A 286,390-nucleotide genomic window follows, 5' to 3' on the forward strand; every position below is an offset into this window, starting at 1 on the left:
ACATTGTAACTTCAACATGGGATCCATGATACACATTATCGATAAGACATTTGAATTTTTTGCCTCCAGAATCTGGTGTCTGTTCTACACTTCCAGCACCCCTCAGTTCAGACCAGCCTTCTTCCAAGTACTCAAGAGTTACCTGATGACTAAGGACTGTCACAGTGGACAGCATGACTTTGCATGCTGTCAGCATTTTTTCTTGGTCCTTTGCACACTAAGTTTCAGGTCAATATATGTCGAGATGTGTGTTCTTTGCATTGCTGTGTTCTTTCAACCTAGGCAGACACATTGCAATCCCAATCCCAAGAGATCTTGTCTTTTTTTTTTTTTTATGTATACTTGTTTTATTCATAATTTATAATGTTCTGGGATACCAAAAGTAATTTTAATGATGGATGAATTTAACAAAAAAAAATCTTTACCTTCATCTTAAAATATCTACTGATCCATCTTATTCAATGGCAATATTCAATGATAAAGGGAACATAAAAACAAACATGCACATGATTGCACAGTTTCCATAAAGGTCTATTTCATTATTGGTGGGTAGCTCATTTAACAGTTAAATACATTTAAATAATGTATAGGTGACTGCATGACTACAGCATTGGTAACTAAATAACCAATTCAACTAGAAACCTGCTAATAAGTAACTGTCTAAATATTTAAAATACAGCTCTTGTTCAGATCATCCTTGTTTTGATCACCTTCTTGTGGGGGAAAAAAAGCCTGCTGGTCACAGTGGAAATATATTAAGGCCAAATCATCTGATATCCATTCCCAGAGGGTTCTTTCAGCTGGATTAAGCCTCCAATTCCAGGGCAAGCCCAAGTTTGTGGCCTCCAGCATTAACACTCTTCCCGTCTACCAGAGCTGATGGTGTAAGCTTCACACCAGGCCTTAGAATCTGAGTGTAGCCCGCTCCAATTAAACTAGAGTTGTTGACCTTTGCAGAAATGGGAGCAGTGGGATCCAACTGATAGCTGCAATGCCAAAATGAGTGCTCTTGGTACCTGATGTCCAAGCAAGGTTTACTGGAGTGTCGAGATCATCACATACTTTCTGATAAATGGATCCTCCAAATTCTGTCCCAACATTGACATTAGTGTGTAGCTGAAAGTCCCCAGTCCTGTAGCCCACTGCAAAGTTATTCCTTGTCAGCTTTGATTTGGCACTGTCAAAGGTCATCTGGTACCCAGCCCTCATAACCAAAGATGGCTGAACCATGGATTACAGGTCCAGCAGAATCAAAGTCAACATCACAACCAAGGTTTATACACTCTCTCTTGTAAGGGGACTTGATTCTACCACTTTTCTTTCCTGTGTTTGGTGAAAAGGTAGTATCAAATGTCAGCTTCAAACCTTCACAAATCTGGTCTTCAATTGTGATTTCTGTTCCCAGAGTGTTATGGGTGTTCCATTTTTCTGTGAAAGTCAGACATTTGTATTTGGTCTCCAAGGTCCTTTACCAGTGTCTGTATTAGATGGACCAGATGTTGAGGATTCCACACCACTGTATGACTTTGTTTTCACAGCCAGTTTCACCAACCCAAAGTCAAATCCTTTGTTGAAGATATCTCTAGCAGCTTTGTGAAGGTCAGCATATGATGGAGGAATACACATTGGCCGCACGCAGCTCTCTCCTTAGGTCGCCATGGCGAGGCTGCACGAAGAGGTGATCTGGCGGTCTCCTGAGGGGCAACGCAGCCCCTCGGCTTGCAGCTAAGGCCTCTTGGGCTCTCTAGTATGGGGCTGAGCTGCTGGGGCTGGAGGACGAAGTGAAGGAGACACAGTTCTGCCCGCCACAACCCAGTCCTCCCCGAGATCTTATTGTTATTATGCCATTTCCACCCACCCATTTTCTTTTCTCAGTTCCTCTTTCTGATGTAGGAATTGGTCAGACTTCTGGATAGATTTTCTAAATTAATTATTCTCTCACTACTATCCTTTCTTTCTACTTTATTTTGTTTTATTTTGAGACTGGGTCTTGCTAAGTGGCCCAGGTTGGCTTTGAACTTGAGATCCTCCCCCCTCGCCCTCTTGCATCTGGGATCACAGGCATGCACCGCAGGTGCCAAGTTCTCTTTTATTTTCTTTTTGTTCTGTACCCTGGGAAATTTGTTTAATATTATGTTTCAACCTTTGGTTGATGTTTCTGGTTCAGCCGCTATACTTTTAAATTCCTTGAGTTTTTTCCTTTCTCTCTTACATCATCACACCTGCTCTATCTCGTGAATGCAATGTCTTCTCTTGTTTGTCTGAGGCTTTCGAAAATTTTAAACATTTTACTCTCTTCTTATGGCCACTCCATTTCCCCCTCAGTTCTTTCAGCTTTTCTTCACATAACAGTGATGCTTGTGGCCTCTCCTCATCCCTAAGGGAGTGACTGACAACTTGTCAGGGGTGGGAGGACAGCCAGGGCTTGTCAGCTGGGGACTTTCCGCTGCAGGCTGAGCAAGCGGCTAGCCACGCATTTTCTTTTGACAGACCCCTGAAATCAGAATTTGGAGAAGTTTCCAAAGTATTTTGAGAGTTGCCTTGTGGGCTTTCCCTCTGGGCAGCCAGGGGTGTGCTGTAGCTTGACTCCCAGAAACAATCCAAGAGCAGATAAAGGAAGAGGGTGAGGATATGGAGTTCAGTATGCAGATTTCATTCCACCCTCTCTCTTTTCCTCCTCCTGCTCTCCCTCTTTCCTCCTTTTTTTTTTTTTCCCCCTTTTCCTGTCTTTTTCCATCCACTTCCTTTCCTTAAGCTCAGAGCCTTGCCCCTCCTCTGTGTCTGTCTGTGTGGGGTGCTGTCTACATAAATCTGTGGTCTCTCTCCTGGGCCAGGGGAATGGTAACCTGGTTGCACAGTTTGGGACTAGGGCAGCCAGCACCTGTCTGGATCACCAGCCAGTCCTGGCTTACGACCGACGCCGTGTTGGGGTCCTCACACTGGAATCCCACAGGTCAGTTTCCTCTGCTCTCTGGGGTCCTCCTCCCCCAAAATTGCTAATTTCCATGTCTGTGGATGTTCCCTTTCCTGTTTTCTTTATCATTGTAGATTTAAGGTATTTTTTATTCTGCTTTTGTAATTTTAGTGACATCTCTGGAGGAAGAGATGAACATCCAGATGCTCTGACATCTGGAATTGGAAGTCCTCCATTAGATTTTTGGTTAGGAAAAGTAATAATTATTGCCCGCTATCAAAGCTATGTGTACACGATTCCAATATCATTTGCAAAATGGTCTATGATTATATTAGTACAATATAGAAAAACCAACAAAACAGGAAATGTTTTATTGTGCATAATTATGTAATGAACGTATTTGCTGATAGCACTATCTTTTGACAGATATGAACAATATCAAAAAAACTGATACAACTGATTTTTTCTCCTTCATGATTGCCAACACAATTTAGTTGACAATAAACCTCCCATGAAAAATGTTCCTACCTTTGCAAAGCATCAGTGAAAATTTGGTTGTCAATTTCATCTGGAAAATTAATTTTCTACAGTAAAAAATACAAACTAGGGCTGGGGATATAGCTCAGTTGGTAGAGTGCTTGCCTCGTAAGCAAAAGGCCCTGGGTTCAATCCCCAGAACTGCAAAAAAAGAAGAAAAAAAAAAATACAAACTAAAATTCTTAGCTTTATCTTATACAAAATTAAATATTTTTAATTTTTTCAACTGATTTAGTATTTTGTTATCTTTATTTAACTATAATTGAATAATTTTTATGTACTCATCAGAATTCTTCAGAAAATAGAGGGTATCCTCTGATGATTCAAAGGGAGTCCCATGATAGGCCTGTTGACAGAGGTGTGGGTGGGGCTAAAGGAAGCAGCCAAGAGTGCTAAGGGACCCAAGGTCAGAGTTCTAAGATGGCAAGGGCAGGGAATGGGGCTGGGCTGTTACCTGACAGGCAGGGAGGAGTGCAGTAGGAATAACCTGGCACCACTTGCTTCTTGCTCTCAGGCCTTCACCCGTTAAACACATTTAGCCAAACGCAAGAGGGAAAGTCTGTGGGATGAAGCCTGCGGGGCTCAGTTTCAGGTCCAGAGCTGGAGAAGGCCATAATGAACAGGACCAGGGGAGGAAAACGGGTAGAGAGAGCTGGGCCACAGTGCCGGATTGGTGGTGTGGGTTTCATCCGGAGAGAATCTGGAAGCTATTTGGTGACTGTGGACACTTGAGATAATGGTATCCCCTGTTCCAGCTATGGTCCAGGTTTTTGCTTCAGTGTTCTCTTCAGGGTTAGTAATGCCTGTACTTGGTTCTGCTTGAGAAGAACTCAAATTTGCACATGTAAAAATTCCTAAAGAGACATGGAAATTATAATCTCTTTGCAACTGAAGTAAAAGGGAAATGCTTGTATTTGTCCTTAAATGCTTTCTATAGGATTAACAATGCAGTTTAAAATTTAAGAGAGAATTAATTCAATTTTCAAATCTGGATCGATGCTAACCTTCCCATTTAATTTGGCTGACATGCAGATGTGAAAATCATCTCAGTAAAATGTTAGTGTTTTGTTTTATAAGAAGACAGTAAGTTTAGCAAAGTCTTAAGCGTGCTAATAAAATTCACTTTACTATAGTTTTTCACTTTGAGCTCTCTTGGGTTAATTTCTTGACCCTTCAGTGGGTTTATGTGTGTAGAAGAACTTGAGAATTGGGTCTTTGGTTTATTTCCTAAATACTCACTTGAATTGCCTCTGCTTAGTTTTCAAAAGGTGGTTTCCTGGATCTCTATTCATCTGTACACTGTACCCTCTCTTTCCCTTTGTGAATTTGGACAATTCATACCCCTGCTTTCTCTTTGGTGTCCAGAAGTCCTGGTCTATGAAGCATTGTTGCTTAGCAACAGTTTAACGGTTCTTCCTCTCTGTGGCTATGACAAAAGAACTGATCAGAATCTCCACAACTCTTATTTATCCAGTAAAGACAGTTTCTTATGCTATTTTACTAACACTATAATTTTGTCTCTCTTTAAACTGCAACAAGATCAAAAATGTATATTTTAAATCAAACATTTTTTAAAATAGGCATACTTGTTTGCACTTGATTTTGAAACAATCTTTTTGCTTAAAAAGATTCTTCCTAATGAAGTAAGGTAAATTCTTTCCCCCTAAAGGGAAACCAAAGAATATAGACATAATTTTAAGCTGATTGCAAAAACTCCTCCATAGTCTTTTCTTAGTCAAATTTGCCTCACATAGTATTTGGAATATAGTGAAAAAAAAAAAAAAAACAAAAACCAAAAAAACAAAAAAACTTCAGTCTGTCTTATATGAAATTTGACTATTTAGGAAAAACCAATCTAGGATTTGTAAATCCAGAACTGTGACACTTTGAGAAATCAAAAGCTTTTTAAAAACATCTTTAAGAAATTCCAGAGTTGGTCTATTGATCTCTCTCCATCTTCTGCTGAGCACATAGCTGTGTCATTTCGGAGAATCCCCCTTCCAGATCTCTCCTCTCCAGGATATCCTGAGACTTCCTATCTCCTGGAGGCTCCCTTTCCTGGTGCTCTGGCTAAGTAGGACCTCCCTGCAGTGTACCCTGGTTTTGCCAAAGGAACTTCTCCCAGGAGAAAATGGCAAAAAACAAACACGGATTCCCTCTGCCCGCTTCAGACCCCAGGACCGCTTCCTCCTGCTTCCAGTGGCTGGAAAGTTCTGCTTTCCTTTCAGAGGTGGTAGTTCACTTTGCTAGTGCTTTGGCCTTGGCAGTACCTCGCCATGCCTGGGGTTATTGGGACCAAGAGGGAAAGGACAATTTGAAAAGCACAACAACTTAAAACAAAAACCCCAAACCAAACAAAACCAAGACAAAACCCAGAAGAAATTAGTGCCATGCTCTCTAGCGGCAGGGACCCCATTTTTTAAAAGAAAGTTCCAGACTCTTTTCCCACTAGGAATGTCTTAAGAGTTCTCAGCATTTGATAATGAACAGTCTGTTAATTTTAGCCATTCTAATAGGGATGAAGTAGTCATTTCTTAAATAGTTTTATTGAGACATCCTTTATATGTAGTAGCTCGCCAATTTGAAGAGTACAATTTAATGGTTTTTGTTATATTGCCATTTTAATTTTTAAAAATTATGGTAAAATATATGTAACATAGGTTCCAATTTGACCATCTTCAGGTGTGCCATTCAATGGCTTTAATTCCACTGACAGTGTTATGCAACCATTTCCACTACACAGCTCCCTAATTTCCATTACCTTAAACAAATTCTGTATGATTATGCAGTAACACCCTATTCCCCTATCCCAGACCCTGGTAACCACTGATCTACTCTCTCCTCCATGAATTTGTTTACTCTTGATATTTCCTAGAAGAAAGAGTTATATTATTTGTCCTTTTGTGTCTGGCTTATTTCATTTAGCACACAGTGTTTTCTAGGTTTGTTCATGTTGTAGCTTGCGTCAGAATTCATTTTCTTTTATGGCCAACATTCCCTTGTGTGCTGTATCACGTTTTATTTACCCATTCATCTGTTTAAGGGCACTTGGGTTGTTTCTAATTTTTGCCTATTGTAAATAATGTTGTTATGGACCCTGGTGTATCCATTTGAGTCTTTGCTTTAAATTCCTTTGGGTGTACACACCTAGGAAGGGGAAGCTGGATCAGGGAGAACTAAAGGAACTAAAAAAAACTGTTTTCCATAATGGATACACTATCCTATGATCCTGTCAGCATGTATAAGGGCTCAAATGTCTCTATATCCTCAACAATGTCCCCCCACCCCACCCCTGCTTCCCCATTTTTAGAATTGTACCACTCCTGTGCATGTATCCCCTGGTTTCGAATTCTCTGATGGCTAACACCATCATCTCCTCTCCTTACCAAAGAATTCAGTGTTAAGTATTTCCTTCTCAGCATTGCCCTAGCTGACTTCCACACAACTTGATATATTGTATTTTTGTTTTCATTCAGCAACTCATGTTTTTTCAAATTTCTCTCGAGACTTCTTTGACCCATGAATTGTTTAGAATGTGTTATTTAGGTTTTGAGAATATGGAGAATTTCCTGTTGTCTTTATGTTATTATCTTCCAGTTTGGCCCTACTGTCACCAGAAAGCACATTATGTAAGTTTTTAATTCTATTAAAATTGTTGAGATTTGTTCACAGCCAGCATACAGCTGATCTAGGTTATATGTTCTGTGGGCACTGGGATGTACCTTCTGTTGCTGCAGGGTGGAGTGTTAAATGTTGAGTAGATCTTGTTGGTTGTTGCTGTGAAGTTGTTCTATATCCTTGCTGATTTTCTGTTTAGTCCATTCATTGTTGAGAGTGAGGTGTTGTAGTTTCCAACTACAATTGTAGGTTTGTCTGTTTCTTCTATCAGTTCAGTTTTTTAAATTGGTTTTATAAGTGAATTATAATTATGCATAATAGTGGGGGTAATTTTGATGTAGTCATACATGCATAGAATTTCATTTGCCCCATTTCACTCCACAGCACTTCCTCTTTCCTTCCTTCACTCCCCCTCATTTACTCTATTGGTCTTCCTTCTATTTATTTATTGTTATTGTTTAAAGCTGGTGCTCTGTAGACATACATAAATGTGGAATTCACTGCAGTGTATTCACACACACACATGCACACACACACATGCACACACAGGGTAATTTTGTTCATTCTGCATTTCTTCTCTTTTCCTCCCTCCCCCTCAATGGCCTTCCTCTGCTCCACTGATCTTCCTGTAATTTTTGTGAAACATGCCCTCTGCCTTTATATTACTCTAACTTCTGCCACGACCTGCATAGCTGAACCTGAGAAACCCTCGAGGGGCAATGGGGGATTAAGAAAAATGCACACACAGATATTAAGAAAAGCTGGGATCAGGTGGACCACTGCACTCTGATGGAGAAACAGTGTCTGAGGAGCTGGCCCATCTAGTTTATTTATGTAGGGTCTCGTAATCAAGAAGCAATCACCCTGTGTACATGTATGATTATAGGAATGGTATGAATCTACATCATGCACAAGCACAGAAAGGAAATGATGTACCCCATTTGTGTACAATGAATCAAAATGTAGTCTATAAAAAATAAAAATAAAAAAAAGAAGTAAATACTTCTATAGGCATTGTTCTTTGTGCACTAGAAAGTTAGACAGGGCTAGAGATATTCTTGTAGCTATTTACCTGTTGCAATGCTAAAAAGTTACTGTTAAGCCAGCAGGCTTTGAAGTAGCAGTGCCAGTGAAACATAGTGGTTGTCTTGTCATGCTCAGAAACCTTGTATCCCAGGGAGCTCTGTGTCTGAGATCAAGGTTGAGACCCATAAGACGAGAGGTGCAGAGCTTCTTTGGGTGGGCCGTCACCATAGCAACTGGGCATCCTGTATCTTGCACAGAAACATTCCCAGGCAGCAGGGATGCCACAGCCATGAAGCAATCAGGGACCCCCAATCTCTTGTCACTGCACTGCACAAACTTCTGCATTTGAGAGGAAACATTTGACTATTGACTTTCTTTGTGTCTTATTTTAGTTAGCATGATGTTCTCCAGTCCATCCATTTACAGGCAAATGCCATAATTTCATTCTTCTTTATGGATGAGTAAAACTCCATTATGTACATATACCACATTTTCTTAATCCATTCATCTGTCGACAGGCATCTGGACTGATACCATTACTTGGCTATTGCAAATTGTGCATTGATGTGGCTGTATCACAACAGTATGCTGATTTTAGTTCTTTTGGATAAATGCCAGTGGGTAGGATAGTTGTCTTATGATGATTCTGTTCCTATTGAGGATCCTCCAGAAGAGTTGTACTGATTTGCAGTCCCACCAACAATGTATGAGCATACCTTTCCCCCTACATCCTCGCCAGCATTTAATATTACTTGTATTCTTGCTGATTGCCATTCTAACTGGAGTTGGAATCTCAGAGTACTTTTGATTTGCATTTCCCTCTCGGCGCAGTTTTTGATTCATATATTTTGTAGCTGTTGTTTGTACATCACACTTAGGATTGCAATATCTTCTTGATTTATTTGCCCTTACATTGTTATGTAAAATCTTTGGTAATTTTCTTTCTGAAATCTACTTCATCTGATATCAAGATAGAAACTCCTACTTTATTTATGTTCACATGGTATATGATTTTGGTTCCATTCCTTTTTCATCCTACCTCTATCATTATATTTTAAGTGAATTTCTTGTAGCTATCATATGGTTGGGTCTGTCAATCTCTGTCTTTAATCAGTATATTTAAACCAGAATAGACAGAAATGATAGAAAAATGGAATAATAGATTTAAATCAAACCCTGTCCACTTCCATTTTTCTATTTGCTGCATACATCCTTTATTTATTTTCCCTTCCTTTTTAACCTTTGTAAGAGTTTGATATTTTGTATGTTTTGGTTTTTTTTGTTGTTGCCGGGGGTTGATACCAGGGGTGCCCTATTAGTGAGCTCCATCCCCAGTCCTTTTCATATATATACATATTTTTACTTTGTGAGACAGTGTCACTAAATTGCTTAGGGTCTCTCTAAGTTGCTGAGGCTGGCCTTGGATTTAGGATCCTCCTGCCTCAGCCTCCTGAATGGTTGGGACTATAGTCATGTGCCACCATGCCCAGCTTCCCTTGTTATTTTGTAGCTGTTATTCTTTGATATTTATTTAAGCTGATGATTTAGGGTTACATTATTATCTTTAAGTCATCTTAAGTCTACTTCAAATGATACTGAATTACTTCACATAAAATAGTCTTAGGATGATAGACCTTTATTTCTCCTCTCTTCATGCTATTTTGTCCTATGTATGTTGGTTTACTTCCACACATACTATAAACTCCATAGTCTAAAGTGCTACGGACTGAACTGTACCCTAACTCAAATGTGGCTGTATTTGGAGTTAGAGCCTGTAAGGAGGCTATTAATAAGGTTCAATGAATTCACAAGGGTAAGGCCCTGATTCGACGGGATTAGTGTCCACGTAAGAGACACCAGTGTATTCTCTCTCTTCCCAGCATGAGAGGACACGGTGTGAAGGCGGCCATCTGCACAGGAAAAGAACTCTCACGTGAATTTGACCATGTTGGCACCATGAGCTCAGGCTACCCACCTCCAGAACTGTGTGAAAATATATCTTTATTGTTTAAGCCTCCTGGTCTATAGTTATTTTGTTATGGCAGCCCAAGCTAAAACGCATGGTTATTAGTTTGCTTTAAACTTTTGATAAAACATTGATAAACAATTCCTCTGACCCTGGCAGTACTGGAGATGGAACCCAGGGCCTTGTGCATGCCAGGCAAGCAGTCTACCACTGAACTACATCCCCAGCCCTTTGGGTCTAAGTTGCCCAGTCTTGTCTCAAATTTGCAATCCTCCTTCTTCAGTCTACCAAATAGCTGAGTTTATTGAACAAAGCTCTCAAAGATTTTAAATAATAGGTAATTTTCATCTAGATGGGTAGTTATCATTTCTGGTTCTCTTCATTCGTGTAGGCCAATTTCCATATTTTCCTTCTGCCTTTGAAGAATGTCACTTAAGCCATTTCCTGCCACAAGGGATGGAAAATGAGTATAATGACCATGATCATTTGATACAAATAAGGAAGGAGAGTTAAGGTCCCATATGCTTTTCTGGTTTGTGTGCACAGTAATGGTCCAAGCCAGTGTCATGGTCCCTGGTGCTTGGACAATGGTCCAGGTTCTCTTTACTCATCTTCATAGCCAATTAAAAATGGATTCACATGAGGGCCATGGAATAAAGTATCATTATCTTCTTCCCTAGGGAAAGGGCTTAGACTTCATATGAAGTTGGGGACAGGTGATGAACACGGGTCTCGTGTGCTCTGTGGTGTGATTTCAGAAAAACATTTCACCGTGCTCATTCCTACCCCTGGGAGTGTGAGAAGTAGGTGAGGGCCCTCCACCTGTGAGCTGAGCCCTCCTCTCATAGGGCCAGTCAACATAGCTGCATGGCCTGTAGGCAGGACTGACCTAGTAGCCAGGACACTCAGAATGCAGACACTACCACCACCACCATTTTGACCTGGACCACCTGTCATTTAACATTTTTTACAAGAGTCTTCTACCTTTTCCATTTGAAAGGGTCCTTCTTTTGCCTTCACTCCCCCCACCCCCAAATATATAGTTTTGGGTTGACTGGCAGTTGCTCCACTTTCTCCTGGCCTGTATTATTTCTGCGAGAAGAAGGCTGTCACTCTTACTCTTGATTCTCTGTACATGATGTGCATTCAGGGTGGGGGTTCCTCTTACCATTTTTCTCATCTTCACTGCTTTAAACAATTTTATCATGTTGGGCTTTGGTGTGATTTTCTTCATAGTTCTTTTACAGGGGTTCATGTAGGTTCTCAGATCTATGGGTTTATGCTTATCATCAAATTTGAACATGACTTTTTCAGTCCACTCAATTCAGGGAATCCAATTGCATGTGTATTTGTCAATTGATATTGTTCCACACATTATACTATTGGTTTCCCCCCACTTTTTGCTGTTTCACTTTGGGTAGTTTTATTGCAGTATATCTTAAGTTTTGCAATGCCTAAATCATCAATCTCATCCATTGTTCTCTTCAGGTACTGCAGATTTCATCTGAGAAGTTCAATCTGAATCTTTTTAAAAAACATGTTCCAACTACCCACTTACTATGTTCCTCTAACTTCTTGAATATATGGAATATAGTCACAAAAACTGCTGTCAATATCCTTGTTTAATCTCACAATTTTTCTCCTTCTGGTAAACAGAAAACTATGCACCCCAAGATGCCCACACCTTTGAACCTATAAAGGTTCTTATGAATCCATGTTATATGGCAAAAGGGATTTTACATACGTGATTGAGGGATCTTGAAATGGGGATATTAAGGGAACCTCTGTAATCACAAGGGTTCATATAAGAGGCAGGGAGAGTTACAGAGACCAGAGTGATGTGGGACCATTAGTCAAGGAATGTGGGAAGACTCCAAAAGCTGAAAAAGTCAAGGAAAACATACCCTCCTGGGGAACTGGCAGAAGAAACACAGCCCTGAACACCTGTCGCTGGCTCTTTGCGGTACAAAATCCGTGGATATTTGTCACCACTTGCAGCAACAACTTGCACGGGTCTTATGGGTGGTGGACTGGAAACTGAGGCACTTCTTTCTCTTTAGTGCACTGCTTTCTTGCTTGTTTATAGAGGATAGAGGAAATGAGGTTTACTTGCTTTGAGAAGAGAGAGAGAGACTTTGCTTAAGAGAGACCTTGAGAGAAGGAACAGGCTTTGCTTAGAGTAAGAGAGACTTGCTACGCCTGCTAGCTGCCGCTGCTTTTCCCTATTAGCTACTGCCGCGCGTGTTTTGCTGCTTCCTTACTGGTGCGTCCTGCATCCTGTGAACTAAGGGTGTGTCTACCTAAGGCACTTTACTGATCGTCTCAGTTCTCCGCTCTGTGATCTGCCTTCTGCTGCTTTTCTTTCTTCTTGCCATTTCTTTTGCTAGCTGCTGTGTTCTTTCTTCTGGCTGCTGCCGCTCCTCTTCTTCTCTCTGTCTCGATCCGCCTACGCTTATCCAGGCGGAGGGCAGGGCCACGCCTCTTATGCAAAGATTAGGCCAGACACTCAGAGCAGGCACAATTAGGAGTGCTTTAGAACACATGCGCATACACTGTGTTCGTGGACTATAAATCACTTGAGTGTGCTTATGTCAATTAACCTCCTCGCTGCCAATGTGATCAACATGGCACAGCTCCCAACAAACACCCAGTGAAAACTTCTGACCTCAGGATCTGTAAAAATAATGTACTATTTTAAGTCACTACATTTAAAAAGCAATAGGAAACACTTTTCATTAGGGTTGTCGTCCAGTTTCTTTGCATGCCTGGTAATTTTTGATAAACAGACATTTTTTTACCTTATTGAGTACTGATATTTTTATATTCCTACAAATATTCTTGAGTTTGTTGTCAAGCTTTATTACAAAGGGCTACCACTGAGTCATGGTTTGGATTAATTTTATCTCATTACTGAGGCAAGAACTCTTTTGGTACTGTTAACTTTCTTTTTTTAAATTTATTTTTATTGTAAACAAATGGGATACATGTTGATTCTCTGTTTGACTGTTAACTTCTGAATGATGTGGTTCTCCAATCTGCTGGGAACAGCGGATTGGCCTTTGATGAGTTTCAGGCACTGTACTTTCATCCTTTGCCATGTCTTTTTCCCCTTTGTCTTGTGCAGCTTCCTTGTATGCATGCACTAATCAATCCTTAACTGAATACTTGAGGAGGAACCTCTGCAGATCCCTGGTGTCCCCTTTCTGTACAGCATCCCCTTTCCAGAACCCTGCTCTCTGAATTCGTGACATTGCCCAACCCTCAACACAGGTATACTGTGGGGATCTGCCTCATTTCCCATTTCTCACATCATGGCCTGGAAATGTTTTCCCGGCAGTGAGTTAGGTCAATTTTGAGTTCATCTTTTTTCCTAATCTTTCAAGACTCTCTGGCCTGCATTGCTGAAGATCAAATGTCTCATATATTTTGTTTATTTTGTTCATTTGTTTCAGGTGGAAGGGTGACCCAGTGCCTGTTACTATATCTTGGCTGGAAGTGAAAAGCAGAAGTTTCTATTTAAAATTAATCTTAAAATAAAATTTTCTTAATTTCATATGATCTCCTAAGGTCTATTCTCCAGTCTTTCTGCAGGCATTAATTATTACCCTTCTTGGCATTACAAGTTATATACGCATATATTTTCATCTTTTTAAACAGTTTTTTTTTTTTTTTTTTTTTTTTTGCGGTGCTGGGGATTTGAACTCAGGGCCTTGTGCTTAGTAAGGCAAACACTCTACCAACTGAGCTATATCTCCAACCCTTTTTAAAATAGACTGTGAGCTTCTGGTGGGAAAATAAAAAATTGAGTCCTAATATAGGACCTTACAAATACGAGAAATATGAATGCTTAATAAGCATCTACTTCATGGAATAACTAATACATAGGAACACTATTTGGCCCAGGTCTTCAAGTTTTGAAGGTCATGGAAATGGTAGTGTTTTCAAAGCAGTAAGGAGATCCATGATCTTATGAGAACCTCTGTGATAAGATGTATTGTTTTCTTGGTGTGTTAGTGTTAAATAAATGGAGAAAAAAGGTAAACAAATCAAATCACAATAAGATGGTTCTTTAGACAAGTTGTCTTGGCAGTTAATCAGTTTCTAAAGAGTGGCTTAAGACTTAGAAGGCATAAGCTTTATAATTTCTGTGTCTTCTGAGGACAGGGTATATAAGAGGCTTACCATGTATGTTGTAAACATACTTTTTTTTTTTTAATATTCAACTGAGAACCCAGATTTTCCTCTGAAGTTGTATACAGTCCTGGTGAGACTGTCATTCCAGGTATCTGTTTTCCCACATTAAAGCCAAAGAACTTTGGTTTTTCATTGCCAGGCCAAAGACATATTACATAAGTTTGGTTCATTTTACTTTTTCCATGAATTTTAGCAAATGACTACAGGGTAAGAAAAGACTGGGGTTCCCTTGTGTTGAATCTTAGCAAATGACTACAGGGTAAGAAAAGACGGAGTTCCCTTGTGTTGTCAGCACCTGGGCTATATTACACCTACGAGTTACCACGTGCTTCTAATAATGGTTCTCTCACTTTCACAGATTGACTTTGGAGTTCTTAATCTTTGTAATAAATTACTTTATGCCTATATTAAGCAGAGTAATTTTTGCTGCCTGTGACCTAAAAGCAAAAAAGCTGTCATAGTATAACATGCAATATTGCATCTCAGGATGGGGGGGTGTTCATGTGGTCTTTTCAGTTAATTTGGCTGTTTGACTAAAACCTGCGAGAGATGTCTGCTGGAATGGCAATTCAGCCTTAGTCTGTACTCACAGACCTACCCAGATCTCAAGGAATAATAACTGCACAGTACTGGCCAGGCAACAAATAGACAATGTGTCTGGTGTTAGCAAGGTATTCTTAAGATTACTGACAAGCTGAAGAGAATACAGAATATTCTCCAGTAAAATATATCCCAGGCAGTGAGAACTTTATGAATGATGTGATACAAATAGTGGTTTAGGCTGAAGAATTTATAATATAGGGGGGTAGTCTGAAATTTTCCACATTTATACAAGTCAGCTGCCATCTTATAGAAAGCAGAAGATTGTGGAAGGAAGGTATTCATGAAGCACAAAACACTGCACAAGATTATAATGAGGTGTAACTAATTTACTGAATAAATTAATGAACACTAACATAATTTAATATGAAGTCAGCTGGTGTAACTGCCCTTATGAATTAAGATCTTCTAATATGATAGCCATTAGACTCATGAGGTTATTTAAGTTAAATTTAAACATTTAGTTTTTCAGTTGTTCTAGTCATGCTTTTGGACAGTGTACCTCAAGAAAAATGTCAGGATAAATTTATGAAATATATCTTTTTTAGTGACATAGAAAATTTGATTTTTTAAACATTTCATAGTGCTTCCTAGTTTAACAAACTGGAGGTGCCTTTGTTTATGATGGACTCAAGGTCTCATGAGTAACTGTGCTGAAATTCTCATTCCTGATGACACTGATGTGGTAGACAGATGCCCCAGGCGCTCGGATCCTAGCTCAGGCCAGTTCTCCCTGCACTACAAGCTGTAGCTGCAGAGGTTTAGGTGGAGGCAGTTGTGAAGAGAAGGAAACAAAGGCCATCTTGGCCTCTTTCCTAGGTTCAGGGTATAGCACCACACTGAGGCAGAACTTTCTCCCTGATTAGGGAGTCTTCACTAAGCCCAGGATGACTGGGTTTCTGAGTCTGAGGCCCCTAAGTACACTGTGAATCTATTTGTTTATGTCTGTATCCCCTGCTTGAGTGAGCTGCTTGAAAAATATACCACTTTCTCTATGTCCATATCCCCAGTAGCTGGCCTGCAAACAGCAGGTGCTCAGTGAGTGAGCTGTTTCATTGACAACACTGACTGAACATGGCACTTTCCCCTGTCAACCTCCACATTCAGATCTCTGAAATGAGTAGGTGGGTAAAGGCCTTTCTATCTTTGAGGAGTTAAATGAAACTTACTGCTTGTGGTGGCGGTACTGAGGAATGCCCAAACCATTACTAAAGTCCCCATTTCTTCACATCTTTCTTCTGTCTCTTGATGACATTGTAAGATCCAAGAACTCTGAAACAGAACCAACTGAGGGTTGGTTTTTCCCTGGTATATTCCCTGGTATGACCCACAGGACCTGCAGATGTGGCTACTAATGTTACCTTGTTGCTTCAATGCCTCTGCACACTCAGGAAAGATAATTAGGGTTGTTTTGTTTTTAGATACTTTGTTACTGACATTACAGCTTCTGGAAATCTGAAAAGAAAGAAAAGGTAATTTACACATCAATTATTTGGAATATGAAATGCATGCTGTCATGGTCTAAAGAGTCTGAATGTTGACTAGTCACTATCTCCAGGTAGCTCACCTACCCTAATTCTGGTTAATCACAGCACTGAGGAGGACTCTAAAGACCAACCATACTTCTGAACTACCAATATGCTGGGAAAGACTGTGATTAGTTACTGATCTTCCACTTTTGATGAAGTTCCAAAGTTTGCAAACAATTTAACAATTTAGGGCTATGATATGAATCACCCTCCTTTGATTATACTCCAGTATGGGAACTAGGAGGAAAACGGAACCATGGGTTTTCTTAGGACAGCAACATACTCTTCTGAACATCATTCATCATTTGTGGGAAAAAAGTCAGAGACCTACTGATTCAGAAGATCTTTTGTACCAGGATCCTTGTTCTAGTGCAGAGTCAGGAACTTATTCTCTTTTCCCCTTCCCTTTCTAGCCTGGCCCACAGCAATTCAAGTCAGGGAGGCTCTGGGGTGGCAGTAAAGAGCAGGATGCTGGGATCTCTAGCTGCAGCAGACAGAGATGTGGGGAGGAAGAGGTCTTGGATGCCAAGAGATGTGGGGGAGGCTTCTGGGAATTCCCATAGTGGTAGAGGGAATTTGGAAAGAGACACCAAACAGGACCCTACAGTTGTGGACAGAACAGAAGGAGCAATTGTAGTGATCAAGGGAACACAGTGATCCTTCACTAAGATGGTAAACAACTTATTATATAAATTATATAAATGAGTGTCAGCTAAGCATTTGAAGACTATATTCTTCACTAGTGCCAGAATTGTGATTTTATACAGATGCTTTAAACTTTCTCATTGAGTTAAAACTTAAAACTATAAATGTATTTTTCTTTAAGAAATTATAGTTGAAAGAGAAAATGAATTCACATCTGTAAGGAGAACAGGACTCAATCCACACAACTAAAGACAAAAAATACTTTCTAATTTTAGAGTACAAAAAGCATCAAAACATCAAAATCCTCAGACTATAGAGATAAGCTCGTGCTGTTCCAGGTAATTTAAGAGGACAATCAATTAACAGATTAGGCCTGGGGCTAGGTAAACATTAGAGGTTCAAATCCCAAGTATGGATTACTTTGTCTCTTCCATGGTCACAAAGTCCACGCTTAGCCCCAGTCTGGTGCCCCTAACTTATACTAATGATTATATGGATAGGAGTGAGGTCTCTACCATCTTACTTGAAAAACTGAAAATTCATCTATTATTTTCAGTGAATACAGGACTCAACTAAGCGAAATATAAATTTAAGATGTCATTCTACTATAAAAAACATTGGTTTGGAAAAAGTTGAGCAATTAAGACAACAGTTTCCTGCTCTGGGCTATAGATGAATTGATCAAAAAAACCCAGCTGGTGGAAATGGTGAAAAGGCTCAAAGACTATCCCCTTGGTTTGTCACATATTGATAATTTCTGCACATCCTGGACTGGCTCTATTAATTATCACCTTTTTCTGAGTTTCCAAAATAAATAATTTTTGTGAAGCATGGGGTCATGTACTTTTTAACGTTTTTCTTTATCTTTCTCACTAGTATGGCAATCTCTTCTTGAATTTTAAAGTTTCTCCTATGATTTCCAAAGATTAAGTGGATGGAAATGAAAATCCCCAATCATTAGTTGTTCTATTGTAAACCCAAGCAGATATGACTTTTTATTAAACTTTAAGTATATTTTCTTTCTTTAAGTATATTTCTTTAAGTATATTTTCTTTTGAGATTTAGAAAATTTAAATATCACCCAACCTCTGAAATTTACATAGCCTATCTAAAATGTTTTGTCAGTCATTAATAATGTTACTCAAAAAAGGAGTTTTTTTAAAAATGAAGTTCAACAGTTAAATAGGGAAAGCAAGCATAATTTATGAACATTTTAAACTTTCAAAAAGTAAAATAACTGGTCCATGTTCTCAAGCATAAAGTCTACGATTGTAGTATGTGGAAATTGTACCTATGAACCCCAACATTTATTGAGCATTTGTGTAACAACCTGGGAGGTAACACCTTGAGTATCCTTATTTTACAGATGATAAAAAACTATTAAAGGCTTTTAGAGAGAGCACAGAGTTACGATGAGACAGATTTGGTAGTCTAACTTCAGAATCTTAGCATTCTACACTGTCTGAAGGTGAAAATAAATTTACTTCTAGAATTCCAGATAATGGCACTAAAACAATTTTTTTTATTTTTTAGAAACTAAAAGGAACAATATTTTAAAGAAAATGGATGGGTATGTAGCTCAGTGGTAGAGTGCTTACCTCGCAGGTGTAAGGCCCTGGGGTCGAGCCCCAGCGCCAGGAAACAAAAACAAACCAGTGACGGAAAATATATGAAATACCATGCTACCAACGAAGATACGAGTGACTGAAACCGCTGGGCAATCTTGTCCAACTGCTCTGGGGGCGTTTTTATTTAACGTGGCTTTTTTTTTTTTTTTTTTTTTTCCGGCACTGGGGATCGAACTCAGGGCCTTGTGCTTGCAAGGCTAGCACTCTACCAGCTGAGCTATCTCCCCAGCCCTATTTAACGTGGCTTTAAACAGATTAAAAAAAAAAAAAAACTACATAATTCATCACCAATTTTATGCATGAGTGGCAAGTGAGGTTAAAGACAGCTTGTCAGAAACCAAAAGGATTTTACGTACGTACATATCCACTAGCCCGCGCGAATTTGGCGTAGGAAACTAAAGGACGCGGCTTGCCTTTTCCTGGAAATGACGGCGGCGGCCGCAGACCTGGCGGACGGACCCGCGGGGTGGAGCCGGCTCTGCGCGCCCGGTCACCTGGGCGTCAGGTGCATCCTGCATCTCCCCGGGTTTCTCCAGGAAAAACAGACGCAGAGCCGAAGGGCAGGCAAAACGCCGCTTTGGGGCTCTACGAACCTTCTCAGGCTTTCGTTCCTCTCAGACGTTCTGCGCGGCCCCGGGTGCACGCGCGTCGGCCTCCTCCGAGCAGCCCGCGCGCACCCAGGCCCCGCAGCCGACGTCCCCTCGGCAGCGCAGGTGCAGTGCCTGCGCGGCGCGCGGCGCCCCCTCTGGGAGCGCGGTGACTGCGGCCGCGCACGGCGGGAGCGGGCCTGCGCTCTCGGCGAGGCCCTCCGCGGTGCCCCCGCCGTGCGCCTGTGCCGAGCGCGGCGCGCCCCGCAGTCCCGCACACCTGCTTCCCGGCCGGGCCGGCCGCGCCGCGCCGCCGCCATCTTGCCGCCGCCGCCCTCCGCAGCGCCCCCCGGCCTCTCTCAGCGCCCGAGCCCCGCGGGCGGCGCCGGCGGCGGCCGAGGAGGAGGAGCGGGAGGCGCGGCCTCGCCTCTCGGGCCCTCAGGGCCGGCGCGGGCGGGGCGGGGCGGCCCGCGGCCCCGGGGCGCGGCCTGCTCGGCCCGGGCGCCCCTTCAGCCCGCCCGGCCGCGGCCCCGAGCCCCGGGAAGCGAGGCCGCGCCTCCCGCTCCTCCTCCTCGGCCGCCGCCGCCCCGGGAGCCGACCGCGTCCGGCGCCGCCTCTTCCGCCCCGCCGGCGTCCGCGCGGGCGGGCCCGACGTCAGCGCCGCCCCGCCCGGCCCAGCCTCGCCTCGGCCTCGCAGCGCGGCGGCGGCAGGTCCCTCCCCAGACATGGCCCTGGGAGGCGGCAGCACATGGCGGCCGCGGCGGCCGTGAGCGCGCCCCCGGCCCGCCCCAGCCCGCCCTAGAGGCCGCCCGCGCCGGCCCGCCACGGCCCCGCCGCCCCCCGCCCCGCCGCCGCCGGCCCCGCCGCCCGCGCGCGCCCGCCCCGCCGCCGCCATGGGCGTGCAGGGCTTCCAGGACTACATCGAGAAGCACTGCCCGAGCGCCGTGGTGCCGGTGGAGCTGCAGAAGCTGGCCCGGGGCAGCCTGGTGGGCGGCGGGCGGCAGCGGCCCCCGCAGACCCCGCTGCGCCTGCTGGTGGACGCCGACAACTGCCTGCACCGCCTGTACGGCGGCTTCTACACCGACTGGGTCAGCGGCGGCCAGTGGAACCACATGCTCGGCTACCTGGCGGCGCTGGCCAAGGCCTGCTTCGGCGGCAACATCGAGCTCTTCGTCTTCTTCAACGGCGCGCTCGAGAAGGCCCGGCTGCACGAGTGGGTCAAGCGGCAGGGCAACGAGCGCCAGACGGCGCAGCAGATCGTCAGCCATGTCCAGAACAAGGGCACGCCGCCGCCCAAGGTCTGGTTCCTGCCGCCCGTCTGCATGGCCCACTGCATCCGCCTGGCGCTCATCCGCTTCCACGTCAAGGTGCGGCCGGGCCGCGAGGCCGGGGGCCCTCGGGGCTGGGGGTCTGGGGAGGTCCTCGGTGCTCAGGTTGATGGGCCCCGGGTCCTGGGCGCCCGGGGTCAGGGCCGGAGTCCAGGGGAAGCCGGGCCTGGGCCCGCGGTGGTCCTCCCTCCGCAAGGACTGGGTAGTAGGCCGCACCGCCTTCCCTCCAGATCCCAGGCCTCTCCCGGGGCGCAGCGTGTCGCCAGACTGGCGCGCGGGGGACCTGGGAGAGCGTGCCTGGAGCCGGCCCAGCGGGCGCAAGATGGATGTCCGGCGGTTCGGGCAGCGCACTGTTCAAGTCCGCCCCCCGTCGTCCCTCTTCGCTGGCCTGCTCGGGCCGCACGGACATGTGAGGATACCGAGCGTCGGTGAGAGCCCTGCAGCAGAGCTGGGATTGGTGGTGTCATCATCGCTAATACCTTAGTATTTCCTCCTCTTTTGGAGGTGGGCAGGCTACCCACTCGCCTTCGATTTGAACAGTATATGAGCATATGCATCTTTCGAATTTAGTCCTTTCTTTCCTAGCAACAGGTTTATGTTGGAAGTCTAAAGGATAAGTAGTAATAGTGGGGGCTTCGCCGGGGCCGTGGGGAGAAGCAGCTGGAAATGGGCAGTGCTGCCTCCATAGCTGTGGGAGGTGAAACTTGTGTAAGGCCAATGCCTCCGCCTCTAATTCAGAACGCAGAACCCTGCCCTGTGCCTTTGAAAATGAGATGTTGGGAATGTGTGTGTGTGTGATTTCAAAGAATTGTAAAACTTGACAGGATAAGATTTTTCTCAGTTCCGTGACAGACTGTTTTTAAGCTAGTTCCATTTTGTGTATCTGATGCGGAAGGAGTTTAGAATTAGAGGTAAGAGTTTGGGGATCATGCCATTACAGGCCTGAACTTGCAGGATTTATTTTTCTGGTGCATAGCTAAATGTTCAGTGACCTTCAGCAGCGCCCTGACTGGTGGGTAATCAGAGCTCCACATTGTCAGCTTTCTGCTGTTCCTGTGGCACAGGGTTGTGTGGCCAAAACTGGGCCAGAGGAACCTGAGGACCCACGGTTAACTAGAAAAATAATCACATAAATGATACTGAACTTCAAGTTTTGATTAGTTGCTTTTTCTTTAAAACAGGTTTGTGTGTGTGTGTGTGTGGGGAGGGGGGCTCTATTTTTTTTAGCACTTGCCACTTTGTCTTCCAGCTTGTCTTTTTTATTTCTCTTGAAACTGTGCCTTAGTTCAAAGTTTGTGAAATTCTCCCTCTTCCTGATTGCCCCCACTGCCTGTGATGAGATGGTGGTAGTTAAGCCTAAAATGATAGCGGAAGTCCCACCCAGGATCCTGTTGCAATTGGCGAAATGGATTTTGAGGCCTGGGTAGAGGCGGCTGAGGAGTGGTGATTGGCCCATGAGCCTGGCAGATACTCCATGTGCCATTCCTCAGGAAGTTCGGGTGAGAGGCCGTGTGTGCTGCTCACATTTTCTCAGTGGCAGCCTGGGCTCTCAAGAGGGAAGGTGGTGCCATTTCTCTTCTGTGATCCACTGTGGCAGAGAGAGATCCTAAGCGTTCATAGTTTTGGCTTCAGAGTTGGGAAATACCACTTAAGAGGCAGTGTGAGCTTTACTTACTTGCTTTTGGTGAGAGTACTGGCCGTGGCTTTAATCAGTGACTTTCAAGGGAACACTAAAAATATTACTTGGGCTTAGAATCAGTCTATGTATATGTGGTTGCTGTATCTTTTGAAAGAATTATCACATTTCTTTTTAACTGTAACTTCTCTTTATCTTTGTGCCCCTTGGAAGGCCTCATACACCTCGGACGTGATCAGAATTTTGATGTGTTTGGAAACTGGATTTAAACTGCATTTAAGATGATCTTTCCACTTAGATTTCTGGATGCAGAATAATTTTGTCTAGGTTTTGCTTTAGATGAGCTTTTGATTCACAGTATTTGCACAGATTAATATTGTAATGACTCCACCACCTGGTGGCCCCTTCCTTTGCAACCTTACCTTTTAAAAAAATGCCTGATAAATTTGGCTCCTAGAAATGTCTCAGCAAGCGAGTTGTCAGGAAGTTTAGGTACAATGACAGGAAAAAGTAGCTTTCTCTTTCTTCACTGAAGAACCCTTTCAGCTCCCACTCCCAGTCTGCCCTCTCCTTTTTAGATGTAATTTAACAACCTTGGTTATCTATTTTCTCGACTCAGCTTGAGAAGAGGGTGAAGAGGAAAGTCTGCCAGAGGCAGGATCACCATTAATAGCAAGCAGTGACAAGGGAGAAGATTTAAAAAGCTATAAAAAGCAGACATAATTCTGGGGCTATTTTAGAAAAAGAAAAACAGCCCTATGTACTTCAGTAGGCCCTGAGGGTAGTTCAGTGTTTGTAATGATGATTTTGAGTGAGTTAGAAAAATTTTATTTTCAGTGTTGTCTGTTGAAGTGAGTGAGGCAGTGTATACTATTATTTTTAAGATACCATTAAAATGGTTAGAAATTTTAAACCATAATGAGATACCCCTATATGCTTATTAGAAAGGGGAAAATAAAAGACTGACAAAACCAAGTGCTAGCAAGAATGCTGAGCATATGGAATCTGTCACACTTGCTGGTGGTATTGCAAAATGATGCTATTTCTCTAGAAAATAGATTGGTGGTTTCATATAAAATTAAGAATTCATTATGTTGTCCAGCAATCCCACTCCCAAACTGGAACAATCATATCCTTTAGTAAGTGAGCAATTAAGCAAACTGTAGATCCATTCTCTTGGGTACTACTTCATAATTAAGAGGGAAGGCACTATTGATATGTGTCAACTTAAACACAAATCTTTTACAAAGGTTTTAGACTGAGGATAAGAAGCCAGCTTCATATGTGTGGTTCTCTTTACTGGACATTCTCGTGAAGATAAACCATAACAGTGGGGGCCAGTCAGTTGCATCAGGAGTAGAGAAGAGGAGGTGTGGATGCGTGAACAGCAGAAGTGAGCTTCTTGAGGTAGTGGAACTCTTCTGTATCTTGGAGGTGGTGGTGGTAATGTGTTTTAACATAAGAAATATATATCAAAGATAAACATTTTGGTGTATGTTAATAACTTTTTTTTTTTTTTTAAAAGAAGGTTAAAGGGCTGGGGATATAGCTCAGTTGGTAGAGTGCCTGCCTCATAAGCACAAGGCCCTGGGTTCAATCCCCAGCACCGCAAAAAAAAAAAAAGAAGAAGAAGGTTAAACATTGGCAAAGGAATTGATATGAACACTTAATTGTTGGGTAAAAGATATTTCTCTTATAAAAATTTACCATCTTATTGGTCTTCTGGTGTTTTATAAATTGACAGAAAGGTCTAAATTGCTGTTGCCCTTGCTTAGAGAAATCTTTTTTTTCTAGAGTGGTGTTCTTGTTTGTTTTCCTTATGGGGAAGGGACCCAGTGGTGCTCTGCCACTGAGTTACATCCTTGGCCTTTTCATATTTTGAGACAAGGTCTTGCTAAGTTGCCCAGGCTGACCTCAAACTTGTGGTCTTCCTACCTCAGCCTCCTGAGTTGCTAGGCTTATAGGCATGCACACTATGCAGGGACCGAGAGTGTTTCTTTGATGGAGTAATAACTACTTTTTTAATAGTTATAATGGTGTTTTTTTGACCATTACACGTTCACCTATACCTGAACTAGTTTTGTTTAGAACATTGAACAGCCTAATTTGAACTTGGCTTTAGCTAATAACTGAGAGAGTTTCCTCTTGTGTGCCTTGAGTCATCATAACCTTTGAAACTTCAGTGAATGACTGATGTTTATTTTTAAATCTTGATGGCATTAAATCACCAAAATTTTTATGTTTCTTCTACAAGACTGGTGGTGTAGATGTGAGAGTACATCATGAAGTCCTTCAGATTGTACCTTGAATTTGCTTCCATTGGAATTTTGTTAAATCAGTTCTTTGGTGTGTTGCTTAGATCTTATGTAAAATGGTGCCCATGTTCTAAATCAGTGGAAGAATGTGAGATTAGACCATGGTTTCAGATTTTTTATGGTTAGCATAATAACATGTTTGTTTTTAGAGATGATGACCTCTCCTGTCCTTGTTGGGGGTAGGGTGACCAGGTGCTTGCTAGGACCTTCCACACATTTGCTATGTCATTTAGGCCTCAGGGCCTCCCTACCCCATTTTACATGTGGAGAAACGGGATCTGCTGATTCAGTGACATCTGGGGACAAGCCATTCATCATCCCTTCAAGAGGAAGTGCAGTGCTGAAGTCAGAGTTCATTTGCATTGTGTGAGTGCTTGGGGTGTGCCCACCTGTGCTGCAGTTCCCCTGGGTTCGTCCTGATAGCAGACTGCCCTGTTCTTCTTCCGGTTATTGGGAACAGCAAGGTTTCTGTGCAGAAGAAAAGCACCCATTAGTAGACCCTGAGAACTGACTATATTTTTTATTCTTAGGTCTCTTTGGTTGACCAGGAAATACTTAGCGTTCAAAATTGAGCATGTTATAACTCAAATCAGTCATCTCTTAAAATGGGTATTTTTCTCCAGTGTACCAGTTTTGCAGCTGTACATGTGTAGCTTAATGACAGGGAAACATTCTGACTAATGCGTTTTTAGGTGATTTCCTGGCCTACTTAAAGGATACAGCCTGAAGGCAGTATGGTAAGCCTGTTGCTTCTAGGCTACAAACCTGTAGAGAGTACTGTAGGCAGTTGTAACGCAGTCGTGTTTGTGTACCTAAACATAGAGAAGGTACAGTAAAACTGCTAGATGACAGGAAATTTTCACCCCTGTGATGATCGCAGGACCACTGTTATTTATGCAGTTCGACATTGAAATGTTATTTGGCACATGGCTGTAGTTGAATCTGCTTAGGTAAATGTCTTAAGGGTTCAGTCATGTTGTAGCATGTGTTGAAATTCCGCCCTTTTTTTTATGCTACATAATAATCTATTGTGCATATATTTCACATTTTATTTATTCATTTGTCCATTGATGGATATTTGAATTGCTTCCTCTTTTTGACTTGTGAATAATGAATAATGCTTCTAAGAACAAGGTATAAAAAAATCTATTTGAGTGTCCCTGCTTTTAATTCTTTCGGGTATATACTCAAATGGAATTGCTAGGTTGTATGGTAATTCTGTGTTTATCCCCTGCCCCCCACCCCCCCATACTGGGGATTTAACTGAGAGCCTCACTTCTTTACCTAACTGGGATATGTGCACGGTCCTGGGTTTTAACTTTTTGAAAGAATCACTACATGGTTTTAAGAGGGGCTGCATAAGCCATGGGTGCTGTGGGATACACTGTGTTATCTGTTATTACAATATGGTTCTAACTTTTAACATTAATGTAATCACAGTGTTCACTATTCAGCAGTTTGCCTTTTTTAAGAAATGTTTCCATTTTTATACTTAGAATTTTCATTCTTTTTAATGCCTGTGTAGTGTTCCATAATTTGTTCAGCCCACACAGGTGGTACACATTTTTTGAAAGCCATGCAAAACTTTCACATTGAGTGAACATTCTCAGATACTCAGATTTTTTAAGATAGTCAGAAATTTGGATTTTATTTGAGATTATTTGAAAAATACCAAGCCAAGCAAAATAAGGCTCCAGGCTATATTCAGTTATTGAACCACCTATTTACTATTTGAACACTGATTACCATCCTTGTCTAAATCTTTTTTTTTTTAGTTTAAAGTTAGCCCTCAGAGCCCACCGTTTGCTTCTCCTGCCGTCTTGAACCCTTTTCGTGTTTTTTGTTTCCTAGGGTTACTGAAAGGACTTCGCATGCTGCAGCCCCCACCCTTCCCGTAATGCCCTCTTCCTTCTTTTATTCGCCAACCTCCCTTTTCGCGGGGTGGATACTGTCCACCGGCCTGTGCAGTACGCGCCGGCTCCCAGGTCCACTCACTGTCGCGGAGACTCCAGCACCTGGTTTCACAGATCGTACTTGCCTTGTGCCATGGCACAGGTGTGGCTCCTCTTGTTCCTATGCTGGCCTTCCCCGCAGTCTCCCCTTGCTGTCACTATTCCCTCCCCCAGTCTCTGGTTTTACCTTCAGCCCTGACTGGTCTGAGCCTCATGGCCGTTCATATTGGAGTAAGTTCCCCACTACCCAGAGTCATCTTGCCAATTCAGCCCCCACCCCGTGGGTCCCGCAGTAGGGATGTGTCCTGCCAGTTCCGCTCACCGTCTCCCTCCCCCGTGGTCTTCCTCATTTCCAACATGCCCACACGACCTCAGCGGAGCTCCACTCCAGGCAGCCCTGTGGGCACCCTGGCAGAGCCGGCCCCGCGTTTGCAGGGAGGCCAGCGCCTGTCGAGTCTTGTGGACACCTGTAACGGAACCCATCGCGCCCTGACTCATGTTTCATAATTTCCCTGCTTCTAAAATGCTTCCAGCCTCTGCTTATGTGGTCTCCTTGTTTCTAACTACTGCTCGACTTTGGTTTGTCAGAACTTGAGTCATACTTTAAAGCCCATCTCAAACGTCAGCTTCCCCCTCGAAGTCCCTCGGGATTGGGGCGGGGTGTGCCAGAATCGCTCGCAGCCTTCCGTGTGCAGTGGGTGTCAGTCTTCTGTGACCTGCTTGCTTTCCTCCCCCACTAAACTGTAAGCTGCCTGAGGAAAGGGTTCGTGTTTCACCCCGCATGGGTCCCCAGAGGGTTTAGTATAGGCGTCATCCACTATATAGCCAGACCATTTTTGTTATTTTCTTTCAACATCTGGATCAATGACCAAAACTTAAGATTTATTTTCTTGTCATAAATTTCTTATAGTCTTTCTTTTTTTTTTTTTTTTTAGCTTGTTTGTCAGGTGATTAATTCTCCTTTTGGTAAATGCTTTGAGTGCCTGTCACTGCTGAGGTATGGGAGGTGAACGGAAACCTTCAGGAAGAGGTCTGGTGGTGGGGTTGGGGGTGGCATTTAAATCATTTTTGTCTTGTTAATGTTTAGAACTTTATTTGATGCCATAAAACAATATCTCTGAAGGTCTGTTAGTGGTTCTCAAGTGAGGTTGACAGATGAGACATTTCGCAATGTCTGGTGGCATTTTTGTTTATTATAGCTGGGGAGTTAGGGCTGTTAACTTGTAGGCATTGGGGAGAGTCCAGGGGTGCTGCTAAGCATTTTGCAATGCTTAGAACAGCCCTCCAGCCCCAAATTATCTGGTCCAAAATATCAGCAGTGCCAAGACAAGGAAATCCTGGTGTGGGCAGGTCAAAGAATTCTAAACCTGGAATCTTCAGAAAGCCAATTACACTGGAAAACAAAAAGTACAACTTTTTTTTTTTTTTTTTTAAATACCTGGGATTGAACCCAGGGTGCTTAACCACTGAGTCACATCCCCAGCCCTTTTTATTTTTTATTTTGAGACAGGATCTCTCTGCTTAGGGCCTTGCTAAGTTGCTGAGGCTGTCTTTACTTGAGATCCTTCTGCCTCAGCCTCCAGAGCCTCTGGAAATATAGGCATGTGCCACTGTGCCTGGCCAACTTATTATTATTATTATTATTATTTTTGCGGTGCTGGAAATTGAACCCAGAGCCTGTGCTTACAAGGCAAGCACTGTAATTTTCTGAATTAAAACACACACATTTGTGCGCCCTTATCCCTAAACTATTTTTAGACCCACATTGCTCTTCATTTTAATTTTCTGAAATTTATGTTTTTGGAAAGAAGCTAATTAACACATACTACACATTCCAACCTCAGTAAGCTGTCAACCATAGGAGTACATGTCAAATACCATGTAATGTGAAGAAGAGATATTTTAGAATTTGAACAACTGGACTGTTTAATGGATTTATAGACAAAAATTTTTAAATAGAATTAAGTGAATCAGAGTTCAGATAAAACTATTCTTAAATTCTCTGAATTTCTTTTATAGCTCATCGTTTATTTCAGTTTTGCCTATTTTTATGTTTACCTGAGGAAGTAAGTCCCATGCAGACCTTGCCTGTTGTCCAGTCTTAGAACAATACCTGGTGTGTAACAGGTGTTCAAACAGTGTTTGTCGAACGAGTGTCCTGCGGTCACTGTAGCCCCTCACACAGGGCAGTGTGATGGCAGGAAGTGGAGGATTTCAAGTCCAGAGTCCGGGCTGACTTTAGAGGTGGGGCTTGGCCACCTGGTGCAGAGGTTTTGTCTTTGATAAGCCTTTTATCCTTCTTAACTTAGGGGGCAAATGGCAGGCGGAAAGGCAGGACTGCGAAGGCCAGCTGCTGCCATCTCCTGCCATCTCCTGATATCCTGATTGAGTGTGGAGCTGTCACAGCAAGTGACGGTCCTCTACAGTGCAGCACTGAAGGATCGGCAGCTTAGAAGTGGCACTTTCGTGCCCTAGTCACTTTGGCATTTCTCAGTTGTCTCAGGAATAAGTCAGCTTTGGGAGGCAGAAGGGATTGACCTCGTTATTGGCATTTTACCAGTTAAGTTGGGGCAGTAACTGGAGGGTTGACCCTTCACAGGCCTGAAGTACGTGGGATGGTCTTTGGAACCAGAGCATATTTGCTGAGAGCATGACATGTGGCCTCACCGAACCGGGGTATGACATTTTCCGTCAATACGTTAAATCAGTCTGATGTTCCTGTTTCTGAATTCTGGAAATTAAATTTAGACTAGAATTTAGAATTTTGTATTAAATTTCATTTATATTATTATTAGTCTTTTGAGACAGGGTCTCACTGTGTTGCCTAGTCCAATCTCAGACTCCTGGGCTCAAGCTCTCCTGCCTCAGCCTCTCTGAGGAGCTGGGACTGCTAGCTTGCACTGCCACACACAGCCTGGAGTGAAATCTTAACACAAATAATTCTCACTATGATTTAGCTGAGTCATTAGGAGATTAAATTAGCAAGCTATTTTAAATAGGTTACAAATATAAGAATTCCTTCTTTTATCTTTTTTAATTTTTAAAGTTTATGAAGCTTAATTTGTATTTCTTTTATGACATCTGCTCCCCTATTTTTTTTAGAGGGGAAAGGCAGTAGGTTTATTATTGAATAAGCATTGAACCAGACTGCAGTCACACCACAAGCAAACTGATGAAGAGATTGGAAAGGAAAAGCACCTCACCCTTAGATACAGACTGGGACACACAATCCCAGACATGCATGCTGATTGTCATTATCCAAAGGGAAAATAAAACTTGTATGTTTTGATAAGTAGGAAGTTATGTCTTAGAGCCAGGTTATAGCCGAGAAGAGAAGCTTTCTGAGAAGAGTGGGAGACAGTACCCTTCCTATTTTTTAAAATGGTGGCAAAATAGGCATAATATAGTTTCTCATCTTAGCCATTTTTAAGCATTCATTTCAGAGGGATCAGGTACATTCATGGTGTTGTACAGACCCCACCACGTCACCAGCCAGACTGCCAACACCCTACAACGTTTCCTTCTTCCTGAACTGAAACTTCATCCCCATTAAGCAACAGCCCCTGCAACTACCACTCTCCCCTCTGACTCTGCCAGGACCTCGTATAATGGGATCCCATAGCTTTTGTCCTTTTGTGACTGGCTTATGTTCCTTTTGTAGCATCCTCAGGGTTTTTTCCATGTTGTAGCATGTGTCGCAGTTTCGTGTTTTTTAAGACTGAGTAATATTCCATGGTAAGGATAGCCACAGTCTGCCTGTCCATTCATGTGTAGACGGATCCTTGGGTCGCTTCCACTTTTCTGTGATTGTTGATCAGTGCTGCTGTGCACATGGGTGTGCAGTCATCTTTTTGAGACCATGCTTTCATCCCGGAAGTGGAATGCTAGATCCTAGGGTGAGTGTCTACCTCGTGGGGAACTACCATGTCGTTTGCCACAGTAGTTCCATAGCCTTTTACTTTCCCATCCTCAATGACCAAGAGTTCCATTTTCACCACATGCTTACCAACACTTCTTACTACCTGTTTTTAAATTAAGTTTTGGGGTAGTAACCACCCTAAAGAGTGCAAGGTGGTGTCTTGGGGTTTTGGTTGCCTTTTCTTAATGACTAGTGAAGTTGAGCGTCTTTGCACATGCTGTGCCCTTATTTTAAGAGAAATGCTTTTCCTTGCTTTAAAGATCAGTGCATTCAGCTCTTATGCAGCAAACAAGGTCTATGAGTTAGGATTGTTCAGCTCTGACTTCAGGTTTCTCAAGGGGAGAGGGTTCTCTTTAGAGACACTGTCATGTGTGCCCTAGCATTCGATTGCCCTTTTAAAGTGAGCAGCCACAAACGTCTCCCATCACAACGGAGTGGCTTTTCTGTTCTCATTCACTAGTTGGACTGCAGTAGAGAACAGAAGCCTGAGAGTTGAGTTTTACCACCTATACCTGTTGATTAGAGCACAGTTGAATAAAGGTCAAAGCCTGTTTTTTTTTTTTTGTTTGTTTGTTTGTTTGTTTGTTTTGTGAGCCAAAGAACTGAGGTCAACTTACATCCTCTTATGATCAGGTTAATTTATGTCCCCTAACTTAGGCAGCTATCTGGAGGATAAGTCATTTTGTTTTTGGAGCTAGTGTGAAATTATTCAGAGGAAAAGCCACATGGGTGTTGTTCCTTGTGTCAGAAAATCTATGACAAACCCTGGTGAAAAGTATCAAGAAACCTGTTTCATCTAGCTTCCTTAAAAGATAGTAACTGACATGTATCAAGTGTGAGGTACTCAGAGTGAGGGAGCTGTTTGCATGTACTATGTAGCTACACTGTGAGGGAGAGGACTACTGTTACTTTTACAGATGAAGAAGTGGAAGTACGGAAAGTATTAAGTAGGCAGTGGACACCCACCTGGTACCAGAGTCATAACCTCATTGTAGCAGTGTCTTCCCTGAGGATTAGGAGTCGCGACGGGGCTGTTTTACTTAGACAGGGTTGTTCCCATTATCACTTTTCAGAATTGACAAATAATTGAACTTGTCAAGTAAGGTTGGGAAATTTTTAGCCATTATTCCTTGTAAAATAGGAGTTTTGATGTTTCTGTCTTTTTAAAATAATGACATTTAAAACTTTTGATAAAAAGGTTCACCCAGGATTCTGTGGTAATTTATAGTAGCATAAAATTATTATCTTAAACTAAATATAAAGTATTTCTTGGGGTCCAAAAATTGGACATTCTGCTGCTGCTTAAACTTTTTAGCACTAATTATGCCTGTCCTTTCTTGGGGAGTGGATTGTGGGAGGAAGAAGCTGTGGGCCGTCCCAAGCTGGAGCCTTGTGTGGGATCCTGGCTTCTCCTCACTCCGCCCCAGCTGAAGTGGATGCTCCTCTGGATGTGGACAGGAGTCCTGAGCTTACACCACTAATAATGTGGCAGATGGTCTCAGTGTTCACTGGCCTGGGCTTTCCACGAGTGAGGCAGCGCCAGTCCAAGTCTGTTTTACTAGCTGGGCCTGGTGACACCCCTGTGATCCCAGTGGCTGGGGGAAAGGCTAAGGCAGGAGGCTCACAAATTCCAGGCCAACCCCAGCAACTTGGTGAGATCCTGTCTCAAAAAATTCAGCTTCTTGTGGTCATGTCCCTTTGAGGAGTTTGGGGGTAGAATAGCCTGGGGAGGAGGGCGGTCACTTCTTGGCACTGCAGGATCAGCTGGTTAGGGTGCTCTCCCTGGCCCTTGGGAGCATCCCCTTGCTTATTTGTGGTGTCCTCCTTTGGAGGCAGGCAGAGTCTGGCCCACATTCGACTGGGGCAGTTGGGGGGGCGATAGGATTAAACTGCTTCTGTTCTGGAAGGGATTATGCATTATTTGAATTCTTCTATAGGGAAAATTTGTCCCTTCTTCCCCCTTCCTTTATTTAATCAGCATGTAGGTCATAATTGGTTTGTCTGGGACTGTGATCCAGTCTACATTGCCACCTTGTCGCCTGCGTCTTAAAGATCTTTGCAGCTCTGTCACGTTGGCCCTGGGACACACACTGTCCTTTGGTGTGGGGGCTCTTCTTACCTCTGGCCCTACAAGATGCCTCAGGTCTCATGGTTCCAGCACAATGCTGGGCCCAGGGTGGCCTGCAGGTCCACAGGGCCTACAGCAGCTCCACCCTTGTTTCCGCCTCTCCCGGCTGGCCTGCCAGTTCTCACCAGCATCTCCATGCTGTCCCAGCACTGCCTCTGCCCCTCTGTACCTTCCTCTGCCAGGTCCTGGCGTGAGACACTTGCCAGGCAGAGTGGGGTGTTTGTCTAGCCCTAGGGCTTGTAGTCCCCCGTGGCTTTCCAGTCACCCAGGCTTCCCCTTCCCTCCTCCTTTTTCAGTGACGTTTTTTCATAGACTTTATAATGTAGTTAGATATATTTGTCAATCTGTTCCCTCCTGGCAACCCCACTTCATGGTTGGTTTGTTTTTAAATTTGCATACAAGTTTCATTCTTTGTGATGAACAGTTGTTTGAGTTTTCACAAATGCAGAGAGTCATCTTGGCCCCACCTTGTCCCCACACCTTTGGGCTGTCAACTTTTAACTTTTTTCTTCATGCTTTTTGTGATTTTCTTTTATGGATCTTTTTCCCTCTTTAATTGAATAACTGCTGAAGCAAACTCCATTATTCACCCTTTGAGAAGGTTAACCTTGGACTGGGGAGATAGCTCAGTTGGTAGAGTGCTTGCATTGCAAGCACAAGGCCCTTGGATCAATCCCCAGCACCGAAAAAAAAAAAAAAAAGAAAAGAAAAAAAAAAAAAGAGGGCGGGGAGGTGTGTTAACCTGTTGTTATCCTTGTGGGGGTTTTTGTTTTCTTTGTTTTTGGTGCTGCTGATTGGACCCAGGGCCTTGCACATGCTAAATATGCTTTACTGCTGAGCTACACCCCAGCCCTACCCTGTGGTTTTTAATGTCCCCTTGAATTGCATCTTCTCAGAGAAGGCCTAATGAGTTCTAACAGGGGTGGGAACTTATGAATCCTCGAAAGTTGAAGGAGCCTTGAGGAGCTGTGAGGCTTTACGTTAGTGGTTGGGCATGTTATCTGGAGGTTGGGTATGGAGTCTGAGCTGGAACCCAGACATTTCCACGCTTCTTGGTGGCTGTGACTCACAAGATTGAGATAGAAAGAAGAGGGGAGGCCAGAGTGGGCAGGCTCCCACCTTTGAGGTAGGTTGGATGCCTGCCTTCTTGGGAGTGGCTCCTTTATCTTTTGTTCCAGAACATTAGGTCTCATATTCAGCTGTTTATTTCATGCAGTGTGTGCTTTTGGGAAGGATTAAGGTGTTGTTAATCATTTGCAAATTAAAGTTGTAGTGACTTTTTAATGGTTTGTGCTCTTTGCTTTTGAATGTCAATCTGAAATTGAATGTTCTGAATGAACAAGGCATTCTGTCCGTGGGGAAAGGAGGTGACTCTGAAGAGATCTGTACCATTTTCCTTTAATAAGGTTCTACTGGATTTTCGTCTCTACCAAAAGAGTATATCTTATTAATCTTTAATAAATCTTCAGGGACCCACAAAAATGTGACAGTTTTTACTTCTTTCAGTTTTTCCTCTGTGTCAGGTGGTATAAGGATGCATGCATTGTGGTCCTTGTCTCCCCGGGAGAGCCCAGTCTGTAAGAGATTGCCTGGAGTGCTGTAGACTGTGAGTGTGCTTTCTAATAGGACTTCATCAGCTTTTTATTAGTTTTTTTTTTTTTTTTTTTTTTTTTCTGAAACTTTTTAAGCATAATTCTGTCACCCTGATACAACTCCGTTGATTTTGCTTTTCCCTTTATAGACTGGTGCCATAAATACAGTTTTACATAGTTGTACATACATCATCCAATTTTGGTATAGCTGGAAGTTGATTTTGAGTTTAATTTTTCATTCAGTACAGTCACCATTTTGTATTCTGAAATGATTTAATATTTTATTGTGACATTTCCTCTAAGTTATTCCATAACGCACTATAGTCACAGTATGTGCCTATCTCCATAATGTTAATTTGCCTTTTTCCTATAGAAATTACTGTGACCATTTTTATGCTTCTAAGGTTTTTATTTGGCGGTTTGGTTTTTTTAGGCTCTATTTCCTGGAGTGGGGTTACTGGGTCAAAGAGTATGAGTGTTTTATAGCGCTTGAGATATATTGCCACCGTTTCATAGTGCTCACAGCATTATTTGAAAGTGATGGGTTAGACTTGACCTCTGCCAACTCTTAGATTTCATCTCTGTCATTCACTCTTGATCCCAAGTGGAGTTCATTGTGTGGCTCTGCTGGGAATGTGCATACCCACTTCTGGGTCATTGCACTTGCCCCAGATCTGTGTGGACGTGCTCCTGAAACCCCTCTCAGGGCTTCCTCTTTCTTCAGGTCTTAGTTGGAAAGCCACTCTGTGTTAGAAGGCTTCATCTTATTCTGGTACAGCACCTGTGGACATTCTCTATCCAATGAAGCCCCGAGACTACAGAGAGTGAGCAACGGGGAGATAAGCCATGGGCATCTGGACTCCCTCAGCATGGAGGTGGATCTGCTTTCAGACTCAGTTTCTTGGAGGAAGGGTGCTAATAAACCACCTTATTGATATAAATAAGGAATATGCTTACTCCTGTGTTTTCGTTCTGTACGAAAGGTGCAAGGTGCGTGGATCTGAGAACAAGTGGTCATCTGTCTTCTCTAGAACTCCTGGGAGGAGAAGTGGGAGTGGTGACTCACTGTCTCCTCTCATTTTAGGGCCTCTTTATAGAGTGTACAGACTTACTATTAAAGATATTTGGAAAATAGTGATTTCTAGTGATTTAAAAATACTTTGAAACACCATTCTAAATACAAAGATATGTGTAGTAAAATTAATTGATGTAAATAACTTGGACTCAGAGATTACCATTTGTGGAAGTGAGAGAACAAAAGCTATACTTTTCTGTCATAGCTGGTGTACAATGATTTTAGATTTAGGGGTAAAACAGCATTCACCTATTCCAAGGAAGAGTACTCAGGAGGTTGTTCTTTCTTTAAAAAGGATCTTCCAATAGGCTTTCTTTGCCTCTCAGTGAGATTTCATTACAGCCAACATTTCAGCAAGATTTGGTAACTACTTTTGTTATGAAAGTCACTGAGAACTGAGACTGAGTGCTGTCCCATGGAATTTTCAGAGACGATGGAAATGTTCTATGATGTCCAGTTACTCTGTTAGCTACTGGTTGTGTCACTGTCAAATGCTGTAAGTTGGTTTTGAGTTTAATTTTTTTATTCAGTACAGTCATGCTTTGGACATTTTAGGTTAAGGGCACATGTGTTCCTCCACTAAGGCTCTGTAGAGAGTTAATTTTCCATTGTTAACTGAATCACCTGATTTAGTGTAAGATTTTGTCCTTTAAAGTATCTTATCTATTATAGAAACAAAAAAACCTTCCAGGATTTTAGTTGGAAAAATGAGTGTAAGAAATAGCAGAAAGGAAATCAATGGCCTTGGACTTGAAATATTTTAGGAGAACATTTCTTTTCAGAGTTTTGGGGTTTATTTCTGGGACTATGGAGATTCTAGAACACTTTCTGCTTTTCAAGGCATTGCTTCTATCTTTCCTCCTTGGTGTCCTAGAAATTTGAGCTGGCATATGTATGCTTCATGGTGAGAATTCAGTGAAAATAAAGACAATTTGGCTTGCATTTTTCATCACTAAAATGACAGTGATTGAGAGCTAGGTGAGGGATAATACTTGGCCTTTGTTTCTTTTAAAAACCCTTCTGATTATTGTCCCTATTTGACACATTTGATTTATTTTGAAGAAATTGTTTTGTTTGCATGGAAGGCAGATGGCTTTTTGTCATCTTCTACTCTATTTTCCTCCCTTTTTATCTTCCCTCATTCTGTTTCCCTCTCAATTTCTTCAAAATAGTATCATGGGTCTTTGCATATCTTCAGGGAGGGTGATCTTTGAACTTCACAAGAATGGAAAATTAATTTGTAGTCTAGATTGGGATCATAAGTTACTGACAAGGAGGTTACTTGAATCTGATTTCCCACTGAGATTTTTCTATCGGAACTATATATTGTCCACGTTATTAAGGACTTTTTGACTATTTGACTTTTTTGGACAGTCTGTAATTTTCCAGCTTTTGTACAAACATGTCTGCTCCTGAGCATGCTGCCACAGTTTTACCATACATCTGATGAAATTTTCTTCTCCTCTGCTCAGGTTGCACAGAGCATTGAGGATCACCATCAAGAAGTGATTGGTTTCTGCCGAGAGAACGGTTTCCATGGCTTGGTGGCGTATGACTCTGATTATGCACTGTGCAACATCCCCTACTACTTCAGCGCCCATGCCCTGAAGCTGAGCCGCAATGGGAAGAGTCTCACAACAAGCCAATATCTGATGCATGAAGTTGCCAAGCAACTGGACCTGAACCCAAATCGTTTTCCTATTTTTGCTGCTCTGTTAGGTAGGTGGAACATTGTGAAAAAATGTACTGTGAGCATACTGATTTTTGAACTATTTCAGTACTGAAATGATTTGGTTGTATATCTTAAAAGTTCCAATAAATAGGCTCTTCCTTAGCATTCTTTACATCATATTTTTTGGCACGACTGACAATGGGCTGTTTTTGTTCTTAAGAATTCCTTTACATACTGTTGTATCCAGGATGAAAACTTCCTTTGTGAATAAACTCAAAAGTTTTGGAAAAATAACATTTCTTAATTACAGGTGTTAATGTATGCCTACTATGAATGTTAGGGCATTTAAGCCTTTAGCGTAAATTGTTAATAACAGAAGAAAATATGCCATGGAGGTAGCACTGTTATGTTTCTCCATCATCTTTAGGATACTCACTACTTAAAAACATTTACTCTAAAAGGAAAAACAAAAATTAAGTAAACGTATAAATTAAAATAAAATTTCTTTGTGGAAACTTTTTATGCTATAATTAATAAAGTATGAAATACATTAATTTCTTTTACTTAATAAGTTTCCAAGAGGTAATATTTCTATCTTTGACTTTGTGTCAGCTTTGTGTAGTTATTTTCTTACTTTTCTCTTTTGTTAACTACTTTCTCTTGCTTCCTGTGTGCGTATCTCAAGCTACTTTAATAGCCAGCTCTGATTTGCTGAGTGTGTAATAATTGTTTCCAAATATAAGTATGTTTAGGAGTGAGGCACTCTTGTGATTAGACTTTCTAATTCTGATGGGAGTTGGGGCTTTTGGGGGCACATGGGGGAGACCCTTTTGGAAATTGCATGGTCTTTTAGTTTGTATTCTATAGAGGTTAGCCGCCTAATCCCAGCCCACTGGAGGGGGAAATTACATTGCAGAATTTATAGAAATTCCAAGTTGTCAGAAAGATTTCCAAAGCAGTTTTAAGTTTTATTATGTAACAGCCAATCAACAAAATTCTGATTTCACAAGTTTGTTTATGTGGATCTAATTTCAAATGTAATTTTTTAGAGAACTTGTGACTTTTGGGATTTGAAGGTTTAAAACTTCTGAGTATATTTTCAATTCTTAAAATATGAAAGGATGCTTCCTTTGATGTTAAAAGTGAGTATGTGGGTAGCACATTAAGTTATGCAGAATGACTTCCGTACATTAATTGTCTTTCAAAGGATATGAAAATTGCATGTTCTTAGACTATGGATGCCTGAACTAATTTGAAATGTGAAAGATACTTTTAATATCTTATTTAAGAAATATTGAATATGTTTTTTGGGAGATAATATCAGCTTATACTTTTCTAGCTAATTATATTGTGAAATTTGAAATAAATGAAAAACAGTAATAGTATTTCATCAGATTAATTTAAGTCTTGGAATCTCTTCAGAAAGTTTAGGCAAGTTTTAGGCAAATTTAAATTGAGTGAGCTTTTCTATTTTAGAAAGCTCATTTTTTTCCTTCTGTAATAGAAAGCATAAGCCATATATGTTTTTGTTTTAGGAGAGTTGTATGGAATAGTTATTCACGTATTTAACTCAAGTTTTCAAAGAGCCTGCTGTGGATGTTAGAACTGGCTTAATATTTTTTTTCAATTTGAATCCTCACAAAAGACGTCTGACACTTTGTATTTCACAGTAAAATTCTGTGCAATCCAATAACAGAAGGAAGCAACACAAGACACAGTCAGTCTGAACAGTTTAGCTGGACATCCTGCTAGTTCATTACCTGTTTTATGTGGTTATTGTGTTTGGAATATTATGGTGCAGCAGTGTTGCAAATAATCTCAGCTTGTTTTGCTTTCTGTTAGTAGCTAATTAATGAATCTGCTGTCTTAATGTGGAGGTGATTAAGTCATGTTAGAAAAATCAAAGTTGCTTAGGAAATTACTGTTTTTAAATTGCATTTAGATACTTACAGATGGTAGTGTATTGGGCATTTAAGCACGACTATGAAAGAAGAGTATTTCCTCAGAAATGCAGTTTTTCAGTTGAATGCTGTTCTTATTTGGTGACTGACAGCTCTCTAGTGATAGTTGGCACATGGGAGTATTGTAGGGTGTGCTTTCTCACATGTAATCATGGCTGGTGGTCAGCAGTCATTGTCATTTAATCTTGCTGAGGAGGATTTTAGAATTGTGCTGATTCCACATTTGACTGTTGTACCTAAGTTCACAAAATTTTGAGCCACAGCTGTTTCATGAGAAGGTGAACACTTGGATTTAGGTGGTATTTGGCATCAGGGTGTTACCAGACTGACTTTTTGCAAATTGTTATTTGTTTAACACTATGCTGGAAAGTTCTTTGTATTCCTAAGTTTGACTGTTGTTGCAACTCTACTGGAAATTGACATTGTACTTGAGTTGGCTGTATGTTGCTTTGTGTTAAAAAGTGAAGAAATATTCTCATTTTCTTTTTAGAAGTTTCAGGTGGTATATTGACAAGCAGACATGCAGTGAGTGATTTAGACATTTCCGTGTAATTTATTACTATTTTATGCTATTCATGTTTACATTCCAGGAAATCACATACTACCTGATGAAGATCTGGCTTCCTTTCATTGGAGTTTACTTGGTCCAGAACATCCGCTAGCCTCATTGAAGGTACAGGTTTCATTTGATTTCCAGCATCTTTAACAATCAACTCTATCTTTTGCTTTTACTTTAATAGTATAAGTTACATCCTTTATTGAAGAAGGAAATAGCAGTTAGCAATGTCATGTTTCCTCAGTCTCAGGAACTGCACAGCCTTAAAAAAAAAAACAATTATCCTTTCTTCCCCCTTTCCAACACCTGTATGTTAGTAAATTTATCAATCCCTGAATTCCCTTTGAGAAATTCCATGTGCCTATGTAGGAGGAAATCTTTGAGCTAAAGTTTCTGTGTATTAATTTTTTTACTTACAATATTAATTTTCAGCAGGTAATGTAGTTATTTGCTACTTATCAATGTCTTTTAGCATGGTTTGAGAAATTGCATAGCTTTCTTACCAGTTTTTTGTAGTTATAAAATAGTGTAATGCCCACTGGTTCGTTTGTACTTTTTATAAATTAACAGTATATTTTCTTACCTTTCTTTCAATTTTCTCCCTGTTTGTGACAGTAATTGAACATCAGACAAGAGGTACTTCACTCTGATTTTCTGAAGTGAGGAGGTCGGTGTGTTTGATGTGAGCATAATAGTGATGAGTGAAATTAGTATGAGCCCCAGGACACTTCAGCTTACTCTCGTAGTGATTCCTGCGATTGTAATTGTCACTTGTTGGAGACAAGTGCCTTTTGTGACTTGGGGAGTTAGGAAGACAGGTATGTGGACTTTGCATCTGCTCTAGCTCTGAAACGAGCTTCTTAGTCAGGCAAGGAGGGTAGAATGAATGGTTTCCAGAGGTGTGCTTTCTTGTGAAATTCTCAATTCTGTCAGAATGGCCCTCTCTCTACAAACATTTAATTGGTGTTAACTTCAAATTGGAATTTTTCTTCCTCCATTTTCATTTATACTTAACTGTTGATTCCTGAAGTTTCAAGCAGACTTCTCTGCAGCATCTTTCATCTTGTTCCATTTTCATCTTTTATTGGTGTGCTGCAGAAAGTTCTCCGTTTTACTTTAATAGTTTTTGGTTCAAACTGTTTTCAACTTCTGTTTGAAAGTTGGCCCCTTTCCCCCTCTTGTTAGAAATCACTTGTTTTCTTTTGTCCTTGAAGGAGAAAAACTTTCTATTTGCTATGGGCAGTAGAGTCCCTCCTGTATGTTCTCAGGAGTGAAGTGATAGGGTTGGAAGTGTTGACTCTAAGCTCTCCTTGATACCATGATTGACCTGCAGACTGGGAGAGTGCAGTCTGATCACTGGCACTCCAGAGAGCTGGGCCCATCCGTGCTCACTGCAGCTGTTAAGCATGGTGCTTTCATAGTGGAGACACTCATGGAGGCTCACTTCTCTTTTATGGTACTGGGGATTGAACCCAGGGCACTTTACCACTGTATGCCCACACTTTTTTTTTTTTTTTTTTTTTGGAGTCGGGGTCTCACTAAGTTGTTGAGGGTCTCCTGAAGGTGCCCAGGCTAGCTTGGAACATAGGATCCTCCTGTCTTAGCCTCCTGAGTGGCTGGCATTACAGGTGTGTGCCACTGTGCCGAGCAGATGGAGGCTTACTTCTTAGAATTTTTATTTTGTTTTGAAGGGCAAGAGTGAGAAACTCTCAGGGTCTCAGGCCATAAGCATGTCTCAGGCAAGCTTGTATTGCTTCATGGGTCACAAGGTTAGAGGTGAGGAGCAGTTTGAAAAATTACTAGAAAACAAGCTCAATCTATAATGTCAATATTGTTTTCCCAAACTTTTTGAAGAAAAAATTAAGTATATTAAATGTTGAAAGGATAGAAAAGTGTTTTTCCAAATGTCCACCATCTTGGCTCAATAATTGTTGACATCTTGCAATAAAGTGTGTGTGTGTATATATATATATGACTGTTAGGATTTAGATGTGAGTGTCCCCCAAAGCTCCTGTGTTAATGCAGGAATATTTAAGAGGTGAAATGGTTATTTTATGAGAGCTGTAACCTATCACTTGATCCTAGTTTGAATGGGCTAACTGGGTGGTAACAGTAGGCAAAAAAACGGTAGGTAGGTGGGGTGTGGCTGTTGGGGCTGTGCCCTGGAAGAGTGTCTCTTCCTTGTGTCCCTTTTCCCCTTCTCTGCTTCTTGGCCACCATAAACCTTGTAGTGCTCCTCCACCACCCCTCTGCCATGATGTTCTGCCTCATCTTGGGGACAGAGCAGTGGAGTTGGCATTCCATGGACAAAACCTCTGACTCCATGAGCCAAAATAAACTTTTCCTTCTTTAGTTGTCTTGTCAGGTGTTTTTTTGTTCCAACAACAAAATGCTGACAGTGGGACACTGTGACACTCCCCTATAATCCCAGCAACTCTGGAGGCTGAGGCACATTTGAGGCCAGACTCATTCAGCAACTTAGCAAGATCCTGACTCAAAATAAAACATAAAAAAAGGGCTAGAGATGTAGTTCAGTGGTGAAGTGCCCTGGGTTAAATCCCCAGGAATCCCCCCACCAAAGAAAAAATAATGATAATATTTAAAATAAAAAGCCTTGTTGAAACTCAGACTGTTGGAATCAAGTTGCAGATGTTATAACGCTTCACCTATGAAGACTTCAGCTTGTATCACCACCACCCAAAAATGAGGACATTCTTTGAGTTATTTTGCTCTTTGCTAATATCACATCAATTGAATTAACAGTAATTTCCTAGTACCATGAATTTGAATATTAAATCCATCTTCAAATTTTTTCAGTTGTGCTCCAAAAGTTATTTATGGTTTTTTTTTAAGTGTCAATATCCAGTTAAGTGTTACACATTGTTATTGCAAGTAATTTTGAAATTAGGTGGGTATTTTTATGGCATAATGGAGAAGCAGTCCAAAGGAACTTTTCCAATTACTTGATAAGTTGTAGGATTTTAGTCACATTCTGAAATATAAGCACTCTGACTTTGAGATGATTTTAGAAATTGCATTTGTTGGCCACTTCTGTGGGTTTTTTTAAATAATTTTTTTAAGTTGTTGATGGACCTTTATTTTTATTTACTTATATGCAATTCTGAGAATCGAACCCAGTGCCTCATACATCCTATGTGAGTGCTCTACTACTGAGCCGCAACCCCTGCCCCACTCCTTTGTTTGGACCTATTATGCACACTTTTGGTGTGCAGCACCATTTTGGTCATCTTAATGTAGATAGAAGTGAGTTAGATGTGATTTCCCCCCGCCTCATGTGCATTCCTAGTGTGCAGAATTGCATGTATCTCATCTGCTATTTTTTGTCAGTTATAAAATGAATTATATCTTTTGGAAAGTTATATTGTTGTTGCTTATCTTCATATATTGAGAGTTTTAATTGTTTTTTTAATTGGCTTTTTAAATTAGAGCTTTTCTTCTTCCATATTAACTTACATTTAAAACTTTGTTGATTCCTGAAGGTTTAAGCAGACTTCTGTAGTGCTTCTTTCATTTTGTTCCTTACTATTTATTTATTTATTCTAGGTACTGGAGATTGAACTCAGAGTCACTCAACCACTGAGCCACATCCCTATCCCTATTTTATATTTTATATGGAGACAGGGTCTCACTGAGTTGTTTAGTACCTCGCTTTTACTGAGTTGGCTTGGAATCTTCTTGCCCCAGCCTCCCAATCCTCTGGGATTACAGGCATGTGCCACTGGGCCTGACTTGTTTCTTACTATTTAAAACAGCTTTTCTTTTTCATTACTTAATGTGTGCTGCAGGTTAAGTGCTCTGAATTGATTAGGTAATAAATTCATATAATACCAATCTTCTGTGAATAATAATCTCTTAACAGATTTGAAAAATACTACATAGTGTAATAAAAGGCATGGGTCAGAAAAGCTCAAACTTGAGAATACAAGACCATATAGCCATATCGTCTCACATATTAGGTTAAAAAAGCAGCTAATAAAATTTATGAGAAAGTTTTATTTTTTTGTACTACAGAGGAAAAATCACAAAATTCTGTAGATAGGAAATCATCAGTGGTCTATAATTTATGCAGTTTAGAATCCTCTGAATTGGCGACACTGATTTTTTTCATTGCTTAAAAATTTACCTTGTGTTTAAGTAGGCTTCTTAGACTCATCATTTGTTTATTTTATTTTATTTTTTGGTGTGGGGATCAAACATTTCTTTTCCCACTTTACATGTGCCTTTCCGTTCTCTGAATCTTAACCTCTTGACTTTCATCCAACCATGTGCATCAGCTAGGGACCGTGAGGTTCCTTCACTGTCCACAGCTCTGGTTCTGCTAAGAGAGTGGTGTGTTTACTTTGGGACTCTCTGCCCTGCAATTGACAAAAAGGATCTGAAACAATCAGGAAAGAAAACTGAGAGGTTTAAATCATTGGATATTTGCAAAGAGAGAAGTTGGGGAGGGGACAAAATCTTATTTTGTGACACCCTATTAATTAGTGGATTGTGCTTATTACTAGATTGTGAATGTAATTCTGGGCATGCTTATGACCCCAAATTGTGAGAAGGCAATAGGAAGTTAGGTGGTTATGCAAGTTTTAAGTTTTTCCTAGTTCATTGTTAGTATTAAGAACTGCTAGTGGGGTTGGGGTTGTGACTCAGTGGTAGGGTGCTCGCCTACCACATGTGAGGCACTGGTTTTGGTCCTCAGCACCACATAAAAATAAGTAAAATAAAGGTATTGTATCCATCTAAAACTAAAAAAAAAGAAACTGCTAGTAAGGGGGGTGTATATTAGTCAGCTTTGTGTCGCTGTGGCCAAATAGGAAAAGTTTATTTGGGGTTCACATTTTCAGAGGTTCAGTTCATGGTCAATGGGCTCCATTGCTTGGGGCCCCAATGAGGCAGAGCATGATGGCAGAGGGTATGGTGGGGGAAAGCTGCTTGGTGCCAGGAGCAAGATAATAGTTGTTCCACCCATGCCCCACCTGCCTATGGTTACCATCCAGTAGTCCATTAAGATTATTAATTTAATTCAAATTAATTAATATTTCAGTTTGAATTATTATTCCATTAAATGGATTAATCCACTGATAATTTTACAGCCCTCATAATCTGTAATCATTTCATTTCTGAACATTCCCACATTGCCTAACAAATGAGCTTTGTGGGGGGTGTTTTTAGATGCAGACCATAACAGTGGACATCACCATTTTAGATTTAGAGGTATAGAATATTCCATTTGTGTTCAGGAAAATGGAAAGCCTTTTCATGTAACTCATAATTCTAGGACAGGGTAGGGTTAGGACCTTCTTAAGATTTGATGAGCTGTATAATGAAAGAAAGAAGAATGGTGTTGTGTGTTACTCCTTGTTCTTCTGGAGAAGGAGGTCCCTCACTGTAATCCTGGTGGCCCGGTGACTAGGCTAGTCACGTGAACAGGAAACCTGGCAGCAGCAGAGACACCAGACTGGGCCAGTTGGGTGGTGCCTGAGGGCTGGTCACCCAAACCTGAGGCTGCATTTTCTTTGCTTTAGGTCAATTACTGTTTAATTGGCTCTAGAAACTTAGAATATTTTATTTACCTGGAATAGTCGAAATGTTCTGTTACTCTAAACAATGGGGAAATCCTCACGTTCTTTAACTTTTTCTGATGCAAGTATTTCTAAAAAGGGTGATAGACTTAAAATAAGTGGAACATTCTCTTGGTGTTTTACTCTGTGATCATGGTGAGCCCTTGCTATATTCACAATAATGAAAACCAGGTCGATGTGTTTTGACTTTTTGAAGAGGTGCCCACTGCTATTTCTACTCTGGACTGCTGTGCCCATTTGCTTGGTCTTGGTGGGGCAGAGTGTTCTGTGAGGGTCATGGAAGACCTTGGGCAGCCTAGGTTTCAGAGAGCTGAGCTGTCAGAGCGTGGGCCTGGCCTCTGCATTCGTCTCTTCAAATGGCGCACCTTTCGCCTACTCCTGTGCCCTGTGCTAGTCCAGCCACTCTGTCGGGGTATGAAGAATAGTGACTCGGGGGTTACTGATGACCTGTCACCCAGCGTGCCCGGTGCTCCACGGAGGGCTGTGAGGTGGCTGCTGTCAGCCTTGCTGCAGGGCCTCCTGCCCATAGGCACACACTAATGAGAGCTTTTAAAAAATGTGCTTTTTGAGTTTTTTTTTTTTAAATGATTTTTATGTCCCTAATCAGATACAAGAATTTTTTTATCTTGGGTGAGGGTTTTATTGTTTTAATTTTTAAAAAATATTTATTTATAGTTATCTGCTGGCTTTAATTATTTTTTTAAATTGTAATTTCTTGTTGCCTTTGGTCTTCCTGAGCCTCATTTTCTAGAATGCTTGATAGGATACTTTTCTTATTACTGCATTTTATTTGGATAGGAATAATGCTTAAGTCAGACTGTTACTTACAGAACATTGTTTTCATTTTAATGGTTTTGTGTCCTGACCTTTATGTATTTTAGTTTCTGCCCCTGTGGGTTGTTCTGGAGCCCTGGTATTCCCTGCTTCCTTGTCTGGACATTCCTATCTTGTCCTGGCTGTCCTCTACCCCTGCTTCACTGCCAGCAGTGGTTCGGCTTTCTAGGTGACCGCGTCTCTGTTTTGAAGATATCCCTGTTCCACTCTTGGAGACACTGCTCCTCCGTCTCTGTGGTAGTCACAAATCCCAGACTCCTGGGGGTGCCTGTCCTTCCCTAGCCTGGGTCCTCCAGCACAGGAATCTCCTCTGCCTGACCCTCTTACCATTCTGGGAGCTCCCTCAAGCTCCTGGCCCTGGCACACCTTCCTCATCGTCTTAAGCACTTGTGTTGAGGTTTATAACTCTGCTCTCCCTGTTGCTAGTTCTCAGTCATCTCCTTTGGGAACACTGTATCCTGAGGGCAGTCTATCAAGGCAGAGTAGGAAAACTTTGTTTTAAATGTGCTTTACCAGAAGGCATCTCCAGCTTTACATTTTTATATCTTCATTGTCTTCAAGCAAGACCAGGGTGTGGCAGTGGGTCTGGTTCTGAGTAGCAAGCAGGCTGGGCATTAGGGTCTCCAGGACCAGGGAATAGATAGCAGTCCTCACCTTGCCTTTCAGTGTGGGATCATGGCACTTTTGGCACTTTTAACACTTTTTTGGGGGCGGGCAGGAGGTACCTGGGATTGAACTCAGGGGCACTTGATCACTAAACCACATCCCCAGCCCTAGTTTGTGTTTTATTTAGAGACAGTCAGGGTCTCCCTGGTTGCTTAGAGCCTCACCTTTGCTGAGACTGTCTTTGAACTCTCGACCCTCTTGTCTCAGCCTCCTGAGCTGCTGGGATTACAGGCGTGCACCACCATGCTGGACACTTTTAACACTTTTAAATAGATCAAATATTTTTCCTCTTTTTCAAAAATATAACCTGAATATAGAGAAAAAATAGAGGCAGACAAGATGAGGTGGTTTGACCAAACCTCCTGATCTTATTAGTTGCTCTTGATAGTTTTCATATTTCTTTGCTGTTTTGGCTATGAGTAGAAGTCTGAGAGTAGCTCAGGTCCATCTCTCTCGGCTTTCCCTGTGTGCTGCGACCCCTGCTGCCAGCATGGTGCTTGCAGCCTCGTGCCTACTGTGCCTGGCTCTTGTGCAAGGAGCTGTGGCTGGAGAAGCCCATGGTCGCTGGCATTGCGTGGAGGCGCCTTCCCTCCCCAAGGAGCTGCCGACTTTCAGGCACTTTGAGGCGTTATCGTGTGAGAGCTACACTAGGTAACCTGTTGGGAGCTAGGTTGGTGATCATGTGGCTTTATCTTTCTGAAATCCTTTAGAAAATTAAGTTGAATATAAATTATAAATCAATAGTAAGATGGGCTTCTTTTGTTTCACCTTTTCGTCATAGCAGGGCGCATAGTTTAACTTCATAAACTTTCCAGAGAAGGGACCATTGCTTGCTTATTAGTGTTAATTGAAGTTAATTTAATGCATTCCCTTCCCACTAAGTCATTCTGTTGTTCATTAAGTAGAGAGCTAAGAAAAACTTCCTAAAAAAAATCTCAGAACTTCGTGAGCTCTAGAGAAAATAATGCTAGGGGCCTGAAAGACAAGTAGATGAAATATTTGTCCCTTTTTGTTTTTCTTTTTCATGACCTGAATGTTGTGGGGGTGGGGATGGAGACAGACAAGATGAGGTGGTTCAACTAAACCTTCTGATCTTATTCGTTGATCTTCATAGTTTTGACATTTGTTTTCCATTTTTACTGTCTTTAGAAGCCTGTGTTATCTTTTTTTTCCTGATTAAAAAAAGAATATGAAAAAAATCAAATAACATAAAAATAGATAATGTGGAAATGAAAGCTACTTACAGTCCCACTCCTGGGAAGCAACCACTTCTAATAGATAGCTATTTGATCTTCCAGAATTTAAAAGAAAATGTACGTCCTGCTAGTTAGTATTTGTCATTATAATTATTGTCGTGCACATTACCTACATGTTCTTAATGGTTCTTGTAAACCCTTTGGAATACAAATTGACTGTGCTGGGCTTTAAACTTTGAGTTCTTAGGAACCTGCATTTAGCAAGAAATTTATTCTTTGCTTATTTTTTATTTATATGTGGAATTGTTAAATGGAATAATTTTAAATACAAAACCAACAAACAAGATTGCTTGTTTATACCTTCTCTGTTCCCTGTTTTAAAATAAAGGTGAAAAGCATGCAGTTCTGAGGAATCTGCTAGAATATATTAGGATGTAGGAGTAGCCTCTCTGACTATGTTTTTTAGGTTGGGATGGGATCTCTGTCACAGTGCTGGGAAGAGAGGGGCATAGTATTTCTTTCAGATGCTCCTGCGTGGGGTGGGTTGGACTTCTGTGTGGTCCTCCTCTTGAAGTGGACAGCTGACCAATAGGGGCAAGGCACCCAGGAGGAGCCCTGCTGGCCTGAGTGGGTCTGAGAGGTAGCGGGGGAGTGTAGCACTGGGGTTAGAGATGGAGCGCAGGGCCTCAGGGATGCTACGTGAATGAGTGCAGCTCTTCGGGCCCCGGGAGGAGACAGGAGGAAGCGAGCAGAGGAAGGCTCCATGATAGTGCTTTTACTCTCTCTGCTTATGCTAGAATGTTCTGGTTTCATTTTAAATAAGCAGCATAATATCAGTCTTAAAAATAGCTGTGTAAACATTTTCCAGCTCACTTCCTACCCTTCGAGGCCGTGGCCTCTGCCCTGCACCTCCCAGGCTGCCTCTGGGACTTCCTGCTCAGAATACTCACCTGGCCCTGTATGTCATCACAGCACTGCTTCCTCGTCCCTGTCCTGCACTGCCCCCTTGTATCAGGCAGGTGACAGGTACTGCCCTCATGCTCCAGCCACATGCTGGAGGCTCCAGGGCAACTCTTACCCCGGAGAAGGTCACTCTTCTTAACACCAGACCACACGTTGACCCCACCAGCACCAGCCCTGAGTGTGTGTTCCCTCGACTTCCTGTCTCTTCCCACCCGCCGTGTCCCAGTTGGCTTCCCTTCCTGACCTTTTGGCCATGTCTTGGAGACATTGGCCTCTCTCACCTGTCTCTGGCACAAACTGTCTTCATCTTCACGGGTTCCCACGGTCTACAGGCTGTCTTTGCCTCGACTTTCTATAGCAGAGTCCCTTGTTCTACTTGCCTGGGCACTGGGTACCGTTGCACCAGCTCCCGTGGCTACTGCTAGAGTAATCCTCTCCTTTAGTTAGTAAAAGCTTTATTGAGATAGTTCACATACCATAAAGTCCAGGACTTCATACAATTTAATGGTTTTTAACATTCACAGAGTTATACAACCATTATCCATATCTAATTTTAGAATATTTTTGTTGCTCCCCAAAGAAACCATATGCTTGGTAATGTCCTCTCTTTCCCCACCCCAACCCCATGGCAACACTGACATACTTTCTGGCTCTATGGTTCACCTGCTCTGGATGTTTCATTATAAATAGAATCTCACAGTTGTGGTGTTTGTGTCACGTTTCTTTCACTTGGCATAGTGCTTTCAGTTCCTCCTTGTTGTGGCATATCTCAGCACCGCATCCTTTTTATGGCCGGACTAACTTTCTATTGTATGGCTATGCCACATTTGATTTATCCATTCATCAGTTGGTGGTCATTTGAGTCATTTCTACTATGGAATGATTATAAATAATGCTGCCATGAACAGGCGTACACAAACTTTTGTATGGGCATATGTTTTCAGTTCTCTTGGGTATAGACCTAGAATTGACTCGTCTGGGTCACATGGTAGCTCTGTGTTTAATGTTTCGAAGAACCACCAATCTGTTTTCCACAGCAACTGCACAGTTTACATTCCCTCCAGCAACAGTTGACCGTTCTGATTTCTCAACATCCGCATCAACACTTGCTATTGTCTGGTGTTTTATTTTAGCCACCCTGATGAGTTCATTGAGGTTTCTCAATTTGTTTTTGATGTGCATTTCTCTGATGATAGTGATGTCGAGCTGCTTGTGCTTAGTGGTCATTTCTTTTTTTTTTTTTTTTTTTTTTTTTATTGTAAACAAATGGGATACATGTTGTTTCTCTGTTTGTACATGGCATAAAGGCATACCATTTGTGTAATCATAAATTTACATAGAGCAATGTTGTTTGATTCATTCTGTTATTTTTTCCCTTCCCCCCACCCCTCCCACCCCTCTTTACCCTCTATACAGTAGTTCCTTCCTCCATACTTGCCCCCCTCCCTAACCCTAACTCTAACCCTTCCCTCCCCCCTTAGTGGTCATTTCTTCACCTACTTTTAATAGAGTTATTTGTCTTTTTATTGAGTTGTAAGAATTTTTAATACATTCCAAATGTAAGTGTTCTATCAAATATGTGATTTAGAAATATTTTATCTCCTGTGGTTTTATTTTCTTGGTGGTGTCCTCCAATAGCTCTCTGAGATGAGCTCTCTCAGCATATACTTCTGCTTCCGGGCCTACCACTCACTCAGTCCCATTTTGTCATCTGTCCTCATTCCCAGCTCCCACAGCCCTTAGCCAGTGCTTGAGGTCACTAGTCCTCTGAGTTGCATCATTCTTGGTCCTCTTGTCTTCACCTGGAAGGCTCCACCTCGTATCCTAAACCTGAATAGCCTTCCTTTCTCTTCTGCCTCCATTGCTGGTAGAGGTGACTCTTGGTGCTGGCTTTCCAGAGGCCCTCTTAGCCTCACTGTCCTCCTGGTGGAGCATCTCAAACTGGATATACTGCTTGTCCATCTTATCTGCCCACCCACAACCTCCACCCCCAGAGGTGCCCCAGTCTGTGCCCTCTGCTCTTAGAGAACCACACACTTGAGCAGGCAGATGCTACTGTGAGGATACAGTTTAAATGAAAGAAGGGTCCAAGTGGATGAAGAGATGAACTGTCTTCGGGTGTCAGGCAATCCTGTTGTCAAGATGTTCCTTCTTCCCAGTCATATCCCAGCAAGAGTTTCTGTAGACACTGAAAATGCTGATCCAAAAATTCATGTGCAATATCAAAGGACATGGGATAGCAACACTTTTCAAAAAAAAAAAAAAAAAAGAATAAATTTGAATGACTTAAAACTGTCGAATTTCAAGGTCACTCTAAGGCTACCATAATAATTCAGGCTGTTCATATAGATCAGTGGGCCAGATTAGAGTCCAGAAGTAGACCCACATATAAATGGTCAATTTCAGAAGTCCTAAGGTAACTAAATGGGGAAAGAATCATTTTTACAACAAATGAATATCCATATGCAAAAATAAGAATACAGAAATTAACTCTACAGGAAAACATAACAGAATCTTTATGACCTTGAGTTACACAAAGGTTTCTTAAGAATGAAAAGCAAACAACAAAGATAAAACTATTTGCAGAATGGAATATCTCTGATAAAGGACTTATATCCAAAATATATGAAGAAGGACACAAGAAATCAACCCAATAACAGATGATGGACACAAACTTTGAACAGGCATTTTAGAAAATGTTCAATAACTGCATAAAGAAATACTCCATACAGCTGAGGGAATGCAAAGGAAAGCCACCACGAGATCTCACAACTAACAACCAGTGGACTGAATGAAAACCTAGTGCAGATGTTGGGGAGCTCTCTCCACGGCTGTGAAGTGGAGAGCCTAAGGAGAGGTCAGTTTGAAAAGAGTTTGGTGGTGGTTTATATAGTTAGACATGCCCTCACTGTATAATTAGACAATCTCAATTCTTGGTATTTACCCTGGAGAAATGAAAAGCCATGTTCACAGAGACTTGTGTCTGAATGTTCATACCAGCTTTATTCGTTAAAACCAGATTCTGGAGTTAGCCTATGCATCTGTCATGTCAGCTGGTGAATGGATGGATAAATAGCAATAAAGGGAACACACTACTGATCTTGCATATGCATGAGTTTCAGGAGCATTATCTTAAATGAAAAGTCAAATCCAAAAGGAAATACATATGGCTGCCTTTTATAAAATTCTAGCAAAGACCAAACTGTAGTGATAGAAAGCAGAGCAGAGGTTGCCTGGGGTTGGAGTTGGAAGGGGTCTAAAGCATTTAGACAAATCAAATTGGTGGTACTGCAATTTCTTTTTTTTTTTTTTAATATAGTTTTAGTTGTCAGTGGACCTTTATTTTATTTTATTATTTATACTGAATAATATAAGAAGACTGAAGATTGAACCCAGGTCCTCACACAGGTCAGGCGCTCTACCACTGAGCCACAACCCCAGCCCCTGGTACTGCAATTTCTTGTAAAATGCAAATGCTTCATGTAAAACTTTTGAATATATAGATATTATTACCTAATTCCTAACAGCACATTGTAAAGTTTCCAAAAGCAAAGTGAAGTATCAAATACCAAGAAATTGTCAAAGACCTTAGGAGGACCTAATTTGTTTCAAGAGGGTTGATATGTAACTATAATCCTATTTACACAAAAGCAGCACACATCTGTTTTTACATTTTGCATGATCATTTTTAATTTTACTTCTTAGAGTATTTGGATTTCTAACGTCAAGTTAATATTTTCTAAACATCTTTGTAAGGAGAATATTTTAGGTCTCAAGCTGCTCTGTTCATCATGACTTGATACGCTATGAAGTACTACATAGTGTAGGTGAATGCACTCAGATTCCTGGGCTCCAGGGCCAGTGTTAGACAGCAACTGAGTATGTACTTGATAAACATTTCCACTAGATGGATTTCTAACTCATTTATGCACATGGGGAAAAACTGAAAAATCTTCCACATACTGCCTTGCCCACTGCCAGGGCGTGTGCTCCCCCCCAACACACATGTGGGCAACTAAGCAGTTTTTACTACTTCATAGGCTCACAATTAGTCACTTTAGTGTCCTGAATATCCACAAATTCCAAATTTCTACCAGTACAAAGACCCAAGAGGCTAAAATCCATATATCTCGTCTAAGGAAAAATGCCAAGGATGAAGATTATTTAAAAAATAAGTAAGACTTGATGACTCTTTGAGCCACAGTCAGTGACATCAAACTATTTAATGTACCCTCATTTCCAGCGAGTTTCACTGGCTCTTACATTCTTCCCTGGGTGGGGGAACTAACTTTTTGTGTTAAGAAACTCATGTATACAAATGTGTTCATCTGAGTCTTGTGGCCAACCTGATTCAGTTCTTTTTCTTTAAAAATGCAATGCGGATATAAGTAGTGGTCCCTATTCACCTGGTGAAGGACACTAAATGGTAGACAGGTTCAGTTTTTTGTGAGTACATAGTTATGAGGTGTTCTACATAGAAAAACTGACATTAACAGTTGTTTAAAGGAAAAAGGGACCAGAGTGAAAGAAAATTTTGAATGAGAATATCCATTCTTTAAAAAGGGGAAAGTGTGACCCAATGTAAAAATATAACACTTATTAATTTGGAAAATACTCATTTTCTTTCCTTCCTTCCTTCCTTCCTTCCTTCCTTCCTTCCTTCCTTCCTTCCTTCCTTCCTTCCTTCCTTTCCTTTCCTTTCTTCCTTTCCTTTCTTTTCTTTTTTCTTTTAACTGGGTATTGAACTCAGGGACACTGGACCACTGAGCCACATCCTCAACCCTGTTTTGTATTTTATTTAGAGACTGGACCTCACTGAGTTGTTTAGGGCCTTACCATTTCTGAGGCTGGCTTTGAACTCTTGATCCTACTGCCTCAGCCTCCTAAACTGCTGGGATTCCAGACATGCACCACTGTGCCCAGCTGGAACATGCTCGTTTTCTTTGTCTTTAAAAAAAAAAAAAAAAAAAAAAAGCAAAAGCAATATTCTGGATGAGGTGTCAAGGCTACTTAGAATGGAAGGAAGCATCATCTCTACAAACGTGAAACATGGTGCAGTGATTCAACTTTCTGAAGAAGTAAATGCCTGCCTAAAACAGAATGTCAATCCTGGTGTATCAAAAATTCAGCATCTGGGAACCCCATTCCCAGTCTTTTTGGGGGGCTGCTCCCCTGTAAACCCTGTGAGCAGTGGAAGCAGATTCCTGGGATTAGACCTATGTGGGGAGAACCTGGTACCTCTGGAGAGGGACCTGCCATCTTGCTCTTGTGCAGAAGTGTCATGTTTTCATCATGTGAAAGTCAAGACCCATTCAAATAATTCTTTCTGATAGTAAATTTAGAAAACTTTGAAGAGTTTTTAATTTACAATATTACATGAAAAGGAATCCTGGATTTAAATGGACTCCTGAGTACTGGGCTATGATAGGCTTAATTTAACAGTTGGAATATAATTTGGTAACTTCATTTAAATGAACTCACAGATGTAGGAAAATGCTTTATTTTTCAAAATATAACCAAGAATGAGACTGCAGAATCACAAGGTGTGAACTACTTGGAAACAGTGAATAAGGACTTAAATGCTTCTTTAGTAGGCTCATCTAATAATGTGCCTTCAGGAATCCAAAAGGGGTTGCTTTCTGTGGGTTTCAGTTACAGTGTACTGTGCTCAGCTGCCCTTAATGTGGCCCTTGAAAGGCTGACATAATTGACCGAGTTCAGCTGTAATGAATCAATGATCTCAATGGGAGTAGTCAGCAAATGGCTGCAGAGAGGGCTTCCTGAAGTGCCCTTTGGTGTGGTCGGGTGGCTAGGGACCACCTTGTGCTCCTGTAGTGTAGGGCGCCTTCCTGTGCTCACTACCACCCTAAGGGCATCTCTGCCTCCATCCACTGATGGAAAGCTTGCTGCCTTTCACAGGTGTGCCTGGGGATGTCCGACTGTGTGTAGATGGGCTGAAACCTCACACCACATGGCCTCAGCAGAAGTGCCCCAGCCCAGGCCCAGGAGTGTGGCCAGCTAGTGCCCACACCACTGTCTAACCCTATGACTCTGGTGTCCAAGGTGTTTTTTTTTAAATCTGAAATAAAGGTTGTCAAGAGTAGTCAAAGGACAGCTTATCGTGGGTGACACAAGATCATCAACCATGACCTGAGCCGGGGGCAGATTGCTAGGTCAGGTCCAATGGTGCCTGTGTTTTTATAAGCACTTTCCACATCATTCTTATTTGTCAATGATGTGTAGAAAATCACAGTAAAAAGCTTTAGGTAGGAAATTTGGGAAAAGATTATACCAAAAATGAAGTCTTTCACAGAAGAATATTTTTGCACAGAGGCAGTGATCATTTTCACATTAACAATGCCTATTTATTACTTAATTTTCTTGCCTGGAAGCAGAGGGTTGGATTAAATATTTTGGAGGTCTTTTCTAGCCCTAATTTTTTTTTAAATTTTCTTGCAAAGCAAATAGCAATGACATTGCCATGAAGTGCCCTGAAAAAGGCAATTATCATAAACATTCACTGCTGCTTCCCCTGCCCCAGGCTGCTGGCGATTGAACTTGGGGCTCTTTACCACTGACTGCATCCCCAGGCCTTTTTACTTTTTATTTTGAGACCAGGTCTTGCACAGTCGCTCAGGCTGGTCTGGAACTTGTGCCTTCCTCAGCCTCCCAAGTTGCTGGGATTACAAGTGTGTGCCATCACCACAGGCAGCGCTTGGTTTTTAATGAGACAATTTACCTTCTACTCTAACAGAGAGAAAATACGTTTGTTTCCAACTTTGGATCTGTTGCGATTTATTTGATTTTTTTTTTTTTCCTAATGTTAACTTTTTGAGCTAAAATATTAAAAAAATGAACAAAGGGAAGGAGGAAATAGAACTAATATTTTGTAACCTATCTCTATGCAGCAAACACTTCAGTTACTTGGTTTTTATGAGTAGACAAGGACAGATTAACCCTCCTGTGTGGTTACTGCTGATGTTGAGTCACTTGCTATTTGGGAAGATTTAGCCACATGGCTGGTGACACTTTTTTGAGTAAGCAGTCCTGATTTTTTTTTTTTTTTTTTTCCTGTTGCAAGTATTTTGATAAGTAACCTTCATCTACATGGTATGTATACCTATATGCCTACCTTTATTTCAGTGTGCTAGAGAATCCTGGCACCACAGTCAGTTGTATGGTAAATCCTGAAGCTCATTGCCTGTTTGGCCATGACAAGAGCATCATGTAGCATATACTAGAGGCTGCATGTACACCTAGGTTGTTGGCTCTTGTTTACAGTAAAACCCTTCCAGGTCTCCCTATGACTGTGGTTTTCTGTCTGCTGGCTGCCTGCCTTGAGGCAGGGTGGGGACTGTAGTAGTGTGAACAGGCCCTGAGGACAGTGCCTTAGAGCCCTCTTGTACAGGTTAGATCAGAGCATTCATCCTGAGCTGGATTTAGAAAGCTGGATTAGGAGCCATCCAGAGGAAAAGTGGGTGCTGGCTGCATAGTGGTCATGGAGATGGGACAGAGTACAGCTGTGCGATCAGCACGTCATAAAGGGTGGTGTTTGCAGTGTGAGCCGAACTAATGCCTTTGGTGCCATATAGCCACTCAGAAAAATGTAGGGGACACTTTAAAATTATAGAATCTGGCTGGGCACTGTTGTGTATGCCTGTAATCCTAACGACTTGTGAGGGCTAAGACAGGAGGATCGTCGCAAATTTGAGGTCAGCCTCAGCAACTTAGCAAGACCATGAGCAACTTAGAACCTGTCTCAAAATACAAAATAAAAAGGAACTGGGGATGTAGCTCAGTGGTAAAGCGCCCCTGGGTTAGTTCCCCAGTACCCCCTCCCCCAAATATATATATATATAGAGAGAGAAATAGATAGGTTCATTTCAAGGGTCTTTGAGCAACAGTGTGGTGGGGGTGTGCAGGGCAAGACTATACATGGGAACAAAAGCAGCAGATTCTGTCATTTCCTCTTGGAAGCGGGGTGGTGTCAGAGCTATCCAGGCACTGAGGCACGTGAGTAGGTTTGCACTCCCCCCTAACAGGGGATGAAGGGGTTCATAGTTGGGCCATTTTTATGTCTAATAATTTCTTTTCTTGTGAGAACTGTCATGTATTTGTTTTTTTGTGTGAAATTAGCTAAAATGACCAGCATTTACTGTGTGCTGCAGGGTGAGGGAGTTGTTGCTGGCTTGTAGAATTCAGGATTTGAGTGGTTAGCTGACCACGTATACACAGAGAGAGCAAGGCTGAGGCCTGGCCACCAGGGATCCTCTGCAGATGTGCCGCCCCTCCTGGGGGCATGCTCACTGGGAGTGAAGTGCCCAGTGTCTCCCAACAGGAGCAGGAGAGTAATGCAGTGCAGGGCAGCTCAAGGCCCCCATTCTGACCCTGCTCCTCTAGTGTCAGGGCAGCTTTCTCACTTACCTGTGGGATTGTTGAAACATCCCTCAAGAGGTGGGCATGGACAGTCTGACCTAGGCTGGGCCTAGAGCACTTGCCTCCCTGTGTCTGCAGTGAACATGAGTGTGAAGTGACTTTTCACATTCTGCAGAGAGGCACTGGGTTTCTAGGAACGTGTGGATGGTGGTCTACATCAGCAAACATTCCATTTTTGCTTTGGAGGCCCTTATAATTCCATTTTCTTCCCCCAGATACTAGTAACCAAAACAAAGGGAACATGTTGCCTTAGGTGAAGAGCAGCTACTCAAACATAGAGAAACATGTTCTAGAAGTCTAAACTGGTCCTCGCTGGGCTAAAGTCAAAGTATCAGCAGGCTGTGTTCCTTTTGCCAGCTTCAGGGAGAATGTTCCCTGGTCTTTGCCAGCTTTAGCAGCTGCCCATATTGATGGGCTTAGGGACCCCTCCTCTATTGTCGAAGCCAACAATGGCTGGTCAGGTCTTTCTCAGGCTGCCTCACCCTGACACTAACTGTTCTGCCTCCTTTCCCACTTTGAGAGGACCCCGGTGATTACATTGGGACTCTCCAAATAGTCCTGGACAGTACTCTTATTTTAAGGTCAGTTGACTAGTAACTTTAGTTCCATCTTGCCACCCAGCATAGCATATTCATTGGCTCTGGAGAGTGGGATGTGGTCAGTGTTTGGAGACTCTTGTTCTGCTCACCCCAAAACTTTTATCAAATATTTTTGCCTTTTTAAACAAATCCCATAACTTTTTCTGATACCAGCTCTTCCTGGCTAATGAGATATTCCTACACTGTATTTGATGTTCTGTCACTCTTCCATAAGACATGCCCTTCATCAGGCAGTGGTACCATTGTTCTACAGTTCAGAGCTAAACTTGGCCTTTTATAGTGTCTTCAGGCGCTTGGTGATTACCTTTATTCTTATAGTTTTTCAGAGAGTCCTAAGTTAGAGCTGCTGATGGCTCCAGGCTTCTCATGGGTTGCTTTGTACTTAGCTTGTAGTGGGTCCGGGTCCTATTATCAGACTTCTCAGACTAACGAAAGGTTGTCAATACTCTTTTAATCTAACAGGGTTTTAGCATCTGAATTGTATTTCATCAACTGAAAGAAAAGTCTAGTTCTTGAACTTCAGAGCATGGACAATTTAGGGAAGTTGTAGTGCCAAGATGGATGATAGGCAGCACCATGTTGGAATTTCTGGGCCCTGCATCCTGATTTGCCCTGCTCTGTGTCCCACGCCCATGGCTGACATGTACATTTGCTTTTCCAGGTCCGGGCCCACCAGCTGGTCTTGCCACCCTGCGATGTAGTGATCAAAGCTGTTGCTGACTACGTCCGCAACATTCAAGACACCTCTGACCTGGATGCCATAGCTAAAGATGTTTTCCAGCATTCACAGGTAAAAAAGCAGACTCATCGTAGGCCTTTGCATTGGTGGTATGGCCCATTTGTGAAGGGGATTCAGCAGGTGCAAGCTGACTGGGTATGTCCAGCTGGGCCAGACGGGCCATTCTGAAGGGGCTCCTAAGGGCTAAGGGGCCAGAGGGCTCCCACCAGGTAGTCTCAGTTACTTCACCTTGCTTATCCAAGCCTGAACAAGAGGGTTTAAAGTAGATGATTGCTGAGTTTGCTGCTTCTAGTTCTCTATCATAATAAGACCTGTATTCCAGAGTTGGCAGAAGATAAACTGAATGAAATTGGTCAGATGGTATTGTGAATTTCTGATTTGTCTCTATCCTTAAGGGGATAGTCAAGGATTTTCTTTTTTGGAAAGTAAAACATGTGAACAAAGCAGTTTTAGTCGAATAAGTGCAGTTTGGGAGCACCCCCCTATTTCTAGACACATCCCTGATCAGTGTGCTGCAGTCTGTTCCACCAGCTGCAGGAGGCAGGTCGAATCTCTTGGCAGGACCAGTTACTGCAGAATTGAAGTCAGAGAAGTCACAGAGCCAGAGCCCAGCTCTGCTATCAGCTCAGAGTTCTGCTTTCTAATTGCATTGCTTTAAAATAATTAATTTTGGGTTTGATTCTTCAGTAGTAATCTCTTGATTTTTCCCTGAAGGTTTTAATGTCATTCTAAATTCTTATCTAACTTGAAAGGCTGCAGATTATTATACATGTGCTGAATTATAAAAATATGTTCATACAGATGATTAGTGGCATAACTAAGGTTTTCCTACATCTGTTTCAGTCTAGAACAGATGACAAAGTTATTCGATTTAAGAGAGCAATTGGATATTACTCAGCGACTAGTAAGCCTATGTCATTTCATCCACCACATTACTTAGGTAAGTAAATAAGGCCTCTCTGTGATCAGTATTGACCATGCAATAATGCAGAGGTTTGCTAACTTCATCGAGTCTCGTAGGTTTGTTCTTTAGAAGTGTGATTTTCTGCATTTATGCCCATAAGTGTAGCTAACTTGCTAGTAACCCCTGATAATATTGAGGAGCAAGAGCAAACTTAACAGAAACTTAACTTAGAGAAAAGCAGGGACCATTGAAACACAGGTTGGCAGGTCTTAACTATGTGGAGGTCTTGGTGTCTCTGACCCTTTGAATACAGGAGAACTCTTGGTCTTAAATGACTTCATAAGTGCGGTGGATTTGTAGTTTTTTAAATTTTATTTTATTTTTTTCTTTTGCAAAAGACCAGAATTCATTAGTGTCAAGATTGGAGACCCAAAATAATGATAAGCCTGAAGCCTGCTTACATGTAATGTCTCATAGGAGGCTGCTGAGCACTGAACCATGAGTATGCTCCTCTTTCCTAAATCAAATCTGCCTTATAAAGGTCCAGAGTGGTAAAGTTAATGAAATAGTACCCCAAATCTATTGAAATTGTCATTTGTTTCATGTCTGCTGTTAACAAAAGAAGGCATGTTCAAGAGACTGTTGCAGGAGTTAAACTTTTTACTGATTTCTGAAGTTTAATTCCAAGGCTGAAACTGTCCCTAAGAACTGCCCTTGACCATAGGAGCATTTTTCCACAGATACCTGTTTAGAGCTGCCTATGTGCCAGATGCTTGGGACACAGCGCAGAGACATAAAGGCTGGGGGTGAAGGAGGTGGGGCCAGAGAGCCAGGGCTGCCTGGCCATCTGTTGGCGACACAGGTAGCAACAGCCTTCTGATAAGATGCTCTGCTTCATTCTTCTTCCCCTGCAGTTCATTATCCTCACAGCAGCCAGAGTCATGTTCAAAAATGTGAATCAGATCATGCCTACAACCTCCATTGGCCCACTGCTCTTGGAGGAGACTACCACTCCTCACCCTGCCCAGTCCGTGGCCCAGCGCTCTTCCTGCCTTGAGTGCACTGAGCTGGCTTCTGCCTGGGGCCTTGTCACCAGTTCTTGGACCTGGAAGACTCTTTTCCCTAACTGCATGTGCTTGGGTCAGCCCAGGCTTGCTGGTTTGTCCTGCAATGTCATTGGGTGTTCTCAGTTACTGTAAACTGGCCAGCTACACTGCTTCACCCCTCCCAACCTGAGAATGTAGGGACCATTTTGTATACCCAGTAGATGAATCCTTACTGAATAGCTTGACTGAATTGACTGTTTTTAAATCAGCAGAGTGAAATAAGGGATATTTGGGATTATTCTTGGAAGAGTATGAGGTGCTAGAAAGGGAGAGGCTATGCTTTTATGGCAGTTAGTGTCTACTGCATACCTTATACATAGAAGATGTGATAGTTTAATAAGTGCTTGTTGAGACAATAGAGAGCATGTATTTGACTCTAGAACTTGTACCTGGGCATTGGGCCCCACTGTCTCCTGGCCTCAGGCTCCCTGTACTGTTAGGATGGTGTCATTATCTAGATATTAAAGAGAAAGCGTATGTGAAGAACTTGTTCAATAGCAGATGCCATTATTGTTATTCTTATAACGTAAAAAGGCCCCAAATGATTGAATATTAAAGTGAATAGTTAGGAAGCCTGAGCATTGCTTACAGAGGTAGACTGGCATCCTCAAGTATCTCCATTAATATTCTCCTCCTCTTGTGTATTAGTTTGTTCTTTTGCTACTATAACAAAATATCTGAAACTAGGTATCTATAAACAAAAGAGGTTTATTTAACTCAAGTTCTGGAAATTCATGGTCCTATCTTTGATTGGCAGATGGAACCACAAGGAAAGGAGTGTTTGCTGGAGTGAGAGATCATATCACAAAGCATGCAGCCAGAGACATACTGAGGTTCTACTGTCTATTCTGAGGCAGCAACCATGGTGGCCTAACAACCTCCCACTAAGTTCTGTCTCTTGAAAGTTGCATTGCTTCCTACACCACCAAACCGAGCACCAAGATTCTAGCATACAAACCTTTGGAAGACAAACCACATCCAAACCATAGCATATGGTACAATCTCTGTGGCATTTGTAGTTTAAGCAGTTGTAACAGTTTACTTGGGAGTAGAACTTTTATTCAGGAGGGGAAAACATAGGAAAATAAATATGGAGAAACACTGTATAATCAGTCTGCTTTCCACAGGTTCTGTGAATTCAATCAATGAGGTCAAAAGTATTTAAAAAAAAAGTCTGTACTGAATATGTACAGAAGTTTTTTTTCTTGTTTTTATTTCCAAAGTAGTACAGAACAAAAGCTATTTACATGGTATTCTGTAAGTCATCTAGAGATGATTTAAAGTATATTGGAGAATTTATGTAGGTTATATGCAAATTCTATGCCATTTTATATAAGGGACTTGGACCATGTGTAGTTTTGATGTCTTTGGGGAACCAGTCCTCTGGGGATACTGAGGGACACCTAACATTTAGCAGTGATCTGGGTTAATGATAACCAGCTGGAAGATGGTTTTGATAAGCATATATTATTCAGCTGGTGGCACATGCTGTAATCCCAGCATCTTGGGAGGCCAAGGCAGGAGATTTGCAAAGTTGTGATCAGCCCAGGCAACTTAGCAAGACCTTATCTCAAAATAAAAAATAAAAAGGGTTTGGGGTGCCACTCAGCAGCAGAGAGACCTCCAGGGTTCAATCTCCACTACCACAAATAATGATAAATGTTCTACAAGTGCTTTCATCTTGTTAATTAATCATTAAATGACATGGTAGGTAAGTTGTTTTATAGATAGGGTTAGCTCTGAATTGAATTTCATTTTCTCTTTAATTACACAGTGGTTTATGGAGGACGGGGGTCTAATTGGTAAAGAATTTGAGATTTTAGGGTGATTTTAGACTAGTACAGGTGATGGCTCCCTAGAAGTCCTTCTGTACAGCTTTTCATTATGGTTGCAGAAATCAGAATCATGCCTGTGGACCAACAGGTGCAGGCAGGCACAGAACATCAGGGTAGGGAGTGGGGTGGTGTAGAACTCAGGGTGTCTGCTGTGTGACTGGAGGTGAGACTACAGAGAGATGAGGTGAGATTAGGAAGGCAGGTTTATCCTAATTTGAAACCTGCAAAAATGGAGTCTTTGTTTTTTTTCTTAAAACTCTAGAGATACAAGCAGTATGGAGAGAGTGCTTGCTGGTTTTCACTCTGTCCCAGTGCATCCTCCCAATGAAAGCAACAGGACGAGAAGCTGCATCTATTTCCCTGGGGAGTTACTTCTTGGCATCCCAAGTGAGATGAGAGGGGAACGTTTTTATAAGTGACAGGCAGTTGTAAGTGGTTCTTGGTGAGCGCTCCTACAACAGAGCTGATGGCATCATGCCATTCTATAGGAAGATTTTTCTGAATTTTGAACAACCAATGTGGGGGCATAATTTTCTTGTTTGTTAGAACCTGTCTTCATTGATTATTTCAGAAACTAGAATGCGTGGAGAATTTTAAAGACTTTTTAAGAAAATCATGCTAGTAGTTTGGATATCTCCGGGTGCGGGGGTGTGGAATGGGATGCATTGGCTCTAGCCAGAGGTTTGTAAACCTGACTGGAATTATAGAGTCTCCCTTGAACTACTATGTCAGGAGTTCAGTTGGGACTCAGGTATCTGTACATAATGTTCAGCTTCTTATCACTATAACAAGTAGGGAGTCTACTTATGAAGAAAAGACGCGTATATAGCTCAGAGTTTGGTAGTTGCCAGGGCATTGTGCTGGCATCGACCCATTTCTGGTGACAGTCTTCTCAACTACATCATGTGGCAGATGGCTGTGTGGGAGTGTGTGGGAGCAGGTGATCACATCTAGATACAGGAAGCCAGAGAGTTGGGTGGGGCCAGGCCAGGCTTGTATAACCACCTTCTGGAGATCACCACCAAGAGGTCACATGAGAGCTACCTGCATCCTTTCCAAGGTCAGTGATCTCAGTGGACCTATGCTTTCCCTCCAGACCCCACCCATTAAAGGTCCACACCACCCTCACACCACAACCCTAGGAACCAGGCTTCTAACCTGTCTGCTTTAGCAGGGACATCTAGCATCCAAACCACAGACTTATATTTAAAGAAGCAAAAATCTGCTTGCTCTGGCTTTCCATCCTGGCATTTGGGAATCACCACTTATCCTCCATTTCTCTCCTTTTTAACCTGTGGGTATTTTATAGTGTTGAAAAGAAAACTTGAATTTCCCAACAGTTACTGAAAGTCTAACGAAGGAAATCGGCAAGCACATATGCACATTTTGCTGCCCCAGCAGTGCTGTCAGGAACAATCTGGGTAGATGTGGGTTGTCTGGGTAGATGTGGGTTGTTTTGTATAGTGCTGGGGATGGAATCCAGGGCCTTGTGCGATCTAGGCAAGTGCTTTACCACTGAGCTGCAGATATAGAGTATTTTTTAAATTTAATTATTGTATTTATTTTTTATTATTACTACTGTTTATTTTATCATCCACCTATTATCTATCCTGTCTTTCTTTTCTTCCTTCTTTCCTTCTTCCTTTCTGTGCTGGGGATTGAACTCAGAGCCCCACGCATACTAGGCAAGTACTCTGCCACCGAGCTGCATCTCCTACCCTTTTTACTTTGAGATAGGGTCTCACTGAGTTGCCAAGGCTCGCTTGAATTTGTAATTCTCCTGCCTCAACCTTCTGGGTAACTGGGATTATAGCTGTGTACCACCATGCTTGGCTACAAATATGGGGTGATAGAAGAAGGTGTTTGTGTCTATACTGTCTTCATGGACCCCCAGAAATGATCTAGTCATAGACTTTTAAGAATAAGTACAGGTGTGATGAGTGCTTATTTTTTATGTATTCACTGTCATAAACAGTGTGCTGGGACCTGCTGCTCCAAGGAATGATTGTGATTTGTCCTGTCACAGCACATGATCTGCTGTATGCTCTAGCTCACCAGTAAGCCCCTCTGAATGCAAGCACAAATAAGACATATCACAGTTGAGTTCTCAAAAGGTTTACTTTTCTGGTTAAGCCAGTACCTTCAAAATCACTGACAGAATTTTTAAAGTAACAAATAACAGATGTTAAGGTCTCCCAGATCTGTGGACGTAGAACCTGTGAGCACAGCTGAGTCCTCACAAACACTTTAAAAATGGCACAAACCCACTGAGGTTAAGGAAGTAGCTACTATGTCTTAACTGGCCTTCCTCGTGAAGAGTAAATGAACTTCCAGGATCCACTGGTTAGAATGGCTCAAATACAAAAACTTGACAACACCAAATGCTGGTGAGGATCTAGAACAACAGGAACTCTCTCTATTGCTGGTAAAAAGGTAAAAACGGTGCTGACACTTTACAGGACAGTTGGATGATTTTTCACAAGCGAAACACACACCTACCATATGTTCCAGTGTTAGGCAGCTTTGCATTGCTGTGACCTGACAAGAACATCTTGGAAGAGGGAAAGTTTATTTTGGACTTGGTTTCAGAGGCTCCATCCATGGCCAGCCAAGCACATTGTTCTAGGCCTGAGGTGAGGCAAAACATCATGATGGAAGAGCCTAGCAGAGGAAAAATGCTTAGCTCAGGGCAGCCAGGAAGCAGAGTGGGAAGAGCCAGGGACAAAATAATGTAATCCTCAAGCATGCCCCAGTGACACACCTCCTCCAACCATGCCCCACCTGCCCACAGTTACCACCCAGTAGTCCATCAGGTGGATCAGTCCACTGATTAGGTTGTGGCTCCTGTGACCTAAACCTTTTACCTCCTGCATTTACACAGGAGCTTTTAGGGAACACCTCATATCCAAACAATAACTTCCAACAATCATGTCACAGGGATATTTATCCAAAGAAGTTGAAAACCTATGTCCACAAAAGTCTGCACTTGTATGTTTATAGCAGAGCTTTATTTATAATTGGCCAAACTTGGAAGCAACCAAGTTGTTCTTAAGTAGATAATTGGATAAAGAAACTGCCCCATGTCTGGACAATGGAATATTATTCACTACTAGAAAGAAATGAGCTATCCAACCTTGAAAAGATATGGAGAAACCATAAGTACACATTAGTAAGTGAAGGAAACCAATCTGATAAGTCTACACAACTGTGTGATTCCAACTGTGTGGCATTCTAGAAAAGGCAGAACTATGGAGACAGTAAAAAAGATGAGTAATTGCCAGGTTTATGGAGAGGGAAGGATGATGGGGAGCTCAGAGCTGCACCAATGGACAGTGCAGCCAGTCTGTTTGGTTCCATAGTAGTGGATGGGTGTGCATTTTACACACCATCCAAAGCCACAGCAGCTCAGCACCCAAAATAAGCTACCCAAACTGTAGACTTTAATTAGCAATAAGATACCAGTATTGGCTCATCAGTTGAAACAAATGAAACACCAATGCAAAAATATATACTTCTTACCTAAGTTTTCTGTGAACCTAAAACTACTCAAAAAAATAAAATCTACTCATTTTTTGGTTGTTGTTGAAGTGAAACTCCTTGAATTGTTTGTTCCATGCCAAGCACTGTTGTGGGTGTTGGCTACTGTAGTTAACAAGATGGTCATCATCGATGTTCTCATTGACCAAGTGAAAAGGAATCCTACAGGAGAGAAGACTGGAAACTCAAGGAAGACCAACCTGATATAATATATACTTATATAATATATAATTAAATTAGGGGTTGATTCTGATTAATTTAATGTTGAGAGTAAGGTTTGCATATTTAGTAAGAGGTTAACAAGGTGAAGATATAGAAGGAAGTATATTCCATGCAGAGAAGATGCATGTGCAAAGGGCCTGAGGTGAGAAGACATGGTGTAAGAAAAGGAAGACCATAAATAACTGTAACCATCACACTGCAGTGTATTTGTCAGTAGAACTCTCTGACTGTGTTCCCTACCCTCACACCCTAAATTTCATACTAAATCATTCTTCTTGTCTTTTTAGCATGTCTGTATCCCTGGATACTGAATAGGTTCATTTGTGTCATTAAATGAAATCATATAGCATCCATTCTCTGACTCACTGTTCTAGCTCAATACTCTTATTACTGTGTTTCTTTCCTTTAAAAAATATTTTTAGTTGTAGATATACATAATACCTTTTTTCGTTTATTTTTATGTGGTGCTGAGGATCGAACCCCATGCCCCATGCATGCTAGGCAAGCACTCTACCACTGAGCCACAACCCCAGCCCTATTATTCTGTTTCTTTTTCTTTGGCATAGTTGATTTTTTTTTTTTTTTTTAACTGCTGTATAGCATTCCATTGTATTACTATGTATTACTTTTTGCTGTTGATAGAAAACTGGTTGTTTCCCCTGGATCACCATTGCAAGCAGTGTCATCTGAGCTTTCTTGTATGTGACCTACTGTGCCCATGCACAGCACTCTGGCAGACTTGCCTGTTCATGTCTGCGCTGTTGCCCAGCATGAGTGCAATTTATTCTTCCAGAAGTAGGGTGCTCTCTAGTTACTCCACGGGCTTTACTCATCTGGTGATCGTGGAATTATGGCCCAGGGTGGTTTCAGTTTCATTTCCCTGGTTATTAAGGCTGAGAATCTATAACTGTTTATGGACCTATAGTGTTACCTTATTGAAAATCATGATCATCTTGATTGCCTATGTTTCTGTTGGGTTGTTTTTCTTTTTGTGTCAATTCATAGGAGTTCTTAATATATGTTGGATACTAGTCCTTTGTCACCTTTCTAAGTTACAAAAGTAACCTCACAGTTTATGGCTTGCATATTTCTTTTTTGATGACATACTTTGATACTAGATTCTTAGTTTTAACATCAGAAGCATGTGGTTTTTCCTTTTATTTTTTATTAAAAATCCCTCTCTTAGCCACCTGGTGGCACATGCCTATAATTCCAGCAACCCAGGAGGGTGAGGCAGGAGGATTGCAAGTTCTAGGGGAGCCTCAGCAACTTAGTGAGACTCTTGTTTAAAAAAAAGTGGGGGGGGGGGGCAGCTGGGACATAGCTCCGTGGTAAAGCACCTCTGGGTTCAACCCCAGTGCAAAACAAAACAACCCAATAATTCCTTTCTTGTATTTATAAATAAAGTGTTGCTATGCCTGAGGTTTGCTTCAGTCAAATGGCAGTTGGGGGAGGAAGGGCAGTTGGGCTGGGCATTCTGAAGGTGTGACAGGTGCCTGGGGCTCATTGTGCATCCTTTCACTTGTGTGTGTACTTTAGTGTTCAGAAGAACAAAAAGACAGTGTAAAGGAAGAATGCCTATCTAGTCTGAGATCACAAACATATTTTTTGTTTTCTCCTAAAAGTTTCTATGTATGGTTTTTACCTTGAACCTACCTGCATTGGATTTCACAGAGTTTACGTGGATGACCCGCTGCCCCAGCACTGCTGGAGAGCAGGCTGCCCGTGCTGTCCTCAGCAGAGTCTCTGCAGGTCTGCCTTGGGCCTGTTGAATTTCTGGCTGTCCCTGTGTCCCTAAATACACCATCCTGTCACCTGGCCCTCGGGATAATACTGGATGTCTGATTGGGCAGTTCTGCCCACTTAATACTTCTGTAAGACCTTGAGACCGTTCTTTTCTTTTTGTTGTTGAGGTTGTAGATGGGCGGAATGTGGAATGCCTTCATTTTATTTATTTATTTTTATGTGGTGCTGAGGTTCGATCCTAGTGCCTCACATGCTAGGCAAGCGCTCTGCCACTGAGCCACAGCCCCAGCCCCTTGAGACTGTTTTTGAGCTTTCACTTTTATATATATTTTTCAATCCTTGAGGTTTTCATAGAGTCACACTGGCTCCACAGATCAGTTTGGAGAGAATATTTATATATTATTTAGTATATTGAAGAAAATTTATATTTCTCTTGATTTGAATTGCCTTGAATGTCTTTAGTAAACTTTAATTTTCTTCATAAAGGTAAACTCTTTATCTTTTGTTAGATATATTGCTAAGCATTTTATTGTTGGGTGCTATTAGGTATATCTTAAATTATATTTCAAATTGCTTGTGTATTGATTGCAAACTGCTTTTGCATGTTGATTTTATATTGAACAATTTTGCTCAATACTTAATAATTTTCATAATTGATCTGTAAATTCCTCTAGGTAATTACACTGTCTCTAGTTCAGTGTCTTCCTTCTCCCTCCTTCTGAACCAGGTGTGACTTAGGTCACAATATTTATAGATGGTAGTATAGATGGTGAATAATCTTGTCTATCTCTTGGTCTTAAGGGGAGAGTTCAACCTTTCACCCTGGTAACTTTTAGCATTGTTTCCCCACATTTTCCAGGCTAAGAAAATCTCCTTGCCTGAGAGTTGTGATCTAGGCAGCAGTGTGCTCAGGTGTTCTGGTTGGCAGGGGCAGGGAACTCTTGCCATAGCTGAGCCCAGTCTAGTGAGAGGTAGAGGAACAAGGTGACTTTTCATAAACTATGGGGAGACAGAATGACCATGCATTGAACTTGGGTGTGGAGCTTAGTAGAAAAGATTCGGGGGAGAGAGCTCCCATATTTTTGGTGTGAGCAGTTCAGGTGATTGGTATCCATTGTGAGGTAGAGACTGCTGAAGGAGAAGCAGAGGACAGTTTTGGACGTGAATCTTAATGTACCTTCTAGGATCCTGGTGGAGGTGGCAAATAAGTGTTGAATATATGGGTCTGTGCAGACTGTGGAGTCCTGGGAGGGCACTTCATTGGCCTGTGGTGCTGGTGGAGCCCTGGTGGTGGTATAGAGGATGAGGAGCATCTCAGACTGTGGTCTAGACCAGTATAGGAACACAGGGGCCTGGGGGAGGGCAGACTGAAGAGTGGTGCAGCGGGGTATCCCGAGAAGAGCTTCAGGGTAGGACAGGGTGAGACTGCAGACTGCTAGTTGGGACGTCAGTAGAATAGCCCAGGTCAGACCTTATAGGCACACGCAGCTTCCAGACCTCATGCAGGGACAAGGGGCTCCAGGAGAAATGGTATCTAGCCTTTCTCTTTCTTCAGCACTGAAAGATGTAGAAACGGATGGGAGGGGTGGCAAACACTGGACATCCCAGTCTGCCTCAGTTCATTTCCATAAAAGTGGGGATTTTTAAATGAAAGGGAGACTTGAGCAAGTTTGAATTGCTAAGGGGTCAATTCTTCTTCTGTCCTCCAGAGCCTAGCTTGCCCATCAGCATGGCGGGCAGGCTAGCATGGCAGAACCAGGGCAGAAGTGTGGGGCAGCAAGACTGCTCTTGTATGGAAGAGAAAGATAAGCAAGCAGTACTGATTGAAGTAGTTGCCAGTGGCCACTGAGCACATTCCAGACAGGAGTGGTGCCTGTGCACACGCCAGAGGAGCTCTCTGCCCTCAAGGGCCCGTGTCAGTGCGTAGTCAGTCCTGCTCCAGTTCTGAGGAAGCGCATGCTTCTGCCCACTTGAAATACCCTTCCCTAGTTTAATTTTTAACATTGTTCCCAGTTTTTTCCATGCCACACAGAATGAGCTGCTCACTTACTTATGGCTTGACTTGTCACTTTCTTGGACTGAGCCTTCTCCAAGCTGACCACTCCTCAGGTCCTGCAGCCTTCCGACGGTGGGCCTCTTCTGGATACTGGCCTTGGCCTTCTCCCCTGGTCTGGCCAGCTCTCATGCTTTGGGCAGGCATTGGCTCCCTGGCTCAGCCTCAGCCTCCCTGGGCACTCACCATGTCCTTGTCTTGATTTGGCCTTGGCCTTGGCCTGTCTGGCCAGCCAAGCTCTCCCTGCTCCTTCCGCTGTGCTCCAGGCCCATCCCTGCCTTTCTGGGAAGTATTTATCTGCAGTCTAATGGAACAGATTACAGGAAGGTCTCCTCTCCATAACTTTGTGCCTTCGTTTCCATTGAATATTGGTATTTAATAAATATATCCATTGAAATATGTTTAAAATACTAGAAAGCGTCTGCCTTTTTTTTTTTAATCAAGCATCAAAAACTAGTGTTAGTATATATTGATTTATTTAAACTTTGAATAAAAAATTCTATTGGGGGTAACTCTAGAAAATCATGTCAGCACATGTCCAAGTTATAGAATTTTGTTTTTTAAAAAAACTTACTTTGTTATTGTTTGTTTTGTTTAATGTAACATTTTGTTCAATGTAACATCAAGTTAATAGAAGAGTCTTTGTTATACTGGACCGGAGGGAGTGTAACTGACTACAGTTCTATTTTAACAGAGAGCCAAAGCTGGGCAGCTCTATGTAGGTGTCATGAGTCACCGGAGGAGGTGGGCCTGGAGCCACGCTTAGGAATTGCAGGGAGAGAAGTCTGCCGTGGCTGCTGATTCTCTGTTGCATTCCATGGCAGTCCATAGTATTTAACAAGTGCTTTTAAAGTTATAAAAATACTTTAATATAGTAATTGGACTTTCTTGCTGTGTGTGTGTTATGTGTGTGTTTTTCCCTCCTGTCTTTGCCTGTCTTTGGTCTGCCTACTTTTCTAACAAAAAAGGCCTGTCTCTCTAGCTTGTGTCCGTGAAAGGCAGAGAATAGGGGCCAGCAGCATTGCCTGCACTCGGCCCATTGCATCTTCTGAGAAAGACACTCTTGTCATGGAGAAGGGAGACACTGGTTCTGCTCAGCTGCGCGTGTCGTGGAGAACAAGAACCAATTTAGAAGAAGGCTGCAGGCTTCGGAGGCAGGCCCTGAGAGATGAGGCATTGCTGCAGCTTTCAGGAGAATATAGACAAATCAGTTCACTTATGAGGGACGATGTCATGAGAGAAGTGACTCGCTCTGTGGAGTCAGAGGTTTGTTTGAGGTTACTGATCGCGATGTGATTTTAGAAAATATTTTTTTTCCTCAGAAATCTTTGGTTTTATGCTATAATATTATTTGTTTATTTTAAGGAAAGTTTGTGTTTTTCAGGGTGATTTAGCATGTAGTGACCAAAGTAGAATGACACAAAAATGATCATCTTCTCTTGAAAGTTGTTGCTGTGTTTTTGATGAGTCTAGCCTTGCATTTTTCTCATTGAAAAGTTAGGTGTGGCCCAAGCCTGTAATTCCAGTGACTTAGGAGGCCAAGGCAGAAGAGTCACAAGTTCAAGGCCAGCCTCAGCAACATAGTCAGACCCTAAGCAACTTGGTGAGACCCTGTCTCAAAATAAAATAAAAAGGGCTATGGGTGTGGCTCAGAGGTAAAGCATCTCTGGATTCAGTCCCCAGTACCACAACACATGAACCCACACAACTTTTTTTTTTTTTAAGTTTGGTGTGGAAGATCAGCTATAAGGGATTATATACCAGACCTTTTACAGTGTTGTAAATTACAATATTAGAGCTTGGCTGAATTTTACAGTGTCCTTTGGTTCAAATCTGACTGTGATTTGGAATCACCTGAGAATAAGCCTTTCATAATCAAAGCAAATTTCCACTTGGAGGTGGAAATGAGTGGACTTGCTGCTTGATTAGGAATGCCTCCTTGTGTGCATGTGTGAGTGTGCCCTGTGAGCACACACAGCCTCACTATTCCCAGCTTTTTGTACCAGAGTTTTCTTTGCTGAGTGCAAAGGTGGGAGCTGTGCAGAGATTCTCTCAGTGGACTGAGATCAAAGACCTGTGACATTGCAGACCTTGAGAGCTGCTGGCCCTCAGAGATGGGAACTCCAGCTAGGTGCCGTGTGTGAGGCCAGTGGGTCCTCAGGGTGGAAGGAAGCAGCAACAAAGAGCCCTTGTCTCCTAACCTGTGGACTTGGAGCTCAGGAGACCACGGGTCCGCAGGGTCAGGACAGCGTGTCCAGGACAATGTTCACATCCTGGCTTCGCCATGCTCACATTAGACAGCCTCATAGCTTTGCACTGGAGTTCAGTTTCAGGGAGTGACCTGGGCTCAGGGGACTTCCTGTGTTTATTTACCCGGCAGTAGGCCAGTGGTGCTGTGTGCCATGCTCCTCTTGTCTAGTGCTGTTCACCTCAGCCCTCCTGCTGCTTAAGATGGAAGGTGGCGATCAGGGAGTTTGGATTTATTCTATTTTTAAAGAAAGTAGAGGGGACCGTGACCAACCATGAAGGCCCAGTCGGGGTCTGCTGTGTCTCTTCACAGGCTTTGTTCCTCTGTGTCCCTGGCAGTGTGAGTCTCTGGCCCTCCCCGGCTGGTTGTGTTCCCAGACCCAGGCTCCATTGTAAATCCTGTAGGCACTCAGTACCTGGCTTGTTGAGCACAGAGTCGCAGCTCTGCAGGGCCACATGCTCACCTCAGTGGTATTTTGAGGTGCCTGCGCTGGGGCTGCCTCCCGCATGTCAGTACAGTCCTGGTGCTGTCTTAGGGGAGCCTGAGCTGCGATTTGCCACTTACTAGTTCCTTTCTGTTAGCTGATGTGGCCCTGAACTCCCTCCCTCTTCTCGGACCCCATAGGAAGGAAGTTACCAGGTGTGCCTATCATGGCTTTCTGCTACTATGTTTCAGCCATTCTTCCATGTGGTTTTCTATTCCCAAATAGAATTCTGAAGTACAAGTTAGCATAAGAGAAATGACTAGGAAATGCCACTGTGCATCAGAACATATTTACAAAATTCCCAATCACAGATTCTTTGATTCATGTTACAGTGTGTGACCTTAACATTGGTTTAGCTTAACAATTAATAACAACCCAAAAGTACAGGCATCTACTACCACACATTTTTTATATTTAGAAACTTGTTAGTTAGCTAAGAATTGAATTTATTGTTAAGTGATTGAGACAAAAGTTTCTCTTGCTGTAGAAGTGTAAGGGAAAGTGCTTTGTCCCTGTGATGCCTGTTGGGGCTTCTGGTTCCCATGAGATTATGGCTCAGGAGTTGTGTGTTAAACCTGTTTATAAAGATCTCTGAGAAGTGGGACCACTGGTGTTGGCATCTGAGGCGTGTCAGATGCGAGGGCCGTGGGCTGGCCCCACGGATGTCCTAGGAGATGGCGTTCTGTTCACAGTTGTTTTATTATTTTCCTCCTATATCGATGAAACAGCCAGACCAAATCCGTTTGGAATGCCTGGGATGGTGCCACCTTATGTTCCCCCTCAGATGCTCAACATTCCACAGACTTCTCTGCAAGCAAAGCCCATGGTAAGTCATGCCCTGAGATGGGTGGGGCAGCGGTCCTTCAGCATTTCATTTTAATGAGTGCTAAAATGGTTTCTTAAATTCTTGTAATGATATATGAGATAGGTGCCAGTGTTGTTCAAATTAAAAAATTACCCAGGAGGAGGCAACCCCGACATGCCTGAGCCTAGCCAGCCTCATGCAATGTCCTGTGCCTATGCTTCAGGCCCCACAGGTGCCCAGCCCAGGGGGGGCTCCGGGCCAGGGTCCATACCCATACAGCCTCGCTGAGCCGGCCCTCACTCTGGACACGAGCGGGAAGAACCTGACAGAGCAGAACAACTACAGCAACATTCCTCATGAGGGGAAGCACACGCCGCTGTACGAGCGGTCCTCACCCATCAACCCAGCCCAGAGTGGCAGCCCCAATCACGTGGATTCCGCCTACTTCCCTGGCTCTTCTACATCATCATCATCAGACAACGACGAGGGCAGTGGAGGGGTGACCAAGTGAGTGTGCGTTGCTCACAGAGCACTCCCGGTGCTTGTGACCTGGGGGGCTCCCTCTGCCCGCAGCTGCTCGGGTGTTAACTCAGAGAGGCGGTCCACTGCAGGTAGGTGCTGCACGCTGCGCCCTGGCTGTGGAGGAGAGAGGAAGAGCGGGCCACTGTGAGGTCCAGCCTGCACCACGCCAGCACCAAGGCCCGAGCTGCTGGAAACCTTTTGGGGAGGGGCTGCGCAACATGTAGAACACGGGGTTCATGTGCATCAGCCCCACCATCCCAACAGCTGTAACCTCCGGGTCCCTGGATGGAGGGAGCTCTGAATTCCTCTCCTTCTCCAAACTCAGCAGCTCATAGAACTGTTTTTGAAGTAACACTGTTTGCCCAAGTAAAACCACAGAAAGTTGCCTGGACCAGACTGGGATTCTTCCAGGAGAGGAGTATTGCAAATACATAGTTGGTTAAAATCTGATGGAGGAAATCTTAAATGGCTACTACCCCTTCCCTTAAATTGTCTTATGTTTCAGAAAAAGGTAAGGAAAAAAGAAACAGAAAGTGTCTTTCCTCTGAGTCTTTTTCCTTAGTTTGAACTCTGCTTTGTAGGATGAGTGACCGGGGCTAGTTAATAATAACTTCAGTTTCTAGCAGGGTTGGTGGATGTTGTCTCTAGCTCTGACCTCTGACAGAAGAAATATGAGAACGTTTCCAGTCTTTGAGCAGGTTCTTGCTGATGTGTCCAGTGAAGCAAGTGATGTTTCCTCTCTATCCTGTTCCATGTGTCCACCTGTGAAATGGGAGCAAATGTCTGCTGACCGTGGTGGTGATCAGGACAGGGTTCACTGCTACCTGGGACTGCACATCCTGTCCGTAGCAGAGAAATATAAAATTCATAAGTGGGCATTCCTAAACTCCATATGCATTCCTAAAACTCCAAAATGAAATTAAGGATTGTAATTTAGCATTCCAACTTTTAAATTGGCCTTCCAGTGGGATGATAAATTTAAGACCTTTTGAACCAGAATTTCTTGGTTCGGACCCAGAATCTGCATTTTAAACAAGGACCTCAGTGAGTCTCAGGCTTACCTGGAAGCCCAAGAACAACTGACAAATGGTCTGAGAAGCCTTTCACTGTGTGTTTTCTTTTTTAAAATTTACTTGTGACTGCAAGATCAAAGTATCTGAACAAATTCTGAAACCTTGGCAGAAGGTAAAAAGACAAAAGAAGTGGGCTGGGGATGTAGCTCTGTTGTAGCTTGCTTGCCTAGCATGTGTGAGGCTCTGGGTTCATGTCCCAGGACCCCCCCACCCAAAAAAAGGCACAAGGAGTAAGCTCATACTCAAGAGTCATGTGCTGGTGGCAGAGGTGTGGAAACTAGGTTGAGGTGGTTTGTTGGGCAAGGTGGGTGGTGACCACAGACACAGAGGCTTGTAGGTGAGACCACAGGTGCCAACTGATTTGGCATGTTGCCTTCATAGGGTGAGAGCTGAACTTGGAGCTAAGACATCTGCCTGAGCCTGGCCCCTTTCTATGCATTCAGTTGTTTCCTGTTCATAAAGGTTCTGGTCTCCCTGTGAATTCTTCAAACTCCTGATGCCTTTACCCCAGACATGGCATTTTTACTGCTTTCTGCAGTTGGGGTGTGGACTGCTCAGTCTTGTGGTTGGTGTTTTGCCATCCTCGCAGTGTGAAGTGTCAGGCAGAAGAGAAGGCATGGTGCACACACAGCGTCACATCAGAAGGCTGGACTCGAGACATCCCACTCAGCAGAGATTTGATTTCCTTGAATCCTCTCCATGTTTGCTGTAATACACAAGAGGCTGTGTTAGAAGTGCAAGGAAAGCAGGCAGATGAGAAGGGTGCTCAGATTGAACCTCAGGCCCTTGATTGGGGGCGTGTTTTTCTTATGGCAGGCTCCATGGTAGAACTTAAGTTATGTGTGTGGCAGGGGCTGAGGGGAGTCAGCCTTCGTGGTTTTCAGTGAGGATTCTAGTTTATTGAATGTGTTGTATGTGGTTTATGTGGTGTGTAGTTTGCACAGTTCAGGATTGCATAAGAGAACAGAGAATTGATTTTGTAGTAAAAAAAAAACAAAAACAAAAACCTCAAAAGGCAGTTATAGTGGTGTGTGCCTGTAGTCCCAGCTAGTCAGGAGGCTGAGGCAGGAGAATCACTTGAGCCGAGGAGTTTGAGGCCAGTCTGGGCAATACAATGAAATCCTGTCTAAAGATAAAACAAATAGCCAGGCATGGCGGTGCTTGCCTGTAATCCCAGTAGTTCTGGAAACTGAGGCAGGAGGATCACAAATTCAAAGCCAACCTCGGCAACTTAGTGAGACCCTGTCTCAAAATAAAAAATAAAAAGGGCTTGGGGATGTGGCTCAGTGGTTAAGTACCCCTGGGTTTAATCCCCAGTACCAAAATAATAATAATAAAACATAGATTAACCAAAAAAACTGAGCAGGAATACCAAGTCAGGACTTTAGTTTACTTTTGGTTAGAACTTGAATTAGGACCACAGACCTACTCTGCGCTTTCAGGATGGTGTTGAGGGGAAAGGAAATGATCCTTTACTTGGCCAAGAAATACTTGAACACTTGCTTTTTACAGTGAACAGAACGGTGGGTGTGTTCTGAGGCAGGTCAGTGAAAATGACTCGCGGAGCAGCATGTGGGTCGAGTGTGGGAGGGCAGGGTAGGAGGTTGACAGCTGGTCACCAGGGCTGGGCCTTACACAGCTGGATGCCTTCAGTACCACAGGAAACAGCCACGAGTGTGCTCTACTGGGCCCTGGGCTGGAGAGACCTTTGGGCATGAGTTTATTCTCGACTTTGTGCTGTTTTCCCTTGGGTCAGAAAGTCTCTGGGCAGTTGAACAGTTGAACCTCAGAGCTGTGATCTTAACCCCTTCAGCAGATTGACTGTGGAAATACTTACAAATCTCTAGACCACAAATTAGCCAATGAGAGAGGCCTTCTAGTTGCCTTGCAAGGCCCCTAAGACTGCCTGGGGGCCAAGGGGTGCTCAGTAAATACTGGATGGGACGAGTGTCCAGTAACAGAAAGCAAAGGCCAGTTTCTACAATTCAGAAATATTCCCACAGTACATGTTAAATGATGCCACAAGGAAGCAGTAAGTCAAATTCAGATTGTGGGACAATTTACAAAAGAAATGTCCTAGTTCCCCCAACAGTAAATCCATGGCATTTTTTTTTTAAGGGTGTTGGTGATGGGTGATGGGGACTGTCACAGAATAAAAGAGGCAACCAAGAAAGAAAAGTGCTTCCTACAAATTAAGATAAATGTTTTAAATGGCAAAAGATAGACGCATGCAATTCAGAGGAAATACAGACATCACTAAACACGTAAAAGGATGTTCACCCTCACTAAGAAGATCAAAGGAATGAAACTTAAAACATAAAAAGGTACCTTTTTTAAAACCCATAAAATTGTCAAACATTCGTTCTTAAACTATGGAGGGTGCCGTGGGTGGAGAGGGTGAGATGTGGCTCTCCCAGCAGGGTCCCCTTGCCCCTCAGCCCTTCCCATAGGTGTCTGAGAGCCAGGGGCACCCATCATGGAGATGTGCTCGGTACCTGCAGGAAGGTGGGTGTGGGCCGTGTACACAGGGAGTGTCACCCCATGCTCCAGGAATGTCCTGAGAAAGGGCAGCTGCCCGGGAGGCAGCAGAGTGCAGAGGTCCCAGGTGACCACAGGGCAGACAGCCCTCACTGCCAGGGGCCATCATGACATGCATTGGGCAGTCCCTGTGCTATCCCTTTGCTTCCCTTTATGTTTTAAAGTCTCGTTCAGCATTTCAGGTTCTTCAGTTGGCTGTTTCCAGGTTCTGTCAAGTGGAAGTCATGACAGTTAGGCCAGGGGCTCAGAGCATGGGAGCTATCCTGCCACACAGCTGTTGCTGGAGGTGTTTGTCCAGCAGAGACTAGAGATGAGCCGTGTGGCGTGCCTGTGGAATGCCCAACCTGGGTCTAACTGGAACTTCTACTGTGTGCTGTTTGTCCCAAGAGGAAAATGTGCCTTTGGACATGATCAGACCAGCCAGTTACCTAGGCCCATGGCAGTTAGTTTAGCAGTAGAATAAGAAAGAAATATGTTGCTCTCTCACTGAATAATTTTCCCTGTTCTTTTTGTCAGAGTAGCATCTGTACACACTTCTTCTATTCTGGTTAAAATTTTTAAATTAAGGTGATGGTCTTGTTTTTCTTCCCTATTTGGCCTCTGTCAGACTTAGTAGTCCTGTTATGGTTGAGTCCTTTTGGAGGTGCTTATTTTATATTATTTTTGTAGATTTATTTGGGCTTATGGAATTTGAATAAAAATGAAGTTGCAAAATTTTTAATTCTGTTTTACATCCTTCTTTTAAAATTATCATCGTGATACAAAGTTATATAGAATTGAAACATTGGAAGATACAGTAGAGAATCTTCCATATCCCACATCTGGAGAGGTGACTCTCTTCAAGGTATTAGTGAATTTGTGCATCTTATATTTCTCTACATACACTGAAATGGAGTTTTTATAAGACTGAGGTCTTATCTTAGGGATAGCACTTGCCCTTTTCCCTTTTCTTCCTTCTTCTATATTTCATACACTTATGTGAATTTATAAGTTTACTTACTTTTAAGGGTAAATATGTATGTTACATCTGATATTGCCTCAATGTTTTTGCATGTTATTGCTGACATTTTTAAGTGGATAGATGAAAGTTCTATTCAGAGAGAGGACATTTCAACTTTGTGACTTTATTTGTATAGGGTTGTTTCATTTTCTCATCCCTGGTATGTGTGCCTGAAGTGGAGAGGAGGGAGCCAGTGTAGCAGAGCGTCTTGGCATCACACTGTTGGTTTTGGGTTTGGCTTGCATGGTGGCATCTCCTGTGTACACTTTGCACATACTCACAACACATAGCTCATTGTGCATGACCCCTGTAAGTCCACCTCCAGGCTGTGGAGGATGAGTTGGGAAGGCAGGCTGCTTGGTGTCAGTGTCCAGGGCCCTGGGGAGCCTCTGTACCCGAGTAGTGTCAAGGGCTGGCCCCCTGGTCTGTGGTTATGTGGCTTCGTACTCCAGTGCACTCCCATGTCGATGGGAGTCTACAGAATTGTTTGTGAATTATGCAAACTGATGAGTGTGCATAATAAATGGCAGCTGTCACTATTATTTTAAAGTTAACTATTGAAACAATATAAAACCAAAATATTTGCAACTCTGTGGAACTGCAGATTGTTCTGAATATCATGGTCTTTTCCTGGAAGGGGCTTCTTAATGTATCATTGTATCATTTTACAGATAATAAACCATTTTATTTATTTTTAAAAGCCCAAAATATTGATTGTTTTTTAATGTATTATAGTTGAAGAATTTTCATTTTGTTAGCTTTGACATGACATCCCAGGAAGTATGCTCTTGAGGTCTTTTTTCCTTTAAGGGGGTCCAGATAATTTTCTTCCACTTTGAGTCCTTTAGAAACCTTGTGGTCTACAAAGAGAATTACACGTTTCCCTGCTTTGGGATCTGGGGCCCCCAGAGGCCAGGGCCTGAGGGAGTGGCTTACAATGAGCAGCTATGGGCTTTTCTTTCAAATTGTTGGGCTATTGTGTTGGACAGATTTCTGTTTTGACTTTTTAACACATGGTGACCTTTCTACTATCCTCTCATATAAACTGTTTTGAATTTTGGCAAAAATTAGTTTTGATCTGTGCAGTGAGAGGGCCTGTGTGTGTTCTAGACACCCACTCCCCTCTAAGGCATTTCTATTAATTCGTCACAGCAGCCAACATTGGCTCACAGTTAGGCACCTTTGGACCCTCGCTCACGGTCTATAAGGGGCAGCACTGTGACCACACACTTCCCTGATGCCAGTGAGAAAAGGAGTGTGAGCCATGTCTCACCGTTGCCTGGGGAAGCGCTCTCTCTGTTTTCTGGTTATGTGCTGTTCAACCCTGTTCCATGGAGAAGACTGAGCACAGGGACAATAGCATAATTAGGGACAAGGGGAGTTGTAGGTGTCTGCATGCACAGATCACTTTGCAGGCTTCCTGGTCATCAAGGTTCTGAAGGATGACACCTGACCAGACTAGGCCTCGAAGGAGAACCCTGAATGCCAGTGGAGTGAGGCCAGGCCCTCCTGGCTCGTGCCTTGGGGCCCTCGCCCTCCTGCCGCACAGGTCCCAAAGGCTTCTCTCCCTTCTTCCAGCCCTGTTGAATTAGGGAGCAGATAGCCCTGAAAACACTTATCAAAAGTCAGCCTTGCTAGTTTGACCACATATGACTTTACACACACACACACACTCCCAGGTATTTCTACTGTGGATTGTCTTTTACTTTCCTAAATTTAATATTTCTAATCATTGGTATGATTTGCCTTTGCTCTTCCTGTTGGTGGAGTCAGGTCCTACTCCATGTTCTGCTCCTTCTCGTCTCCCTAACATCATACTCTGGGGCAGCAGAGTAGGCACACCAGCTCATTTGCTCCTGGCACCACTGCCCTGCTGTCTAGGGAAATGTGGGGAGGGGATCTTGCAGGGACTAGAGCAGTTTGCTACCTCTGACATGCTTTCGTGCAGAAGCATCCTCAAATGTCCCTAGTGAAGCAAGACCTCGTGGCAGCTTTCTGACAACCTGCAAGGCCCACCCTGCCCTGCTGGACTCTGCTATGTGTGGTCAGGTTGCCAAAGTCCACGTGGTCTTTTCTGTTGCTCACCTGCGGTGTCTTTTTGAGTGTGCGCAGCTCCATCCACAGCCAACTCTCCTGAGGTTGCGTGTGGCACAGTTTGAAATAATGGATCTCCTTTGAGTCCAGTACCTTTTCGTATGTGCATGCCTCAATTAGTTCCCTTCTTGCTGAGCCTAACTTATCACCAAACGTTTTTACTGTGGGGATGTAGATGCGGGTCCAAGGGAGCCACCCTCTGGATGTAACCCAGCACTGCACTTCCTCTTCCCCTGGGGTGGAACAGGAAGAGGTGAAACATCTGATTTAAGTACAGTTTTAAGATGTTATCAGTTGTGTAAGATGAAATATAAATGTATAAGGAAGAATTCTGAAGTCTGACCCATCTGTTCTTCCAATTATGGCATTTGGCACATTCATATACTGTTGTCTTAAGTTGTGCAGCAGTAGTCATCCTACTGAAGTATATTGGGCTTCTTTGAAGATTAGCTGTTCTCAGCTGGGCGCGGTGGCTCAGGCCTAAAATCCCAGTGGCTCAGGAGGCCAAAGCAGGAGGATTGAGAGTGCAAAGCCAACCTCAGCAACTTAGTGAGGCCCTAAGCAACTCAGCAAGATCCTGTCTTTAAATAAAATATAAAAGGAGCCGGGAGTGTGACTCAGTGGTTAAGTGCCTCTGGGTCCAATCCCAGGTACCAAAAAAAAGATTGGCTGTTGTCAAGACAAGAGGCTTTTTGGGAAAAATTTTAGATTTTACAGTATGTTCATTAGAAGGTTCTGTGAGCATCTAGATGACATTATTTTCAGTTTGATCACCTATGTAGAACACTAAGACTGGCAAGTATAGGTTCTGTGGGGTCTCTGGTGGTATGGCAGTGGGTCTGGGTTCCAGGGTCAGTAGAAGAGTGAGGCACAAAATTGTGGTGGTCAAGGCAATTTTTTCTCACTGGTTCTCACGATGACACCAGAAAGATTTCAGACATGTCACTCAGAGTAGTAAGCATGAGTTTACTGAAGGGGGTAGGAAAAAGGGAAAAGGGAACACCCTCAGTGGGGAGGGTGGGTCATCTCAGAGAGGAGGATGTTCTTTCTCCTGCCTTGCCCTCCAGTTTTTTGTGGGAGTCCCAGGGAAGTTTCCAAAGAGTCTTGTCCAGATCCGTCTCTTGACTTTTGCCTGATAACAAGTCCCCACTGTGCAGGACAACTCTAAGTCACTTTGGCCCATGCCAACTGGTTCTAATTGGAATCTGTTCTCACAGCATTTATGGTTGGGGGAGGTATCCTTGTCTCCCTGAATTCTGGGATGTGATTTGGGTAAACGTCACATAAGTCCCCACTTTTGGCATTTTGGGCCTACGTTTCTCCTGCAGATAACAGGTTTTTTCCTGAGGAATGTAACCTCTCCTGTTGACTTTAGCCAGGCAGGGCTGCAGGTAAATTGCTTTTTTTAAAAGAAAGCTTGTCGGGATCAGCTAATTATTCCTTAACCCCATGTTCCCACTGCTCTGTCACCATCACTCTCCTGACTGGTGCTTCCCTGATGCACAGCCTTCCCTGTCCTCTGTCTGGAGTTCCTGATCCTGGGGGTGCTAGTTTCCTGTGTGTTCAGTGAACATGCATAGCAGTTAGAGAATCTTGGCTGTTCTTACATCATATATGCCGCAGTCATCACATACTTTAGGTGTACAGCTTGATTAAGTGACTTATCCCCCCAGTGTCCCCATCGCACATACCATAGCAGTTATCAAGCTGCCACTTCTGACTCCCACCCAGATAGCACACACTCAGCCAGACGTTGACAGGGATCTGCTTCCAGAGCATTGTCCAGGCCTCATCATGTCGGCCATTAGAGCTGCTTCCTCTCCTCTTTGCTTTTTGATGTCCTGAACCCTCACTCTCCAGGGATGCTTGCCCTGGTTTTGATGCCTCCTGGCCATTGCCAGGGGTCCTCTCATTTCTTAAGTTGTACCTGAGTTCGTAGCAACCTTGCACAGAGCAGTGGTTTCCCTTGAGACTCTGGGAACCTGGACATGAGGAGCAATCTTCTTGTGTCAGGTATGTGGTGTCCTTGACTAGAAGGGCTTGTTGTGTGAGTGGGATTGAGGAGCTGGAATGAGACTCTGGGGTGTCATCTTGTGTCTTATGGGACAGTGCTCTTGGCTTAAGATGGAGGGACAGTCTTCTCATCTGTTCTCTTTTCATACCTTCATTTAAAAACTAGGACTAAAATGAAGTTGGTTAGAAGATGGGAGAATTAATGGATATTAAAATCTGTCCATTTGTCATGCAGGTCAGTTAGAAAGATAAGCCAGGTCTGTGTCCCATGTTGGCACGCCCTGTGGCCAGCACTGTTTTCATGTGGTCCTTTGGGCGCTTAGGCCTGCCACAGAGGACCAAGTGCAGGGTCCTCTAGAGTTGCCCTGGCCATCCCCACCTGGTGTCACCTGTCTGCTGGTTTCTAGTGTGGGCTTGTACCCTGCCCATCCTGCTCAAGGTTCCTCAGGTACCTGTAACCTATAGGATGAAGCTTTTTACTTTGCTGGGGTCCATGGCAAACCACTCCACCAACACCGTGGTCCATAAGCACAAGTCAACAAAGAACTGAGAATGACACTTACCTGATACCTTCTGATCTGTTCCATTTGCATTTTTTAACATGCTCATTCAACCCACTGCGTTGTTTTTCCAGACTATCATGGGGTCACAGCAGGTTTCGCAGATGCTGATGGAGATGGCTTAGCTGGGCCTGCCCCATCTCTTTCCCTACCAGGTTTTTTTTTTGCTACTTTGCCAAATGAAACCGTTCCTCAAATAAGTTTCCATTAACTCTCCGTTCTCTGCTCACCAAGTCCATCATCTTCTCTTTCCTGTCTTCTTCTTTCCCTGTCTTCCTGATGGTCCACTTGGCATCTTCCCCAGCCTTGACCACTGAGTAGACTGGATGGCCCTACGTGTGTATCACCACCTTACACCTATTTATTAGTTTTGCCAGGAACATTGAATCTTATGCTGCCTGATTGTTGTCACTTAAATGATGTGATTTCTTATCTCCCCTTGACAACAGAAAGCTCTAGAGAATATTTCTGGGGTGGAGTAAAGCATGGGAAGAAGTATTGTTATTATTAAAAGTCTGCAGACTTAGTTTGGGTCCTCTTGTCATCATGAACTTGTTTGGATAGTGGTTCACAGTAATCAGTGATGGTGTTCATTTTGCATTCAGCCACATCAGTGGGAACAAGATTGGCTGGGAGAAGACCGGAAGCCACACGGAACCTCAGACACGGGGAGACCCAGGAGACCAAGCAAAGGTACAAAGTCTTTGCCTTCTGTTCTCTAAATTCTGACTCTAGGTATGTTGTCTGAGTGGTCAATTTTAAGAAAAATCCTTCCTTTTAAACATGTCATCTGGCACAGAGAGGGGAGAGGAAGTAGTTGTTGAGAGCTGCCCCCAGCCTGTCTGTCTCAGCAAGGCAGGGGTACCCAGTGCACCTCTCTGCTCTGGGGCAAAGTGCCTGAACCTGTCTGAGTTGCCTCTCTTGGGGGATTTCTGTGAGACCCAACTGTGAAAGCACCAGGAATGTGTTCATTACAAATGGAAATAACCGCCACGTACACACATCTGTAATCCCAGAGATTTGGGAGACTGAGTCAGGGGGATTGCAAGTTCCAGGCCAGCCTTAGCAACTTAGTGATGCCCTAAACAACTTTTTTTTTTTTTTTTTTTCTGGTACCAGATTAAACCCAGAGGTACTTAACTACTGAACCACATCCCCAACCCTTTTTAAAAAACATTTTACTCAGAGACAGGGTCTCACTGAGTTGCTTAGCACCTCACTTTTGCTGAGGCTGACTTTGAACTCCTGATCCTCCTGCTTCAGCCTCCCAAGCGACTAGGATTACAGGTGTGTGCCACTGCACCCAGTGCCCTAAGCAACTTAATGTGACCCTGTCTCAAAATAAAAAATAAGGAAAAATAAAAAGGACTGGGGCTGGGGTTGTGACTCAGTGGTGGAGCGCTCGCCTAGCATGTGTGAGGCCCTGGGTTCCATCCTCAGCACCACATTAAATAAACAAACAGACAAACAAACAAACAAATAGATAAATAAAGTTATATTTTAAAAAGCTTAAACAATAAATGAATCTTTAAAGGTGGGGGGTTGCTGGAGATGTGACTCAATAGTTAAGTGCCCTGGGTTCAATCCCTGGTTGCCCCCTGCCCCACAAAAGGAAATAAACCAAATTCCACTTCTCCCTTCTTATGTATTTCTACTTGTTCATAATGATCTCTAGAAATATATTTTTAATTTGCAAAGTCACCTGTCACCTGTGGGCCCTGAGAAGGAGCAGAACACCTGCTGGAAGAGGGTTGGTTTATATATAGGGTCATCTGACTATCAGACATTCATCTGAAACTCAGCTGTTACATAGTCTCGCTGTTGAATGATTGTCCTACAAATAAGTAACAAAAATTCATGCTAGATACCTGTTATTTTCAAAGCACCTTCCAAAGCACTTTGAGTTGCTTCTGTATTTTTATGGAAGAGGGAGAATGTAGAAACAACTTATGAATTATCCATGAGTTAGTCTTTTTAAGACTACTTTTGGCACTTGTATATTAAAGTGCAAAATTAAGCACTTAATTGCATACCATTGTAAAGACATTTTGTTCCAAAACAGAAGAATGTATGCCTTTAGGGTGGCACTAAATCAAGCAATAAGCAATTCGCATTTCCAACTTTTATTCTGATCAGGAAAAGTTTATTGTACAAATAATAATTGCTCTTGGGCAACTTATTCAGAAGATTCAGATTATGCCAAAGCATCTCCTGCCTCTCTTCTGCACCACCACGTGGCACTAATCCAGCGATGTGTTAATCATTTGGGGTCTCAGTGTTTCCTTTCTGTGCACACATCCCAGGTTTTGGTGGGTGGTTGTTACAAATTAGGCATTTTCCACCTAACAATAGATCTGAGCCATTCATTGTGTTTGATAGGATTAGCTTGGGTTTGTTTTGTTTCTGCTTTAATTTTTGCCTTTATGTAATTGAGTTGGGGGTTTTTTTCTCTCTCTCTCTCTCTCTTTTTCCCTGGGGTCTTGCTGTATTGTCCAGGCTTACCCCAAATTCCTGGGCTCAAGCGATCCTCCTGCCTCAGCCTCTGGAGTAGCTGGAACTACAGGCTTGTGCCACCACACCCAGCAGGATTTTGTTCTTTAAATACCAGCTGTGGCAGTGAAGAGCAAGACTTGAGTCGGGCCTGGATATGAATCCAGTTCTGAGTTGTTGTTTGCATAATGGTGGTCAGATTGGGTAGCCTCTCAGAGTGTTAGTGTCTTGATTTATAGAAATACTAGCAAGATCTCAAGGAAAGCAAGAACATGGAAGACTGGGCTGTGTGGTGATGGTGAGTGAGAGCTGAGCGAGGTAGTGAAGCATCGTCGAGCTGGAGGTCCCAAGGGACAAGAGCAGCATGTCGGGAGCAGTATCTTCCCCAGTCGAGCCTCCAGGCCTCCACCCAACGCAGACGCATGTGGGACACAGAGGAGCCGGGAGCACAGGACTCTCCTCTGTGGACGGCAATGTTAATGGCATTTCTGTGTTCGAGGCAGTCCAAGGAGGGGATTAGATCAGAGCTTTCTCTGGTTGCTCTGTCCCTAGTGGCACTAGACCTGGTCTCTCCAGATAGGACTCTGTGCCCTCCACGGATGTCAGGTGGACAGGCACCTGGAACACTTGAGAGTGGAGATGTGACACGAACTTGTTTTTCTCCCTCCTGTCCTTTGCCCTGTAGGCAGAAGGTTCCTCCACTGCCTCTTCAGGAAGCCAGCTGGTGGAAGGCAAAGGGAGCCAGATGGGCACAGTCCAGCCAATCCCGTGCCTCCTGTCGATGCCCACCAGGAACCACATGGACATCACCACACCTCCCCTGCCCCCCATCGCACCTGAGGTGCTAAGAGTGGCCGAGCACAGGCACAAGAAGGGGCTGATGTACCCCTACATCTTCCACGTCCTGACGAAGGTATTATCCAGGGGCCCTGGAGTGATTCCCTTTATTTGACAGGTGTTTTGTCCTTTTTTCGTTTTGTGAATCATTTTTCTATCGTAGTAAAATATTTGAAATCAGAGTTTACTTTCTCCTTTCTAAGCATTAAAGAAAAGCTGAAATTTTATTCCTGAATGTACAATTTAGAAATACCTTGCAAAAAGTCTTACTTTCTTCGACTTAGTTTAAAATATTTTTGAAATTTCTAATGAAATAATGACACATTACAGTGTTTTATAACTTGTAATTTTATTCTTCTGATTTCAACTTCAGATTTTCTGCCATGTTTGTGCTGTAATGTCAGATTTAATTCTGATGTGTAAGATACAATATCTAAGTTCTTTTTCGTTTGTCCTTAGAAAGTAATGTTTCCCCTTTTGAGTAGCTGGTAATACTTCATGTATTTTGACTTGTTCATCTACTTCATTGAGTGCAAATTTAATCATGCTAATAGCATTGTTGGATATAGGATCTTGTTACCAGATGCATAGTCAGAAAAATGCAGTAATCTTTTTACCCAGCGTCATTATTTCACTTTACTAATATCTTTCCAAATGTATTCTTAAATATGTGCATATGGTGTGGCATTCTTTTTTAATCTTGGTGTCTCCAGTGTATCTATGTGTATTTAAATTTCCTCAGTGATCTGTAGTCTTTATGTTGGCATTTATAATCATGGGCCCACAGTTTAACAAGCTACTTCAGTGACCAGAGTTACCATGCAGAATTGGTTTGTTACTATCATGTATTATTTACGTGCTTTCCTTAATACTTGTGCTACTATATAGTAAGGCTTTTCTGCTTTTTGCAATCCATCTGTGGTTTGTAAAATGGAGTCGATAAGTTTAAAAGACTCCTATTCCACAGCACTCATGAGGTGTAAACTGTTGGTTGACTAATCCGAATATTGCTTACTTGTGTAAATTAAAGAACATGAATATTTAGCTAGTAATATTTACTCAACTCTTTTATTTTTTAGTTGTAACTGCCTCCAAATCTCATCTTACTATTTGATATTAATATGCTATCACTTCAACATTGTGGTTGTAAAGTAAATATTATTTTGGGGTTCAGTGTAAACTAGAAAGGATAAGTGAAAAGTTACTTTGTGAAAAGGATTTTGCTAAATAGGCTTAAGGGACCAAAATTATGGGAAATAGCATGTAAAAAGATGGCACACTTTCCCTGTGGGACTCTTTGAGATGTAGGGTACCCTGGAGTCATCTGCTGCACCCACCCTGCCAATTCTGATTCCTGTCCCCAACAGCTGGTTAGGTCTACATGCAGGATGCAGGCTATAGTTGACACTCTTTGGTGTTACAAATTTCAAGGGGGAAATGTTGACGTAATAACTCTGAGAAAAGTAAACCTGTCTTTTCAGAGTTTAGAATGTTCAACTTTTAAAATATCTTAGGGAATAGTTAGGTTATAATGCATACTATTTCCTATGCACTGAATAGCTCTGGTATTAAATTGTCCAGGCTGACATGTACTTACATGAAGCCTCACAGTAATGCAGAGAATTGTCAAAACTTCATAATACTGAGAGAAAATCCCTAGATGAGAGTGTTACTGGATGAATGAATGTGAGAGTATTGGAGAAGGGATGACCAGTTTTGAGATTAAATTTCTATGACAGAAAAATGTTACAAAATTACTAAGTAAATAAATTTAACAGATATTGAAGATCACAAATGTATTTTAACGTTATGAATATACATAAATACAATTTCTCCACAAAATATTCTGAGGTGCATTTTGATGCCTTAAAATACCCAAGACAGTACCATAGAATTTTGGAACAATCTGGATTGCTGAAGGCCAACACAGTTGGGTCCTTTGCCTCTGGGAGGCATGTTCTTGAGTCACATGATTGGCTGGAACTTGAACGAGGTGGGATGTTTTGATCCTTTTCCGTAGTAGCTGCTCATGGCCTTGCCCACAATGAGATGTTCGTTGAGCACGTACCACACTAAGGCAGAAACCTAGTACATATGTAAAATGGAGCGTTCTCTTAGGTAGATTATTTTTAATATGTGGTCATTTTTAGTGAAAGAACCTGACTAAAAAAAATCTGACCGTTTCATTTTCAGAATACTGAATTCCTTGTATTGCATCAGGTCTTTGAAAATTATAAATTTTATTACATAGGACCATCTTGATCCCTTAAATAAAAAAGTTTCAAGTTCTCAACATTTTCTATTCTATTTGTTGTCTGGCTTGATCTGTTTAGCTTGTTTCAAAGACTTGGAATTTTCTTCTTCTTTTCTTTAGTTCTTGATTTTGGATTAAGAATAAAGTAATGTAGGGTCTATTTTGAGGCTTTGAGCATACATTTAGACACAAGACTGCCAAATGAACTCTATACATCTTGGTGTAAGCCAGTTAAGCCATTGATTTGGAATAGAATTGCAATGTCATTAATGGAGATAATACAGTATGTTTCTGTGAGTTGATTGTAAATTCATCATGAAAAATGTGCAATATTATTCTGCTTTCTTCCATGCAAAGGGTGAAATCAAAATTGCTGTTTCTATTGAAGATGAAGCCAACAAAGACCTGCCTCCGGCCGCCCTGCTCTATAGGCCAGTTCGTCAGTATGTTTACGGAGTCCTGTTTAGTTTGGCAGAAAGCAGAAAGAAAACTGAGAGACTTGCTTTTAGAAAGAACAGACTTCCACCAGAATGTATGTACTGTAACAATCCATTGTTTGTTTTCCTCGGTACCTCGTAATCTCTTGTGCATTTTCTAAAGCCTTAGAAGAATCCTGACTGAGTTGACCCAAGAGTCTGCGTGTACAGGAGGTGGGCCAGGCCGTCCACAGGGCGGTAGGCCAGGGTAGAGCCCTCAGGACAGGAGGAGAAGCCAGACTTTCCTCAGTAATGTTCCAGTAATGGTGCTTATTCAGTAAAATAATAAAACAGCAGGTTTACACTTTAAACTGAATGTTGATCTGAAAGCACTCTTAAATGGCCGTCACTCTCTGTAATTACCCGTCTTAGTAACTGGGACGCTTGTGTGTCTGTGCTGTGGTGTTGACAAGGTGCAGATCTGCTCTCTCCAGCAGTCCAGCGTCTGGAGCCAGGTCCTTCAGGGCTCTGCATCCATGGCAGAGGTTGTGGGACTTGAGTGGGTCATCACAGGATTGTACTGGTTTACCTTGGAGTCTTCTGAAAAGTATCATTTGAAATATTGATCAGAGTTGAGGTCAAAAGCATTTTTTTTCCTCTGCTAGTGGGCCTGTGTCATATTTTGGAAAAACAGGTCCTTTCTACTCTCAGTAATTTGATCTACTGATGTAAACAATATAAAAACCAGTGTACATTTACTAGGAAATAGAAAAGATCCCCAAAACATGCAGTCTAAAATAAGAATATTTTAAGTTTTGGAAACTGAATTACTACATCATTCTTTTTTAAAGGAAAAATATTTGGTTGCAGAGTTCCTGCTGGGTGGTGGAGAAATGCAGGCCTCATTAGGGGTGAAGCTCATGGTCAGCCCTGACTGTGGTTCTGAGTTTCAGAACTTGGTTTAAAGTTCAGTAGATTCTTAAATTTTCCGTTTGCAGTTTCTGTGCCAGAATGGTGATCCGTAAGGCTTTAGACAAAGCACCTCTCAACTGCCCTTCCTTGGAGGTGTTTGCACTGGGAACCACTGCTGAGTTGCTTGCATTACCATAGCTGATCGAAGGTGAGGCCAGACCCACAGGGTCCCTGCCTTCCACCCTCTGTCCTCAATGGCTGGGAACACCAAGTGTTGGAAATGACATCTTCTCAGAGATGTGGGCACTCTTACATGTACATGTTCTCATTCTTTCCTCATATCATGATTCATTCACTCACAAAAAAAATGGCATTTCTCATTTTGTAGCCCGACTTGTGCTGGTGGCTGGTGATGCCTAGCCTTCCATCCTGGGAAGGAGTGCTTTGTGGTAGAAGGTGTTTGGTCCATTTGTTTAAGGGTTCCAAACCTCAACTTAACTTTCCACAGCAGGCTCCTCAAGGAATTTCCAGCAATCACCTGTGCCATCCCACGGAGGCAGCTTGACTGTCCCCTTTCCCTCTGGCCTCAGAGTATTGGGCATCATCGTGTGTTGCAGTGCCAGCCATGCTCAGAGGGTAGTATTGACCACCACCCCCGCCCCACTGTGGGTGTGCAGCCAGCAGGTGTCACGCACAACTGACCTGCCTCTACAGTGCTCACAGGTGTAGGGCCAAACCTTCTGAAGGACTGAAGTGTGTAGAGTGCACAGGGAGTGGGTGTTACTGGGACCCAGGCAGGGCCTCGGCCTTGGGGGTGCTTGCCTGCTCTTATCCCTGCTCCAAGCAGGCCAGCCCCTGCTGGGGTCAGAGGACATGAGAATGAGCCATCAGAGGAAGGAAAGACCAGGATGGGGAAGTCTGGGGGTCTCAGGCAGGCACGTAAGACCTCAGGTGAAGGAAGAAGGGGACATGGGTGAAAGCAAAAGGATGGGGACTACTCCAGGCATCTTCTCTTGAGAGCTGGGTGTGTCTGGTCCCTCCCTCTCCCCACCTCCTCTCTACCTCTGTCTCCTCCCTCTCTTCACCTCCTCCTCCTTGATAAGAAGGGAAATTAATTAGTTTGGTCATTATTGTGGCATTTGATCAGTAGGAAGGATTTAGTAGGGGAGAGATAAAGTGAATGTGCCAGAAAGAACAGGAAACAGTTATGCATAAGGACTCGATGGTGGGAGGGAGAAGGAGAGGGAGGCGTCCTCAACCTGCCCATTCGATTGCAGCTGAATAATCGGTGCGCAGACCATCGGTTTAGTCTTCATTGTTCAAAATATCTATTAATTGATCACACATTTTACTAGTATTAGGGAGAATGCTGCAGCTTCTTGATGCTCCAAGTGAGAGGAGAAGGTTTGATCATGCTCCAGTGAAACCAAACTAAAAAGGTTTCCCAGGGATTCCAGGGATTCTTGGTTGACTGATGGAGTGACATTTGTATTTCCACCTGTTGACACTTACGGTCTAACCTAGGGTCACTCCTGGACCACACGCAGACTTTACCATATCACTGGCTCATGGAAGAAGAGCCGTAAGCTAGAGAGGGTGGGTCCCTGTGGAGGATTGTTCTTTCTATGGACTCCAGAAGGAGACTGCTGCGCAGACAGCTGGCGCAGCTGTGTCTGAGGCAGTGGTCTGTGATTGGTGCTGTGCAGGTGTATGTTCCTGTTCATGGTCACCAAGAAGAAGAGAATTTTTCAAGAGGACTTTATTATCCAAGGGCATATTGAAGTCTTAAAAGGTTGTTTCAAAATATTTAACTCTCATTCAATGTAAGGCATGGGTTCATTTAGCACCTCGTCTTGATTAAGTCATGTGATCAAAGCGTTCAATTTTCATGTGACTTAGCCTAGCTATCAGTTAAGTTATTACATGGTGGAAATAGGATGTTAGGCCCTTTAAAAATTCCAGCCTTTGAAAGTCTAACTGGATTACATACTGGTGTTTTATTTTCCACCCCCTAGGTTTTATCATTTTGCTTTCTTGAAATTCATCGACTCTTTGCTTACTGTGGCAGTGTGCCCCATGCAGCACTAACCCCACCCAGGTCAGGACCAGGAGCGTCTGCTGTTGGGGAACCCGAAGCCCAGGGGCCTGTTTCTATTGCTGCTAGAGACAGGGCCAGGCTCTGAAGCCAGATCCTTGACTCTTGATCCTTGGCTTCACCATGGAAATGCAGAGACTCTGGCAAGTTTCCTGGACCCACTTGGGGGACAGGTGGTTCTGTGCACCTCCTCTTCCTCCTGACCTCCCTCCTCAGAGCTCTGGCTGCCCCAGTGGCTTTTCTCCTCAAGTGCCCTGGACCACCCCAAGTCTGTGGTTCTCCCCAAGGGTCAGGGGAGGGAATGATGAGATGCAGGGCCTAAGTTTTTAAAAGGATATAGTGCATTGTGAAGTCTCAGTTACAAAAAGAGTGAAAAACTCAGGATGTAAAGCTCTGTGATTAACTTTTTTTTTTTTTTTTTTAATTAACATCATCCCATCAGTAATAAATTGGCCATTGTTTACTCACTTTGCATTTCTCATAACAAGTCTTTGTCAGTGCCTCCAAACTAAGTAAGTAAAAGAATCAGGCTTATAAAATAGGTGAAAGTAAGTTATATACTCAGGATAAATTTATGAAACCTAGGGAGCAGTTTTCTAAAACTGAATGCTATTTTATAAAGGAGTTCCCTATATAGGTTGAGTGTATCCTTTATTTAAAATACAGACCAGAAGTGTTTCATATTTCAGGGTTTTTCAGATTTTGGGACTGTTTGCATAAACTTTGCTGGTTGAACATCTTTAATCCAAAAACCCAAAATCTGAAATGCTCCATGATCTGCAACTTTCGGGGGGTTGGGGGCTTCTGGGGGTCCAATCAAGGTCCTACAACATTATAGCATGCTTAAACACATGCTTTGCCACTGAGCTACATCCAAACCCAAATTTTGTGACTGTACATTGAAACTCAAAAAGTTTTGAATTTCAAAGCATTTTGAATTTCAGATTTTCAGATTAGAAATGTTTAGTCTGTATTTATTTGTGAGTATGTGTGTGTATTGCTGCGGATTGAACTGAGGGCCTCCTGTATGCTAGACAAGCATCCACTGAGCCACACCCCAAGTCCTGTATTTATTCTTATACTTTTCACACTATCAAGAAAAAACGTTATTTGTTTTTCCTAGTCCTGTTTGCTTTAGAAATTTTTTGTTTATGCTAACCACTAGGACTGCCAATTAAAGTAAGTCTGCCATTGTAGATTATATCATGAAACAGAGTAACTGAGCAATATTAGGTATGCTGATTTAGTGTGTACAGTATTTTTCTCAAAATCTTTGAATTGATCCAGCACAAGATATGGTTGCTTAGGATCATCACCACCACCAGAGTCTGATGTTACTTTTTTGGATTAGTATTTATTCCATGAGGCCTTGAACTTTTGAGTTGTTTTTTACTTTTTAAAAATCTGATACTGGTGATTAAGCCTTAGGGTGCTTTACCCCTGAGCTATGTCCCCATCTTTTATTTTTTTTTATTTTGAGACAGGGTCTCACTAAATTGCTGAGGCTGCCCTCAAACTTGCAGTCCTCCTCTCCCAGCCTCCCAGGTTGTTGGGATTACAGGAGCGCACCACTGTGCCTGGCTTTCAGCTTCTCATAGAACAGGAATCACATGTGGAGAGAACGAGGATTATGAACAAGTTAGCTATGTATGTGCAATATCAAGTCTACTGTATGCCTGCACCCTACTAATGAGCATGGTATTTCTGTGGACCGTGGGCTGACCCAACCTCAAATAGCAAAGTTTTAAGAAAAGCATTCTCAGCCTTTCACCTTTGAGATTTATGGAGGTGTTCGCAGGTGCGCCAGCCTGAGTGGATAGAGAACTTTGGGGCTCCCCTGTGGCCCACAGGCTGGTGCTGCTTGGAAAGGAGCAGGCAGCTTTCCTGTTAGAAGGAGAGACCAGCTTCATTGTATCTAACTTTCTCTTCTGCCCTGAGGTGAAGGAGCTCATTACTGTCCTAGGAATGCTCAGTAGCACAACAGCAGTGCCCCTTGAAACACAGGCACACATGCCCAGCAGGCTAGCCCTCCAGATCGTGGAAGTCACTCTTCTTACCGTTTCTTTTCCTCCCGTGTGCGCGTGGCATATACACACTGCAGCTACCTCTTCCCGAGCCCTGGGCAAGTATTGATCATCAGTGGTGGTGCCCTGGCGCTAAGCTTAGGGACATACCACATAACTTGCCTTATAGGCAGCCACTATTAGTCTGTGGGAATCAGCATACAAAGAACCACATTTTTTATTCCTAAGCTGGGGTAAATTCCCCAAGTCAGCATTATAATAGATTTCCAAGGCAGTCAGTTGTCATTTCAAGTGTGGTGCTAGGAAAAGAGGATTAAAGTCTGATGGGAAATGTTGTTGTGTTTTGGAGTTTTTTGTTTTTTGTTTTTAACAGCTCAAGTATGATGGTGTTTTATGACTCAAATTGCAGTTTAAAGGGGTCCTTTCTGTAAAGAAAATGCATTCTAAATTTGGTCTCCAGTCACCTAGAAAGCTGATGTCCTAGAGTTGTTTTGCTAGTGTGGAAGTTGGGTTTAGGATAAGGTTAGGAGGATGATCTTGTACTCTATTTTGGGGCTGCAACTGTACCTCAGTGGTTGAGCACTTGCTTTAGCTTGCCTGAGGCCCTGAGTTCCATCCTAGTACCACCAAAAAAAAAAAAAAAAAAAAAGTTTTTTCCTGAAACTGACTTTTCCTATCAGTAGAAAAGACAAAAGAAATATTTGTTGATGGTGACACCCAAGATTTATTTGTAGATCTTCGGCTAGATGAGCAGACCTCTGGGATTCGTAGTCTTCTATTTTGAAAATGTAGTATGTGCATGTTTTCCTGCAATACTTCCCGAACAAAATCATCTATACCACCATGCTTTTCCTGAAGCCCAATCTGTGCCCATCCAAGATGTTCTGGTGGTTCATTTCCCTGGCACCCTTCTAGGAACTCCTGTGTGTCCAGAGGATTTTCCAAAAATGATAAGAATTCAGCCTCCTTACTATTAACTGGCTGCTGTGAGGGAGAGCAGAACGCTGGGGCACCTTGCTTTCTGGGCAGCAGTGATTCTCAGAGAGCAGTGGGCACAGCCAGCACACTTAGCCCAACTGCCACCCTTTAGCTGCCCACTGCAGAAATTTGCCACGCAGAGCCCAGCCTTTTTCTTTGACTCCCAGCACCCTTGAGGCTACTGTAGTCAACCTGAAAATTGGACATCCCTTGGAATTCTTTTATCTGTAAGCATTATTTTTAAGTTAATTTGTTATAAGTAATATATACAGTGTTGGCTGATCTCACAGTTTCCCTTTGTGGTGAGAGTTACTAGGTGCTATTTACGTTTAATCATTCAGATTGTGTTGCACTGCAAAGTTGTAGCCCCTTTTCTTAATCCCTGCAGCCAGGCTAGATCCAAGAAGGCCCTCCCTCAGGCTCACGCACATGCTGTTCACTGCCTCATCTGCTGCCCTAACCCTGGCCCTGCCTGGACACAGAAGTGGCCCACTGAGAACTTGTTAAATAGTTTGCCAAAGGCTCCACAGTTGAGCTGTTGAGTGGCAGTAAACTCAAATGGTCTCCAAATTATTAGTCTGTTTAGAAAGAGCTGAGCATCTTATAAGATAAAGCAAGTCCAGAGCAGCTTTGCATTTGGAGCAAGATTTGTGTTCATCGCCCCTATTTCCTCTGGTATAGACGTGTTTCTAAAGTGGATGTGAACTGTGCTTGTGAATATTGCAGAATGGCAACAGAAATGCTTAGTGCTGTGAGAGAGGGCAAGACTGTCACCTGGCACCCTCTGTGGCCCGCTGGAGTCTGGAGGGATAGCATCTGAGGCACAGTGTCAGGTGAGGCCAACTCGGGCTGCTGCCAGCTCTCCAGCACCTGGGAGGAGAGCTACCAGACCCTGAGCCTGGCGGGTGTTTCTAAGGGCATCAGGCAGGGCAAGTACCTCCCATCCCACCAAAAAGGAAATCAACATAATAAAATAAAATGATTGCTAATTATGATTAAAGAGAGGGGAGAACATGGCTGATAAAAGGGAAAGAAATGTTGAAGAGAATGATAGATTTAATAAGAATGCCTCTTTTGAAAAGGTCCGGGGGCTTCTAACATTTGCATTGTGTTTTTCGATTCATTAGAACCCATGGTAGTGTGCATGTGTCAGGTGTGTGGACTGGTGCGATGTGTGTGTTTGTGGAGAAGTGAGGGGTACGTATGGAGGGGTGTGTGGGTATGTGCGTGTATGCACGCTTCTGTGGAGATCTGATGGAGACAGTGCTTTGGTCACCAGCTCATTCTGAAGCTCCTTGCTCTGCTTTTTCCTCTTGGCCCACACTTCCTGTGGGTTGGGTGCAGGAGGGAGCCAGGGAGGAGTGGGCTCCCAGGATGGCTGCTCATATGACGATGATCCTGTATGTTCTAACACTGCTGCTGGGGATGCTTCTGGAAGCTGAGCTGTGCTGGAGCTCAGTGGGAACTAGGTCGGGGTGGGGGGGGGACACCTTAGATTGTGCGTCTAAGGACAGGTTTCTGCTTGATGGAGATTTTATTGGTTTTCTATCTGACACCTAAAAATATTAAATAAAAGCAAATAAGTGTATGTTTATGTATGCATTATCTGTGTTTTTGAGTTGATGGACTTTCACATATTTTTGAGTGTTTTAAATATCCCTTTAACATAAACACAAAGATAGCAAAATGTCGATGGAAAGAATTTGCCTAATGACAGCAGTAACACTTTTGTTAAAGGGTAACTTTTCAGTGATTGCCCTGACTTGTACCCCTGTTGGTTCCAGTGGGCTTCGTGTTCAGAGGTACAGTCTGGAGCCCTTCCCCAAGGCATGTCCTTCCCCAAGACATGTTCCTGTGTGTGACACTGTTACCTGGCTTGTCGAATATTGAAATGTGTTTATTATTTTCTGTTGCTGATAAACTGTACATCCAAGTATCTAACTCCTGACAGTTTTCATCACATTTTAAGAGATTGCTGTATTGCCTGATTATATTTACACTCCAAGTGGAACTGGAGACCATCCAGTTATTCATGTAACTCTGTCGCGTTTCTGGAGTCTTCAGAACCTTTCACCTGCCTTAGACATTACTTTAGAAAAAATGAACCCAGGGGGATTAATGTTATTTGGATAGAAATAATGTGCTGAAGATCAAATTAGAATTCACGATACCATCCTGGTTTCTGCCCCAGCTGCTGGCCTTGTGGGCTGTGCCGTGGAGTATGGTAGCCAGCAATGGTGCCTTGGACTCTCATGTTGAGCACCTCCCTGGGCACAGGACCATGTAGGTCCCTGCTCTGGTTCTGGTGTTTACTGAACTAAAGTGAGCCACTTGTTACTTCTGAAATGCACACCTAAACTTTACCATCCGATCGTCACCTCAGTGCAGGTGATGAGGAGTTTTAACTTGCCACTGGCGGCATGGACGTCTTCATTGTATCTGCATCCTCATAGTTTTCCTCCTTAATTTACTTGGAAATGATTTGGGAAAATGTGCATGTTTCTGTGTTTGTAAGAATTAACACTGTGGATAAGAGGTTATTGTTTTGTATTATATGAACTTAGAACTTCTTGCCTTTTTTCCAAGTGAAATGTTAGAGATTCTGGCACTGTCTTGAGTCTTGCTGGATATAATCATTGTGCTGACCTCATCCAGGATTCAGAACTTGGAAATTTTTTTCTACTTGTGTCTTCCTGGCCACTCTTTAGAGCCTACTGTTTATTCAAGAAGGAAGTCCTTAAATGAAGTGGTTACCAAATGCAAATTACTTTTCAAATCCAGTTTGTGAAAGTATTTGTGTAGAAAAAATTAGCTATCTTGGTTTCCATGTTAACACAACCAGATAATCTCATACTTCTGTGAATTTTATCTATTGGTATTACTATAACTTACAGTAGATTTAAACTATTGGCACATTTTGTTTAACATCCTTGGCTTACACACTAGGTGTATGGGAAAATCAAGTCGTGATTTACATGTGGCCTAACTACAAATCTGAACGAGCCATTAATCACAGTAGAGGACCCAAAGTACTTGAGCATGAGGGCTCTGTGCTTGGTAGTTTGATAAGGAAAGGATGCCTCAGTTACCTGCAAGGCCATATCTCCAGGTTTGTGGTTAGAGCAGGTTGTTTTTGTGCAGGCTGAAGGTTGGTAAGTCATGTGCCTCAATGAGCTTCTCTGTCTTTTTTTTTTTTTTTTTTTAACCTGTAGTCTCACCAGTGATCATTAAGGAATGGGCAGCTTACAAGGGGAAGTCTCCTCAAACCCCAGAACTAGTGGAAGCCCTGGCCTTCCGGGAGTGGACTTGCCCCAATTTGAAGAGGCTCTGGCTGGGCAAGGCGGTAGAGGACAAGAACCGCAGGATGCGGGCCTTCCTGGCCTGCATGAGGTCCGACACCCCAGCCATGCTCAACCCTGCCAACGTGCCCACTCACCTCATGGTGCTCTGCTGTGTCCTACGGTACGTGCTGGGCCATGGGCAGAGGGTGGACCCAGGGGCCAGGGGAGGAGGCAGGGCAATCAGTGTCCGACCTTCTAGGAAGGATGGAAAGTTCACTCCATAGGAATTGCGTTGTGTGTTGAGACTTGTCCTGGTACCATATTTATATATGTTCTAGGAATATAATACAGTTAAGGCAACATATGTTTTAACTTATACTATAGAGAATATTTATGAAATAGGTATGTTTGGCAAACATGCATGTTTGGCAAACATGCATGGCTTATAAATACATAATGACTTTAGACATTACATCTTTAAATGTTGACGATTTTGAAAACTGGAAGGGGAATGTATTTGGAATTCTGCGGGGAAAGTTTCACTTCTTCCCCTTCATTTATTTAGTCATTTATTTCATTGGTATGGGCACAAATGTGCTGTGTAGGTCATAATCACATTTTGGGATTTCCCGGTAGTCATTGTCACACTGCCCTGGCTCTGGCTTTGGGAGCACTGTTGGCTTGGTCCTGGGTGGGGCACATGCCATCCTTCAGTTTGGGGCTCTTCCTTGCTTTCCTGCCTGGCAGGATGGTTCTGGCGTGCCTTGCATTTCCCTGTTGCAGTACCAGTTGTCTGCAGGGAGCCTGGCTCCCAGTCAGGAGCGGTTGGGGGAGGCGATTATGCTCCTGGGGCACTTCTGCTGGGGCCTGCAGCACACAGGAATGGTTGAATGTGATGTTTTTAAGTTTATCTGAATTGGGATGCATACTGAATGTTTAGTAGGTTCTCAGAATTTAGTTGGATGGATGGATGGATGGATGGATGGATGGATGGATGTATTGATTGATTAATTGGTGGTACTGGGGATTGAACTCAGGGGCAATCAACCACTGAGCCACATCCCCAGCCCGTTTTTATATTTTATTTAGAGACAGAGTCTTGGTGAGTTGCTTGGGGCCTCGCTAAGTTGATGAGGCTGGCTTTGAATTTTCTCCTGCCTCAGCCTCCCAAGCTGCTGGGTTTATAGGTGTACACCACCTCACCCAGCTAGATTTATTTTATTTTGAAACCATTTCAGAGTAGAGAGAAGTTGCAAGTACGATACAAAAAGTTGTTTTGTTTTTTGTTTTAAATTTAATCCACAGTCAGATGTGGTGGTGCACGCCTGTAATCCCAGCAGCTTGGGAGGCCAAGGCAGGAGGATCCTGAGTTCAAAGCCAGCCTCATCAACTTATCAAGGCCCTAAGCAACTCAGTGAAACTCTGTCTTTAAATGAAATACAAAAATGGGCTAGGGATGGGCTCAGTGGTTAACCCCCTGGGTTTAATCCCTAGTACCAAAAAAAAATAAAAATAAAATAAAATAAATCCACATATGTTAGTGTGGTTTTCTAATAAGATTATTTTCCTGTAGGACACCACATGGCCACCAAGTCAATCCATGTGAATCCTTTAGTTCATTCCATCTTAGGCCCATTTCTCTTGTCCCAAGAGTGTCCTCCGTGACAAGGGACCCACTGCAGGCCCTGTGTGCTTTCAGGGGGTGGTATCCCCTTGGGGGTGTGAGTTTCCGTCTGCCTGGTTGGGCAGTACTCAAGTGCAGAGGGCTTGGCAGGGCATCTGCAGCTTCTCTCCGCACGTCCCACGGGGAGGTGCTCTGATCTCAGGAAACGTTCCCTTCTTTTTGGCTGTCCACATGTTTGTGTCGGTTTGGACTGGCCTCCTGGAGCCTTTGGCCCATGGTACGAGTGTTTATTTTGACACATGTCCCCATGTCAGTGGGCCTCCACAGTCTCTAACTGCCCATCATTCTCTCGTCACCTCTTTCTCTCTGCATGTGCTCTCCTTCCTCCCTGCCTCCTTGCTTTAGCTCCAGGAGCCCCCCTTCCTGAAGCTGCCCTGGATCCCTCCAAGTGAATGGGATTGAGAAACCAGACTCCGGCCAGTGACTCCTGATGCCCCAACCCTCCTGGTTCATGCCTGTGTGTTCTTTTTCTCATCGAAAACAGCGCATTCACCTTAGTCCCTCTGACCTGGCACAGAGTAGTGTCCTGTCCTTGTGTGTGTAACCTGTGGCTCTGACAGTGAGACTTGGGACTGGCCCTCCTGGCTCCCTGCTTGTTCATGTTCCCTGTGTGGTGTCGGCCCCTTTCAGAGGCCATCTTGTCCTCTAGTGGACAAGATGCAGGTCCTGCTGGCCCTCTGTGCCCCGCCTACTTGGCCCACACCACCTCTGTGGCTTTAGGAAGGCAGAGACAGATAATAATTTCTGTTCTTTCTTTCTTTCTTTCTTTCTTTCTTTCTTTCTTTCTTTCTTTCTTTCTTTCTTTCTTTCTTTCTTTCTTCTTTTTGTTCTAATTGTTATACATGTTTTCTATTCTTATTTCCTGAAGTTTCTTAAATTTATAACAAACTTCAAGGCCAATATCTTGTTGAAGATGACTTAGTGAAATAGAGGCTATCAGCTTAGAGCATAGTGTGTTGCTGGTTAACTTTCTTTGAATAGGTTGTTTTGTTTTATTTTTTTAAGAGTCTTCTGGTTTCCCGTTCTGGGAAATTCAACTAAAGACATGTTTTTATCACTCAGAACTTTACATTAGTGAAAAATTTAAGATGAAGACTTTGGGTACTCTGAGATCAAGTCAGCAATTGACTGTCCACTGTCCACCTGACCCAAGGAGTACACTAGACCCCAAGTGGGGTGCAGTGTCCAGCCCTGGCCAAGAGTGGGTGGAGCTTGGCATCTGTGCCCTGCCTACGTTTGACGGCGGCAAGTGTGTGCTCCTTGGCATTGTAGCCTAGGCTACCATTGCCCTTGTGTCCTGCCTGTTCATTCCCCCAGCCTCTCATTTGGCTAGTACCACATGGAGGCTCACTTGGTGCCTGCTCTCACCATTGCACTGGGATCTACCAGCTGCAATGTGAGCCCTTCCTTAGTGGAAGCTACCTCCTCCTCTTCTCGACGCTGATTCCCAGGAGGCGACCTGGGCAAGGCTGGTTGTATGGGAGAGGCGGTGCTCCAGTAAAAGCTGATTTACAAATGTGGGTGGCCAGCCTGCAGCTGTAGCTTTTCAACTGCTTTGTAAACTGTTCTTCATTTAGGTTTGACAGGTATTTCTTCATAATTTGATTCAACCTGCACATTTGGGCAGAACACCCCAGAAGGGTGTGGCAGTCTTCTCATTGCTCCCAAAGGCAGTTTTTGTATTTGCCGCTGCTGTCAGTCTTGATCTTGTGGTAAAGATGGTTGACTTCTGTGCTAGATGTTATATTGTGGCAGCAGTTGAGGTTACATAAAGGAAAAGTGTGGGTTCAGTCTCTAGAGTCTTCAGCAGCAGAGGAGACGAAAGGGAGCCAGAACCGAAGTTGCCATGGCATGAGTGTGAAGGCAGAAGGTGTTTTGATTTTGTTTGTTATTTGTGGTGCCAAGGATCAAACTCATACCTCATGCATGGTAGGCAAGCGCTCAGTCACTGAGCCACGTCCCAGCCCAGAAGGTCTTGGCAAAACATGGAGAAAATCAGTCAGGCCCTTCTTCAAAAGTGGAGAGAGCAGACATCCAACAGGTTGATACTAACCGGGCAACTCCTGGAAAGGCTTTGGTCAGCCTCAGATATCAGGGAAGGCAGGCCTGAGGCGCCAGAGTGGCCCTTGAGCCACTGTATGTGCTTGGAGATGCTGCAGATCATTCCAGCTGTGCTCCCTCAAGCGTAGTGCAGGCCATGCTGTCCCCAGGGGTGCATCAGGGGCCACTTCTCCGCTCTTGGAGCTCTGGCTTCCCACAGCTTTCCGCTTTGAAAAGGGCTATAGAATTCTCCTAAACAGTCTAGACTGCCCTTATCTTTCCATGGTAAGAAAGTAGAGACAACAAAGTTAAATAGCTTTCCCAAGGTCCTATTGCTGATAAGCTCTTCATGTAACATATTTACACTCTGCTCAGTTGCATGGAAAAGAACATCCAGAGAATCTTTCCAGAAATTCTGTAGGTAGATTTGGCAGTGTAGAAGCCATCTAAAGGCATTCTAAATGTGTAGCCTAAATAAATGAAGTACAAGTGAACTGCTGTGACTGCTGCCTGTGGTTTTCACCAGGAACCTGCGTTCATGTCTGCGTTCTGGTAACAGGCACCTGAGAGGAGCTGATGGTCCTGTGGTGCAGAGAACCAAATGAGGAAGCAGAACTTCTGCCCTGCAGGTGTGTCCCTGCAGCTGCGCTAGTGCTCGGAGTCTCCCCTGTCAGAAAAACAGGAAGGATCTGGAGAAAACCAGCCTGTGCTGGAGCTGGTTTAGTGCTCTGAGGAATTAGTGCCTGAGAGTCAGTTTCAGGTTGGCTTTGGGAAGGTGGAGGGAGGTGATGGCTGCATGACACTGTGAATGTACCTAATGCCACTGAAATGGACACTTGACACCTGGGAAAAAGTGTATATTTAAGCTGTGTATTCTACCACAGTTTAAAAAACAAAAAAGTTAAAAGAACACAAACGTGATCCTGAAAGCAAAGCACATTGTATATTGAACATACCTCCTCCAGAGTGATTTTTCTTTTTCAGACGACCCTGAGGACTTTCTATATATTCACAGTTTTTGTTGTTTTGTTACTGTTGATTTGTTTTATTTTGCAGTACAGAGTACAGGGGATGGAACACAGGGCTTCATACATGGTAGGCAGTGCCTTATCACTGAGCTGGCTCTTTCTTGCATCAAGCCCTGATTAAAACTCAACTCAGAAGAACCATTGTATTTAAGACCTGAGGTGCTCAAATGGAAGAATGTGTATTTCTTCATTGCAAATGTTGACAGTTTAAATAAAACTTTTATGTCACTGTTTTATTAAAATATGATAGAAACATTTACTATTTGTTCACCTTGAAATTGCATTTTCTGGAGCTGGGTGTGGTAGTGCATGCCTATAATCCTAGCCACTCAGGAGACTGAAACCGGAGGACCATAAGTTCAAGACTAGCCTCAGCAATTTAGCAAGGCCCTAAGCAACTTACTGAGACCCTGTCTCCAAAAGAAAGAAAGAAAAAAAAAAAGCGTGTGTTGGTGTGAGGGGGCAGCTGGGCATGTGGCTCAGCGGTTAAGTGCTCCTGGTTCAATGCATGGTACTAAGAGAGAGAGAGAGAGAAAAAAAATTGCATTTCCCTACTTTTGCCACATGATTTTATCGTGAAGTATGTAAGCTTCCTGTGCCTCCATTTACCCAACTCCACAATGAGACAATGATCACTCTTACCTCAGAGTTGCTAGGACAGTACATGAGTTAATGTGTGTAAAATATTTAAATAAATATGTTTAACATGCTCTTAATGAGCTCATAAGATGTAGAACCTACATCTCTGCTTAGAGTATATTACCATGGATTAATTATTACAAAAATGAGTTAGGGCTCAGCACCAACTCTGACTTGGGTTTTTGTTAACTTGGTTTTAAGCCCTGAAAAAATTTACCTAGCAGGTGGGGATGGAAAGAGCTTTGTTAGGTATGTCACTGTTCTCCAGACTCCTCAGTTCTCAGACCCCTCAGTTGTTCTCAGAGATCATATAGCAATCTGTCATCAGAAGTTATTTTTAGTGATCAGCTGGCAACTTGATCAGGTCTTCCCCCGCAGATTGGTTGAATACAGAGAATTGGACCATTGGGCTTTCAGGTTTGTGACTCAGTTGTATGGTTAGCTTTCCATTTTCTCATGCTAGGTACTACTTGGGATTGTGTCCTGTGTAGTGACCAGCATATTTGTCTCTCCGGCAGTGTTGCTATAGAAACGGGAAGCCTGTGGCTCTTGGCAGAACTGTTCTAGCTGACATTGAAGATTTGGATGTTGGTTCCCTTCAGCTACCCACACCAGGGTGCTCCTCATTTGAAGGGGGTGGGCTTTGGTGAGCATCCTGTGCATTGCTTTCCTTGAGTTCCCCCCTCCTCCTCCATGGACCCGCCTGCGCCATATCCTTTGTTGGACTGCTGCTGAGAAGCCCTTCACTCACTGCTTTTACTCATGAGATAAATCTTTCTTATTGTGACCAAGGTTCTGCCTCCTGGGCATCCTGACCTGGATTAAAATGAATCAATCCTGTGAATTGGTGCCTGTAATGTACTTTAAGGTTTTAAATGCTTCACAAGAGTGAAATTGTATCAAAATCATGGACAGTGGCAGCCATGGTGATGCACGCACACATTTGTAATCCCAGGTCCTCTAGGCACTGAGGCAGGCGGACTGAGAGTCCTAGCCTGGGTGATTCAGCAAGACACTGTCTCAGAAATCCAAACCTGAGAGGATGTAGTTCAGTGTCCAAGGGCCTCTGGGTTCAATCCCCAGTACTGGGGAGTGGGGTTGGGAATCACTGACCAGGTAGTCTTCGGTGTACACAACTTAGGTGCTATTTTTAATTAAAGTAAGACCTTTCCAGTCAGCCTGGATGATGACCACATTTTCATTTGTAATTGGCATCATCTTGTGCAGACAGGCCTGATAGAAGCCTTCAGAGCTTTCTCGGCGATCACATCATCCCAGACATACTTAGAACCTCCCACTAGGCTTGTCCACTCAGTCATGCCCGGCATTTCTGTCCCTCCCCAGGTATATGGTGCAGTGGCCGGGAGCTCGCATCCTGCGGCGTCAGGAGCTGGACGCCTTCCTGGCCCAAGCGCTGTCCCCCAAACTCTACGAGCCGGACCAGCTGCAGGAGCTCAAGGTAGTGTGCCAGCCTGTCTCGGGAGTCTTGCTTTGGATTTTGGTGTAACACAGCTTGACCTTTACCAGGCAGAATTGCTCTGCTCCAAACTAATGCCACTGATTCGATGTGAATCGAGAGCCTTCAGGGCAACAGGGACATTCCTGTCTGGTACAGATTTGCCATCCCCTGTTGGAAATGATCAGTTCCACCTTTGTCAGAGAAGGAGTTTCCTTTTTTACCAATGGGTGTTTATTCTTGTTTTTCACATCAGGAAATAAACTTCTCTTTTTTTATTTTAAGAGGGGATTCCAAACCCTGGGAGGGCTTGATCTTAAGAATTTTCTAACATCTAGCCAGGATTCTTTTTCTTATTTCATTCCATTGTTCCTAGTCACAACTTTGGTTTTCTCTAAAACGTGTTCTTTGCCCGTCTGGTATTGTAAAATCCCTTTTAAAACAACCACTTGACGAACGACGTGGCACCGCCATCCCAGCGCCCTGTGTAGTCAGCGTTTGACACCATATTCCTTTTGATTTTGCCTTCTAGCAATTCCTTTTGTTCTTTGTTTTGACAAGATTTGTTTTCTCTAAGTTGTCACCCAGTTTTTTAGTGTGCACATCTTTTTCAGTACACTTTTATTAGTTGCTGTGTTCACAGTTGTAATTTCTAATTTCTATTAAATGTTAGAATGTTCAAGACTTCAAAGTTAGCTAAATTCATAGGTCTGCCTTTTCTTTTTAATGTACAGGGTTTTGTTTTTTCTTTGCCATCCGTTGTTTGTTTTTTGTTTTTGTTTTTGTTTTGTTTTGTTTTTACCAAGTTTGATTTATAATCAGGTAGTTTCCTTTGACAAAATTGCCTTCGCTTTTAGATCTTTTTGCTGTTCTTTATGAACGCATCTTGCCCTGCAGAGGAATTTTAGACTTGCTTTATAGATTTTCAGTATTCAACAGGTGGTGCTCAATAAATGTCTGGTTTTTCCCTAAATTACTATGTTAAATTGCAAAATTTGGTGTGGAGTGGAGCTCACCTGAGGCTTCTGATGACTTTGAAACCAGCTAAGTACAAAACCAAAACCTAGAAACTCCCTCAAATTGTGTTCTTTACTTTGTGGATCAACTTTTCTGTTTGTTAGACAGAAATTGTTATTGTCTTTAACGCTTTTGTTTTCGGTGTCAGGCAGTGTGGCGGGCCCCGTCAGGTCCTCCCCGGGTGCCGTCCCCACCGCGCTCGCTGCAGGCTGTGCTTCAGGGGGTGGAAACACTTTCCTAGAGTGTGGTGCCACCCCCTACCTCTCCTCCTGTTTCTCTTGTATAGATTATTCCTTCAGTACTGACATCCCAGTTCTGAAAGTCACACCGCCAGGGACCAGGTATGCCCACCAAGCTTTATTCACCATCAAGTTACTTTAACCAAAGTTCATCTTATTTCCCATACCCTTTTCATTTTCGGATCCACACACAGGATATAACTTTTGAAAACCAGTCACTCAAAGCTTTCATTTTGGTTCTTTTGAGGTCTTAGTGCCTTCATGGTTTTCTCCCGATTCTTCATCTGAGGCCAGGCGTTCTAGAGATGTATGGGACACATTCCATGTGCCGTTGCCTTCTGTCTCACTCATTGCTGCCCGGGGTCTTCTTGTGTGGAGGGCGACAGTCCCAGTATACGAGCACAGCCTACACTGGAACAGCGTCATTGTCAGGATCCGTGCAGATTCTGGAAGAGCTGTGAGGAAAAGTGTCTGAGGGGAAGGCAGTCGTTTGGTTTTTAAAGACTAAAGATCCTCTCAGCAATCAGATTGAGTGAGAATCAATAAGAATAATCCTTATTTCAGTGCTACCAAAATTCATATGCAGAGCCAATGGTTCCAAAATTCAGTGATGGAAAATTAAAATTAAAATTGCTTTTTCACATGGCCGTTAAAGTTCTCCAGCGTAGCCAAAGCAATGCCAGTCCTTCCTGTAAGATGCCATTTCACTGTTTAAGACACAGTCGCCTCTTGACTGTCGCTGCTCCTGTGTCGGGGCCGTGACCAGTTTGTGGATTGCCCAGACCCCTCTCTCTTCTCCCCTTAGTGTCCACCACATGCTTTGCCATCAGCAGAAGAAAAGAGGAAGAACGGACCCAGTTCTGACCGCTTGGCTCTTGTTAGCTTTTCTGCTGGGAGGTTCAGTGGGAAAAGACATTGCAACCATTACCTTAAATGAATTTTTAAGAACTTCATTTCATCCATGCTTTCTCCGTCTGCCATGTTCATGAATAATTGAGAGTTCTGTGTGGTTCCTTGAACACCTGTGACAGTGATTGATGACCCTCATTTTTTTCTTTTTGTATTTTTAAGCCCTTCTCCTAGGTTAACAGCATGAGTATAATTAAGGTAAAATTAGCCCTAAGCCGGGTTTCTAGGAGGGCGGGTGAAGGACGAGGAGAAGGAACTTTGTACCGTTGTAGCATTTGTCCAGTTTCTTCTCCCTTGTTCTCGACATCCCTATAATTGCCTTAAATTCTTTTTAACAGTTTCACATGCCAAGTGCAGAATATAAAAGATGGAAAATGAAGAGCTTTAAAGACAGTATTAGGGGCGTGCAGCATGTCTGTGATACCTGTAAGAATTATTTTGCATATAGGTAAATATGACAAATTAAAGTAAGAGTCTGTTGCCAAGTAGTTAGAAGACAGACAAAGTCACTGTGCTGGATTTTGGTTCTTGAGCTAATTAGAGATTAAATTTCATGTGTGTATTTCCTACAAAGTCAAAATTTTTTTGGTCTGTTTTCTAGCTGAGGAACTTTGGATAATGTTGAATATTTTACCTCAGTTGGTATAAGAGTATCAGATTAGAATGTGAATATTATTGGCAGCTGTTTCTACAGTCAAGGGTTCAGATTCAGGTTCTCCAGTCTCTGTGACCTTGAACTCGGTGGAATACTATTAGAAGTCCATGTGTCCTACAGGTGTTGAGGTGGAAATGAGGTAGTACACATAAAAGTGCACCTTTAAAAAAGGGATGGTGTTCGATACATCTTTATTAATTTCCCCCATAAAAATGACATATTATTATTTGCATAATTAACATTTAGGGAAAGAAAAATACTGTGCAATGTAAGTAAGTTTTAAATAATATTCAAAGGGCTGCTGCAGTGGCACATACCTGTAATCCCAGTGACTTGGGAAGCTGAGGCAGGAGGATCTCACAAGTTGGAGGCCAGCCTGGGAAACTTAGCAAGACCCTGTCTTAAAATAAAAAGAAAGAAGTGCTGGGATGTAGCTCAGTGGTAGAGCATCGCTGGGTTCAAGCTCAGTCCTGCCCCGCTCCACACACACATTTTTAATGTAGCTTTTAAGAACTTTTCTCTTAAATTAATGCTAATTATCATTACTGAAACTGAAATTTAAACTGTAAACATCATTATTTAAATCCATGTTAGTTTATTACTAGTATCGAGGCTGATTGACGTGTCCACGTTTCTATATCGTGCTGCCTCTCTACCCTTCTGTGCAGGACACTTGGTGAGGCAGACCTCTTAAGAGCTCCATAGCCCTGTTCTTCTCTCCCTCATCCTTGACCCAGATCCTCTGTTCTCTGATATAGGCCAGGTGGGGGACAGAGGCCCTGGGCTGAAAGCAGTGGGCCCTTGCCTGACTGTGTTTTGTGGTCACTGTTCCAAAATGCGAGGGGCCGGGGGGTGAGTGTCCTGGAGTGGCCCTTTTTACTCATTGGGCTCCCCCTCTGCTTCACCACTCTCCAGCAGAGCCAATTCCCTCTTTCTGCCATGAGGATTTTTCTTTGTACAGCTCAGGGATGGGGTGGCTGGGATCTAAATAAATCAAGTAGATTTTCTCCATTTTGTTCCAGTTAGATCCTCTCTTTTTCCACAGTGCACATAAATAATGAATATATGTCTAAGTCCATCACCCAGGCCCCAGCTGCTTCCCAGTAACTGCATGGAGACATAGGAGCTGGTGTGATGCACAGCTGGATCAGGAAATGTAAATGAACCACTTGTATAAATTTGTGAACAGACTTGTTTTGGAAATATAATTCATTGACTTAAAATTTTTAAAAAGGTTGGAAAACAGTGTTAGCCAATAATGGGAATAGTTGACATAAACAGTACAAAAAAGCAGCTAATCATAAATTCATTAGCATTTGGCACCAGAATGATCTGTTTTTTCCTCTTTCATGCAAAGCCATTTTACCTGCCACATTTAGGCATTACTTAGACTGATGCCCCATAAAGACTACATTCTTGAGAAGCCATCAAGGTGGGAAGACAGAAGCAAGAGCAGAGTTTAAAAACTGTCCTGGATAATCCACAAACGAGGTCCTTCGCTCAGAGGATCAAGAGTTGACTGTACTTGTGTCGGGTCTCTTGCCCAGCCTGTGTTGTGAGAGGAGAGGGCTGTGGGCAGAGCAGGCATCGGTGCTCATCGCAGGAAATACAAGCTGTGCAAATTCCAGTAGTGCGCATGGGTCAATACAGTATTTCTCTTGTTTTGTTCTTTCATTTTTAACCTATCTGTGTCTCCTGAGACATTTTGACAGTTTCTGAAACATTAACATATAAAATTAAAAAGTACAAATTTATTTCTGAATGAAATTATTCCAAGTTATTTTCTATAAAACTACCCGGAAAGTGGAAAAATCTTAGAGTATTCCTTTTTGACACCCTTTGTGTTAATAATTTACCTGACCTGTGTTCAGATCTGAGGTGTCATTTCATGAAGAGATTATGGAGGTCTCAGCTGCTGAGGGGACTATACATCCTTGGTCCCCTTGTCACGTCCTGCCTTAAATGCAGTACTGTCCACCCTGGGCGATGATTTACAGATACCAGACTGAAATACAGTATATTCATAAAACACTTTCTTAATTTTAAATATGCTAAATAACAAGAAGTAATTCTATTTAAATAAGACCAGTGCTAGGTCAAGCTAGGACTACTTAGTGGTACCCTTTTGTGGAATATTCTCTGTTAACTTTGGAGAGCAGTGGGACAGTGGGAGAATACTGAAGTACTCTTATTCCATAGAAATTACTCTTTTCAATTTAAAGATTGAGAACCTAGACCCCCGAGGAATTCAGCTGTCAGCTCTCTTCATGAGTGGAGTAGACATGGCATTGTTTGCCAATGATGCGTGTGGACAGCCCATCCCCTGGGAACACTGTTGTCCTTGGATGTATTTCGATGGGAAACTCTTCCAGTCCAAACTCCTCAAAGCCAGCCGGGAAAAGACCCCACTCATCGACCTCTGTGATGGTCAGGTATGTTGGTCAGGACGATCTCCTCTGACCTTAATAAGACGCAGTGCATGGGCTAACTGTGTTATCATTTACACCATGTTCATCATGAAGCCTGGAGGGCCTGGCCCAGCGTGACTGAATTATCTCTGGGCTCCCCTTGAACCACATTCCCAGGAGGCCATCGGTTCTCATTACTCACAGTAGTTGCTTCCAAAGTTCTCCTCAGACTCTGAGTTAGTGAGTGTGGACCATTTCTCCTCAGAAACCTCGGGCAGGTGCCTGCAAGATTCCGCCTGCATCTGTGCACCAGTCAGCTTATACCTCGTTCCTAGAGGGTGTCTGCTTACAGACACCTTGTTGACCACATGTTGTTCATCCATGGTCCTCACGCTCACAGCCAGCAGCACTGCAAACCCAGCTGCAGGAAACTGCTCTGACAGCTAGCACATCAAGCCCTGTGTGCACTTAGAAACCCTGGGTAGTGCTTCAGCACTGTCCATCCTAAATACCAAAATCACCAGCAAAAGGACAGATCACAAACAGTATGTCATTAAACAGGCCACAGAGAGGACACTCATTTTCAACATGAGCTGAAACTGGCAGGTTGGTGTTGTGTCATCTCAGCTGGGGTTCAGGTGCCACCCCTGCTCCACACAGGTCTGCAAATGGCCAGCAGAGTGCCAAGGATTGATTTGGGTGGTTCCAGATAAATGTCAGCAAGTAGGGGAATGTGCAGATAGAGAACTTTTTAGCAGCGAGTCTACATATTCTAATTTGTTATTGCTCATTCATATCTGGCTAACTGTATGAATGGAATTTTTACCTGACGGGTCCTTGACTTCCAGGCTGAGCAGGCTGCCAAGGTAGAGAAGATGCGGCAGAGTGTTCTGGAGGGGCTCAACTTCTCCCGGCAGAACCACCCGCTCCCCTTCCCACCACCTCCTGCTCTGCCCTTCTACCCCGCGTCTGTGTATCCTCGGCACTTCGGGCCCGTCCCCCCGTCTCAGGGCAGGGGCAGAGGCTTTGCAGGTGAGTCTCGTGTCAGGACGCTGTTGGGTGAGGATGTGACTTGCTGTGCTGAGGCCGAGTAATTGTCAGTCTTGGGAGGTTCACAGTAGTATTTCTTCAAATTAGCAAGGCCCAGCTGGATCCCAGAGGTGATGGCAAGAACCAGCGCTGTTGCAGAGGGTTGGTCTAAAATCTGTCAACACAACTCACAGCTCTGGGCATGTTTTAAGATTTTTTTTTTTTCTCTCGTGTGTCATATGGGAAAGTACATCCATCTGGGTCTGAAAAGCCTCTTCCAGCACCCATTTCCTGGGACCTGGTGTGAGCCCCTGGCCAGCACCCTGTTGGATAGCTTGCTGAAGGGAGGGTGGCCTGCGGTGCTGGCCTCTGGGTACAAAGGGTCCAAGACAGGGAGGTGGCAAGGGGGGCCAGGAAACGCCTCCCCTGCTGCTGAGGGAGACAGGTTGCTCTGCCTGGTCTCACACCCAGCGGGGCCCCTGAACCCCGTCCCTCATGCTTCTCCCTGTTTTTCTCTACCCTGGGTCCTACAGGAGTCTGTGGCTTTGGAGGCCCCTATGGGGAAACAGTAGCAACAGGCCCTTACCGTGCCTTCCGGGTGGCGGCAGCATCGGGACACTGCGGAGCCTTCTCAGGCGGTGACAGCAGCAGGACTAGCAAGTCCCAGGGCGGTAATTATACCCACACCCCTCCCAGAGCTTCTGCCAGCCGGCGCGTCCTGCACTCCAACATCCGGTGCCTTCCTTGACTGTCCTTGTGAGCCACCTGCTCCAACAGAGCTCCCTTTCTCATGGGTCCCTGACCCAACCCTCTCCCTCAGGTCTCTGCCCTGGCCCTGTGGTGGTCATTTCTCCTTTCGGGGTAAACCACTGAGTGTCCACGTAGAGCAGAGCTCTTCTACGCACCTGGGTGACCTGACCAGGTAGCTGCTGGCTTGCTCAGTGGCACCTCTCTCACAGCTGCCTCCTGGTTGAGGTGTTCATGCTGGTATAGAAGACGGTAACAGGCACAAGACTCGTGACAAAAAGGCTGTCTCAGTTTATTTCATGATATAAATTAAGTTAGTTTACTTTAAATTCCTATTGCTTCTCTTTTGGTTTGTGTTAGTCTTTCCAGGGAGAGAAAAGTCTTTTAACATTTACTATCTTGTGATGGTGCTGTCATTTGAAACTTGTGACTTCAGCATTAGGACTACAGGTCTAAATCTGGCCATCAAGTCACATTGCAGGATTCTGACACATTTGGAGTAACGTTTAGGGTAGGCAAGCCTTTTTCTCAGCGGGGGGAGGCAGTGTTTTCCCAACTCAGTTACCTGGGCACTTATGGAGGCCTGCTCGGAAACAGGCAGACGTGCTGTGGCTCAGAGGCCCCTCTTCCCCTGTCTCCCAGTTTCCCATAGGACTCTTCTGTCCCATGGCTATTGGTCTTGCACCTCATAGCCATGCATCCTCTGCTGCTTGATGTGCTTCAGCTCCTTACAATACCTGGGCACTGAAGCTGGCTGTGGTTGGGGCAAGAGTGAGGGTAGGGCAGGCACCATTCTGGACAGTGGGGCAATGATGGCAGAAAGAACTGCTTCCTGACCTCCCCCACTGTGTCTGAAACCCAGACCTGGGACACAGTAGCCACACCCACTGCTGAGCACTCCAGCTGTGACCAGTGAGTGTAGATGTATGCTAGATTTCAAAGGAAAATGAGTGAAAGTAGCCCATTCACTTTTTATCTTGATCACATGTTGAAATAATGTTATTTGGTATGTTGGGTGAAATAAGATATGAATAAAACTTACTTCATCTGTTTCTTTGAACTTTTTCATGTGGCTACCAGAAAACTTAAGCCTTATCTTGGATTTCTGTCAGCCTTTACTTACACAGCTGCTGCAGTGGCCATAGCATGCCCACATCACTACGGTGGAGAGCTTGTGATAATCTGTCCCCCAGCAAAAAATAAGACGTTTGGGGCAGTGGTTTGTTTTATCAGGACTTTTTCTATCAGTTAATAGTTTGAGAATTATTTTAGGTCAGAAAACTTTAGAATATGCAAGCTACTTGTAATGAATAGAAGTTCAATACAGGTAAATATTCTAAACCCTTTGGGCTAGATTTATTGCTAATTTTCTATAATGTTTGGCTAAGGAGGTAAACTTAGAAGTATTGGCAAGTGAGTTGGCAGGGTCCCGTCTTGAGTTTGTTTCTCTAAAGGGCCCTTGCAGTTGGAACTTATTCAGTTATTGTAGGTCCTTAACAACAGCTTAAAATCACAGTGTACATAGAGCCCACATACTAAAAAAAGAAGTCTCCGCAAATAAGATAAAATGGCTTTATCTTAAATAGAAACCAGAACTGCAAAGAATTTGCCTGTTTGTTTCTCTTCATCAGTTTTAATGCTGTGATTATAAAGATTTTGTCTTCTTGTGTATTTTTTGTGCAGGAGTCCAACCTATACCTTCTCAGGGAGGGAAACTAGAAATAGCTGGCACTGTGGTCGGCCACTGGGCGGGAAGCAGGCGGGGCCGCGGGGGCCGAGGGCCCTTTCCACTGCAAGTGGTCTCTGTGGGAGGACCAGCAAGAGGGTAAGCTCTGGACCAGGAAAATGTCTTTCTCTACTGCAAAACAACAGCTCTGACTTGCTTTTTTTAACTTATGAGCTTAGCCAGAATGTTTTTATATCACTACTTTAACATCGTAGGATCTTATAATATAGCATTATGTAATTTTTTAACCATTATTAAATAATCACACGTTCAGTTAATCATTTGCCTTTTAAAGCTGTTTTTAAATTTTTAAAGTACTACTTTTTAAATCAAAAGCCTTGGATATGAGAAAAGTAAGATTGAGTTTTTAGAACAAATTTATTGTGACCATATTCAATAAACTCAATGCCTTATGGAGCACAAGATCAGACACCTTCACATCCATTTGAAGTTATTGCAGATGTTGTCTGTGGCAAATTTAAGAGTGTTTACTCTTGTCCTTTTCGCCTAGGCGTCCAAGAGGAGTTATTTCCACCCCAGTGATACGGACGTTTGGTAGAGGTGGAAGGTACTACGGCCGAGGTTATAAAAGCCAGGGAGCAATTCAGGTAATGCCCCACAGGGTCGCCATCACTCCATACACGTGTCTCCTTTTCCAGCCAGTTCTCAGTGCCTGCGTTCAAGCTGAGGGGTGGGTGTGCACTGTAGCCGCTAGGCACTCTGGCACACAGGGGCTTGCTGGATGTGCTGGCCCCGGAAGCTGAGCTGTTTCCTTCTCATCTGGGAGCCTCTTTGGCATGGCTCTGTCCTTCACCACGCCCCCTGTGGCATTCAGCAGCTTCTTGTCTGGTGAGACAACAAAGTCCCATGCTCCCTGGGATATCACTGCACCCATAGGGACCCAGGACATCTGCTTCTATGGGTTTCTTGATTTCTTAGTAGGAAATGGCATTTCCTACTAATGGCACAGGCTCCAACCCCAGGACTAGTCACAGTTCCTGGTGTTCGATTGCCATTCTGTTTGTTTCAACATAAATATACACACAACACTGGGTTTTATGGGGGCCCACTCCCTTGGGTACTGGGGATTGAATCCAGGTGTATTTCACCACTGAGATAAATTGCCAGTCCTTTTTTTTTATTTTTGAGACAGGGTCTCACTGAGGCCCAAGCTGGCCTTGAATTTGTGATCCTCCTGCCTCAGCTGCCCAAATCTCTGGGATTAGAGGCATGGGCCACTGTGCCCAGTGGTTTTTCTGGGATTTTTCTTTATTTTGTTTTTTTTTTTAAGGATAAGATCCTCATGAATTCCTCCTGTTGTTTCTTGTCCAAACAAAGGGCTCTGGACTCTTATTTTACCTCTTCTATGTCCTGGTGCCCTTCTGAACTGGTCTGTTCTTAGGTTTCTCCGATGAACAGAAGCAGAGAGGAAAGGTACATACACATCTGTGCAAGCATACCCTGTAGATTTGCACTTTATTCCTCCTCCCACTCCCAGAATCTTTGTTGAATCTTCCAGTTCCAGTTTAGAACCTAGGAATGTACTTACCCTCTACTATAACACCTGAATGTTCTTTTTTCCATTCTGAGAATCTTGGTTCTTTAGAAACCAGGGTTAATTAAATTCAAATATCCTATAATGCATCATTGCTTTATCCCATATTGTTCACACAGGCTCAGAATACCTGTTCTCACTACTGTGACCAACATTATTCACTACAGACAACTAAAAAACAATGTTTGTAAGCAGGGTGTGGTGGAGTCCAGCCTCCCCCACTATCTACATCCCCTGTAACAGTGATAACATTAATTGTAACTGTCAAACACTCCTGACAGGTCATAATCACCTGCAGTTTACATTAGGGCTTACTTTCAGTGTCATACATTCTATAGGTCTGATGTGTATCCACCACTGTAGTATCCCAGCCACTCGGCAGGCTGAAGCAGGAGGATCCCTTGAGCCTAGGTGTTTGAGACAAGAGAGTGAGACCATATCTCAGAAAGAAAGAAAACATTGACACTTATTGACCCTTACACACACACACACACACACACACACACACACACACACACACACAGGTTTGTTTGTTTTTGGTACCAGGATTGAACTCAGGAACACTCAGCCACTGAGCCACATCCCCAGCCCTATTTTGTATTTTATTTAGAGACAGGGTCTCACTTTTGCTGAGGCTGGCTTTGAACTTGTGATCCTCCTGCTTTCAGCCTCCCGAGCCACTGGGATTATAGGCGTGTGCCATTGCGCTTGGCTTTACACACTGTCTTTAAAAAATAGCTGTGCTGTTCTTACCTGCTGTATCTCAAGGCAGCCATGACCTACTATACTTTCCCTTTTTGCCTTGTTTTTCTTGATTCTATAAATACCTTCATATTCCATGTCCTCTTCAGGCCTGTGACTGTGCCTCTGTTCTGGTCTTTTAAAGTCTTTCCTCAATGGGTTCTGCAAGAAAGGTCCTCAGGAAGGACTTGGGAAACAGCATTCAATGTGAAACAGTTTTCCTTACCGGGAAGCAGTTTTTCTTCTCTGTGAACTTCACATTATTTTATTTTTTGTATGTGTATAAAGCTTTACCGTCAAAGACACATAATGCTTTTCCCTTTGAAGTCACTTGTGAAGTTGGCCTAAGCACCCAGATTGTTTTTGGTTTCCTTGAAAGTTCAGTACCTTTTCTGTCATGGCCTGGCACTAGCTGTCCTAGATCACCATGCTCAGCGTGAGGGGCACTTTTCCCACATAATTTCAGATCTTATTCTGTTATTCTGTGTCAGAAAGTTATCTTAAATTAGGAATGTTCAGTTTTGTTTTTTATTTTGGGGGTGTGTGCGCACACACACGCTGGGCTTGAACCAGGGCCTAGTGTGTGCTATGCGGTGTCTACCACTGAGCTACCTCTGCCCGTTCTGTCCCTGCCTTTGCCTTGTTTCAGCTTCAGTGCTCCCAATTGTGCTCATGCTGGATCTCCTGTGCCTGCCTTCACTCTTAATTCCTTTTTACCTCTTCCTTCTTGATACAACTTACCTGATTAAAGTGCACAATTCAGTAATTTGGTTTTTCTTTTTTCTTTTAATTTTTTTAAAGATGTTGATAGACCTTTATTTTATTCATTTATTAATATGCAGTGCTGAGAAATCCAGTGCCTCACACATGCTAGGCAAGTGCTCTACCACTGAGCCACAACCCAGCCCAGTAATTGGTTCTTTGAGGCTAGCTTTTGGCACAGTTTTTAGGTTCACAGCAAAACTTAAGAGGAAGGTGCAGGGAGTCCCATGCCTCTCCCTCCTCCAGGGCCGCCACTATCTGCTTCACCCATCAGTGATACATTCTTTACCATTGATAAACTTACGTGGCACATCATAATCAGCCAGAGTCCCTTAGGAATAGCTTGCACTGGGGCTCACTCTTGTGTGATGCATCCTACAGGCGTGACATATGTCCACCTAATTATAGTATTAAGAGAAGTTTCACTGTCCTGAAGTCCTCTGTGCTCCTTAGAGTCATCCCTCCCTCTCTCTTCTAAAACCCATGGCAACCACTGATTTTTTTTTACTATCCCCATAATTCTACATTTCCAGAATGTTACAAGTATGGCAGAAAGACTGGGTGTGCCCCAGAGGTGGAGTGTGTCCCTACCATGTGCGAAGCTCTGGGTTTCCTCCCTGGTACCAGCAAAACAAGGATAGACGTTGCTTCCCGAGGGTTTCTAGACCTTCCTTTTCCTTGTGTTTGTCTCCACTCCATTCCTACTCCACTCCCAGCACTTCTCCTCCACTGGAGAGCTTGATCCAGGTGGTCAGTTTGTAGAGGAGCTGCCAACCGATGGAGGAGGCCATGCTGCTTGCTCTGACGGCACGTTTGGTGATAGTAGAACTAGCTGTCTCCTGGTGGCAAAGAAAGGGTGTGGAGGAGTGCTTCCACGTGTGGGGAAATAGCTGTTCTTAAGTGTTCCATTCAGACTGGCAATGTGGTTCAGTGGCAGAGAGAGCACTCGCCTGTCGTGCACAAGACCCTGGGTTCAATCCCAGCACCATAAACACAAAACACAGTATTTGTTTCAGAGGTCTAAGGAAACAACAGCATTGATTTGTGACAGTAGCATTGACTCGTATGGGTACTTTTGAACACCAGTGTTGGGAGCTAAAGAAAGAGGTATTGTGGAGAATAGGGGAACCCCTGTGTTTTGGCAACGGTTACTAGACATGCTCCCTCTCCTGGAGGGAGCAAGTGGACTTTGTCTGCATCAGTGCAAAGCCCCTGGTTTTGAGACTAGGATGACAGGAAGATGCTGGAGGGTACCACCCTCTCCTGGCCAAGAGGGTGTGGTTAAGAGCCAGGAGGTCCTTGCTGGCCCAGTTCTTCATTTTGGAGGGCATGGGGGACAGCTTAATTTCAGAGGAGGCTCATGAGCAATACTGTTACTTTAAAAGATCGGGTGCTGTACAAAGGGTTAGTTGGAGGTCCTGAGTGGGAATCGTCCTTGTTTTCAGAACCTTAGCTACACAAATGTCCAGGGAAGCGGGCCACGGGAGGGACAGACTTAGGCAGGAGCAATCTTACCACCTGAAGGCCACTCAGGGCGGTCAGAGTCAGAGGGTGTAGCTGTGTGCTTTCAGCTCTGGAATCTGTAGTCATTAGGCCAGAACCGGGGTCCTCTCTCCCACTGCTTATCCAAAGCTGCCTTACCAGTTGTCCTTTCTTTTAAACAGGGCAGACCTCCTTATGCTGCTTCAGCGGAAGAAGTGGCCAAAGAGCTGAAGTCGAAATCCGGGGAATCAAAGTCCTCTGCCATGTCTTCAGACGGGTCCCTGGCTGAAAATGGAGTGATGGCCGAGGAGAAGCCAGTGCCCCAGATGAATGGGAGCGCAGGCGACACCAGGGCCCCCAGCCACTCTGAAAGTGCCTTGAACAATGACTCTAAAACGTGCAATACAAATCCTCATTTAAATGCACTAAGTACAGACAGCGCCTGCCGCAGGGAGGCTGCTCTGGAGGCAGCTGTCTTAAATAAAGAAGAGTAAACTTATTTTTTATAGAGGGTGAAGGATGCTGGAAGGGTAAGGATCTAGGACTATCTGGAGAGAAAGAGAGCCTGCAGTTATGTACATTTTGTCCTTTCCGTAAGAGAAAAATGAGGACTTTGGAAATTCAGATCCCTCTTTGATATCAGAGATTTAAACAACACATTTTTAGTTTTAACCAGTTGTAGTCAAAATGCTACAATAAAACAAAAAAGAGAGAAAGAAAATGAAGAGCATTTGACTCCCGCACTTAAAATGAAGTACACACAAAGTTTAAACTGGTTATGACAAAAGCCTATAGTTGTATTTCTTAAACTATAAAGAAAACAAATTTTGGCAGTCTTTAAGTATATATAGCTTAAAATATAATTTTTAGCATTTGGCACCATATGTATGCCATTATATTTGATTTTGCATTACTGTTTCACAATGAAGCTTTGTTTAAGGCTTTGATTTTTATGATTATGAAAGAAATAAGACACAACCACAGTTTTTCTTTCTTACTTAAATTTCATCACCGTTGATGTGGTTCTTTTGTGTTAAAAAAAAAGTGCAACTATCGAAACTAAAAAATTATAGAGTAATATTGCCGTTCTGCTGATTTTAAATATACAGTACATCATACATACTTTACAAGCAAGTTAAATGGAGATAAAGTTGAAATCATAGAGATGCAAATGACCTTTCAAAATCAACACAATGTGTTCTGAAACTTCGTGACTAATACCATGCATCTGTGATCAATGAACTATGTGGTTTTGAATCGGATGTAGACCATTAGTACTACTACTTGAGCTAAACTTCTGCATGGTTCATAATTTTTAAAGTGTGTAGTTAATATTATGCATGTTATCGTCCTTTCTTCCATTCTTACCAGTATGTGCCCATTTGCAAAACAAAAATGCTAATAATCAGTAATAGTCCTATAAAAGATGTTAACTCTGTTTAGTCATTGACTGATCTTGCTCTAACCTTAAAATTTTGTGATTATTGACCTCTGTTGCATTTATTCTAAAATCCCCCCAAAATTATCTAGCCGTTTTCGAATATCAACATTACCCTGGTGTATTCACTGCTGTATGCATTATTGTTCTTTGTTGCTGTTTTATGCCTTCATATTAGCAAAATATGAAATTCTGTGAAGAAAAAAAAAAACCCTTTGATCTTAAAAAAAAAAAAAACCACCCCCCCCTTCTGTAGCAGGAAAAAAATTGCTTGTTCTTGAGAACTTTCCCATCAAGAATTTAGTAGAAGCAGGTATACTTCTATCATTTTGATGTTTTTGTTAATGTTTCCAAACAATGTACTTTGAAATCAGAATCACTTCCTATCGTTTTCATATACTTCTGATGCTCTTCATCACATTAGTGATCAGAAATGAGGTGTAATTCCCCAACCCCTGCCCGCAAGAGCTAAGTAGGATCTTACTGTAAGTTGAAGGGAGTTCTGCCCTAACTCATGGATTGTGAAGAATGAACTGCTGTTGGGTCTGATTGACTGTCGATGGATTGTGGTGTGGTGTATCCGGAGGCTATTGAATGCAACTTACAATGCTTAATAAAAATCTTTATTCTTTTAGTATAAAGTATGGTGTGGCTTTTAAATTCCCTTGTAAAAACATACGTTGTACAGAGTTTAATTCAAATCCATAGCTTCTGAAGAGGTCAATCAGATAACCCCAAATTTAGAAATATCATGCCCTTTCAAAGTAATTCCACAGTTCTAGCTTTAGGGGAACCTGAATACATCGTAATACATCGTTAATGTGAAAATCACGCTAACCGCGCAGCTTTTGAGTTCTGTAGTTATTTCATGCAACCAAGAGATCTTATCTGATAAAGCAGGCTTAGAAATAGAAAACTTTTTGTTTTTGTTTTTAAGTCCCGTGGTAGAATAAATTAGACCACGTTTTCACAACTCGGAGTTAAGATGTGTGGCCTGCTTTTCATGCCACATTTTGACCTGCAGCTTTTCTTTGCAGGTGTTTGGGGAGGCCCAGGACCCGGCGTGATGCGCGCGCTCCGAGTGGAGGGGCGGGGGCGGGGAGGAGGCCGCGTACCAGTCGGAGGGGAGGGACCTGGAGGGGCGGGTTTTGCGCGGCGGACGCGCGGGGCGGGGCGTCCCTGGCGTCGTCCCCACGCCGCCCCGCAGGCCGGGTGCGCGCGCAGCCCCGGGCGGCGCCCAGTCACTGGGGCCTGCGGCCCGCCGAGGCCTGAGGGCTTCCGCAGAGCCGGGTGACTTCGGTCCCGGATGCGGTGCCTGCGCGGTCCGCTGGGCCCAGTTCCCACAGGGAGTCTTGGCCGAGCGCTTCGGTACCCATCCGGCCGGCGGACCCGCCCCCAAGGAGGGCTCCGAATAGACCCGGGAGTGATCAGGCCTTCAGTGCCCCTGGAGCCCCCGCTGGACTACCGGACCGCCCTAGGGCCCCAGCTGAGCTAACGTCTTCCACAAGTCCCCGGGAGGTGTCCTGGGCCTGCCTGCGTGCGGACCCAAAATGACCCGATTCTCTTTTGCACAGGATTGGGCTTTGAGATTTGGGGGAACTAAAGCCTCACTCTGATCCTCTTCCTCACCCTGACTGTTATCTATCACTTCGACCCCCAGTGGTCTCCCAGTGGCTGAGCTTGAGTTTCGCTGCCTTTCTGTTTGCCGGCTGCCTGAGGGTGTCACTCCACGAAGCCCCTTCTCAGTGCTACAGGAGCAAGGACCACTCCATCTTACCCCCGTTCCAGGGAGGCCTTTGGGGAGCAAGTTTGAAACACTCTGGATCCCAAACGCCTGGTAGAAGGGCAGCTTTCTGGAAGACTTTTAAGTTCGACGGCATCCATCCAACTAGTGCCAGCAGTGCCATCCCCACCTCCAGTGACAACCACAAACTCCGCCATTTCTGGGTTCTCTGTAGGCTTAGGTCCATCCCCCCTGAGAATAGCACACTGACCTGAACAGCCCTCTGGCTTGGAGAGGCGACAGGTTGGGTTTCTGCACAGTTCCCAGGAGCAGGAATGCAGTCATCTCAAAGATGTCCCTTCCTTGACAAGCAGGTGCCCAGTTCCTCCTCGGGGCTTTCATGTCACTTGGACAGGTTGCAAGTGCTAGGCCTTGGGAGTTTACTCCAAGGAAGGTCTCTACCCGTTTCTGAAGCCCGGAAGTTGCAGGTCTGAGCAGGAGAGAATAAGGGAAAGGGTGCTGGAGGCGCCAACCCTGTGGGACTGGAACAGGGAGGTTGAGGACACCAGGCTTGGATTTAGCTAGGCTCACTGGCTGTTCTTCCCACACACTACAATCGCAGGGGAAGACTCATAGGTCAGTGCCGAGATGGGCCGAGGGTCTGTGGCTGCAGGTGGCACTGGCCAGGGCTCAACACTGATCTGAGGTTGGTGTTGTCCCTGGACGCATGGCTTCTTGGGACAGACAGGTCTCACACGCTGCTGCTGGCTTAGTGTTTGTTTTTTTCCTTCTTAAAAATAGCTTTCATTGATTTTTTTCCCAAAACTATATACTTATTTTGGCAAGTTTAAAAATACAGGTAAATAAAGAGAAAAAGCCACTAGTAACTCATATCCTGAGACACTTATTGTGAAAAGTGGTCTCTCTTTTTCTATGCAATATATGAATTTTCTTCTTCAATAGAAAACAAGTCATACTGCCCATACATATGTTGTGACATTTTCCTCACCTAGCATCCACAACTCCTTTTTAAATTTTGAGATGGGGGAATCTCACTAAGTTGCTGAGGCTGACCTAGAACTTTTAATCCTCCTGCCTCAGCCTCCAGAATTGCTGGGATTACAGGTGTGCGCCACCACACCAGCCTCAACAAGTTCTTAAGAAGCATGTGTGTCAGGTCCTGCCCTGGGCCCCAAGGAGCAGAAGGCAGGAGGACCCTGCCTTTATGGCATTTACATTTGAATGGCGGGGGCAACATACATGTGTACAATTAAAAATATTTCACATGGGCTGGGGATGTAGTTCAGTGGTAGAGCACTTACCTAGTATTGAAGGAGGCCCTAGGTTTGATTCCCAGCGCAGCACAGAGTATTTCAGGCATGAAAATGGGGAAAATGAGAGGGGGTGATGGGTGAGTGACATAGCAGTGAGAGGACCCAGGCCAGGAGCAGAGGATGGAGTTCTGACAGTAAGCCATGGACAGGGGAGAAGTCCAAGGTCATCCTAAGGCCAGGGTCTAGGGCATCCTGGAAAGGTTGTGAGACATGATGGGTGTGCTCAGAAGCCTGGGGACGCCAGGTGTCCATGCCACTCTGTGGGTGAATCGTTGACTGTCCGTGTCATCATTCCTGGTGAACATTTCTCCAGAACATTGGTATTTTCACCAATGTGGGCCCAGGACACAGCATGGCATTGCCCTCCCCGCTCCCCACACCCTGCTGAGGTCCAGGAGTCATTTTCTGTAGAGGCTTACCTACTGGCAATGGTTAGGCCACTGGCCTTTGCCAATCTGACAGGTAAAAATGGGTTTTCATTTGTGTGACTTTAATTTTTAGTGCTAGTGAACATGTGCCCTCTTACATCTAATTTGCTCTCTGTTTCTTCATTTTTCTTTTGACAGAGAACTTCAAGCGTCCCCTGGTTCTTTTACGATCCCTCAGTCAGGCCAAAGGCAAGCATTTTAAGAAGTAATTCACTTAATCCATATTGTCACTTTCGAGGACCACAGGAGTGCTGGCTCAGCCTTTGGGAGCTCTCCATCCTGCCTCCAGCTCAGGGGGAGCTTGCGGCTGCCCCACAGGAACAAACATGAGACCAGTCCTTCCCTGATGGAGGGCATCCTTAGGGGGATTAGGAGGTTCTCTCTTCTATCCATTTATTCTAGCCTCACTTCTTCCACAAAGGCATTGATTTGTTCTTGTTCCACTCCCATCCCCACCTGCCATATCTTGGGAGAAAAATCATTTGCTACTTGGGAGGGTGGACAAGCAGAGACCTTTTTGTCAGGAGCCTGCTGCTGGCTGACCTGCCAACCCTGCCTGCATCCTTCACACTGTGGTCCTGGGGACTGTCCACTTATTGTCCTGCACCCTGGGGACCATGGGTGCTCAGGCCGCCTATCCTGGCCCTATGTGTCCTGCTAGCATGGCTCAGGCTAAGGTGACCCAAGGGTCTACAGGTACAGGCAGGAAGAGGCTTTTCATTAAGATGCCTCACCTTGTGCTAGGGGTTGGCTGGTGTCCCCCTCCCAAGTTCATATGGTAAAGTTCTGACCCCCACTCAGAATGTGACCTTACTTGGAAATAGATTTGCAGATATAATTAGTTGAATTAGGATGAGGTTTTGTTGGAGTAGCTTGGGCCCTCATCCAGTACAACTGGTAAACTTATAAAAAGAGAAAACTTGGACCCGGGAGAGAGACACACAGGGAGAATCCTGTGGGAAAATTGGAGTGACTACCATAGGCCAAGCAACTACCAGAAGGTGGACAGAGGCCTGGGACAGATCCTTCCCTAGCACCTTGTGGGAAGCTTGGCCCTGTAGACACCTGGATCTCAGACTTCTGGCCTCCAAAATTGGAGACACTAAGGGTCTGCTGTCTAGGTCTGTGGTTCATTTTTATGCAGCCCAGGACTCTGGAACACTGAATGTGTCACTGTCCTGGAAAGTGGAGGTATCTGAGGCCACGGTAGGGCCACCCTCCTCCCTGACCCTCAGCAGGGTTGGGACTCAGCCAGGGGCTGCACCCATTTTTTTCCCCCCTCTGGAGCCCCAGAACTGGAAGTGGCCCATACTAACCAGAATGCAAAGGGTTCCACAGTGAACCCACGCAGGGAGCAAGCACTGTAGCCAGCCCTGCCTCTCTGACTCATGGAGATAGGGTTTCAGGCTGAAGGTCTTAACCAGGTGACCAAAGTAAGCCCTACACAAGCACCTGCAGACCATGCATCCAGAAAGACGTAGGGACTTCCTGTGAAGACAGATGTCCTTTGGGCCTTTACCACCTGCTGGAGGGTCTGTAGGGGGCGGTGCTGTGCTTACTGTCAAGGGGACAGTGTGAGAACAATGTCCTCCCAGGGCTGTAGAATTTCTCCTGAGTGGGAAAGGACAGTCATGTGAAAACACACAGGAAAAAATGAATTCAAGCCAGGTGTGGTGGTGCACACCTGTAAGCCCAGCTATTCTGTAGGCTGAGGCAGGAGGTTGACAAGCTCAAGGCCAGCCTCAGCAATTTAGTGAGTCCCTGTCTCAAGATAAATACATAAATAAGGCAGGGATACAGCGTAGCAGTAGATCTATTGCCTAGCATACAGGAGGCCCTGGGTTCAATGCCCTGCCCAGGGGAAAAAGAAGAAGAAGAAATTCAAGGAAAAACACAACAGCAATGGTGGTAGTTTTTTTTTTTTTTTTTTTTTTTTTTGATACTGGGGACTGAACCCGGGGGCTGGGGGTTAACCACTGAGCCACATCCCCAGCCCTTTTTATTTTTTATTTTGAGATAGGGTTTTGCTAAGTTGCTTAGGGCCTGGCTAAGTGGCTGAGGTTGGCCTGGAACTTGTGATCCTCCTGCCTCACATTCCCAGGTCTTTGGGATCAGAGGCTGTGCCGCTGCACACAGCAGTGGTAGGAGAAAAGCTGCGGAAGTAAGGAACATACACCAGTGGGGGTGGAAAGAAGGCATCAGAGAGCCTTCATGGGGAATGACCCTGGAGGATAGGTGGTAATCACCCAGGCAGAACCAGAGTGGCTCTGAAGATCTTATACATGTACACACGCACCTTTTAGAACTAATAACTCACATTCAACAAATCAACATATGAAAATCAGTTTCCCCCCATACTCTAGCAATGAATGATCTAGAAAGAAAATTAAGACAATCATTTCAGTTATAAGCATAAAAATAAATAAGAATAAATTTTATCAAAGAAGCAAAAGACTTATCCACTGAAAATGATCAAACTGTGCTGAAAATTATAAAGAAGAGAATAAATGGACAACCTGTGTTTATGGGTTAGAAACCTTAATATTGAGTTCAGTTTCTTAAAAGCAATCTACAGCAATCTATCACAATCCCAATGATTTTTTAAAAATTAAAAATTTAAAAATTAAAAATATTAAAAAATATTTTTAATTATAGAGGGACACAGTACGTTTATTTTATTTATTTTTATGTGGTGCTAAGGATCAAACCCAGTGCCTCACACATGCTACCACTGAGCCACAACCTCAGCCCCAATGATCTGTTTTTTGGAAATTTTTTTTGTTGTTGTTTAGTTGTAAATGGACACAGTAACCTTTATTTTTATTTATTTATCTTTTCATGTGGTGCTGAGGATCGAACCCAGGGCCTTACAGGTGCTAGGCAAGCGCTCTACCACTGAGCCACAACCCCAGTCCGGAAATAATTTTTTTAAGAAAAAAATCCAACCTAAAATTCATATGTAATCTCAAGAGACCCCAGCTAGCCAAAATTATCTTGGAAAAGAAGACAAAGTTGGAGGACTCACACTTCCCGATTTCAAACCTTCTACAAAGCAACAGTAATCAAAACCATGTCATACTGGCATTAAAAACACATACTGACAAATGAAACATAAGTGTGAGCCCAGAAATAAACCCCCACATGCACCAGAATTCTCAAGGGGATCAAATAGTTTTCAACATGGCCACCAGGACCATTCAGTGAGGAAAGGGCAATCTTTTTAACAAATGGTTGCAGATATCTGTATTCAAAACAATCAATTTGGAGCATTGCCTGATGCCATATTAAAAATTAACTCAAAATGGATCAAAGACCTAAACACAAGAGCTAAAACCAGAAAAATCTTAGAAGAAAACATAGTGAGAAAAACTTCATGATATTGGAGATGATGACACTCTCTTGCATATGAAACCAAAAGTTTGAGTAATAAAAAAATATAAAATTTAGACTACATTAAAATTAAAAACTTTTGTGCATCAGAGAACATTATCAACAGAGTAAAAAGCAAATAAGAAAACAGGAAAAAAGTTTGCAAATCATACATCTAGGAGATTAATATCCACAATAAATAAAGGATCCCTACAACTTAACACCCAGAAAACAACCCATTTCAAATATGGGCTAAGGATTTGAATAGATAGAGAATATCTGTAAATGACCAAAAAGCACAGGAAAAGTTGTCCAACACCATTAATCATTAAGGAAATGCAAATCAAAACTACAATAAGATGCCACCTCAGACCTATTAGAATGGCTATTACCAAACAAAAACAAACAACAAAATTTAAGAGAAAAACAAAACAATGAGTGTTGGTATGGATGTGGAGAAATTAGAACTCACAAATGGCTGGTGGGAATGTAAAATGGTGCAGCCACTGTGGAAAATGGTATGGCAGTTCCTCAAAAAATAGAAATACAATCACCGCACAATTCAGCAGTTTCAGTTCTGAAAATATACCCCAAAAAAGTGAATAGACTTTTGCTTACCAATGTTCACTGCAACCCCAAGTGTCTACTATCAGATGGATGGATGTTTAAAATATGGCATGTGTCTATGTTTATATGTACATATGTATATGTGTATATATATATCCACACAATGAACATATACTATATATACAATGTACATATACAGTATACACATTCACACACAAACACACATGTAATGCAATATTACTGAGTTTTAAAAAGGAGAGAAATTGGGCTGGGGTTGTGGCTCAGTGGGAGAGCACTCTCCTACCATGTGGGAGGCACTGGATTAAATTCTTAGCACTGCATTCTTAAGTAAATAAATAAAAATAAAGGTGTATCAACAACTAAAAAAGTATTTTTTAAAAAAGGCAGGAAATTCTGTTATATGCTACAATGTGGATGGAACTTGAGGATATTTTACTATGTGAAATAAGCCGGTCATATAAAAACAAATCCTGTGTGATTCCCCTTGCATGAGGTCCCTAGAGTAGTAAAATTCATAGATATATAGAATGGCAGTTGCCAGGGACAGGAGGAGTGGACAATGGGGACTTATTGTGTAAGACAGAAAAAGTCTCAGGGAAGATGAGAAGGCTCTGGAGAGGGTTGGTGGTGGCTGTAACGGTGTGAATGTCTGATATCAGGCAACTGCTCAGTGAACATATGGCCAGGGAGTAGCTCAGTGGTACAGCATGCAACTCACATGCATGGGAAAAAAGAATTAGAATGGTAAATTTTATATTATGCATCTTTAACCACAATTTCAAAGAAACCGCACCAGCATTCAGTGCATTTTGTGCCAAGGGGCAAGTGGGTGCACGCATGGACGGACAAAACAGGCCCTGGAACAGGTGATGTTTACCTCTGGGCTAAAGGGAAGGAAAACGAGTCTGCCTCAAGCAGTTGTGCTGCCGCTGGGGTGCCAGGGTGCAGGGGCAGTGTGGGGGCCACACAGCTAGTGAGCCCATCCTCCCTACCCTTACAACAGGTGGGGTGGAGGGGGCACCGGGTGGTGACTTTGGGACACTGGTACAGACTCATGGATGCTGAATTGCAGCTGAGCTCAAGGACATGGGGAGGGCTTGGTGGGCAGGCACTGAGGTCCAGACAGCACAAGCAGCAGGATGCCCCCTGAACTTTGGGAACTACTGACCCCACTCCTCTGGGGGTCCTCCCTACTGCCAACCGTCAGTATGGGAAGCTCCCTCTACTTCCTCTATCCTCTCTCCCAGGTCACCTTCTAAGGGGCATCTCTGCACGCCCCTCAACTCATTCTTCTTTCTCCATCCATTCACTCATATATCTGCATTTACAAAATTAAACATACACCCACTGGCTTCCTTTACTCCAGGGAAGAGTCTAACAAAGCTGAGAGTCTGCTGAGCCCTCGATGTCTAGAGTAGGTGCTCAATAAATCTCTAAACATGGGGTGTTGGGGGCAAGTGGAGAGGGGAGGAAAGGAGCGTTTGTGGGAGATGGAGAGAAAGAAGAAAACAGATTATCAGGAGAAGGCCTGTTTGAGGCTGCAGATGGCAGCTGGCAGCTGGCCTAAACAATTTTTGACTACCAGGAAAGTGTCAGGTGGACATGCGTAGGACAGGTGCATTGGTCATGGTCAGCTGCAGAGAGGGGACCATCCTGTGGGCAGAGAGGATGGACAAGAAGCATCTCAGTGGTCAGTGCCTGAAAAACCTGCAAAGGGAGTAGGGGCTTTACCAGGCACATTCTGGAAGGAGGCAGACTGAAGCTCAGAGGCTCAGGGGCCACAGGCTCAGGAAGTCTGGGCTCCTTGCTTTCTTACTTCCTCCTCCCTCTTACTAGGCAGCTCCTCTTTTGGCTAGGCATTTCATTGCTTTGGGCCTCTGTTTTCACTCCTGTAAAATGGTACCAACACTTTTCCCAAAGAGCACCATGACCCATGCACTATGCCTTAGTACTGGTAACCTCTGTGAAGAACCAGAGCCCAGTGCACTGTGTCTAGGAAGCATTTGGTAAGTGTTGGGAAACTACAATCATTATTTGTAAACAAGAAAATGGAAGTGTTCAGAAGGGAGGATGGCCCACTGTTGCTGCTCTGGCACACAAGGGCCTCCAGAAGTCTAGCTTTGGTGACTAGACAACTCAGGGTCTCGGCCACTATGCTCTAGCCTGCTTTAATACTGCTGTGGCAGGAAAGGGAGTGTGTCCATTAGGTAATGGGCAGTGCCCTCCCCACCAGGGCTCACTCTGGTCCTCCTTTCAGATTCCCCATATCTGCAGAAATTCACATCAAGGCACTGATGCTGGACAATGGCTTAATAGTTATTCCTTTACCAGAGCCTAGGTAAGTAAAAGAACCACCCAGGAGGAAGGAAACCAAGGGTGACCAGTAGAATTCAGGCAGGAGGCCTAGTTGTGCTCATCCTGGCAGCTCAGAGGTTGGAGGTGTTGGTGGGGGCACCCCTACCCTTACTCCCAGGTTCTTTTTCCAACCCTTCACTTTCCTCATGCTTGTCCCAGAATAAGGCCCTGCCACTGAGTCAGTGGTTAAGGGCCACCTGTTTGGGGAGGGTGGTGGTCTCTGAGGGCAGATTTGGCTCTGCAGGAGGGAGGACCTTCACTGAGCTGCCTGTAATGGCGCAGTGATGCCTGACGACCTGTGAGATACCTGGAGGCCTGAGAACTTGGACTTCACTTGCAGCCATCAGCATTTCCCCACATGATGTAGACTGTGCCACAGGAGGAAAGGGAAAGCGACAGCGAGGGAGGCAGGTCTGGCAGGCAGATTTCTTACAAGGAATGTGGCCCCCGCCCAGTAGGGGTGCCCCAAGGATGCAGCAGCTAGGGAGGGGGCAAGGGCCTCCCTCCCCCAGAGGGCACCTTTTCCCTCCCACACACACCAAAGGCCCCGAACACGGCAGGTGAGGCCAGAGATCTAGTTCAGGGCAAAGGCTGAAGGGGCGAGAGCGACAGCATAGCCCTTGGTCTCTTCCTCCCCACTTCTGCGGCACAGATGCAGGTCGCTGGGCTGTCCTCCCAACCCCTAAGTCTGGGGGCTCTAACCGAGGTTTCTGGGCAGCACAAACGTCAGGTAAGCTGTCTCTCTACAGAGCTGACCCATGCCAGCACGCTTTCAGGTCCCTTGACTTTTGTCCCCGTCCTATGGGGGCTGAGATGAGGGAAGTCCAGGGATCCCGCGAGGGAGTGGAGCAGCCCCCAGTCGGGGAGGAGGGGAAGGGGAGCTGTAGCTGAGCCAGAAACCAAGTCGGAACTCGGGATGGGAGAGAGGCGACAAGGCCCAAGAAAAGGGAGGAATAGTCCCCTCTCCGCCCCACTTTGGGGTCAGAAAAAAGTTAGGGCGAAGGAGTTGCTTCTTGGCTTTCTGGACGAGGAAGGACATCCTGCGGGCTCTCCTCCCGTACCCAGGGACAGGGAGGGCTCCCAGCCTGCCTTCCCTCGGCGTCCCGGGTCCACCTTCTCCCTCCCCAGCCCTTCTTCTTCTCTCGGAATTTCCCCGGCCCACTTTCTCCCAAGGGGTCCCCCCCAGCGCACCTTCTCCCCCGGGACCCTCCGGCCCACCTTCTCCCCCGGCCCGCCTTCCCGGCGGCGGGAGCGGGGCCCAGGCCGGCGGGCGGAGGCGGCGCCACCCGGGGCGCTGACGTAGAGGCCGCTCGGCGGCCGGGGGTCCCTTCGGTGGGGCCGCGGCTCCCCGCCCGCCGCCCCCGCGCGTCCATTCCCTTTTGTGTCCCGCGCGCGGCCCGGCCCCGCGCACACTCGCGCCCTGCGCCCCGCGGGCCGGCGGGCGGCTCCCGGCGCGGCCCCTCCAGCCAGCGCGCCGGCATTGTGTGGACGCGCCCGGCCGGGAGCGCGCGCGGGGGCTGTCGTGCGCCCCCGTCCCCGTCCCCTCCCGGCCGCGGCGCCGCCTGCGCCCCGCCGCCCCCGCCGCCCCCGCGCGGCCCGGCCCCCGGCCCGGCCCGGCCCGACCCGGGCAGCGCAGCGGCGGGGCGAGCGGCGGCGCGGCGCGGCAACATGGCGACGGTGCCCGTGTACTGCGTCTGCCGGCTCCCCTACGACGTTACCCGCTTCATGATCGAGTGCGACGCCTGCAAGGACTGGTTCCACGGCAGGTGAGCGCGCCGTGGCCCCCGCCTGGCCGGGCCCGGCTCCCGCCCGGCCGAGCCCCGCGCCTCCGGCTGCGCGCCCCAGGCCCGGCTCGGGGACCGGCTGCCGCCGCATTCCGGGCGCCCGGGTCTGGCCCGGCCGGGCCGCGCGCCCTTTTGTGCCCAGGGCGGGGGCGCCGGGCGCTGGGCCCGCGCCGGGCGCCCCCGGCCGCCGCGCACAAAGCAAGGCCCGCGGGCCGGGAGGTGGGCTCGCGGCGCCGGGAAGTTGGGGCTCCGGGCCCGGGCCGGGCCGGCTGACAGCGGGGCCGCGGCGGCCGCGGAGGCCGGGCACCGGAGGGAGGCCCAGGCCCGGAGCCCCCGCCGCCTCCCCCTGCGAAGTTGCAGGAACTTTCCCCGCGCGGGCTCGGGGCGGCCGGGCCGGGAGAGGCAGGCGCGCAGCCGGGCACGGGTCCCGGGAGAGGAGCGAGTGGCGGGCTCCGGAGCTGGCAGGGCTGGGGCGGCCGAGGGGACTCTGGAGAGGTGGCGGCCAGGGCCCCCACCCTCCGCCGTGGCTCGGGAGCTCCCTGGGACCTTGTCCTGGCGGGCAGGACCCCTCCCCGGTCTCCGCGCAGCTACTGGTCCCGGCCGGCCTGCGGGCCTGGGCGGGAGTGCGGTGACAGAACGGTGTCTGTGTGTGGGGGGGTGGGGGTTGTGGCTTTGCCGCCTCCTCCCTGGCCTTCACGGTTCCCCATTTCCCTTCTCTCTGTCCCAGGCAGGGACACCCCAGTTTTGACATGACCTTATGCTCTCTAAGGAAAATGGGGAGCCGGGAAGGAGGTAAGCCCAGAGACTGAAACGCGCTCTCTTGGCCCTTGCCCATTTCCATGACCTGGCCGAGTGCCTAGTTTTCAAGAGATGAGGTCCCTTCCCACCCAGAAGTAAAAAGAGGAGGAGGAAGAGGTGATCCTCCTGCCTAAACTGCTCCAACAGGTTCTCTTGAATCTGACTTTGCCTGTGGGATGTGTTGGGGCCTGGTGGGGGGGTTGTCCAGGGGCCGGGTAAGGCTGTCTGCCCGCTGGGGCTGCAGTCTTAAATGGACAGGAGCAGGCTGGAGGGAGGGGAGAGGGTGTGGTGGTGGGTGGTCCCCCATAGTCCTTCCAGAGAGGAGACCCTCCTGCTTATTCTCAACTGTGGGTCTTTAGACTGGTCAGTGGCTTTTAAAAGTGAGCCAAGGCCTCTGGTCCAGCCTGGCTCCTGAACATGTGGGGAACTGGGTGGCCAGGATGTGACCCAGCCTGGTTACATTTGTCAGCCCTGGGCCTGTGGTTTCACCTCCAGGCCTGTAACAGGGATATCCCTTAGGACAGTGTTGGGCTCTATGGCTCACTGAAATCTTCTGAGCCTCCTGGGTGGCCCTCCTGAGATGTCCTGGGCTATGGAGAACTCTCAGAACAGGGGAGACCAGGTGTGGCTCTGCCCAAAACAGGGCCACTACAGTCACCCACCAACTGCCATCCTCAGGGGTTTGTGGCCACACCACAGTGGGTGAAAGCCTGTAGTGCTCTTCAAATCTGGCCCTGAATGTCCCCAAAAGTGGTGGGGCCCCTTCCTTCCCCTGCACCCCCTCCCAGGGCCAGCTGGGTACCTGTCAGCTCCCTGTAGCTGTCTGTACTCAGTGCCAGACTGGGGCAGGCAAGAGGTCTTGGAAGATCTCTGTCATGTGCCTAGGGCGACCCTCTGGGAAGGCAAGTCTAGTTCTGGACTTCAGGCCAGGGGAAAACCCAGGCGTAGAGGGCCAGCAGGGGAGAGGGACGGGGCTGGTGTTTTTGCTGCACTGGCCCAGGCAGAGGCAGAGGCAGAGGCAGGCATGTGATGTGGAAAGGAAGATTTGGGGGAGACCTTATCTCCTTATTACTTAGCTGAGGTTTCCCTTTTGGTTCATTAAAGGCAGTTGATCGGCTGCCACCTATTTGGGGTAGTCCTGGCTTCTGAAAGGGCATCAGCCTTGGGACATATTTTCTCATTCCTCCAATCAAGGGTCCCTTGCCCTGAGCAGGGAAAGCCCCCTGGTGGATCCCTGGTTGGCTCAGGGCAGGGGCTGCAATGGAGGGAAGGTTGGAAGTGGGGCCTAGTGGGCAGGGTAGGGCTCTGCTGCCCCCACAGCCCCTGGCAGATCCCTGGGCCTCCCTTGGCATCACTGCTCATCCATAAAATGAAGGCATGAGGCAGCCCCGTGGGTTTCTCAGCCTCCAGGTGTTCTTGGGTGACCCAGACCTCCTTCTGGCCCTGCAGACCACCTGCCTATTGTTTACTTCATAGTTCACATTGTAACTCACTTTTTACAAGTTTGCATGCTTTTACACTTTTTATTTTGGGGGAACTTAGACTTACAGAAGGGCTTTAAAAACGGCAGTTTCCTTACTTGTCCCCTCCACTCCACTTCCCCTAAAGTTAACATCTGACATGGTAACCACGGCGCCCGCCGGCATTGAGACCAAGGAGCGAGCCTGGGTGCACTGCTGTCGACTCAACTACAGGCTTTATTCAGATCGACTTGACCAGGTTTCCCTCCTGGATGTCCTTTTCCTGTTCCAGAATCTCACATCACATGTAATTCCCTGTGTCTCCTTACTCTGGTGAATATTTCTTTTAAAAGGAAACTTCGTATCATTGCCTGAAATAGAACATTTGTGTAACTGGCCATACACAGTAACTGTAAAAATAAATACAGTAACCGTTGAAGTAAAAAGTCTGTTTGTCCTACCTGAGGTCACATTACGTTTCCTTCAGTGAACCTTGTTTTGGGGAGAATTGAAGAGAGGGTCTCCCACACTCACAGTGGCAGCGTCTGGGGTCGAGGATATGATGGGGCAGCCCCTTTCTAGGGCCCCATCTTGCTTCCAGTTCACCTCTGCAGGGAAGCCGAGCCCCATAGCACCCCTTGAGGCGTTTGCGCAGAGGAGTGGGGCAGCCCTGCTGGGCTGGGGATGTGTACCATCCCAGGGGTGGCTCATCCTGCATTCCCTGGAAGAGATGGTGTGGGGCGTGGGGGCCGCCGAGGAAGGAGACCCTCCTTTCGGCAGATCTCTTGCCTCTTACCGGGTTTCCCCCCGGGTGCATGTGTCATCCCTGAGTTACCTCTTCCCCAAATTGTTGCAAGATTCCTTCTCCAGCCTCATCTTGACCTTGGCTGGTGGTCCTGGGGCTGGAGACCTCATCAGCCCAGCTGGTCTTCGCTGACATCAATGCAGTATTGCCTGGAAATTCAGGCTTTTACTTAATAGGTATGGATTTGGGGACAGGTCTTGGTAGGAGGCATTGGTGGCCAGGCGCCACCTGAGTGTCTTGTGCTCTCTGTTAGGTGGGGATGGGGATCCTTGCACAGGTGTGGGGGACCTGGCCTCTCCTTTAAGAGATCTTACTTTCCAGCAAACTCCTTGGGTCATGGACTATTTTCCCTCCTGGTGCCTGTGCCTTCTATCTGGAAGATGAGACCAGACCCCATGTCCCCCTCCCCTGCCTCAGCCATACCTAGTTGACCTGGTCTCTCACCTTTTCGCCGATTTGATTGGAGCATTTGATTGGGGCATTTTAATCTCTGGAAAAAATGATTCTACCTAATATCCTTCAACCATAGCTTTCTGCTCCTCTTTCAGGTGCTTGTTCTACTGCATTTGAAGCGTTTTAGGAAACATCATTTATTAAATTGGCTTGGAAGGGCTTGCAGGCTGTGCAGGTGACTTTGGTGACAAAAGTTTCATTTATTTTTCAGTAAATATTTGTTGGCGTGTATTCTACAAGTGGCTTGAGGTTGGCCAGGAGAGCTCTGGGGTTTGCCAGGCAGATCTCTTGCCTCTTACCTGGTTTCTTACAGGGAAAGCACACTTGCAGATGGCGTCATCTCGTCTGGTGGGTCTTGTCACAGAGGGGCAAGTGAGCTCCCTGAGAGCGGAGAATAGGGTCGGGAGACAAGGAGGTCCAGGAACTCGGCTTCCGAGACTAGAAGCCACTGGGCTTCTGAACAAAGGAGGGGTAGGAGCAGGCTGAGGTTTTGACAGGGCCCAACCTGGTAGCCGACAGTTGGGGGCAGCAAGCCAGTCCGGAGGCAATTGCCATCATCCAAGTGAGGGACGACAGAGCCCCCGTAGGGTGTGGGAGGTGGTCGGGTTCTGGAATATCTTGGAAGGTACATTATGCAAGAGTTGCCCGGCATGGCCCCTCTGATCCTGTGCGTCTGTGTGTCCCTCTGGGCTCTGCCCCCCTCCCGAGGTTCTTTCTTTGTGTCCATCTCCCTTAGGACTGAGATGGGCTGTGGGACTGTCCTTAGGTCTACCCAACCTTAAACTCCTTATGGTGGCATTGTGTCTGGGTACCTGGGGACGTGGAGTGGGCTTGTGGCCATGTCCAGCAGGCCAGCTGTGTTGTTGGCCAGTGGAGTGTGTGGGAGGAGAGGAGGCCCTGCCATGGGTCAGAAGTGACACTGAAATCTGGGTGATCGGAGCCCCAGAGGCTGAATACCAGGGCAAGGGCCCTCCCCACAGAGACAGCATTGTGAAGTGTTTAGGAGTAATGATTAATCATTTTAAGACAAGGGCTTCTCGCTGTGTGAGTTTCTGAACTTCTGGGGGAGGTAGGAAGGACGTCTGGCCAATTTCTAGAGGAGAAAGCAGACCTCCCTAATGATGTTGTTCAAAAGAGGTGTCTCGAAGGGAGCAACTTGACATACGCCTCATCTTAATTGCCAGGATGTTTGATGTCAGCCTCGGGACTGCAGTCTGCATTGTTTGGAGCCATTGGGCATCAGGTGTGGCCACACATAGCTTAAGATCTGGGCTGAGAGTTGGTATGTTTGGTGTCAACCCTGCTACTCCTGGGCACCCTCTTTTCTGTGGCTGTCTCCTCATAGTACATTGCTACTTGCTAGGTTCGTCCCCTCCCACCACCCCCCATCACTCCCTGTACTGGGGACTGAACCAGGGATGTTGTACCACTGAGCTATATCCCTAGCCCTTTTTGTATTTTTATTTTGAGACAGAATTTCACAAAGTTGTGAAGGCTGGCCTCGAACTTGTGATCCTCTTGCCTCAGCCTCCCAGATAGCTGGGATTACAGGTGTATACCACCGTACTCTGTTAGGGTTGCCAGGTCCTTATTTCAAAAGAATGGAGGGATTTGTTGTTGGGAATAAGTGTGGGCCATCATATGATGTTCCCTGACAGAGTACATTAGAAGAATCTAACTCCTAAAATTCAGGGTTAGTGTAAAACAAAGTCCATCAGTTGGTGTGTGGAGTTACACATGGTGACTGTCATTGCTGCAGGGTCTGACCTTAGAGCAGTGTTCCCTGCCTTTGGAGCTCTAGTACATCCATCATCTTATTTGGTTCCCATGTTGATTCTGAGTGTAGACAGGGAAGGCCACTCCTTAATTCTCACTCTCAGCACTAACCCAGAGGCAGCCAAAGGAGATGTCACACAGTTCATGACATGCAGGTGTCAGACTCCAGGAGGTGTACTCGGACCTGCAGCAGGTGGATGCACATGCTTCCCAGAGGGTGCAGGTGAGGCGGTGGCACCTGGCTTATGCTCTTCTGGCTCAAGGACCTGAATAAATGCTGACCCCCGCTTGGCCCACGGTTGTGACAATGCACCGAGTGGGACTGTCACAGAGGAGGGCTGCAAGCTGTGCCAGGTAAGGGACAGGGTTCCCTCTCCAAGCTGCTACCACGGTAGCCCCGTCCAGGTCTCAGAGTCCCTCAGGGGCCCCCTCACTGTGGCGCCTCTGTCTCTGTCCCTCCTTCTGTCTGTTCACTGTGTCCACCTTAACTTCTGCTACCTTGAGTCCCAGCTTTGTGGCTGTGCCACCAAAGTGCTGGGGGAAACAGGAAAATGGAATTCTAGCTGGGCTTTCATCTCAGGCCTGGGAATGGAAGGTCGTGGTGCCGCCTGTCCAGGCAAATGGAGAGGTCAGTCTTACAGCTTTATTTATGTATTTATTTTAGGTTGAGGTAGAATTCAGATAACATGAAATCAGCCTTTTGAAAGTACAGGTTTGTGGCAGTTAGTGCACACATACAGTTTTGCAGCCATCACCTCTCATCCCCGAACCTTTTCATGAGGCCAAAGCGGATCCCCATCCTATAAGCAGCCGTTCCCTGGCCCTTTTCTCCCTTCGGCCCTGGATGACCGCCTGCCTGCTTTCTGGCTGTTGGGGTTCTCTTTTCTGGGTGCTTTGCGTGTCGTGTAAATAGACTCAGGCAACACGCAACCTTTCGAACCTGGCCTCTTTCACCGAGCGAGATGTTCTTGAGGCTTCTCCTCATTGCATCCCGTGCCAGTGTTCATCCATGTTTTGGCTGAACATTATTCCATCGTGTGAGGCCAAAGTGTATCCATTTATCAGTTGATGGGCTTTTGGCTGTTGTGAACATGTGTGCACCGGTGTTTGGTTGCACACCTGTTTTCAGTTCTTTTGTGCATACTGACCCTGTGGGCATACGGCTGCTGAGCTACTCCCCAGCCCTACATTTGACTTTTTGAGTAATCAACAGACGCTTTCCTATAGGGGCTGCCTTATTCTCCACCTCCTCACCAACACTTGTTATTTTCCTTTTTTTTCTTTCCCATGTAAGCCATCCTGGTGGATGTGAAGTGGTATTTCATTGTGATTTTTCACTTGCATTTCCATAGTGAGTAATGATGTGAAGCCTCTCTCTCTTTTCTTTTTTTTTTTTTTTTTTTTTTTTTTTTGCGGTACTGGAGATTTGAACCCAGGGCCTTGTGCTTACAAGGCAAGCACTCAACCAACTGAGCTATATCCCCAGCCCCTGCAGAAGGTCGCTTTTTAAATGCTTGGTGATTTTTCTTTGGAGAAATATCTGAAGTTCTTTGCCTTTTTTTTTTTTTTTGTAGTGTTGGGGTGCTAGGGATTGAACCCCAATGCATGCTAGCCAACCCCCTTGGCCCATTTTTAAATTGGATTGCTATTTTATTTATTGCTGAGCTTTAAACCATCCTTTATATATTCTAGACTATACCTTTATCAGAACATGATCTGCAAAAATTCTTTTTTTCCCAATTCTTGGACTGTCTTTTCACTTTCTTAAAAATGTCCATTGATGTACAAAGGTTTTACCTTTGATGATGTTCAGTGTATATACTTATTCTTTTGTTGCTCATGCTTTTGGTATCCTAAGAATCTGTTGCCAAATCCAGGGTTATGAAGATTTATCCTTATGAGGTCTTCTATTAAGGTTTTGTATCCATTTTCAGCGTATTTCTGCAGTGGTGTGAGGTAGGATCTAGGTTCATTCTTTTGCATGTGGATATCTGGTTGTCCTAGGACCATTTGCTGAAGAATATTCTTTCTCCACTGAATGCTCTTGGCACCCTGTTTAAAATTATTTGGCCATATACACAAGGGTTTATTTTTGAACTTTGAATTAGTCTATGTGCTGTCCTTCTAATCAGTACCACACTATTTTGATCATTGCAGTAGATTTTTGTATGTGTGGAGGGGGCATGTTCTGGGCATGGAACCCAGGGCCTCAGGCACACTAGGCCAGCTTTGTACCAACGAGCTGCGCCCTTAGCCCTGTAGTAAGTTTGATATTAGAAAGTATGAGTCCTTCACCTTTGTTCCTTTGGCTGTTTGTGGCCTCTTGCAATTCCATGTGAATTTGAAAAAGGCTGTTGGAATTTTGATAAGGACTGCATTCAATCTGCAGATTGCTTTGAGTGCATTTCAAAACTTAACAGCATTAAGTCTTCTGACAACTCATGAACATGGACATGTCCCTCCATTTATGTGTGTCTTCTCTAATTTCTTTCAGCAACATTCTGTACTTTGTGTGGAGGTGGAGTACTGGTGAGTTAACCCAAGGGCTCTTTACCTCTGAGTTATATCTGCACCCCTTTTTATTTTGAGGCAGGGTCTTGCTAAGTTGTGGAGGCTGGCCTTGAAGTTGGTGATCCTTCAATCTTGGCCTCCCAGGTCACTGGACATTTTGTACTTTTCAGTGTTCATATCTTTCACCTCTTTGATTAAATTTCTTCCTAGGTTTGTTTGTTTGTTTGTTTGAAGTGGTTGGAGATGCTATTGTAAGTGGAAATGGTTAATTTTTAAAATTTATTCATTGCTAGTACTTTTTTTTGAACATGCTAAGGATCAAACCCAGGGCCTTGTGCATACTAGACAGGAATTCTACCACTGAGCCACACCCCCAGTCTCATTGCTGGTGTTTTTCTCCTTCGTTGTAATCACTTTTCACCATGCGGTAACTGGGTTTCCAGAACCACATTGTGCAGGGTCCCTCCTGCCCTCCTGGTGTTCACGCACGTGTTGGGTGTGTCTCCTGCGTGTCTGCGTGCTACCTTTCTTGTGTGTGTGCTGTGGATTGAACTCAGGGGATCTTTACCAATGCACTATGTCCTTAGCCCTTTTATGTTTTATTTTGAGAAAGGATCTCACTAAGATGCCGATACCGATCTTGAACTTGTGATCCTCCCGCCTCAGCCTCCTGAGTTCCTGGGGTTATAGCATGTGCCGCCATGCCTGGTGCTGTCTTCCTTTTTGACCATAAGCATGTGTCAGACCTCTCCGCCAGATGCAGGGCTGGGCATTTTCTGCACGCCGGTGGGACCCCTCTGAATGTGTTTGAGGGTCCTCTTGTACAGGTCTCCATCTCCTTGCCCTGACCACCATCCTCCCTGAGGCCTGCTTCGTGGCTGGAGGTTTGGTGGGGTGAGCCCTTGGCTTCCAAAGCTTGGGGCGAAGACAGCAAGCAGTCTATTCCACGTGGCAACACAGGGCCTCACTGATGTTCATGCAGCACTGAGAGCTTGGGGCGTTGTTGGTGAGGTGGACTTGCCAATCAACCCTCCGAGAACTCAGCTGCCAGGGTCAGCATGACAAAACGGCAGAGGAGGATGTGCAGTAGGCTACCCAAGTGGGACTCCTTCATTGATAAAAGTGACAGGAAGCTCCAGGACTGGCCAGGGGAGCCCACCAGGCTAGGAAGAGGACACTTGGAGTGTCCCAAGGGTCAGGGATACCTTCAGCTAAAGCCGGGTGGGCCAGGAGGAACAGAGCTAGTGTGTGCTTCAGCTGGAAGGTGGCAGAGGAGCCTGACCCGGCATGGGTAAGGGATGCTCCTTTGAGTCCAGACACCCAAGAAACTTGCAGGGAGGCCAGGAGGGAATGCTGAGGCCATGCCAAGCCTCATGTTGAGGGGGGACGGCCAGCATCCTTTCTCACACTGTAATGTCCATCCAAGGTTAAAGACCAGAGTAAGGGTCAGGGAGGAGAGGTACCTGACTAACTTGCTGCCAGTGAGAAGCAGGTCTTCCAACCCAGGCTGCCTGTGGTCAGAGGTCGCACAGCCTGGGGGCTGGAGGGCCAGCAGGTGATGAGACGTGACCAGGGCAGCAGAAAGAGAACCTGCTGCCTGTGAGGGGGGTCCTGAGGGAGCCGCCAGGGGCAGCGGCTCAGGCCTTTGGAAGAACAAAGTGCTGGGTAGGGCTGTGACTTAGGACTCTTTGGGGGCACAGTCTCTGGCTGAGAGTGCTCAAGGCTGACTCCCCGAAGTGGGAGCTGCTAGGTGGGCAGCCACAGCTCTAAGAGTGTGTAAAGCTCTCATTCCTTTATCTTTTTTTGGTGGTGCTGCAGATCAAACCAGGGCCTTCCGCACGCTGGGGAAGTGCCCTACCACTGAGCTCCACCCCAGCCCTCCTCAGTCAGCTGGTGCTCAGACACTTGGGCTGGGACAAGTGCAAGGGTCTGATTGGCCTTGGAGGGTGTAAGGATCCAGGGTTTGGGGTGGGGACTGACACACCCATGTCCGGGACAGCCAGATGCAGGCACAGAACTGGACCCCGGCCCACTGCCACTGCTGACAGTTCCAGGCCCCTGTAGGACTGGCAGCAGACCAGCGGGCCAGACTGAAGATCTGTGTGTGGCTCTGTGACTTTACCTTGACTTGCCTTCCCCTTAGAACAGCCCACCAAGGAAGACTGTGTGTGGATCTGGGAAGAGCCGGGGAGGCAAGGAGAGCCATCGGGAAGTGCTTTCTGGGAACCTGGGAGCTGGTCTTGTGGCAGTGTTGAGAGGGGCACGGGGGCCTTTCCTGCTCTGGACCAATGGCCATCACTGGAGCGAGGACACACCCTGACCTAGGGGTTCAGACCCCATTTTCCTATAGGAGACACTAAGGCCTGGAGTCCCAAGACCCTGGGTATCCTGGAACAATCCAGAAATGACATTCTGAGCCCTCCGCCTCCCAAATGAACTTGGCCTAGAAAGGGTCAGGAGACGGTATGGGGAGCTCCCAGGCCCATGGGCAGAGGGGAGGACCCTGTGGTTACACACGCAGCAGCCCACGTGGACTTGTTGGGCAGCACAGGGACCCCCGTGATGCCCTTTGAGATGGAGTCGCTGTGTAAGAATTAGTCATCATGGGTGCTTGTGGCTTCTCTTTCCTGAAAGTGGACAGAGCAGTGCTGACCTCTGACCAGCCGTTTTGGAGCTGCTGCCTATAATGGAGGTGTTGTAGAACCACACTCGGGAGGAGCCTTTCTTGCCTGCTGTTTGGACATTACCAACAGGCACCTCCAACGCCACCCTGGGCCTGATGGGGCTCCACAGTGGGCCCCATATCTGAGACTGCCCAGGAGAGGCCAGCTGTGGGGAGCCCCGGCAGCCAGCCAGGTACCTGCCAATCACGAGGCCCTTACTCCTTCCATTCCAGCTAACACACGGGCTAGATGGGGACAGTGAGGCTTTTGTCTGCTCCTGGCTGTGCTTGGTGACTGCCCATCACCCATGGGACTTGCCTTGGTCTCAGGGCCCAGGCATCCTGCACGGTCCACGCTGGGAGGCAGGAGGTGTGTGGGTTACTGGACTTGGATCCTCATTTGTCTCTCACCAGCTGGCCACATGTCCTGAACTCCTTGGGGGAGGGCCTCTGTTAGCCCCTGGGATGTAGCCGTGAGGAAGGCGGCAGGGTCAGGGTCCCTGTGCTTCCGGGTGGCACACACCAGTAGCAGACGCCACTGGGGGAGCCGGGCTGGGATGGGAGTGGCCCATCAGGTGGGCACACCCTTGTTCTGTCATCTGGGAGGTGACCCAGAGTGCTGCTTGGAGGGGACGACTGGTGGCTGCCCCAAGAGAGGGTCGAGGCCGTGGGCGGGAGTTTGCACTTTCTTTCCAATGTAGAAAATGTGGGGTCAGGACAGTGCACGACCCTCTCGTTGGTATTTTTGCTCAGAGCTCTCAGAAGGCTGCCAGGCCTGTAGACAAGATGGAGAGAGACCAGAGACCAGTTAGAAACTGACAGCTTCAGGTGAGGAATGGAAGATCCTGGGGTGAGGGATGATGGAGCCCAGGGTGGCCCTCGGATGAGGCCTGGAGGAGCCCTGGGCTCAGGGGTGGAGAGGCTGGGGTGTGGCAGAATGCCTGCCCGCTGGGTGGTCTGAGCCAGCTCCTGCCCTGAGCTGCACTAGGGTCCACTCTGTGAGAGGCAGAGACTGGCTGCCTCTGTCGTTGCTGTTGTTGTGCGGGACGAGCCCAGGCCTCATGCTTGCTAGGCAAGCACTTTACCACTGAGCCCCACCCCCAGTCCCAAGGCGAGCTGCCTGTGGCCTTGAGGTTCTCGGTCCTTATCTGTGTGACTTGCCCTCTGGTCTGCCCCTGGGTGCCCATTGGCCTCTCTGGCCTATTCCCCCAGCCGTGGCCTGGTGCTATCTCAGTTGCTCCTGGGTCCTGGGTATAAGCCACCAGTGCCCCTATCTCCCTGGCGGTCACCTGCATGAGTGGCCTGGGTGCCTGTGGCAGTCTCGAGTTTGTGAGCCTGGGGGCAGCCGCACTTCTCTCCCTGCTTTAGGCTGCAGCTCTGGCAGGCCCATAGCTCTGAGGACCCGGTACCTGAGTTCTCCCCTCACAGTGCTGGGACGGACACTCACTCCCTGACCAGGGCTGTCTCAGGAGGGCTCCTGCGCGCCTGCATCCTGAACATGGGACCTGGCAGATTACTTGCTCTCATGGGTGTAAACTGGGATCGGGTGGCTCTGCCTTTACATACACCCTCTTGTGATGGGGACCAGGGACTGAGGGTGGAGGTGGGTAGCGCCAGGTGAACTTGGTGCCAGCCTGGGTGAGTGCTCAGTTCCAGCCTGGGGCCATGAGACACGCCCAGACCAGACGCAGCCCTCTTACCATGAGACACACAGTTAGACAAGTGATGAGAATAATTTGCTCTGGATGTCACAGATAAGCAGAGCCAAGCCTTGCTGGCCTTCCTCCAGTTCTTCCCACCGGCACCATAAACTCCTTCCGAAGTGTTCGTTTGTGGCAATGTGGGGAGTGATCCCAGGGGGTTACCTTCAGGGAGGTCCCTCTGACTACCTGGGGGGACAGTGTGAGGAGAGGGGCACTTGGCAGACAGCCTAAGGTCTGGGGACCCGGGTCTAGGACTGCCCTGTCGTGCCTAGAAGTATTTCCTTTCTCCAGTTCCTTCTGCAGAGTGGTCACCCCCTTCAGAGGGTGGGAAGGAACCTGGTGAGGAGGAAGCATTATAAGTAGGCACTTTGAGAACCTTACTAGTAATTGAAACTGGCCCCCAAAGGGGCACCGTCTAGAGAAACGAGGTTCACCGTAGACCCGGCTTCAGCCTCAGTACTGTGGACCTTCTGGTCTGAGATTCTTTGTGGCAAGGCCGGTCTCGTGCACTGCAGGATATTTAGTCCTGGTCTCCACCCGTCAGATGCCACAAACAGCCCCCCACGTCCCAGCTGTGACAACCAAGTGTCTCTTGATATTGCTGAACGTCCCACAGGAGATGCAATGCCCAGTTGAGGGCAAGAGGAGACTGAGCTTCTGCCGAATAGAGTGCCTTTGCCTGATGAAAAAATCAAGCTCAGCAGCACCAGACTTGGCTGAAATGTATTGACTTACCTAAGACAGAGACTGCATCCATCCACACTAGCACTGGCCGAGAGAGAGAGAGAGAGAGAGAGAGAGAGAGAGAGAGAGAGAGAGAGAGAGAATTGCAGCGCCTCAGCCACTGGCTCCCTGTCCTCCCTCGAACCGACTCCATGGGAATGTGGCCCGGCACGTGACGCCGGGTCCCCCTCTCTCCTGCCCACCTGCGCTCCAGCAAGATGTATTTGGCTTTTGGCTTTTTTCCCCTCTTGAGCCCCACAGCACTGCCCAGTGCACATCCTGATCTGTACGTTTTTGTGCCTGTATTCCAAGAAGGAAGGTGGCAGGGTCAAAGGGCACAGCGTTTCCGATTTCGAAATTGCCAGCTAGGTTGGGCTGAGTTCTCTACACACAGAGCAGCCTCTTTTAACCTTTGAGAGCCAAACCTAGAAAAACAGAGCCCTTCACTGTAGTTTTACTTGCAGTGACTTAACAATTGGGCGAACTCACATTTAAATCCTCCTTCCTAGAGCCGTGGGCTTCTGTCAACGGTCCCGATGTTTTCTAATGAAGACGGAAAGAACGGATTCAGTCCGCGAGGTCAGATGGCAAGGGAGCCCTCCCCTGATGGGCTGGGAGGCCCCTTCCCACCGCATCCTGCCCCCGCAGTGTGGCCCAGGGCTGGGTGGCTGGCTGCCTCCTACCCGTTTGCTAAATATCCCCCTTCCTTGTTTGAATCCTGCCACGAGGTCAAATCTCACTGGCTTTCCCCGCCACACCCTTTTAAGTTCAGAATTGTTTTACATTTACGGAAAAGTTGCAAATCTGGTTGGAGCATCTCTGCACAGCCCTGGCCCAGGTTCCCCTGATGTTCACGTCCGTCTTGTGTCACCTCAGTAGGAGCCAGCGTCCGTCGCCGTCCAGGAGGCTGCGGGCTCTCTTGGGGCAAACCCTTCCTGCAGGTCCTTCCTGTGCCAAGACCCACCCCCAGGGCCATGCATCTGCCCTCACATCTCCTGGTCGCTTTGGGGGCTGTGGCGACCTCCTAGACACCCTGTCACTGGTCAGACCTGAATATCCCGGGGTGGCTTCTGCCCTTTTGAGGGGCTGCCCAGATACTCCAACACACCTCTGCGTGGCTCTCCAGGTGGAAAACTGCTGTGACCCTGAGAGGGATGTGGAGTCACTGGGCAGATGTGTGTGGTGACCAGATGTGGTGGTCTCATGACATGTGCTCATGATCTGCCGGAGCACGGGTCCCAACGGTGCCCTCCACACCAGTGTCTGCCTGGTCTTGACCATGGCCCTGATGACCATTTATGGCCATGGATGCTTTCTCCTGGTCATGGTTTCTTCTAGATTTCAAATGTATGATTTTATTAAATTTTGAACTACTCTTTGGAAAGAAGAGAATTCATTACGTGGGTCTTCAGAATCTCATCTGTCACAAGTGGACTCTAGAACAGTTTGGATTGGCCCAGGGCCTCTTCAGGGAGTTTTGCTGGGTCACTGCTTCCAGGGCTGTTGCCCTCTCTGTGCTCCTCTGAATGGGATGTGCTGAGTCGGCCCAGGAGCGTTTGGCCTAAGCTCCTCTTTCTGCAAATGGGAAAGGGGCCACCCAGCAAGCCCGGGGTGGGCAGGGACCACAGTCTCTGCCTTCTCTCTCGGCCTGTGTTCTTTCCTCTGAAGGAATCACTGGCACAGAGTCCACTTACATCCTGAGAAGAGGGGGCGAGGGGTGGGCTGCCATCGCACCCCGGGGGATGGGTGGGACTCGGGGACAAGGCCTAATTCTTGTGGTTGCCTGGGGAGACTCTCTGCTGGTTTTGTTCAGAGTCTATTTTCCATGCAAAAGATGCTGCTGTCTGTCTGTCCGTTAGTCAGGCAGTGCCAGTTACCTGAGGCAGGCGGGTATCTGAGCTGGCCTGCCCTGTGCGCGGGTGGCGAGGACTCCAAGGCTGCACCGCTGGAGAGCCTTGGCAGACGCGGCTGGCGCTGGAGAGCCAGCCGAGGCCTCTGCTCTGGGCCGCACAGTCTACCTGGTTTTTCTTGCTGAGCTCTAGAGAGCCCCAGAGGTGCTGCCCCACCTTGCACTCTCCCCTCTCGTGGAAGGGGGTCCCTTGGGAGGCACTGGCCTCACCTTGGAGGCCCACAGCACTGTCCCTGCTCCAGCCAGATCCTCAGGAGGGCAGGGCAGGCGCATGTGGAGGCCCCAGGGAGAGGAACCCCAGCTGCTTGTGCACATCCACCTTCCTAGTTCCTAACATTTGTTTCCTTGTCCTTTATGACTTAATAAACAGTAACAACAGCTAAAACAGACAGGCCAAAGAACGGATGCTAGAATGTTCAGACAGGATGGGCCATAGTCAGGTACCTAGCAGTGGGGGACCGCTAGGTCCCAGAGTTATCAGGAGGGGCCTCCTGATTGTTACCTCTCATTCTAATGTTGCCCAGAGAGCCACAGTGCAGAGATGTCCCTTGACCTCCTCCCCCAACCCTGCCGAAGAACAGAGGACGGGCCTCACCTCCCTTGGTCAGGAGTCCCTATCTCTGTTAATAAGACCCTGGACCTCATTTGTTCTGTAGTCAGACTTGTCTTGTTTGGGAGGTTTATCCAGATTGAAGGCTCTAACTCCTAGAGCTTCCCAGAAGAGATATTTGCTCTACATCTGCATACAACTGGTTTCCTTAGAAACCACTGGAGTAGATGTTCAGAATACCTGCTTCTGATTTTTGAAGAGACCCTGCCCTTTGTTGAGAATATCTGTAACAATTCATAGAACAGTACATACCGAGACAGTCTAGATATTCATTTAATAGGCCAGGAGTCCTCCACTGTTGAATGATAGAGCTGAGGGGCTGGTTAAGTAAACCACAGTGTACGCGTGCAGTAGGAAACGACACCGCTGTCGGCAGTGGTGTTTGCAGGGGTTTCCTTGACGTGGGGGGATGTCTATGACATAGTAAGTGACGTGATAGTGGGTTTTCATTAGTTAACAGAAACTAACTAACATCTTGGCCTGCAAGATGAATCTCTGAATATTTTTAAGGGATTGGGGGTGAAGCCTAGGGCCTTAAGCACACGGAGTGAGCACCCAATCACCTAGCTGTACCCTCGGCCCTGAAGAATGAAGATGTTGAGAGGTCGGAATTATCAAAAGTTAAGACTTTTTCCTACCACTTTTGTACTTCCCTACACTTCCCAGCTGTTTTTCCAGGCCCATTATATTACTTTTATAATCAGAAGTAAAGCAGGCAAGAAAATAAGATTGTCAGAGTTTAGAGGTCAGGTCGCCTGACCTTCCCTTCGGCAGATTTTATGGACTCTGGGTTTTATAGACTCTGGGGTTTGAGAAACTCCCTGGCCCAGAGCTGCTGACATTAGGCCTCTTGATACTGAAGGCTGGGGCTGGGGTGTCTCCACCTTCCTGCACGCATGCCCCCTTTTCTGCTCTGAGCCCCCCATCTACCCCATTAATGCACATTAACCTGCCGCTTCCTTTTGGCCCCAGGGGGCTGCATTCAGTCCAACAGGGCCTTCCCAGCCAGCCCCTCACCTCTCTGGAACTGTCCTGCAGAGGTATCCTAGTCCCAGACTCCTGGGCCTGCAGGGTCCTCCGGCAGCCCTGTCACAGTGGGCAGCAGCAGGGCCACCCTATCAGCAGCTGTGCTGTCTCACCCTGGGTGTCCACTCTAAGTGGGGACTCAATTGAATGGCCAGCTGCAGAGGCCACCATGGGCCTGCATGACCCAAGCTCCACCTGGCATGTTGCCCTCCTGCTTGTGGGCAGCCGAGCGCCCATCTCTGCTCCCTTTATGACATGGGGGTCAGCTGGGACCTTGTGCTGCACACACAGATTGCAGGGTGTATGCGGGGTGAGCCCACTGAGGGCCCTGGGCAGCCCAGCAAAAACACTGGCCTTACCAAACAGGCCAAGGGCCGGGCCCGTGGAGGTTAGTTCAGTTCTGGAGACTCCGTTCCTTCACATGGAGATCCTCCTGCGTGGGGCTTCTAAGTACTGCTTACCGTTACCCGGGTACTTACAGAGGTGAAGGGACAGACATGGGTGTTTACAGATACCAAGCAATCACTTACGGCTCCTTAGGAACTTACACATACTAAACCATTGCAGACACTCAGGTCCTTAGAAAGACTAGATGACCACTTACAGGTTCTGGAACACCTCCAGATGCTAAATGATGACCCACGAGGAGAGGGGCACTTGCAGATACTGAGTGATTCCTTATCGGTACTTGGGTACTCACAGGTGTTATGCAGTTACTTTATAGGTACCAGGGTGCTCACATGTGCTAACCAACTACTGATGTTCGGGTCATACGGATGCTAAGCAATTGCTTACAGATATTTGAATACTTAACAGATGCTAGCTGATTCTACATAGGTATGCTGCCTGGAAGTAGAAAGTAAGGTAACCTATGGTCAAAATACAAGGAGCCACTTTGAATAGGATCTCACTCCTTTAGGAATGATGGTAACGAATTTCCGAACATTCAATGTAAGCCTTGAGAAATTCAGAACTTGGAGTCACAGAAAACATGTCCCATTCATTGTGTGACCATTCACTGACACAAAGCCCAGTTCCCAAACACCTGCAGACGCACCTGTGTGTGGTGCCCAGGACCATTCTGAGTGTGCCCAACACACCGCACAGCCCGAGAGATGCGCTCTTCCTGAGCAGGCTGCCTGGCCGCGGGGCTTGCCAGCTCTGTGTCCTTCAGAGATCTGTGCACAGATGGTTTGCCGCTAACTATGCTTCTGTCCAGGGCTGCCTTGGTCTTGGTGGAAGTTCCCGGAGGAGGCAAGCCTGGATTTCCTCAGCCGGTCTCATGAAACAAGAAGTCGCCCTCTTGATGCTCGGCCACCGTCTCTCCTTCAGCTGAGCAGGTGCCCTTGTCGTCACGTTAGTGTCTGCTTCGCTCTCTTCTCAGCCGCCCAGGGCGTGCTGGGTTCAGATTTGATGACCAGTCTTAGTGTGAATTCTCACGGCCTCAGCAGCCAATGGCTTCTGTGTGTGAGGTCCTTCTGTGCGTGTGAGGCGGCTTCTCCTCCTGTGTGTTGGGTCAGGGGTGTTGGGCAGGCCACATTGAGCCAGTGATGTCCGAAAAGCTGACTTTAGTCCAGGGTGACAACTTTGCTGACACGGGGAGGGGGGAGGCCTGGGAGGCTCCAGGGAACTCCTGAGCCCAGGAGCTGAGGGGATCTGTGCCCTGGCTGCAGCGGGAGGGGCTCCATCTGCCTGCGGGACAGCGGGACTGCAGCCCCGCGCCCACCACCCTGCGCTGGGCCTGCGGGGGAGTCTCCAGAGCTCCTGGAAGGGAGGAAGCCCAGCTGCCCAGAGGCACCTCCTGCCAGAGCACCAACGTCCAGGTCCTAAAAACGCACTCTTCGGGGATTTGGTTGGAGAGCTGACCCCAGACCTTTGGGGCCTGGGCAGGTGGGAGAGGGGCTTGCTTGCCCCTCTGTGCAGGCAGCTGGCCCAGGCTCCTGAGCAGAACCAAGCAAACCCTGCCCCACTTGGAGCCTCAGCATCTCCGCCAGGTCTCAAAAAAGCAGAGTGCTGGCCCTGGCTGTGGGGTCGAGCCAGCAGCAGAGGAGCCGGCGTTGTGGGACCTTGGTCTGCGCTCTTCTGTCCTTCCAGAACATTCCACTCCTAGGCTCGGGGTCTGGGGAGGCTGACCTGCAGAGACCCTGCAGACCCTCTGGCCTCCGGCTTTGAGGGAGCCACTGGGGAGAGTGAGGAGGGCTGGCCTGCAGAGTCGACAGAGCCCGGAGACACAGGCAGGAGGCAGCGGGAGCAGGAAGCGGGCTGCTCAGCCTGGTCCACATTTGGGGTCTGCCAGGGGAGCCTGCTGCCGTCCCCAGGCTGGTGGCCGGTCCTGGGAGCTGAGGCCCTGTCCACGGGGTCGCGGTGGCGTTGCGGACTGCTTGCTGCTGGCCTTTTCCCCACTCCCTCTACAGCGCTGGGTCCTTCGGCCTCCCCATCTAGAAAGGTGAGGTGTGGGAGGTGCCCTGTGGCCAGGACTGGGGTTTCCAAAGCTCTCACCTCTCCCGGCCACTTCTCCCTGGCTTCCGAGTCCCTTCCCCTCCCCAGGAGAGCCGGACCACTCCTGCTCGGGAACCCGGGTGGGCAGTGGTCTCAGGAGTGTCGCGAGGTGCTGGCACTCCTGTGACCCAGCCGTCCCCAGCAGGCTGTTCTGCCAGCAGCTGCATTTTGTCCTCGCTGAGTGGGCAGCAGACCCCTTGGGTGGGAGGCTGCCAGGGGTTGGAGAATCTGGAGGCCTCTGCGGGGAGACAGGGAGAGCCTAGCCCACGCCAGCTCGCTGCACGCGGGCACCGTTCCTCTTCCTCTCCTCCTCCTCCCCTCCTCCTCCTCCTCTGCCTTCTCCTCCCTCCCGCGGCTCCTCCTCCTTTGTTTCCTCCCTCACACCCAGGGCACTCTACCTCCAAGCTACGCCCCAGCCCTTTGTAAAGTTTTTCGAGACAGCACCTTGCTAACTTGCTGCGTCTGGCCTCGAACTCAGGATCCTCCTGCCTCAGCCTCCTGAGCTGCTGAGATTAAAGGCTGTGCCACAGCGCTTGAGGGGCCATTCATTGACAAGTGAAAGTTAGGCTTCACATTTAATGACGGCAATACTCTGGGCCTGCGACCGCGGCTGAATGCCGAAACCATGGCTCCCATCTGACCGGAGACAGTGGTCAGGAGGGACACGGGTGTCTATGGCGGCAGGCTGTGTGCAGGGTGCTTCCAGAATGGCAGTCTCAAGAAAATAAAGCCATCAGCCCCTGCCCGAAGTGGGTCAAGCCCGGGCTGGCCCGTGGCTCTGGGCACCTTGCCACCCGTACCTGCCCTCCCCTCCTGGGGTAGGGAGAGGCCCCCAGAAGGTTGGTTGTGAGTGCTGGGGAGGCCTCAGCAGGCCCTGCTGAGGAGGAAGTGTCCAGAGAGCCCTGAGCCAGGAGGGGCGGAGGCCACGTGGACCCTAGGGCTCAGCTCCCTTGGCACAGGCCCAAGCGAGGGCCTCTCCCCTTTTAAGATGTGATTTCCCATTACCTCCATGTCATGGAGAGACACTCACCTACAAACCTGCGGCCGCATTCCGTGCAGCCCCCGCCCACAGCCCCATACTCTGTCACGGGCTGGCCCGTCCTAGTGTTGCTCTGCATGGCGGTGCCTCTGGTGGACCTGTTTCCTACACTCCACACAATCTCATGGCAGCCCCTCCGTCCACTGGTGTCCCTGGGGATCCGCAGCAGGGAGGTGGGCAGCTCAGGTGGTCTTCCTGTGCCCTGCAAGTCGACTTTCTTGGACTCTCTCTTGCACGTCTTCGTAGCCGGCATGGTGTTTATCTGCCAGGGACAACTAGGGTCAGGGATGAGGTGGCATGGGCCTGGCTGGAGAGCGGTGCCCGACAGAAGTGTCCCTCCGCACTCGGATGCCCCCTAGGCACCCGTTGCTCTGGCATGTCCAACACATGGGAACCCAGTGAGGCCCTGGCAGAGCGGGTGAGGAGACGGGTGTGGAGGGCGGGAGCCCCAACTCAGAAGTCTGAGGGAAAGGGCGTCCACAGCCACTGAGCACCAGTGTTTCAGTGCCTGCCAGCTGGGGTGGGTCAGCGGGCCCCTGAGAGGGCCACCACCTGTCCTGGACTTTACCAAGCCACAGTGACACACTTGTCCAGCTCTGGTGGGCTCCTGTAGCGCTGGGGCCTCTGAGCCCAAAGGGACTTGGACACGGGAGCCACACGTCGCCAGGACACCAGTTCTCCTTGTCTGACGCTCAGATTTATCTGGGGCCTGTATTTTATTTGCCAAGTCTGGTCTTCAGCTTTGCCAGTGAAGACATGGAGGCCAGGAAGGGGGACTTGGGGGGGCCTGAGCCGTTCGTAAAGGTTCAGCCCTGGCTGCCTTACCCCAAGCTGACAGCAGCAGCAGACAGCCTGGCCCAGTCAGAGGAGAGCCTTGGTGTGTGTGTGTGTATGTGTGTGTTGTGTGTGTGTGTGTGTGAGGGGTGTGTATGTGGTGTGTGTGTGTGTGGTATGTATGTGTGGTGTGTGTGTATTTGTGTGTATGTGTGTGGTGTGTGTGTGGTGTGTGTGTGTGTGTGGTGTGTATGTGTGGTGTGTGTAAGGGGTGTGTGTGTGTGTGTGGTGTGTGTAAGGGGTGTGTGTGTTGTGTGTTGTGTGTGTATGTGTGTGGTGTGTGTGGTGTGTGTGTGTTGTGTGTGTGGTGTGTGTTGTGTGTGTGTATGTGTGTGGTGTGTGTGGTGTGTGGTGTGTGTGTGTATGTGTGTGTGTGGTGTGTATGTGTGGTGTGTGTAAAGGGTGTGTGTGTGTTGTGTGTGTGTGTATGTGTGTGTTGTGTGTGTGGGGGTGTGTGTGTGTATGTGTGTGTTTGTGTGTGGTGTGTGTGGTGTGTGTGAGGGGTGTGTATGTGTGTGTGTTTGGTGTGGAGACCTATGGTGTGTGTCCCCTGTGTATGCTCCTATGGCATGCGGCGTGTGTGTTGTGTGTGGCAGAGTGTGTGGTGTGTCTGTGTCTGCGATGGCAAGGCAGGCCTCATGTTGGCTTCGCCTGGCTCTCTGAGAATCTAGGGGAGGCAGTTGTCACCTCAGGCACTGGTGCTGAAAATATTCTCTGGAAGGGAAGGAGCAGCACCCAGTGGGTGGACAGCAGCCTTGCTGTACCGCGCCCTTGTGATCTCCCAGTCTGGAGCGCGCTTACCTGTGGGGACCCTGCGACCACCTTGTATACCCACCGCCACGCTGGTGGGAGCACAGGTGGCCCCTTCACAGCTGCCTTCACCCAGGAGGGCCTGAGTGAGTGCCACCCTCCCCTCCAACCCTCCTCTTCCCCCCTCCAACCCTCCCCCCTCCAACTCTCCCCCCTCCAACCCTCCCCCTCCAACCCTCCCCCTCCAACCCTCCCCTCCCCCGCCTCCCCTCTCTCTTCCCTCCTCAGCCATGAAAATGACAGGGCCACCCTGCAGGTTGTCTTGTGAATTGAAGTTCTGGTGCGTCCACTGTCCACTGGGCTGGGCGGATGGAGACCCTGTGTTCATGCCCTGGCTCCCTGCCAAGCTCTCAGTCCTGCCCGATGGCCCAGAGGGACTCAGCCCAAGGAGCCACAACCAGGCCCCAAGCCAGCCAGACCGAGGGCTACGTGGGGACCGAGCCTTCTGACACAGGCGTTTGTCCAGGGCAGCTGAGGGACAAGGGACGGTCAACCCTAACTTTACACTCTAGGAATGCGGGAATGTGAAGAGTGAGCGGAGCAATGACAGGATCGCTTCTCCTGAAGTAAGTGACAGGCCGGTGACACAGTGTTGGTGGCAGGAGGGAGTTCCTTGGGTGAATTTTATTAGTGAAGTGACTTTGTCCCCTGGGCCCTCACTTGCCTTAGGAGGGAAGAGAGGCGGATCGTCCTCATTTCCCCTGAATAGTTCCATCCACGTGTACGGAACTTGCGTTTCCGTCCTCTGAAGCTGCCTTCGCTGGGCCGCATGTGTGGCTTCCTACCCATGTGTGGCCCAGGGGCCAGAGTCCAGGTGGGGCGCTCCAGCGGCCACTGAGCAGCAACAAAGACCTGGGAAATGGTGACTGTTGGCTTGGGCGTGGGAGCGAAGTCTTGTCATCTTGCTGCCTTTTCTCCCGCCTCCCACCCTGGGTGGTTTCTTCAGCTCTTCTCCTGGTTCACCAATCCTGGAATGTGCTGGAAGTATCGAGCGTCTAGTCTGCTGTTTAAAAAGCGGTCGTGGCGTTTCGCATTTTAAAATCCTTTTTCGTTTCTAGAGGGTCTTGTTGTCCAGTTTGCCTGATCGTGTCCCTGGCGTGTAAGGGTGTGCATGCCACTGTTCCCGGCTTCCTCTTCCCCCATCACTTAAGACGGATCTCACCCCACCTGTCAGATGACCCTGTGGTGTTGGTGTTTAGTTTTGGGGTCTCACCGGACAGTTGCCGACTCTCCCTCGGCCCACCTTCTACTCGGGGTTCAGTGCCACCCGCTAGGGATCGCGGCCCTGTAGCAAGGACGGGTGCCTAGGAAGACTTTTGTAAAAAGATTTCAATTTGTTCTTTCTAGTTATACATGAAGATTTTTAAAATCATTTTCTGAGGTCTGGGTTCCTGGGCCTGTTGATTTGCGCTCTGCCTCCTGGGAGGGTGTCTCAGGGCTGTGGCTGCCCAAGGGAGCCTTCTGTTTCCGCCCTCAGAGCCGGCGCCTGGACAGAGGTGGTCCCTGCCACATGTGGTGGGGTTTTCACTGAGGGCAGGGCCCTCTGACAGTCCTGGCCTTGTGCACGGGTGGGTTTGAGAGGATCACTTGGCACTCACTTGCTGTCTTCCGAATGACATTAATCTCAAAACCTGAGATCGTGGCTCTAAGGCCCCCACCCCCACCCCCATGGACCCAGAGTGCCCGCTTGCTGCCGCCCCCCACCCCCAATTTCCACGCCCTCTTTGCTTCCACCTTGGGAATTTCCCATCTTTTTTGTTTGTTCCTTTTTTTTTTTTTTTTTTTTTTGTGCTAGGGATTAAATCCAGGGGCACTCTGCCACTGAGCTACATTCCATCCCCAGCCCTTTTTGTTTTTCTTTTGGAGATAGGCCCTTGCTAAGTTGCTGAGGCTGGCCTCGAACTTTGCAATCCTCCTCCCTCAGCCTCCCGAGTGCTGGGATTACATGCGTGCCCCACTGCACCCTGCAGGAACTTCCCATCTTTACTGAGAACTTGGCTCGGCATTTTTGGGGGTGTTTGCCATACCCACCTGTGTCCCTCTGTGCTGTGTGGTTTGAGCCCACACCTAGCAGGAGAGGGCCGTCCCTGCAGAGCTGCGCCGGCAGAAGCCCCGTCAGGATTTCTCAGCTGCCTGCTCCAGGCTTCGCAAGGCAAGGCCCTGTGAAGTGAGGCTCCTGGTGTTGGGCCCCCCGTGCCCACCCAGATCCAGGTGAGGCCCCGCCCTCCACTCTTCCTGAGACCTTTCCCCTTGCCTCCTTGGGCCTGCTTTTCTGATGAGGCCCTTTGGGGCCTTGGTGTTAGGGGCCGAGCCGTGGCGGGATTGTGTAAAGAGGTGTTGATCCGTCCAGACTCCCCAGCGCCATCACCACGGTAGGAGAGGAGCCCCAGTCCAGCCACCAAACGGGACTCGGGTTCTCAGACTATCAACGTGAAAGCCTCAGGTTTCCCCCAGGGCAGCGCAGGGTGGTGCTTCCTCTGAATCCTGGCCTCCTGCCCTCCTGCTCTGGGGCCCTGGAGCACCATACGCTGCCAGGAGCATTTGGAAATGCTGGTTGGAATAACTCTTGAGTCAGGCTCCCCGCCCCTGTCACCTGGTCGGAGGAACAGTCTTGTTGGATGGCTCTCGTGATGCTGCCCCTCGGAGGGTCACGGTGAGCCAGGCTGGTGAGCCTGCCCGGGTGTCGTTCTCCCCTAGCCTGAGGCTGGGGCTCTGCCTGGGCATCTTGGAAGCGGGCAGCACGGAGGACTGCTGAGAGGCCTGAGCAGGCTGCAGGGTGGGGGCTGGGAAGTGGATGGCTGTGCCGCTCAGCTCCCCTCTTGGGGCCCCAGGGCTGCTGAGGCAGCTGGGCCGGATGGTCACACTGGTGCTGTGCCACTCCTGGATCCCGTGTGGGTGCCCTGCTTGGCTCTCCTACGTGTCCACGGCCGGAAGGGCTGTGGGATCGAAGCCCGGGCTGGCATTTCTAGCTGCAGAGTACAGGTGGTCTCAAGGGTAGGATTCAAGCTGTGTCCTTGGGGTTGTTTTCAGGCGCTCCTGGGTCTCCAAAGTGCTGCAGGTGTTGGACAGAGAGATTAGGACCAGCCGTCAAGTGACCGTTCCTCCCTGTAGCTGGGGTCTGCCGTTAGCTTCTGGACTTCACCGGCAGTGCAGGCCCCTGTGGGGCTGGGCACGCCCCCATCTGCGGATTCCAGGAGGGACCCCCGAGCCTGGTGTCAGGACATGCTGGGTGCTGGCCTCTACCCTGTCGGCCTGTCTCCAGCAGGGACCCAGGGCCTTCCAGGCACACCCCTACTTTGGCTTGCTGGTGCTCCTCACCTGTGCACTTGCCTGGGGAAGCCTCCCCCAGCCCTCGGGGCCAGTGCCCGCCCACGGCCTCCTTGGAGGAGCCATTGGATGTGACCGGCAACCTTCCACCTGAGGGTCTTGGCCAGTACTCCCCACCGCCCACTGTTAGCCCGAGCACCCAGGAGCTGGCTCCTGTGGGCTTTCTCCTCATCACATCCGAGGACAGCCGTGGCCTCAGCAGCATGTGCCTGGGGTCAGAAGTGGCCTGTGTGCCCTGCTGGCCTCTCCCGGGCAGTTGTAGTGGGTTAGGGCACTGGCCAGCTGAGGGGCATTTCTGCTGAGTCAGACAGCATCCCGGGTTTGACCCTGGGAGGAGGCACAGCGGGGACGCTGAGATGAAGAGGTCCAGTCAACATGGGAAGGACAGGTCAACAAGTCGTAGGGAAGAGGCGTGTAGATGTGGCCCACGCAGGCCACACAAGGCAGGGCTGCGTGTCTGTGCTCCTACCCTGCATGTCCAGGAGCCCTTGGAGGGGGCATGGGCTTTGGCAGGGGCAGGAGGCTTTGCCTTTTGGTTTAGTGAGATGAGAATTCTTTGTTTGCACAGGAGTCTATGATACCTTGCAGTTACTCCATGATCTTCATGATCTCCAGAAAGTCAGTATTTCTTACCTTCTCTGTCCCTTTGCTTGCTCATTCTTCATCATTTTGAGTAAGATCTGAGGTAGTGTTGCATTCCTAGTGTGTATTTAGAGTCACCTTCCTGAGATGCTCCCATCCGGGTAGCTTTGCCCACGTCTCCCACCCATGACACTGAGGACTCTGAATGTTCCTCTGGGGGTTTTCAGTTAGAAAGCATGTGGACTGTTTCTTTGTGATTTATTTTTGACAGACTTAACTTTTAGACCAGTTTTAGATTTGCAGAAAGATTGGGTGAAAAGAAAAGACCCCCCCCCCCTCCAAATTTCCCCATTATTTACATCTTGCATTGGGTGGTACATTTGTCATGGTCCCTGAGCCTGAACTGGGTTATTATCATAACAAAATCCGTAGTTTGCATTAGAATTCACTCATTGTGTTAGGCAACCTGTGGGTTTCAACACCATTACAGGGTTCTACAGAATAGAATCTCCTGAAGTCCCCTGGGCTCCACCAGCTCATCTCTCCCCTCTTGCCCGAATCCCTGGCAACCATAGATCTTTTTACTGTCCCCATAGTTTTGCAGAAAGTCATATAGTTGGGATCATCCAGTGCATAGCCTTTTCAAACTGGGTTCTTTTGGGCAGTAATGTGCATTTAGTTCCCTCTGTGCCTTTTCACGGCTTGATAGCTCATTTCTTTTTAGTGCTGAATAATATTCCCTTGTCTGGATCTTCCACAGTTTATTTATCCATTCATCTACCAGAGAACATCTTGGTTGCTTCCACACTTTGGCATTCATGAACAAAGCTGCTATAAACACACACGTGCAGGTTTTTGCAGTGGCGTATGTTTTCAGTCCCTTTGGGTAAATACCCAGGGGAGCAACTGCTGAATCACACGCCAAGAGTATGTTCAGTTTTATAAGAAACTGCCAAACTTCCCAAGTGGAGGTGCCATTTTGCATTTCTACCAGCAACTGAAAGAGAGTTCCTGTGGCTCCACATCCTCACCAGCATTTGGCGTTGTCAGTGTTCTGGGTTTTGGCCAATCTAATAGACGTGTAGTGGGAGGTCATTGTTGTAATTTGCATTTCCCTGATGACATACAATGTTGACGTCTTCTCATATCTGTAATTGCCATCTGGATATCTTCTTTGGTGCAGTGTCTGTTAAGGTCTCTGGCCCATTTTTAAGTTAGATTGTTTGTTTTCTTATTGTTGAATTTTGAGAGTTCTTTACACATCTTGGATGGATACCAGTCCTTTAACAAATATATTTTCAAATATTTTCTCCCAGTCTGGCTTGTCTTCCCTACCCCCCGCCTCTCTTAACAGTGTCTTTTGCAGAGCAGAAATTTTAAATTTTAATCAAGTCCAATTTGTCAATTATTTCATGAATCATGCCTTTGGTGTTGCATCTAAAAAGTCTTCACCAAACCCAAGGTTGTCTCGATGTTCTGTGTTATCTTCAAGGAGTTGTGTAGTTTCACATTATATATGTAAGTCTGTTATCTAAGTTAATTTTTGTGAAATATGCAAGTTCTGTGTCTAGATGCTTCTCCTCCTCTTCCTCCTCCTCCTCCCCCCACCCACCTCATCCTTGTTCATATGTAGATGTCTGGTTGTTTCAGTGCCATTTGTTGAAAAGACTGCTTTCTCCATTGTATTGTCTTGGCTCTTGTGCCAAAAAATCAGTTAATTGTATTTGTGTGGATTTATTTCTGGGTTCTTTCTGGTCTGTTGACCGGTTCTACTGTGATTTTATCTATGCCCCCACCCCCTTTTTTTTCAGTACTGGGAATTGAACTCAGGGATACTTTACTAAGGGATGAGCTAACCTCCCTATCCCATTTTGATTTTATATTTTGTGACAGGGTCTTGCTAAGTCACTGAGGCTGGCCTTGAAGTTCTGATCCTCCTCAATAACTAGGATTTCAGGCATGCACCACCATACCCTGTTTTTACCCCACTATTTTGATCATTGTTGTTTTTTAGAAAGTCTTGAAACCAGGTGGTGTTACCCCTTGACTTTGTTCCCCTTTAATATTGTTTTGGCTGTTCTGGGCCTTTTGCCTATCCACATAAACTTTAAAATCGGTTTATTAATCTCCACAAAATAACTCACTGGGATTGGTATCATGTCAAGTCTATAGATCAAGTTGGAAAGAACCAACATCTTGACAGTACTGAGTGCTTGTCTGTGAACATGGACATGGACTATTCACTTTTTTTGTTTTTTGTTTTTTTAGTTCTTTGATTGATTTCATCAGACTATTATCCCATGTAGGTCTTCTAGATATTTTCTTATATTTCTGTCTCCTTTCATTTTGGGTGGTGCTAGTGTAAATGACATTGTAATTTTTAATTTCAAATATCAAGTGTTCATTGCTGGTATATAAGAAAGGAATTGGTTTATGTATATTAACCTTGTATCTTGTATCCTTGCTATATAATCACTTATTAGTTCCAGGAGTTCTTTTGTTGATTTTTTGGAACTTCCTACATTGATTATCATTTCATCTGTGAACAAAGACTATCTCATCTCTTCTTTCCCAATATGAATAAATTATTTTCTTATCTTATTGCATTAGCCAGTATTTCCAGTATCATGTAGAAAAGCAATGGTGAGAAAGGACAGTCTTGTCTTTTTCTTTTCTTTTTCTTGGTGCTGGGGATTGAACCAAGGGCCTTGTGCATGTGAGGCAAGCATTCTGCCAACTGAGCTATATTCCCGGCCCAGCCAGCCCTTTTTATATTTTACTTAGAGATAGGGTCTTGCTAAGTTGCCTAGTGTCTCGCTAAGGAGCAGGGCTCAAATGCAGGTTTTTCCAGTCAAGAAGCATGACCTGCTAAGGCTGGCTTTGAACTTGTGATCCTCCTGTCTCAGCCTCCTGAGCTGCTGGAATTACAGGTGGGCACCAACATGCCCAACTTTTGTCTTTTTCTTGATCTTAATGGGCTTCTTATAATTTCTCATGAGCATCACGTATGTTGTTAGCTGTGGGTTTTGTTGTTTTTTGTTTTCTTTTGGTAGATGTTGTTTGTCAAGTTGAGAAGTTTCCCTTCCTAGTTTGCTGAGAGTTTTTTATTTTCATGAATTGGTGTTGGTTATTTATCAAATGCTTTTTATGCATTTCTTGATATGATTTTGTGAATTTTTTTCTTCGGTCTATTGGTGTATTATAGAAACTGATTTTCAAATGTTGAACCTGCCTTGCATACTGGGGTTAATCATAGTTGATAATGGTGTATAATTCTTTACATACATTGCTGAATTCATGTTGTTAATATTTTGTTGAGGATTTTTGCATGTAGTGGTCTGTAGTTTTCTTTTATTAGAATATCTTTGGTTTGTGTGTTAGGGTAGTGCTGGCTTCATAGAATGCGTTAGGAAGGATTGCCTCTGCTTCTATCCTCTGAAGAAGATTGTAAAAATTGGCATACTTTCTTCCTTAAATGTTTGGTAGAATTCACCAGTGAACCCATGTGGGCCTGGGGCTATTTTAGCAGGTTACTGATTGTTGATTCAATTTCTTCAATCAATACAAATTTCTGTGTCTTCTTGTGTGAGTTTTGGCAAAGTATTTCTTTAAGAAATTGGTCTATTTCTTCTCGGTCATTGAATTTTGGGACATAGAGTTTTTCCATCCCTTTATTTTTTTGTTTTGGGTACCAGGGATTGAACTCAGGGACACTTGACCACTGAGCCTCATCCCCAGCCCTATTTTGCATTTTATTTAGAAACCGGGTTTCACTGAGTTGCTTAGACACTTTGCTTTTACTGAGGCTGGTTTTGAACTTGGGATCCTCCTGCCTCAGCATCCTGAGCCACTGGGATTACAGGCGTGTACCACCATGCCTGGCTGCATCCCTTTACTTTTAATCTGAGTCTTCATATTTCTAATTATTCCTTCCCATACCTTATAACATTGGTGTTACCCACTCGGCTTCTCCAGAAACCATTGTCATGAATTGCACTGTTATTATTATTTTGAACAAAATATAATCTGTTAGAGCGATTGAGAATATGAGAACTGAAACTTTTAATTTGATCCTCCCTTGTTACTTCTCTAACAATATACATATGAATTGCTAACTTATATTATTTTCTCTTCTATCTGAATTTTCCTTAACATTTCTTACAAGGCAGGTCTGCTAGTGACCGGTTTTCATAATTTTTGTTTATCTATAAAGATTTTATTTCTCCTCTGGTTGGGGCTCTCTACCACTGAGCTACATCCCAGCCCTTTTCATTTGTATTGAGACAGGGTCTTCCTAAGTTGCTAAGGGTCTCATTAAGTTGCTGAAGCTGATCCCAGACGTGTGAACCTCCTGCCTCAGCCTCCCAAGTCATTAGGATTACAGATATGTGCCACCACACCTGGCTCTCCTGTGCTTCTGAAGGATCATTTTGCTGTGTTCAGAATTCTAGGTTTTTCTCTCAACACTTTCAATATTTCACTCCACACCCTTCTTATGTACATGGTTTTGGAGAAGTCTGATGTAATTCTGTCCTTACTTCTCTTCAGGTAAGGTATTTCTCCCCACCCCATGGATTTTTCTCAAGATAGTCTCTTTGTGTATGTGGGGTTTTTTTTTTTTAAGAGTAGAAAGTAAGCTTTATTAAAGAAAAGTAAAAGCAGATTTCTCCCAGGTGGAAGAAGGGGACCCAAAGGCAGAATCTGTATGTGGTTTTTAAAAAGCATTTTTAACCTTTATTTTAAAAATTTATTTATATATATGTGGTGTTGAGGATCGAACCCAATGCCTCACATATGCTAGGCAAGTGCTCTACCACTGAGCCACAACTCCAGAGCTTTTGAAAAAAATACTTTGGAGACATGGTCTTGCTAAATTGCTCAGGCTGGCCTGGGACTCTTAAAATCCTCTTGCTTCAACCTCCCAAGTAGCTGGGTCAATGTAAACTTTTTTGGCACTTAACCTACTTGGTGTCCTCTGACTTTATGGCCTTGTGGTATGATGCTGGCTATTAATTGGGGAAATTCTTCTTTTCTTTGCATTTCAGTTTTGGAAGTGTCTGTTGACAGATGTTCAAGTTCCTTGGTTCTTCCATGACCGTGTTCAGTTTCCTGATGAGCCTATCAAAGGCATTCTTCATTTTTGTTCTAGTATTTTTTATTTCTAGCATTTCCTTTGGGTTCTCTATTTTTTAAATATATATAACATTATTTCATTTATTTATTTTTTATGTGGTGTTGAGGATCAAGCCCAGTGTCTCCAATGTGCTGGGCAAGTGGTCCACCACGGAACCCCAACCCCAACCCCTTTTGGTTCTTTCTTAGAGCTTCATCTCTCTCCTTCTGTTGGATCTGTTCCTTAGCAAGTGAATCATAGTTGTTTTATATACCTGCTCTAATTCCAACATCCCAGCCATATCTGGGTCTGGTTCTTATACTTGCTTTGTATCTTCAGACTGTTTTTGTTGTTGTTTGTTTTTGTTTTCAGTATGCTTGGCAATTTTTGTTGCAACAATTTTAAAAACAAGAAGTCTAACCACCTGTACGTTGCTGTCCCAAGGAAGGTCCCCTGTAAAATACCTGCATGTATTTGCCTTGTCCTCTTAGTCTTCTCTGTGGGTGTTGAGATCATGTGAAATTGCTGGTGCTTTAGTCTCTCTGTTTCTTTGGAGTGGCATCTGAGAAGGCTTCTCTTTGGGCATGGGATCTCCTCTGACAGTGCTAAGTGATGCTTGGTTGAAGGTGAAAGTGTTATGAGAAGTCTCCATCTTGACTTTGGTGGCCTTGTCTTACAAACCAGAGGGATGCACCGGATGAGTAGATTCTTGATAATTTCTTTCTTATGCTGGAGAGCTTCACGTTTGGCTTGTCTTAAGCTATTTACCCTGAAAGTTCTGAACATACCAGACCTTGCCTTTGACTTGCATTCTCTATAGATTGATCTTTTAGGGTTAGAGAGTATTTTTTAAAAGTAAGTTTGTATTTACTTTTAAGTTCAAATAACTGATTGAAGCCAAATCCATTTGTTATGATTAAAAGTATTCTTTAAGGACTGGGGACATAGCTCAGTGGTGGAACACTTGTCTGGCATTGATAATCCCCAGTCCTAGAGGAAAAGAAAAAAACAAACTTTTAACATTTTCACTTAGTAAATAGCCATTGATTTTTTACACATAGTAAAAAATTCTACAGTTAAAACTTTGCAATGAAGAGTCTGTCCCTCCTTGCTACAGACCACTGCCTCCAGATCTCTCCAGAGATGTGTCTTTCCAGAACATTGTGATCACAGAGAAGCATGTTTTTGGATTTTCTTCAATTTCTCACAAAAAAACTGGCTACGGTTTTATACTCTTCTGCAACTTAAGCTCTTTGCTGAACTGAACCTTCTGGAGATTGTCCAGATTAGCTAGTGTAGAGTTTGTATTTCTTGGTACTCCAGTATATCCACCTGTTTCCCATGGGGGGATGCTTACGCTGGTTCTGACTTCGTCGGCTGCAGTAGATGCCCTGTGCACACGTGTGCTGCATGTCCACAGAGTCTCAGAAGAGGATATAGAATAGGTATCTGTGTTTCAGGTATTGGCTGCTCACACCCAAGAGCTTGTACTAATGTGGGTTCCTGCCAGGAATCAGTGAGGACGTTGGTTGGTCCATAGCAACAGTCCCAGAGTTTGAATCTGGAGTGTATCCCAAAGGCCCATGTGTTGAAGGCTTGATCCTAAGCCTGTGGCACTATTGGGAGGTGATGGATCCTTTTGGAGATGAGACCTAGTGGGAGGTTTTAGGTCACTGAGGATGGGATATTGGGACCCTGGCCCCTCTGCTCCCTCTTTCTTTGCTTTTTGAGGCAAACAGTCCTCCTCTGCTATGTGCTCCCACATGATGTACCATGTTGCCACAGGCCCTAAGCAACAGGGCCAAGTAACCACTGATTCAAAGCTTTGAAACTGAGCCAAAATAAATCTTTCCTTTTTGTAAATTGATTATCTCAAGTGTTTTGTCACAGTGATGGAAAGTTGCTACCGTAAGCAGTACCACCAAGCACCCTCTGAAATCTTTGACCATTACCAGTCAAATGATGGGTGAGGAATCTCATTGCAGTTCCAGTGGGCGTTTCTTCCTATAAGTGGTGTTGCACATCTTCTCAGATGAATGTCCTTTTCTGGAAGCTAAGTCACAACTTAAGTGAACAGTCAGATTTGTCAAAAGAAAAAATACAAATGGCCAAAATATATATGAAAAAATGTTCAACATTTTTAGCAATCAGGGAAGTGCAAAATCAAAACTGTACTGAGATTTCATCTCACCCTAGTTAGGATGGCAACTGTCAAGAGTACAAATGAGGGGCTGGGATTGTGGCTCAGGGGTAGAACACTTGCCTAGCATGTGTGAGGGACTGGGTTCGAGTCTCAGCACCACATGTAAATAAATGAATAAAATAAAGGTCCATCAACATCTTAAAAAAATTTAAAAAAGTACAAATGAAGATAATTGCTGGTGAGGTGGTGGGGAAAAAGGTACACTTATATGTTATTGGTAGGAGTGCAAATTAGTACAACCACTCTGGAAAGCAGTATGGACATTCCTCAGAAGACTAGGAGTTGAACCACCATATGACCCAGCTACCCCACTCCTTGGTATATATATCCAAAAGAACCGAAATCAGCATACTATAATGATACATGCATAGCAATGTTTATAGCAGCACAATTTACAATAACCAAGTTATGGAACCAGCCCGGGTGCCCATCAGCAGCCAAATGGATGAAGAAAATGTGGTGTATATACATAATGGAGTTTTACTGAGCCATAAAGAAGAATGAAATTATGTCATTTGCTGGTAAATAAATGGATGGAACTGGAGAACATCATGCTAAGCAAAATAAGCCAGACTCAGAAAGTCAAGGGTTGAATGTTTTCCTTCATATGTGAAAGCCAGAGGGGAAAAAATAAGTAAAAAAGGGGACCTGTGAAAACAGAAGGGAGAGCAGTAAAGTAGAAGCAGGGGACCCAGGGTGAGGGAGGGAAGACAAAGGGGCAGAACTAGGAATAAAGTTGACCAGATTATGCCTCGTGTGTGTATGAGCCTACCACTCTGCATTCCGGTTTTATATATAACCCTAATGCACAGGTTAAAAATAAATAGAAGGAAGGAAGATCGATAGAGTACAGGAAGGGAAACGGGGAGAGAGGAGGGAAGGGAAGGGGGTAGGTAGTAGTAGGGATTGAAGTGGAGAAAACTGTGTCATATACATTTGTGAATGTCCAAATGGACCCTACTGTTGTGTGCAACCACAGTGCAGTAAAGAGAAATTACTAGTCAGGCAGAGATTTCCTTATGCTATTTTCCTACAGAAAAGCTTCTTCTTATTGTTTGCTACATCCTTAACATGCATTTCAGCACTAGGCTGAGGCCTCCCTTAGGTGCATGTAACTCATTTGCAAGCAGTCGTTCATTTAGGTCCTTGATATTTTTCAGAGTAATGGGCAGCTGCTCCATTGTCCAGAATTATCTTGATTTTTGCATCTACAATGCAGTGGAGCCCCCAGGGTCTCAGCAGAGGAGTCCCCTCCCCTCCCCACCATCACTATGGAGGTACAAGAAGTCCTAGTTCACCTGCAGATGCATTCTGCAGCCATCCCTGATGTGGCTTCAATTAGAGCAAAAGGCCCGTGTGCCCTGCTGACCTCTCTCCAACATATATTTATCTTAAATAAACCTACAGTTGTGTTTTTGTACTTCTAAATGCCCTAGAGACCTGATTTTCAAAAGGCTGTCCTAGAATGCCTTATTTCAGCTGAGTTACCGAGAGGGACTTGGGCCTCTGTGCCTTGACCACTCTGGTCTGCCCGTGCTGGTTCCTGTTTGCTTCCAGCCTGGGGGATGTCTCCTGACGGAACCTCAGCTCTTCCCTGCTTCTGCTGGGAGTGCTCAAGGCTGGGGTGGGCTTTTCAGGTCTCTCGGTCACAGAATATTTGCTGTCAGGGACTTCTGAGATGAGTCCAGCAAAGCCCTTGGCTTCCAAGCCGAGTGACTGGGGTTTGTCACAATAAGTGATGCACCTCTGGAGTTTAGGGGAGGTGAGCCTGATTTCCACCAGTCATGCTTGGGCTTTTCTTTAAGCAAACCATTTCTGAAATGTGGCTAAGAAGGAAATTCCCAGATAAGCCGGTCAAAGCCAGCACCTTGGCACAGCCTGCATGGCTGGATGCAAAGGTGCCAATGGGAAAGCAAGGGTGGAGCATGGGTTGGCATGTGTCTGGGCTGCTCCTCTGTGTGGGATTTTGTTAACCCTGTAACTGAAATCCCAATGGTTATGAGAAATCGACGAGGAGTGACAGGGTCCAAGGGCCTAGGACAGTTCCTGCTGCACAGTTCTAGACCTGGCTAGACTTTAGGGACAGGCTCTGACCCACAGGACCTGGGGGCAGGGTAGAAGTCAGGCTCCAGATTTTCTAAACCTTCCCAGACATCTCTCTGACCTGGCGTGGAATGACTTCTGGGATGCACTGCTAAGTGCAAAGCCCCTGAGATGGTAATGGGTCCACCAGGATCACCCTCAAATCAGAGCCCCTTCTTCCCATCCTGACAGCAGAGGGATTGGGAGACGCACCTCAACCAAGAGACCCCAATCCTGTGCCCAGCCGGGCAGCCTGGCCTGAGCCTGCGACCTGCACATGCAGCACCAAGCAGCGCCTGGTCCAGAAACGCACCGGGTGGCATGGTCACGTGGAAACACCGTATAAGTCCAGATGGTCGTCTCTGTACAAGACCGCCAGCTCAGAGCCCTCAGAAGGCCACACCGTGAAGGACAAAACCCGTCCCGGTTTAAGGAGCTCAGATGCCTGGCGGCTGGGTTCTGCATGTGATCCTGGAACTGATCCAGGAGCGCGTACACAGATACCTGTAATGACCGTTGTGGGGACCCCTGGGAAAATCTGAAGAGGTACATGTCTAGATGGGAGAGCTTGTCTTGGAGGCGTCGCTTTGTCTGACGGTGGTATTGTGGTTGTGGGGGACAGTGACTTTGTTCTTAGGAAGCTGCCAGCTGGTCGATTAGGGGGATGGTCCCCTAATCAGTTAAGGACCCAGCACCTTGGAAGTCTGAGTCACAAGCTTGAGGCCAGCCTCAGTCCTGTCTCAAAATTAAAAAAGGACTGGGGATGCAGCTCAGTGCTAGAAGTGCCCCTGGGTTCAATCCCTAGTTCAGATAAACAAACAAAGAAACGAACAAACAGAAACAAACACCAAAACCAAAATAAAAATCAGAGAAAAAGCAAATGAAGCTCAATGTTAGCATCTGAGGGAAATGAGTATTCCTCATACTAATCTTTCTACATTTCTGTAGATTTTAAAATTTCAAAATTAGAGGAGGATGGAGGAGTCCTCCCACTGACTAAGAGGAGGATGGCGGAGTCCTCTCGGAAGCCACTAAGAGGAGGATGGGGAGTACTCCCAGAGGCTCCTGACATGGAGAACTGTCTCCCGTCTGTCCATGGCCGCCTCCTCCCCCTCACACCTCACCAGTGCCAGATCAGGACGCAGCTCCTGCCTGTCCCCATGTGGCTTCTGCTTACCCACACCCAAGGGAAAGTCTTGGGGGAGTTTGGGGTTCCATCCCTGCTCTGCTGCCAACCTTGTGCTCCCCACCTTCCACACAAGGGGGAACTGTCCGGGGCTGTCAGGAGGACTGGGGAATGGCAGAGGTGTGACTCCTTGACGGCATCTGACCTGAGAGAATGGGGTGCATTGTCCACCGCACATCCAAGGCCAGTCCACGCAGGTCTCACTCTCTTGCAGATGCCATCCAGTGGCTGCCAGGTGGGCCTGATACTGCAGTGTCTAGTGGCTCCAGATCCTTTTCTCGTGATTTAATCCTTACAACCTCTTTGGAGTAGGTGGTGCCAGGACCCTTTTCCAGGTGAAGGAACTGAGTCCCTTGCCCCAGGGCTGCCAGCAGAAGAGGCACAGGGGTCAGGTTGTGCCCTCCAATGCCAGGTCATGTCCACTGAGGAGAGGACATTGACTCACGAGGTCGTCTCCCAGCATGCGTACCCACTACCCCAGAAGAGAAGGACATGCCTACGGGGGTGTGTCTCTGGATGTTTGCTTCTGTTGTGTGTGAACCCAGTGCCGCTCAGTGTGGAAAATGTGCCCTACTTGTGGATTTAGAGAAACTGAAGATGCACAGGCTCTCAGGGCGTGGCTTCTTTGCCCTTCCACAGGGCTGGTCTCCCACCTTCCCTGCCTGTGGCTTCTGTTCCCGTTCTGTGCTGAAGAGAAGCTCAGAAAAGTGCACGCAAAGTCAGCATGGCCAGGAAGAAGCAGCTTTGGGCAAGGTCCCGCTCCTCAGATGTTGCCCCACTCCCCATCTTCTCCTAGAAGTCAGAGAGAGGCTGGGCTGGGGTCCGTTCAGCTCGGGCTCTAGGAGAGGGCCCATGGCACACCTGGTAGCAGGGAAGAGGTCTCAGCCTTCTTCCCACACAGATTCTGTTTCCCCGCTGGAGTTTTGCTCTTTTTCAGCCACTCCTTACCAGAAATGAAAGTTTTTTCCAGGGTCTGTTAGCCTAGCAGGGCAAGATGATGGCAGTGGTGACAGTGGTGATGGTGATTGTTCTAATGGTGATGGGGATGACAGTTGTGGTGGAGGAGATGATCCTGGTGTTCGTGGTGATGATGGCGGTGGTGGTGATGATGATGGCATGCTTATATGGATGCCAATGGTGATGGTACTGATGGAGATGCTGGTGTGGTGATCCTGATGATGGTGGTGATGGTGATGATGGTGGTGGTGGTGGTGATGGTGGTGATGGTGGTGATGGTGATCCCAGTGGTGATGGTGATGATGTTGGTGATGGTGATGGTGGTGATGGTGGTGATGGTGATGGTGATGATGGTGGTGATGGTGGTGATGGTGGTGATGATGGTGATGGTGATGATGGTGGTGATGGTGGTCATGGTGGTGATGGTGATCCCGATGGTGATGGTGATGGTGGTGATGGTGGTGATGGTGATAGTGATGGTGGTGATGGTGATGATGGTGATCCCGATGGTGATGGTGATGGTGATGATGGTGATGGTGGTGATGGTGATGGTGATGGTGGTGATGGTGATTGATGATGGTGATCCCGATGGTTATGGTGATGGTGGTGATGGTGATGATGGTGATGGTGGTGATGGTGATGGTGGTGATGGTGGTGGTGATGATGGTGATGATGGTGATGATGGTGGTGATGGTGGTGATGATGATGGTGATGATGGTGGTGATGGTGGTGATGGTGATGATGGTGATGGTGATGATGGTGATGGTGGTGATGGTGATGGTGATGATGGTGATGATGATGGTGATGATGGTGGTGATGGTGGTGATGGTGATGATGGTGGTGATGGTGATGATGGTGATGATGGTGATGATGGTGGTGATGGTGGTGATGATGATGGTGATGATGGTGGTGATGGTGATGATGGTGGTGATGGTGATGATGGTGATGGTGGTGATGATGATGGTGATGATGGTGATGATGGTGATGATGGTGGTGATGGTGGTGATGATGGTGATGGTGGTGATGGTGGTGGTGATGATGGTGATGATGGTGATGATGGTGGTGATGGTGGTGATGATGTTGGTGATGACTGTGAGGAGCAATAATCTGTCTTTACAGGCACCTTCTGTGTGCTAGGCACTGTGGTTGGTGTGCGTACAACCCCTCCTATAATTCTCTCATCAACTCTGTCAGATCTGATGGTCCACTCTTTGTGAAGGAATCTGAGACTCGCTGAGCCTGAATACCTCTGGTGGTCATCCAGGTGGTGGTGGCAATCACAGCCCAGGGTTTCTACGTGCCCTGGATGTCACTGGACCTGGGAAATGCCCCAGGGGCTGTGCTGGGGGCCAGAGCAGTGGACCTCCTGACATCCTTGGTAGCCCCTTCACGCCTCCCTCTGCCTCATCACCACCAGGCTCCTTTGGACCCAAGGACATCTCGAACAGCAGGAACCTGTCTACCACAATATGTCCTGAGACAGGGGTCCCCAGACTCCCTCCAGGGTGGATGGCTCAGGAGGCCTTCTCTGAGGGCCACCAGGGCACAGGAAGGAGGGAGGGGATGACTAGGAAGACAGCTGGCCTTAAAGCAGGTTTTGTGTTGCTGGATATAAAAGCCTCTTTTTGGCAATTTAGGAAAGTGAAGGGGGTTGTGTGTCATAGAAATTAAACTTCTAGACTCACACACTTATGCGACCCATAGTTTTATTTATTTTTGACAGTGCTGGGTATCAAAGCCAGGGACGTGTGCATGCCAGGCAAGCTCTCTGCCGTTGAGCTACACTTCTAGCCCAAGATCTGTTTTCTGTCTGTCTGTATATATACATGCATGTATGTATGTATATCTGGGAATTGAACCCAGGGCCATTCAACCACTGAACCACATCCCCAGCCCTTTTTAATATTTTATTTAGAAACAGGGTCTTGCTAGGTTGCTTAGGTCCTCATTAAGTTGCTGAGGCTGGCTTTAAACTCGTGATCCTCCTGCCTCAGCCTCCTGAGTCACTGGGATTACAGGCATGTGCCCCCACACCTGGCAAGATCTGTTGTTTTAAATGTCCTATTGTTTTAAATACTCTGTGTACGAGCACAGCATGACCTGGTTACCTGGCTGTTGCTGGCTTGAGATTTACATTGTTCCTAACTTTCATTATTTAAATAACCATGAATCAGTGTGTGTGTGGCTACATTCGGCCTAAGGTTTGTTGATGTGGAATTACTGAACTGAAAGACAACAAAAGAGCTGTCTTTTACAGCTCTTGCCTCGTGTGGCTGGAGTTCAGGAGGCTCCTTCCCAACTTAGTACCTGACGAGGGGGCCCAGTGCACCGCCCTCCATTCCCACCTGCGTCACGAGTTGGTTTGTGGAAAGAACTTTGCCAGAGGACCATTCCTAGGAATGATCGCTGCCTTCATGCACACCTGCCACCAAGCCCCTTCCACGGTGTGCAGTGAGTCCTGCTCCCGACGCCATGGAAGGGCCAAAGGTCAGGGGAGGGCTCTGCCTCTCCTCTCCTGGGATTCCTTCTTTTATCTGAGAGTCAACTTATAATTTAAAAAACTATCAAAACGAGGTTGCATGAACTGTGGTTCAGGGTAAACCAGGGCTCTTAATAGCAGTGAAAAGACTCTGGCTGCCGCTGCTTGTCCCTCTCACAGTTGATCCCATGCCTGATCTTAAGGCGTTAAGGAGTGTGACTGGTGAGGGGCGCCCTGGCTGCAGGCCAGGGTCAGGCTCCACCTTCCCTCCCTGGGCTCCTGGGCGGGACCCTTGAGCTCTGCTTGGAAGCAGCCCAAGACCATGTGAAGCCCTCAGGCATCTGTGCCCTCTGGTTGGCAGCTGGCCATGGCCTGTGGGCAGGCTGGCCCTGCTGGGAGCTGTCCCCCTACACGCCCGAGGCTGAGTCCCTATCCCCCGTGAGAAAGCCACTGCACCGTCTGCAGAGCAGGGATACCTGCACAAAAGTCACCTCCTCTCTGGGGCCTCCCTGCCAGTCCCACGAGAGGGTCTCAGAGCCGCGCCGAGCCGTAGTCAGGTGTTTATACGAGGAACTGAGTGTCTCCTGGGAGCAGACGAGCTTTGTGAGAGATCTGCGTTTGGAGATTCTCTTATCTCTTGTTACTGGGCTTCTGGCCCTAAATGAGCCTTAGCCTTCTTTGGAGTTGACTCAGTTTGTGGTGCTGGGGTCACAGATGGCTCAGGTGAGACAGGCCGGCCTCCCCTAGGGGTGCAACTGAGACAAGGCACCTGTACCTGTGTCGGCAGAGTGTGGCTCCCTTCCCCGTCCTCTCTGCAGGGGCCTCCCAGGGCCGAGGTGAGGTGTGGACTGATCACACCGACATGGACACACATGGACACACATGCACACACAGGCCTGGACACACGTGCATGCACACACAAGCCAGCACATCTGCCCGCGTGCATGGGCACACACACAGAGAGACACAAAGCACACACAAGGCACTCGCAGAGCACACGGATGTACACGGATTCTCACGCACACGCCATATCCTCGTTTCGTTTTGAGTTTTCCATTAACAGGAATCCTGCTGCGTTTTCTCCTGTAACGTGGATTTTTGCACTTACTGTATTGTGGATCTCTTGTCAGTCTGTAAAAATGGACTCCATTCTTTTTATTGTAAGTTAGTTTAGCAGCATCTCGGCCTGTTTGCGTATACTGTGTCTTTATATACTAACGTCTGTGTGTACAGGTGTGTGTCTGTGTGGGGGGCGTGTGTTAAGCCACGTCCTGGATTGCGTGCTCAGGTGCCTATTAGTGTCCCTGGGTCTCAGAGTCCTTCTGTGGCGGCACATTGGGAGCTGCCTCTCCAGTTGTCACCTTGGTACTTTGTTGGGACCTGCCTGTGCCCCCAGGGAACTATCGGGGGCTTCTCCTTGCTCAGGGTCATCTCATTGACTGCACAGTGCTTTTTTTTTTTTTCTTTACAGCTCTGAGGCCTGAATCTGTGTTTGGTCCTTGTCCCATGTCCCTCAGCTGTCATGGGCATGGAGACCCCTGCCTAGCCATATCCCAGCCCCCCCATCTGAGACCCTGGCTCTGGGCCTGTGGGCTGGTGCAAACCTCACCCTTCCACCGGTGCCTCTGTCCTGGGGATGAGCTGCTCAGTGCTCCCTGGGCGGGGAAGGAAGCCTCCATGGTCTGAGCTGGTGCCTGGGGTTGCCGACTCCCTGGGACATCACACAGGATGGAGTTGTGGAGGTGGCAGTGGACGGAGCGGGAGGGTCACGGCAGGTCCAGTTCGTAGGTGGCCCAGTGGCCTGTGCTCGGGCTCTCCCTGACCCAGGCCTGTTCTGCTGCTCTCTCCCAGGGCTGAGAAGGGAGAGCCAGCAGCCATTGTCTGTGGTGGACGTTGCTCTACTTGGGCTCCCACGGTGGCCGGGTGCTTTGGCGTGGAGTGCATGTCCTGGGCGATGTTCGTGTTTTGCCTGCCCCTGAAGCCTCTGGCACCCCTGGGTCCAGATGCCACCTCTCCCAGCTCCTGGACGTCTCCCCTCTTCCCTGGGTTGGAAAAGCAGGTGGCTCCCGGCAAGGCCTGAAGGGGCCCTGAGACTCCCTGTCTCTGCTCTTTCCCGGGGAGGACAGCTTACCTGCCTTGGCTCGTCAGAGGGGAGAGCAGGCGAGGCCCAAGGGCCCTGCTGCAGGGCACAGGTGACTGGTGGCCTGGTGCACTGAGCTGTCACCTCCCGTGAGGTCCTTCTGGGGGCTCATTCTTTACTGAGCCAGCGTTTCCCGCCGGGGGAGTGGCATTAAAATCAGACAAATCTGGCTGTTGAAACATTAGGTGGCCTACAAAGGGTGTCCTTCAGAGGACATGGGAGGCAAGGGCCACTGAGGAGTGGGCACTCGGGAGTTTCATGGAATCGTCACACAGGTTGGTCATCCGTGTGTCCACTCTGCCTTCATGAGGGCGGGAGGGGTTGGACTTGTGTTAGTGAGAACTGAATGCTTCTTTTCTGACGGATCATCCCACTAGGGACCACAGAGCAGTACCACTCAGCCACGTTTCCTGTTACTCAGTAAATAGTGTTGGATACTCACCAGGGATGCAGGGACCAACCATGGAGCCATGAAGCTGCCAAGCCGCATGCAGAATGTTAGTGTCCTTTGCTCCTGGCTTAAGAAAACTGTTTCCCACTCTGCTGGGGCTGTTGTTCTTAATCATTTCTCAGGGGCTCTTGGAAAGCTTTGACTTTGGGACAATACAGTAAAGTGACCAGCATCAGCAAATAGCCTACCTAAGAGGATGGTGGGGACCATGGTGGGATCTGGATCCTTGCATGGCCCTCTGTTCCTCAGCCTAGTTTGGGAAGCTTGGGTTTTACCTGTAGGTGGCTGTTGTCGGGGTTAGTGGCCTGGGCAGTAGGACCTGGAGTAGTGATCCAGGGTTAGGGTTCCCTTAGTGGTCTGCTCCTTCAGTGTGGTGGGAGAGCAGGAGGCCCCTGTGGTCACCCCTGGGCCAGCCCTGCAGGTACCATGCCTACCTCTGGCCCCCGCCCTGGCTGGCTCAGGTTGAGGGGGCATCAAGCCCTCAGTCCTGCAAGCTTATTTGGAGCAGAAGCAGAAACCCTCCTGCTGCCTCCACCTCTCCCTCTCTCTCTCTGTTGGAGCTTTTTGGTTATACGCAGCAGTTGGGTTCATCCAGACAAACTCGTGCCTGCTCACCCCCTCTCTTTCCCCCGTCGTTCATTCCCGGGAGCTCAAGGTGGCCGTTCTGGCTGAGGTGCGGCTGCCCGTGTCACTGTGCCATCAGTTCATTTCCTGGCAGCGTGGGGCGGTGGGTGGTGCTGGATGGAGCGGGCCTGGGTGCCCCATGGTGCAGGTGGATCCTCCCGTGGGTCTTTCTGTGACTGGCGCTCAGCCACAGTGCAGAGCACAGGGATGCTGCTAAGAGGGCCTGGAGTGTGTGGCCCTGTGTGCCAGCACCCACCTGCCCTCTGTGCCTGAGGTGCCTGGAACATGGACGTGCTCTGACCTCCGTGAGGACGGTGCGCCCAGTCCCAGTGCCGGCTGTCACCTGGTTGTGCCCTTGGGCCTTGGGAGGTGGGCTCATGCTGTCTGCCGTCTCAGAGTCGCGGGGATCTGCTGAAAGAGCCAGGACAGGCATGGTGGCAGCCGGGGCCGTGGAGCCCAGTGCTTTGGTGGGGAGGTGCGTCTGAAGAGCATGCTGGTTTCCATCCTTGTGGGGTGGCCTCGTGCCCAGACTCCCGTGTGGCTTTTAGACAGGGCAGTCCCCTGCTCACCTCTGGAGGCCACATGGAAAGCCCCTCCGCTGCTTCCGGGGTGCAGCTGCCCTGGGCTGTTGCAGACATGAACTTGCTGGGGACGTGCCTGGTATCTGGGGCATTTGGGGGCTTTCCACAGACCAAGGTGGTCCCAGCTCTGGGGCCGGCAGGAGGCAGCCAGCTCCTCTCCCAGCTGACTTATTCACTGTGAATAATGGTGATAATGACAGAGGTGCTGCTCTGTGCCTCCTTTGGACGTGGCCGAAGCTCAGGGTCATCGTGAGGGCGAGGTGTGCCCACGCCCTGGGCGGTCATGCTCCTGCCGGCACGTCCCGTCCAGGGCTCCTGGGGAAGCTGCTGACGTCAGTCGCGCTGGCCGTAAAGGTTCTCCACGGCACGAGTCAGCTTCGTCTTGACGGCCTGGAGCCTTGTTTGAATCCGGGCCGTTCTCTCTTTGCTTCCTCCTCAGTCTCTGCTTCCTGCGCGCGAGGACCGTCCCTGGCGCTCTGCTCTGGCTGGTGTCGTCCTTCGTGCCTGACCTTTTAGACGATCTGGACTTCACCTCAGTTTCTGGTTTGAGGTGGAGGCAGCTTTGTATTTTCAAAACCCTTTCCGAGGTCTCTTTCTGGGCCTCGGGCTCTGTGGCCAGACTCGCGACTGTGACAGCTCTGGCAGAGCCACCTGCAGAGGGACGAGGCCCTGGCGCCTGGGAGGGTTGCCTTGGTTCGTTGGGCAGTAGCAATGACCACTCCATCGATGGAGTGCTCTCTCTGGGTCGGGCCCACCTGTCCGGTTGCCTCCTTGATCTGCACCTGCGAATGCCCCAAGGGCAAGGGCGGCGCTGACCCCAGGAACAGAAGACTGGGCAGACGTTTACCCGCTTGTGCCCAGTTTCCCGAATAAACTGGGCTAATGGAGTAAATAATGCCCTCGCTGCAGTGTTGCCCCACGGTGGCAGAGTTCTCGGCCTGCGCCCGTCGAAGTCGGAGGACGGGGTTCGAGATGGTGAAGAAGGTGAGGCAGGTGGTGGTGGTGGAGATGCTGAAGGTGGTGACGATGGCACTGGTGGGGATGGTGACGAAGGTGATGGTGACGGTCATGATGGAGATCATCTCGGTGGTGACGTTATCACTCTCTCAGGGTTGGGTCTTTTTTCTCTCTTTTATTGAGCTAAAATTCACATAACTTAAAATTAACCTTTTAAAAGTGAGCACTTAGTCAGTAGCACTTAGTCCATCCTCAATGCCCGTATCTAGTTGCAGAACAATCCCCAGGGAGACGCCATCGCCCGTAAGCAGCAGCCTCCCACCCCCCTCGACGCGCTCCCGACCTGTGGCACCACTCCTGCGCCTCTCTAGACGGACCTGGTATGGACATATCTCATCAGTGGAATCACATGGTGTCAGCACTTGTGTGTGTGGCATTTTCCACTGATGTAGTTTTGAGATTCGTCCACATCGTAGGATGTACTCGAACGTCATTCCTTTTCAAGGTTGCATGATATTCCACTGTATATGGGAACACACATTGTTTATCCATTCATTTGTCATTGGTTGTTTGGGTTGTTTCCACTTTTGGTTATTGTGAATACCCTATTATTTGTGTATGAAGATTTTTTGAAGCCTATGCTCAGTTCTTTGGGGGATATACCTATGAGTGGAATTGCGGGAACATGTTGTAGTTTTTATGTGTATTTTCTGAGGAAACATCAAAGTTTTTTCCCGTGGTACCTGTGCCATTTTACATTCCTTGCACTGATGAATTGTAAGGGGTTACAGTTTTCCCACATCCTTGTAAATACTTTCCTTAAAAAAAAAACAAAAAAACTATAAAAGCGAATTTATAGCATGCTAGTGGGTATGAAGTGATATGTCATTCTCTAATAACAAGGAACAGTGAACATTGTTTCGTGTGCTTGTTAGCCATTTACAGATCTTTGGGAAAGTGTCTGTTGGAGTCATTTGTCCATTTTTAAGTTGGATCATTTGTCCTTTTATTGTTGAGCTGTAAGTGTTCTTTGTGTGGACGCTTGGGCCACATCTGGTATATGATTGGCAAACATTCCCTTTCATTCTCTCAGGTGCCTTTATTATTTTTTCATTCTGTTCTGTTGTCTCCTCCTCCTTCTCCTTCTTTTTTTTTTTTTTTGGTACTGGGAATTGAACGCAAGCGTCCTCTACCATTGAGCTATGTCCCTAGTCCTTTTTGGTTTTTCTTTTGAGACAGGGTCTTGCTAAGTTGCTGAGGCTGTCCTCCAACTTGTGATCCTCCTTCTTCGGCCTCCCGAATCACTGAAATTACAGGCCTGAGCCACTCTCACAGCGTTCTTTGATGTATACCAAACATTTAATTTCCATGAGGTCCAGTTTATCTGTTTTTTCTTTTGTTGCTCACTTTTTGGCATCATATCTAGGAACCCATTGCTAAATCCAAAGCCACAAAGATTTAGTCCATTTTTCTTCCAAGAGTTTTACAGTTTTGCCTCTTATCCTGAGCCTGTTGATTTGTTTTCAGTTAACTTTTGTATTGTGTGAGGTCAGTGTCCACGTCCATTCTTTGCATGAGGCTCTCGTTTGTTGAAGAGATTATCCTTGCTCCCCTTGAATGGTCTTCAACCCTTGTCAAAAATGACCTTGTATTAAGTTTTGAAATTGGGAAGTATAAGTCCTCTTTATTTTTCTTTTTGAGGATTGTTCTGGCTATTTGGGGTTCTCTACCATTCCATGTAAGTTTAAGGATAAAGCTTTTCCATTTCTGAGAACAAAGGTGTTGGGATTTTGTAGGAATGACATTGACTTTCTAGATTGCTTAGGTATTATTGCTAGCTTAACATTATTAAGTCTTCCAATCTGTGAACATGGGATGCATTTTCATTTATTTCTGCATTTTAATATTTCAGTGTTATACAACCTTGCATAACTCAGGTTAAGTTTATTTCTGAACAATTTATTTTATTTTTTCCAGAAGTGGGATTTGAACCCAGGGCCTCATGCATGTTAGGCAAGTGCTCTACTATTCCACTATAACCCTAGCCCTTTCTATTTTTTGTTTTGAGACAGGGTCTTGTTAAGTTGCTGAGGCTGGCCTTGAACTTTGATCCTCCTACCTCAGCCTCCCAAGTAGCTCAGGATTACAGGCATGCACCACTACCCCCGATTCTAAATATTTTTATCTTTCAGTGCTCTTATAATTGTTCTCTCAGATTTTATTTTCAAATTATTCTTTGCTAGCTTATAGAAATACAGCTAGTTTTTGTGTGTTGATCTTCTACGACTTCTGAATGTATTCGCTCCAGCAGGTTTTTAGGGTATGTGGAATCTTTAGGAATTTCTATAGGATTATGTCATGCAAATAAAGATCATTTTACATCTTCCTTTCCAATCTGGATGCTTTTAATTTCATTTTCTTTCCCTGACCGGGACTTCTCGCACTGCATTCAATAGACGTGGCAATAGCAGCCATCCTGTCTCACTCCTGGTCTTCTGGGGGACAGTTTCGGCCTCTCATCACCGTGCACAGCGTCACCATCGTGTAGAACATTAGCCATGGGTTTTTCACGTATGGCCTTTATCATCTGAGGGAGGTCCCTTCTATTTGGAGTTTGTGGAGTTGTTTTTTGTAATCATGAAGGTGTTGATTTTGTTAAAGGTCTTTCTAGCCACGGAGAGACCCAGCGGCGTGCGGTTTTCTTCGTGTGCTGCATCTTGGGAGAGAGGGGACCAGGGAGAGAGGCAGGCGTGCTGCCCAGGAGAGCGGGCCTGCTGCGCCAGCCTCCAGGGCAGGGCCGCAGGACACTTGCTTCCCCGCAGTCAGCTGCGGTGCCCCAGGGGTTGAAGCACTGGTTTCTTTCCCAAGTCCAAGGGCCCTGGCATCCCTGTGATAAATCTCGCTTGGTCGCAGTGTGCAGACCCCACAGGGTGCCGCCGGATTTTATTCGCTGGTGTTTTGTAGAGGATTTTATGCCAGCATTCCTGAGGGCTGTCGGTCTGTCGTTTCTGTGCAGGGTTTGCCTGACTTTTAGAGTCAGGAGGATGCTGAATTTATAAAATGAATTAGGAAATACTCCCTCCTCTTCTAATTTCTCTAGTTTGAGAGCATCGGTGGTGTTGAGTTTGTCGTTGTGGTGCTGGGGTTGGAACCCAGGGCCTCATGCCCGCCAGACAGGCACTGTACCACTGAGCTACCTCTCCAGCCCGGGATTGGCATTATGCATCTTCAAGTGTTTGATGGAGTTCGCTAGTGGTGGTTTTGGAGGTTTGTTTTTAGGAAGGTTTTCAATGACTGATTCAATCTCTTTATTTGCTATGGAATTGTGTAAGGTTTCTATTTTTTTTTTTCTTTTGAGTTACTTTGGAGAGTTTGTGTGTTCCTAGGAATTTGTTCGTTTCATCTAGGTTGCCTAATTTGTTGGCCTCTGCTTTCCCGTAGTGTTCTTTTACAATCTTTTTTTGTTTCCTTAGGGTCAGTAGTGCTTTCTGTAATTTGTGGTTTTAGTAATTTGAGTCTTCTCCCCTTTTTTTAGTTCAGTCTAGCTAGACTTATCAGAGAACCAACTTTTGGTTTGGTGGAGTCTCTAATGTTGCTGGGCTCATTTACATATATTTTACGTTCCCCTCCCAACACTCATATTGGAGGGCCCCTCATTTAGATGAGAGAACAAGCTCAAGGGATTTAAGATGTCAGGAAAAGTGTCCAATGGTTCAGACACAGAAGAGCACAGGTTCCCCTGGAGGTGAGTCCAGCCGCCCTCCGCGTCCCTCTCCAGGAACCCGTCAACCCTGTGACTCTGGTCCAAGGTGGCCTTGGCAGCCCTTCCTGGCATTGCCAAGGTGACTGAGTGGCCTGGATGGCTGGGCTGGGGAGTGCGGCCTGTGTCCTGAGCAGGCATGGGAGAGGAATGACATGCTCGATGGCCAGGTGTGAGGCCGGGTCCAACATCTGCACTGAAATATGCTGCTTTCAAAATGGCTCAAGTTTAGGCAGTCTGAGAGGGAAACCATCACCCTCTCCCACCCCTTGCCTGTCAGCGCCCAGTGGTCTGGCCACCTCTCCACGCTGTTCCTCTCTGTGTCCAATGATCATAAGCAGCTGGTAATTCACCTGTCCCCCCCCATGGTCTTGTCATTCCATTAGGGGGAGGGACACTATACATGTCCCCAAAGAAAACATGTACGCTGTTTCCAGTCTTTTTCTGACACATAATGCTGGACAGACATTGTGGTACCTGCAATGCTTCTCCTACGGATTTTCTCAGTGTCTGTCTGTTGGGGTGGATGCCCTGCCCAGGGGCTGTGCTGTGGGGACCTGGGGCTCCTGCCCAGCTTCGGCAGTGTGCCCTGCCCACAGGAATCATTCTGTCCCTGTTTCCTAGTCTCATCACCTTTACATTTTAGTGTTTTAAAAAAAAAATCTACTAATTTTTTAATAGCTACGAATCTATATCAGCACCATTGAGCCCCCAAATAAATAAATGAAATAAAAGAAAAAATTTAAAAGGTTATTCTAAATATGACTGAAAGTGGTTTAGGAAACCTGATTTTAATGGTTTGGGAGTGCCTGCCTCAGTCAAAGCCATCTGCTTGGGTACGTTGGTGGCTTCCAGATAGGTCGTTCCTCTGAACGCATGCTACACAGAAACCCGGCTCTGCCTTGGGGGAAAGGCGTTTTATACGATTCCGGCCGGTTTTCTTCACCCCTTGGTTCCCTCGGGCACGCCGAAGCGTCTTCCCAGTCTGCCGAGGGCTTTTCCTTGTGGGGGTAGCCTTCCCACGTCCCGCCCTTTATCAGCTGGAGTCTCATGTATTGCCTGCTGCAGATGCATGACACTTTTCTGTCACTTTGAGCCAAAAAAGTAGAAGACATCAGAATGGAACCATGCGTTTCCATCTTGCTGGGTCTGATACGCTAGAAGCTTTTGATGTTTCGGGTCGTGTCCTTTGATGCTCACTGTCCTCATTCCCTATGGCTTCAACCGGTGACCAGGCCAGTGTCTGCCTCACAGGCAGCTCCCCCTGGGCTGAGTGTCTGAGCAGGTTTGCAGGGCTCTGGAGGAACTCCAGGGAGGGAGGAGAGGTCACGGTTCCGGTGACCCAGGCGTCACCCCGAGCCCTCTGGGGTTCAACTGGGCAGTGGCCATGGAGTGACCTGCATGGGCTGCTGTGTGTATGTTCTGTCCCCCAGGCTGCCCCAGGGGAAGGCCTGGGGGTGACCTGGCTCTGAGATCCCCCTTCATCTTCTCTGAACCCTGGGTGACAGGCTGGTGGTGGCCTCGTTGAGGCAGGCCAGCTGGTTGTGCAGTCCATTCAGTGGGTCCACCTGGTGGTGGTCATGGCCGACACTGTGTCTGGGTCGGGGCTGCAGACCCACATCTAGGAGGGCAGCTCTGCAGCCGCCCCCAGCTCCCTCCCCAAGGACCACTGTCCCTGCACAACCCTGCTCTATCTGGCTTCAGCCCCCAGATGGTGAGCAGGGACCCTACCTCAGACTCGGTGGATGAAAGTCCCGGGCGCAGCCCTTGGATGTGGGCATAATGACCTGTTTCCCCCGTTTCAGCTGCGTTGGGGTGGAAGAGGAGGAGGCGCCAGACATCGACATTTACCACTGCCCGAACTGCGAGAAAACCCACGGGAAGTCCACCCGTAAGTACCTGGGAGGCCCCTCTCGCCATCTGGCATGGTGTCTGCTGTCTTGGCTGCGTGGAGGCCAGGGTTTCAGCCCTGGGACACTGGGGCTGAAACGCCCTGGGTAGCACCAGATGGCAGGACTCGAATGGCAGGAAACCCCTCCAGCCTAGCTTGCTGTCCCTTAGACCTCACCGGCCCCTGCTGATTGGCTCCTGCCCTCAAGGCAGCTGTGAAGACCCCCACTAGATTCAAGGCCCAGACAGGGGCCACACGATTGGCACCTGCAGTGGCCACACCAGCCTGAGTCTGGGGTGCAGACTTGGGAATTCAGGTGAATGATGATGAAGGATGTATCTGGGGCCCCCGGCTCAGCCCAGCCCTGCTCTGCTGTCCACTGCCAACAGTGGGCGCAGGTCCTCTTTGTGAGTGTTTGTGGGTGGGCTTTGCATGCTCTTCCAGCCACAGCACTCCTTCCTTTCCAGGGAATCTCAGAGGACCCTGTCTTTTGCAGAGCCTGCTGTCTGTGTGTCCGAGGCTTTCCCGCCCCTCCCCCTTCCTCTGGTCCCTCTCACATGCAGGGGCTCCTGGGGGGCTCCCAAGCACAGGCTCAGCTCACACTTTGCAGGTTCATCCATGTAGGTTTTGAGCTCCAAGGCCAAGCCTGGGTTGCAGGTGGGGAACAGAGCCATGTTCTGCAAGGACCTCAGGAGAGAAGCGGCCTGGGGACAGGACCAGGGTCACATATGTGCAAGTGTGGCCTCTGGGCTCCTGCCTGTATTGGTACTCACAGAAACTGAGGCTGGATGTGACCTTGGCTAGCTGGCTCATCACACCCCTGTTCCAGGCCCTGGGCTGGCTGAGCTGAGTGGGATGGGGCCCTGGGTAGGGTTGGGGTCTGGGTTGGATCCAGCTGCAACCTCTCAGCATCGCTCTCCTCAAGGTTTGTCCCTCCAGGTGCCTGGTTGCAAGCTGAGCGGCCAGACCCACCAGCTCCTGTGGGACGAGCCCTATAGACACAGCGGGAATGGAGGGAGGAGGCAGGCAGTGGGAGAAAGGCCCCAGCACTCTTGTTCTGGGGGTCCAGCCTGATCTAAGAGGAGCTTTGGCGGCTGGCCTGGCACTTGGTGAAGCTGGTGCTGGGTAGAGGGAGACCTCACTGCTCTCTCTTGGCCTCTCTAGGGCTTGGCCTGTGTGTTAGTCAGCTTTTTGCTTCTGTCACCAAACTACCTGAGATACACAATTTAAAGAGGAAAAGTTTATTATTTTGGCTCATAGTTTCCATCCATGGTTGGCTGGCTGCATTGCTCTGGGCCTGAGGTGAGGCATCGTGGTGGAAGGACGTGACAGAGAGGCACTGCTCAGCTCTTGGCAGCGAGGAAGCAGAGGTAGTGAGGAGAATAAGGGGCCAGGGACAAGATCTAGTCCCCACAAGCAAACCCCAGTGACCTGCTTCCTGCATGCATGCCCACCAGCCTACGTCCCCTCCTCCCAAGAATCCATTCAGCTTTCAATGGACTGATCTCCCTTGAGGTCACAGCCCCATGATCCGATCACTTCCCCCGAATCCCAGCTCTGGACATTGCTCCATTGGGGGATGTTCCAGATCTAAACCATACGGCCTGTGTCCATTGCTCTGAAGGTGGGGGCTGCACTGGTTCCAGATTTTGTGTCTTGCTCCCCAGCACGTCCTCAGCACCTGTTAAATGCCACCAATTCGTGGGTGAGTGAGGATGAGAAGTCCGGGGTGCTTTCTGAACTCTAGGCTAAGGGTGTGTCTGGGGATGCTGCAGGAGTCTTAAGCTGCCTTCCTCCCCCTTTCCTTTCCCTTGGCAGCATTGGGACAAGCTATTACCCTTCATTCTGGCGATTGCTTCAAAGCAGCAGGGTAGGAAGAATTATTCCTGGGTCCTAGACACCCTGCTGAACCCCCCTGGAGAGCTCAGGGCCTCCTTGTCTTTATAACAGGAACCAGGCCTTCTGCCTGAACCCAGGGCTGCACCATGGGGCCTGGGAGGGGCCAGGGCGGAGCCGGGTTGGCATCAGGAGACCCCCGGAGGTACTTCCTTGGGGTGTAGGATCTACCTACTTCTCAGGGGCTCCTGATGAGAGTACTTGGAGGGATGTTGGGCACTGCTCTGTGCACAGGGGTCACCTGAGAAGAGCTTCCAGACTTTTAGGGAAAAAGACTTGGAAGCCGCAGGCCAGGGCTCCTGATTTGACAGTCAGCGCGTGTTCCAAGGTGTCTTTGCTTGGAGACTCTTGTGAGTCTAGCTGGGGGAGGCTGGTGGTGGGGTGCATAGTTGAACAGGTTACCCACATTGATGAGCACACAGTGTTGATGTCTAGCACCCCTGGGTGTCCCATGAAACACCTTTTACTCAGTGGTGACAATCCATCTGCTATGGGATGCATGTATACCCACCCTGCCTGGGTCCCACCCCTGTGCCTAGGGAGAGTTTGGGCCACGGTTTGGTCATCAGCTAAGACCTCACATGCAAGTGCCCCTTCCCATCTCCTGCAACCCAGCCCCTAGGGAGCAATATATGCACGTGTGTGTTTGTGAGTGTGCAGATATATGGGTGTGTGGGTGTGTATGTGTGTGTGTATGCTTGCATTTTTGTTTGTGTGTGTGTGTGTGCACTACAGTGGCTGGTGTATTAGTCCATTAGAGCTGCTGTAACAAAATACCAGAGACTGGGTGGCTTAAATAACAAAATTTATTTCCCATCACTCTGGAGACTGGGAAGTCCAAGATCAAGGCTCTGGCAGATTCGGTGTCTGGTGAGTGTCCTCCTGTTCCTGGTTCAGCCTGTGATTCTGTGCTGGGAGCCGTCTGGAGGCCCCAGGCCTGCCTCCTCCCTTCCTGCCCCTGCTGCTCCGGCCTGGGCTAGGGCTTGCAGTGGACATTGCAAGGACAAGAGGGAGCCATGTCTGTGGCCAGGCCACCAAACTTCACCCTCTCTTTATGGAGGCCACCGTGGTGGGGATTGTGGGGCCCTTCCCCGAGCTGCCCACTGTCCTGATGTGTTCCTTGGACTGATTTTGGCCTGTGAACCAGGGCCCCACAGGTTTATCTGACCAACACAGTTTTGGTGTAGGGGCCTCAGGGTTCCCAGACTGCATCTTGGCAAGATGTCCTATGTGACAAAGGCACAAGAGAAGCAGGGAAGTTCTGCAGTCTCCGCAGCTCTGAATTGCAGCTTTGTGACAATATGGTTACTAAAATGGTCAAACTTTCTTTCCCATCTCTGTCACCATCATGCCCTGCGGGGTTGGGGTGAGAGCCTGTTTGTCCCTGGTCCATCCTCACCTGCTCAGAGGGATACCGAGGGCTCTAGTGCTGGGCTTTGGGGACACCTGCACCCCCATACCCCAGGCCATCTTTAGGGATGTGTTACAGGGGAGGGATGCACGCTGCCTGGGAGGAGAAGAGATGAGGGTCACCTTGGTGGTGGCTGTCAGGGGACAAAGGTCCCAGCAGGGAGGTGACAGGGCCTTGGTATGGGGGGGCAGGCAGAGGTGTCATCCAGCTCTGGGATGGTGGTTCCTTGACTAGGGACCTTGCAGGAGGTGTCCCAGCTTCTGGATCAGAGTGATGGCTGGTGGCTACCTTGGGTGACACTGTAGTTGGTGACCCCCGAGGCTGGTGGGGGGGCAGACTCCGTGTGCCTGTGTGTGTTGGGGGTAAGGGCAAGGAGGGGCTGCGTGTGGGAGGAGGGGGTGTCTGAGGCCTGAGCTTTGCCGTGCTCACGGGCTCCCTAGCTTCTTCCCAGCCCTGGAATGATTTGCGGGGTGTGAGGTCCCGGAGTCGGGTTGCACTTGGTGACATGCCCCCCTGTCCTGTCCCGCCCTCCTCTAACAGTGAAGAAGAAGCGGACTTGGCACAAACACGGTCCGGGGCAGACGCCTGACGTGAAGCCCGTGCAGAACGGCAGCCAGCTCTTCATCAAGGAGTTGCGGAGCCGGACCTTCCCCAGGTGGGGCCCAGGGAGGGTGGGGGGCTCCCCACAGAGTCAGGTCCCTCCCTACCTCCTTGCCTCCTCCCTCCATCTGTCGCCACCTGCAGCCAGTGTCCATGTGCTTAGTCCCTATTGGTCCTTCTGACTCTTGCTGGGGCTCCCTCTTCCAGCAGAGTGGGGAGTGATCATGATTGTTCTGGAGGTCACAGAGCCCCAAGGGTGGTGGTGAGGGGACAAGCATGACCCTTATTCCTCTGGGCAGAAGGCACCCTTCCTGCTAAGCGCTCTATCTTCATGTCACTCCTGTGGGCCGCTTTCCCTCTTTGGTACGAGGGATTGAACCGAGGGGTGCTTTCCCACTGAGCTAGATTCCAAGCCCTTTTTATGTTTTGAGACAGGGTCTCACTAAATTGCTTAGGCCTCAGCCTCCTGAGTCGCCGGGAGTACACGCGTGTGCCACTGCACCTGGCTCCTTGGGTTTCTTTAGCCCTCCTTGCTTCCCATGTGGCCAGGAGGCCAGTGCCTTGAGGCTGTGGCATGGAATGGTCCCTGGTGAGAAAGGGCATTTACAAGAGGCCCCTCGGAGCCACCATGGGTGTGAGTTGGTTTCTGTATGTCAGACAAAATCTTATTTTTTCTTCTTCATCCTGGAAGGATAATTTCACTAGACAAAGCGTTTTATGTTGTGGATTTTTCTTTTGACACTTTAAATATTTTCCCCCAACTTCTTTCTTGTTTGTGTGATTTATGATGAGAAATTCAATGTCACCTTATCCTTGCTCCTCTGTGTGTAAAGTGCTTTCTTCTTTGGGTTTCTTACTTTTATCTTTTCTTCCCTTTGTTTGGCCAGAGAGAGAATTCACAGACCATAATCCATCCATTTAAAGTGCACAGTTCTGTGGTTTGTGGTGTGTTCACGATATGTACATCTTCACCAGTTTTAGAATATTTAAATCACCCCAGAAAGAAATCCCACGGCGTTTATCTCTCACCCTTATCTTCTATCTCCCTGCCACACAACCCTAAGCAACTACTAATCTACTTTCTTTTCTCTATATATTTGCTTCCTGTGGACATTTCATATCAACAGAACTGTTCAGTATACGACTGGCTTCTTGTGTTCTGCGTCCTGTCTTCAAGGTTCACCCAGGTTGTAGCATGGGTCAGTGCTTTCTTTCTTTGAATGGTTGGATAATGTTCCATCAGTGCCATCTCCTTATCCATTCACCAGGTGATGGGCGTTTGGGTTGTTTCTGCGTGTACACGTTTTTGTGTGGTCATGTTCTCATTTTTTAGGAGTGTTATTGCTAGGTTGTGTGGTTAACTCCATGTATAATTGTTTGAGCAATTGCCAGACCATTTCCCAGAACGGCTGTAAAATTTTACATTCCTGCAAGCAGTATATGAAGCTTCTGACTTTTCTACATCCTCACTAGGATTTGTTATTGTTTAACTTTTTGATTCTGACCTTCCTAGTGGATGTGATATGTTATGTCATTGCATTTCTCTAATGATGAAAGATGTGGAGCATCATTTTATGTGATTATGGAACTTTGTATGTTCTGGAGAAATGCCCAGTGAGATTCTTTGCCTGTTTTATTTTTTATTTTGGGGGGGGCATTATAAAGGTTTCTTATAATATATATATGATTTGCAAATATTCTCACTTATTCTGTGGGTTGTCTTTTGTTCTCTCTCAATAGTGTCCTTTGAAGCAGAGAAGTAATTTTGATGTTGTCCAGTTTATCTAAACTTTTTTGTTACCTGTGCATATCCAAATCCATGGTCATGGATTCATAACTAAGAATTTGGTCATGAGGATTTATCCTTGTGTTCTTCTAAAAGTTTTGTCGTTGTAGCGTTTACAGTTTATTCTTTAATATATTTGAATTAATTTTTATATATGGTGTGAGGCAAAGATCTAACTTTATTTTTTTGCAAGTGGTTATCCATTTGCCCCAGTATCTTTTGTTGAAAAGACTATTCTTTTACTGTTAAGTGGTCTTGAACCTGTTTCAAAATCAATTTTCCATAGACATACATGTTTATTTCTAGATGCTAATTCGATTTCACTGGTCTGTTTGTCCTCGTGCCAATACCACACAGTCTTTTTTTTCTTCTTCTGATTATTATTTTATTGGCACATGCTATTGTGGCATTTTTGCACATACATGAAAACCTAATTTGTTCAATTTCATCATACCTTGTACCCCCTTCCCTCTTCCCTCCCTCCACCCCCATATTGATTACTGAAGTCATAGGAAGTTTTAAAATCAAGAAGTGTGAAGCAAAGTATGACTTTGCTTTTCTTGTTCATGGTTATTTTGGTCATTCTGGGTCCTGTCCTTTACATTTTACTAAGATCAACTTGTCAATTTCTACAAAGCAGCCACCTGGGATTCTGAAAGGACTGCTTTTGATCTATAGATTACTTGCAGAACTTTCCTGTCTTAACCATGTTAAATCTGGGGCATGAACATGGGATGCTTTTCCCTTTGTTTGGATCTTTTAAGATTTCTTTCAACAATGATTTGTAATTTTCTAAGTTTTGGACTTCTTTGGTTAAGTTTGTTTTGTTCTTTTTCATGATCTTGTAAATGGAATCATTTTATTTTCAGATTGTTCGTTGCTAGTCTACAGAAATATATTTGATCTTTGTGGATCTTGTATCCTCAACTTTGCAGACTAATCTGTTAGCTCTAATTTTTTTTTTTTTTTTTTTTTTAATGAATCCCTTAGGATTTTCTCTATATAAGATCCTGTGATTTGAAAACAGAGATGATTTTACTTCTTTCTTTTCTTTTTGATCTGGGTGACTTCTATTTCTTTTTGTTGCCTAATTGCTCTCTCTGGCTTTGGAACCTCCCTATGATGCTGAGTGGAAGGGGCAGAGCAGGGGTGATCGGGGCTCACCAGAGCTGTGAGCATGCCGCCTCAGCGGGCTCCAGTTCCCAGCTTGGGCCTGGGGCACCGAGGCAGCCTCCGCTTCCTGCAGTACTTACTTACCCAGAGCTTAGTCTTAGCAACAGGCCGCTGGGGCAGTTGGAAATCCTGCTCCTCCAGGAGGAAAGAAGCCCTGGAGCTGGGAGCAGGCGAGGTGGAGCCTGCATTCCTGGCTGAAGGAGTGCAGAGTGGGATCTCCATCTTGCTGGCAGTGGAAGGTGGAGGGAGGGAAAGGTCTTTATTGAAATGTCACAGCCTTTCTTAATGTCTTTTTACAGATTTTCTTCATTTGCAAATGAAGAGATTTTGAATAATTGCTTTGTAAATCATTTCCCCCAGCTCCCCTATCATGCTAGGAATTGACCTCTCTCCTCTGGTTTCTTTCAAAACATTATGTTTGTCTTTGGTTTTTCTGCAGTTGGAATATGATATGCCTTGGTGCAGATGTTGGCTGAGCCCTCTGGATATGTGTGTCATGTCTGCGATGCAGTAATATTCCCAGCCGTTGCTACTTTAAATACTTTTTCTGCTTCTTTATCTCTTTTCCTTCTGATATTCCCATTGTGCATATGCTATGCTTTTTGTAATTATCCTGCATTTCTTAGATACGCTGTTCTTACCCCCACACCCCCTTCCTTTCCTGTTTTCTCTTTGCTTTCCAGGTGGTGAGTTTTCATTGACCTCACTTCAAGCCCATCCACCTTTCCCCTGCGGTGTCTGATCTACTCAGGAGCCCACCCAGACAGCTCTGTGGCTGTTACCTTGCTTTCCTCTCCACCCTCTCTATTTTGTAGCAGTTGCTTCTGGTTCTTTCTTATTTCCCTCTTTCTGCGTTTATTATCCTTTTACACTTACATGTTGTCCCTTCTATTAGTGCTCCTCACGCGTTAACCCCAGTCAATCTAAATTGACTCTGATAATTCTAACATCTGTGCTGAGTTATGGTCTGGTTCTTGCTTTTGTCTCTGCAGACGCTGTTTGTTTGTTTTTCCTTTTAGTATACTTTGTAATTTTTTGCTGAAAGCTGGGCGTAGTGTGTTGGGTAAGAGGAACTGAGGTGATGTGGCTTTCAGCGTGAAGTTCGAGCGTGAAGTTGGTGTTAATCTGGCCAGGGTTGGGGCCATGTTAAATCTGCTGTAGCGCTAGGTGCAGAGGCTTCACTTATTCTAGTTTCATGTTTGTTTGTTTCCCCCTGTTTTCTTTGTGTTTCCCTAAGATTTCCTGATTCAGTCATCTGTCTTGCAGCTCTGTTATGATCAACTTGCTATGCTAACGTACGCTGTTTTTACTGGACACAGGTGTGTTTGCTCTCTACTCAAAAGCCAGTAGTCGAGAGAAGAAAGTTGGAGGAGGGGAAGTCAGGTTTATTCAAGGCCCAGGCCTGAGAGGATAGAGGGGACTGTCACCCTTGGCACTCCCATTTTGGGGATCTCGAGTGCACAGAAGGGCTTTTATAGAGGAATGGAAGGATGTGCAGAGGGACAGTGGGCAGAAAGGTTACATCCTGAGCAGGGTCTTCACCATCTTGGTCACGTGTCCCCCGGCCTCTCTTCCCCCCTTGATTAAAAAGTTGCAATCGACCTTAACCCCCTGGGTCTAGTTACAAACATATTTTCTGCACCTTAAACACACAGCAGTTGGCTGTGTTTGTTGATGCACAGAATTAAAGAATAAGGAGGGCCCTGTTACACCTGCAGATGTTATCTGAGAGTCCCCAGATGTTCTGGGTTCTTTAAGCTTGGAGTCACAGTTATAGCTAACTGTGACTATAAAGTTACAGTTGTGGAAGTGTGTGTTAACCGTAACGAAAGTTAGGTGCTGCTCTTCTTTAGAATTTAGAATGCTAGGCACAGGGAGGAGAAGGGACTCTGCAGAGGACAACTCCCCAAGGAGCAGCCACTGTTGTGGTTTGTCAACTAAGAAATCATGACCAAGGTTCAAATAAAAGCAAAGGCATTTCTACTGAGGTGCAGAATAGATCTGCAAATCAGAAAATAGAATTTCAGTTTGACCACGCTCATTCCTCTGAGGGAAAGTTGGCTTGGGCTTGTGTAACCAGGAGAGCTGGAGGCAGACACAACTCGGTGCTTGTCCATCGGTGGGCCACTGGAATGCCCAGGTCAGGCGGCCAAAGCGGGTCACTCTGGGTTTCCCAAACCTTGCAAGGTATTGCCAGGTTCTGGAAAAATTTTCTTTCTAGCTGATTCAGTTCCCCACCGCTCTTTGCGGCAATACTCCTCCCGTTAGTAAATCTCTAAGTCTTTCACTTTGTCCGTCTACAGCCTTTTGGACTTTTATTTTATCAGGTGGTAAGGTCGTGGGGAAGGGACAGGTTCTTTAATTTCATGATTACTTCTCAGTGTTTTAGTTGGCCTGAGTTTCTGGGCTGTGACCTTCAGAAGCATTTCTCAGTTCCCTGCGCCATCCTTACCTGAGATGGGAAGGCTACAAGGGGCTGGAATTGGTTAATATCCCTTCTTCCTGTCATATGAGTCTGGAAAATGATTTCCCCTGCATGGCAGATTTTTGTTACCGAGAACACTCTAGGTGTATTTTAAAATTATTTCTTTTCCTTTTCCCCTGCCTGAGTCAAGAGGAATTTTTTTTTTTTTTTTTCCTTTTTGGTTACCAGGGATTGAACCCAGGGGTGTTTAACCACATCCCAGACCCTTTTTAAATTTTTTATTTAGAAACAGGTTCTCACTAAGCTGCTTAGGGTCTCACTAAATTGCTGAGCCTGGCTTTGAACTTTCGATCCTCCTGCCTCAGCCTCCCAAGCCGCTGGGATTATAGGCAGGGACCCCCACACCTGGCTAAGGGGGATCTTGACCTGCAGAACTTGGTAGTTTAACTCCTAAGATGGTCTACACTCAACTTCTAGCTGTCTGTCAAAAGTTACCAGGTGGGAATTCCCATCATTAGCAGCTTCTGCTTCGAGGGAGGCAAGTCTTCCTATGATTTTCTTTCTTTTCCTGTCTCCCATATTTGGTGGTGGTTATTTCCCCATAGCCCCAATTCCCTGATGAATCCGAGGAAAGGTGTTGATTTTTTTATTGTGAGGATGGGAGCAACAGCTTCCAAGCTCTTTATTTGTTGGGGTTGAAACCCGAAGTCGAACTCCTCACTGTTGAATCACCTCATGTTAATTGGGTTATGTATCTTTGTATAATTAAGTGTATGAAGTCTTTATATATTCCAGCTGGGCACGGTGGCACACACCTGTAATCCCAGCAGCTCAAGAGGCTGGGGCAGGGTTGCAAGTTCAAGGCCAGCCTTAGCAACTTAGCCAGGCCCTAAGCACCTTAGCAAGACCCTCTCTCAAAATAAAAAATAAAAAGGGCTGGGGATGTGGCTCAGTGGTTTAAGTGCCCTGGGTTCAATCCCTGGTCCAAAAAAAGAAAAAAAAAAAAAAAAAAGTCCTATACATCTTTATGTATCCCAGATGCTCACCGCTTTTCAGATTTTCTCTCCCCTTCTATGGGTCCTCTCTTTGATTCCTTGGTAGTGTCCTTTGAGCCACTGAAGTTTCGATTTTGATGAAGTTCAGGTTCTCTGTTGTTCATGCTGCAGGTGCCAGGAAACATCACCTCCCACGAGGCCTTGAGCACTGACGCTTGGCCTTCTACGGTTTTGTTGTCGTGGCTTTTACATTTATGTCTTTGGCTCATTTTGCTCTGACTTCTACGTATTGCGAGGTGGGGGTCCTGCCATTCCCCTGCAGGCAGAGCCCCGGTTTTCCCAGCTCCTCTCCCCGAGAAGACCGCCCTTTCCCCGTGATCTGTCTGGCGCTGTGGTTGCAAAGCTCTTACCCGCAGACGTGAGCTTTGATCCCGGGCTCAGTGTCGTCCATGGCTCTGCATAGCTCTTCGTATGCGTGTGCGTGCGGTTGTCATAAGCTTTGCAGTGAATTCAGAAGTTGTGAGGTGTCCTCCACCACGTCCAGGCTGCCTCGCATTCCATTCAGCATTCCAAGTTTGGGTAGGAATTATCGGACTGCAGAGCAGCATTCCATCCTTTGTTTTTCCTTTTTTCTTCTCTTCTTTCATTTTCTTCTTTCTCTCGCTTTCTCTTTCGCTCTCTCTCTCTCTTTTGGAAGCCCTGGGAATTGAACCCAGGGACACTCTACCACTAAACTACATGCCCGCCCCTTTTCATTTTTTCTTTTGAGAAAAGGTCTCACTGAGTTGCCCAAGCTGGCCTCAAACTTGTGATCCTTCTGCCTCAGCCTCCCAGGGAGCTGGGATTACCAGTGTGCACCACCATGGCTGGCTCCATTGTTTCTTGAATCCTACTGCTTCCTTCTATTTTTGATTTCCTTCTAGTTGAATGATAGCCTTTACTCGTTCTTTTAGCAAAAAGCCTATGAAAAATATACAGTTTTTGTCTGATGGTGTTCTCATTTCATCCTTATTCTTGAATGATTCTAATATTCTGAAATTGATCTCTAGTTCTAGAGTTAAAGTTATTTTCCTTTTACTCTTTTTTTTTTTTTTTTTTTTTGGTACTGGGGAGTGAATCCAGGGGTGCTCAATCACTGAGCCACACCCCCAGCCCTATTTTGTATTTTATTTAGAAACAGGACCTCACTGAGTTACTTAGGGCCTCACTAAGTTGCTGAGGCTGTCTTTGAACTTGTGATCCTCGTACCTCAGCCTCCTGAGCTGCTGGGATTCCAGGCTGTACCACCACACCTGGCTCCTATTACTCTTTGAAGATTCTGTTTTATTATCTGTTGACATTTCTTGTTGCTGATGATGTCTGCCATCAGTCTTGTTGCTGGGGTTTTTGTTTTTCCTGGTAAATAATGTGGTAGTTTTCCCCCTTTGAAAACATTGACGATAGCCTTGTCTTTGATGTACCGTCGTGTACTCAATAACTCTTGCACTTCTCTGTTTATCCTACTTAGAACTTTGTATACCCTTTTAATCTGAGAAGTCATCTCAATTCTGTAAGTATTCCCTTTTCTCTTTCAATAGCATTTCTTCCTCATTCCCTGGGCCATTTTTCAAATCTTCGAATTCACGATCTTTTGTTCAGCAAGTTGCCTTTTAACGCATCCTTTGGGTTTAAAAAATTTCAATCATATTTTTATTTCTAGAATTTCTATGCAATTCCTTTTTGATGTTGTCTGTTCTTTTTTCATACTGCCCTGTTCTTTACCTAGTCCTTTTGTTCTCTTTTAGTGTATTCAATATGTTTTAAATTTAAACAAATTTCAATGTTTAAAATTTTCCTTTTCAGCTGTTCTACTTGCCTCAGTTCTTGAGATTTCCCTTTGCCTGGTGTCTCTACTGACTGCCTTCTGGTGTTCCCTTGCTTCTCTGAAGCACAGTTCTTCAGAGGGGTTGTTTTCCATGGTAGCTGGTAGGTCCCAGGCTGCTACTTGGCTTTGTAAGTGTCTTTTACTGTGAATTTCAGGGTTCCAGATCCCATCCGGGGTTCCTACTCTGTGGATTTAGTGTGAATTTGGAGTTCTCACCAGTGAGATGAGAACTTGGGGTTTGGATTATCAAGGGCGGCTTTCCCCTTATGGCCCCTGTAGATGAGAAATTTCTTGGGGCTGGTGAAGCATCCTCGAGTGACCTTGGTGTTCCCCAGCTGCCTCAACACGACCGTCTACGTGCATTTTCTCCTTTCTTACCTTCTGGTCACTCCTGCCAGCTTATCTTCAACACTGTTACTGCATCGTTTGGCCAGTGGACCCTCCTCCGTCCTGATCTTCACTGACTTCTTGGCAAAACTGAACTGGGAGCAGGGGTGCACGCCCGTAATCCCAGTGACTTGGGAGACTGAGGCAGGAGGATCGCAAGTTCAAAACCAGCCTCAACGAGGTCCTAAGCAACTTAGCAAGACCCCATATCTCAAAATAAAAAATAAAATGGGCTGCAGATGTAAGTTGGTGATGAAGCACCCCAGGGATCAGTCCTTAGTACCCCCCAAAAAAAGCCAACCCCCCAAAGCCCTGGAGGCTGCAGCCCTCTTCACATTGAAGTCCTGCCCTTTTGATGGTCTTCCTCCCACCCGCCTGCTTTCTGCCCTGCAGACTCTTCCTCTGACATCGCCTGCCAGGGATTCTGCTCTTGGCCCCCACCCTGAGGCTCCACACCTGTCTCCAGCTTCTAGCTCTTCTGAGCTCTTGTCCTGTCCATCCTGCTGGAACGTCCCCTGCAGGATCTGGCACATACCTCCGACCAAATATGTCCCCAGCTCAGCCCTCCGTCTGCTCCTTGCTCCCCACTCCTGCCCCTCCTCCATGGTCCCTCTTCGCTCCTGCCTTGGCTGCTTCCTGTTCCCTCACCCCCATGTAATGGAGCAGTGGCTGTTGCCCCTCCTGAGCCCCCTGTCCCCTCACTACTCAGTCTCCAGGTGCCATCCAGGTCCTGAGCCTCCTCCTGCTCCTGCCTTGGTTCTGTTGCAGCCCCTGTTCACACAGCAGGGGACAGAACTGCAGGCTGTCACCACCCTGCTGAAGCTTGCCTGTGCTCTGGGCCTGCACTGCGATCCATGACCAGGGTGGACAGGCCCCCAGTCCCCTGGCTGCCTGTCGCTCCTCACACCCGCCCTCTTCTCTACCCCCGGAGGCCTCTGTGACACAGTTTGTCCCCACTCGCTTAGGCCCCTTCAGGCCTCTGCTTCGTGGGCTGCCGTCTCTGATGGAAGCCTGTTCTCAGCGTCTCCAGGCTTCCATCCAGCTCTAGCAGAGCCTGGACACCAAGACAGTGCCCAGCGCACACAGGGATGGGGTTGAGAAGCCATCCACCTGTGTGGCGGCTGGGGAACCCACATTCTCTTTGGGCTCCCGCTTTCCCTGGAAGATTGTCAGGACATGTGCATGCTCCGAGACAGTCACTTGTCCCCTCTGCCTGTGGATCCCCTCATTTGCCTCTAGCCTTGTAGTGGCAGCAGTGCCCAGTAGGGGGCAGGCTAGGACTGGACACTTGTGAAGGTCACAGTGGCCATCCTGGTATGGCCTTGCCACCTTTTCTGGGTCGGGAGTGTGGGGCAGGCGGGGCTGGCGAGTGGGAGGTAGAAGGGGCCCTGACTTTACAGCTGCCTCTCTCTGTAGCTTTGTTCAACCCATCCATCTTCTGGGTCCCCTCTAGGGGGCTGGATCTATCCACAGTTTTGGTGACTCCTTCCCTTGTCAGCCCTGACCCTGGTGGCCACTGCTTTTGCTGGTTTGAGTCAGGCTGCCTGGAACTTGACAAATCCTGTCAAGGTGATGGGGAACCCAGGTCCCAAAAGGGGTGAGTGAGAGGCCAGCTAGGGCCTTCAGTGTGGCTGCCTTGGGCAGTAGCCAGGGCTCTGGCGAGGGATCCCAATGCAGGGCTGGAAAGTGATATTCCCCAAATGTCGTGTCGTCATGCCGTCAGTCCTGGGGCTGTGGTGGGAGGTGGGAATTTTCTTCAGGCCTAGGCTCACTGGGCCGCCCTGTGGGGCTCTCTCTGGACAGTGCCCAGGTGGCTCATCTTGTGGGGGCCTCCTGGCCAAGCCACCTAGATGCAGTGGACCGGAGCTCGGCAGTCAGAGGGGGACCCACCCGAGCTGTGGTATCTCTTCCTCTGTGTGCCATGGTAGGAAGGGCAGTGTGCGTAGGGATGTGGCAGTCTCAGTGTCCCTTGTCACCATGGGCCCTGATCTCGATGATGGGACCAGGTGCCCTGCTCCTGGGTGGTGGCGGTGCTAGAGTTGGCACCAGTGTGGTGCTCTGGGCCGTCCTCCTCCAGTGGCCTAGGAGGCCTATGGCCAGACACTGCTTGGCCTCTCCTGCCAAGGCCTGTCTGGTGCTGGCAGCTGTGACATGGCCTCTGACCTGCACTTCCCCTGCAGTGCTGAAGATGTGGTGTCCCGTGTGCCCGGCAGCCAGCTCACGCTGGGCTACATGGAGGAACATGGCTTCACTGAACCCATCCTTGTTCCTAAGAAAGATGGGCTGGGCCTGGCTGTCCCGGCCCCCACGTTCTATGTCAGTGACGTTGAGAACTACGTGGGTAAGTATTGTCCCCTTCCCATCTCCTGGGGGCCTGGAGATGGGAGGCACTGGGCTCATCCACTGCACAGTGCAGACCATCCCAGCCCCCTGCATGTCCTGGACATGAGCCTAGAAGGCCCCGCGCCTTCTTCATTACTCTGGCTACAAAGAGGGGCTAGTCTGGGGGCCCCTTGATTCTCCAGGCCTCGAATTCCACTGTTGTTGGGTATCAGTCGGCAGTGCCCTGTCTGGAAGCCCAGGAACTGTGGGCGCCCTCCCCTGCCCTGCCTGGAAGCCCAGCAGGGACTAGGCTTGCTTTCCCTGCTCCATGATCTGCTTCCCCACACTGCCAGGGCCACCTCCCTCTTGGATTCTGCCATTTCTTGCTGATGCTGGTGGCAGCTGCCTTGTGTGTCCATGTGTAGCTGCAGCTGTGACACTCTGTCAGGGCACGTGGGCAGAGGAGGGAGGGTATTGTGTGGCAGACAGGAGGCAGCACACCTGGGGTGGCCCTGGTAGAATAGGCTCCTGGGTCGCTGGACTCAGGTATTCATGGGGCTTCCTGGGGAGTGGCTGGTGGGGAAGGAGGACAAACCCTGAAAAGACAGGGAGAGGGGAAGGGCACCCAGGACGGGAGAGGGGAAGGGCATGGGTAGGGGCCCTGCAGACAGGCAGTCTGTCTCTCTGAGCTTGACTTCTGAGAAGCCCACACTCAGGGGATGTTGGAGTTCAAGTGAAATCATCTGTATAAGCCCCCAAGCACGTGGAAGCACCCTCCAGGGAAGCCGTCATGTTCCATTTTGACAGTGGACAGGAGCCCCATGCGCACCCTGGAGCCACCCAGGCTGGGCTCCAGATTCTCGTGGGAAGAAGGACATGAACTAGGGGAGCGGTAGGGGATCTCAGAGAGGGGGTTGGGGGCCTCATCTGGGCCAAGGGTTGGGGTGCTGGGGTCTGTGGAATCCTGGCAAGAGGGAGGGCAGACTGGCAGGCCACGGGGTCAGTGTGCTGGGCCACGCGTAGACACGGCCCTTGGCCATTCATGGCTGCCCTGCTCCACCATGCTGGTGAGTGGCCTCATCTTGGCTGTCTCTGGGCGTACTTGTCCTATCAGGCACATGAGGCCAGTGCTGCACGGCAGGGCTGCCTTACTCGTTCCAAGGCCACGCCTGGCTGCTGACCTCATCCAGGGCTGCTCTTGGTGGGCATGGAGCACCCGTGGGGGCTGCCAATACCCAGTGAGCACCTGCCCAGCGTCGGACACTGTCCGAGCAAATTTTATCCCACCTGCAGCTAAGAAGTGGGGACCCCACTTTCTCACTGGGGCCCTGGCCACAAGGACCCTGGCCCCTCCACAGGTGTCCCTGAAGGAGCAGGGAAAAATGGTCCTTAGAGGTGTTTATTGCTTCTTACAGTCTGTCTTTTTTCTCTTGATTAAAAAAAAAAAAAGGAGCTTAAAAAAAAAAACACATCCAAAATGAGAGAAGTGGACAGCGAACCCCATGCACCTGGCCCTGGCCACAAGTCCCCCAGCTTCCTGTCCATTTTCTGCCAACCCCACTTTCTTCACCCTTGGAGTGTTTTAAAGCGAATCTCTACATACGTCTTTTTGCCCATAGAAACTTCAGTACATCGCTCTAACAGATGATTTTTAAAAATGTGTAATCACAATTTTATCATCACTGTCTACCATGTTAATGATAATTCCTCGTTAGTATCTAAGACCCAGTGTAGATCTGCCCAGTTCCCTCAAAAGGGCCTCCTTACATTTGTTTATCTGAATCTGAATTCAAACAAAATCCACACGTTGCTTTTGCACTTTGCGGTCCTCAAAGTCTCTCTTGCTCTGCGACAGCCCCTAGCTGCTTCCATTCTTTGGGTTCATTGGGGAAAGGGGTGGTGGGTCTGGCAGAATTCCTTGTTTCTAAGCCCTGGTTGTCAGTGTCCCTGTGGCGTGGCCTACTGGGTCTCTGTCCCAGGTGTTTCCTGTAACTCAAGCTCAGAGGCCTGATGAGATCCAAGCTCAGGTTTGGTCAGGTCCCCTTGTGGATGGGTTTGCCTCCATCTGTGAGAACACCTGTAGCATCTGCCATTTACCTCTGGTGATGCTGCCCTAGTGGTCCACAGGGCCTGGCATGCGGCCTCCCCTGTCCACAGAAATCCCAGTGGCCTTCACCTTGCTTCCGAGCAGCTGCTGCGGCCCTGGCAAAGGACCGTTTTGCTTGCTCTGTTTTTCTCCTCCTCCCTCTGATGGTCATGAGTCTTCTATAAAGAACTTTCCCTCTTTGGTTATCTGGTAACCCTGAAGAATACACAGACTTTACCTGCATTTTAGAAATTAGAAAGTCAAGAACCCTGCTTCCCTGGAGCACTGGTATGGTTTCTGTAAATGTCTCTGGTCCCCAGCCTGTGGCACTGTTGGGACATGGTGGAACCTTTAAAAGAGGGAAACTCCACCACAGTTCCAGAAAAGGCAGGGTAAATGTTTCCTCCCTAATCTGTCAGTTGATTGACTTTTAGAATAATGAGTGAGTATTTATATTAGTCAGCCATTTATCACTATAACAAAATGCCTGAGCAATAAATTAAAAAGGGAAAAGGTTTATTTTGACTCGTTGGCCCATAATTTTGGACCTGATGAGGCACAGTGGGGAGAACTGCTATGTCACTAGTCAGCAAAGTGAGGAAGAAAGAGAGACCCAGAGTCCCACAGTTCCCTTGGAGGGCATGACCTAAGGACCTCCCACAAGGTTCCACATTTTAGAGGTTGTTCCATCTTCCATTAGTGCCACAGGCGGGGGACCACGTGGGCTTTGGGGGACACTTGTCCAATCCATGGTACTACCCTAAAAGTGAAGGATTCTTGACTTTGTTCTTAAAGTGCATTAATCCTGTGTATTAATCAGGACGTGCTTACACTAAGTGTTTGTTGATCTGAAATGCAAGTTGACTTGGCATCTGTATGTTTATCTGTGAACCTGGCTACCCTCACTGAGGCCTGAGGTTCTCCACCTCGCAGTGTCTCTGGGTCCTTGTGGCAGTTGGGTACTGTGCATCCCATAGAATCCAGAGCCTCAGGGCTGGGCTCACCCATGGCTGCTGCCACGTGCAAGGGCCCCGAGGGTGTGTGTCCACCCCAGATTCAAGGGAGGCCACACCACCTCCTTGGTCTTCTCATGCACATCCTCCTGCTACTTGCCAGGGCCAGAGCGGAGCGTGGACGTGACAGACGTCACCAAGCAGAAGGACTGCAAGATGAAGCTGAAGGAGTTCGTGGACTATTACTATAGCACCAACCGCAAGCGAGTCCTCAATGTCACCAACCTTGAATTCTCCGACACCAGGTGACCGGGCCACCCTGGGTATGGGGGCTTGAGGGGCCCGGCTTGGGGACCGACCCCTGCTGTGGGGCAGATGTCACAGGAGTGGGATGCACTGGCCACGGCCCACGCTCCTTCTTTCTGTTTCTCTTTCCAAGTATGGAAGAGATCCACCGTTAGCGGTGCAGACAAAGATAGGAAGCAAAGGAGGCCCTGCCCCTGGCCAGGGAGGCCCCGCCTCCGGCCAGGGAGGCCCAGTGGTGAGCTGTGGAGCCGTCTCTTCCAGAACGTGCACGACACATTCATGACACACACACACAACCCCAGACACACGACATCCACCCCTGGGCCACTGAGATGCCGATTGGTCGTCACATTCACCCACCGACACCCACCACGCATCCCCAGCACACTTACACCCTCAAACACACAGACATTGCATGCTGCCTGCCCTGTGCCCACCTGCCCTGCCTCCCTGGGCCTGGCTCCCCTCACTGCTTTCCTTAGGTGGCGAGGTCCCACACAGGCCCTGTGGACCTCGTCCTACAGTTCCAGAGTTCCAGATGGGTTTTTTTTGTGTGTGATGGAACCCAGGGCATCAGTGTGCTGGGCAGGTGCTGCACCACGGAACTGCACCCAGCACTCGGGGGTTGCTGTCTTCAGCCATAGCCACTGTGGGCAGTGGTGTCCCTGTCAGGTTGGTCATGTGCTGGCTCCGTCCTGTCCTCAGGACTCTGCTCTGTTCCAGGACTATGTAGTTGGCCATGGTCAGAGCCTGCCCTGCCCACCCCACACCATCAGTTCCACTGCCCTCCGCTGGCCTCTTGGGAGAGATCTGGAACTCTCCCTCACTAGAGGCAGGAGTGACTAGGAGTGATTCTGTTCTTGCATCATTTCCACTTTGTCTACTTCCAGAAAGCACATGAGGTAACCCATGTGCATAAAGGAAGGAGGGAAAAAATCAAAGATTATTGAAAGAGAATATAGGACTATGCTAAGGGCCACAGAAGGAGCAGGACTGGATGTTGGATTTGGTTTGAGCTTTCAGACAGCAAAGACAAAAAGGGGTGGGCTTGGTAAGGCAAGCGCAGCTCCTACACGTGCATGGGGACTTTCCCAAGCTGCGCCCCGAGCTGTGCAGCACCTTGGGACCAGGAACATACGGAGTCGTATCTCCATGAGCTTCCCTGCTGCCTTGCCCTGCGGTCCTTCCCTTGGTGACAGAACTAGGGGGAGATGGTGCTTTGGCCTGAGGTTTCGCCTTGGGCCTCTTAGGGCCATGTTTTGCTCCTGTGTCCCCAGGTCCAGTCCATGGCTTTTCGTGAGCTCTCATGCCTGGGCATTCTCGTGGATGGGGGCCAGGCTCATGTCACAAGCCTGAGAACCCGTCCTGTACCCCCAAGAGGGCAGGAGGGTGGCCTCTGCCTCACTGGCAAGTCATCCTCCAGATGTTGGCCACAAAGATGAGGCCCAAACCCACGGGCCATCTGGGGCAGCGCTCAGGGCCTGCAGTGACCAGCGTGCCCCATGCCTCCCAGATGCCCCTGTGTGGTGGGCCGAGGGCATTGTGCCTGCTGCCTGGCCTGCAAGCTTTGCTCACATCTAGACTCTATCGTGGCAGCCTCGGGGGCCACAGGACGGTTGGAATCCTCTACAACGTGGAGAAAGGGCTGGCTCCACACCTGAGGAGCAGGCCAAGCTAAAGAGAGGACTTATGGGGCTGTGTCAGGACGTGGAGTCAGCCAGCCCGATCCGGATGGTGGAGAACAAGGCCGCTGAAGCAGGGCCTCTTCCTGCATGCAGGGCCTCTTACTCGGGGCAAGGACCCTCCTACAGGCCGAGACCCTCTCCTGAGTGCAGCAGTATGCTCAGGGCGTGGACTGGGGACATGAGGACCCCTGTGGGAGTGGTCACAAGAAGGTTGCTGTGACTGAAGTTGTTAAAGTCGGGGAGGCAGGATCAGGCTTGTGATTGTGGCAGTGTTTTGATTTAGGGTCTTTAAAATAGAGACCTTGCTGGTGCAGTGGCACATGCCCGTCATCCCAGCAACTCAGGAGGCTGAGGCCGGAGGATCGTGAGTTCAAAGCCAGCCTCAGCAACTTAGCGAGGCCCTAAGCAATAGGATGTGGCTTAGTGGTTAAGCGCCCTGCGTTCAATCCCTGGCACAAAAAAAAAAGATAGAGAACTCCCTTCCACTGATTGGGAAAGACTCAGATGGAAATAAAGGTTTTGTTCTGGGTCCCGGGGGCTATAGCACCTGCCTAGAAGACACACACATGGAGTTCAGAAAGCACTGGCAGGGAGAGAGAGGGGTCCAAGGTGCTGTTCAGACCAGCTTCCTGTGGGGGTTGGAGTTGGTGGCTTCCAGCAGGCAGGCACAGGCTCCACAGTCTTGCTGTTACTGAGAGGGGGTCATGGTAGATCTGTGTAGCCCAGGTGGGAGTAGGGGCCACCAGGGCCAGTTAAGCAGGCTGAATGTCACCGTCCCATGGGGAGGTGGTCACCAGGGCAGACTTCTGGACCAGACACATTGAGGAAGGGAGGAGACTGGGAACTGGAGACTGGAGGGGTGACTGAGGTGGCTCGTGGTGCCAGAAAGCCCAGCTTTTGTTTAAGGTGGCTGTTGAGGCAACATGAGGTTTTAAGGACTCACAGATGGTCTCCTCAGAGCTCCCTGGCCTTCACACTGAGATGGAGAAGGAGACGTGAAGGGCACCGTAGGAGCCGCTGATGGAGCCCTGGGGACATGAGGGACCCTGTGTGGCCTGAGGAGGTGAAAAGCTCCAAGACTTGGTTCTCCAGGGTGGCCAAAATATCACCACTCGGGTGCTGCTGGCCTTGACATTTTGGTGCAGTATTATGCATTTTATTCAGGACGGTGACATTTAATTGAATCAAAGGCTGCCTTCACCTTTGCCCACGCTCTATGGGTACGAGTTAGCGGGATTTTTCTGTGCACTAATGTGGCAGAGTCACAGGCTGCCTCTTCTGGGCTCTGGAGAGCAGTGGCATTTTTCAGGTGAGAAACCTGAACTCTCGGGCCCTCCTCTGCCGCAGCGACGTCAATGTGGGCCCACCCGGAGTGGCCTGCTCTCCTCTGCAAAGAGGTTCTCCCCCTGGGGCGGCTGGTTCCCAGGCCTTCTGCTCCCACTCTTCTGAACATGGAGGCCAGCAGTCTCGGCCTGCATGGCCACGGCCAGCGTGCTCATTTTGCCCTCTGCCGTCTTCGGTTTGCCTGTCTGTGAAGTGGGAGCAATGTCATGTGGCCCACAAGCCGTGAGCAGTGTGTGCCATGCCTCTCAGCTCCTTGCCTGCCCCAGGCATACAAATCTGGGAGCACTCACCCCTGACTGTCCTCTCCTGCCCCCAGAATGTCCAGCCTAGTGGAGCCGCCTGACATTGTGAAGAAACTGTCCTGGGTAGAAAACTACTGGCCCGATGACGCATTGCTGGCCAAGCCCAAAGTGACCAAGTACTGCCTGATCTGTGTGAAGGACAGCTACACGGACTTCCACATCGACTCGGGGGGAGCCTCTGCCTGGTACCATGTGCTCAAGGTGAGCCCAGCCCCCGGGGCACACCTTGCCTGCAGGCACCTGTGACCATCTGCAAGATGGTTTGCAGTTCCCCAGAAGTTACCCCACAGGAGGGACCCTGGAATATCTGGCCCTGGAACAGCAGGCTGTGGAAACATGTCTGGCTGGGGAGAGGAGTGCATCCGGAACCAGTGGCATGCTGTGTCTCTGTTTGCTAATGGGACTGAGGCTCATGAGCAGTTGGGTGAGACCACCGGGTGGCAAGGGAGCAGAGAAGGCAAAGAGGTGTTGAGAAGACTTCCCGGAAGGGAGTCAGCCACAGCCAGGACTCCCACGAAGCCAGCCGAGCAGGAGCCTCCCACTGGAGGAAGCCAGAGGAACAATGAGATGCCAATGGCAACAGGCCCCCTAAGCTCTGGGCTCTACCAGCTACAGACTGAGGTTCTCCAGAGCACCTGGGGCTTGAGTCAGGGGTGATGGCCTTGAGCCTATTGCCACCATGTCCTCTGAGCCCATCTTTGACCCGGTACACGGTCTTGGGTCTCACTGCTCAGCGTGCAAAGCCCTGCCTGGGAAATGGTAGTGGACCTTCAGTCTAGCTGGGAGCCCACCAGCTCTCAGAGAAGAGCTGCCCAGGACTCACTGAATAGTGGGGTGCAGCTTCCTTTTCTTACTGGGTACCCACACATTGATAGAGTGCATGTGAGTTTATAGGGTGCTTCCCCACAGCTGTGCCGGGACTCATCTACCTAGATCCTCCCTAACACACACGCCTGCATTGCAGATAGGAGTGAAGGGCCCGGGCAGGATGCTTTCCAGGCCAGGACCCGTCACGGGCCCTCCAGCAGCCCCAGCACAGAATGGGCCTCGCTCCCTGGCACCCCAGTGTCCCCAGCACTGGACGGACTCTGTCCCTCCATCGCCCATTGTACCCGGCACGGGGGGCTCTGTTTCCCTATTTCTCAGTGTTCCTGGCACCAGGCGGGCTCTGCCGCCCACAGCCCCGGGTGGGAGCTGTCCCGTGCCCCTGGCGTTGTGGCTCTGCCCACGGGCTCTCTCGGCAGGGGGAGAAGATCTTCTATCTCATCAGGCCGGCCTCGGCCAACATCTCCCTGTACGAGCGCTGGCGGTCGGCCTCCAACCACAGCGAGATGTTCTTTGCCGACCAGGTGGACAAGTGCTACAAGTGCACCGTCAAGCAGGGCCAGACCCTCTTCATCCCCTCAGGTGAGCACGTGGCTCTAGGAGCGGAACTTGGGCTTGCCACTCTCCTCATGGTCACGGCTCTGGCCCCGTGCTGTGTCCCAGCCACTGGCCGCTGTTCCAGCCCAGTCCTTACAGAGGACCCAGCAGTGGGCTCCGTGGTAGCGGGGCGCCAGGTGCCAATCCCGTCTTGGTCAGCACTGGGACCACCTCTGGGCTGTGTGGCCTGACTCCCCGAGGCAGAGCCACCAACCTGGGAGACCTGACTCAGAGAGCCTAGGGTGGTAGGAGCAGCCAAAGTCAAGGAGGCCAGCGCTGAGGAAGGAGGGCCGTGTCATTGAGGGGCGTGTTGAACCAGCACGGGAGAAAGCAGGTCCTGAGCAGCTGAGGGTCCCCCAGATTCTTCTGTGAGAGTAAATTCCAGACCTTCTCTTGCTTCGCTCATAAGCCATCCACTATCTGAAAGACTTCCTTCCTTTTAAAGTAACAGTTATAATCCTAGCATCCCATCTTTAAAAGTGAACAATTAAATCACAAGTTCGTGGGGTCATCAAATAGCCAGTGAGTGTTCGGACTTTCTAATGGTGATATTTCTTTTTCTATTTAAATTCAGAATCCAAATGAGTCCTAAGAGTTTGACTGAGTTCCAAGCCTCTGAATCTTTGTAATCTCCAGGGCCCCTCTTTCCCTCCCTGCTTCCTCAGTCAGTTATTTCAGGAAGAGCTACGGATTTCCCGGAGTCTGGCCCTGGCTCCATCCCCAAGGATAACCTAGGGACAAATGCCAGCTCTCAGGGAGAGCAGAAGCCCCAGCTTGGTTTCCTCCTGCCTCTACATATGGAGGTCTGGGGCTTAGGCTCACTCTCTGTGTGATGCAAGGCTTGATCCAAGGGTCTGTGCTACCTCAGCCACCTTCTGTTCCCAGCCCTCAGAGGGTGGGGCGGGACTGGGACCAGAGAGCTCCTTAATGTAAGCAGCCTGGATAGGTGGGGGCACCGAGGCATAGGCTGATAGGACTGGGAGTCCATGCTGAGCAGGGGAGGCCAGCACTGGTCTGGACCTGAACAGGCAGCTCCTGAGTGCATGGAGCAAGGTGGAGCCTAGCCTCATCCCTGTCTGTCTCTCTCAGGCTGGATTTACGCCACGCTCACCCCTGTGGACTGCCTGGCCTTCGCTGGACATTTTCTCCACAGCCTGAGTGTGGAGATGCAGATGAGGTAGTGCCAGCAGTGCCATCTGCCCTCGGGGCTCTGCTTGGCAGGGTTCCCCTCCAGCTGGGTCGGTGTGATGGGCATCTTGCATCTTGGCCTGCGTCCTGGCTGGGCCCAACCTGTGGATGGCTCTGGACACCACTGTCAGCCTTGTTGGGCCTCCTCATGCTATGGAAAGAGGGCAGATTAGCTCCGTGGTCTCACAAGTTCTCTGGGGGGCTGGGCTGGACCGTCCAGTGGTGGTTTGAGGTCATTGAAAGCTGCTGCCACCTTTCTTGGGCTTTGGCTGAGATCCCTAGGTGCTGCAGCCTCTGCGTCCAACCAAGGTGGTCATCTTGGCTATGTAGGGCTGAGGGGAGGCGCCGGCAGGCATGTTTGGGTGGTGTGGCCATGGCCCTCTGGAATGGCCTGCTTGTTACTCCTTGCCCTATGTGATTTTGAGCTGTGGCTTCCAGGGCATATGAAGTGGAAAGGAGGTTGAAACTGGGCAGCCTGACTCAGTTTCCCAACTTTGAAACCGTCTGCTGGTACATGGGGAAGCACCTGCTGGAGGCATTCAAAGGTACTGGCTGTTCCAGGTCAGGCATTTGAGCTGTCCCTGTGACCGGGGGTAGACAGGCCTGGTATCAGGCGCTCTGTCCTTTCACGTAGCTCCATCGTAGCCCTTGGGAGTAAGAAGGAGGGGTTGGGTTGCTTGGTGCAAGACTGCAGGGTCAGCCCCGGGCCTATCTCCAGGCATTCCCACAGTCCTTTGCTAGGGCAGGGCTGGGTGCTGGGTGGACAGGGAAGCGCCAGATGGTCTGTATCAGAAACCTGGTGGGCAAGCTGCAGGTAAGATAGCAGGAGGATGGCAGGACGGCTGACCCTTCCCCTTGCAGGGTAGGCCGCCCGGTGGGTGGGCGCCCTAGGTTCCAAGAGGAACCGTTGGCAGTTGGGCGGGTGACTGTGGGCAGAGGCCTCTGGAAAGCAGGGCCCTGGGCACCCTCCAGCCTGCTGCTGGGCTGGGTGCCCACCACGCTAATAAGCTTCCTCATTCCCAGGTTCTCACAAATCTGGGAAACAGCTGCCCCCTCATTTAGTCCAAGGAGCTAAAATTCTCAATGGTGCTTTCAGGTCATGGACAAAGAAGCAGGTAGGTAGCAGGTCACTTGTGTTCTTAGGGGAGTGGGTGACAGGCAGCAGCAATACACAGGGTATGTCCTACTCAGTGGGTAGCAGGTGGGTGGCTCTGACCTGCCCATTCTGGCCCAGGGAGTACTTTTGTACCACTCACAGAGAGCAGTCGCCCCCTGGGGGTGGGGTAGACACAGGTAGGTTGAGAGTGCTCCTCCATCCCAGGCTTTGGTGGGGACAGCACTAGGAACCTGGGGAGGGCAGGCGGTCCTGGGAGCAGCTGGCCCAATGACCAGGCATCTGGATCTGGACAGGGAGTGCTGAGGGCACTCTTGGGCCCTCCTACGTAGGAGTCATGCTGCCTGGTGCAGGTGCACTCACCCTTCCCAGCCAGCTTGCTGTGACCTGGGCCATGCACCTGCTGTGGCCACCTCGTGACCCCATGGTGCTGGCCCCTGAGCAGTGGAAACTGTTCTCAGACGGGCCCAGAGGAGCCTGCTTCCCACTTCTGTTCTCACTGCCTGGGCTGTGGCTGCAGAGGGGGTGTCTCTGGCTCAGCCCTGGGCACCTTGGCTCTCTGCCTCCTGCTGGGTCCATGCAGAGCTCCCTGGCCAGTGCAGCTGGAGGGAGGGGGCTGCCTCTCAGTACAGGGATCACCTCCAGGCAGGGAGCCCCGGTGTGCAGTCTGACTTGCTCATGGGACAGGCAGGTGGGGAGAGGGCCGCTAGTGCCCTCCCAGGGCCATCCTGTGGCCACCCTCTCTCCTGGGCTGGGGGTCATCCAGGGGGCCCTGCACCTCCCCTCAGCTGCCTGGCCCCATACACCCCACGGGCTGCTCAGGGTAGCCTCTGGGGAGGACCTCGCCCCTGGGACTATGCGGTGGGACGCACGACTCCTTGTCAGGCAGGTTCCAGGACACTGTGCTCCATGGCACCTCTCACCCTGTGACAGGTGGGCTGGCCATGGCCCCGTCTGAGTGGGAAGGAAGGGCATAGCCTGGAGGGGCAGGGTGGGGGCCAAGGAGCCACAGAGGCCAGAGCTGGCGCTGACCTCTGGGTCCCGCAGGCCCTGGCCGAGCACGAGGATGAGCTTCCGGAGCACGTCAGGCCCTCTCAGCTCATCAAGGACCTGGCCAGAGAGATTCGGCTCAGCGAGGTATGGACACACCCAGCACCCTGCGCTGGACCCTGGGACAAGGGCGGGCCTGTCTGTCCTTCTCAGGGTCTGAGCCCGCCTGGCCCAGAGCTGCCCTCCCGGGGGCTCACCTGCTCACGGGTCCACTCCCAGGCCTGGAGCTGGGCCGGGCTCTGGTGTTGGCTCACAGGGAGTGAGCGGTGGATGGGCCCTCCAGCTCCCCGTGGAGGGGCCCCAGCAGGAGAAGCCCCTGTGTCCAGCCCCTCAATGCCCCTGAGTCTGGCAGAGTCTGGCGACCTCCCGTGCTTGGGGAGGATGAAGAGCCTGAGCGTGTCAGAGATCAAGTGGCTGATAGTGTCATACGATGGTGGGTGGGTGTGAGTGTGTCACAGAATGGCATGGAGTGGGTGTGTATCATGTGATGGTGTGTGTGTGTGTGTGTGTGTGTCACATGATGGTGTGGGGTATGTGTGTGTCACGGTGGGGTGGGTGTGAGTGTGTCACACAATGGGGTGGGGTGTGTGTGTGTGTCACAGGATGGTGTGGAGTGGGTGTGTGTCATATGATGGTGTGGGTGGGTGTGTCACAGGATGGTGTGTGGTATGTGTGTGTCACAGGGTGGTGTGGGGTATGTGTGTGTTGCAGGATGGTGTGTGGTATGTGTGTGTCACAGGGTGGTGTGGGGTATGTGTGTGTCGCAGGATGGTGTGGGGTATGTGTGTGTCACAGGGTGGTGTGGGGTGGGCGTGAGTGTCACACAGTGGGGTGGGGTGTGTGCGTCACATGATGGTGTGGGGTGGGCATGAGTGTGTCACACAGTGGGGTGGGGTGTGTGCGTCACATGATGGTGTGGGGTGGGCATGAGTGTGTCACACAGTGGGGTGGGGTGTGTGCATCACATGATGGTGTGGAGTGGGCGTGAGTGTGTCACACAGTGGGGTGGGGTGTGTGCGTCACATGATGGTGTGGGGTGGGCGTGAGTGTGTCACACAGTGGGGTGGGTGCACGTGTGTCACACGATGGTATGAGGCAGGTGTGAGTGTGGGTGTTGCACACAGGTTGCAGGGTGGTGTGGGATGGGTGTGCCTCTCTGCCTCCCTGAGTCCTGGCGTGGGGACCCTCCTGGCTGTGGTCTTGGAGCAGAGTGACCCTCCTTTTCCCACCCAGAATGCCTCCAAAACCGTCCGACCAGAAGTGAATGTCGTCGCCTCCTCGGATGAGGTCTGTGACGGGGACCGGGAGAAGGAGGAGCCCCCATCTCCCATTGAGGCCACCCCACCTCGATCCCTCCTGGAGAAGGTGTCCAAAAAAAAGACTCCCAAGACTGTGAAGATGCCCAAGCCATCCAAAATCCCCAAGCCCCCCAAGCCCCCCAAGCCCCCGAAGCCCCCCAAAACTTTGAAGCTCAAGGATGGAGGCAAAAAGAAGGGAAAGAAGTGCCGGGAGTCCGCCTCGCCCACCATCCCCAACTTGGACCTGCTGGAGGCCCACACCAAGGAGGCACTGACCAAGATGGAACCGCCCAAGAAGGGCAAGGTGGGGCTGCTGTGGCCCAGCCCACACGTCACCTGAGGCTCTGGGCACCTTCTGGGCACCAGGCTGGTGGGGACAGGGACTGGTGCCTGTGTGGGGAGGGGACGCATTGTGAGGGGAGAGTGTGCAGGGGTCTTGCTGTGGCACCGTCTTCCTGTGGACACTCTTCCCTGCCCGCTCCAGCCTGGACTACACGTCTAGGCCCAGGCCCTGGCAGGCAGACTGTGCCCCAGCCAGCAGTGGCAGAGGGAGGCAGCATCACTGGTGCCCTGGCAGGGGCTGCACCCGGGGGGGCCAGCCAGCGCAGGGGGAAGGGTGGTCTTCCGGGAGGGCGGCCCAGCTGGGCATCCGAGAAGCTGTCCTGGGACTGAGGCCTGAACGTGGACGAAGTGCCCCTGCAGAAGCAGCATGCAGAACTGGAGCAGGGGAGAGGGATGGGCCCAGCCCAGGCACCTGCTCTGCCTCCAGGGTCTTAGGTCTTAGGGTCAAATGGACGATGGACGACAGACAGATGGGTGGAGGAGGGGCTGGCTGAGCCCCCACGGGCGCAGGAGGCAGGGAGTCCCACTCTGCCTCCTTGTCTGCCTTTGGGTCATGAATGCTCTGTGTTCTAGGCTCCCAAGAGTGTCCTGAGTGTCCCCAACAAGGACGTGGTCCACACACAGAACGATGTGGAGCGGCTCGAGATCCGGGAGCAGACAAAGAGCAAGTCGGAGGCCAAGTGGAAGTACAAGGTGTGGTGTGTGCGTGTGCGTGTGTGCGGTGAGTGTGAGCAGAGGCTGAACCGTGACGCCCTGCGTGCGCAAGGCGTGTGCGGCCCACACTTGCCCGGGCCCACCAGGTGGTGCCACAGGCGTCTCCACAGGCCTGGAGGGTGTGGCCCCCAGGGCCACCTTCTGTGGGGCAGCACGGACGTGTTGGTGGCGTGTCCCCGTCTTCACCATCAGCGCTCTGGTGTGCGCCCCTGCTCCCTGGGGGCCCGGCAGCTTCCCAGGCAGGTCCTGCCAGCCTGGGGCCGGGCAGTGGTGGGAGCTGCAAGCGACTTTCCGGTCACTGCCTCTGCCTGCCGCCCTGCCCTGTGGGCTCAGCAGCGGCCCTGGTCTTGCTTTCAGAACAGCAAACCCGACTCCCTACTGAAGATGGAGGAAGAGCAGAAGTTGGAGAAGTCGCCCCTGACTGGAAACAAGGACAAGTTTTCCTTTTCTTTCTCCAACAAGAAACTCCTGGGGTATGTGAAGGCTCAGATGGTGGGGCGTGATCGCACAGGCAGCCTGTCCCCCAACCCACCCCACAGACACCGCACACGCACGTCACACAGGCAGATGCTGCACACACGCCCCGTGCCTCACACACGCCACACAGGCTCCCACAGCACAGCCCTGCGGATCACAGCCCGCCCAACCTCACAGAAACCCAGGGGACACTCCCTTCCCAGCACACTGCACCACCCACCCCACGTGTGTGGACCCCACCGTGCTCACGCACATGCACACTGCATCATAACCACACCCCACATGCTCACACACACCACATGTGCATCTCACACGCGCACGTGCACACGTCCTTTGATGGATGCACCCGCAGCTGGGCGCTTCTGCCTCCAAGCTGCTGACCTCATTCACAGCAGCTCTGCCTGGAGGAGGCAGCCTGCAGCAGGCGGGGAGGAGCCCGAGTTAACTGACTGGCCAACAGGAAGGCACTGAGGTCCTGGCCCTCGTAGTCCCGTGGCCAGTTGAGGGGCACCATGAACCCAGCAGTCTCCTAGGTCCACCCAAAATCTTGGTGGTGATGGGTGCCATGGGGAAGGGTTTGTGGGCCCCTGGGTGCAGAGGCATGTCCTGTGCGGAGTCAGGAGGGCTTCCTAGAGAAGGTGGCACCTGCCTTGGAGCCACACAGGCCTCAGCATGGGAGCCAGGCATGCTGTGGGCTTGTGAGCCAGGCTGTAGGAACTTCCAGGCTCCAGCTGCAGGTGCCCAGGTCTGCCCATCCTGGGCATAGACGTGTCCCCCTGAGGTGTCCCCACTGCCTGCAGGTCCTGGTGGGAGTGGCGGCCACTTTTCGGCAGTGGCCACTGACTGACTTAGCTGGGTCTCAGGTTCCTCAGCTGAGAGCTGGGAGGAGAAGGCCCCTCCGGTGGTGGAGAAACGGGCAGGTGCCAGGGCTGAGCCTGGTGAGAGGGTGTGCCCACAGGGTGCCCTGAGGCGATAGCCCTGGGCTTGCCTGCTTCTGTATGCACTGCCTGCAGGTCTCAGGGAAGCTTTTCAGTGGGGGCAGTTCCTTGAAGGTGCCATGGAGTTTAGAAGACGGGGGTGAGAAAGGTGGAGGTGACTCTACCGTGCATGCCCCCGTGCACACGCGTGTGTTCCGTGCCCAGCTGTCAGGCAGCAGTCTGGACCCTGCTCTTCTCCAAGAGCCCTGGAGACCTTGGGGCTTCCCCACACACTGTCCACACACCAGCCTTTCCCTTTGCTTGGAACTGGAGCTGCATCTAACGTTCCCCTGCTGTCCCTGTTGTTGAGCGAGTCCTGAAGTCCTGGGGCCCAGGCTGGAGCTGCTCAGACTGAGCCTGTGGGGTGCTTCTTGACTGGAGCAGTCCTTCCTGGCCCCAGCAGAGATGAGTTACATATTTCTTAGACCAGGGCATGCACACCGTGGCCCTGAAGGTATCGTCCCAAAATAGCTTGCAGAAAAAGACAGCGAAGATGGGTTTCGGCATGTGTCAGGATTCCCCGGCAGGCTGGCAGAGGGCCCGTGCTTGTTAGAGGGCCCTGGAGGGCACAAGCACAGCACTCACACCATCCTCAGAAGGGCTTTCTCTGTACCTCATGAGCTGCATGTCAGAACCACACACCAGGAGGTGGCCGTGGGCTTGGGGAGCGTCCCTCTCTGGACAGGTGACTTCCTACAATGCAGACTTCCCACAACCCCAGCCTTGTCTCCTGCCACCAACTGCTCAGCCTCCCAGGGATACTGGGACCAGGATCCAGCGGTAGATCCCCATGGCCTGCTGACCTGCTCCCTTCTGTCCCGCTAGCTCCAAGGCCCTCAGGCCCCCGACAAGCCCTGGTGTGTTCGGGGCCCTGCAGAACTTCAAGGAGGATAAGGCCAAGCCCGTGCGGGACGAGTACGAGTACGTGTCCGACGACGGGGAGCTTAAGATCGACGAGTTTCCCATCAGGAGGAAGAAGAACGCCCCCAAAAGGGACTTGTCCTGTGAGCGCAGCATGGGCGTGGGTGGGGGACCTGAGGGAGGTCAGTGCGTGGCCAGCTCCGCCCAAGGCCCTGTGGGACTCATGACTGCTCTGCTTTCAGTCTTGTTGGACAAGAAGGAGGTTCTTCCCACGCCTGTCATGAAGCCAAAGCTGGATTCAGCGGTGTACAAGGTGAGCCCCCTTCCAGGGCCAGCTCGGGGGGCCCCAGGGTGGGAGCGCGTCTGGCTCTGTAGCACGACCCCTCAGCGGAATGGTCCTTGAGTCTCCACTCAGGTGACGAGGGGCTTCTGTCCTCACCCTGGCCTTTCCTGAGTATTCTTATGGAAAGGCTGTGGGCTGGGCTCAGTGGTGGGGTTGGCACAGGAGGGACTAGTGCCTGCCTGAGGCTTTGGCCTCCTGGAGAGCTACGCCCCCAAGCCAGAGCCCCCACTCAGGGAGAAAAGTGTGACAAGATGCCCCTGGTAGGAGCCTGGGGAGGGGACTGGCAGAAAGGAGATTTGGACTACGATGACCTCCAAGAACTCCCTGCAGAGATCCTCTCTAAGGACCTGGGGTCTCTGGCCCAGGAGCCACTTGCCAGGGGAGCCGACCTGGAGCTGAGGCTGCTGCCAGGGGCCTGGCGTTCTTGGGGGGCTGTGGGACGCCCCATGCTCTGCCCCTCCAGCTGTGGCAGCTTCACATTGGGTCACGTGAGACCTCTTGTGGAGAAACGGTGGCAGTGTGAAGAAGACTTGGTCTCATGGTCCTGGGGGTCCTGGAGACAGCTTGGCATCCCTGCCAGCCCTGAGTGTCTGGCTAGCTCCTCCTTCAGCTCAGGGGGCCTTGGGCAGACCCCATCAATGTTCATTAGAAAAAGAGGGCTCTTTAAAAACGTCATTAAACTTACTTTTCTCCCTGAAGGGAAAAAGTAACCCCCCATCCTCCTTCCAAGCCCCCCCGACCCTGACCAGCCACTTTGTCCCCCGGGCAGCAGAGTGACGACTCCTCGGATGAGGGCTCTCTGCACATCGACACAGACACCAAGCCTGGACGCAACGCCAAAGTCAAGAAGGAGACTGGGAGCTCAGCGGCGGGCATCCTGGACCTGCTGCAGGCTAGTGAGGAGGTCGGGGCGCTCGAGTACAACCCCAACAGGTGGGCCCCAGCATGCCCCGCAGCAGCCATGGCGGCCAGACCCTAGGCTCGGGCGGGGGGCGTGCCACGGGGCAGAGACTCCGTCAAAATCTGCATTTGAGAGGGGCTGTGCCTGTCTCGCGACAGCTGCAGGTTCCCACACGGTTAAGGAAACAGGCTCAGAGAGCTCAGGCCCCTCACTTGCCCAGACCACAGCTCCCAGGTAGCCGAGACGAGCCTGGGATCGTGGTCTCCCTGATTCGGGAACTGGAGCTTTGCCAGTTCCTGAAGTGTCGGCCGGTGCTGGGCTCTGTTGTCCTGGAATGAGCCCTGGTCCCTCATCATGCCTTGGCCTGAGCAAGGCAGGGCCCTTGCAACCTGTTGTGTGCCTGCTCAGTTTCCCAGATCCACATTTTAGTCTCTCTGGTTTCCGGAGTCGACGTCCTGGGCTGTGCTGCTGACAGACAGCTCAGCGTGGCCCTCGGGGCTGCTCGCGCCAGGTGGAGGCTGAAGCCCGGGCCTGCTCTGAGATGGCAGAGGGGCTCTGGAAAGGCGGATTAAGAGCTTGATTGAGAAGGTTTGCTAATCAGCGGCCGTGTTATGTTTCGTAAATGACTGTCTGTGTGCAGTATTACACTCACATGAACCAGCGCAGGCGCGCTCTTTCAGTGGGAGCGAAGCATGACCGCAGGGTTCCACAGCACCTTGGGGTACAGATTTCCTGCTTGGCACGAGATCATTTCTGTTCTGTCCTCGATGCAGAGATGATTGCAGCCAGGAGGTGAAGCCTGGCCGATGGGACTCCAGTCAGGGGCTGCTTGCCTTTGGAGGAGGTGTGTGCTGGCCGATGCCCCCATGACTCACCTTGGGGCCTGGAGAGGCCCGTGCACCCTGGAGTCCACGTGGCCTCCACAGAGAGGACTGGTGGCCAAGGGTGGGGTGAGACTGAGGCCCCCCAGGATGAAGTCAGCTAGACTGAGAGTCTTGGCCTAGGCTACCAGGCACTTTGCTATGGATGCTGTGGAGAGGGGACTCTTGAGGGGCAGAGAGTGGGGACAGAGATGGGGAGGTTCTGTGCCCACATCTGCAAGGAGGTGCTGTGTCTGAGCCCAGGAGGGGGTGGCCCATCTGCTAATGCGAAACCCAGAGTGGCCCCCACCCCTGTGCCTCTTGGGAACGGGCCCCAAAGAGTCCACGTGTATCCTCCTGCATGTGCACGTGCGAGCACATGTGCCAGGGGCGCCTCTGAGCCAGCGGCCCCCAGCCTGCTGTGGGCAGTCCCTCCTGAAGTCTCCCATTTGGAGTGTGGGTCAGTGTTTGATGGTCCATTTGCTCTGTTTTAAGTACTAGCTGTTTGGAAAAAAAACAGCTGAAGAAAACGGAGGAAAATATGTTAATTTCTGGAGGATGGTTTGCTTATTTACCGCCGGGGAAGAGAGGAGAGGCTTCTGGTATGATAATTGGAGGATTAAAGTATTATTTTCCACACTGACTGGTTAAACTTGGCTCATCGATTCACCAGTGACCATGTGGACGGATGGGCTGGGCGTGAGGTCCCACCCTCTGGGGTCGCCCAGATGGCGTGGGTGAACGGCTCACTTCCGCGGGCTCTGGCGGGGCCTCCACCTACGTTGGGGTCCTCATGGTGGGTGTCCTGGTGTCCCTCATGGCCTAGGCGGGGGCAGGGCAGGGCTAGTGCAGAGGGTGCAAGAGCAAATAGCTCCTGCTCAGAGAGGTCAGTGAGGAGGGGCTGTTGAGCCAGGGGCAGCTGCTGGCCTCAGCCCCCAGCCAGGCAGTGTGCACGGGGCAGCTCTGCAGGGCAACTGTGGGCAGCTCGAGCACCCCCGAGGAGCTTTGTCATCTGTGTGGTTCCCGAGGCTGTGGTGGTGGCCTGGGAGGCAGTTTTCATGGAGGGCTGTGGAAGCTGGTGGCTCAGGGAAGGGACCCAGAGAGGGCTGTGGGCCTGGGCCTCACGCACTGTCCCTTGAAGGCAGGTCTCGTGCAGGTTTGCCTGGCGACTCCACGGCACCTGCGTGTGCTGTGGGCGGCATCTGCCGGGCATCCTCCGGCAGGCCGGTCTTCAGGAACTCACTTGCTTCTGAGCAGTGGTTTCTCGGGTTCCTGGTGTGGCCCTCACTGCCCTGGTCTCTCCTCATCTCGCGTGTGTGCTGCCTCTGAGAGGGGCTCTGGATGCACCAGCCTCCCTCCCCAATGAGGTGCAGGGCTTGACAGGGCCAGTGCACGGCCGTCACTGCTGTGGTCAGCCTTCTGTCTTGGGCTCCATCTGCCTTCCTCGCCCCACTCGCCCTGCCTCTCAGCAGCAGGGTGGCCTTCTCCTCCCAGTGGGCAGGGGAGTGGGGAGGGAGGCTGGCTGGAGAGATGAAGTCTCTGGGGCAGTGGGCCCAGGGAGTGGAGGAGAGGCAGCGAGTACTGCCTCTGGTCTGAGCCCACGGGCACCTGGACGGTGGTGGGTGAGGCTGTCCCCTCTGGTGGCAGGACCTAGTCTGCAGGCTAGAGTGGCCCACCCTGCCCTGGTGGGAGGGCTGCAGGGCAGCGGGCAGAGGCCTGCGTGAAGCCTGGGGCAGGCAGGCCGGCCTTCAGCTGCTTTGGTGTCTGGAGGGACGGGCTCCAGGAAGGAGCTGCTCAGGCGTTTCCGGTGCAGACAGGCGAGGGTCCTCGTTGGGGTGGGGCATGGGCTGGGGCCAGGCGGGACCCCACGGTGGGGGTGGTGGGAGGTTCCCAAGAATCCCAGGACTTGGCCTGGAGGGACCTTGCCATGCTGCGCGGCATCCAGACCCCAGCTCTGTGGAGGCACGGTGGTCTTTCTGTCCCACCTTTCCCGAGCCTTGGAAGCTGCCTCTGGAAGGAGGGACACCAGTGCAGTCAGGAGGAGGTTCAGGCACAGGAATGGGGCAGGGGACGATGAGGACCTGGCCTGAAGGCCAGCTGGGTGCTATGGGCACCGCTGCCTGGAGCTAGAGGGCAGCAGAGGACTGGGGATCAGGGGCCACTAGAAAGCCTGGCAGTCTGCGTGAAAGCTGGAGACGGGAAGGGTTGGGCTGAGGTACAGCTGTGCCTATCCAGGTGAGGTGTAGGTGCTCGTGCAGGTGTGGGTGTGGAAGCAGGTCTAGGCATAAATGCAGGTGTGGGTGCAGGTGGGGATACAGGTGGGGGTGCAGGTGGGGGGGGGCAGGAGCACGTGCAAGTTCGGTGCAGGGGAGAGTCTGTACCTGGGAGGGGAGGCTGTTCTTTCCAGCTAGGGTGGTGAGTGGGGAGGTGCCCTGGGAAGTGAGGGGAAGGAAGGTCCCCAGCTAGGGCTGAGGTTGGGGGTCAGTGGTGGGGAGAGCAACCCAGGTGGCCTGAGGGGTGCACAGAGCTGGCAAGAGTGCAGCCGGGAGGGCTGAGTCTGCGGCCAGCCTTGAGGTGGGGAAGCCTAGGGCATGATCATGCAGGACCTGGCCCTTCCCCATCCGCTGTCCTCTGTGTCTCCCTTCTGTGACCCATTTCTGACCCAAGGCCTCCAGTCCTCCCCAGAGTGTGGTTGGGTAAGCAGAGGGGCTGCCTGGCCTCTGTCGGTGGGTCATCTTCAGCAACACCACCCTCTCTGCTCTACGCCCTTGCGTTTTGCCGGGGCCAGCGATCATGCAGCCCAGCACTTCAAGTCCAAGTGCCCTGGGCTGGTGGCTCCAGGCTGCAGGCTTGTCCTGGGTCGAGGACCACTGTGTGCCCCGGGCTGTGGGCCCAGGGCCTCAGCTGAGTCCCCGTCTCTCTGTGTCCCCAGCCAGCCCCCGGCCTCCCCCAGCACACAGGAAGCCATTCAGGGAATGCTGTCCATGGCCAACCTGCAGGCCTCTGACTCCTGCCTGCAGACCACGTGGGGCGCTGGCCAGGCCAAGGGCAGTTCGCTGGCGGCCCACGGCACCCGGAAGAATGGAGGTGGCAGCAAGAGCTCGGGCAAGCGGCTGTTGAAGAGATCTGCCAAGAACAGCGTGGATCTGGACGACTACGAGGAGGAACAGGACCACCTGGACGCCTGCTTCAAGGACTCCGACTATGGTGCGTGGCGCGGTGGGCGGGGCCGGCGCGGTGGGCGGGACCTGTGGGGCTGAGCCCACCAGAGCTCATCCCGGAGGCTGCCGAGCCGAGCCCTTCTTATTTTGAGATATAACTTCTAGATCATAAAATCCACCTTAAAACCATGCAGTTAGTGGTCTTTGGGGTGTGTGCATCCACAGCCACCGTCAATTTCATCTCCCTAAAGAAAACGCTGTTCCCCCCACCAGTCACACCCCTCCCGCCCCTGGCAGCGTGACATGCCCTGGGTCTCCAAGGGTTTGCCCGCTCTGGACTTTTCAGACCCCTGGATCATACCCATGACCTCCGTGTGTGCTCCGCATGATTCAGCACCATGTCCTGAAGGTCCCTCCCTGCTGTGGCCTGTGCTGGGGTTCCTCCCTCTTGGAGGCCGATTGGTCCCCTGTCGCACAGATGTAGTGCCTCTTTATCTGTCCATCTGGGGACCTTGCATGGCTCTTGCTTTGGCTGCTGTGAACAGCGCTTCTGGAAACATGCCTACACCTGCTTCTTGCAGCCCGGGCCCTCACCCCTCTGGGATGCATTCCCAGGAGGGCAGTTGCTGGGCCCCAGATCACTGTGTGCTTGGTTCTCTGAGGACCTGCCCACCAGGTTTCCATGCAGCACTACCATTTTGTAGTGTCTCTGTGTTAGATGGAGAAACCGAGGCCCAGGGTGGCACTGTGGCCACCTCTGAGGCCTGGCAGTGAGTGAGACACGGGCTCAGTGGCTCTGGTCTCCTGCTGTGACACAGCCTCCATCTGCTACCACACCATGTGGTCAGGCCGGCCTCCACAGAGCTGTCTTCAGTGCCAACCAGAGGGCCCGAGCTCACCTCAGGGAGGGTTCTGGGTGTGCTGGTGCAGGCCCTCTGCTCCCGGGGCTGGACATGCCTTGGCTTAGTCCAGAACCTTCTTCAACACCCGTACTGATGGCCAGAGGCTGGGGTCTTGCCAAGCTGGGCCACTGTGAGCTGCAGAACCCCCACATACCAGGCTGGCCAGCCCCACATCTGGTGGACAGACAGATCTGGGCCTTGCAGCTAGGCCCACACTGGCTGACAGACAGACTGACAGCTCAGGGGACTCCGGTCCTCTGCACTTGGTGGGTGTGGCCTGTGGGCTCTGGCTGCTGCCTCCAGTCAAGGTCCTGGAGGTTTGTCTGCAGGAGGATTGTCTGCAGGAGGATCGTCTCCAGTCGCAGGTCTTGGAGGCTGGGGGACTGTGACCCATAGTGTGAGGGTCCCCAGCAAGTCAGTGCAGGGCAGCTCCCACTGGCCACCATGCCACTGTGCAAGGCCGGGCTCCGAGAACTGCTGGGTGGGCGTGGGGGACACAGAGCCCACCTTGCCTGGTCTTCCATGGTGGCGGGCTGTTGGCCAGTCGGGCCAGAGCCCCTGCACTCTGCCCTCGAGCCAGCTCCACTAGAGCTGGGCCATCCCTCCCTGGTCTGTCTGCCACAGCTGGCCTTGGGGTGGGGCTTCTGGGGCCTCAGGCTCCGGACCCTGTTGGATGGTGGTCCTGAGAGCAACAGGCCGGGTTGGGGGCAGACGTGGCACCTTCTTGTCTGGAGACTCTTGCGGTACCTGTGCCCACACATGGGGTGCTCCTGTGCGGCAGGCCTAGGGACAGCCCGGGGCACCTGTCAGGAAGGCCTGCTGCGCCTGGCGGCTCAGGGGCCCATCCTCCTTTTGCCTCCGTCAGTTTACCCCTCCCTGGAGTCCGATGAAGACAACCCCGTGTTCAAGTCCCGGTCGAAGAAGAGGAAAGGCTCGGACGACGCTCCCTACAGCCCCACAGGTAGTGCCGAGGGAGCCGCTGACGCCGGCCTGCACGGCTGCGTCCTTGCCCATCTCTGGCCACTGAGGGTGTGGGCTTGGCTCTGTGCTGGTCCTGTCCATGGTTGGATGGTCTGTCCTGAGGACTGGTCAGCTGCTCGCACACATATGACTGGGGCTCTTTGGGTCTCAGGACCCCTGGCCAGAGTTCCTGGAAAGCCCCTGGGCTGGGCCTCTCCTCTCTGGTTGCCTCCACACGTGAGGGGACTTGGTGGCCCCCTTGGTGGTGGCCGAGGTGGCAGCCCATCTGCCTCCCACAGGGTCCCCAAGGCCTGCCTGACCCCCAGCGTTGCCCCAAGGAAACCTGACGTGGCAGCCACCTCAGGCAGGCCCTTGAGGTCCCTCGCCCCAGGGCCTGGTGCTAGGTCCTCTGGGCCCAGGGAGGGGCTGGGCTGGGGGCAGGGCCCCAGCCAGGAGGGGCGGACAGACTGCAGCTAAAGGCTGAGGGGCTGGCCCTTCTCTTCCACAGCAAGGGTCGGCCCATCCGTGCCAAGACAGGACAGGCCTGTGCGGGAGGGGACGAGAGTGGCCTCCATTGAGACCGGGTTGGCAGCCGCTGCGGCCAAGCTGTCCCAGCAGGTAGGAGGGGGACTCCCTGAGGCCAGGGCCCCTGTCACCCCAACCTCAGATATCTCTGTCCTCCATCCCCACACAGAGACTACCTGGGCTAGAGACTGTTAGGCTTGGGGACATTTGCTTATAGGGTGGCCCATTCCTTCTGGTCCCAAATTCTGAGTAGGGACGGGGAGCCAGCGTTGAAGGCCTGGGCCCCTCACCCTGGACGGGCACCTCTTGCTGAGCCTGGGCTACTCTCTGGTGCAGGGGGTACCCAGAGAGATCTCCGCGTCCCTCACCTTGGTGCCTCTGGGAGGGCTCTTCCCGGGGTCCTGGCATGTTCCAGCCTTCCGCACGGAGAGAGATGGTGGCCTGTCTGTACAGCCTGGCTGGCCACTTCAGCTCCTCCCAGCCCAGAGAGGGTCCTGGGCCCCAGGTCCCCAACCTCCAGGCCTAACTCCATCTGCGTGCCACCCCCAGAAGTTAGCAGAATCCAAGTGGATGTCCTTTCAGAGCCGAAAGGCCATGGCCGCTCAGTGAGGTGACGGTGCCTGGCCCCTGCGCCCACCACCAGGGGGCCGCACACCGTTAGGAGGCTGGGCCAGCAGTGGCCACGCTCCAGTGCCACATCCCAGCCACCACGTGTCCCCAGCCGGGCCAGGTTCTGGCCTGGAGCCCTTTCCTGCTGAGCACAGTGTGTCTGAGTGCCCACCGTGCAGAGTGGCGAGGGTGGTGGTCCCTCTCCGGCCCAGCCCTCTGCCCTCCCTGCTCTTGGCCACTCCTGCCTGGTGTAGGCCTGAGCCTCCCCACTGGCCTGCATCTGAGTGGACACTGTGCTGGCTGCTCTCGGTTCCGAGGGGATGTGTGTCTGAGGCTGCCCTGTGGCTAACGCACCTGCACATTTTGTTCAAAGGAGGAGCAGAAAAGCAGGAAGAAGAAGAGCACCAAACGGAAGCTGACTCCCAGCACCGCCTCTCCCTCCGCCTCCGCCTCCGCCTCCACCTCCGCCTCCGCCGGCACCACCTCGACCTCCACCACGCCGGCCTCAACCACGCCGGCCTCCACTACGCCGGCCTCCACCACCCCAGCTTCCACCACCCCGGCCTCTACCAGCACGGCCAGCAGCCAGGCCTCTCAAGAGGGCAGCTCACCTGAGCCCCCACCCGAGTCACACAGCAGTAGCTTGGCTGACCACGAGTACACAGCAGCCGGCGCCTTCTCGGGGGCCCAGGCTGGCCGTGCCTCCCAGCCCATGGCCCCTGGAGTCTTTCTCACACAGAGGCGGCCTTCTGCATCATCCCCCAACAACAACACTGCTGCCAAAGGTAGCCCTGTCCTGCCCGCCCCCTGCTGCGCCCTTGGGCTGCCCCAGACTGGCAGCCCCTGCCCCACATTAGAGGACAGTACATGGCAAGGGAGGGTTCTGGCCTTGGGATGGCAGGTGCTGGGGTCTGAGTTAGTTCCTGTCTGAGCATCTGCATGCCCCCGTGCAAGGTGCAAAAGTGTTTGCAGCCAGCCTGCTTAGTGACAGGGCACAGTTGGTGTGTGAAAGAGGTGACCCCTGCAGAGATTAGGAGATAGGGGTGCACATCAGATCCGGGCCAGGAAAGAGCCTCGGGCCCTGTGGATTAGGACCAGGTCCACATCTCTGGGGTCTGATGTGGAGCTGGGGTGCGGTCCGCCATTTGCCAAGGGTAGGGCTGGGGCTGACCTGATGCACCAGCCTGGTTGTGGGGTCCTCAGGCCCTCTGTGTGGGTTGGGGCATCGTGGGCAGCAGGGTCCCAGGCCACCCCCCGTGTCTTCATCTCCTGCCCCCATCGGGCCTCCCTGGCCACCCCTGGCCTGCACCTTGGTCACGGCCCAGCTGGCTCTGGGGACGGGAGTACAGCATGGTTGCTGGCTTGAGATGACCTTGTTGCAAGGCAGTGAGGCCCAGGGGACCTTGAGTCCCTGAGCCTGAGTCACCCGCTGGCCAGGGCCCCTGTGGACGCAGCAGCCTCTGAGCTGGATGCCTTCTCGGGTCTGGCTGCAGCTCAGAGCTGAGGCTGCCTGGGTCTGTTTTCACAGAGGAAGGTGGGGGCTCGGGGTTGCTGACTGCACACACCCCCTCTGCTCTCTCAATCCTGTTTTGTGTCCCCTTCCTTCCCTCCTAGGAAAACGTACAAAAAAGGGCATGGCCACCGCCAAGCAGAGGCTCGGGAAGATTTTGAAAATTCACCGGAATGGAAAACTGCTCCTTTAAAGTTTGGAAAGCCAGGATCCTTCTGCTCTGCTCAGGACCCCCCGGAGCCCCGCTAAAACATCAGCCCCCCAGGAGGGTGGTCACGCTGCCTCACCCAGGAGGGCCTCACTTCCTCCCGGCCACCACTCCCCCCAAACGAGCGTCTGTCCCTTGAGCAGGCGGAGCGAGCCGAGCATGGCCGTCCCTCGTTTTGAATATGGACATCCTTTCTCAAGTTGCTTAGAGTGACCAGTTCCTGAAAAGTGGCCCTGCCAGTTTGAGGATCATTCCAGTTTCAAGACAGCCTCCAGGCACCCGGAGCGTGGGTGTGATTGCGGGGCCTCCGCAGCTCTGCTGGGAGCACGAGTCCTTCGAGGAAGGTAGAGTGAGCCAATGCTCACCAGTCCCAGAGTCTGAGCTGGCCACAGGCTGGTAGCCTCCAGAGGCTTAAAAAAAGGCAAAGAACACAGAAAGAATGAGGAGGAGCAAGCGGGATGTTCATGTGCCCCCCTTCGCTTCTCTTCCCGAGCGATTCTCAGACAAGTCCAGAGAGCACTCGGCCGGCAAGGCGAGGTCTGCCCCAGCTGGCAGGTGGCAGTCTAGATAGTGGGTGTCGCACCCGAAATGCCCAGGGGCATTTCTCTGGGGCGACTAGGATCAGCAGCTGGGTTGGTGTGTTTGCAGGTTGGGGAGCCCATGTAGGATCCCCAGGGGCGGGCGAGGGCCCAGCCACGTCTTGGGGCCCCAGGGGGCCCAGGCTAAGCCGCGTGGAGGTGCCCCACCTGACTCTGCGGGCGGGCGACACTCCGGAGAAGCACTTCTCAGCCGCGGCACCCTGCCCTGGACTGACAGGTGGGACGGCAGCCAGGTGGCTTGAGGACGCCAGGACGGGCACTGCTCTGTCCTCCCGTGTTGCGTGTGGTGTCGCCAGCACGGGCCGTCCCTGGATGGCACGTCTGCCCAGCGACACGGAGGGGCTGGATTTGTTTCTCAGGCAATCCTGTATTTTAATTTTAGATGTATTTCCTGAAGCATATTTTTCATAGAATGTAGCGTGTAAATAGCTTTTTAAATGACTTCTTTTTTATAAGAGCAAAAGTATCTTTAGGAATTTCTTTCTATAGAGTCCTCATCAGCCTTTATACGAGTTTTTTGCCGCCTACAACGGACAGTTGGGTTCCAGTGCTTTTTCCTTTTCCTTCTTTCCTTTTGTTGTTGTTCTTCTTCTTCTTTTTTCTGTTAGGAACTAAGGTATTGCCTGAAAAACAAGTGTTGTCTGTGCAGCCTTATACTCTGTCTTTACAGAAGCAAATAGTACACAAGAGATCTATTTCAGACACATTTTGAAGATGGATCTTCAACTTTCATACCAGCTCTTTGTTTTTCCTTCTTGTATGACGAGGGGGTCGGGGGTACAGTTCTTTTACTAGCACCTTGTGAAGTGTTTTCTGTGTTTTGTGACGCTGTAATTTATTAATGTTTGTAGCTTTTTATATTTGTACATTTCTTATGAGCTTTGTTTATAGACCCATTACCTGGATGTTTCGTCCACGAGGAGAAGCAGCTTGGCGGAGGCCTTATCCACCCCCACTTGTCCTGTTCGGAGGGACGCCGTCCCCAGGGCCCGAGGCTGGGAGAGGGGAAGTCTCACAGGGCCCAGGCTTATTCAGAACTGGTGTTTTTAAAGTTTCCTTTACCCTGTCCTCGTTGAACATTTATATAATCTAACCCGGGCATCAAGCTGTTCTCTCTCTCTCCTCTCTCTCTTTTCTCTCCCTTTCTCTTTTTAATTTTATTATTATTTTGGCAACATGTACATTTCTAACAAAGTTTATCGTGGCTATTAAAGTGTTTTATTTCCCAATTCATATTACTCTTGTATCGAGTCCATGAGGTCTAGGGCAACTTAGACCAAAGTTTTAAAAAAGTAAAAATATTTCAGGTTTTGTACAGAACAACGTCTGTGTCATTTCTGCCTCGTTCGCCGTCCTCCCCGGTCCTCCAGCGAGGGCGGCCGGGAGGGCCAGGTCCCCCGCCCTGCCGCAGGCTGCCCACGTTCCCCGGGGAAGCCTCGACTGCACCCCAGGGCCACGGCGCCCCGAGCTGGCCAGCAGGAATGAGGACCACGCTGACGACGGTGGGCGGGACGGTCCCAAGGGTCCCGGTGACAGCTGAGGAGCAGCCCTCCCCCACAGCAGGCCCCTCGCGGGTCCCGCCCACACGCAGTGATGTCTCCCTGAGATGCGAAGGCACCCGGATTCAGATGAGCAGCTGGCGGCTGGAGAGACTGGCCAAGGAGCCCAAGGCCACCGGGCGTGTCGGGGTTGAGCCAAGACTAGACCTGTTTATCCACCATCGTAGCAGATGCCAGGGAGTCGCGGAGCAGAGCACCTTGCTGCCGCCACCACGCTGCGGGCAGCCACAGCCACCCACAGCCACGGTTGTCCTGAGGACTCGCCTGGCGCCACTGGCTTCTCTCCCTGAGCTTCCACTTTCTCGCGTCCCTGCTGAAGTGCAGGGAAGACGCTTCTCCTGAGCCGCGTCGCTGAGCCCGGGGTGCCTGGGACCTGGGGCTGCAGGGGTGGAGCCCTGGGCCCCTGCTGAGCTGTGGGCTGTGCAGCGCCTCAGGTCCCGCATGGCTCTGATGGCCTGGACCCCAGGAAGATGGGGGTGGCCCCAAGTCCCAGCCAAAGGTGGCCCTGGAGCTCTCCGCGATGCCCGTAGCCTCTGGAGACCATGGCCACCCCTGGCTGCTCCGCGCAGCTCCTCCAGTCTGGGGTTCTGAGCCCTCCCAACCTCAGCCCAGTGTTCTTGCAGCCGGGCTGTCTGGGTGCCAGATGGCTGACCACCCACCCTAGTGAGGACTGTCAGAGAGCCGAGGTCTGGGCCCTGGGAAGAGCTCCTGGAGGCTGCCCAGCACCCCCAGGGCCCCGTGCCATCTTGCACTACCCTGGCCTGTTGCGAGGCCTGGGTCCTGTGCTGGACCTCGCTCTGCCCGACAGCCTGTGCATCCTTGGACCCTGGAGGAGGGTTTTGAGCATGTGCCTGCAGCAAGGGGGACGGGGCCCTGGCCAAGGCCTTCCTGGGTCTGACACCACTCCCTCTGCCTCTCCGTGGGTGCCAACAGGGTAGGGTCCAGGGCACAGGTGGACGGGTACACCCCAGCTGGGCCCCTCTCCACAGGGGAGGATGGGGAGACCCCACCAGGAGCCCCTCAATTGCTCCACGAGCCCCAGATGGGGTCCTCCGGGACCCTCTCTTCTGCCCTCGGTGGGCACCCGAGGTCCTCAAGGTGCCCGGGTCAGGATCGCAGCCACTCCCCAAGGCCCCAGGATCCAAACCCAGCTGTGTCTCTCTGACCAAGAGAACTGAGACCCTCGGATCCTCCCAGGCCTGTCCCGCCTGTCCTTGGGTATCCCAGCGCGAGTCCCATGGAGAGCCAGGGAACCTCTCTGTGGGTGGGACATTGCGGTGCCCTGGAAATGACCCTGCTCATCATTTCTCAGCCCTTTCGTGGTGGGTGGCCATCCTGCTGGGCTGGGGCCCACAGGATGCACAGCTGGTGTCCCCCAGTCCCACGTGGCCGAGAGCCGTCCTGGAGAGCTATGGTGGATGCGGCCAGCGCTCAGTGCAGCAAATATGGAAAAGACAACAACCCACCCCTCCCAGTGGCTTCCCAAGTCCAGCGGGACTCCAGGGCCGCTGTCCAGATGCGGCCGGCCCCTATCTTCACAGAGGCCCACCCTCCGAGGGAGGCATTTCCTTTGTGCCTTTTGCTGAGGAGCCCACTGAGGCCAGAGCAGGGCCTATGCTGTCCCTGTTCCCTGTCCCCCAAAGAGCGTGGCCAGGCAGGGCAGGAAGGGCCTGCCCAGAAGGCTTCCCAGAGCAGACCAGTGGGAGGTGGAGATGCCCTCCAAGGCAGCGCCAGATCCAGGCTGGTCAGACAGCCCTGCGGGAGGAACCGAGGAGGGTCTGGAATTAGCTTAGGGCAGCCCAGGCGCCCATAGGTACGGTGGCCCTAGTGAGAAGTTGGAGTGGCGGATAGGCAGAGTAAGGGCTCCTCTGACCGCTGGCCACAGGCCCATCTTCTCCGTGCCTTGTGAGGAGCTCAGGAAGGTCAGGTGCCCAGGTCCTGTGGGCCTGGCTGGACCCAGAGCCTGTCCCTGTACCTGCAGCGAGAGAAAAGGGTAAAAAGCAGGCGTCAGGGGCAATGCCCAGAATGGACACCAGGGGGCAGGGCAGGGCCGGGAACAGGCGGCCGGGGGCCCTGGGTGACTTAGCGCCTGGGGCTGGGGTGGGGGGTGCCAGGGGACTGTAACCCAGGGAACAGTTCAAAGCCTGCTGAGAGCGCTGGGAAGCAGTAAAATTCACCTGCGTTTAGTCGCTGACTTTTAAGCAGCAGTGCCCATGTGGCCTGGTACAGGCCTCGCCCGCTGAGGGAGGTCCCAGGAGCACCTCTGCTTGACTGGAGGGGAAACTGAGGCACAGGTTCTCACAGCTGGTAGAGCAGGATTTACGCACAGAGGGAGCAGGTTTTGAGAGAGACCCTCCCATAGATGGCAGCCAGGAGGGCAACCTTCAAAGCCGGCAGGAAGAGGAGCCAGGCAGACACGCAGGTCTGGGGACAAGCGAGCCCCCTCTGAGGATGGCGGCAGGGGTGCTGAGCCCAGGGGAGCGTCCTCGAGGGGGCTGAGCCATGGGGGCTTCTCTGGGGTGCGTGTCCAGCACCAGTCTTGCCATCCACCCCTTGCACTCCTTCTGGGTCCCTGCCCCCAGCTGCCCGCCCGGCCTGGCGCTGAGTCCTGAGGGCCGGCGAGTTCTGCAGATGGAGACGCTGAGGCAGAGCTCAGCAGACAGGGTTCACAGCGGCTGAGGGTCTCCGTGGCCGCTCGGAAGAGGGAGAGGACTCACTGCCCGGGGAGGAGACATGCCACTGACCTAAAAACCCAGGCTGTGATCCCCGCCTTGCACACAGAGTCCCCCCAACACTGACTCCCAGGGATCCGAGGGGCGCAGGCGTTCAGAGTGAAGCACTGGACTCCAGTGCTGAGACTGAGTGTCCTGTTCAGGGGGTCCGGGTGGTCACGTTCCTTGAACCCTGGAAGGGCACCGCAGCTTTCGCATGGCTCTCTGACCTCTTACTGTGCTCTCTAAACTCAGGTGCACAGACAGAGGGGCCAGGGGCTGAGCCATGCATGGGCTGGGCCTGTGTCAGCCTGTCTGTGTCAGCCTGGCTGGGAGGATTCTCTGAGGAGGTGGCCTCTGTGTAGAGAGAGACTTCAGACCCTGAGGGAAGAGTGTTTGGTAAGAGGAACAGCCTGTGCAAAGGCCCTGGGGCAGGAGCAAGCTTGCTGAGGAGTAATGGGAGGCAGTATGAGTGGGGACTGTGGGTTGAGAGCTGTCAGGGTCAGAGTGAGAGGCCTAGCCCTTCTCAGCCCTCGACAGGGCCCTGCCCAGCCTGGCTGTGTGGTCTTGATGGCAGCCTCAACTTCTTCTCCTATAAAGTGGAGGGACCGCCTTGACCTCACAAAGAGATGCTCCAGGCCCAGCTCCTTCGTGCCTGCCCCGTGTCCCCGCTCTGTCCCCTGGGAGAGGCACTCCCCACTTCCCTGCATCCCTGCCCGGAGGACCTGGCTTGCTGTGTGGACTTGGGCAGCTTACCTTCCCTCTTTGAGTCTTATTTTCTTCCATTTCTTCCTGACAGTGGGGACATCTCCTGGACAGGGAGGAAAGGGTGCCCTCACCCCTCCCTCCCTTTGACCTCGCAGCCCTATCAGGGTTCTCGTGTCCTCGATGGCCCAGGAACCATCTGCATAGGAGTCCAATGTGCAGGACAGAGGCCTGCCTCAGCTGGCCAGGCTGCCCAGGAGCCTCTGTAGTGGACGCGCCCCTAGCAGGTGTGAGGCAGGTGGCAGCTGCCCCTGGGCCTGCAGGCTGTGGGTGCCAGGCAGGCTTGGACCCAGGCGCAGGACGCCTCCGGGTGTGTGTGGCTGAACTGGTGCTTAATTAAACCTCTGCTCTTTCCAGGTTTCAGTCTCCTGTTTTGGAGTGAATCCTTTTTATTTTTTTTCACGATTCACAGTTTCTTATCCTCGGAGTTGGTGACAGGGAATGGGTTGGGCAGGGATGTGGGGTGGAGCCGCCGGCCAGTGCAGAGGGATGGCCCTGGGAGGGAGCCCTGCTGGCTGTCACGGCCTGACAAATGGCCTCCAGTAAAGCCCCGGCCTCCCTGGTGAGCCGCCCACCGCCCAGCCTGAGTCCAGCCAGTCGCCTCATCCAAACAACCACAGGGATGCCACCTCTGCAGAAAAATGATGCTGTTCCATTAACATCTGACACGGATTTGCAGGCCCCAAACAGATGAGCACGCCTGTAAACACCCGGCCCCAGCTGGGCCCTTCCCCGGCCTCAGAGCAGGAGCCTAGTAATTAATGGTCCTCCTGCTGGCCTGGTCAGGCCCTGGGCCCCAGATCCAGCCAGGGTGATTTCAAAATCAAAATCCCCCCTCGCCCCCAACGTGCGGGATGTGCGGGAGTTGGTAGGAAGGGGCATCGAGGGAGGGTGCACCCCGCTTCTGGGGCTGGTGCCGGGGTGCCTTCCCATGCGTGACGGTGGAACTCAGCTCCCCTGTGAAATGGGGCGACAGCCCCAAGCTCCCCAGCTGTGGAGAGGGAAAACGAGTGCCTGGTGGGTGCGGGGACGTGCCTGCAGGGTCTGAGCACGGCTGCCCCTCGCGTGACCCTGGGGCAGCTTTTGTGGGCTCCCTGGGCTCTGCTTCATCCTTCTCCTCTTTTGGCTCATTTCCAGGTGCGCAAGGCCCCCTCCACCCGGCAGTGCGCGCCTTTGTATGCAGACGAGGGAGCCTGACAGGACCCTGTGGACGGCAGCAGAGCCTGCGTCCGCCCCATGCCTCCCGCCTCTGTGTCACAGGGAGGCCTTACATCAGTGGACGTGCAGGGTTCCCACAGGCCACGGAGCCGCTCGCTGTGCCTGTGCCGCAGGCCCGGGAATGCGTCCGAGTTTCCTTCCTTCCTTGGTCCCTTTCTTTAGCCGTTCAGGAAAACTGCAAGCCTCTGCCTCCAGGGGGCCATCTGGGTCACAGCTCCTCCGACCCCTCCCCTGGGGGAGGACCCCACGGACAAGGGCGTGGGGACCAGCATGTTAACCCGCGGGCGCCACCAGGATTACAGAGATAAACCGCGTTAGCTCCGTCCAGCTCACGGGGCTGACGGGCTCACGAGCGTTGCTCAAAAAGCCATCTGCTCCATCTTTACATCTGGGGCCGACCGGCCACCACCTTCCGTACTTCTTCGCCCAGCCTGACTCTGCCCTCCCCCTCCCCCCGCTGGGTGGTGATCCACCGCCAAGTGTGAGCCTATCCCCTGTGAGCGGGTGTCCGGGCACCCAGATCTCAGGCAAGACTCAGTTTCCCTGCCCGTGGGCGATTTCCGGTGTGACATTTTCAACCGTATTTGGGGTGTCCAGGGACAGCGCCAGGCCGTGGAGCGTGGCTTCCGGGAGGAGGAAGAGGTGCGGAATGTCTGGGGAACTTGGCCCCTTGGTGTTGACTGGATTTGCTCTGCCCGGAGTCCAGCCCCCTGCGGAAGGACTTCCGGACTGTTGGGAAGGTGGGCCTCCCACCCAAGAGGGCTCCAGGTCCTTGAAGTGCCCAAGCCTGTGAAGCTGCCCTGCAGGGTGCTGATGGGCCTCCCAGCCAGCCACACCTCCTCCTCTGACTGCAGGGCCGCTGTGCACCCGCCCTGGACCCTGACACCAGCCCTGGCACCTGCCTGACTCCTTCCCACGCTGCCCCAGATGCAGCTCTGAAACCCACCTTGTCTGGTTCCTTTCCAGCTCAACCGCCTTCCGTGGCTCCCTACTAACTGCCTTTAGGATTCAGACACTCTGGGCCCTTGCTTCCCTCCTGCCTCGTCCTCCACACCCCAGCAGGGCAAGGCCTCCCTTGGGCGGTCAAACAGACCTCCTCGTGGCCCATTTTGCCCTGGACAGTCTCTGTGCTTGACTGTTCACCGGCTGGTGCTGGGGCCAGGGCGATGAGCCCACCGTGGTCCTGTCCTTTCCATCCCTCGCTGGGCACCCCTGAGGGACCAGGCACCTTCTCCTGGGGAGAAGGGAGTGGAGGGAACTTTCAGAAGAGGAGCTACCTGAGCGGCTCTTTCAAGAAGTCACGGTGGCCTGCTCGGGAGGGTGGAGGAGGAAGGGGCTTCCAGCAGAGAGACCCAGGGGTTACCAGGCCAAGGGCAGGAGTGGGATGTGGAGGGACAGGGGTTGGGTTGGTCAGGATGAGCACATGAGGGGAGCAGGTGACACCCAGCTGGACAGGTCCCTGGAGTAGGGAGGGCAGGCTGTAGAGAGGCTGGATTTGCCTGGAGGCTAGGACAGAAGAGGTGGCCCTCAGGGGGCCTGGGGTTATCACTGTTTCCTCCTGTGAAGCCTGTGTGAGTCATGACACAGGCAGGTGGCCAGCGGCCAGGACTGGCTGGCGGGGAGGTGGACCAGGCTGCTTTTACCCTGGTGGGCTGGGCTTTCCTGCCCGACAAGCCAGGACCTTCCGGAAGACACATCAGGGGACACATCTTGGAATTCCCCAGGCCCACCCCATTCCAGGCAATTGGATCCCACACTCCCCTGAGGGGTGGCTCCTGACCTCCTGGACAGTTGGTCTCAACCTGAAGTTGGCTGGACTCAGTGAGCTAGAACCTGCCTTCCTGGGCCACTCTGGAAAGGGACCTGGAGGGAAAGTTCCTCCTGGGCCTTGGGTCAGGTATAAACCAGGCCCAAGGGGGGGTTCTGGGACTGCTGGTTTTTGTCCCTGGCCGTCTTCACAGTAAAGTGATCACGAGTGATGCAGGTGCTTGTGGCCCATCTCAAAGCAGCCGTGCCTCAGGCTTGTGGGGGAGTCGGTGCATCCCTGCATGGTAAGCCCCTCACCAGAGGTACTGAGAGTCACATAGGTACCTGTGGGTTGCTGAGGAGATGCTCCCTTGGGAAGCAGGAATGGGAACCGATGGTATGATTTGAGGGACCAGGAAGAAGGGAAATGGTGATAGGTCCTGAGCTGGGGCCAAAGCCATGGTCATGGAGAAGACAAGATTTGAGAGCTGCCTAGTCCTCCTAGGAACCCCAGAAGATTAGAGAAAATGCTTAGCTAAGAGAAATGGGGCTGATGGAGGAAATACCCCCTCCCCAGAGCAGGGCCAGTTCAGTAGCACTGGAGCAATGAGGGAGGTGCTCCTTCAGTACGATGGAGCACGTGAAATGTGGCTAGTGTGACTAAGTTCTGAATTTTAACTTTTATTTAATTTTATTACTTCATTTAAATTCAAATAGCCATACAAAAATCTAGGGAAACAGAAGACAGAGAAACGATAGAGAAAATCTCTGAAACCAAAAAGCAATTCTTTGAGAAGATCAATAACATTAATAAGACTCTACCAAGATGGGCTAGGAAAAAATTGGAGATGTGAATTTACAAACATCACAAAGAGAAGAGTGTTGGGATCATTACTATAGCTCCAGCAGGCTTCAAAAGAATAACAAGGAAATATTGTGATCAACCTCATGCAAATAATTTTGACAACGAAGGGTCATGAACAAATTCATTAAAAAACACAAGTAACTAAAACTGACACAAGAAGAAAGAAAATCTGATTAGTCCTCATATATAAATTTTTTGAGTTCATAATTAGGAGGCCTTCCAACCAAGAAAATTTCAGACCCAGAAGACTTCACTAGTGAACTCTAGCAAACATTTTATGATGATTTAATACAAAAAATTTTCAGAAGATAGAGGATGAGGTAACACTTATCTCATTTTACAAGGCTAGCATTACCCTGACATTAAAATGAGAGGTATTACAAAGACAACCACAAGCAAAATCTCTCATGTATACAGATACAGATTCTTTACAAAATATTAGCAAATAAAATCCAACAACATATAAAAAGGATAACATATCATGTTTCAGTGAAGTTGATCTCAGAAAGGCAAACTGACCTAACATTCTCAAATCAATCAATGTAATTTAGCACAATAAGAGATTAAAGAAGAGAACTTCTTGATAAAATTGAGCACTAACTCTAGATAAAAATTTTCAGGAACTTAGGAATAAAAAAATAATATGTTTACCAAAAAGTATCTATGCATACTTTTTGGTGAGAAAGCTAAATGCTTTTCCCCGAGAACAGAATGAGATAAGAATATCCATGCTTTGCACTTCTGTTCAATGTTGTACTTAGCCAGTGCACTAAGGCAAGAAAAATAAAGGCATAATGATTAGATGACATTCACAGAGATCCCTCATAGAGATTCCTAAGGAATATTCAAAAGAGTTATAGGCACTGTTTTGAGTAAAAACCTAGAACACAATTCAAGTTGCTGTTGTTGTTGTTGTTGTTATTAATCTCCCAAAGGCAGACAAAGAGGGACAAGTGTGAAAACTGTAGGGATTTGCAAAGGTCAGTTTATCAAGGGTACAGGATACAAGATTAGTACCAAAAATTAATTACATTTCTATATGATAATAGTGAACAACTTGAAAATAAAAATTATAAAGCAGCAGTTTTCACAATAGCTTAAAAAGCAAGAAATACTTAAAGATAAATTTAACAAAAATATTTGCAAGACCTATGTGAAGGATCTGGAACATCCAAAACAAATTTTAAAAAGAAGAACAAAAGTGAAGGACCTTGCTGGTTGATTTCAAGACTTGGTGTGAAGTTATAAAGGCTTGTTAGCAAATTTTAAAAAATAGTAGATATAGAAAGATGGACCCGAATAAAATCTATGGAATTAATCCACTGTGGTCAATTCATTTTATCAAAGGTACCAAGGCAATTTGATACAGAAAAGACAAGTTTTTTCAATAAATGATCCTGGAAGAACTAGATGTCTATCTAGAGGGGAAAAAGTTAACCTTGACCCTTAATTCATACTACATGCAATAATTTAGGCCAATGGGATCCGAGACCTAAACAAAATGTTAAAATAGTACATTTTCTAGAATAGAACATAGAAGAAAATATTCATGAACGTGTATAGGCAAAACATGAAAATAACTAAACACAAAATAAAAAATTGACAAGTTGAAATTCAACAAAATTTTAAAATATCTCTGTAAGCTTTTAATAAGAAAATTTGAAAAGCCACAAAAAGGCATAAACCTGCAGATTGAGATACCTGAATTCTAAATAGGATAAAACAAAAGTTCAGTACTAACCAAGACACACCAGAGTTACACTTTGGAGAACTAAAGACCAAGAGAAGATTTTTCTTAAGAAGTCAGAGATAGATGGCACATTACCTATAAAGAAGGACCAACTGAATGACAGCAGATTCCTCATCTGAAACCATGGAGTTCAGAAGAAAATGGTACAACAATTTTCAAGTGCTGAAAGAAAACTACTGTCAATCCCAAATCTTTTATTTACTGAAACCATAGTTCTCCATTGAAGGAGAAATAAAGATAATCTCCCATGACTGAACACTCAGAATTCATTGATAGCACACCTATCTAACAGCTGCAAGAGACTCTCTGACACAAAGAAAATAATAGCATAAGAAGACAGGTATCTTCATAAAAGAAGTAAGAACAGAATAGATAAAAATAGAAGTAAATGGAATAGGTAAAAATAAAAACAAACTTTCCATCATAAGAGTCAAATCATATTTTGTTGTTGAAATAAAAGTAATAGCACCCTCAGATATGGTGTCCGATGTTATGCAGAGGAAATAATTAAGAAAGCTGGGACTGCAAAAGAAGTCTATGTGGAAGTAAGTTTTCTATAAATCACAGACTAGTAAAACATCCATACCATCAGGCTGTGATAAGTAACAAGTGGACATGGTCATAACCTAGAGCAACCACAAAGAAAACTATACAGAGCTATATACTTAAAATTATAATCAAGAAGTCAAAATGAAACTATCAAAAAATTTTAAGTAACCAACAGCAAGGCAATAAAATAGAAGCAGGAAAAAAGGAACCAATAGAAAATAATAAAATGTCAGATTTAAGCTCTAACATTGCTTTGAATGTACATAATATGAATACATCAATTAGTAGACAAAGATAACAGTGTGGTTAACATTGTTCCCACTGCATGTAATTCTTGAGAATTTATTTTGAACTTAATGACAAAGATAGGTTGAAAGTCAAAGGATAGAGAGAGATATGCATTGCAAGCATTAATTAAAGAAGATTAAGTGGCTATGTTAATTTAACATAAAGTAGAATTAAGAGTGAAGAAAATTACTAGGGACAAAAAGGGTCATAAGAAAATAACAGAAGCATAAATCCATCAGAAAAACATGACAACTCTATGTGTTTGTGTGATAAACACCATAACTTCCAAGTCCAGAAAGCAAAAACTGATAAAGTTGAAAGAAGAAACAAATTCACAGTTATGAATGCTACTTTAACACCTGAACCTCAGCAACTGGTAGGACATAGAACACTCCCCTGAATAAGAAAGGAATACGTATTATTTTCAGGAAGCTGTGGGACATTTAACAAGACTGACTATATTCTGTGTCATAAAACAAACCTCAGCAATTTTCTTAAAAATCAAAATAATGCATAGAATGTCCTCTGACCATATTGATTTAACTTAGAAATTAACAATGTAAAGTCAAAAGGAGCATCCCTAAACAACATGGAAAGTAAACAACATATTTATATGTAATCCATGGAACAAAAAGTAGGTCTCGAAGAAAATTCAATAATAAACGGGACAGTAGAAATTAAAACATGGCAAGTCAAAATATGGGGGCTCAGTGAAAACCATGCCAAGAGGGAAATATGTAGCATTAAATGTTTGCATTAGAAATGGGAAAAAGTTCTCAAGTCAGTAATATTCATGTGCATATATGACTACATGACCAATGTGATCCTACAATATGTACAACCAGAAAAATGAGAAATTACACTCCATTTATGTATGATCTGTCACAATGTATAAATGCATTCTACTGTCATGTATAATTAATTAGAACAAATAAAAATATGCAATATACATTTGTTATGGACTGAATGCTACAGTTCTTCCCAAATTCATATGCTATAATCTAAATTCTAATATGATGGCATTTGGAAGTGGGGTCTTTGGGAGGTATGTTAGTCAGCTTTTGTATTGCTGTGACCAAAAGACCTGAAAAGAATGATTAGAGGAGGAAAAGTTTATTTCATAGTTTGAGAAGTTCAGTCCATGATCAGCTGACTCCATAGATAAGGATCCAAAATGAGGCAGAACATCATGGTGGAAGGGCACGGAGGAGGAAAGCAGCTCACGACATGACAATCAGGAAGCACAGAGAGACTCTGCTCACCAGGGACAAAATATAAACCCCAAAGCCCCACCCTCCCCATGATTTACCCCCTCCAGCCACAACCCAGTTATACCCAGTTAATCCACTGATTAAGTTAAAAAAACTCTCATAATCTGATCATTTCACCTCTGAACATTTCTTGCATTGACCTTTTGCAGGACTCCACATATTCAAATCATAACAGGAGATGATTGAGTCATACGATGGAGACCTCATTAATGAAACTGGGGCCTTATAAAAGAGAGACAGCAGGGAGTTTTCCCACCTCTTTCCATCACGTGAAGATACAATGAGAAGTCAACAGTCTAAGAACCAGGGAATGAACCCTCACTAGACAACAAATCCACCTTGACCTTGGACTTCCAGAACTTTGAGAAATTAATGTTTGTTTCAGCTATTTATTCTATGGTATTTTTTTTGTTTTTTATTTGTCCTAATTAATTATACATGAAAATAGAATGCACTTTGATCCATCATACATAAATGGAGTATAATTTCTCATTCTTCTGGTTGTACATGATATAGAATCCCACCAGTCATGTAGTTATATATGCATAGGGTAATACTGTCTGATTCATTCTACTATCCTTCCTACCCACATACCCAGTCTATGGTATTTTTTTTTATAGCAGCTCCAACACATTAAGACAATGTTCATACCTTTAGAAATCAGCAAAAGAAGAGCAAAATATCTCTAAAATAATTTGGAGGAAGGGAATAATAAAGAGCAAGAATTTATGAAATTGAGAAGAGAAAGTCAATACAGAAAATTAGTGAAAAAAATCACTAACATTGTTGATCTTCTAACAAAATTAAATAGAAGACCCAAAACACCAATATCAAAAATGAAATGTGGTAGAACACAAAAGACTCTGTAGCCATTGAAAATTAAAAAGGAAGTCCTACAAAACAAATTTATGTTAACAAATTTGACAGCTTAAAAAAATGAACCAATTTCTTAAATACCATAAGTGACCAAACTTCAACCAAGATGAATAAGACAGCAGAACAGTCCTGTTACTATCAAATAAACTGAATTGATCATTTATATCTCCTAAAAAAGAAATCTCCAGGCCAAAATGATTTCACTGGAAAAAATGTACAAAACAATTAATGAAGAATTAGCATCATTGCTACTCAATCTCTTTCAGGAAATAGAAGAGAAGGAACACTTCTATACTCATTTCATGAGATGAGTATTATACTGATTCCAAGGCCAGACAAAATTAGTTGTAGTTCAATTTAGACAACTATAGGCTCATAAACTCCTCAACAAAATGTGAACAAAACCAGCAGTGTAAAATAACAAATATTATACACATTGACCAAATGGGATGCAAGACCAATCCAATATTTTAAATATTTTAAAGTCAATCAATACAATTCACCTTATCAACAGGTTAGTGAAGAAGAAATCATATAATCATATAATCCTTTCACAGTGCACTCAATTTCACGCTGGTCCCCACTCAGAGAGGGGTTTCAGAGTGAGACTGCAAAAGCAGTGAGCTGTCATCATTAGCTCCCTAATTTGCTTTTCTGACCAGCATCCCAAGGAGCACCTGTCCAGGTGTACCTGCAGGAAAGAAGGTTTTCATGGACAGCACCGACTTGCACCCCTCGTGCGTAAGAGAAAGACAGCGTCCTCTAAGATAGCATGCATCCGGATTTTCCAGCCACAACGTTGTTGGAAAGAGAAAGCGGGTATTCAGGGACATGGTATTTTACTGTTCCCTTTTGCTTTAAGGATGTTACCACTGAGAACCCAGAAAGAGACACACACAAGTATGGCCAACTGGTTTTTGACAACACTGCACAGGCCATTCAACGAAGGAAGGGTCGTTTTCCAATCATGATGCTGTTCATAGGCAAACCAATGACCTTACACAGACTCTACTCGAAACAGCTCATAGGGTTAAATGTAAAGTATAAAACCAAATCACTTTTAGGAAAAACAAGGGCAGATGGAAATCTTCAGGTATAGATCAAAGAGTTCTTAGACTTGCTGTCCAACAAACAGTCCATAAAATGAAAATCGATCAAAAATAAATACTTTTGCTTCTCTGTGAAAGATGGCATCAAAAGGGTGGAGAAAGAAGCTACTGCCAGGGATACTGTTTGCAAAGAGCTGACAAAGGACGAGGATCTAAAGTATATAACGACCTCCTAAAATCCAGCAATAAAATCCAAGTCCAATAGAAAACAGGTAAAACTCATGAATGGACTATATGGTGTGGGGGGGCATCCAGGCCACCTTGCAAATGTGAGGCAAGGGTCTGCCACCTGGCAACACTCCCATCCCTGAACAGACACTCTGCTGAAGATGATAAGCAGAAGGCAAGTAACCATAGTGCTCAACATCCACAGCCATTAGGGAAATGCAAATGAAACCCAGGATGTGACATTATTACACACCTGTCAGAACTGCTAACATGAGAAATAGCTACCACACTAAACACTGTGAGGCTGCAGAGAAACTGGGCCACTCACAGGGGGGACTATAAATGGTATCACTACTCTGGGGAAAATTTTGGCAGTCCCATTTAGACCTAAGAATGGAGTTATCAGAAGATCCAGAGGTCGCATTCCTGGACATTTATCCCAGAGAAGTGGATTTATTTGTATGTCAAAATTTGTTAGAGGGATAAGGGGTGGGAGGACTGGGGGGAGAAAAAAAAATAACAGAATGAATCAAAAACTATTACCCTGGTAAATGTATGATTACACAAATGGTATGCCTCTATTTCATGTACAAACAGAGAAACAAGATGAATCCCATTTTTTTACAATAAAAACGAATTTAAAAAAAATTTGTGCAGGAAGGGCTGCAGATATAGCTTAGTAGTAAAGTGCTGGTCTGGCATGCCTGAAGTCCTGGATTCAATCCCCTGCACTCCCCCCGTATCATGCAGGAATATTTTATCAACTTTCTTTGTAATAAGCAGAGTCTGTAAACAACCCAGGTGACCTTCAACAAGGAAGTGTCAAATACACTGTGGTATACTCTCAGCATGGATGCTTCTCCAAGATACAAAGGACTGAGTATTGACAGAGATGTGCAGGAATCCAGGGAACTATGCTGAGTGATGAAAACCAGTTCCTACAGAACATGTCCTGCAGGATTCCTGTCATATAACATTCATTAAATAATATAAATACAGAGAATGGCTGATAAAAGGATAGCATGAGGGGGTCTTTGGAGATGGTACAGTTAAGTATTTTGATTCCAGTGATGGTTATGTTAATCTATCCATGATAAAATTGCATAGAGCTGCATATGCGTGTGCACACACACGCACGCAAAAATGAGTGCATGTTTAACTGGAGAAGTTGACCAATGCCAATCTTCTCATTTTAATATGTTACCATCATTATGCAACATGAAGAGTGATGTTAGACCTCCTGAATGTTTTGCTTTTGCGAGTTGCTTTGACTCTATCGTTATTCAAAAAAAATTTTTTTTAAAGGCAAGGCACATTTTGGAGGGAAGAAAACGAAACAGGATATATAAAAGGAACTCTCACAACTCAACAAGAAAACATATACAATAAAATTGGATGCAAGATTTGAAAGACCTTTCAAGAAAATATGTAATTGGCTAATAAGCACGTGAAAAGGTGTTTAGTGTTATTCATTAGGGAAATGCAAATTGAAACCATGATACATTCATTAGCATGGCTAAGATTGAAATGACTGGCCACGTGCTGAAATGCGGGTTATCCTATGTACTGTAGGTGGCAGTGTGAAGTAGGCCCCCGGGGTGAAACATTTTGGTAGTGTCTTGTTAAGTTCGACACATACATACCATGAGACTCGCCCAAGGGTTTTCACTCTTCGGTACTTTTGCTAGAGAAATGAAAACTTACAGCTAAGAGTAGCTCTATTTATAAGTTACTTTTATGGAGACAGCCCAGATATCCAGCAACAGGTGAATGGATAAGAAACCCTGGTACATCTGCACACGGATCACTACTTGGTAATGAAGAATGCACTGCTAATTGCTTTTCTGCAGGGAGAAATCTGAAATCACCTATGGAGTCTAAGAGGTCAAACGTAAAAAGTACACATGGGTTGGGCATGGTGGTGCACGCCTGTAATCCCAGCAGCTCGGGAGGCTGAGGCAAGGAAGATCGCAAGTGCAAGGCTCACAAGCAATTTAGTAAGGCCCTGTAATTAAAACACAAGAAAAGAGCTGAGGATGTAGCTTAGTGGTTAGCATCCCTGGGTTTAATCCCTGGTACCAAAAATAAAACAAAGGAAGCACACATGCATGATTAGATGCATTGGAAGTTTGTGAGTGGGCATAGGGATACCAGAGGTGAAGGGCTGTCTGAGGCAGGGCTGAGTGGGGTGGGATTAATCACCAAGGGAATCCAGGGAACTTTTCAGGGAGATGGAGATGCCTAGTGTCTTCACTGTCACAAGGGTCAAAACCATGGAACTTTGCACTTAAAATGGGTGAATTTCATGGTATGCAAATCATGCCTCAATAATTTTTTTTTTCAGGCCTGTGGATCAAACCCAGGACCTTGTGCATGCTGGGCCACACCCCCACTGAGCCACACCCCCAGCCCAGTGTCATTGATTTTAAAACATCTTCCGTGTGTCCCCTTTTCAAAGGCTGAAGCTCAGCCAGTTAATCAACTCCAATAGCTGTGCATGGGGTCATGGTCTTGCCATTCTCTTCCAGAACAAAATCTTACATGAAAGCATTTTCCCTCTCTTCTCCTCTGGGCAGACCCTTGGCCGCCCGCCTTTGGCTGCTGTCCACCCAGAGGCCCTTCCCTCTGGTTCTGCCTTGTCCTTTTCTTTTCCAGTTTCTGCTTTAGGCGTTTTCCCCTCCAGGAAGTTTTCCTGGATTCCCCAGGCTGAGCAGGGCCTCCTGTGTGTCCTTTCAGTCTCACGGTGTCACAGTACTGACCTGGTGTTTCGTTGTTCTAGAACCAACTCGGCTCTTGCTGGGGTTTCCTCCAGGGCAGGGACCCCCATCTCCAGCACAGAGCCGGGAGGCCCGGCCCGCTGGGGCTCCTGCTCTGCTCTGCTCTGTGCAGGAAAGGAAACCTGCATCCAATCTCCCGAGCGAGGGCCATACCTGTGTTTGGAAATCCAAGCCTGACAGGTGGGGTGGGCCCTGCTGCCGGGGGTTCAGGGCTGATTCGTTAAAAGGTTTTACGAAAGCATGCTAAATAGACCGTGCAATTGCGAGAAGAAGTTCTTCTCTGGTGGAAATTACTCAGCCATTTGGTTTTTATTTTTGTGAATGCGGCTCAGTCCTTTTGAACACTCACTTGATATGCCTTCGCTGCCAAAGCAACAGGAAGATATGCTTTGAATTCCCTGTAAACCCCCGTGTAAACACCAGGCTTACGGGTAATTGCAACAGAACACCAGCCCCGCCTGGGAGCCGCCGCATGGCATGGCCTCCGAACTACTGCGGCTAAAGCTGCGTGGCCTTGGGCACCGCGTGGCCTTGGGCACCCCATGGCACGCACTCCCACGCTCCGAGGTCTGAAATGAGCCAGCTGGGCCCCCACCCAAGGCAGACAGAAGTCAGGATTTCTGGAAGGGGCTTTCTCTGGCGTGGCGGGGGGTGGGGGGCTTGCGGTGGCCTCTGGCCTTTGGGGTTCGGTCTTTTGTGGTGAGTCCCCTGGTCACCCTTCTGTTCTGGGCTCCCAGGTCAGGTCCTCGGGAGCCTCCCTACCCCAACTTCTGGAAGCATGGCTTCCACTCTCTTGATCTCTCCTTCCTGCACAGTTGGCCCTGGCTGTTCCTTTCTGGCCACACCTGCTGGCCCTGGCTCCAGTGACACTGGACCCTCTGCTCCCGGGACACCCACCATCCTCTCTCCTAGGGACAGTGTTTTCTGGGAAACAGTGTTTTCTGGGAAATTGACATGTGCATTCCAATTTGGAACTCAGGGTCCTGCCACGATCCAAATTTTCTGCAGGGATAACTTTCTCTTGCTGTTTGGCTTTCTTGACTCTTCTCTGGTCCCATCTGCACCCAACTGGTCCATCTCCAAGTGCTCAGGGTTGGTCTGGCACAGAGCGTGTGCCTGGGCAGCACTGGCCTGAATAACCAGACGTCGAAATGGAGGCTTCAAAGTCCCCAACACAGGCACTGCTCAAAGAAGTCAGGCTGTGGCAGCCAGAGGAACCCTGGTCGAAGTTCCTATGTGGCTGAGACCTGGGGACCTGTGAGGGGGCCAGGTGGAACTTCTGGGATGGACAATAATGACCCTAAGCAGACCATCACACAAAGGCCTGGCTGTAACAATGGTCAGAATCATGGGGCTGTGTGCAGCCGGGGAGGCATCTAAATCTACCCGCCCCCCTGTGCGCACAGGCCCACAGAACCTAGGGTTTGGAGGGCTTGAGGGCCCCTGGTCCTGAGTTGGCCCAAGCCTAGGCTCTGTCCTGCCCAGGGCTGCCTTCCTTGCCACCCTTCCGGCCACAGCCCTCACCCGGCCCAGCGTCTCCTCCAACCTGATTGAGCTCTTACTAGGGAGACTTCATTCTGTGCACAGAGATGTCAGTAGTCTGAATTAGACACCAGGAGTGGGTCAGGGGGACAGAAATCCTGCGGCCAGGGCTGGGGAGTGTTGAGCTTCTTTGCCAGATGTCACATTCCTCCGGAGTCCCATCACAGTGCTGGGGAAATGGAGCAGGCTGCTCAGAGGAGGAAGCCTCCTCCCTCCTGTTAGGCTGGGGAGTCGGGATGCTGAACTTCTGGTCAGGCATGGAGGCCTGAAACCCGTCTCCACCAGGGGCTGACCCCTGGCCACCACTTGTCCTCTTTGTTCTGTCTTCTCATGGGGTGCAGTTCTTGAACTTGTAGGGCTCCCGTGGGTGGTTATGGGGATACTCGCGAGACTCTGGGGACGCACACCAGTTACTACTGGAGTCAGTAGTTCTAGGTGGCTCAGTGGTAGAGCGTTTACCTAGCTTGTACAATGCCCTGGGTTTTGTCCCTAGCACTGCAAACTGTCCGAAACAGAATAGTAGGTTCCAGAAATACCCCCTGAGCTCATAGCTCCCACCTATCCAGGAGCTTGTCTCTTAGATCAGGCTTGGGATGGGGTCTTCTATCCTCCTTGAAAAGCAAGAGAAAGACAGCCAGCCAGGAAGTTATGGGGTTCAAGTTGCCCTCCAGAGGGGAGGTCCCGGCAGCATCGTCTGAGCTATCCCCGTGCCTCACCTCTGAACTCTGCCCCTGTGACAGGCTGGGCCCTGCTCTGTTGCCTTATGCTATGGTGTGAATATAGCCTCTTCAAAATCCAAGTGTGCACTGTGGTAGTAGCAAGAGGCGGGTCCTTCAAGAGGTGATTAGGTGGGAGGCTCCTCCCTGGAGTGGGATTGAGGCCCTCATAAAAGACGCTTCAGCAAGGTTCAGCTGCCCTGCCCTGCTGCCTTCTGCCACATAAGTAAGCAGCAGCAAAAGGTACCATGCAGAAGGCAGCCCCCACCAGACAGCTGAACCTCCCAGGCCTTGACTCCCTAGTCTCCAGAGCTGTGAGAAACCAATCTGTTCTTTTTAAATTACCCAGTTCCAGGTATATTATAGCAACCAAAATGGACTAAGTGCCAGGGCTTGCTGGAGAGTGTGTCCTGGCCCCAGCAGCACCGAGGGTAAGATGGGGCTCCCCTCCTCTGAATTCAGTCACTCCAACTTGTTCTCAGGACCTGTGAGCCCCAGACTCTGTTCCTCATCACATTTCCAGAGAGGCAGTCCAAATGCTCCAGCTGGGAACTGACATGGAAGATGCAGGCAGCTGGGGACTTCTGGAATCATCCAGAAGCTTCTTGGCTTGCATGTCTGGCTGGGGGCTGGAATGACTCTACGTGTCTTGGGCTTGCTCTCAGCGTGGTATTGGCTGGGTAGTGGGACTTTTATAAGGAGTCTGGCAGCTCTGCAGGAGCATTTCCAGGGAACCTAGAGAAAGCTAATTTCCTTCTGCTGCCCAGGGAGGAAGTCATAGAGCCATGTCCCCCAAGTCTTTTGGTCGAAGCCGTCATAAGCCCAGGCACAGTCCAGGGCAGAAACGCCAAGCCTGCTTGCTCAGAGAACGTGCATCCAAGTTTCACACCTGCAGAAATAGCGGTAACGACGGTCGAACACAGAGCCAGCGCAGGGCTGGAGCCCCGCCCATCCACGGAGCCCCGCCCACTCCTGATGCCTGGGAGTCGGATGTTGCTACCCCAGGGACCGGGTGAGGAGGTTGGCATGGAGTGTGGGCAGGAACTGGCCCTGGGTCTTCTCCTGGGCTCTGGAGCTCCCTCCTTTCACCACCACTGCGCCCCACACTGCGACACAGGTTTGCTGAGTAACTAATGGCTGGTGACAGCCGAACTAGTGAGGTCCCCATTTCCTTGCGCTCACAATGGGATTGGTGAAGCAAGAAACCAACAAAGACATACCCGTCCCAGGTGGGCTGGGGTGAGGGGTACAGTAAGGAGGGATCCTTTAAGGAGGATTTGTTATCTGAAACCAAGTGAGGAGAAGGCCTGAGGCCTGTGCCTGGGGAGGGGCCTTGGAGGCAGTGGGCATGGAATGTGCAAAGGCCCTGGGGTCTACTGAAGGGGGAGTGTCTGAGTGTCAAAGCAAGGACATAGGTCAGAGTGAAGTGAATGGACAGCTCACCTGGAGCTGTTCTCAGGGTCCTGTGGGTCTGGGGGGACATGAGAAGGACTCATGAAGAACTCCTTGAGGCTACCTCAAACCTAGTCCCTCCCCGCCCACAAGCCATGGTCTTCCAGAAGGGCCTGGCTCCCACAGAGACCAGGCTGGACCAGCCAGTGTCCAGGCCAGTCCCATGCCCCACCCCCTTGGTCACTGGTCGCTGTCAGGGAGCAGCAGGCGGCAGATCAAACGACTCCCCAAGGGCCTGGCCTTGCCCATGAGGGAAACATCACGCTGCTCTGGAATGAGGTGATTTCGAGCAGCCGATGCGAGGAAATGGGTATTTATGTAACGGTGGGCATGGTTTTTATTTTCCCTAATTTTCAGATTACTTTCGATTAGGCCTCTTCGGAGTAGAGAAAGCTTGAAGTGAAATCGATCCTGCCTAAATCATTATGGCCTGCCCGGCCTCAGGCCGCCTCTGCAGACAATTACCCCAGACCCTGGGGTTAGGGGGCAGACTGCAGGCAGGGCACACTTCCTCGAGCTCACCCAGCCCTGCGTGGCCCAGGGCTCTGGACGGGGCCTTTGTGCTGTGTGGCACACAGCGGCCATTGATTCCGACATCCCTCTGGCCAGAGGGGTGGGGGGAGGGAAAGAAGGGAATAATTCCCACCAACATCTGGACTCTATCTCTGCTCCCCGCCCCCAAGTCAGGACAGCGAGGGGGTGGGGAGAGGGAAAAAGGGAAAAAATGCCCAGGCCAAATTCAAATGCTTTCATAAATTTTGCACTAGAAATGTTTTGACGTGAATATTTTTGTCAGTCTCTAGTGTTTGCCAAAAGAAACCCAACTCCCCACGGCAGCTCAAGTGTAGGCTGTAGGCGACTCTGGAGCCACTGCAAGGCAGGCAGGCTCAGCCCCAGCACGGCAAGGGCTGGCCTGGGGTGGTGGATGGAGGGTGCTGGGGACACTGGTGACATCCAGGAAAGTCACTAGCATGGCACCCTGCAGCCAGGGGATGCCTTGCCAGTGTGCACAGGGGGAGTCCCGCACGAGGCCCAACAGACACAGGGTGGCCCTGGAGCCTTGGGGTGAAGGAAGTGTGGGGTGTCTTGGGAGGGAACTTGACACATGGTAAGAGTGGCTTCCTTCCTGGAAGTTGAAAAAATAATCACTTTTTTCTTGATCATATTTTCCACTCTTCTGCAATGAATATGAATTACTAAAAAGATTATTTAAAAATATTTCTGTTTCCCAAAAACCTAAGTGTATAATTACCATGTGATCCAGTAATTCCACTTCTGGGTATATAAGCCAAAGACCTGAAGGCACAGACTCCAACAGATACTCTAAGTTACTGTTTTTCTGATCAATGGCAAGGTGGGAAGGAGTGCTGTGTTCTTTTTGGGATGGAGCATTTGACAATGAGGAGAAGGCCCCCACTTTGCAGTGAAGGCCTTTGAGATAGGGGCCACTCTGCGAGCGAGAGTCCAGTTAGGTTAGCCCTCCAAACTTCCCTCCTCCAAAACGAATCACATAGGACACAAATTGTGGTAAATGATTATGGTGGCCAAAAGTTCTAGGAGACTACCCAGAACACACACACACACACACACACACACACACACACACACACACAACTCTGTTGTTTTAAGCCTCAGAGGTAGAGGGGTTGTTTGTTAGTGCAGGAGAATCGAGATGATCCTGACTGATATGGACATTGCACATAAGTATCTGGATCTCTGGATTTTGTAGAAAAAAATCAGATCTGGCTACTGAAAGCCTATGCCCCCCATGACGGTAAGTGTCTGAGCTGAGCAACAGCTTAATTTGGAGGCAGGGTGTCTCTAGTTTGCCTCAGGCCCCATCGGGTCCATTCATTCACTCGGGCCACCCCTCTGGCTAGGGTTGGCACGACATTGCTGTCCTTGTTTGCTTCCCCCAGGGCCAGGCCACCCTGAGTCATCTCACTATGGAGAACTCCTGTGTCACCCTGATATATAAGGTAGGCCTGGCGCCTGCACGCTGTTATGTCCTCAGGGCGCTTGTGTCCAACGCTTGGCAATGGGCTTGGGGTATCGGAAGTGTGCAAAGACACAGTTGAGGATGATAAACCCTCACACCAGAGTGAACGCACTCTACTAGTGGACTTCCCAGCCACAACTGGGGGTGGGAGGTGGCTGGCCACTCTCCCAGCCATGTACTCCACTTCTCTCCATCAGACCAGGAAGATTTTATCCTAACCATGCACAAGAAGGCAGGAGGCATTTGGAGTAGGAGGACAGTGAGACCCAGAGAGAGGAGGTGGCCCGACGGAGGTCACACAGCCAGGGAGGAGAGGATGTGACTGCCCAAAGTGGATGCTCAGGGGCCTCCCTTGGGAGGGCTTCCCTGGGCTCCTCCAAGTGCTCCCACGTCTTCTGCTGCCCTCAAAGGTCATCGGACTTCCTAAGGGTCTCAAAGGATACTTAGCCTTACCCCTCTCCAGAAGAGAAATCCCCTCTGTACACTGCCACCAGGCGGGTGCTGGTCTCACACTTGGCCAGGGTGATCACTTCACTTGGGGCCGGGTCTGGGGAGGCCACTTCGTGACGCTTCCATCACACATTTTTGGAGGGAACACACAGACCAAGAGAAATGAGCTCTGTCAGGGCACTCACTGCAAGAACACTGAAGGAAACGGGCCAGCCACTGTAAAGTCTTTCTCAAATGAGTCGAAAGCCGATGCGTCACGGCTAACCAGGCACTTGCCTGGAGCAGAGGCTCACCCTCTGTGAGCCGAGGAGGATCTTCCTTTCACTGATGAGGAAGCCCAGGCCAAGAGGGATGACTGGACCAAAGGTGAGCAGGGAGCTGGGCCAGAGATTGGAGCAAACTTTCTGCTTCCACATCCAGTGTCTGTGCCTGGAGAAGCTTCCCTTCCATGCCTGAAAATCAGTAGGAAATACTCACAGGCAGATCTGGATTCTGCACTAGACGGGGCCATGTGCTGTAATTATGAGCCGGTCCTGGTCTCCCAGAAACCGGGTTCTTTCTTTGTGGTGTGGGGCATGCATACCCTTTCATGGTGCCTGGGGACTAGTTAATTAAGACTGTGTGAGGCTCATGCAGCGAAGCTTGGTTATGCTACCCACTCACAAACCAGGTGATCCTAGAGCTACTCTACTCAGAAAATGGATTTTTCCCTGTGAAATCCTAGGATTTCCCTCTGGAAGTAGAATGAGTGTTTCCTGTTCACTTGAAGATGAACAAGATGAACATTAAGATGGTGAGAACTGAAGGAAATTTCCTTCTTTGGGAATTAGAACATCTTTCTGTTTACTTTGGAAGTGAATGTATCTAGCCCGAGAGCACGATTTGTGTGAATCCTACGTCTGGAAAGGCAAAAATCCAGTCACCAGGCACTGTTAGGCTGTCAGGCTGGCCAGGCCCCGACCTCCTCTCCTTTCCTCATTTCTTTCTTTAGTTGGTCCTTCTCTCCCTTTATTGATATATATTTTTTATAACCAAATATGCACAATAAAATTTACCATTTTAACCGTTTTTAAGTTCATTGCCATTAAGCAAATTCACAGTGTTGTGTGACCTTTGCCACCATCCATGTCTGGAACTTTTATTTTGTCCCCATTAACATTTTTACTCCCCAGTTCCTGGAACCACCACGCTCCTCTCTGTGGATTCATCTATTTAAGCTGCTTCACATAACTAGAATCATACAGCATAGATATGAGGTGGCCCCCAAAAGCTCGTGTGTGAGACAAGGCAAGAATTTTCAGAGGTGAGATGATTAGGTTGTGAGAGTTGTAACCTAATCAGAGGATTAATCCACTGATACAGATTAACTGGGTGGTAACTGTAGGCAGGTAGGGTGTGGCTGGAGGAGGCAAATCACAGAGAGTGTGCCTTTAGGGTTCTGCCTTGTATGCCTGGCTTATTTCACTCAGTTTAATGTCTTCAAGTTCATCCCTATGGTAGCATATGTCTGAATTTCCTTCCTTTTTAAAAATGGCTGAATAATATTGCTTTCTATATCTATACCATGTTTTAGTTAGCTTTCTAGTCCTAACCAAAAATCTTGACCAGAACAATATAGAGGAGGAGAAGTTTATTTTGTCTCATAGTTTCAGAGTTTCAGTTCATGGTCTGCAGACTCTATAGCTCTGGGCTCCAGGTGAGGCAGAACATCATGGCAGGAGGGCATGGTGGAGGAAAATAGCTCAGAACATTGCAATCAGGAAGGAGAGGGAGAGGAAGACAGAGAAGGAGAGGGAGAGGAGGAGGGGAAGGGGTACGGGAGGGGGAGAGAGAGGGCAATCTCTCCTCAAATTTCTGTCTTCAGATCTTTGGGGGATATGACCAGAAGTGGAATTTCTGGGTTATATGGTAATTCAGCATTTAACTTTTGGAGGAACCACCATACTGTATTCTTTGCCACCTCTACTATTTTACATCCCTATCAGCAATGCACAAGAGTATTCAATTTCTCCCCATCCTGGCCAACACTTGTTTTCCATGTTATAAAATAATATCTGTTCTATTGGGCATGAAGTGGCATCTCATTGTAGTTTCGATTTGCATTTCCTTAATTATTAATGGTTTGAGGCATTTTTTCACGTGTTTGTTGACCATTTACGTATATTCTTTGGACAAAATATCTATTCAATCCTTTACCCAATTTTGAATCGGGTTGTTTGATTTTTGTTCTAGAGTGCTAGTAGATTTTTAATGTATTTTGGATATTAATTCTTTATTAGATAAATGACTTGAAAATATTTTCTTCCACTATGTGGGTTGTCTTTTCATTCTTTTGATGAAGAAATGAAGTTTTAAAAAATTTTTATACTCCAATTCTGTCTATTTTTGTTTTTGTTGCCTGGGCTTTTGATGTATAAAAAAAAATCATCAAATCCAATGTCATGAAGATTATCCCTATGTTTCCTTCTAAGAGTTTTATAGTTTTAGCTCTTAAGTTTAGGCCTTTGATTCATTCTGAGTAAATTTTTGTATGTAGTATAAGATGAGGTTCCAACATCATTCTTTTGCCTAGGATATCTAGTTTCCCCAACACTACCTGTTGAAAAGACTGCTCTTTCCCCATTAAATGGTCTTAGCACCCTGTGGAAAATCACTTGGCCATGTATATGAGGGTTTATTTCTGGGCCTTTCATTGAATTCCATTGGTGTATGTCTGTTCTTTTGCTAGACTGTGCTGTTTTGATTACTGTAGCTTTTTAATAGTTTTGAAATTAGGAAGTCTGGGTCCTCCAACTTTGATCTTTTCCCAAGTGTTTTGTCTGTTTGGGGTTCCTTGAGATTCCATGTGAATTTTAGAGTAGTTCTTTTTTTTTTTTTTTTTTTTCCCCTCATTTCTATAAAAAGTACCATAGAGTTTGCACCAAACCAGTAGATCACTTTTGTTAAAACTGACACCTTGGCAATCTTGTCTTCCAAAAGGCTTAATAAGCATGGAATGTCTTTGCGTTTATGTATTCTGTAGTTTTTTGGCAATGTTTTATAATTTTGAGTGTGCAGGTCTTTTATGCACTTTGTTAATTTTGTCCCTAAGTATTTTATTCTTTTTGATGCTATTGTAAATAAAATTATTTTCTACTTTCCTTTTCATTGTTAGTATATAGAAATGCAATTAATTTTGGCATGTTGATTTTGCACCCTGTAACTTTGTTGAATTCATTTATTATCTTGGATAGTTTTTGTTTTTTATGTTGGGGGTGCAAAGTTTAGCATTTCTACATATAGGATCATATGATTTTTGAATAGAAATTTTACTCTTTTCTTTCCAGTTTATTTCTTTCTCTTGTCTAATTGCTCTGGCCAGGACTTCTAACAATATAATAAACAGAAAGGTTGAAAGCAAGCATCCTTGTCCTGTTACTGATGTAAAAGCTTTCAATTTTCATCACTGTGAGGTATTTAGGGCCTTTACCAGTTTGAAGAAGTTCATTCTATTCCTAATTTGTTGAATGTTTTTACAGTAAAAATGGATTTTTCTGCTACAATTGAGGTGATTGTTTTTTCCCTCTTCATTCTATTAATGTGGTGCATTTTATTGTTTGATTTTCATATGTCTATCAGTCTGTTTTCCATTGCTATAACAAAATACCTGAATCTGGGTACTTATTTTTAAAAATGGGTTTTGGGGGATGAAAATCCAAGATCAAACGACTCTATCAATTAATTATGCCATCATCATGGCAGGAGTATGTGTGAGAGGGAGAAATCGTATGGCACGACAGAAAGCCAGAGAAAAATTCAGGGATCAGGATTGTTCTTTTTGACAACTTCTTCTCATGCTTCATATACTTTGGGCTTTGGTTGTTTGATGCATGTATGTTTATAATTGCTATATATTCTTGATGAATTGACCCTTTTATCAAAATGGAATGCCCCTCTTTGTCTCTTGTAACAATTTCTGACTTAGACTATTTGTGTGATATTAATGTAGCTATCCTGACTCTTTTCCTCACTATTTGCCTAGAGTATTTTTTCATTCTATCACTTTTGATCTATTGGTCTCTTTAGATCTAAAGTGAGACTCCTCTAGACAGTACGTAGTTGAATCATTTTTATTCTTTTTGTCAATCTGCCTTTTTTTTTTTTTTTTTTTTTAGACAAAGTCTCACTATATTGCCTAGGTTGACTGTGAACTTGTGGTCCTTTTGCCTCAGCAGCCGAAGTAGCTGGAATTAGAGGTGTGTGCCCCTGTGCCAGTTTCAATCTGCCTTTTGATTGGAGAATTTAATCCTTTTATCTCTAAGTAATTACTGATGAGGAAGGACTTGCTCTTGCCATTTTGGTTTTTGTTTTCAGTACAGTTTACAGCTTTGTATTTCTCATGCCCTCATTACTACTTTCTTTTGTGTTTAGGTAACTTTTTCTTTTGCAGTGAAATGTTTTAATTCCCTATTTTTTTTTTTAGTAGATTTTATAGATATTTACTTTGTGATTACTCCACATGGGGCTTACCTTTAACATCTTAATGTTGTAACACTATAATTCATATTGATGGAAATTTAATTTCCATAGTATATCACTCTGTGCTTCCATACAGCTTTGTCTACCCTTTTTAGTTATTGATGCCATGAATTACACATTTGTACATTGCTATAGTTTGGATAAGTGTCCTTAAAGGCTCCTATGCTGAAGGCTTATCTCCCAGTCTGTGATGCCATTGGGAGGTGGTAGAACCTTTAGGAGGAGATCTAGTGGGAAGAAGTGAGGTGACTGGATATGTGCCCTTGAAGGGGATATTGGGACCCTGGCTCCTCCTCTGTCTCTTTTTGTTTCCTGGCCTCCATGAGGTAAAAGATCTCCTCCACAATGCACTTCCTCCATTATGTCCCTGTACTCCACAGACCCAAAGCAACAGGGCCAAGACCATAGATGAAACTGTGTCAAAAATAAACCTTTTCTTCTTATAAGTTGATTATTTTGGTTACTTTTTTATAGCACTGGAAAGCTAACACATACATGTGTGCTCAATAACATACATTTACATACTTTTATTCATTTATCTTTAAATCATGTAGAAAATAAAAAGTGGAACTATACCAAAATTAAAATAATATGGAGATTTTATATTTTTCCCATGAATTTACCTTTACTAGAGGTCTTTAGTTTTATACAACTCAAATTATATTTGGGATCTTTTAATTTCAGCTTTAGGACTCCCTTTAGCATTTCTTACATGGAAGGTCTAGTGATTCTCTCAACCTGTTTTGCTTTTTTATTTTTTTCAACCTGACAATGTAAATGGTCTGTCTCATTTGAAAGAACCATTTTTTTGATTATAGAATTCTTGGTTGACAGTGTTTTCCATACAGCACTTAAATATAATCATCCCATTATGTTCTGGTTTCTGAGGTTTAAGGTGAGAAATTGATTTATAATCAGATTATGAATTCCTTCTATCATGTGACATGTGGTTCTCTCTTCCTGCTTTGAAGATCCTTAGTCTTTGGGTTTTGATGCTTTAATTATGTGTCTTAGTGTGGGTCTCCGAGTTTTGGAATCATCACAATAAAAATGTTGATCTGCTTGATAGTATCTCACAGGTCACTCAGGCTGTTTACTTTCTTCATTGTTTTTCCTCCTGTTCTTCATATTCAATAATTTTAGTTGCTCTATCTTCAGACTCGCTAATTCTTTGTTTTACACATTCAAAGTTGTTGTTGAACCCTCTAGTGGATTTTTCAAATTTTGGATATTATTCTTTACAGGATTTCTATTTGGTTCCTTTTTATAATTTCTCTTTCATTTTGTTCCTATATCTTTTCCCTGATCTCCTCTAGTCATTTTCCCTTGTTTTTATTTAGCTGTTGGTCCATATTTAAAACACTTGTTTTAAAGTCTTCACCTAGTAAGGCTAACTTCAGAGCTTACTTGGACAGTTTCTGTTGGTTTATTTTGTTCCTTCAAATGGGTCATTTTTCTTGTTTCTTTGTGCATTTTGTGGTTTTTATGTTGTTTTTGTTTTGAAAAATGGTCATTTGACTACTATAATGTAACTCTGGAAATAAGATTCTCTTTTTTCCTCTGGGGTTTCCTGTTTTGTTTTTTATTGTTGAGGGCTATAGTAGTATGTTTGTTTTGATGCTTTTCCAAATAGTTTTACTAAAGACTATTCCTTGTCATGTGTGGTCACCAAAGCCTTTGTTCCTTTAGCTCATGTTCAGTTAATATTTTGATTTCCTCTATTGCAAGGAGTTTCTCTCTCACTTGCACACTCTCTCTCTCCCTCTCTTTCTTTCTCTCTCTCTCTCTCTCTCTCTTTCTCTCTCTCTCTCTCTCTCTCTCTCTCATACACACACACTAAAATCCAAGTTTTAGGACTAACTTTGATCTTTAAATGTAAGGAAATTGAAACTCAGAGAGATTCACACAACTGGTCCACCAGGGACTTGGGTCTTGGAACCAGAATTTAGTGCTCAATGATTCTATATTCTGATTATATATTGTGGCATAGCAAACAACACCAAAACTTCATAGCTCAAAATAACAGTAATTTTATTATTCTCATAGATTCTTTGTATCAGAAATTGGAAAGGGCCCAGTAGAGACAGCTGTTCGTTCTACAGACACTGGTGCTTCTGCTGGGAAGACCAAAGTGTTGTGTGTGACCCAACAGGGGGAGCTGGAATTGCTGAGCAGGCAGGTCCATTTTAAAGTGTCATTTTGACTCTGTCAGCAAGGCTGGGATGGACAAGGGAAAGACCAGCGGCAACTGTTGACTGTAGTGTCTACCCATGGTTCTCAGTATGGATTGGACTTCCTTACATCATGGTAGCCCCAGACCAGTGGAACTTCTTACGTAGCAGCCAGGGCTCCTAGTGTGGGTTTTCCAGTGAGCAAGGTGGAAGCCGCACTACCTTCTGGGACCTTTGGAACATACAGTGTCATTTCCCCTTCTTATTGGTCAAAGCAGGTACAGCCCAACCAGACACAAAGAGGAATCTCGATTGTGCAATCTTAGGTAGTTTGTGGTCTTATTTAAAAACCACATACTTGTTCCTGAAGTCATATCCTTTGTACTGGTACCAGCTTTCTGACGGACCTACCCAGGTTCCAAAGAGGAAAGTGTGTGGTGGTGGTCCTGAATGTATTTTAAGGGGACCAGGAGACTTGGAGCAGTGACAAGGACCACTCTGCCATATCTGGGCAACATCCTCCTGAAGGACATCACAGAATGAGTGAACCTGAGCTGGTGGATGGGAAGCAGTTCTGAGCCCACCATCACCACAGAGGAAAACAGAGGTGCTCTCTCGATTATTAAGCATCTACCGTGTGCCAAGCAGCTATGTCCAGCATCACAGGGTATTGGAAACGGAGCAGAATCAGCGGTACAGGAGTATTTATTATTAGAATTATTGTCATTATGACTTCATGTCTCCCAAAGGAAGCTCTATGGACCCCTTACCCCAGAAGTGTTCTCAAGAGAGAAAATAGGGCTCCCAATATCCCCTGCATGTCAAGCCACTGCTCCACATCTCAGTGAGCAGCTCCAGCCCCTCTCTGGGCCTTGGTTTCCCTGACTGATGCCCCTGTCAACTCCTGCTGCCTTTGGAGCTAGGAGGCTGCTGGGAGGGGAGAGGGCCCTTCCCTTTTCTTCTGGTGAATCTCGGGCACCCACTTCACTTCTCTGGGCTCCAGTTTCTTCATCTGAGCATAGAGGAGAGTTGGTGGTGGCTGTGTCTTTCCGGTTGGAAACCAGATGTTGTTGCATCCCCCACAATGGCCCTACAGTCTCTGGGAAGAGTGCTGTGTGGTTATTTTGGACCTTCTTTGTCTCTGTGTCTGTCTCTCCTGACAAGGCCTCCTGGGAAATCTAAGAATGGATCCAACCAGGCTTAGCTGCAGCAGGCCCCAAACCTGCTACAGTCACAGATGCAAGCTGCCTGCTTGCACCCAGGAACCCAACGGGACACAGGCCAGGACACAGGCTGTGCCCGGGGTCCTCACGCCTGCTCCAGCTGCCCTTCCTGCTCTGTCTGACAGAAAATCAGGGCATTTGGGGGAGATGGCTAGACAGGACCATGAGTGTCTGCGCTTGCTGTTGCCTCTGGGCCCAAGAATCAGGATGGGGACTGTGAAGAAAGCTGCTCAGAATGAGGGAAACCTGCCCTGCGATGGGGACCAGGCTCAGCCATGAGCTTGCTGTGTGAGCTTCATCAAGTTGCTGCTCCTCTCTGTCTCCAGTGGGTGGCACCACTCTTCCTGGTGCTGATCTACATCCTAGTTCAGGTTCAGTAGCGGGGCGACCCTGGGTCCCCTCCTCACGGTGCCCCATCTGTCATCTAGCTTCCTATTTATCATGTTGGCCTATCTTTCTATATTCCTGTCATTTATCATCCATCTATGTCCACACTTATCATTTATTTATTATCTATCCATCTATCATCCAAATGTGACTGGAGCCCAACTCAATATGCTGCTTCAGGATATCTGGGGTGACGTCTGCCACTTGTTTATTTGTTCCCTAAGGCTTTGGGTGCCTTGCTGTCCGGGAGAGAAGATAAGAGCAATGCTGTTCTCGTGGTTCTACCTCTAGCTCAGCCATGCTTGCCCTCTGTTTAAAAAACAGGGACGCGCAGCCATCTCTGTGGAGAGCCTCTCCTCTCCATGGTCCATGGTTTAGAGACACCCAGTCACCCAGTCACTCTCCTCCATTGCTGTTGTGATTGTCTGTTGTCTTGTTTTCTAACTACACATCTCTGGCAGAGGGTCAGATGCAGGGCAGCTCCGATCCAGCTTCCTGACCTGGGGTCCCATTCCTAAGCAGGATCATGTGCCCTGCTCATTGCTGACTGAATGTCTCCTGGGTCTGTGGCCTTTCACCTCACTGCCCTGAGCCCCTCTCCCTCCTGCCTGGCAGGGTGTTTCCCCAGGGCTACTCTTTCTGTCTGTTGCTGTTTCCCAGGTGAAGCCATTCCTGGTTCCAAGTGTGCAGCAGGGTTGTCTGGGTTGATGAATGCACTGTCAGTGTGGGCAACAGTGTGTGTATACATGCATGTGTGTGCATACACATGTAGTACGTACACACATGCATGTGTTGCATGTACATACATGTGTGACGTGTCTGTGTGTGCATATGGACTGTGTGCATTTCCACAACTGAGAACAAACTTGTGCACACTGTTCTAGATCATGGGCCCGGAGTTCCATCATAGTCTTGCAGGGTCTGGGACCCCTGTGTACTTAGATCCTATTCTGTCAGGACTCTTTTTCCTCAAAGCTTACATCATGATATGCATTGACTTCTGCAACCATCACATTGCCTGTTGTCAGTTTTTACAAGTCTTCTTAGTTTTATGTTTTGCCTTTAATTTAGTGACCCTTAGAGTTAATTTTTGTATACAAAGTGAAGTTCAGATCAAGGTTCATTTTTGCCTATGGATGTGTAATTGCTCCAAAACTATTAATTGAAAAAAAATCCTTCCTCCATCAAATTGTTTTTGCACTTTTGTCAAAACCACTTGGCCATCCTCTTTCTGGGTTCTTTGTTCCATGCCTCCAGCAGCGTTGCAATGTCTTCCTCAATGTAGCTGTGGAGTAAGCCTTAATATTGAGTACAGGATTCCTTCTACTCTATTCTTTTGTTCACAGTGCTTTGGTTTTGCAAGGTCTGTGCTTTTCCATATACATTTTAGAATAAGTTTGTGTAAGTCTACCAAAATCCTTCATGGGATTGTGGAAGGAATTGCATCCAACTTATAGATCAATTTTGGAGGACTGATATCTTTAACAAGTTGAGTCTTCTAATTCATGAACATGGTATACCTCTTTAGTTATTCAGGCCTTTAAAAAATTTCTTTCCTCAACATTTTGTAATTGTCAGCATTTCATATCCTGTCTCTATTACATTTATACCTAAGTAGTCCATTTTCTTTGGGGTGAGTGAGTGTATATGGTGTTGTTTTTAATTTCAATTTTCTTATGTTCATTTTTAGAAATGTAATTGATTTTTCTGTCAACAAACATATGAAAAAATGTTCATCATCTCTTGCAATTAGAGAAATGCAAATCAAAACTGCTCTAAGATTTCATTGCACTCCAGCCAGAACTGCAATTATCAAGAATACAAGCAATAATAAGTGTTGGCAAGGATGTGGGGGAAAAGGTATACACAAACATTTTTGGTGAAATTGCAGATTGGTGCAACCACTTTGGAAAGCAGTATGGAGATTCCTCAGAAAACTTGAAATGGACCCACCATTCCACCCAGCTATCCCACTCCTTGGTTTATACCCAAAGGACTTAAAATCAGCATACTACAGTGATGCAGCCACATCAATGTTTAAAGCCGTTCAATTCACAATAGCTAGATTGTGGAACCAACCTAGGTGTCCTTCAATAGATGAATGGATAAAGAAACTGTGGTATATATACACAAGGGAATATTACTCATCCATAAAGAAGAATAAAATTATGGCATTTGCAGGTAAATGGATGGAGTTGGAGAATATCATGCTAAGTGAAGAAAGCCAATCCCCCAAAATCAAAGGCCGAATGTTCTCTCTAATAAGTGGATGCTAATATATAACGGGAGTTGGGGAGAGGGGGTAAGGGAAGAATGGAGGAACGTTGGATTGTGTAGAGGGAAATGAGGGGAGGGGAGGGGGCAAGGGGAAGGAAAGATGGTAGAATGAGACAGACATCATTACCCTATGTACATATATGATTATACAAATGACAACATCGTACACAATCAGAGAAATGAGAAGTTGTACTCCATTTATGTACAATGATAAAAAAGAAATGTGATTGATTTTTATATGTTGTTTTTGTATTCTATGACCTGGATGAACTCATTTATTAGTTCTAGGATTTTTTGGTAGACCCCTTTGGCTTTTCTATGCAGACAATCATATAATTTGTAAAGAGGAACAGTCTCATGTTTTTCTTCATAAGTGCTTTTCCCAATCCCTGGCCTTATCACAGTGGTAAGAGCTTCCAATAACATGTAGAATAAAACTAATGAGAATGAACATTGTTCCCAAACTCAGAGGAAAGGCATTCAGCCCTTCACCTTGAAGTTCAATGTTAGTTGTAAGTTTTTGTGAAGTTATTTGAGTTCCCCTCTATTTCTAGTTTAAATTTTTGTCATAAATTGGTGTTGAATTTTGTTAAATGCCTTTCCTGCACCAATTGATGTAGTCATATGGTTTTTCTCCCTTATCCTGCTGATATGGTGGATTATATTGATTGATTGTAAAATACTGAACCAAACGTACATTTATGAAACATAAATTGGATCTTATAGTGTTTACTCTTTTGTATGGCTGGATTCTATTTGCTACATTTTGTTGAGTGGTTTTTGGATCTGAGTTCCTTAGAGGTATTTGTAGTTTTTTTGTTTGTTTTTGTTTTTTTGGTGCTGTATTTTCTGGTCTTAGTGTCAGAGTACTTAGCTTCAGTCTTAGCTTTCAGATAATTTCATAACTAATATGTCTTTTTTTCATTCATGTTGTGATTTTCCTAGTTCTTGGAATATTGAAAGAATTTTTTGGTATTGTGGACTTTTGGGATGTCATATTATGTTACTCTGAAGTCTGTTGATCTCTTTCTTTAGTGGTAGGCCTCTTTTGTTCATATGTAATAAAAGGCCAGGTGAGTATGTAGGTTTAGTTTTCTCTTGGGCCTGGCTGGTGAAGTTTTTTGGGTCTTCTAAATATAGAATCATGTTATTGGAAAACAAAGATAATTTTAGCTCTTCTTTTCCTATCTGTTTCCCTTTAATTTCTTCCTTTTTTCTAATTTCTTAGCTAGAGATTCAAGGACCATGTTGAATAGAAGTGGTGAAAAGGGGCTTCCTGTCTTTTTCCTGTTTTTAGAGGAATTTTTCTCCATTTCGAATGGTGTTGGCCTTGGGTTCACTATACATAGCTTTTACAATGTTGAGCTATGTTCCTTCTATCCCTATTTTTTTAGTGTTTTAATCACGAATAGATGCTGTATTTTGTCAGATGCTTTTTCTCTATCTATCGAGATAATCATGTGATTCTTGCCTTTAAGTCTATTTATGTGATGAATTACATGTATTGATTTCCGTATGTTCAACCAACCTTACATCCCTGGGATGAACCCCACTTTATCATGGTACCCTGTCTTTTTAATGTATTTTGTCTGCAATTTGCCAGCATTTCACTGAGAACTTTTGCATTTGTGTTCATTGGGGATATTGGTCTGAAGTTTTCTTTCTTTGGTGTGTCTTTGTCTGGTTTTGGTATCAGGGTAATACTAGCTTCATAAAATGTGTTTGGAAGAGTTCCCTCCTTTTCTATTTCATGGAATAATTTGAGGAAGATTGTCATTAGTTCTTCTTTAAAGGTCTGGTAGAACTTGGCTGAGAATTCATCTGGTCCTGGGTTTTTCTTTGTTGGTAAGCTTTTAATGGCTTCTTCAATTTCATTACTTAAAATTGATCTGTGTAAATTTTTTATATCCTCCATGTTCAAATTCCTCTAGGAATTTGTTGATGTTTTCAAGATTTTATAGCTTACTGGAGTATAAATTTTCAACAGAGCTTCTGATTATCCTCTGTATTTCAGAAACTCCACCAGAAAACTTCTAGGACTCAGCAAAGTAGCAGGATACAAAATTGACACTCATAAATCAGTTGCATTCCTATAGTCCAATGACAAATCAGCTGAAAGAGAAATTAGGAAAAACATCCCACTTATAATAGCCTTAAAAAAATTCTTGGCAATCAATCTAACAAAAGAGGCAAAGGACCTCTACAATAAAGACTATAGGAAACTGGAAATCCATATGTAGTAGAATGAAATTTAACTCCTATCTATTATCCTGCACAAAACTCAACTCTAAGTTGATCAAGGACCTAGGTATTAGAAGAGTCTCTGCCCCTACTAAAAGAAAATTTAGGCCTAGCTGATACCTTCTTGACACCATCTCATCTACATCATTGACCTTTCTTTTTTTTTTTTTTTTTTAAGTACTGAAAATTGAACCCAGGGGTGCCCTACCACACATCTCCAGGTCTTTTTATTTTTTATTTTTAGACAAGGTCTTGCTAAAGTGCGGAGGCCAGCATTGAGTTTGTAATCCTCCTTTCTCAGCCTCCCCAGTCTCTGGGATTACAGGCATGTGCTAGTGTGCTTGGCTCGTTGACTCAGTGGAGATACAAGACCACTTCCCTGCTGCTTCCTGCTTATACCAGGGATGGGGGAGGTAGAGGGCTGACTTAAATTACTCTGTTGCTACAAGCAGGATCGCAAGCTTACCACCCCAGAGACCTCGGTGATACCAGGAGCCCTGACTTGGATCACTGTGTTCAGTCTCATCGATGCTGGAGATGACGTAGGCACAGCACGCTAACGCTGTTGGCAGGAGATTCAGATCACCTGCTTCTTCAGGGCAGGGAATGGAAAATGAGCAGCCTACTTGATACCAAACCCAAACTATTTCCTTTCATCTTTGACTGGAGTAAGATGGGTATTGCCAAAATTTATCTGTTATAAAGCTATCCTATTTTGGTATGTATATATCAAATGTGACATGTATATTTATACATATAAACATATTATATAATTATATTATTCATGTATATAATATATATGTTATAATGTATGTATTTATGTCTTTCTATTTTTATATAATCATAAATATGTAACATATCTGTACATATAAATATATATTTACATAAATCTATATATTTATATATTGTATATTTTAATATTTTATATAATATGCATTTAAAATATATTTTATATTATATAATATATTATATATCTTTAAAATTACATATTATATATTTATATATATGAAGTCTATTTCTCTAGTCAAAAGCATATATATGTATATATATGTATGTGTGTGTGTGCTTATAAAATACATATGACACAATCTACAACTAGTGACATTTAGTTCATGTACAATGTTGTATATCCATCAGTATTATCAAATTCTAGAACATTTCCACTGATCCTAAAATAAAACCCTATCCCCTTCAAGCAATTGTTCTGGATCTCTCCTCTTCCTTCCCTGTCAAGCATTAGTCAGCCTTGGGTCTTAATGGATGTATCTGTTCTGCATGTTTCACTCAAATGGAATCGTGCAGTAATGACTTTGTGTCTGGTAATGTCTTCAGGGATCAGCAGTGTAGCAGTGCTTCTTTCCCACTTAGGGATGAATACTATCCCATCGTCTGCATGTGCTACATTGTGTTTATCCACTCCTCCATTGCTGGACATTCGGGATGTTTCTGTTTCTTGGTTTTGTGAACAATGCTGCTCTGACACTCATCTACAAGGTTTTGTTTGAACAGGCTTTTCAGTTCTTTTCAGGTTAGACATGGGATTGAAATTTCTGGGCCACATGGTAATACTGTGTTTGACTTTTTGAAGACGTAGCACATTGTTTTAAGTAGCAATTGCACTATTTTAAATTCCACTGGCAACTAGAGTTCCAGTTTCTCCATGCCCTTGCTAACACGGATTGATTTCTATGTTTTTTCTTAATTCTAGCCATCCGAAGGCCTGGGACGTGATATCCCTCAGTGGTTTGGACTTGCATTTTCCTTATCACTATTGGTGTGAATCACTTATTCATGTGTTTACTGGCTGTTCGAGTAGCTTTTTCAGAGAGATGCCTATTTAAGTCTTTTACCCATTAAAAACTTTTTTTTTTTTGCATTTTTGTTGTTGAGTTGTAAGAGTTCTGTGTTTATTATGAATATTAGCCCCAATCAGATATAGGAGTGTTCTGGGAGTTGTCTTTTCACTTTCTTGAAAGGGTCTTTTGGTGCACGAAAGTATTTAATTTTGACAAAGTCCAGTTTACTCTTATTGCTTCTTTTGCATGTGCACCTGTTGGTGTCCCTTTGAGGTTGATCCCATGACTCTTCTCACTTACACAAAACACACTGGGGCCCAGGGAGTCCCGGTGATTTGCTTAAGGCCATTTCATGCATAGATGGTGGAGCCAGGGGTGGAAGCCAGACAGCCCCACTGCAGAGTTCATGCTCTTTCAGACACATAACGCTGAAGACTGCCGTGGGGTGATGAGCTGTGGCTCAGTGTGTGTGTGTGTGTGTGTGTGTGTGTGTGTGTGTGTATGAGTATGTGTGTGTGTGGTTTGTGTGTAAAAATCAACTTCCTCAATGTAAGGAAACAAATTAATGCTATCAGAAAGTCCAATTAATTTGCAGTCATGCAATAAATTATCTATTATGTACATAAAATTCTAACCCTGCAATTTCATGGCAGTTACCTGCCCACTAAAATTTAAGACACCTAGTGGTCAATAATGCACAAATGAATGGATGAACAGTTTTGGAAATATACTTAACCATCCATATAATTTGATCTGGGTCAAATTCCAAATAGGTTTAACTCTCCCGGAAAGAAGCAAAATCACCAAGGTGTTCGTCAAAGAACACCTTCAAATAAAACTTGGAAACCTTTACATTTTAAATATAATTTATTTTTTATTTAAAAAATGGTAATTCCTTCTATTATTCAAAATTCAGTAGATAAAAGGGAGCATGGAAACCCCTCCCCTCCCTATGCAGTCCTATTCCTCCACTCTGTTTCTTGCACATCTTTCCAGAATTTCTGGGTAATTTAATCTCTGAATTATTTCATTTTAAAATAACTACTTTTCAGGTTGTACAAATGTACATCGAGTTCTTTGTTTTCACTTCCTATGTACCTTGGAGACCAGTCGTCAGGATATGTAAGCAGCTTCCTTATTCTATGACTTGCCCTCATCCTCTCTTCTCCTTGCCTTTCTATTAAGTCTTTGGAAGGCAGGGCAGAGGGCAGTGGCCCCAGCAGCTCTGTCAACACCTGAGTCTTGTGTCTAAATTCTCCCCAGCTCCAAGAACATGGTTCTTTTGCCAACTGGCTCTGTGGAAACTCTGGGGAAGCCCAGGGCCCCACTAAGATTGGGGGGCCCTCTTGTGCCTTCCAGGATGGAGCTGGAAACAGCAGCGGGAGAGGACAGAGAAAGACTGAGGTGGGGCGTCTAACCAGATCTGGAGGAGGAAAGATAACTTCCTTCCTTCCCTCGACAGGGCCCACCGTGGGCTGAGTTCACCCCAGAGTGCCTGGCCATGATCTCCTGCCACCTTCTGCAGCCCTGTTTGGGTAAAACATTCCCAAATCTTGCAGGTGAGGAGATGGATGCAAGGATCAGGACTGGCCAGGCTCTCAAGCTGACCAGCAACCGGGAGTGTCTTCAACTCTGCCCTGTAAGAATCGCTGAATGTGCTCCTCCATGTTTGTCGCTCCTTGAAAGCACACAGCCAGTTCCCCTGCCAAGTCCAAACTCTGCAGCTAGACAGCCCTCACCGGAGCACCGGCCCCACCCAGGCAGGCATGCACCCCTTTGGCTGCAATGTCTGCATCTGGTAGACCCCAGGTGGAAGGAGGATTCCAGACACATTCGGCAGGTCAGGGGTTTGAAGCAGCCAGCGGTGGTAGGAGGCCCCGCTGACTGGGTGTGGAGTGCTCTGGCTGTTTCTGGAAGGCAGCCCTCCTTCTTCCCGCTTTTTAACAGGTCACAGAGCTCCCTGACTTGCCCCTTCTCAGAATGTTGGCTGCCCGTCCACATGTAGCTGATCCTTGGCACAAGTGCATGATCTCAGGTGCCTTCAGGAGGGTCGCCTCTGCTCCCGCCCGGCTCTGTGAGAGCACAGCTGGGCATTGTCAGGCATGGTCCCCCGCCAGGTCCTGAGGCTTGCTGGAAGCTGGACCTGTGGAAAGGCACAAGGTGGATTCAGAGTCCTCTGGGGATGGCTTTCGTACCCACGTTCATCTTCAAGGGGCAGGTTGTAGAGCAATCCCACAGGATTGCCGCCTGCCCCCACACCCCCAGCTGGTGAGGAGGACGTGCCAGCCACAGCCGTTCCTGCTGTCTGCCTCCATCTTTCCATCTCCTGCCTTTCTTTGGAGTTCACATCTCTCTCTCCTGATCCAGGTGGTTTGGGTGGAGCCAGCCCTGCGACCCAGCACTGGTCAGTAGATCATGGCCTGCCCTGGTGGCATGATGAACTCAGGTGTGGACATAAGGTTGCATCTGTTCGCTGGGCAAAGTGGATAAAAATAGACCACACAGCTGTTTCTGTTTACAAGCACATACTTCAACTTCAGTGACATAGGAGGTTGGAAGTGAAAGATTGGCATCATAAACATTAATTTTGTAAAAGCAGGAGTTTTTATATAAATATCAGATAAAGAAGACTTCAGAGCAAGAAAAAATACTGGAGACAAAGAGAAAGGACACATAACGAGAGAAAGATCGACTCACCAGCCAGGCACAGTGACACATACCTGTAATTCCAGTGACTCGGGAGGCTGAGACAGGAGGACGGCAAGTTCAAGACCAGCATCAACATCTTAGTGAGACCCTTAGCAATTTAGCAAGACCTTGTCTCAAAGTAAAAGGAATAGGGCTGTAGTTCAGTGGTAAGGTGCCCTTGGTTCAAGCCCCAGTACCAAGAAAACAAAAACAAAAACAAAAATACAATTCCTAGGAAGACGTAATAGTCTTCACTAGACAGCAGAGCCTCAAAACACATGAAGAACAATTGGTACTGCTTAAAAGAGAAATAAACTGCATTAGTGAGGGTTCTCTAGAGGAACGGAACCAACAGGATCATATAGTTTATGTGATTATATGCTTGTGTACTTTATGTGATTATAAAAGAGGGATTTATTCCATTGGCTTATAGGATCAGAAGCCAGGAGTTCCTACAATGGCGGTCTGCAGGCTGGAGAGCTGCAGGAATCAGTAGCCGCTCACTCCAACCAGTTGGAACCTCAGAAGAAGGACCCTGATTCAGTCCCAGCCTGAGATGGAAGAGTTGCTGGTTGGAGTCTGCTTTGGAAGAGGGAAGAAGCTGGAGTCTGGTGTCCTCAGGCGATGGCAGCAGCAGAGCTTGCCTCTGTGTTGGCTTCTTCCTTCTTCCACCTTTCTTCCCGTTTACTAGACAGTGCTGCCCACATTCAGCACAGGTATCTCCGCTTCCTCCTCAGTTTGCAGTCTCACATGCCAAACATCTCCGGAAACACCCTCATCCACACACACTGAAGTCTTTTAATCTGAGGCGCCTCTAATCCAGTCCAGTTGACAATCCAGATTAACCATCACATTGCATCTTATTTTAAAATCTTTTTTTAGTTGTAGATGGACACAATATATTTTATTTGTTTATTTTTATGTGGTGCTAAGGATGGAACCCAGTGCCTCGTATGTGCTAGGCAAGTGCTTTACCACTGAGCTACAATCCCAGCCCCACACTGCATCTTAATCTGCAATTAAAGAGATGTCAACTATCTAACTCAGCAACAGATGGAACTACCAAACAGAAAATCAGCAGCGATGTAGAGAAGCTGAACCCCATCAACCAGCAGAATCCAGTCAACATTTATAGAAGACTCCAACCAGCACAGCAGAACACAAGTGCTTTTCAAGTACCCATGGGACGGTCACTAAAAATAGACATATCTCGAGCCATTAGAACTACTTTTAACAAGTTTCTAAAAATAGAATTCAAACAGAGTGTGTTCTCTAGCCAAAACAGAATAAAACTAGAAGTCAATGCATTCCAGTGCCATTTAATGACACATCAACATCAGACTGCATACACCACAGTGGTCCTATGAGATATTAACGGAGCCGGAAATTCCTGTTGCCTAGTGATAATGTAGCTGTCATAACACAGTTAGCACAATGTACGACTCATACGTTGGTTATTATATTTGAATAAACAAGTCTACTATCCTATCAGTTGTATAAAACTGTAACAGAAAATTATGTACAGTGCCTCATACTTGATAATGGTAAACAATTATGTTAACTGGAATGTATTTATTACACCATACTATACTTTTGTCATTAGTTTTGAGGGCAATGATTCTACTTATAAAAAAGTTAACTGTGAAACCCTGTGCCATATTATCCTGCCACCAGCTTCATAATCTCATGTTTACTGTCACTTGATTGTATTAAGAAGCCACGCTGAGTGATTGACCCGTGTCACCTAGTTTTGGCAAGAACACTGTGAAGTTCACACAAATGAACAAAAGAACCTAAAGGTGAATTTCATAGAATGCATCCTTGTTGTTGAACGATGTGTGATTGGAAGAAAACAACAACAGGAAATCTTTAGCTCTTAAGAAATTAAACTACACACTTTTAAATAATTTATGGGTCAAAGAGGAAGTTTCAAAGAAAAAAAAATGTGATTCAAAGGTACTGAAGGGAAATTTGTACATTAGAAAGGAAAAAACGGTCTCAAGTCAATAAAACATGTTTCTACATGAGAATTTAGTAAAATTGAAAATATAAAAAATAGAGAAAAATTAATAAAACAAAATCTTATTCTATGAAAAAAATCAATTAAACTAATAAACCTTAGGAAGATTGACAAAAATAAAGAGATGAGACATAATCGCCAGGGTTAATGGAAAAAGGGGACATCACTAGAGAACCTCCCTCAGTCCCTAAGAGGCTAGTAAAGGAACAATATGAACAACTTTATGCCCATAAGTCCAACAATTTAGTTCCTTGAACACCACAAACTGTGAAAACGCAATCAGGATTAAACAAATAACATCAAAAGTCTAATAAGCACACATAAGTTGAACCTGTGATTAAAAATCTCCTAAACTAGAAATGTCCAGCACCAGATGGTTTCACTAGAAAATTCTACCAAATATTTAAAGAAGAATGAACACGAATACTACTAAATCCCTCTACTCTCTGGCAGAAAACAGAAGTAGAGGGAACATTTTCCACCTTGCCGTAGGAGGCCTTGGACAGCCAATGGCTAAACACACTGGCCCCAGCAGCATACCAGGGAATACTTCTTAGCAGTAAAAGGAAATGAACTATCAGTAACCAACGACCGGACAAATCTCCAGGGTATTATGCTGAGCAAAAAAGTCAACACGAAGGTTACATATTATGTGATTGCATTTATATATTTTTATTAAAATGACAAAATTGTAGAAATGGGAAAACAGATTAGTAATTTCCAGGGGCAAAAGGACAGGTGTGGGATGGGAAGTGAGCACAGCTGTAAATGGGCAAGACAGGACCCTTCTGTCTCACCTGTGTTGGTAGAGTCACGAACCTACACAAGGGGTAAAGCTGTAGTACTACCTGCGTGCCCACACGCATGCACACACAAATAGGTAAAAATAAAACTAAGGAAGTCCTAATAAGACTGGTTGATTTTTTCAGTGTTAATATACTGGTTGTGATGTTCTACAAAATATTGCTACTGGGAAAAAATAGGAAAACAAGGTACATAGAAGCTGTCTGCATTAGTTCTTATGACTCCGCCCAATTCAGTGCTCAGTGATCTCAGTAAAATAGTCAGTTGAAAAATAATAAGATAATAACAGTACTTCTGGAGAATTTTGACAAAGAGACCAAAACCACATATGCAACTTTATTCAAATAGGTTAAAAAGAAGAGTGAACATTCAGATCTCATAGAAAAAGAAACAAAATCCAACTAATAATAGTTGCTTACAAATAATATCATATTGTCTTCGCCTCCACCAGTGGTTCTTCTTGTTGGAGAGTGACTGTCAATGTGGCGGTCTTTGGCCTGCAAAACTTTCTCTCACGTGTATATTTTAAAGCCAAATCTCTACTTACTAGTATGTCATTATTTTATTTCACCCTCTTGGTGTGTTTTTCTCTTCACCATTTGCTTTGACTAGGTAATTTCTAGTATGACTCATTCTGACTTTATTCAAGATTGAGGGATTTATAATCATTTTACTGCAAACATGAATCACACATTTAAATGTGCCATATGTATATTATTGGACCATTATCTCTGGTTGAACTGCAGATGGTTTTAAAAAAACAGAATTTACAGATGAGTTTGCTGAACTAGTGCTGGATTTTCTAAAAATTGACTAGTTTTAGTAGATCTAAAGGTGCTAATGACCCTGTTTTCTGTGACGAGGAAGTCAAAGTTGGTCCATGTCAAGATGTGGCAAAATATTCAGCTTATTACAGTTGGATATTCGTAACCCAATACCTGTACTCTGAGAGTGTGCAGGTAGCCAAGCACTAGGTAGTATTTGCTGCTTTAGCACATTTTAGTCAAAATAAAGAATGACATTATGTGCTCTTTAATATGCTGAAGAAAGTAGAGGAAAGAAAATAATATCAGGCTTCATATTCCCAACTCAAACTCTGCATTAATGATCTTCTGTCATCCATAACTATCCTGAAATCCTTATCTCCTATGGCCGCTGGGCTGAGATTCCTGGAAACCAAATCCAGAATCTCATTCTGTGAGTGGCTGAGTTACAAAGCAAAGTGAATTCTTAACTTTGTGCTGTCTTTAGTATTAAAGTGAGGGTACTGATGAGGAAGGAAGCCTGAACATTAGAATGGGTCATATGGAAAGATCTTGAAGCTGAGGACATCAAACCTCTAAAGTCTGTTGAGTTTTCTTTGTCAGTAGAGACAGCCTTTCTACCTGGGTTAGATTCCCAGCACCACAAAACAATAACTCCCCAATCCCTTTGGTCCATCAGAGAAGGGTCACATGGAATCAGGTGATCAATAGATTTAGCTCACTGTCTTACAGAGGGTCCAGTGGGTCTCCACGTCCACCCTGTCGTTAATTCTTCAGTTCCAGAACGCACAATTGGAATAGACAGACTCAGTGACTGGCAAAATCCCCACGTTTCCTGATTCATTAAGTGAGAGATATTATGGTGAGAAAAACCGAGCAGAAGCCACTAGAATTGCCACTATCTTCAAAATAGTAAACCAAAAGCAATTCTCTAAGAGACTGCCCAGATAGAGTGCCACCATGAAGGACTTGAAAGAGACAGAAGTGGTAATTCCCAACACATCCCCGCTGGTCTCCTGTTTGGTCTGTGCAGAAGACAGACGGATCCTGGAGAAGGACTGTGGATTCTCAGAAGCTTAACCAAGTGGTGACACCAATTGCAGCTGCCATTCCAGAGGTGGATTTATTGTTGGAGCAAATGAATCCTTCCCTGGTACCTGGCATGTGGCTGTTGGTGTGGGAAACGCCTCTTCCAATGTTCCTGTCCATTAGGACCACCAGGAGTAGTTTGCTTTCAGCTGGGAAGGCCAGCAATATACCTTCACGGCGCCACCTCAGGGGCAAGTCCACCCTCCAGCCCTGTGTCACAATTTGGTTCTTGATAGCATTTCCTACCACAGCAATCATACTGGCCTAGTACATGATGTCACGGTGTTGATTGCACCCAGTGGATGTGAAGTAGCACTACTCTAAACATATTCGCAAGATGACAGAGGGTAGAAAAATAAGCGTGCCAAAATTCCAGGGGCCTTCTACCTCAGTCAACTTTCTAGGGGTCACTATTCTTCATTGGGGTATGTTCCTCCAGCCCATTTTATGAGTGACCCAAAAAGCTGCTAATTTTTTTTTTTTTTTTTTTTTTTTGTATTGGGGATGGAACCCAGGGGCAATTTACCACTGAGCTACATCCATAGTTCCTTTCATTTTTTATTTTGAGATGGGCCTCACTTCGTTGCTGAGGCTGGCCTTGAACTTGCATTCCTTGTGCCTCAGCCTCCTGAGTTGCTGGGATTACAGGTGTGGGTCATCATTCCCCACCAGCTGCTAGATTTTGGCTGTGGCTCTGCAATAGGCCAGGCCTCTATGCAAGCTGCTGTCACTTGGGCCACAATGTCCAGCAGATCTAACTGTGCTTCGGGTGTGAACAGCAGATGGAAATGCTGTTTGGAACCTTTGGCAGGCCCCAGCAGATGAATCCCAGTACACATCATTACAATTTCAGAGCAAGGCCCTCATGCCATCTGCAGATAACTATTTCCTTTGGGAGACCACTTTTGGCCTAGTCCTGAGTCTTAGTATAAACTGAATGATTGACCATTGGCCACTAAGTAACCGTGTGACTTAAGCTGCCCACCATGAACTAGGCATTGTCTGTCCCTCCAAACCATAAAATTGGGTGTGCATAGCAGCATTCCATGTAGTGCCAACCATAATCCCAAAAGACACAATTCTAAATGGCATAATTTTGTGTATTCTTTTGTTCCCCCCCGCCCCCCACATAGTGCTGGGGATTGAACCCAGGGCCTTGTGCTTGCAAGGCAAGCCCTCTACCAACTGAGCTATATCCCCAGCCCCCCCAAATGTCATAATTCTGAATATTGAAATCCTGAAAAATCAAAATCCCTGCCTAAAATCCCCTAAATCACAATTCCAAAAGAATAAACCCCAAAGGTTGAAATTGAAAGCCAAAATCCAAACAACTGCAACTCCCAAGGAAGAAAAAAAAAAGTGATGTAACAGTGTAGAAAACTAAGTGCTAGGGGAAGGGGAAGAGTTGGCCACACGATTCAGCAATGATGAAAACTTCAGCTTCAAAATGCGTCATTTGTCTGCACTAGCTTTCCTTCCAGCTGATGAAATGCCGGGAGTGTTTAATGAATTAAAGCTGCACTTGCCTGAAGAAGCCGGTGAAGTTACTGAATGGCTCAAAAATCATTACGTTCATGGTGGGACGAGAGGCCCTTTATGCAATAGTTTTGCTGTTCCATCTCCAGAATTGTTTCTGGGGTCCGCATGTGATGGCACGTGTGTTTCCACATACCCAAAACAATACAGAAGCAAAACTGAAGATGGGGAGACTGAACAGCAAGTCTCCTGTCGGTGTTTGTCAAATCCCAGAAAAAACTCAAAACGAGGAACATCGGGGAAAATGAACGTGTGTGTGTTCTTTGGGATGATCCATGCCCTAAAAGAATAAGAAGCAACTGGTCATGATGAAGCAAGATTTTAAAATACAGTCAGAAGCATGAATGTCAGTCAGCTCTTCTGTGGGCTTCCTGCATTCAGTCCTCTGCCGTCTATCCCACTCATCCACTTTTTGGTAAGCTGAATTTTCTTCTTAGATTTTTCTGGTTTTCCCCTCTCTTTGGCTCTTTCCCTCCCCTGTTTTAAATGGCTGGCATTATTTTTTACAATTTGCTATTTGGGATTATGGCTTTCAGGATTGCGTCTTTTGGGATTCTGATCAGCACTGGGATTTGCCTTCCTTGCGTGGACGGCCTGTGCTGAGACTACCATATGTGGACACGCCGATCCTTATCCACAGCCACGGTGCTCCACCCAGCTCCGCTTCTGACCAGGGGATGCACTTCAGAGCCCAGGACATGCGGCTCACAGGCTTCACTGGTCTTACCACGTTTCCCCCACCCTGGAGCAGCTGATTGACAAAAGGGTGGAATGGCCTTTCGAAGTCCTCATTACAGCACCAGCTAGGTGGCAGTACCTTGTTGGGCTGGGGCAAGGTTCTCCAGAATGCTGCCTGTGCTCTCAACCAGAGCTTCTGACCTTTGAGTGAGTGGAACGGCCAGGGGCACACTCTTCTGCATCGGGTTACTTTATGCTCAACAGTATGTCGCTAGGATTCTTCCATGTTACCTGCAGGCCAAGACTTGACTTTCTCCTGTGGTGTCCTAGACCATCTGCTCAATCAGCTGCCTTGCAGCAGAGATGCTTCTGTGTTTGGGCGATAGTGAGGAAGCTGCTCCAGTCTTCTGGTTCTAAGTGTGTCTGCCGGGGGCACCTCAGGGGTGAGACTGCTGGGCCATGGGGTGTTCAGCCTTCCTGTCTGCTCTTCGGAGGTTCTGGCAGGGAAAGGGGCAGTGGGGCCTGAGGTCCCAGAGGGCTGAGCCCAGGCCAAGAAAAGAGAACTGGGCGTAGAGGGGTACATGTCAGGCTCCAAGAGATACTTCTCAGGCAGTGCGGAGCTGCTTTGTGGTCAGGAGGGGACACTGGGCAGCTGCTGTCACTGAGCCAAACTGCATCCCTTGGGAAAGGTGCTTCTCAACATCTGTAAAGCAGAGCTATTTTCTGTTCTAGGGCACATGCTATAGACACTCACCTGAATCCCCTTGCCTTCCACATCAGTGATTGCTGGAAACGTCCATGCCAGACCCTCTTTTCTCAGCTGAGGGGTCCCTCTGGCTCCAAAGTCTGTTTTTCCCACTTGCACAGGGTGTCAGGGTGCTAAGGATCACCTGCACCCCGTACTCTAGCAATATTGGATCAGCGTCTGTTGGGAATGGGAAGCTAAACATCCACATCCTCGCTGCTGGGGAACGGACCCTGAGGAGCTGGTCTGCCCGGCTGCAGGGCTAGGGAGGACCTCCATGTGGTGGTGTGCTGCCACCATTCTGTGCCTCTTAGGGTCACTTGCCTCGCTGCCTCCTGAACAGGTGTCCTTGCTCTAGGCTCTGCTTCTGGGAAGATGAGGCTAGGACATAGAGAAGACATGTATTTGGGATGACTTTTGACCAAAGACAGATATTAAACAGACAATTGCTCACTCTTCCTCTCACACACTATCCCAGCTTCCTGTGTGGGCAGCAACATGGTATTCAGCAGCTTTCCATTGCCGTGGTAAAATACCTGAGATAAACAACTTAAAAGGAGGACAAGTTTATTTTGGCTCACAGTTTCAGAGAATTCAGTCCATGGCTGCTTGGACTGAGCATGTGGCAGGAGCATGTGGAAGAGGAGACATCTCAACTTGTGGCAGCTGGGAAGCCAAGAGAGAGACAGGAAAAGGCCAGAGCCCAATATACCCTTCAAGGGCACGCCTTACATGACCTCACTTCCTTCCATGAGGCCTGCCTCCTGAAGATTTCAGCACCTCTCTACAGTGGCCCAGGCTGCCAAGCCAACCTTTGGCATATGGACCTTTGGGCAATATTTAAGATACAAACCACAATATACCTGCACTATTCCGTGGCAAGACCACTGCACAGTTCCTCCTTTGGAACTGGACTGGGGTCTTCATATACAAATTACTAAACAGAAATCTGAAGGAGGCTCTTGTACCCTGAGTCTGTACTGACAGCAGTTATAGAAGGACATGCGGCTGAATCACATACTGTAGTCTTCTGTGTGGGTTCACTTTCAGTGACAGGCCGTCCAGAGCAGTCAGAAAATACTCCGTGGAAGGTTCCAGAAATAAACAAATTTTAAATTACATGAAATCTTGAACTGTCCCATTCTATCCCACCCAGGATGTGAATCATCCCTTTGTCCAGCATGTGCTTGCTTATACTCTACCCGCCCATTAGTCACTTAACAGACATCTCAGTTCTCAGATCAACTCTCTTGGTACTGCAGAGCTTGGGGGTGGGGTTTAGTAATGATTTCAGGCACTCACTGGGGATCTTGGAACATATTCTTCATGGATAAAGGGGGACTTCCATAATATACAACAGTAGAACACAGAATGATGTATGATAGAGTAATATGGAGTATCATTATATTATAAAGTATATGATAATTATTATGTGATGATATATTATACATTGTGAAAGTTGTCAGAATCAAAATGAAATCTCCTGTGTCAACTCTAACAAAAAGTGTAGATAAAGCCAGGAGGTTACGAAAGAAGAGTTCTTACATGTGATCACCTTATAATAACTTTCACACAAGACTATTCTGGAACCACAAGCTTGGACAGAGGCCAGCGCAACCTCATACAAGATGTGCTTTTACAAGAAGATCTGCCAACAATGACCTGTTCAACCTCAGGTGGATGCTACCCTTGTTATTAATCATTGATTAATTAACCAAAGATTATTGTTTTAAAACAGCTGCGTAATCCTCATTTTTGCTTTAAAACCTCTTTGCCTCAATCTTTGAAAATTTCCATTGCAATGCTCTGGTACTTCCCCCCAAAATCAGTATTTTGGGGGAATGTCTCTCTAATTTTGTTAAGATCGACAGCATTATAATAATATAATATATAAACATGTATAAATATATTTATTTATCTGTAAAATGGGGCTCCCAGTCGCCTAACAATCTTGAGCCCAGGACGCTCACCCAAAACCTCACTGCTTCTCAGGACCCTGAGTCCTCACCAAGGACTCCTTTGGAGGAAGAGCTTTTGGGGAGGAAGCAAGCTCTGTGGTTTTCACTGAGACAGCACTGGCCTCACCCCTGGCCCCTGCCCGCTTCTTTTGGCCATGGTACCCATTTTCTTCTAGGGCTCACCTTTCCCCACTGAAGCGGAAATGGTCACCCAACCTGGACCCATCATCCACTGCCTGGCCTGAGGGAATGGCTCTGAGTAGGTGGTCTCAGCTGTCCAATCAGAGTGAGCCTGGGGAGAAGGTGGTCACAGCCGTCCAATCAGAGTGAGTCTGGGGAGCAGGAGATCTTAGCTGTCCAATCACAGTAAGCCAGGGGGTGTGGGCCCGTGCAGAGCTTATCTCTGCCTTTCCCCCCAGGCACATCCCCTCTGGCACTGGGCAAAAGTTAGTTAGGTCTCTATCACCTGTGCTACACACTCACCATGGGAACTGGGTGAGGTCGTGAGTGACACCTCTGACCCTCCTCTTGCTCATCTATAGATCGTACAATCATCTTGGGGTGTAATGGTGAGAGCTAAGTAAGATTACAGATATAAAGGACCCTAACGCTGGCCTCTCACATGGTCAGTGCTCAAGTGGGAGCTCCCTGACCTTAGACTCAGAAACGGAGACCAAGTCCCAGAGTGAGGAGGCGGCAGAGGCACCTGATGTGTGTGGGAGTCCCAAGGCGTGCTCCCAGCCTTGGTGTGCTGGATGAGAGGTGTCAGAGCCACGGATCCAGAGCTTCATTTTCAGGGGCCCTTCGCAATGTTCAGAATGGTCTGTGAGAACTCTGATAGCAGAACCTAGACTATAGGGAAACACAGCCTCCTTTGTGAATTGTTATTATGTTTGGCTATAGTGAACACAAAAGTAAAAATTATAGTCGCTTAAGATAAATCAGTTTATTTCTCCCTCATAAAAAAATGCAGTGGTGGGCATAAGAGACCCCAGCATCTCTGTCTTTCTGCTCAGCCTTCTTCAACCCACATCTTCAATCTTCTGGTTAAATGTGGCTGCTTGAGTGCCAGCCATCAGATCTGCCATTCCAGCAAGCTAGAAGTAAAGTAAAGGGCAAAGAAAGCCTCCTATTTATATCACTAATCCTGTATGACACTTGTGCTAAGATCTCATTGGCCAGCACTCATGTGCGTAATCATGTCTAACCACATGGGAGGCTGGGAAATGTAGATATATCCAGGTATGATTCTGTGTGTTTAGGAGGGGAGGGAGCTTGGTCTTGGGGATGCAGCCATCCCTGCCACTCCTCCAGCTTAGGTGGTCACTGAGCCCTGTGCATGTGTCCATTGTCATTTCTGAGCCATTACTGAATCCATTCTCATTGTTTTGGTCTTTGCTGTGCTCGGGAGAGCCAAGGAACATGTCCTGTGTCACTGTATCCACCAGTGACTGAGAGCAGAGGACTTAGAAGAATACACCCAGGGTGAAAGGCCTTATCCCTGGTAAGGAGCTGGTCCAATATGAGCTGGTCCTGTCCATAGCCACCCTGGATGTGAGCACCTTTCCTCAAACCCATGCTCACTTCTGAGGCCCCACCCACAACTGACAGCTGTTTGTTACCCAGGGGCCTGCGTTCCTACAACAGGGAAAACCCAGGACTCCAGCCAGCCAGACTCAGGTTGGAATCCCAACTCTGCAGTCCACCTGCTGGGTGCACAGGGGGTGGGGCAGCGGAGGTTCCACCAGCTTTCCAGCAGCAGCTTAGTCTGCAAAGTGGAAGAAGGATCCTCAACAGTGCAGGGGTATAGGTGGCAGATGGACAGCGCATTCATCTAGCCACTCATGTACTTAGGAAGCACCAAAGTACATCAGATACTTGCTTGTAACCAAGGATAAGAGCAAGGAGGTCGCAAATGAACCCAATAGAAACTGCCCTTGCCTGTGGGCCTTCCAGTCCAGTCGAGTGGAAGGACAGCAAAAACAGCTCCAAGTGGCAGTGTGTCATAGGGCTTCAGTCCCCAGGACCTGAGAACAAAGACAGAGCCACCCCATATCCCACCAACCTCCTGTTATTCTCCTACACTGGTCAGGGTTGTGTCTGACCAAATGCATGAGTTTCCTAGGGCCATCAGAACAAAATACTGCAAACAGGATGGCTTAAAGTGCCTGAAGTTTATTTGTTCACAGTTCTGGGATCCAGAACTCTGGAATCAAGATGTCAGCTAGGTCCATTCCTTCTGGAGACTCTGAGGGAAAGCCCATTCCAGGCCTATCTCCCAGCTTCTGGTATGGTCAGCAATCCTTGGTGTGTTAGTCAGCTTTCTATTACTCTGAAAAAATGCCTGAGATAAACAACTTAAAAGAAGGAAGGGTTTATTTTGGCTCATGGTTTCAGTCTGTGGTCATTTGACCCTGCTGCTTTGAACCTGTGGTAACACAGATCATGGTGGGAGCACTTGGTGAGGAGGAGACCTGTTCTCTTCATGCCAATCAGCAGGAGGCAGAGAGAGAGAGAGAGAGAGAGAGAGAGAGAGAGAGAGAGAGAGAGAGAGAGAGAGAGAGAGAGAGAGAAAGAGGGGGGGGGAAGGGACTGGGATTGTGATATCCCCTTTAAGCACACACCTCCAAAGACTTAACTTCCTTCCATCAGGCTCCATCTCCTAAAGGATCCACTACCACCACCAAACAGTGTTCCTTGTGAATCAAGCCTTAAATTCATAGTTCTTTAGGGCACAGTCTAGGCCCAAAGTGTAGCACTTGGCTTATAGATATACCACCCCGACCTGCGCCCCATCATCAGATGGTCTTCTGGCCTCCCTTTTGTTTCTTTATCTGCAAACAGCTTTCTTATGAGGATGCCAGAAATTAGATTGAAAGCCCAACCTAGCCCAGTCTAAGCTCTTTTTAACCTTATCTGCAAAGACCTTATTCCCAAATCAGTTCCCATTCTGAGCTCCTGGGTATACCAAAAATTTGAGGGACACTATTTAACCCAATATACAACAGAATGCAGCAAATGCGAGGACCTGTCACTTCCAGAATTAGGTCACGAAGGACCGTGCCTTCTGCCTGTCCACTCCTTCCCTCTCACTCTACCTTCTGGACTCATTCACTCTGGCGTAAGTGAGTTGCCATGTTGAAGGCCCCTGAGGCAGCCTGTGGGTTGCTCTCTAGGGTGAGGAGCCATGGCCTCCAGCCAACAGCCACAGAGCAAGCTCAGAGCAGATCCTGCAGTCACCACCAAACTGTCAGAGAGATGACTCCAGCTGATAGCTTGACCATAGCCTTAGGATGGATCATGCTTCTGAGCCAGAACCATGCAGCTAAGCTGCCCCTGCCTTCTTGATTCACAGACACTTGAATCTGTGAAGTGTGATAATAAGTATTGTTCTCAGTCACTAAGCTTTGGGTAACTTGTTACACAGCTGTAGCTAACCAGGACAGATGAGGGGAGGGACAGGGGTTGTTTCCGGCCTAGGGAAGAGTCTGAGCAGGGACTTTGCATGGGCTGGGGTCTGAGAGAGCCCGGTGGGAGCAGTCTTGAGATGAGGTGGCAGGACAAGTCTTGTCCCTGGAGACCACTTGACCAGGCCTGGCACCTGGAGAGTCTCTATAAACAAAGCTAATAGCACCCGTTTCTGGAATGAGCTGCAGAAGGCGCCTCTCCTCCAGCTTCCTGCACACTGCAGGGAGATGACTTTCCTGCCTCAGTGAGGGACCCTGTTGCCCCTCCCCGGTGCCTTTTGTTTAGGTCATGTTTTGTTTCTCTGGGTACCTCATTTACAGTCACCAGATGTTAACATCTTTCAGCTGCGCTGGCTGGTGTTCATAAAGTTCTGGAGGAGAAATGCGGCCCAGCATTGCTGAGAGTTATAAATGAGTCCATTAACGGAGGTGGATTTGCTAAAAGGTTGCTTTCGTTCCACCTGGTCCAACGCATCACTCGCATGATCGATGGCTCCACAGCCTTCAGACGCGTTTTGAACCTCAGCACATTCTTAATGCCTCAAAAGTTTCCAATTAAAGGCAAATGACTCTTGGCAAAGTCCAAGGCATTTTTTTTCTAACTAAAATAAATACCTGGGCAGGCTCCAGAGTTTATGACTTTCACACAACTGAGGATAAGCTGTTAGGAGCCAGGTTAGGGACGTGTGAGGAGAGGGAGGCTGATGAACCTGTGAAAGTCACCCAGAAAACGGTGCCAGGCTTGGGGCCCCCTGGCACCAGAGCCAAGAGTTGTGGCACTTGCATGCTTTTGAATCTTGGGTGGGTGGTGATGGGCAACGGAGCGGCCGGACTGAGGTCAGGAGGCTGCTCTCCTGACCTGTTCTCCTCTCCAGCCCTGCGGCACGTGCTCCCTGAGCTCTTTCTGTGACAGCCTCGCAGATTTGCCTGGGCCTTGAGGTCTCCTGAAGGACCACGAGCGGGAGCACAGAGAATCCGCGCTGTTGGGGGTGATTATGACCGTCCTTCCCTCTGCAGCGGGTCCTTCATGTGCTGGCCCCTGCTCTGGGAAGGTGCTGGCCAGATGCCTTCCCTCCCTTGCTTCCGCACACTCCTCTTGTTCAGAGCAGCCCTGGCACACAGGCGGATCTGACTATAGCAGTGGTTCGAGTCCCGAAGGAGAAGCCCTCCCCGGGAGCACGGTGTCTCGTTCTGGAAACAGGAGGGACCCTGGCCTAGCTGCACTTGGTTCCAACCCCTGGAAGGTTCAGCCAGACCCCTGGGCCAAGAGGCAGTGGGCCGCTCCTCTCTCCTGCAGCCCAAGGGGTTGGGGCCTCTCCCCTCCCTGAGGTACTGTCCTCCCTTGCTCAAGGACATTAGGCAGAGCCCCCTTCAAAGGATCATGGCCCCTACCCAGGGACTTAGAAGGGTTAATGGGGCACCCAGGGAGCACCTCCGGGGAGCTGCCCTGGAAGGAGGAGCAAGGGCAGCTGAGGTAGGCCTGGCTCTGACCAGTGGGAGAGGCCAGCTCCTGTGCAGTTGGCCTTCCAGGGCACAGGCTGACATGCAAGGTTTGAGCTGAGAGTGGAAAGACCCCCCCAAACACTCCATGAGGCTCCTCTAGTGCCTCATCCTCCCAGCCCCTGAGTATTAGTGAGTCAAGACCACGCACAGCTTGACACTTGGAGAGCACTCAGTTTCAACCTGGGAGTCAGATTGGAAGGAGCATCTGAGACAGCTGGGAGGGGCAGCTGCACCTGGACAGGTGGGTCCTGGGGGTAGCAGACTGCCTGACACCTCCGTTTGCAGCATCCCACAGCCTCGGGGACACTGGCTCTCAGACTTGGCGGGATGAGGCTTGGGCTGTCACCCACTCTGCATTGCACAAGTCCCCAGGCTGGGCTGCAGGGACCTAGCATGGAGGCTTCCAGTTGTCCAGCTGTCCATCACTGTCCTGTCTGAACACATTGCTGACTCAGGAGGGTGGGCAGTGGGACCCATTTTACAGACAGGAGCACTGAGGTACTGAGGGGCATGGTGGCCAAGGTACCAGGCCTTGGGAGGAACAGAGCTGGGGACTGAGACCAGCTCAGACTGTGCTGTGACAGCTGCCAGGCCTTCCTCTGTGCTGTGTCCACACTCTGATGTCCAAGAGGCTTGGGTGAACTCCAGCAGGTAAGAAGGTAGTGGCCACAGCTGTACACTGCCCAGACCAGCTGGCCCTGTGCAAGAGCCCAGTGCTACTGGGTTAGCCCTAGGGTGCAGGGGCAGCCCCAGCCCCCTGGGGACACTGTGGGGAGCCACTGGCCACCTCCTCCAGTCACTTGCAGCAGTCATCCTTACCCCACAATCTGCAGCAGGGACAGTCCTCTGCCTCACCTGGGTTCCTGTTGTGTCCAGAGTGCCCTGCGGGTTTGGTTGGCAGCTTTCCAGACCCACTCGCTGCTCTGAGGCTCCCATCCTCTCCTGCTCCCTCCCCTCACCTCTCACAGGTGTGGCCTGAGGTTGACATCCTGCCCACCCCCATGCCCTGTGTGCCCCTGTTCCTAGGCATGGGCCACCCTGAAGCCCTGTGAACACTGGCTCCAGCTCCCTGCTGGCTCCTGGCCCGCTGGCCCCTGCACATCCTCACTCCCCCTGCAGGTGTGATTTCCTCTCTTACTGCTGTTTCTGGAGCCAGCATAGTGAGCCATGGGAGGGGCCCAGGTCCTGTGGGGATCGCAGGCCCACTTGCAACCCTTCCAGCAGCTAGGCTCAGAATTGGTCAGTTGCCCAGTTGAGCCATAGTGGCTGTAGGGTCAAGGCTCTGGTCAAGTTCAGCATATCCCTCAGAAGCATGGGAGCACCCATTACACAGACAGGTGTCCAGGCACGTGGCGGCTCCTTGGTACCCAGCAAGGATCACAGAGGATCTGATTACTGGGTTATCAACGTGCTCTGTGCCAGCCACTGTCCTAAGCTAGGGAAACGCGCAGGGTGTGAGAGCTCCAGGACCCTCCTCTTCCCTGAGCCCCACCCCAGCCCTCCCTCCTGGCCTCCCAAAGCCGTATCGCCCACCCTGCAGTGTGTGTAGCATGCTGGGACGGAGGGATCCTCGGGCTCCAGATTCTGTGCCCAGGTTCCAGTCCTGTTTCCTCAGGACCAGACGTCATCTCCTGAGACTCGGCTTCCTTCTGCCAGATGGGGTGGCCCGCAGGGCAGAGCTCATGGATGGCAGGGGAGCTGGCGACTAGGCTCAGGGCTCCCGGGGGCCAGGCTACAGGAGGTGGCTGCACCAGACCGGGAGCTGTAGGAGGCACAAAGATGGAAGGTTGTGACTCGGTGAAGCCTGCGGCCCTGGATTTAGAGAAGGAACAAAGGTAAAACCTGTGTCTTGGGGCTGGGGATGTAGCTCAGCTGGTAGAACGCTTGCCTCACATATGCAAGGCCCTGGGTTCAATCTCCAGCACCAAAAAACAAAAACAACAACAGAAAAAACTGTGTCCTTACCACGTAGCCCCTGATTGTGTCAAGGGGCCACAGGTGGGGGACTTGCCCTGCTCTGCCTTAAAAATGTTTCTCCTACTTTTCATCCTTCCTTCTTTCTGGTTACTTTGTGATGATTCTGTAAAGCATAAGATCTGGATCTGAGAGTCAGGGTACCAGGATGGTGGGGGTGTGAACCACCTTGGCTCCTGTCCATCATGGGTGCTGTAGCTTGGGTGTTGAATGTCCCCCACAAGCCCAGGTGCTGAAAAGTCTTGGTCCCCAAGTGCTGCTAGTGGGAGGTGCTGTGGACTCTGAGCAGGTGGAACCTTCTGGGAGATTCTTAGGTCATTAACAATGACCTGGAGGGGGACCATGGGACCCCTGCTCCTTCCTGTCTCTCCCTCTCCTTCTTGGATCATGAGGTGGGAGTTTGCTCCTCCACACACCCTCCTGCTATGATGTGCTGCCCTTGCCAGAGACCCAAAGTCATGGAACCACTTAATTTTGAATTGCACCCTCCAAAAGCATGAACCAAAATAAGCCTTTTCTCTTTATAAGTTAATTGCCTCCGACGTTTCATTATAGTTATGGAAAGCTGACTGATCCAGTGGGCACGTGAGGTGGCCTCAGGAATTGGAAACCAGTCTGGCATCAGTTGGCAGAGCTACCCTTTCCCTGTCAGTTCCACTCCTTGGCAAATCCCTACACACAGGCACCAGGAGACAGGCAAAGAATGTTCCTAAGGAACTTTTTCATAGCAGCAAAGTAGTGAGGGCCCTTGGCAGGAGAGTGAACAAACCAAACTCCCACAATAAAACCATCAACAAAAACACTGAGGACAAATTAATTACAGATACATTTTAACCCTGCCTGGATCCCAAGATCATGACTGAAGGAAGAGGAAAGTTCACAACGGACAGCCTGTGGTTCCATTTCTATTAAGCAATATGGTGTACTCCATCACCGAGGGAGGCGCACAGATGTGTGGTGAACGGAGATCTGAGCTGTGTGGGTGCAGGTGCCCCCGGGTGGGAGGGCCGCTGTGGGAGTTTGTGTTTCGTGAGCCTCGTGGGGGCTCGAAGGTGCTCCTTTCCTGGCACTCCTCACACCCTGCACGCACGCTGCAGGTAATCATTCCTTGGACCCAGTGGGAGTCCGTGGTTTCACTTCTTTCCTGCAGACACAACCCACTTGGGCTCCCCCACTCAGAGACACAGCCCCCAGCTAACAGGCTCCCTCCCCTCAGCCCTGAGTCTCTCTCTTTTCTACAGTCACCTCCCTGCCAGTTGATGGTGTCACTCGTCCTTGCAATCGACCTGAATCCAGTGCAGCCAGGCCACGGGGGAAGACCTGTGATCTCAGATCTGCCCTCAGAAGCAATGGGGATCATGATAAGAGATGCAGATGCAATGTTCCCGATGTTTTCTCCGGTCCCATCAGTTCGTCCTGGATGTCCCCACTCTCTCTGCCCCTCCTCATAAACCAGGAAGGTGGGGACAGACCCACCACCACCAGACCTCAGATCCTTCATCTGGAATCCTCAAGCCTGGTCTTGTGAGGGACCCCACCCTGTCTGGGGGACTCACTGCCTGCAGCTGGACATGCCATAAAACCTGTGACCCTCCAGAAGCACAGAGATTCCATACTCCAGATGACGGGCACCTTCACCTCCCCTCGCCATCTACAAATGGCCATTTTCTTATCATGGTATTATGGGTTGGATTGTGTCCCTCCAAAAAGTTATGCTGGAATCCTGATCCCAGGACCTCGGGTATGTCCCTTGTCTGGATAGGGTCATTTTTGCATGTGACTAGTTGGGATGAGACCGTATTGGAGCAGGGCCTCCTCCAGCCCAATCAGTGTCCCTACAGAAGGGGAAATGACATGGAAACACACACAGGGGAAACGTCCCTGTGACTGCACAGGCAGAGAGGGACCCTCTGCAGCCACCAGCTCAGGAACACCAAGGATTTACAGCCACCACCAGAAGCAGCAGGAGGCTGGCATATCTTCCTTTAGCACCTCCAGAGGGAGCATGGCTTCACGGTCACCTCGATTCCAGACTTCCAGCCTCCAGATCTGTGAGAATACCTTTCTGTTTTTTTAAGCCACCAAGTTTTTGGTCCTTTGTTTCAGTTGCCCCAGGAAACTAGCATCCTGAGTCTCCCATCATGGAATTAAGTTAAAACTGCCCAGAAAGGGCAACTTCTGACTGGTAGTTTCTGTGTGCGTATCCATTGCTCCGAGGCGCACCCCTTGGGCCGTGTGGAAACCTACCTGCTTTCCCACTCATGGACGCACTGGGGACATTTCCACGTGGATTCACAGGATGGTTTTAAACGAACGCGGCTCTCCGCTGTGGATGAAGCACACATTAACAAAGCCACTCTTGGTGGTGCGGAGGTGGTTTTCGTTCCCCCCCTTTCTTCCTTCCTGGTTCCCTCTCGATCTCCACACCCCTCTTGCTCTCACTCTCAAACCTCCCTGACTCTTTAAAGAAATGAGAAAACACAGACCTTTCTGATCACAAATGTTTTTGAATGCCTGCGTATTAATGACTGGTGAGTATGTGCGTTGGCAAGCAGAGGGAGATCCTTCTTGTCTTAAATGAGAAAAAGTCGTAGGAAAAATGGGCTTTGTGTTGTCAAACGTTAGCCTGAGCAGACACCCTCTGAGCGCCCGGCTCGGGGGGCTTCCTGAAACCAATTGCATTTTTCCTGAAGGAGTGTGTTTAACGTCAGCACCCTGAGGAGCTTGGCCGAGAAGAGCCCTGAAGGCCAAATATTTACACAACCAACCCTGGAGCCCCATGGAAATGACCTCATGAACATTGTTTTTAGTTCATAAGACATGGTGATGAATAGGAGCCTTGACCTTTCTAACACTCATTTATGGACAGTGGAAGCCTGGGGGTTGGGTTCCTGAGCGGGGAGCCACTGGGGATGGGGAGGTAGGGAAAGGCTTGGGTGTCTGGCAGGAGGGGGTTTTAGGCCCGACTCCAGTTTCCTTGCCGTGTGACCTTATGTAAGTCACTGCAGCTTCTGAGCCTGTTTCTTCTGTGAAATGCAGATGAAAAAGCCAATTGTCAGGTGTATGCTCAAGATGGGCTGTAATAATTGGAGGAGTGAGCCTCTCTCTGCCTGTGGGCCTTCCATTTGGCCATGTGGGACTTAGATGAAATGTGTTCCCTTTGCCTGCTAGGGAGGTCTTGGCAGAGAGCTACCCTGCCCCAGCAAGGGTTAAATCAGGTAGTGGAGAAGCTTCCAGACAAACAGCAAATCAGCTGGAGGTGTTAATAGCGTTCTCTTTCACTCTAAAATTTGGCTATAGCTGGGCATGGTAGTACACGCCTGTAATCCTAATGACTCAGGAGGTTGAGGCAGAAGGATTCCAAGTTCAAAGTCAGCCTTAGCAACTTTGTGAGGCCCTAAGAACTTAGCGAGACCCTGTCTCAAAATAAGACAAAAATGAATAAAAAGGGCTGGAGATGTGGCTTAGTGGTTGAGCACCCGAGGGTTCAATCCCTGGTACTAAAAAAAAAAAAAAAAAAAAAAAAAAAAGATAAGATTTGGCTCTTCCTGGATAGTGAGTGCTGACTGTGACTGTCCTCTGGTCTGTCGTCCTGTCCCTGCCCGTGGGCCCCCTCAACCTACATCCACTGCCTGTGCTCACATCTCTACTTGAGGCTTCGTTCTGCCTGTGGGAGGCAGACCCGAGCATGAGATGGCGCGGCCCTCAGGACCAGCCCTCAACCAGTGAAAGATGAGAACCGAGGGAGAAATACTGTGGACCCCTTGTCCCTGGAATTGGGTCTTCCTGAGGGGCATGTTCTGCACTGTTGCCCAGAGTTCTCTCACGGGTTAAGCTCCTTTTGTCTACAGTGGTCACTTTCTTGACAAGGCACTTTCCCTTTATTTGCTCTCTCTTTCTGCCTCTCGTGCCTGCTGCCCTTTTGGTGCTTCCTGGAATTACCGCCTCAGATCAACCACTGTCACTGCAGCCCTTGCACAGAGGCTTCCTGAGGAGCCCAGAGGGATGTGCCCTCCTCTCTCTGCTCCGACCACACTGCTCATCCCTGCCTGTGCAGCTGTCCTCTTCCTCCCATCCTTCCACTTGCTCAAAGTCAAACTCTGGAAATAAACTTGGATGTTTTTCTTCCTTGATCTTCACATCTGATCCATCACCAATGTCCTGCTGGCTCTCACTTCAAAACCTATGCAGAGATGTTGCCTAGCATTTTCCTATTTCTGAATACCAATAATAAACGGGCAATCCTAAATGAAAACGAAAAAAACACTGTACAGAAGAACAAAGATAGGAAAAACAGCAGATTTCTCATCAGAACCTAGGCAAGACAGAAAATGGAGCATCATCTTTTTTTATTTTTCATACTAGGGGCTTAACCCAGGGAATTCAACCACTGAACCACATCCCCAAGACCTTTTTTATTTTTTATTTTTTTGAGACAGGGTCTTGCTAAGTTGCTTAGGGCCTCACTAAGTTGCTGAGGCTGGCTTTGAACTTGAGATCCTTTTGCCTCAAAAGGATCCTTCTCTAGAGCTGCTGAGATTATAGGCCTGTGCCACTGCACCCAGCTCTAGCAAAAATACTTTTTAAAATGAAGGAAGAGATAACACCAATCACAAATGAGCTTGCGAAGCAACAAAAAGACTCAGACATAGCTGGTGGAATGCAAAATAGTTTAGTCACTTTGGAAAAAAAAGTGGTACTTTCTTAGAAAGCTAAACATACTCCTACAATATCATCCAGCAGTCACTTCCCTAAGTATTTACCCAGAGTTGAAAACTTAAATCCACCCAAAGTTTTACACAAAAATGTTTATAGCAGTTTTATTCATAACTGCCCCAAATTGGAAGAAATCTAGATGTCCCTTAATAGGTGAATGGATAAACAAACTATGGTACACCCACGAAGTGGAATATTATTTGGCACTACAAGGGAATAAGACACCAAAGCCCAAAAACACAAGGAGGAAACTTATATGCATGATGCTAAGTGGAAGAAGCCAATATGGAAAGGATACATACTGTATGGTTTCAATTATATAACATTATAGAAAAGGTAAAACTATAGAAATAGTAAAAAGATCGTAGTTGCCAGGAGAAAGGGGAAGGAGAAATGACTTGGTAGAGAACGTGGATGTTTAGGACATGAAGCTATTCTACACGATGCCATGAGATGGATACAGGTCATTACACATGGGTCAAGAAGCTAGATGTAATGAATAATAGGGTGTCAGTATTGACTCATCAGTTATAATACATGTATCACATCAATGTAAGATGCTAAGGGAGAGTCAGTATTTGAAAGATAAGGCAAGCATAGGAAAACTCTACTTTCTGTTCAGTTCTTCTTAAACCTGAAAATTCTCTAAAAATCATGATCTTTCAACTCAAAAGAATTAATGCAAAGATTTTCCAAGGAGCTTGAAAGTCATGACTTCTGTCCTCACACACACAAAAGAGAATAATCAACAATCCTTCATAGCTATATCAGATCATTGAATTCAGAGGGTAAATTCCTACCCTGAAACCTAGAGGGTCAGCAAGATGTCTAGCATCATGGCTCACTGTGAACTGAAGCCACCTTTGAAGTCAGCAACTACAGGAGCTCTTGAGATAATTGACTAATTTCTAGAGACTGAGAATGGACTAACTTTATAGATAAAAGC

At 47.6% G+C, this 286,390-nt stretch overlaps 2 protein-coding genes and 1 pseudogene across 5 annotated transcripts; 2 read left to right on the top strand and 1 right to left on the bottom strand.

Annotated features, from left to right (window-relative positions):
- Positions 1-719: 719 nt before the first annotated feature.
- LOC306643229 (non-selective voltage-gated ion channel VDAC2-like) lies at positions 720-18,049 on the bottom strand (annotated as a pseudogene). Its single transcript, XR_013766861.1, has 2 exons — positions 16,025-18,049; positions 720-1,769 (listed from the first exon to the last, which is right to left on the bottom strand). The product of XR_013766861.1 is annotated as a non-selective voltage-gated ion channel VDAC2-like (transcript).
- Positions 18,050-20,036: 1,987 nt separating this feature from the next.
- Positions 20,037-120,631, top strand: FAM120A (family with sequence similarity 120 member A). The gene is made up of 18 exons (XM_079109218.1): positions 20,037-20,611; positions 36,662-36,908; positions 39,413-39,495; positions 58,331-58,459; positions 59,252-59,348; positions 73,272-73,369; positions 73,572-73,855; positions 83,754-83,841; positions 86,324-86,551; positions 89,087-89,261; positions 98,367-98,616; positions 105,171-105,285; positions 110,325-110,534; positions 111,359-111,542; positions 112,073-112,210; positions 113,970-114,111; positions 114,524-114,620; positions 118,735-120,631. Exons 1-18 carry the CDS (start codon positions 20,138-20,140, stop codon positions 119,044-119,046), a joined length of 3,351 nt encoding a protein of 1,116 aa, XP_078965344.1. The 5' UTR covers positions 20,037-20,137; the 3' UTR covers positions 119,047-120,631.
- Positions 120,632-130,552: 9,921 nt separating this feature from the next.
- On the top strand, positions 130,553-224,412 carry PHF2 (PHD finger protein 2). 3 transcript variants are annotated; one of them, XM_079109065.1, is made up of 22 exons: positions 130,553-131,553; positions 181,437-181,522; positions 185,370-185,484; positions 196,240-196,400; positions 199,584-199,725; positions 203,072-203,258; positions 204,302-204,464; positions 205,569-205,656; positions 206,106-206,212; positions 206,691-206,782; positions 207,829-207,918; positions 209,065-209,433; positions 210,045-210,164; positions 210,543-210,658; positions 212,465-212,643; positions 212,743-212,813; positions 213,613-213,776; positions 217,537-217,811; positions 219,533-219,628; positions 220,136-220,245; positions 221,135-221,546; positions 222,376-224,412. In XM_079109065.1, the coding sequence occupies exons 1-22, from the start codon at positions 131,456-131,458 to the stop codon at positions 222,462-222,464; spliced, it is 3,330 nt and encodes a 1,109-aa protein (XP_078965191.1). In that variant the 5' UTR covers positions 130,553-131,455; the 3' UTR covers positions 222,465-224,412. The 3 variants fall into 3 exon arrangements, with proteins under 3 accessions (XP_078965191.1, XP_078965190.1, XP_078965192.1); XM_079109064.1 differs by having other exon boundaries at positions 130,806-131,553; positions 213,616-213,776; XM_079109066.1 differs by having other exon boundaries at positions 130,806-131,553; positions 204,407-204,464.
- The last annotated feature ends 61,978 nt before the right edge of the window (positions 224,413-286,390 follow it).

The sequence above is a fragment of the Sciurus vulgaris genome, assembly GCF_902686455.1.
Source record: "Sciurus vulgaris genome assembly, chromosome: 13".
Taxonomy (NCBI): Eukaryota; Metazoa; Chordata; class Mammalia; order Rodentia; family Sciuridae; genus Sciurus; species Sciurus vulgaris.

What these genes read in the sequence shown, in the direction of transcription:
- FAM120A (XM_079109218.1), top strand. Translation starts at nt 20,138, where the DNA reads ATGGGCGTGCAGGGCTTCCAGGACTACATCGAGAAGCACTGCCCGAGC. An exon ending in ACCCAGGAGACCAAGCAAAG is followed by an intron (nt 83,842 to 86,323) that starts GTACAAAGTCTT and finishes TTTGCCCTGTAG; the next exon opens with GCAGAAGGTTCCTCCACTGC. An exon ending in GAACAGACTTCCACCAGAAT is followed by an intron (nt 89,262 to 98,366) that starts GTATGTACTGTA and finishes TTTAACCTGTAG; the next exon opens with TCTCACCAGTGATCATTAAG.
- PHF2 (XM_079109065.1), top strand. Translation starts at nt 131,456, where the DNA reads ATGGCGACGGTGCCCGTGTACTGCGTCTGCCGGCTCCCCTACGACGTT. An exon ending in TGACGTTGAGAACTACGTGG is followed by an intron (nt 196,401 to 199,583) that starts GTAAGTATTGTC and finishes GCTACTTGCCAG; the next exon opens with GGCCAGAGCGGAGCGTGGAC. An exon ending in CGCTCCCTACAGCCCCACAG is followed by an intron (nt 219,629 to 220,135) that starts GTAGTGCCGAGG and finishes TCTCTTCCACAG; the next exon opens with CAAGGGTCGGCCCATCCGTG.